The 288,358-nt window shown below is 39.0% G+C and overlaps 1 protein-coding gene across 1 annotated transcript; it reads right to left on the bottom strand.

The window, feature by feature from the left end:
• Nucleotides 1–138,162: 138,162 nt before the first annotated feature.
• On the bottom strand, nucleotides 138,163–285,422 carry CHSY3 (chondroitin sulfate synthase 3). The gene is made up of 3 exons (XM_030470496.1): nucleotides 284,720–285,422; nucleotides 282,743–283,026; nucleotides 138,163–140,883 (listed from the first exon to the last, which is right to left on the bottom strand). The coding sequence occupies exons 1-3, from the start codon at nucleotides 285,420–285,422 to the stop codon at nucleotides 139,321–139,323; spliced, it is 2,550 nt and encodes an 849-aa protein (XP_030326356.1). The 3' UTR covers nucleotides 138,163–139,320.
• Nucleotides 285,423–288,358: the final 2,936 nt, after the last annotated feature.

Below are 288,358 nucleotides of genomic sequence, written 5' to 3'. Positions count from 1 at the left end.
AAACCGAAGCATAGTCTAAACAGTCTGAGAAAGGCTGGTGCTCTAGAAGGTGCACATTATTCCCCTTAATACCCTGGAAGTGGAAAATCCTGTGATGTGAAAATTGTCACCTACAAGTTAGCAAATACCATCCCCAGTTTTAAGGAAAAGCAGATGGTGTTATTGTGTTAAAGAAACCAGAGGAGCAAGAAAGAGAAAATCAAGGACTGTGAAAATATTGGGAATTCTGGGGCCCTCTGAATTATCTGTATGCCCTGGCCAGGTCAGGCAATGCCACCAGTCATGTGTCTTCCGCTGCAGCCTGAGTCTACCATTGTGGATCGTGAGAGAGGACTGGAATTTGCCCATTTGTAAATTGTATGGAGAAATCAACATTCCTCTTAAACTTTAGCAGACGTGGCTTTTATTTTCACTTGAGACCTTTCAATGTCTATTTTGGACTTGGCAGGGTTATAATTGCTTGGATCAGAAATTTAGGAGTCTGTGGGATGCATGGGCTGTTCATGTACCGGTTTGTTAGGTGACAGTAAGAGCTACTTTAGAACAGGTTAATAACAATCAGTTTTTGTAAAACTCGGAATTATTTTTTTTTATTATTATTTATATGTAACTCTCTATTAGGTCTACTATACATTCTATCAGGCTACTTAAGAGAAAAAAATGAATAAAGATTGATTGTGATTTCCAAAGGCATGGTTGAGATTCACAGGGTTTTTCTTTCAATAATACATGTTTATTTGTTGCTCATTATCAGTACACCTGGTGCCTCATTACTTCAGCCAGTGTTCACAGAGCTTCTGTTCTGCACGATGTTAAAATGCCATCCATTCTGTTTTGGAGATATCTCTGTGGTATGGCAGAAGAATCAAGTAAAAGTAGGAATGACTCTGGGTCATGATGCTGGAGTTTGAATGTCTGCAACACAGAAGTGAGAGTGAATAGCATTCCCCAGGGATGGGGAAATTGCAGGTTCAATGATAGCTCAGCAGTGAGACAATTCCTACAGTACAACAGAACTGTGATTTCCATGACAACAAGCTGTGGCCAGGGAGGGTGACTCAGAGACAGAAATGATCCCACAGCACTGGCTAATGATTACTGTGCAAACTTTCCTGAAGTCAGCTCCTGGAATGGATTGAGACGAGAAAGAGAAGCTTATGTGGATACTGAGTCAGAAGACGGAGAGCCATTAATACGTTGAATTATATCAGGCTGGAAAAATTCATCACAGATCCAAAAGGTTCAGAATTTTCTGCTGAACAGCTGAAGCAAGCTTGTGCTTTCCACAAGATGTTGCCCTCAAAATTAGCAGACTTCTAGCCAGAAAACCAAGCAATGATTATTGCTGGCTGTGCTACTGTGGACAAGGATGTAGGTGTCTGGGCAAAACAGCTGGATAAGATGGAGTGAAGGGGTTCAGTAGGGTCAATATGGTGATCTATTTCATTGCTACATTAATATTCAGTGACTCATGAAGTCAGAGGTGGTTCAACTATGAAAGAAGACAACTATTCTAGGTTGCTCCTATATTTTGTGTATAGATAGAAATTTTTCTATCAGTTCTTTACTAGTTCTATAAAGTATATGAAGTAATTTCCCTCTCTGTTTTAATTCAAGAGCAGAAGTAAATAGTGAGTTCCACTGGTATACCTAGCCAATTTGCAAAGAATATAGTTTTTGTTGAGGTCAGGAAATAAAAAACCTTGTTAAGAATAATTTACATGGAAAATGTTACTCTCTTTTTACAGAATAAATGCAAAAAGAACAGGCTTTCTCACTTTTATTAGTTGTTAAAAAAATTCACTTACAAACTTCAGAAAACACTTCAAGTTCCATGGTGCTGTTTGTGCAGAACAGTAACTCTTTGGATCAAATTTTTAGTGCAAATGACCAGATACTCATCTTCTAAAAGTATTTATCATCTAGACAGAATATTTTGGAAGTGAAAACTATTGTATGAACATGTTCCATGAGAAGAGATGCAGAGTTACTTTTACAGTGAGTAAGTCCTTAGGAGTCTTGTTTTGTTTTGTTTTGTTTTTTTCCCCCCAATGCCTAAGTGAAGAAAGAGATCAAACCCACTGGTTTCAAGGACATACATTTTTGGATGAATTTAACTAATTTTGTTCACAGACCTCTAGCACATCTGCCTGTGTGCAGGTTACAAGCTTATGAGGAGACTGGAAGACTTCTGAAATAGATGAGACCTACATGAAAGTGTTGGAAAATGGAGGATCAAGGGATATCACAGGTACAATAGAAGTGACCAAAGGCAGCATTGTGGCAGAAGTGGTAGACAAATGCTTTGCCTTTGTATTTATTTGCTGAGGAGCTTTAGAAGGTTCTTGCCCTGCAGTGTGTCTCATACAGACGTTTCTATGCAATCTGACTCATGAACAGTCATCTACATTTTTTCTCTCAAAATTTGGCATGTACACTTGCCCAGGCATTGCATAGAAGCTTCTTTTGTGTGAAAATTTTAACATACTGTATGTTAATTTAAAATACTGTATTTAATTTTAACAAGTTCTTCGGAATTTATTTTTTTTTTGTTCTGTTATTTATGTGTGTCAGAAACACCAAAAGTTTTCCTAGATTTATTTGAAATAGGAATTACCTTACTGAGGACTGTCATGTGGCATGCTAAACTCAGAAGGCTCTGCTCATTTCCTACCTCTTCTGTTTAAATTGTTACAGACTTAAACCTGACCTTTGCACCTCCTGCCTCATCCAGATGTTTCTCTGGAGATACCTTGCATATATATAAGTCTATTTAAAGCAACTTCACTCCAGGGTTTTGCAGTCATTTTTTCGAAGCTTTTCTGAATCTGTTGCTGCTACTCACTTTTAACCTTGGACAGCAGGATTTTCCAGCCACACCAGTATTCAGCTCCCAGTTCTCAAGTTGTCGAGTAACTACTCAAATAGTCAAAACCCTGAAAGCATTGGCATTTTTTGCATTCAAACCATTGGCAGGTAGCTGAAAAATAGTATACCCAGAATTATGCAAAAGATGAGAATTAGTTCTTTATTGATAGAGGTTGGCAAATCCCAGTAAACAAGGTGCTATGAGAAGTGATTAAAAAATCTGTAGAAAGGGAATATAATTCTCCCTTTTTTTTCCCTCCTTTTCTCTTCTAGTGGCTTTGATAGAGCTTAGTGGCTGCCAGGCTGGCCCTTCTACACTGCTGGCAGCATAGATGTAAACCTTTTAAATTTTCAGTCGATATGCAGACACTACAACAGAACTCCAACTGCATACTTTGGGGACCTGCATGTAGCTTTACAAAGGTTCATAGTGGTTTTGCTAGATATTTTCCTGCTTGTATGCGATTGTAAGACTATTTTCAATTTATATAATGCTATTTTTAGGATCCTGTTCTAGTTCTCATATGCAACATGTAAAGACTGAGTTGGTTTATACATCACTATGTTTAGCTCATCTGTGCCGTTACACTATCTTATGATTTATACAATTTTTTTTTTCAAGCATTCTTCCTAATTTGGTGTTCAAGTAAAAACCTCTTTTCTCAGCCAGCTCCTCTTAATGCTGACTTGCTCTTTTGCCATTTCGGCATTCATTACACAGGTCTTCTATGTCATGCAAATACCTGCAGTGGAACCAGCAGAAATTCTGACTGGTATAGTTAATGCTTACTAATGTAAGAACACAGAAATAGGCGAAAATGTCTCAGAGCAGTTCTAATCGTACACCTGTTTCCTACTTTCCTGCTTAGAGTAGGTTGGCAGTGCCTGTGCTCTAACTATATTTTTAGTTTCAAACATAAGCTCTTTTGATCTCTGAGACACTAGTTTTCAGGATGTATGTTTCAGGATGCATGTTTCAGGATGCATGCGTGATTTCCTTACTGTTCTGATTTAACCCCAGCCATTAACCACACAACTGATCAATCACTACCCCCACTTCCACCTCGATGGGGTGGAGAGGAGAATCAGAGAAAGGCAAAACTCAAAAGGTTGAGACAAGATCAGTTTAATAACAGAAATAGAGTAAACTGTATTATTATTATTAGTAGTAGTAATAATAGCAATGGGAATGATAGGAAAAGAAGGAGAAGGAGAAACCCCAAGAAATCCAAGTGATGCACAACACAATTGCTCACCACCGGCTGACTGCTAGCCAGCCCATCCCTGAACAGCACGTGGCCCCTCGTGGCCAGCTCTTCCCAGTTTATATACTGATCGTGATGTTGTATGGTATGGAATATCCCCTTGGCTAGTTTGAGTCAGCTGTCCTGGCTGTGTCCATCCCAGCTTCTTGTGCCCCTCCTCACTGGCAGAGCATGAGAGACTGAAAAGTCCTTGATCAGGGTAAGTGCTACTGAACAACAACTAAAACATCGATGTGTTACCAGCGTTATCCTCAAATAAAGCTAAAACACAGCACTTCACCAGTTACCTAAAGAAACAACTCAGCTGAAACCAGGACATTTACATCTAGCATGTAGCATCCTGAATTGTTGTTACAGGCTTTGTGCACAAGCGGAATAAACTTCTGTGTTCTGGGATCCAGAGAGGTGCCCAAAAGCTGTAGTTATATGACTTACGAAGATGTAAGCATCTGCTGCCAACAAAGGGTTTTCTCCTGTCTCCATTTCCTACTCCTTCCATAGGCTGCTCTGACTCTTTCCCTTGTGCCATGGTTAGCATTGCTGTGGCTTTGTGGTAAGCTGGATCAGTGACCTGAACTAGCAGAAACTAACTCTTTGGGGAGGAGGAAAGGCAAAGTAGTTAATCAGCCTTGACACTGGGCCTCATAAACCCTAGAGCTGGCATAAGATTGAAGACAGAGATGTTTAGGCCAAAGTAGCAAAGTGAGAAACAGTAGTCAGATGAAGCTTGCAGAAAACTGTATCCTGAAATGCTCTCTTCTCCCTTATGCAGACTGGATGCCCTGAGCTGCTGTGTGGGATAATTTCAGGGCTTGTAGTAGCACTCCATTGTTAGGGTTATTTTGCCATAAAGCCATCACTGGGCCAAAGTAAAATGAAAGAAGCATCAGCAAAAAAGCAATTAAGCCAAAGAGAAAAGATTGTCTCCCAAACTCTGGAGGAAATTTCTGATGCTATATTTTTGCTGGCCATTACTATAGCAACTGATAAGAAAATTGGTCACAGCAAAATTTTCTTTTTTCTTTCAAATGCTGGAGGCAGCTGATTAGTGGGTTTTTTGTCCTCTGTTCAGGGCAGTGCTATATCAGAACTAATGCTGCAGATTTTTGTTAAGTGAAGCTGTTAACTGTGCTCCTGCTCTGGTTGTGAATGGTAGTTCAGGTAGGGCTTGCAGGAAATACGAAAAGGAAAAGAATGGTTTTCAGGTCTTTTATGAGACAGTCTAAATAAAGAATAGTGTATTTTAATAAAGTGAAACACTTAGCATAATACATAGGCATTTTTTGATAATGATAGTAGATCACTGCATGTTCTTAAATATGCATATTATGTGTATGCAACATTGCTATTTTGCCAAGGAGACCCTACTCATCCTTATACAGAAATAAAAAGAGGTTTGTGGCTAATTTATACGTAGGATGTAGTGAAAGATTCTGATCTGGTAGATAAAGAGATACGGCTTTTGTGTTCCTGCTATTATACTGATTTTTACAAGTGTGCGTTTAATACAGGTATGATTGGGTCTTTGTGGGTTTATTGATTTTGGTGCTCAGCATTTGTTGGTAGTTTAATATGATTTTGAAGTGGTGGCTAATTTTGGAAGGTGTTCTTGATGAATGTCTGACAGGTAGTTGTTAATCTGTGAAACTTTTTTCCTTTTCATATGTGTGCCTTCTCCTAAGTACCTGATTTTACCTCATAATTGAAGGACATTCTTTAGCTCCAAGTTACATTTCTTTTTATTGCCTTCTGCTGCCAGCTCTTTCCAGCATCCTTGGTTTTAACAGCTAGGCAACAGGAACAGATCAGCAGCACTGATCTGTCCTCTCCCCTGTCACCAGGGAAGCTGGTTTTAAGGGAGCTAGTTTGAAATAGGAATAGGGGTATTGCCCCATAGACTTTCCCTACTTTGTTCTTTCTGAGTGTGGTTGTCACTGGCGTCTCTTACTGGCATTGACATACTCCTGAGGATATCAATTTGGTAGGTTTTTGCTTCTGATCGTTTCTTAAGGACCCGGATGTTGGGTGTGATGTGTTCGAGAATGCAAAACACTGGCTATAATTAGAAGCCCTCTTGGATGTGGCTCTCTGGGAAATATGCATGCTGTATTTCCTCTTACATTGTGAGCTGACCTGAATCTTGTATAAGACTGGGTACTTCAGGAATTAATGGGTATTTTGCATCAGATAGGGATGTGTCAGTTTAAGCCATATGGTAGCAAAAGGAGAATGGGCAGGGGAGAAATAGGACTTTAAAATATGTAAATCTATTTCACAGAAGTTTAATTAAGGGCCCCAATATTTGATAACTATAGAAAAACACATTCTACCATCTTCACTGACATTACTTTATTTCTTGCCTAGGAAAAATGGCTTATGGAGTAAAACAAGAACAGAAAACAAACCTCGGTATTTTTAAGGGGAAAAAAAGTATAGGAGGTAGATTCAGGACTGTTACAGAAATAACTTTTTCTCATTTGTGTGTTAATAGGGTTTGAAACCAAAATTAAGGAGCATGCAATAATGTTTGTTCTTACTTCTTACTGGACCTTGGACAGAAGTTAAATTTCTCCTTTAGAATGTGTTGTGTTTTCCTGCATTGCAGAGGGGTTTCTTTGCACACACTCTGTTCTGGTATTTATGCAGAAGCTCTTTTAATTTTACTGAAGTTTCACCAAAACATTGACAACTTGATCTTCGCCTTCAGTAAAGGCTAAAACTATTGCTTCTTTTTAGCTGTTTCTGGTTGGTTTGTTCATTTTTTTTAATCTCAGGAACTTCCCTGCTACTGTGCTGAAAGTAGTTAGATCTCATTAAGTGGAAAGGTTAGTATGCAGTGTAAGATGTGGGTTACCTATGGATGCAATTAAAGCTGGAAAACGACTTGGCACTTTGTGGCTAGTTTCTATCATAGGATCGCCATTAGCAAGTACTAAGTACTTTGCAACTGTTGTCACATGGAAGTAACTGCAGTAGCGTTAGCGAATAACCAGGCAATAGCGTGCACATTTTGAGTGTTGCTGATAATGATGAGTGTACCAGAAAGAACACAGAAGAACTAGTTTTCAGGGAGTGCTTTTTTTTTTTTCCCCCCCCCAAGAATGCCAGTATGTTATTTATTTATTTATTTTTACATGCTTAACAAATATGTTGTGGAAGTTGCAGGGGAAATTAAAATGGAATGTCAAGGTACTAAATTTACAGGTAACTTTATTTAGGTTAATTTAATCTAGCTTGCAGCTAGTACAATTAATTACAATCAGTAGATGGTTTTGTATAATTTCAGTCTGTCCTTGAGGAATTTGACTGAAAAAGTAGTGCTTAAGGGTTTTAAAAATATATTTTAAGTCTAGCCAACATCTATTTTAGGTCAGTGCTAGCATTTTTCAGAAGAACAGATTTAATAAATGTTTTATTTAAATGGTGAAAATTATAATCATGCCCTACATGTAAGAAATGCACAGATTAGTACACTTGTTAATTGTATAAATGACTCTTTTATTTTAAAATTTTTAAAAATATTTTCTGCATTTTTGCAGCTTATTTTCTATAACATGACATTTAATGAAACTCAGATAAACAGTAAAATGTTATTCATTATGTTATTCATTACCGAATGAACACATTGCATGTGACCATAGATATCTGTTCATTTCTACAATTGCTAAGCTGTTTTCAGCAACCTCAAATTAAATCTGTAGTGCCTCCAACAAATGTAAGCAAAGGCACGACAGACGAATTCCTAGCCCACAGCAGTCAATAAAATTTTTGCAATTGATTTTTAATGGGGCACATATTCACTCTAAGAACTGCAGCTAAATGAAACCTGCATTTGACCTAGAAGAATTATGTAAGCATGTCAAGTGGAGTGGAAATTCCTAGGGATAGGAATCATGACAGTAGCATTCAAAGGAGGTTGAACTCAGAAAAAATAGAACTCTTTTTACCATCCTTCTTTCAGGATTATGAGGCATCGATAGAGAATCAGGAAAAGATCTCATTTTAAAACAAATTGAGATTGATTTATGCTTTTAAAATATCCTGCTAAACCTGTGATTCGTCTCCTAATCAGACATATGTTTGGCAATATAAAAATGCAGTGAAATTTCTGAAATCTAGATGAGCTGGAGGTTATCAGGAGTAGGTCCCTGAATCTACAGCTATGCTGAGTGATAACAATTAATTCCATCACATTATTTGTGATACTACTGCATTCTACATAAAAGCCAAGAGTCAAAGCCTAGCTATGATGAAGACCCAAGTATCTCTTCAACATGTGTCCTTTCTTCCCTGGCTATTTTTCCTTGTATGCCTACATGATTATTCAAAAATGTACGAGTTTACTGATTTTGCTACTTAATCCACTGAAAAGAAACATAAACATCCTCAGGAAATTAGGGTGTGTAAAATTTCTCCTCCTCTTTCCTGGATTTAATAAATCTGGTGGAGTCTTACTGACAAGTGCCAAGGAGCGGGTGGTGGTAGCTCTGTTGGAGCTCTTGCTCCGTCATCAGTCTGCCTTTGCAGAAAAATAGTAGATAAAAAGCAACTGCAACTCTAGTTACTCTACAGATATAGGACTTCAGCAGGTCCATGGCAGGTAGATCTGTAATCCATGGGACCCTACTACATAAAGCTACTCTTTAGAAACTATCTCTCCAGCACATAGTATGGATGCCAGATTCCTATGAATTTTTCTCTAAAATTCATTCCTGTTTGTTACTTGTTGTTGTGGCTCAACCGGAATGTTTTTATCCTTTCTGAGAAACAAAAAGATTTTGAAAGCAGCTTTGTCTTCTTGCTTATTTAGAGGCATGAATTGGTTTTGGAAGTAGAGCCTGTGCTATGTGTCTGCTTCTGGCTTTTACAGGAGGTTAGAATCACAGAGTCATAGAATGGTTTGGGTTGGAAGGGACCTTAAAGATCATCTGGCTCCAGCCCCCTGCCATGGGCAGGGACACCTTCCACTAGACCAGATTGCTCAAAGCCTCATCCAACCTGGTCTTGAGCAGCGATGGGTATCCACAACTTCTCAGTGCAACATGTTCCAATGTCTCACCACCTCACAATAAAGAACTTCTTGATATCTAATCTAAATCTACCCTCTTTCAGTTTAAAACCATTACCACTCATCCTATCACTATATTCCCTGATAAAAAGTCCCTTCTTATCTTTCCTGTAGCCCCCCTTTAAGTACTCCCTGTAGGTGTCTTCTCCAGGCTAAGCAATCCTAACTCTCTCAGCCAGTCTTCATAGGAGAAGTGCTCCAGACCTCTGCTCATCTTTGTGGCCCTCCGCTGTATGCACTCTAGGAGGTCCACATCTTTCTATAAGAAAGATGGGGCTCCAGAGCTGGATGCAGTACAGCAGACAGGGTCTCACTAGAGCGGAGTAAATGCTTAGAATCACCTCCCACTACCTGCTGGTCACACGCCTTTGGATGCAGCCCAGCATGTGGTTGGCTTTCTGGGCTGCAGGCACACACTGCTGGCTCAGGTTTTCCTCCATCAATATGCCCAAGTCCTTCTCCTCAGGACTGCTTTCAGACCACTGATCTCCCAGCCTGTATTTGTGCTTGGGATTGCTCTGATGCAGGATCTTGCAGTTGGCCTTGTCAAATTGCACAAGGTTCACACTGGTCCACCTCTCAAGTCTGTCAATGTCTCTGTGGAAGGCATCCTTTCCCTCTAGAGCAGCACTCAGCTTGATGTCATTCAGAAACTTGCTGAAGATAGACTCAATCCTACTGTCATGTCGCCAAGAAAGATGTCAAATAATATTGGTCCTAACACGGGCTCCTGAGGGACCCTGCTTGTCGCTGGTCTCCACTTGGATATCAAGCGGCTGACCACAGCTTTTTAAGTGCAACCACCCAGCTAATTCCTTATCCACCAAGTGGTCCAAATTTATGTCTCTCCAGTTTAGAGACAAGGATACAGTGCGGGACAGTGTCAAATGCCTTGCACAAGTCCAGGTAGATGACATCAGTTGCTCTTCCCTTATCCACCAACGCCATGGCCCCATCCTAGAAGGCCACCAATTTATCAGGCATGATTTGCCCTTACTGAAGCCATGTTGGCTGTCACCAGTCATCTCCTTATTTTCCATGTGCCTTAGCATAGTTTCCAGGATGATCTGCTCCATGATCTTGCTAGCCACCAAGGCTGACTGGCCTGTTGTTCCCTGGGTCTTCCTATTTTCCCTTTTTAAAAACGGGGATTATGTTTCCCCTTTTCTAGTCACTGGGAACTTCACCAGTCTGCCGTGGCTTCTCAAATAGGATGGAAAGTGGCTTAGCAACTTCTTCTGTTAGTTCCCTCAATACCCATGGGTGCATCTCCTCATATCCCATGGACTTATGCAAACTCAGGTTCTTTAGATGGTTTTGAATCTGATCTTCCTGCACTCTTGGGCTGTATCTCTATAATCTTCTCAGGATATATATCCCTGCCTTCACTGCCTATGCCTTCTGGTTTTTGTTTCAATTTGGATGAGAGATGTTGGCTTAGCCAGGCTGGCCTCCTGCCTCCTCTGCCCAGCTTCTTGCAGATAGGGACTGAGAGCTCTTGTGCCCTAAGAAAGCCATCTTTAAATATCTTCCAGCTTTCATTCAGTCATTTGCATCTGTGGGCAGTTACTCAAGGGATCCCATGCACTAGCACCCTAAACAGTTGAAAGTTTGCCTTTATGAGGGTTAGGGTCCTGACTCTACTTTTTACCCATCCTGTACCCCTCACTGCAGCCCACCAATCTTGACCTCCCTGATAAGTGCTTCTGCATTAGTGAGCAGCAAGTCCAGAAAAGCCTCTCCTCTTGTCAGGCTCTCCATCACCTGTACTAGGATGTCATTCTCAAGGCACTCCACTCTTTTCCTGGGTGGCTTGCAGTGAGCTATGCCACTTTTCCAGCAGATGACCAGGTGGCTGAAATCCCCTACCAGGCTCAGGGCCTGCAACCGGGATGCTTCCTGCAATTGAAGAAGGAACTCTTCATCGACCTCCTCCTCTTCTGTAGCCTGTAGTAGACACTGACCACAAAGTTTCCTTTGTTGGCTTAGTCTCTAATTTTCACCTATATGCTCTCGACTGCACATTGATAATCTTCAAAGATAGCTTCATGCAATGAATCCCATTTTTGACATAGAGGTCAACTTCCCCACTTATCCTTCCTTAAACTGTTTTTTACAAGGAAGTTTTACTCTGATTTCTTTTGATGTGTAGAAGCTATTATTGAAGGAGAGCTACGCTGGGTTGTTACTATTTTTGCCACACTTTTTGGCATTATACTCCCTCTTCTGCCACAACTGGTTCTCCTATAGCTTCAGTACAACTGTTCCCGCTCCTTTGAATTTAATCTGATGGGACAAGAATGGATTTTAAATTCCAACTATAAGTTTGTTTTTGTTTCTGTAACATCAAGTTATGGCCTGTACTGGCTTTGCCCTGTTACTATTAAGCTTAAAACAAAGGCCAAAATAAATTGCCGATGTTTCCAAAACCTCTTTTGTCAATGAGTGGTGTGATATGCTTGCTCTCTATCACCTCAATGATAAGACTGTCTATATTTCCCTACTCCTACTCTTCAAATTTATAGGAGAGTAGAGATATGAATAAGAAAAAAAAAGTTAATTTCCCCTTCAATAAACCTTATAAAACAATCTTCTATGAGGAATATTTTTATGTGCTATCTTTTTTTGAAGAAAGAAAGGCTGTTGCCTTTTCTCTTTTACACCTGTCTTTATGCAATACCTTTCCAAACCCCGAGTTATCTACTGTTAATGTTACGAGGGAGTTTATACACAAGCTCACACCATCATTTCATCTCGTACCATTATTGAAGTAGTTTATTTTTGCAATGGAAATAAGCATCCTCTATTTATTAAATTGAGAACAATGTATTCAAGAGTCTTTGGACAGCCTTTATGGCTAACTGCGTCAACTGCAATAAAGAAAAGCTGGTTCTAAGGCTAAATAAACCAATGCCAATACTATGTAAAAACAGATGCTCAGATATTTTGCAGGAAGTCGCATTCAAAACAACATATTTAAATAAGAATTATAAGTCTGTGAATACAGAGCATTTTCCTTTCTTTTATTTTGCCTTCTTTAATTTGTATAATCTGCGTGCATCCAAAAAAAAAAAAAAAATCACTGGTGGAATGAAGTTTTCAATTACTTTGGTTTAAATCTTTGGAAGCTGTATTTCTAATAAAGCCACAGGTACCCATTACGAAACAGTCTTAAATATGATCAGACCAATGTTGAAGGTATTTGAAATTTTCTGTCACCGGTGGTAAGGTTATTTTGTCATCAACCAGGTTATTCGTAACTGGAATTCTCACTAACCATGAAAAAACAAGTTTACTGTATTTTGTTGATAGAATGCTTGCTATTGGAAAATGCAGTTAATAACAAAGTTATTACAACAACTGGTGCAAAATAACATTAGTTAACAAGACTCAAATTGTCCACATGAAGTCACTGGGAGGGTTTACCTCTGAGGAAGTTGCTTGGCCTTGACTAACGGTACTTGTTGTACAACTTGCTGATTTTTCCCACTTTCTAATAGTGTACTGTCTGAGGTACAGTAGTTTCCTTTATAATGCCCTCTGTAGCATTCCAGGCTTTCCAAATAGCAGAATTTTTTCACAAAAATTTGTCATCATGTTTTGTGAACTGACATGAAAAGCTTGTCCTAGGTGACGTTCGCTTCAGTCCTGCATGCATGCATGACTGAGTATGTTTGCAGATATGGGTGGTACCTCTCCTCAGAAAAGCAGTACAGTGAAGATATTGGTCAGATCAAAATTTCCAATTGTGAAGTATCAGAGATACAGTTTAAGTTTTCGTTGATCATAATGGACTTTTGGCTGCAAGAGAAATATATGGGATTAAACAATTAAGCATGTGCAAGTTCAACATAGATATGAATGGATATAGCTGTACATTCATTCAACTGCCCTTTTTTTTTTTTTCATTAAAACGTAATTTTTCTTTGCAGTGGTAAATTAGGTTCTTTCTGCTACCAAAATCGTATTTCCTTTCTCTCTTTTTTTTTTTTTTTTTTTTCAAGCCTCCCTTAGTCAAATGACTACTAGTTTTGTTGGTATTGGAACCAGTCCCTCTGTTTCTTGTGTTTCTAGGATTCTGATAAATATAAAAGTGCTGAAGCAGCTTTTTAGTAATATGACTTCATTCTGCTTCAAGTGCAGAGAAGAAGAGCCTAGTTTGTCTGATTGCTGTAGCAAAAGCAATTTCAAATCTCAGATCAATTGTGTTGTTCTTCTCTCCCCCGTTCTCCCCCCAAATCAAAGCCAGTTTATACATGGGATATTTTTGTCTTGTTTCAGTTTGATTGCTTTGGGACTGTGTACTTGCAGGAGCTATGAATCCATCAAGTTTTATTTCAGTATTTTGCATCATTCATCATTCTGAATCCGTGTAGATATTTCTTTCCTTGGGGTTTAAGAATCAATTCTCTACCACCTCTGCAGCTCCCTAAGAAAGGTATGTGCTTGTTCTTTTCTCTTAGCCCACCTAGCTGCATTTATGTATGTTAGTCTTACCTTTCTCTCATAAGGCATTTTTCATGATGACATATAGCTAAATGGGCTACTAGAAAATACATTGCTGAATACTTACCACAGGGATACAGATTAATCAAATAGGCCAATAGGAATCAGATTTATAATGCTATGGATCTAATACATGTTACTTAAGAGTCATAGTTCCTTCTCATCATGTAACTGTTATTTGGTCAATATTTGTACGTAAAGAACTTACCTATATGAATGCCTTTTCCATTTGATGTGTTTCTGCAAGTGCCTTCCAAGTCATATAGGCAAGGATACATTGTAAACCTTCCTTGCCTCTGGATAGAAACAAAAGTGCATGCAAAAAGACTTGTGAGATTAGGGGACCCATAAGCAAGACACAGTATCTGTTGATACTGTGATTGTTATGGGTGTAGATGGTAGGCTGGAGCCTGGCTATTCTTGACTTAGCTGCAAAGATGTCAACCCAGTTTTTTACTCTCAATGCTGGGGAAAATAATTACTACGACTGTTCCATAGAGCTGGGACCCTTTAGCCTGGAGAAGAGAAAGCCTGGGTAGGGATCTTCCTTACCAGTATATATAAATCTCTGGAGGGAAGGTACAAAAAAGATGCAGCCAGGCTCTTTCCAGTGGTGCCCAGCAACAGGACCAGAGGCAGTAGGCAGTAACCAAAATGCAGGAGGTTCTGTATGAACATCAAGAAACACTTTTTTTCTGTGAGGGTAACTAAGTACAGGCAGAGGTTGCCCAGAGAGGTGGTAGAGTCTGCATCCTTGGAGATCTTTAAAAGCCACCTGGACATGGTCCTAGACAGCCTGCTGTAGATGTCTCTGCTTGAGAAGGAGTTGGACCAGCTGATCACTTCTAACAGTCCACAGGCCACTTCTAACCCCAACTATTTTGTGATTCTTTCAGATCACTCTAAGAGTTAATGAATCATTAGAAAAGTCCACTTGTTGCAACTGCTCAACTCACATGGTTGTCTTTCAGTACCATGATAAAGATAGTTAACCATTCAGGCTAGCCTGTTCTGGTTACCTTTTGGCATGTGAAATGTTAAGAACCTGGAAGTGTCTCTGTTGATTCAGAACAGCTTGTCTCCTAAATACTTCTGGAATGCCAGCAGGCAAGATGCTGCTGAACGTATGTACCATAGTGAACCTTGGTGAACATATGTACCAAGTATGTGGTTTTTTTCAGCAGTCATAGAGACTCTTTTTGCCCTTGAATGCAAACTGTGGGGTAGAATAAAAATATGGCTGTGGTAAGTCTCCCTTCAGTGTCCCTCAGCATGTGAGAGAGATGCGTTGAGCCAAACGCCGGATGGAAAGAGCTGGGCCACAGGTCTCCAGACCACTCTACTTAGCTGAGAGGCTCCTTAGGGTTGCTTACTCCAGAACAGTTTAAGACCAAATGAGATTATTGTGGGATGAATTATCATTTTACTTCAGAAATTATTTTGAGACAATCTCAGCAGACAACAGAACACTGAAGCTACAGAACTAGAGGTCTGTTTTGCCTGTCATTTCTTTTCTGGGACTATGAGCATCTTACAATAGGAATGGAAATACAGCACCATTCTTAAATGCATTAATATAATGCAACTGTTTTCTGTGCAGGTATTTTCTTCTATTGTTTATAAAACATTGCTTTAAACTTTAAACTTTGCTATAAAAAATTAATTTGGTTAAATGTTATCTCTATGGTTGGTTGAAACGAAATGGAAAGAAAGCAGGGGGAATAGTCCTGATTAGCATAGGAGTCCCTATGGCCTATGCTACTTGATTTGGTGTTATAGGTATTTGTGGTTTGCGTAAGCATTCACATTTAATACCGTATTTTCAACAAATGGCTCTCATATGGATATGGCAAACTCTTACGTGTAGATACAGGGTGGTTATGTTTTCTTGTATTGATTAATATTTTTGTCCAGATATTATTGAAGGTCTTAAACACTGTTCTTTCAATTTAGGCTACTCATAGCAGACTCTTGCCTTTTCCCCACATATTCATTTTTCCCATTTGTTTTTTTTTACAGTCAGAGAATGATAACTGAGTGATTATTTGCCTATGCCCTTTATTTTATTGTTAAGATAAATATTTTCCTTGTAGATTACAAAAGGTTTCAAAAAAGAGAGCCAATAGCCTGTATGGGACGTAGGGCAGGAGAAGAAGGTGTCTACTGACACCATTCCCCATCTTGGTTAGAGAAGACTCTCTAGAAAGCCAAGAGATTCCTCAGGGGTAGAATCTCTTCTACGAACTTTTTGTCTCCTGAAGAACTGTCATTTTTGTTTGATACGAAGAATTCAAATGTGATGTATACAGTGTTTTGGAGATTGAACGAAAATGGAAAAGGGTTAGGAGTTGTCAAAAGACGGGAAGAGAAGTTCTCTGCCACCTCTCTCTCAGGCCCCAAATTACTCCTCATACAAAACAAAGGATCACAAACTAAAGTAAATATTTTTTCCTTCTCTCCACTTGTTCCTTGCTGCTCTTCAGACTCTGGATGTGCTCCTTACATGTAGCTACAAGGAGCAACAACCAAGATTTGCAAACCTGAGAAATAAATTGTTTATTGTTCCATGACAAAAATCTATACTGGTATGTTTTTCTGACTTCAGTCAGTGTTGGTTTAGGAGCTCACAGGTCTTTAGTGTGAGCTTTAGGAGACTGACAGCCCTCACTGGTATTATCCTTTGTAACGTCTTTGAGAACTTTCTGAGCAAATTTATCCTTCCCACATCCTTAACTTTGGTGACTATATAATTCTGCGTGTTTGATACCTAAGGACTTGAAATCTTGAAAATCATGAAAATCAAAGGTGAAAGATGCTTTCAGAAGTTTCTAAACAAAAACAACAAGACCCAGAAGAAAAGTAGTAAGTTAAAGTAGTTACAGGTAAAAGTTAGTGAAAAGACAATTAATAAATACCACAAGCATTTGATTATAAATGCAGGTGAAAGATTTGATACAAATCCATCATAAAAATACACAGCAGTTACAGGTATTTTGCTATTTTTCTGCCAGATCATTAAGTTCTTTGTATTGTGCTAAAACATATAATGTTCATGCTATTGTGATATTCCCTGAAATCAAGGTTGTCAAACAAATTCTTCTAGTTGGAAAAATGATCAGTGTAAGAGAATAAGATCATTAAAACTCAGCCTGAGAGCAGACACATCCCCTGAGCGAAGGTACCTCTGCTTGCGCTGATGTAAGACCATGCAAAACCTCTTTATCTGCCTGCTAAAAGCAGATCAGGAGCTGGTTAAACTCTTTACTGTCTTGCGGGGTAGGGCTGGGGGTGTTTCTCTTTTGCAGAGCTATTGGCTTAGAATAGAAAGAATTCTTTCTGAAAGCTGTTGGGTCATTGATTACCCCTTTCTTTGCCTCAGATAAGAGGACAAAAAAACATGACACAAGCTTTGAAAGAATATAACTTGAGCTGTTGACTAGCAACCTTTAAGGGAAGCACTTACAGAATGTACAAGGGACAGCTAATCTGGGAGATGGATGGACAGATGGCTGTGGTTTTTTCTACATATACAGAGATACCTCTTCTCCATAAGCTGGAATTACTGAACTGGAAGCCAGGTCTCAAAAGAAGAAACCATTGCCTTTCTAGCAGGAATTCAGGCTGGAAAACTGCTGGTAATGTTCCCAGTACCATAGGATTGCTTTCAGCATTTGGAAGTGAAATCCACCTTGGAGGCCTAAGGGGAGCCTGCAAGCTCTGATGTCCAGGCTTTGAGATGTACAAATTATGATTGCCATCACCCCAGTGGTCATGGGCCAGTTCATTACAATAGAAGCCACTGGATTTGTAACTTCCAGTCCTCAGGGAGTAAATCATGGCATTCCACAATTGGCAGGATGCTTTGAATTATTTCCATTTTCTTCTATTGATCCTAAAATACCAATTTTAACATAATATCTAAAGAGATAAATGTATGCATTGCCTCCTTAAATATACCCAGCTGTTAGTCTCCACAAAGCATTTCTCTTCAATTGGTGCTAAAACCCAAAACCTAGGAGGATATATGAAGATCTCTAAATAAATTTATGCTAAATTACTGCAGGGAAATTGAATTTGCTGAGCTCAAACAGTAACTGTCTCTATTTAGAGTGATGTAAAGAGACATCCACTTCGCTTGTGATATATGCTTTTCTGGATGACCTTTGGCAGGCTTCACTGGATCATGTGACAGTGTTGCAAATGACAGTGCAGCCCTAAACAAAGGGATTGTTTGGTTTTTTCCCCTGCAAATTAGCAGAGATGCAACTGCTGACACATGAAATATTGCTTGAGAACTCTACATCAGTACCATGATAAGAAAATTATTTGCAAGTAGGAATCTATCAGAACTTCAATAATTTAGTTATGAATGAAGAAAGGAAATACACGAAATATTTCTTGGTCAATATGTGAGATATTTTTGATATTCATTTCGCAGAAAAGCAGTTTCACAAGCTGTCTGCATTAGTATTTGTATGGCTTCCAGAATATGGTGAAATATCAGCCTGCAGTTTTGCTGAACATATTTGTTGAAATTTATTGATCACCTGTAATGTTTTCAAACCAAAAAGAAACTAACTGTCTAAATGACAGGTACTGATTGAAACCTGAAGCACAATTTTGACCTTGCAATGATTTTTACTTTAATGAGTGTAAATGTCTTTCTAATTCTATGTTGTTTTCTAACCAATGTTATCCAGTTATCTAAAAAGCCTGTTTGAATGAGTTAAAAGTAGAGTGAAGCAAACACTTAGTTGGCTGAGAGTTTAATTTTGACTGAATTTAGCAACTTTTGTTCTGGAACAGATGAGATTATTTGAAATGATGCTTCACAAAATCCCATGTCAAATTCTTACCATTTATATCTTCTTGTATGAACAGCTACAAATTTGGCTTCTAATTCTGATATAGAAAGATGCCTTCACTGGTTTTATGGATGTTTGCAAATGGTATTATAACAGCTGGTACAGATATCCACTTGGATTAATAAGAGATCCAGATGCAGAATACAGAAATTTGTTGTTCTTTTGCAGTACTAGCACAGGCTCAGTATTGCACAAAAGTGCTCCAGAGATGACAATACCTGAGAAAACCTCTTCTTTCCCCCTTTTCCCCATGCAAGTAACAGAGCAGGGTTTCTGCATAGCATTTGAACACACTAGGAATAATTCAATTTTTATACTAATAAGCATCCCCACTTGTAGCTTGGCAGCTGAGGACATACAGTACAGTGTCTCGGCTATGGAGCAGGTGTGCTATGATCATAGACAGGATGCTGGTATTTGTTCCTATCCTTTCCTAAATGGCTTCTATATGAGAAAATTTTCATCTGCAAAATGGTGTATTGATAACTTTCACTTTATCACAGCAAGTTACAAAGTAGATTACAAAGCTATTTAAAATCCTCCCTACCCTCTTTTATCTCTCTCTCTTGGAAGTAATTTGCATCTCAAATGATATCAATGAAAGTTAAGTCACTCTCTTTTCCTGCCAAGGGGATCAATGGATTCCCATTATGGTGGTTTTAACTCAGCTGGATGGTTTCTTTTTTAGATATGACTTAGAAAAACACATTAGAAAACTTGTTAATAAGCAAGCTGGTTGTGAAGACTGCTGATGTGGTGTTCCTTGGGGGTTGGTATGGGGACCAGTCCTCTTTAATATCTTTGTTGGTGACATGTATAATGGGATTGAGCACACCCTCAGCAAGTTTGCCAATAACACCAAGCTGAGCAGTACGCTCAACATGCAGGAGGGAAGGGATGCATCCAGAGGGACCTTGACAGGATTGAGAAGTGGCCCATTCAAGTGCAAGGTGCAGGATCTTACACTTGGCCTTGTTGAACTTCTCAGGAAGTTCACTCTTCTCACGAAGTTCCACAAGGCCAAGTGCAAGGTCTTGCACGTGGGTCAGGGCAATCCTAAGCACAGGCTGGGCAAAGAATGGGTTGAGAGCAGCCCTGATGAGAAGGACTTGGGGTTGTTGGTTGACAAGAAGCTCGGCACGACCTGGCAGCTCAGAAAGCCAACCATGTGCTGGGCTGCATCCAAAGGAACGTGACCAGCAGCTCAGGGGAAGTGATTGTGCCCTTCTACTCTGCTCTAGTGAGACCCCACCTGCTGAACTGCATTCAGCTCTAGAGCCCCAACATAAGAAGTATGTGGACCTGCTAGAGCCTGAAGACAGGCTGAGAGAGTTGGGATTGTTTAGCTTGAAGAAGAGAAGGCTCTGGGGAGATCTTGAAGCCTCCTTCCTAAAGGAGGCCTACAAGGAAGCTGGAGAGGGACTTTTTTTACAAGGGCAGGTAGGGATAGAACAAGGGGTAATGGTTTTAACTTGAAGGGGGGTAGATTTAGATGAGATATTAGGAAAAGATTCTTCACTCTGAGGGTGGTGAGACACTGGAACAGGTTGCCCAGAAGCTGTGGCTGCCCCATCCCTGGCAGTGTTCAAGGCCAGGTCAGACAGGGCTTTGAGCAACCTGGTCGAGTGGGAGGTGTCTCTGCCCATAGCAGGGGGTTGGAACTAGATGGTCTTTAAGGTTCCTTCCTACCCAAATCATTCTATGATTCTGTGATATAATAGCCTAGGAAAGAAGTTAAGATTAGAATGTGTAATGGTCGCTTCTAGATTGAAAAAAAACATCTGTGACTGTAGCACTGAATTGTAAAACTTTTGTGGGTACAATTCCATGTCTCAAACATTTTAAAGAAGTAAACTCATAGATTACTAGAATTTGTCCTCCCTATTTCTGTCATTACCAAAACCCAGAATAAAAGCTTAAAGAAAGAATGCTTTGGTGGAATATCAGGCAGTATTTTGTTCATTGAGCAGTTGTCCAACTTCTCTGGGCAACCTGTTCCAGTGTCTCACCACTCTTATAGTAAAGAATTTCTTCCCAATATATAATCTAAATCTGCCCTTTCTAAAGCCATTACCTCTTGACATATCACTACATGCCCTTGTAAAACTGGAATTCCAGTAATTTATTGAATTACCTTTTTCTTCTTAATAGTAATACTTTCTGAAAGAGTACAGTGGGAACAACAATGATGTGTTTGCGAGACAGGATCAAATCTTTAAGATGCACGCACTTAAAGGATACTGTTGTTATGATTGAAACACTAAAGAAAACACACATTAAAGTTAGGCTACTTGCAGATGGACAGTAGTTTATTTTCTGAGTATGTTATGGACTTATTTACCATGCTTTAACTTGAGTGACACAAGACTACTTCTGAATTTAAAGTGTATTGCAGTCTCCACATTCCTTTGAAGATCCTTTTGATCTGGAATCCTGGTGTAAGATTCTTCCTTACATAGCCAGTATCATATGAATATGTGTATGTACTGCTTACAGAGGGGAAAAAATAACTAAATTTAATACTAGGAAAAATTAGTGAGCTTTTTTTGAGGCGGGATGGTGTATTGGTTTTGCTTTTTATAAGAATATGAATGTCTGACTTAGTGTTTGTAAATCAGTGTTAAAAAGTGATCAGATTGCTGCTGTGGAATGAAAAAGTCAAAAGGAAACCATAGCTTCAGAGATTTTCTGATGGGTTTTGTAAGTAGACTTCAGTTCTTAATATGTATACATCATGATACACTTAAAATTTCAAATTTGTTCTGTTACATGTTGCTTTGAAGCAAAAGGATAGTCCTTTTGAGACAGAAAAGATTAACGGCTGATGAAATTGCAGGTGTGATAAAAGCGATAACTTCCCTTTTGAAATTGTTGCATTGCTTTTAACCTGGCTTTTTCTATGGTGTACCTATACATTAATGTTCCTGCTAAATGAAGGGGCATTTTCTGTGATACTTTCTAGTTCTCTTAGTTCCAGCTGACTTTGACAAACACTGAGGCATATTTCATATGCTAAAAAACATGCATATGGAAATACTCCGGAAGCAAATCAGAGTTAACATAGATTTTGTGTATGGCAGCCAAGAAATACAGGACGATCAAACATATACAGGAAAATATTGAGTGGGAGGGAGAGACAGGGCATGAAATACTTCAGTTTTCATATGCTGCTACAAAACGTAAACAAGCAAGCAAACTTGCTCTTGTATCTATAGAGATGTGTTATAGCTGGAACGCTCATCAGCAGAATGTTTATATGCTGAATAGTTCTGCCTCTGTGCGTATGAAGCATCATCATGCAATGGAGGTATTGAGAATGTGGGATATAAAGTCAGTCATCCAGGGAGAAAAAAAGACATTAGAAATTCTATAAAGTGACTAATGACTTTAATTTTGATTTTGAAGAAGAATAATGGGGACTTGCAAACATTATAAAGGGAAGGATGTACTGAGCCTTGATCCTGCACAGAAAAAGACACCCAACATACTTCAATGAATCAGGAAGGAAGCATAGTCAGTTTTTTACATAATTCTACAGTATTTATAGTACTTGCCTGGGAGATGGGATATGTCTGGGGGCTTTGGACTGTAAGTTGAATTCAGTCTTCTAATTTCACATGACATGCTTTAATAATTGGGTATGCTGCGCCAGAACTACCCTTCATCCTGTTGTAAGCTTGAGCTACTACGCAAAAGGAGAGCAAAAGGAATGCAAAATTCATATTGCCCCAAAAAGAACTGGCATGACCATCCTAGCCCACTGCCAGTGAGCAGAGAGTCCCAAATTATGCTCTCTGCTCCTAATGAAGCTCCTGTTACATCAAATAACTCTGGAAAAAAGATAATTTGGGACTCCCTGACCCATCTTTCTCCCCAAGGAAGGCTTCTTGTCATTGAGAGCAACTTTTTGCCCTATTCCAATTATACTTTCTGCTTTTGTATTTCCCAGTGTTCCTGGAGGATTAAAACATATTTCTGGGAATTAAGTGCTGTCTGTTCAAGTACTCTCAGACTGGCAAGGAGTCCAGTAATCTTTTGACTCCTAACTTGACAAGATGGTTTAACAAGGTCTATCTAGTGTGTGTCTGCTTTTCAAGAAGGTGGCTATGGAACAGTGTAAGAGCAGGGCAAGCACACTACAGTATTTCACACTGGCATAGCTCTAGTGTTACAAAGATTGAGCCAGTCAGGGGAAAGCATTGGCTCTGCTTTGAGCTGAATTTATTACATATGTTAGGCAAGGCCTGACTTGTCTGAGGGTCTGAGGACCTCAGGCTGCCCTCCATAGAAAAACAGATGTTGGGCACCTCCCTGGTCACAATGAAACATGAAACACGGACCACATGGTGAACTGCCATAGAAATTTTCTCTCCAAAATGGAGCTATTGTTTTACTTTAACATGCCCACAAGGGCAGGCAATCTTGCACAGCAGGTGGTTGAAATGTCCCTTTGAACTTACGAAATGTAAAGACATTTACTGACTTAAATACTCTATTTGCCTGTCTTAAGGAAAGACTGCAGATGCCCATAGAAAGAGGCATATATGTTTATGTAATATATTCAGATTTTAAACAGGTGGGATTTCAGCTCTTATGCCCCCAGCATTTCCTGGTGAATAACTGCAATAGCTGCAGGCTGTGTGGGCTTCTCCCTGAGCAGCTCTGGCCACTTTCTGCCAACAGGGTTACGCCCAAGGCTGAGATCCTTAATTCATCTCAGTACCAAACAGTGTTAACCCTGGGCAGGCATCCCTAACTAGTTTTTAAATAACCAGATTGTCAGTCAATATTTCTGAGATGTTTACCTAGTGAGCAGCCTACAACAACTCTGCAGTAGTGGTTGCTCCCACCAACATAGGACACTCCACAGTCCTGAAAATAGAAATCAGCTGGACAATTTGGCAGCATATGTATCCCAGAGAAGTTCAGTGTAGGAGTGGGGAGGAGTGGGGGGGAGATGTATTATTCCTTTATTATTTTTCTAAGGCACCCTCTTCAGCTATATCAGTTAGGTGAAGAGTTGGAAAGTCCTGGCTTGTCTTTAAAACACAAGACTTTGGGAAGGTGACCTAACTCAGGGAATATATTCTACAAATCAGACATCCCCGTAAATGTACTGACTCGTAACTTTAACTGTTCTCGTTATTTTTTGATTTTTTTTGAATGTGTACTAGGTCCATAGTACACACGAATCTTGAATATAGTTGAAGAATTAAGATTTTGATCAAGTGAACACCATGGGAACTAAGGCACTTACCATCCTTTTGGAGATGTATTTTTTTTGTTTGGACTGCCTTGAACTCAGGCTCTAAACTCTGGGATGCAGCACCACTGGGATTTCAAAACATCAGATACAGGTCTCAGCAGCTTATTAGCTGTGGGATGGCATCAGCACTTAGGCTGGGGCCTGCTGCCACGAAATAGGATTCAGCAGTTTAGTGACATCTTGAGGGTTTTAAGGATGCCGGTGGCATTTGAAAAATGCCATAGAGGGGAAAACTGAAACATTTGGCGGTTACGGACTGTAGCTCAGATGCTATGCTGCTTTGAGATGCAGTCTGATGTAGCAGAAAAGCTGCATAACAGAAAAGTGTGTTGGTGCTCGTTGCTTTCAGGACACAGCTATTCTTTTCTGATCACCAGAACAGGATAGAGTGGTTTCTGGGTTGCTGCCATGGTGGTAGCCAGAGGAAGAGATGTGGTACATAGACCTCACCTCCATCCCCACCAACGTAAACCACTCAGATGTCTCAGATGAACTATGCCACTTTCTTATTCATCAAGAGCACCTTTAGGTGATGGACAGCTATTTTCAGATGTTATTTTATTTCTTGCCACAGACCGAGTGCTGCAAAGATGAAAGCAACTAAGAAACTGGCTCCAAGTGTTCAAACACATTAGGAATAGTTGTCCTTGGCAGGGTCAAAGAATACACCATGGCCTGATGTACCAAGGCTGCAGATGCTGCTGCTGCTACAAGAATACCATGGTACAGTAAATAACATGCCTAGAGGGAAGTGGCTTGAAAGTGTTTGCAAATTATATTGAGGGGAAATGGACCAGCAGCCTGGATGCCACGTACCTCCCTGGAGCTCTGATAAAACCGGGGTATTAGTGATCTGACTGAATGAAAATGGTGGTCTTCCTAGCGAAAAGTTTCAAGTAGATTTGAGCTAACTCATATCTGTCTATCAGAGAGGCCATATTTCCACATAGAGTCCTTACAGGATATTGGACTCTTTTCCTTTTTTGTGATCTATTCTCTGCTTGGTCCCATGATATATTTGACCAGAATGCAAATAGTAGCATATCAGGTATTTAAACAGAAGTTCTTTGTTAGAGTTATCTAAGGAGAAAGATCTAAACCCACCCCCTTAATAGTGTCGACTCCTCCCTATAGTCTGAGGGATTAGAGTACTACTTTTGTGAGTGAATTGACTACCAAATTTCTCACCAAAGTACATAAGACAGCACATCATGGCCAGCACGTGGAGAATAGAATAAGGTAAAGAAACAACCACTAAAAAGCCTTTATAGGCCAATTTCAGCAACATTTTCTAAAGCAGCCATGGACTGGGGATGATCCCTAAAATTGATCTTCCATGGAAAAAGAGTTCATCTCAAAATCAGTGTGAGGCTTGAGGGCTTTTTATGATCTGGAATACAGGTGTATCTTGGATACCTTTTTTATGTACCAGATGCCTACAATCATGGTAAGTCTTGCAAAAAAAAAAAATTTTTTTTGAAAGTAACAGTCACAACTAGAACAGGTTTTCCCTGTAACTGAATTCATTCCATCAGAATGCCATTAACACTGGAATGTAACTGAATAGCTTCTTGAAAACACTAGAAAAATGAAGTAGAGGGCATAAGAGTCAGAGTATCACAATTCAGAGGCAATAAACTGTGAGGATCCTTTCTTTATCTGTAATTTTAAACAGTATTTCTCTTTGGCTTTCCACAAGCTCATAAAGTATAGGAAAACCATTACCAAAAGTTCAAATTTTTTAATAACAGAATTAATGCAAGGACAGTGAACATTCTTACAAGCCTCTTAATTTTCTACTTGAAGGTGAATGATGACAAAAGTGTGCACCCTGTTCATGAGACAACCCCATTTACTTCTCGTTCCTGAAGCACAATCCAATGTAACTCCTCTACAGAAACTTCTCTTGTGTTTTCTTTTTCAAGGATCTACTAGAAGGAGTTACTCCAGAGTAATACAATCATATTTTGCTAAAGAGCAGAGTGATTGTTGAGGACCAGCCCCTCTCTTCCTCGGCTCACCACAGGCAACAAAGGATCTTTAGAAAGTCTGGTATCACAGATATAGATCATTACAGTGTTAACTCAGGAAAATCTGGTAGAAAACCACCACAGCATGGTATGAAATATGCTTCCCCAGATCAAAATAATGTTTTTTGCCCTGGTCTGGGAGATAAATAGACAAAATAAGGTAAATATGTCAATTCCCTGAGGGAATTGTGGACTCTTTCATTAACACTCTCTGACACAGCACATACTACAGATCACGTTGTGAAGGAGAAGATGTTCAGTGTTCTACATCCATCTTTTTTACCCTACCAAATAGGAGCTACATCTAGCTTAGGGCAAATTGTGTCCCATTAATACCATCTGAGGGGTACACCTTTACAAAGGCACCCATAACTCAACCTTTTACTGCCTTGTTTTTAACTCTGGACATCAACAGCCTCTGAATAAAACCATCAAATTCCCTAGCAACAGCCCAGACATATGATCTACCACCATCAAACTGCTTAGCTGACAGTGATGCCTCAAATGAAATGAACATCAGTAGAACTCCCTGCTGGCAAGGTCTACCTACCTCAAGTTACCTTAACAAAACTGGGTCAAGGGACATAGCTTGGTGTAGTTAACTTGCAGCAACTAGTAAGTGGGCCACTCAATTCAACATCACCACAATCATCTAAATCTGGAGGACAAGAAAATATCTGGGGACTAAATTTGACCACATAGCAAGCTGTCAAAGCCAGCGAAAAAAATTGCATATCTGTAACAACTTTATCATGAAGCTTTGGCTATTTCAGCAGTAGCTTGCTTCCTATCCTGTCTTAATCTACCCTATGACCTATTTTAATTAGCAGCTCCAAACAAACTGTTCAAAAAATAACCAACAAAGTGCCTTATACTAACTCTCAGGAGTTTCTTATTTTAACATGTTGCAGGTGCTGCTGCAGTGTCTCCTTCCAGCCACAGATCTGTGTTCAGACAAACCGACAAGGTACATTGAGAACCACCCAATTACTTGCTAGATCTATCTCTTTTGACCATTTCCATGTTCAGGTCAATTAAGTTGCTAATCTCTCTCCACTGCCTCTTGCTGTTGGTCTCCACAGCCTATTGTTCTTCTTGGCTGGCCTAGAAAAACCACTCTCCAGGCAGAAAGCTTTGACAAAGTATTTAGCCAGAGGTTGTCTTTGCTCCCTGCATATCTGCAGAGACTTCTCTGTTTTTTGTATGGCAGATGTCTGCAATCTAAAAAGTGTCAGGCACTCAGCAAAAAGAAGGCATTCTCATTTTAAGGATGTCAAACATGTTCCCAATGATAGTCCTCAAAGTGAGGTGTGCTGTACAGCAACATCCTCACAGAAGTGCAAACAGCGGTGAGGTTGCATAAACCAAGGTAGGGAAACAAGCACAAGCAGGCTGGCCTGTGGGATCAGCCCAAGTAAACTGCGGTAGGGCTTTGCATGATCCATTTGCAGAATGGCAGAATACAGGTTCTCTATGAGACAGACAGCTCTGCATAAATTGTAAGATATTATATAATAATAGAAGGGCATTCAAATATACTTAGTTCCAACATACATACCCTGCATGCAGTAGAAGTGTCCGATAGATGAAAGCTATTTGACAACTGTAAGTAATACTCACAACTGCCTTACCTGTAGGCCTACAGAGTGCTATTGTCAGAGTACTATTGTCTATGTAACGAAACATTTGCAGTGGTTTGCCCTATTTTTAAAAATACGTGATGTTGTCTTGTTGTTGGTTGGTTGGTTTTGGTTTTTTTTAACTTATCTTTTGATAGTCAATTTTTCTTGAGTTTGTTTGATAAGTTTATCAATAGAAGTGCATACAGCTGTATTTGAATAGCATCTGGAAGGCATGTCTGTGTCAACGCATTAAAAGGAGAATAAAATATGTTCTGAAAAGGCAAAATCATTGGCACTGCCAAGGCTTTGACTGTGCAAGCTTTAATTTTCAACTCATAGTGGCAGACTAAACTGGCAAGATCAGAGCACTTCTCAGTTTTGTTTTTAAGGGGCGGGGGCAGGGGCAGCAAGGAGAAGGTTGGAGCTAAATGAAGTTTAAAGGTAGAATGCACGTCTATCACCAAACTTTTAAAATAATGGAATGTAAGTACCTTTGAAATCATATAGAAGAACAGAAGGTCTTTTAAGGGTGAGTTCATAGTAAGAGCTGGAGAAGATTTCTGTTGTCACTTCTAATGCAAATTTCTTAGTACTATTGTGGGAGGCTATCAAGTGTAAGCCACTCTGTCTTCTGTATGTACTCAGGATAAATTAGGAGGCACTCGCTGAACTGCAGAGCCCTTAGATTTCCAAAGCCTATTTCCTCAGCTGTAAAACTGAATGACAGTACCAGTTTGCTCTTCTGTAGAGCCTTCCAGACAACGTGTAATGGCTCTGCCTGGCATTGCATGGATGACTGAACACATCTTGACACAAAAAGTCTTCAGCGGGTACACAGCATGGGCTGGGTGTTATAACCTTCTATCAACTCAAGTTGTCATTTTCCATGTGAGAGCATTCCCCCTACAGTCCTCAGGCATCTGTCTCTTTATTTGACTGCCTCCATGGCGATTGCATGCTGCAGCTGGAAAACTCTTTGCTGAAATTTTCCACTTCAGAGGGCTTCTTTCTGCCTAAAATGGGTGTTGCAGTTAGAAGTGAGAACTTGTGAAGACAACAAATACTTTTAAACACAGTCATCAGATTATGCTCCTTACTGGAAAGTGATGCCTTTCTGATCTGTAATTTCCTTTTCCAGTAGGACTGTCAGTGGAATGACACACTCATTAGCTTATTGCCTGAGCTTGCTTGTCTAAAAGCAAACTAAAAACTTTCTAGCAACTGAGTAAATCTAAAAGTGAAACTTTAAATGTTTTAAATATGGGATATGGCACTATATCAAACACTTACTAAATAGACAAGTATAAGGAGTTGCGAAAATATGGTTACTACAGATTTTCCAGACCAAAAGTTCTGGAAATGATCCATAGATTGTTATAGGTTATAATGAATATGACCTCAAAAATAAAGTGGTGGTTAAAGAAACATTACACATTTATTTGTTAATTTTATAATCTATACCTGATGTATAGATTTTCTATAGTATTTCCCTCTCCCCATTAGAGAATGTCAGATTGCAACTAAGTTTTTTATTATTCTCCAAATACAAATTTGATTACCATTGCAATACTAACCCAAACTCTTTCTCTTGTTATTGCCTCTGAGGAAAGGCCAAGTAAGTAGAATTATGTACAGCACATTTCAAGAATTTAAAGTGAATGAAGTCATGGTGACATGGTTTAGTGTGAGGTGTCCCTGCCCATGGCAGGGGGCGTTGGAACTAGAGGATCTTAAAGTCCTTTCCAACCCTAACTGTTTTATGATTCTATGATTCTATGTCTAAAGTGTAGTATAGAAAGCAATGAAATATCATTCTGTTGCCAGTGCTACAGATCATAAGCCTTTACTTTTGCTATTGTGCATAAGGGAATCCACTTATCCAAGAATGTGTATAATTGTGGGCTGATCTCCACCTATATCTTTCCTTGACACCCTCCTAAAAGATTCTGTCCTTGATCAGGGAGTCCGGTCTCATGTGAACAAGCACAAGCATTTGAAAAGTCAGTAACAGATAGATAGATAGACAGACAGACAGATAGATAGATAGATAAGTAACCATAAAATAGCGATTTCAAAACAATTGCTCAAATATAAGCTACTTTGTTTTACAGCTTCCATTGCTGGAATAAATCTCACATTGTTTGTCTTACAACAATAGTTGCAGGTACTACTTTCCTCCTATGACTAGTATTTTTAATGTAAAAAGTAGTATGCATACTGTAGCTAGTGCAGATCAGCTTCATGTTTTGTTGTCTTAACCTTATTGCTTAATTTAATAATATGAGTTTGATTTATTTTGGGGTGTGGGGTTTTGTGTTTTGTTCTTTGTTTGGTGGGTTTTTTGTGTTGTTTTGCTTTGTTTTCCTTAGTATTGTTTTGTTTTTTTGCTTTTTTTCCTCTACCTGAACATCAGAGTTTTTTGCAATTACTTAACAATTTTTTAGAGTATAACATTTCCAAGTCAGTTTTTGTCCTAAAACTGTATATTCAAAAAGAAATCATATGAAGATAACGTACCAAATGATCATATGATCAATACTATGACACATCATTGTAGCATAGGCTTAAATCCGTATGGTTTCTGGGTTTCTGGGTTTGAAATTTTGTTAATACTGATTAAGATTCCTGTGTGACACAGGTAGCGTGTAGTTATAGAGACACTTTTTTTAATGTAAGATGTCTGGAAAGGTTCTAATATGTCAAGATTCAATTCCCTTGTGTCTTTCTATAGATGCTAGTCAGACGTCTTTTTTTTATTGCCTATATAATAATTCTCATCCTGCCTTACATTAGCATATAAAATCCCACTGTTTTCCCTTTACCATGGGATTCTCAAAGTAGCATAGCTTTGGCATTGGACTTACACAATTTTAGTCAGTTCAACTGATTATGAAACTGCAGTCCAAATAGGTTTAATAGTTCCCTAAGTAAATATTTAAATGTGAATTCTGATAAAGACTTGCAGGTTACCATAAGCAGTAGAAGTTGAAACACTAAGCTTTCCCTTTGTAATCTACAAAGAAACTTTGGTGTGAACATAAGTTTGTAAACGTCCAGATAAATGAAAGGTCATTTTTTGTTGTGAAAATACATAAGCAAGGAATAGCAAGCAATAGACAAGACTGGCTGGTCAGGAGATTCCCAGTCAAACTGACAAAGCTGTATTGAAACCACTGAAGAATTAAAGAGTGATTTAATCTGAATGATAAAAATTATGGAGCTTATTTTAGTTATTAACCTTGATCTAAAGATATTCTTTAAATTAAAAGCTGCTTAATTCTTTAGCAATATATAGTAATTTTTTATATATGTCAATGTTTAAATAAGATAGTACTGTAAAATAATTTTCAAATCAGCATGTCTTTTGAAAAGTTTTGTTCTTCCGATTTCTTTGAAATCACAAGTGGCTATTTAAATTCCTGTCAGTTTAAAGTCACACAGTCATTCTCTTCTCTCTTCAGCTTGAATATATTGCAAGCTCCTAACTCAAAGGCTTTGCTTTGAAGTTTCCCTTCTAAAATAACTCTCAAGCGCAGCACTGGCCTCTACATTGGCTGTGTGAAGTATTGTGCCTGGACACTAGTTGATCAAAAATCTGTAGAAGCAGGAAAATAAATGGTTTTTCACCCTGCATTGATTAAGGGAGGATTGAAATCACAATGTTTCTGCACAGTATGTTATATTCCCACCTAGTGAGGAAACATTGATTTTACATGTATTTATCTTCTATGTGGCCGCTAACGATATATGTAAAATCTACTACACAGCCGAGGTTCCATTCAGAAATCTAGATGCACACAGGAAGTGACTACATTGTCTTCCCCAATTGCACTTACAGCTCTGCGACTGAAGTTATTGCAAGCCAAATTTTATTCTGAAATCAGAACATAACAAAATTTTACAAAAGTTTGCATCAGGATGGAGGTTTCTGCCTTAACATTATGGAAGAATTTTGATTTCAAGGTATTGCTAAATAGTAATGCAAGAAGAAAATAAGTTTCTGACTATTTTCTTTATTTAATAGAAATTTATAGACCTTACTTTTCTTGTTTAACAAGCTATACTTCTCATATAAACTTTTGTGCCTTACATATCTTACTAATGAGCCATTAGCAAGACTATAAAACACAGAGTTCCACTTGCATAACAGTAAAACACTTTCTTGGTATTCCTGTCTCTCATTACATTTTTTCCAAAATAATTTTTACAAGTGCTATGTACTTCTTTAGAAATATTGTGGTATTGAATGTAAGCTAGTCTGAAAGTTAATAACTCTTTCAAAAAGACAAAGTAGGTATTTCGGTATGAAATCTCATAATAATCAAGTAAACAAGAAAAAGAAGATGTTTTGTGCTCTCTACGTGGCAGAGATTCTTTGGAGAATATCTGATACCTTGCTAGGTATGCAGTTAATTAATAGTGGGTGCAATTGGTAAAGCAAATCACAGCAGAACAGATATGCACTCAACAAAAAACACTTAATTGGTGATTTGCTTTTTAGGCGAAGTTCATCAGATATGGTGCTTCACAAGAATGTTAAAGAAATCAGAGCTACTAGGCTCTGGACTAGGAGCTATAAAGCAGAAGTAAAGATCAGAAGATAAATTGAACACATCTCCAAGTTCAAAACACATGGCCATAGCCCTAGCCCAACAAGGAAGAGATAGAAAAGGTTGCAGATAGAGTGGCCAGGTTTGGAATAAACATGCATTCTAATTGTGTACACCAGCACATGAAGACTGTTGGGAAGGGATATCCAATGGACATGAGATTTCATTTGAAATAAAACGTTAAGTGAAGTCAAAGATTTCACTAAAAAAGACCCCTAGGGTTTAAGACATGAAAGTACGGTACATGCAAGATACATGGAAGAAAGTTATTGGCATAATTACCTTAAAAATGGACAAAATTGGAATCTTTGTACTAGTACATATAGTACCAGTGTACATATAGTACATACCATCTACATATAGTGTACATATAGTACTAGTGAATGCCTGGCATCAGCACTCCTGAATAGAGGAAAATGGAGGGAGGGAGCCTGTAGATACAGAGGTGGAGAGTTTTGTTTGTTTTCTTTTTTCTTTTTCAAACAAGAAGCCAAGATTAGTCAAAATGAACATTTATTTTCATTGCTATGCAGCACCAAAGCAGCATTGCCATATCCAAGAATAACATAATTACAAACATCAGAATTACAAGGTCAATTAATACTTTAATTCAAACAACTTTTTACTACATTTCATTAACCCTTAAAGGAAGATCCCGAATTTTCACACAAGACAAGCAGACAAGTACATAAGTAAAAAGCCCGTGCATCATCAAGAGATTTCAGAGACAGTGCTAAAGATGAGCCCTTTTTAAAACAACTTGGACCCAGTATGTGACAAACAGTATATGCCCCACCCTAAGAAAGCGAGCTTTCTATCAAAATGAGATTTGTTTAAAGATATCAAATAGTAATTCCGCAGCTTGACATGAAAGAAATATGGATTTTAGTGTACATGAAAATCATCAGGGATCTGAAAAAAAAAAAAAGAATAAATAACTAAATTATTTTTTTCTGGCTTCAAAGGAATAGAGAAACTGGGAAATACATATGGCCAAAAGTAACCCAAAGCAAGCACAATAGCTGATATTGCCAACACTGTAAAAAATAGTCCTTGGAAGAAGCAGAGGTTCTTGCTGTCAGAAAAAAATAATTATCTGTTAACTTCCCTCAGACAGTCTTACTAAAGCACAAGAGAATAGGAGATTATGCATACCAAGTGGTTTTATTTAGATTAAATATCTATTACGGAAATACCTCAGAGAGTCTCATATTTCAACAAAATACAGGTGAAATACTGCCTCCCATTATTCCCATGAGAAATGTCTTCACAGAAAACAGTGGGAAAATAGAATTTCATACCAAAATGATGCAGTTGGGCTCTGATGCCTCTTTAGTTATGTTAAAAAGTGGAACTGCACTGTTGAAACATAGCTTCTCATCACTGAATTTTTAAAGCCAGCAGTAGAAATCAACAACAGGGTAGCCTGGGACTTGCTAGCAAAGATGGCGAAACAATATACTTTGAATGTGAAGTGCCAGGAATTACCAACACTTCGTGAAAACAAAGCTGTGTCCATCTCTGATGGGAAATAGCTGTCATTAACAGCAAAGACAGGTGGTAGCCACACATTAATAGACACCTACAACAGCTAAGTGACATCTGCAAATCTCAGCAGGCAAAGAATTCAGGTGTGGAGATATTTATTCAAGAAGTCCTCCGTAGAGGCGATGATTACATCAGGCTGTACTAGTGAAGGCCCAGGACACGCCAGAGCTAAAAGTAGCAGATTAAACAGAGCTAAACAATGTATTGAGATCTACAGAGCACTTCATGAATAAGCACTTCAGCCTTGCTTACAGGCTCTAAGTCTGAAATTTATCATATACTGTTGATGATTACCAGCTGTTACATTTGGCTGGGAGGAGAGAAATGAAGAAGTGTAATTTTTAAGAGCATGCATCCTGAGCCAGATTGATTGTTTATCATTAACAACAAAAAATGTTGATCAGCAAGACAGCTAATGAGCCAGGCACGTTTTAGATTCCCAGATTTAGAGCAGCTTCTCACACTAAGACAACCTGTACATTGCAGAGACATGACTTTCCCAATTTTTTTTCTCTTCCAGACAAACATCAGTGGTTTTGGTACCATCACAGGGGAACCAGAAGGACTCGATCTCCTCAACTTCGCTGCTTTCAAAGTTTAAATAGTGTCAGAGGGTTGGGGAGAAGAAAAGAAAGTGGGCAAAGGGGTTCCTCTCTGTCTTGAGTGCAATGGCAGTGTGTCCCCACCTGCCAAAAGCTGAACAGCAAATATCTCTCCTAGTGTCAATAAACAGAAGTGCCTGAGGAGAACACTAGAATTAATTCGTTCAAATTTACTGACTTCACACACTCATTAATCTTAAAAACATATGAAATACTAAACACAACAGAAAAGGCCTATGACTGAGAAGTTGCAGTCTATTTGTGAACCTCCTCGTAGATGAGGGTGTGTTGGAGGTGATAACGGCAATACTATTTTGCACAAGAGCTCTTGATATGAGCAAGGGGAAAAAAATCAGGGGAGTGTCTGTTCAATAGAGTAGGTTTTTGCTTCACTATTTTATTCTATTTCCAGGACTGATATGTGGATGCACAGCAGTTCAGGACCCAGAACCAGTACCTTTCACCAGAAGTTCCCTGATGCCAGGAAAGCTTTCTCCTAGGCATTTTCAGCTAGTTTACACTTACACCATCTTCATATGGTTATACTTTTTGTATGATTTACAAGTATTTTTGTTCCACAAATCCCTGTGTCGGCATAGGTGCTGACTTACTAAATACAGTTTATGTATCCAGGATACCAACAAGAACATTGTTGGGTTTTCCCCACAATTTAGTTTTTCAAATTATATATTCTGACACATAGTGATATTAGGCAGCAAAACCGAAAATAGACTCATCAATATTAAAACATGCAAATTATATATTTTCAATAAAACATTATCATTTGACTTTACAATACATATCCAACTTTGCTTTCTAGGGAGGCAGAAAGATTCCTTAGACAATATACTGTTTCATTATAAACTATGCAAATCCTAGCTTATCCTCCTTCTGAGTAGAAGACTACAGCTTTCTATTTCCATGCCTAAATCAGCTTTTTCAGTTTTATGATGAAGTTCATTGATCATATGAATGGCTCATAGAAAAGCATCACTACCCTGCAATTTTCCAAATAGGTATAGAATAAGTGTTTATTATTTTATCTTTATACTTCCTAAGCAGAGTGATGTTGGAGTAAAAAAAAATCCCAACAAACAAACAGACAACCAAACGAAAAAAACTTCCTTTATATGCTTTTCTTCTGCAGATAGACCCATCATATGCTGAACTCTATAATACTAGAACAGAGTGGTGGGAAGCAAAGACATAAGGCCTTGCCTAAGAAGCCAAAGCTACTTATTACCCTAACGTCTGGAATGAAGCAGCTTCAAGGAAAAACAAGTCCTTTCAAGAGGTTTGGTTTGGTTTTGTTTCTTTTTAAATTCTGGAGTGAATTTTGTAGTTCTACTTTGAAAATATCTTCTTTTTAAAGCATGTATATCAACAACGAAGTTAACTATCTCACTAAACATTTGTTGCATTTTCTGTTCATAGTAAATGAAACAAGCAAACTGAAGAGTTAGCGAAGAAAGGGAGGAAAAGAAAGTGAATGAAAAAAAATTATCCTATTTGTACAGATAAATACAATGAGCTAGATCCAATTGCCTCATGCATGATGAAATACACATGTAAATCGGTTTCTCAGCCAAACCCTAGACCCCACAGTGTCTCCAGTAGGTGTTTTGGCCCCCCTGCTTCCTCCTGAAGCCAACTCACGAACCTCTGCTGTCTAACTTGGCTTCCCAAACCATTTGCCCTACTCACTGTCAAGTCTGGCTTGGCTTATGCTGGTGCTTACACACAGATGTAGTAGCAGTAACCACACAGTATGCACATGGCCCAGCCTGCCTGGTTGCTTTCAGCCTGTGCACACAGGTCCCCTCTGATCCACAGTCTAAATCCAAGGGCTGGCATTTACACCTCCGCACACAGAAAAGAGAACATATGCCTTACCTAGGAAAAGAGTCAGAAAAGGAGTTTAATGAGAAGACAGGGCAGACTGTGCTGATCAGGCACAGAGCATGGCCAGGCACACATACTGACCAGCAAGCTCTTGACATGCAGCCAACACTTAGGCCCTTATCCCTCTATTTTTCCACACTTGTCCCTCCCCAAAACACCTCGATTCTCCCATTTCCTGCATATGGTCTTTCCCTAAGCATCCCCTAGTAAGTTTTTTCTAAGATGCTGTTCCCTGCATGCCAGGGTAAGTCCTATACTACAGTAGGTAGCACACCTCTCAGATTGAAAGGTGATGAGGTGACTTTCTGCTGCCACCCCGGGGCAGTGGGGCTGACACTTTCCTGGGGCAGGGGCTCAGGTGTCTTATGAGGCTGTTGAATCACCCCACCTGCTAGTGGCATTCTGCACACCATGGTGTAGCTGAAGGTAAGCCTTTAATCACATACCTAACAGAAGTTTCTCTGGCTTATGAAATGCTGTCATCTAGTCCTAAGTACCTAGTAAATACATAGTAGCAATAATGAACAGCTACTAGCTACCTTGTTTTCTATTAAGAAACATTTGTGGTTAAGTTAGAGCTCTGCTTATTAGCAACTTCCAAAGAATATATCAGGAGGAACACATCATTTAATCAAAGACTGTGAACTTGGATTGCCTTAAGAAGCTATTAGCTCCTTTAAGGGAAATTACACATTTGCACCAAGCTAGGGTGAAGCTAAATGAAAAATTTATAGAGCATAGAACACCTAGAATAAAAGGAGCTTTCCTCTGCAGTGACTGAAGGCAGAAGTTAGATAGTGATTCTTGCTGAAGTTAGCATACATCTAACCTAAAATTTAGCATATGAATCCTATCCTGAGTCTAAGTCCCTCCAGCAGATGGAGGAACTTGCTAAAAGTCTTTTCCACTTCAGTGATGGAAAATAGAACACCTTAAGACTTCAGTTTTTAAGAAGCAAAGTTATCTTTTCTTAAAAAGTGACAAAGGTAAAGCTGCCTACTGCCTCCATTTACATGAGTTATGATTCCATGCTGGCGGCAAATACTGCCAAGAAAGCTCAATGTGTAAGGAATCCTTGAAGCACTTTTTTTTTTTTAAGTATATTTTTAACTTTGTATATATTGCCTGTAACTTGCTCTTAAGGGTTAGAGGGGAAAAAAATAACTACTAATAAGCAAAATAGCTGGCTCTTTTTAATGACAAAAACTTGGTTTGTCAATGGATATGAGATTTTTGAAGGCAGTCATTAATTTAAAAATAAAGTATAATTAATTAAATTAAATGAGTTGATTTAATTTATTTGAATAACCAGCTTTTGAAAAATCTGTATGCAGTTTATTCTTTCCCTTATACTATGCAAGGATACATATTTTATTTAAAGACTTCCATAACTTACTTACAGGCAAATGTCAAAAAAAACGTCATCAAAAATATTTTTTAAAAATATAATTAATGTGGTTTTATCTTTGTTTTTTCTTACTATAAATATGTATCACCTTGTCCTGACCAACTTGCTCACAGAGATTACCTCAAGCTTCTTCCAGCTTTTTAAGTGTCTGCATGTAACCTTGCACTATGTATTTCAACAAAATACTTGCTTTTAAAAGATTTGGCTTTTTTTCACCTGCTACATGAGAGGGAACATGAGTGGGCTGGAAGAAAGACGAAAAACATATTTCAACTTTGCAGTTACAACATAGCTGTATGTGAATTATTCTACATGCCTTCAGTAAAAAAGCAGCATTCTTCATTTTCCCCACCACAGCATCATCTGCTTTACTTTATGAACAGCAATATAATAATTTTTTAAAAAAATAGAACTCTAAGCCATGAAACTGTGTTTGAAAAAGGATAGCCTAAAAAAAAAACCCCAACGTGTCCCATATACTGCTCTCAGATTTAATTTTCAGCAGACATATATCCTTGCATTTTTCACACAAATGTAGTGATTATATTCTTTCCCAAAAGCTTCAGTTTTAGTCTAATTAGATAACGGTTTGCCAGCTACTTACCACTCTAAAATATAGTCACATTGTTCCAAAGAATCATATTGTTCCAGAAGCTGCATATGTTACTAGCACTGTTAAACTAGCAAAACAAACAGTATGTTTTCATGTGTAATACAGAAAAAACACCCTCTTATCTGTGGTTGCAACATATGCAGTCTAAAACTGTTTTTATTTAGCTCATATCTCTTAATTTTTTAGAGAAATGCTCAGATAAAGAAATTAGCACTTGCAGAGCCTGAAACTTTTACAGTATTCATTAGCTGCTGTAATAGCTCTTAGTGGCCAAACCCAAAAGTAACAAAAAGAATTTTAACATGGAAGTGAAATAGTACAATTTACCACTCATGAAAAGAAGTTTTAGATTTGTGGACTTCTGGTTCCACAAATTTTTATACATGTGTGTCATTGTTATAAGCTTGGTAGTCCAAGAGATGAAGAAAGACCCATCTCACAGTGAGCTCATAGAAACCTGCCTGGCAGCTGAAGGTGAGAGTAAGAGTTGGCAGCCCTCAAGCCTTTGAAGTAATAGTTGTGAATACAAAATCAAGGTGTATCTTTTTTTGTCTGCTCACAGACGTTCTGCCAACGAGAAAAAGCCAAGTACATCCAGTATGTCCATCCCCAAGTTGTCTTAATCTGCACAATGCAGGTATTGTCACTAGCAGCCTGCAGTAACATTTGTTCCCTGGGACAGGATTGTCCTTACTTCTAAGGATATTATGTTTTGATGCAGCAGCCTAAGGGAGAACTTTTACCTAGCTGAAGATCCTGAGGAACCCAGAAGCATGGCAGCAATCTCTGAGCTTGAGTGTATTGCTTCCTTTGAAATTAACTTATTTATACATCCCCATTCTTAAAAGCTAATACAAGAAAATACCACTTGTTGTAGCAGGTTAGAGTGTCATGCCAGCTCTAGAAATATTCTGTTTTCCTCTGCCTCTTTCTCTAGCAGGATCTGGTATTAGCTGCTTCAAGATGTCCAAGAACCTTTACTGTGGATATGATAACCAAATCAGGTGGTTAGCTCCCTGATCCATCTTTGAAGGTACATCTCGAACTTTTTCTGCCTTTGCCATGAATCTCAAGATTTTTCCACTGAGAATAGAACACATAGCTCCGTTCATTTTTAGGCAGATTGTACTGAGGCACCAATATGAGGTATTTAAACAGCAGGACTCAAACTTTACGGTCTTTGGTGGGAACAGTGCCTTGGTCCATTCTGCTCACAGTGTTACCAAAAATCAGACCCAAGTTTCAGATTGATTTTTATTCTATAAGGACCCTGAAAACCTTATGTCACATAATCTTCAACTTTTCATTCAAGTTATCTCAGTGCTCTCAGTTCTACTTATATTATAGCCCTTGTAAGAGTCTCAGGAGTCAGAGACTGTGGTCTCAAAAAAACTCATGTTACATATGGATGTGTGCATATAACTGAATTAAAGGGAGAGGCAGAAGAATACTTGAAGTCTCCTGAAGGAAAAAAAGTTACAAGATTTAGAATTTTCTAACTTTTGAAAAGTGTCTGTTAACCTACTGGTTGTAAATTAAATCGTAAAAACATGAATGAAGAGACAGAGAAACTAGCAAACGAAGTAAATATAGTTGGGGCTTTTTTGTTTAATTGCAATGTATTCCATTCTTCGATGTAGGGGGTTGTCTCTAGGAAGACAAAACTAACATTTATTTACATTTAGAAATTTACATTTAGATTTTAATTCATTACATTCACATTGTACCAGAATCCAAAATCTTTATGTAAATTTATGTGATGAGCCTTCCAATATGTTTAGTATTAGTGAAGGAGATACGAGCACAAAGGTCAGATTCACAGAAGTCTGACACTTACTTGAAAACTCATTTCTTATGCCACACAGCTTAGACAAAATGTAGTCCTCAAAAAAATCAAGCCAGTTCTAGAATAATACAATCAACTATTTTTACAGATGAGACTGATGTAAAGTCATTGCCACATTGTTGTTCAGTCTAAATCAGCTTAGTCTTTCCCTCTATTTTGGAATAATGTTTGTCCTATTTTTGAACCGGTATCAACATTTTCCACAGAGTTGGTACTCACATCCATCATGCCTGTTGCTTATCTTTGCACAGCATATGAACAATTCAGCATTAACCCTGTTTACCTTCCTTTGGGAGGTCCAATAACACATTTACACATTCTGTTTGCAAATCCTGTAATTTACTAAGGGCTAAAGTGCAACCAGCCCTGCAATAATAGCTTAAAAAATCTGAGGAGAAAATGAGATCTCTTTGGATTTCACTGAATCTTCTGATCAAAAGTATCTATCTATCTGCTACATTTTTTGAAGACAATTTTGAATTGCTTTATTGTGGACTGGAACACAGAAGAGAGAAGAAGCTGTTATAAAACATGGAAAAGCACTGAGCTTGGGCTTGTCAGTCTCCACAGAGGGGCAATCAAGAAGGTGGTGAGTCAAAAGTACAAAGAAGAATAAGGATGGAGAAGGATACCAGTGGCAGAGCAACTCATCAGAGTGTGCCTCCAATCCCTGACAGCACAGTGAGCTTTTTTTAAACAGCACATGCTGCAGAATCCCTCCTCCACACTATGCACAGACAAACTGTACAATTCATCCAAGCCAACCAGGACAACTGTTAGTTTTCCCATGAATAGAGTCCTTATTCAAAAATCTTCTGGATGAATTCACTGCATTCTGAAAGCCTCATTCTAGCCTAGCAACAGCACTTTCATAAAGTCCCTTTGTAAGTCTTGGCTAAAATTATGTAATAATAAGTTTAGATCCAGCAGCTCAAAGGACTATTTTTTACAATGAGGTCAGTAAGAGAGAGAAGATGATGATGTATGGTTTGGTGGCTGCAATCCAGTCCAAACACTCAGCAAAGTAAAGTAAATAGTTCTCATCTGGCTTTGGTCTGCTCTTCCTACCTGCACCTGCTGAAAGACTCATTGAGGTACAGTATATTATTAGCATGTTTTGCAGTCAACAGCAGTTATGAGTTTATAAAATATCAACCTGCCTGTTAAAAAAGAAACTACTTATTCTTCTTTCAGGAGATATTTATGATTTGTTTCCATTATGCAGATTGCACATGCATGCTGTCTTAAACAATAAAAAGCTAAAAGTACAGTCTCTAAGTATTATAAGACACAATTATGCAGAGGACAAGAGGCAGTGGGCACACACTGAAACACAAGATGCTCGGTATAACCATCAGGAAACACTTCTTTATTGCTGGGGTGGCTGAGCGCTGGCACAGGTTGCCCAGAGAGATGATGGAGCCTCCATCCTTGCAGATCTTCAAACACCATCTGTACATGGTTCTGGGCAGCCAACATTAAGTCCATCTGGTCCATCTGGTCCAACCCCCCTGCTCAGCTCAAGCAGGTTGGACCAGATGCGCTTGAGGTCCCTTCTAAGCTTAGCCATTCTGTGATTATGCACACATGTGAATTTAGGAAATGGGCCTGTGTGGGTGCTACACAAATAAGACAGGTAGGAATATATTGGATTCTGCTGAAATGACATGATCCTGGTGCAGGCCAGGAGCTCAATAGAGAGATGGGATTATATCTTTTCTATGTAGCACTTCTGTGTGCTACTGATCTCCAGGGCAGCCATGTGCCTGCATAGTAATCCTCTACATGGGTTTTGCTGTCTATCCCCAAGCTCAAGAGTGGATACGTGGCAACATGGGCTGATCACAAAATGAGTGTAGAGGAGGCATGAATATCAAGAAACATCTTTATATGAGCATGACCAGGTGCTTCTAAACATCTTTATGTGAGGCACCAGTACTTCCAAAAACAAGTTGTATTTGAAAATGATAATATCCCTACAAGGCGATGTTTTTTAAATGGGATTATATTTAGCAGTGGATAAATCAGAAATGCTGAGATTATAAATACAGCAAAGAAGCAGGCAAGAAAAAACAGGAAGCAAAAACTAGCTTTTTGAGAATCGGGTGACTGGAAGTAAAATCTAAAAACTTTCAGCTGATGCCTGACAGCTGCAATGGAGTAAGAACAGGTCTCTTCTGCCTTCATCACCATACCTATTTATAAGCAAAAGAACAGAAGCTTTGTTAGACTGTCTCTGATGATGTAGGAGATTGATCATCATGCAGGCAACAGGGCATTCTAATGGTGACTTTTCACTATGCTAGTGAAAAATACCTTTACCTAAGCTTGAAAACAACGCCAATCCAACACAGAAAAAGAGTACAAAGGTAAAAGTGACTTTTTGTCCTTCTGCTGAAATAGATTCTCTTATGTGACCTCACTTCCTACATTTATTGCAGGTGCTGTGGCCAGAATGACAGCTAGTGCTCCTAAAGGCTGGCAGCAACAATAATTTGGAGTAGTAGATGGGCTGATTTAAATCATTTCAGCCTTGCTTACAATAGTGCTGTCATAAACTAGCTAACCTTATTAGCTGTGCTTTGTGTTTCTGATTTTTCTTTAAGGATGTGTTAAAGGATGTCAAAGTCAGCCCTGCCACTGTCCATATATGTGCTCTGAACAAATACAAGATTTCATCTTTCTGTACCATCAATCTGACACACAGGAAGAGTAGATTCACCTAAAGGAGGCAGGGTGAAAATTTCACCTAAGTAATAATGACTTTTATTTGTTTGGATTGGTCCAGCATTCTCAAATTGCAATGCAATTTTTAAAATTTTAACCAGGTGGGGAAATATGATAGTGATCAGTGTTATAAGGTTTCATAAAATCAGGCTGAAATAGGACAACCATTTACATATTGTTGTATTTTCCACTATCCTGTTAATGAGCTGGGGAAAAAAAAAATAATTTCCCATAAGTAGAATTGTTGTACCTTCCAAGATGAAGAACAAGATTCCTAACAACAAACAAAAACACCTACTACCAAGAAAATAACTACACCTGTTGGGAAAGAGACTGTGGTTAGTGTTCCAGGCCCAGTCTCCGGTAAGTGTAATTTTTCAATGTACACGCAATATTCTCATATGACTTCTAATTATCACCTTTGCCTCTTGCCTGTGCATTAATATGAAGTGACAAGCATATATCAATGCTGGAAAACAAACACTCTTGAAGCTATCCCCCATTTAGCAGAGGCTTTTTTTTCTATTTAAAGATAGAATTTTTGCAGGCACGTTGATTTTATCCCTCTTCTCAATCAGCATGCAAAATACAGTAATGAAGCCCTCTTTTAGAAGTGCCATACACAGTTTCTGAGCATTTTCAGTTCTGCACTTATGTAGAAATGGCCAGGAATACCTAAAAGAACTAAGGCTATTGTTGTAGCTACTGCTGAGCAGAAACAGAATGAGTATAAATGGAGACACACAAAGGGGGATCAGGTCCTTTGGCTAGCCTCCTTTGGCTGGGTCAAGAATTGCTTTGCCATCCTAGTGCAATAGGGAATGTTTAAATTGGGTGTCTATTTAGAAGAGGAGTGAGGAGAGAGAAGGAAAACCATAGGAACAACCTTTGAACTTCAGTTCTTAAATTTGTCAAAGTTTAAATCCAAATCCAGCATTTAGAATAATCCCACTATGAAGTTTGTTACAAGGCACAGAAAAATCTCTGGAAGCTGTGATCTTGACCTAGAATTTCAATACTGGATTTTGAATTTGAAGTCAACTGGACTTGTTGAATTAAATCAGACGCATTTTCTCCATTTGCTATTAACAAAGGAACTTTTGGTGTCAAATAAGCTGGCTTTCATTCTTATTCAGGAAATATTTTGATGCCTTGAAAGTTTTTGGTCTGCATGTATTCATATGTTCGGTGCATAAACCGCTTGCACAGTTCACCCATTAGAATCTGAGCTTATCTTGTTGTTTTTTTCTTTTTAGTCTGTACCAGTACGCTGTCGTCTCTAGTAATGGACACCCAGCACAATTAAATAATATATTTATGATGTGTACCTTGTGGGTTTTGTAAGGATATTGCAGGACATAGATGCTCTTACTGTAAGCTAATTGAATCTTTCTTTTTTAATACTTTCCCTTTATTATGTCAAGTAGGAATATGAGCATATTACAGATGGCCAGACTGACAAGGTGTAGTTGAAGGTTTTACCTGTTCTTAAGTTGTCATATGGTAAGCATTCTGGCTGATGTACTCCATAAGGCTAACATTCTGAGTGTTATTTTATTGGTAAACTTTATAAAGAGGAAATGCCACCTTTGCTATGGTTGCAAAATCAACTATATGTTCACCAGCTGTCACCAGTACTGCATTTGGAGGCATGTGTTCCTAACCAAGAACTGCACAGTGCTAGTTTGAAACAGCTGGCAAAATCTCTTTCCTTCTATTCCTTTTGAACTATAGCACTTCACCGATAAATGTTTTGCTGAACAATTTGTGGAGCTCACAGTGTGAGTCCTTATAATTGGAATGATTTTGCAACTCTGCTGACAGCACCATACCTGCGCTTTGTCAAACTGATCCCACTCCTCTCTGAAATAAATAGATTAAATGAAGCTGTTAAATTCTGCATGTCAGAAAAGTTATTCATCAGTCCTGAAATGCACGACTATGTGTTCTAGTAAAAAGACTGGAAAGTTTTGTTCCATGGCCCCATTAATTTTATTGCAGCTAATTATATATTGTACCTCGTGAAGATGTTTCTTTCAGATATTACTTATTATCCATAATGGACGAACTTTTCACTGAAATTTCCAGAAGCAAATTGATCAGGAAAAACAGTTTAAGTCCTTTCTGGTTGTAACAGGAGAAAAGCAGTAACATAGTGTAGGCTGTAGCCTAAGTTATTTAGGGATAAAAGAGAATCAAAGTTGTTTTGCTTGGTTTTTCAGAAGAATTTCAAAGGTATGACTGAGTTCTGTATTTCAGACTTACTGACACAATAGTCAGTAAGTGGTCTAACAATCCAGAAATTTTTTTAATGCATCGTCTTAATGACACGCAGAGATCTCATTTAGTAGGTCATGGAGCACTAAGAATGAACCTTAAAAGTATTTCCATTAATCTTGCTGTGAAAGCTCTGAAGAACCATGCACCTACAGATAGCTACAATTTCATCCGCTCTGTTTCCATTCACATGCAATAGCTTAGTATACAAAAAATCCTTAGGAAAAGATATTAAACTATTTGCTAGGCATATACAACTAGAATATAGGAAGAACTCAACTCAGGTCATACTTATTATGTTGAATTCAAGACTGCAAAAGTGATTAGTCTTTCTTATAATCAATTCAGGCAAATTCCTTTGAAACTTTCGAGATAATGTATCCACATTTCGGTATGCATGTAAATGAAAGGCAACGAGGCAAATAAGACCTGATTGGTAGCAATTCTGATAAATTTCAATCACGTCTTGATCTACCTGCCTCTGTCTTCATGTTTGTATTGTTGGTTTAGGAGTTTTTTTAATATTAGACCTTATAACATAACATTCAAGGTTTTCTAAACTCAAGAATGACATCACATATCCATTCTTACTCCTATATGAAGAAACATTTTAACATCTTGTAAAATATTGAGATATTTCATTATACTCTTAATTGAATTTAAGTAGGTGTATTTGAGATAAGTTATGGTACTTCTGGAGAGCTGCAGATATGGTGGCTTGGATTCAACTTCCATTGAAGGAAATGGAAACACTTCAATTGATTTAATGAGTCTTGGATTTGATCCAAGGTACACTTTGACTTAATTGGACCATTCCTTGGAGTAAGTGCAATACCTACTTGAGTACTCATACAATGAGTGTTTGTAAGATATAGTCCTTAGAAGTGAGCATCTGAGAGGGAAGAAGAAGCACTCTCATGGTACAACTAGTTAAATTTCACAAGAGATAAAAAAGATTAAAGTTTTGCAAAAGTAAAAATTATTTTTATGTAAACATAGTGGAACAACACACCAGGCATTTTCCTTTCATATTTCTGTGAAACATCGGTAGAAATCTGTACTTTTTCACATGTTATTGCAAGCTAAACTTCCAAGAGATTGAAAAAAATAGATTCAGAACTGTGTCTTATAAATCTAGTCTTGTAGCTCACTATAGTAATTTCTTGATACATTTATTTAATGATACAAAATAAGCACTACATACTCTCCTTCACTCCTGTGAGATCTGTTTCCCTCTTTACCATCTTTGATAAGATGGTATATAAAGATGGTATATAAAATACTGAAAATACAGTTTAATATAATCTTAATCGTAATATGTTAGACTATATTAATGTGAAGCTGTTTCTGCACAACTGTGGCACAATGCCTTTCCTGATTCCCTATCCACTCTGAAATGCCTTCAATTCATCATTGAAGAGACATGTGAAGTTGTTATTATCAAGTAACTCAGCTCTGCACAGGATCAAACCAAAGTAGCTGGGTGCAGGGGAAATCTGCATGTGCTACCTACACAGCCAGTAATTTCTGCAGCCCTCCACAATCTGCTATACAGACTAAAAAATAGTTTTTGGCATTCTAAGGACGCATTTCCTCCCATATACACAAATTCAGAAGGAAAAATTTGCTGAGAAAAATCAAAGATAGAATATGATGTAATAAGAATCTTCCATCCCTTTCGAAAATGTCCAGTATTTCTTACAAGTCATAGAGTATAGAATTAACTGCTATCCACCTCTGCTCTGCCAAATATGCCAGTATAATGTGTATTTCAAGTAATTTAAGCTTGTTATTTTTCCAGATTTTATGCACTTATCCAAATTTCCATATTTTATGCACTGGATTGAGTCAATCTAAAAAAGCCTTGAAGTTAACAGTATTAACCATGTAGTAAATAGACATCTTTAATTTCTCTTAAAGACTTTTTCCAGTTGTACTTAAAGATATAGTAATTAACCGACTTTAAAGATAATCACAATAGTTTGGTAAAATTTGAGTTAGGTGACAAAGATTATATCAATAAGGGATGATACAGATGTAGATTAAGAGTTGTAAACTGCAGTGATCCATGACTAGAATTGGCTTAATGCGAGTGTCTATAATGTCATACATAACAATGTATGACATTGTTAATGTCACACAAGCATTGATACATGAACAAGCAGGTAAATCAACATGACCAGGATTAATTATAGGACAAAATTAGTGGCCTGCTTAATACATGGTTTTTAATTCACTACTGCTACATGCATAAGAGGCTGACTAGTAATACTGTTCTCTTTATATTCCTTTTTGTGGCTAGAGAATATAATCTTCCATTAGATGGCTATATAACAACGACTAGTCATTTAAGCTTTCTACCCATAATTTGCATGTTGACCTTGCACATATTATGAAGGCTGATATTCAAAGCCCCCTTGAACAAGGTCATTATATGTCTTCTGAAAGTTTGCTTCCATTCCTGTTTTTCTTCCTATAGAAATACATATGTAAAATTGACAAAATTTTGAAATTGGAAACATAAGAAAACCAAGAACCTCCTTCCCCCTTTAGAAGCATAACATGAAAAGTGATTAGTGTAACTGTGGCCAGAGAGTATACAGCCAAAAATTCTGATAAGACCACCAGACCTGGACCACTGGATATGTCAGGTACCCAGGCAGAGTACTTCAGTTATGCTATAGCACTACAGTGCTTTGGAGACTTAAAACGAGAGCTGAAGAGAAATAACAGGAGATACCAAATGTCACAAATTCACAGCTGTCGAGAAACCTACAGGCAATATCTGTCCCCTCAAGCCCAACAGCTGATCTTCACTCAGCACCATAAGGGGAATGAAACTCTGTAAGATCCCTGTCATACCACGTGAAGAGAAAATCTTTACAGAAATTCAATACATCCACCAGCTTTACCTGGACTAGACACACCACCCAGGCACTTAAGAAACCAGAGTGCCTGTGCTGTCACTAGCTTCTTTTTCAAGTCCTGCAGCAGATACGTCATAAATTTTCTATATGAAGAACTGTGAGGAAACAACCTATAGAATTTATCTGAGCATCAAAATTCAGGAACAACACCACATGCAGATTCTGCAGCACCTGGGCAAGATTACTGATTCTTTTTAAAGACTGATAGCTATACTGCAGGCCTGTGCAGCACTTAAGAATGGAGTGATCTCGAAGATATGCAGGTTCATCACAAAGACCACAAGAGATTCCCGTGATTATTGAATTTCACCATTTCCCCAGGAGCTACAAATCCTCTGGAAGATAAACTAGCTCTTAGAATGATAAAATGAATGACTCCAAGGTCACTTCAAATAGCTTTTCTTCTAATTAAGCTCATCTAACTTCTCTGCTGATTTTGACTATCTTCCAGCATGTTGAGTCATCAGATGAAGTTATACAGAAATAGCCCTCACAAGTCTTTTCCATAGCCAAGCACATTTGGTTGTAATAAACGTTTGTACCAGCTTGTAATAAAATTCTGTAATCTGATGCAGTATCTCCACACATCATCAGCATCTAGTAATTGCTGTTGCTTAAGCTCTGATCTTACAAATAGTTATGACTATTAAGATAGTGCTATAACTTTAGAAATATCAGGCTTATTTAATTAAATGACATGACCCATATGACTGATTACAGAATTGGCATGTCAGCAACAGAAAGCCAATAAAACAAAACACCATTAAGGAAAATTGATGATCCCTAAGTCCACCTTAAGTCAATACTACTTTAACAAACAAGATTTTTCCATTCATATTCACTGAAGTTTATATGGATAAATTTAAATAGATCACCTAATTTTCTGAAGTATTGTGTTGAAAGTGTGATTTCCTCACAAGCATTTTTGTGATGGAAATTAAAACTTAAGAGAAATTAGAGAAAATTGAGAACTAAGTGAAAAATCAAACAAATTAGCTCGCAAAGACATACAGCTTCTTCCTTAAATTGTTTAATAAATTGTAAAATATGCATTTATGAGAAAAGTGTTTTCAATTCCAGCAACTGAACTGCCTGATTAAAGTCTCATAGTACTTTTCTAAGAAGAGGTAGTTTAAAAGAAAAAAATCCAAAGATAATGTAGTCCATTAAACTTGATGGTGTATTTTGATGGAAAGCAGCACAAATTCAGGCCCCAAAACTTAAGTCAATGAGATTCAGTATTCAAAACCTGACTTTTATAGAGCACTTCTGGGCAAAATTGACAGAAACTGTCAAATTTACAACTTTTTTCTTTTCTTCTGACATTTCAAGAAAGAAGAAATACTGCCATTGCAAAACATGCACAGTATTTAGTCTGAGTTAATACAGTCCAAAGTTAACCCTGAGCTGCACAGCTTTTTTTCTTTTTTAACTGATAATTTTACGATATTCACAACAAAAGGCTTTGTAGGAGCAGCTTGCCATTAAAAGTTTTTACACTGATTCAGAGATTTGGTTGTATGACAGAATCACAGAATCATTAGGATTGGAAGGGACCTCTGGAGATCATCTCATTCAATCCCCCTGCCAAGGCAGGGCCACCTAGAGCAGGTTATACAGGAACATGTCCAGGCAGGTTTTCAATGTCTCCAGAGAGGGAGACTGCACAACCTCCCTTGGCAGCCTTTTCCAGTGCTCTGCCACCCTCAATGTAAAGTTCTTCCTCATGTTGAGGTGAAGCTTCTTGTGTTTTATTCTATGGTCATTGCTCCTCGTCCTGTCGCTGGGCACCACTGTACAGTGTCTGACATCATCCTCCCGGCACTTTCCTTTGAGATATTTATGTGTATTAATGAGATCCCCTCTCAGTCTTCTCTAAACAGGCCCAGCTCTCACAATCTGTCCTCATAAGAGGGGTGCTCCAGACCTCTGATCATCCTTGTGGCTCTCCGCTGGACCCTTTCTAGTAGCTCCTACTCTTTCTTGTAATGAAGAGCCCTAAATTGGGCACAGTACTTCAGATGTGGCCTCACCAGTGATGAATAAAGGGAGAGGACACACTCTTTCCAATGTACCCCAGGATTTAACTGGCCCTCCTGGCTGCAAGGGCACACTGCTGGCTTATAGTCAACTTGTCATCCACCAATACCTCAGTCGGAGAGTGATTCATTAAGACATGTATAAATTAGTAGAGGGCCATAGCTGTGCTGCTTTCACTTCAGCTATTGCCTCATTATTTTATAATGGTGATAGACTTACTATGGTTCTCCTGTAGTTAAAGACATAGAGCTTTCACACAGAGTTGCACATCTATTTTGAGAAGGAGCATTTAATTTGCGAACTTACACACCTATCCTCCCTTACCTAATTGAGAGAGTCCATCAATCTTACAGTTTATTAGATACAGTAAAATCTGGCTTAAGTTTGTATAAATAAAGTGGTCATAGCTACAAAACAGAGGTCAAACATGTTCTTTCCTTTTTTTTTTTTTTAACCTTTTTACATCAGAAGGATTATCTTATTTTATTCTTGAGGTAGGAAAACTTACACCACTGAGACACAAGGAGGGCAACCATGTCAATTTTTAAGCAATTCTATCACCTAACGTGGAGTTCTAACCTTGACAACATATTATATTCCTTGGAGAGAAACCCATCTACAGCTGTGTCTGATGTGTTTTAAATTCTTACAGGTGAATTATGCCAAGTTTATTTGAATAGCTTGTATTACCCTGATATTCAGCTGCTGTCATAGTCAGCAGTGAAATAGAAGTTTAACAAATCTTATAAAGGCTGCAGAGATTCAACATTCATTAAAAAAAAAAATAGAGACAAACAATTGTCTTGTTCCCTACAATAGGTAGTAGCTGCGTTTACTACAACAACAACAACGTTTATTGAATTCCAACATTAACTTTCAGTAATATCTCCTTTTTTTTTTTTTTTTTTTTTTCTGGGAGGAAACCATGATGTTACTGCTTTATATTCCTAGCCAATGTTAACCCAACTGTAAAATAAATTATGTGAGCTATTTTAGAAACACTGAAGTGGCAAAATATTACAGTAGAAAATATAGTAAAATATCCCCTTTCTAATCATTTAATCAAATCAGGCTTACCAGAATTTGCTAGAGCAAAGTTATTGTCACATGTGTAAGCCATTCTCAGGAACAGAAAAGGCAATATTTGGATACTGAAGTGCTAAATAAGTTACAAAACTTTATCACTCTGTATTTAAAATTCTTCTTCCCTGGCAGGTAAATGCACTTTCTCTCTGCAAGAACAGAAGCGACTCAAAGACCCACAAGTTTCTGTAAGAAAAAGTCAGTTACAGTTCACTAGAATATTTTGGAAGACAAAATGGTAATCTTTTTGCTGCTCTCCTCCCCGACTCCCTGTTTCCAGGAAAGAAGCGTGCTGCCTCTTAAATAGGCCATGGAGCTTCCCTGTAATAGATTTTATCTGTCAAACCTCCATTTTGCAGTACAATATTATCAGGATAGCATACAGCTTCGCATACTGGAAAAAATTGCTTTCTCTCTGGAGCTTCCAACACACCTATACCATGCAGCAAGCCCTGTGGAAAGACACTGAGATAGAAAAGGGCATCATTGCCATGAATGTGGTGAATCCAAAGCTTTTACTTTCTGATCATCTGAACCACATACCTGGGTAGATTGGAATAGAGAACAACCAACCAAAGGAGTCACTACTTACTGCATTGTCATTCACAGAGCATATGTATTTATTTTAAAGTCATATATGAGCATTTATTTACTCTGTAAACATAAAGCTCAGTAAAGCTAGTGACGATTTTGAGAGTAATTCCAAACCAACAAATTCACAGTAACCTTATATATCACCTTATGTTCTGTGGCTCACTAAAAGAATAAGAAAGCCTGTCTCCTCAGCTGACAGAAATTTTTACAGTTGCAAAAAAGAATGTTTAGATAGTCCATTCTACTCTTCACAATAACAGAGCATTTCACAGCTTAAAAATGTCCAGAGTCAGGCATGCTACTTGTTTCAGCATTCCTTTTGTCCTGAAGAGTCTGAGTGAACGCATACTCTAACAAAGATTTTTAACAATTCCCTTTAGAATTTGCTAATTTCATAACCTAGTGGTTTTGGCCCCTGTTGATCAGATAGTGATGAAGTCAGATGACAAAAGAACACTGGAAACTGAAAGACCAGATTTCTTATTTAACACAAAGGAATGCTTTGATCACTGAGTCATCATCTAGCAGTGTGCATTAAGTATCTTACCCCACCACCTTTTACAAGAGCTCTTTCAGTGATCAAGGCAAGCATGTTTCTTCTCCCCTTTTTTAACTATTTAGGGGGGGGAAAAAAAATAGGAAAGATAGTCAAGCAGACTTGCATTTTGTGGCTGGCAAGGGAACAATTGGTTTCTAACACACCTTTCCCTAGGGAGGCTAGGGAAAGCAAGTTCCTTCATTTCAACCAGTTGCCAGCAAGAAATATATCACGGGTGGCTGCTCTCTTTTACATATACGGTTAGCTCTGCTTGTTTATGTATTCACTAGAACGAATGAGACGCCTGAGTCTCCTCGTGTGCATACCCAGGGAGTTAGTGCCATCAGCCTGAAGAAATCATACACCTGACTAGAAAAGAAATGTACAAAATCCATTATATTGAGGTGAGATGCTATGGGGCTCTGCTTCAATTCATGGTACACTACTCTGTGTGCTGAGCAGTTTATATTTCTGTAACTGGTGTGACATTCCAGCTGACTGAAAAATCTATATTTATTTCACTAAGCTACCAGCTACTAGAACCGAAGAATTAGAAACAATTTTCACTCGTTTAGTTATTTCAGAAAGTACCAGTAAGGACAGCACTGTAGGATGAAAATTTATATACTCAGGAAAGTGGAGAAAGACATACCACTATTTTGACTCCAAATGCCTCAAGGTAATTTAGAAAACACATTGCACTGTTATTTTGAAGAGGCATAAAGATTCTACAGGGGGCCATTTTGTAGTCTAATATACTTTTTATCTTAACACAAGACATTATTCAGAAACAGCAGATTGGCAGGCTCAAGTAACTACAACTAAAATTAAACCAGAAATGCAATTTTTTTTTTTTTTTTTTTTTTTTTTTTTTTTTTTTTTTAATTGGTGAGAAAAGTAAAAAACAAAGACAGGATTCTCCATATGGGCTCTGTAGCTTTGAGTGAAAGGTGAGGCACAGCTGTGTCTTTGCTTTATTTGACCTTTGCTTTGCAGTAAAGTTTACAATTTTAATTCACAATTTTAATTCCCCTACTTCACCTGCTGAAGTAGGGAAAAAATTTTCTTTAACATAGAATGACCAAATTTGTAGGGTATGTTTGGTAAAACATACTGAAAGAACAACTTGTCTACCTTAGAGAAGCATGCATCAACACAAAGAAACACAAGGAAAACTTTCAGGCGAAAATTCTGGTAAGGTACTTCTGGTTTTCCACATGCAAGATGAAATCCCAAGCGTAAATGAGGAACTTCCTTGGCCTGTTCATGATGCAGATGTACTTGTAGGTTTCCAGTTCTGACAAAGCAAAACGTGAGCTGCGTTACCCATTCAAATGTAAGCAGTACAGGCTGCCTTATAATACTTTTATTACACACTGAGAACCTCTTGAGGACCAAGCTTGCACTGTAGTTGATTAACAGTCCAGTTCTTTCAAAAGGAGAAATGTCTGCCAGTCTAGCTTCAGATGCAACTAAATAGCAGGTATTCTCCCAAAAATCAACTTGGCAATACCAAACTAAAGTTTGGCTTCTAGATTATTTGACCTTATCAATCAGAACACAAATCTAATGTCAGCACTTACCAGCAGCCCATGCTTGGTTAGACTTACATTCTGGCACATTTCGAACTTAGTTTTTCTGTCGTTTACAAATCACAGCTTATTTTAGCTTACTTACATTTACTGACTTACTCCTATCACAAGACCCTTCAATCATTAGCTCTATCATCACAGAAGGTACAGCTTGCCCTGTCTAGAGGCCCTTCTACAACCCATTTAATCTAAAGCTTTTATCTTCTGTTGATCTGAAGCCTAGCTCCATCCTAAAGTTTACCATTCATTGCAAAGCTTATATATAGCTGCAAAGCTTGTGTTGATGCAGTGTTTAAACTAGCAGCTCCTTCTGAATGCAGCTATCTGCTAACTGCCAGAAGATGCTAAACCAAATCATATCCCCCAGCATTAGGCCAGGCACCCGTATGGTGTTTATCTGATGTTTATCTGTAAAAGACATAAACATATGTTTATGTCTTTATAATGTTTATCTGATGTTAATCTGTTTATCCGATCAGATAAACAAATGATGTTTATCTGCCAAAGACATAAAGGATCAATGTTGGTAGAATGATCTGTAAAAACAAGCCTTACTTACGTTTACTTAGACCTTAACTTAGAGCCAGGCTTTATCAGTCTCACTGACTCCTTACTGGAGTATGGACAGATCATTTGCACTTGTCCCTCCTTTTCTAAACTTGGTATCAGCAGACCTATGTTCTAGCAGAGCTGAGATCCATTTTTTCAACTATGCAACTCACCTGCTGTGAGCACCATGGAATAAAAAGAAGTTTTAAAGAAAATACTGGAAAATAATTCCTCTTATTATAGTGTGCTTGGGTCTGTTCTGTAAGATGGATAAAGAATAAAACTATGTTCTATCTGGATTTAATTGGGTGTTGCAGTGCCTGGGAGAAAGGAGCACAAAGGCAACTAGTGAAATATGGTTAAGCAAAACTGGGAGAGCATGCAGGGGGTGCTTCATGTACAACTCTTTTTGATTATGTCTGTGTGAATATCTCCCTGGGATGTGAGCTACCCTTCTGAGGATTCACAACTCTGTGTAGAGTATCAAAAGCCTACCTATTGTACATAATGATTTAGATTATTACCTCATTAAATGTCACACCCTTTTCTTTTTTGTCTGTGTAATTTTTCAGTTCCTTAACCACTAAGAACTTAAAGATTAGCTGTGTTGTATATACTAGATACAGCTGATATGCCTGTTAAGGGTCTACGATCAAATACTCAACAGGTTGTGGAGGGTTACAGAAGTATTCCCCTGGACCAAACGTGTACAAGGGTATTTGTGCAACAAAGTGTCTGTGTTAAATTGGCTGGATTTCTGAGGGAGTTCAGAAGGTGAAAATGGGACAGCACTGTCTCATCAGGTTTAGATTTTGCAAGCCATTTATAGGAGTTATTCACATCATTCAAGAACAGCAGTTGCAGCAGTCTTATCGCTGGCATAACTATAGGGCACATGAACTACAGGCAGGAGTTATTCCCTACATCAGATCAAATCAGTATGCGTACACTGGAAAAATGCTGTCCAAGTTACACCTAGGCACCTCTTCTGGCCTACTTATTCCAGACACTGGTTATCTAATGAGTCTACTCAAATGTCTGGCCAGCAGTTGGCAAACATGATATAGTTGCTACACTTCATTGATGTATAGCCAGAGAATACTGGACAGATAATCTTCCATGCTGACAGACGTCATCTTTTCTGCACCCTATCCTCAGTCTATCCTCAATGCATTAATTTGTATGTCTCATTCAGTGGGGTGCACAAGTTACTGAAAAACGTTCTTCTTCATGCTGTGGTAAATAACATTTAGCAAATGTGTCTCAGGATGTAATGGTCTTTTCCGCATATCCAAATGCCTGACCATTTTTTTTCACATCATCTTAGTAGACCAAAGAGGGATGTACTCTACTGTGCCCCAGAGAGTCCTGCAAATTCCAGTAACAGCTACACAGTTTGGGAAAAAAATAAATATTTTTTGGGGAATGTGAACTGCATTCAAAGTCTCACCTTACAAAATGGTATGTTTTGAGTGATTAGAGATAAGGATACAACAGCAAAACTTTGTAGACATTTTTCTAACCTATGAAAAAGACAATTATGTAGATTTTTTGAAGGCCAACTGGGAACCTAGTAGCTGGTTTTCTTCCACCTGTGGAAATACGGATCATTCTGAGCCCTGGCAAAATTGTGTACTATTTCTATTAGTTTTAATATACTGTTATTTATATTCTTCTGTTCAATGAGTTCTTTTGAGTAGCTATTATATGAACAAAGAATGCAACACTATTTCTTGCATCCAGCTAAAAGGTGGCATACCAGATTCTATGAGCTAGGAAAGCACAGCTATTAGATCTTTGCTGTGCAATTTCACCGCTATCAATGAGATCCTCCACCTCCCCACCCCATCTCCCAAATCATCTGATTTCTGAGCAGTTTGGTTCCTGGCAGCCATGGATACTTTAGTGGTACCTGCTGTGTCTGAAGGTTTCTTCCTGATTTCTTCAATAAATCAATGTCAAACCTGAAAACAAAGTAACATGTTCTCTCTTTTTGGGCATCCAAACAGTTTGAAATGGTATGTTTGAGAAACAAACAAAGCTTTTCAATATGAGGCCTGGGAAGATAGGAACACATACAGGGTGTCATCAATCAATGAATTTTCCTGCAGGTACAACATCATTTGACAGAACGCCCATTTTCCTGAAAGCAGCTCTGGGGTTAAAAAATGAAACTGAATGCATTCTGAAAACAAGATTAATTATGAGAATTTTTCTCGCTTTTGGATAAAGAGATATTCACATTTCAGATCTGCACCACTATTTTAATAGCATAAATCGATTGGATTCTGTCTAGAAAATGGGAAAAGGCGTATGGAGCTAAGCTATCCAAAGGCCCATTCCTATATCCAAAGTCCCACAGCACATATCAATGAGGAGAAAAGTTTTTATTGTTGGTGTTTTTCAAAAGACTTTTCCATTGTAAAAATAGTTTGCCAAAGACCTGCTTCCTTTAAGAAAGGAATGTATTATGTATGTATTATGAAGAAAATCCTGAGCATGTAAGAGAGTTAAGTTAGCCTCGCCAGGCTAACTCTTGCTGATATTTAAGTCTGCTTTGATCAGCTTCAGGAGAAAATACATATGAATTCATGGAAAGGCAATTAGGCAGCGGTTTGCACTATCTGACCACCTCTGCCTCAGTCATTTTGGTCAGAATATGTATAGAAAGAAGGCATAAACTCTTTTATGGGCCCCACATTTTCTCGCAAGCTGTCACTAAGATCTGTGCAACTAAAATGAAAATTAGGAACTTCTGTTTCTTTACACAAAGGGCTATCCTCTGGACGAGAAGCGAAGCACAGCTTTTCCTTCTTGGCTGCCCACAGTGTTACTCTGAAGTACCTGAGAATAGCAATTGGATCATGTCTACACAGAAACTTTTAATTGGACTGAAACTGGGTCAAAAACAATAGCTGTACTCTGCAGCAGTCCTTCTATTTCAAAGCTAAATTTTCAAACTCTTTTTTTACTCCTTTCATGCTTCAAAATTAACATTTAAAAACTTATATGGGTTACAAGGTTAACCTGTGCATTGAACAGACACTTTACAATGACTGCATCATGTTAGCTGAGGATTAAAAAATATACATTTATCTAATGCGTGCATTTCTGAACTCCAAAATCAGAGGTAATCAGGAGAATAAAAAAGGCGGTTTTTTGGGGGGAAGCCGGGCAGACTGTAGAATCTGAGGCCTGGCCGGGCACCTGGATAGAGAACACAGAATTATCCTCAGATCCTTTTGTTTTGCTTTAACCTTAAGATGCTTCTGCTTTGCTGCAGAAGTTTGTTGGTTTAGTTCTGGCTCCTGATACATCTGCTCTATAGAGAGCTCTTTCCACAGCTTGGTGTACTGATGGTGACAAGTCAGTGCTTTCACTGAGATGCTCCCTCAAAGCCCTGGCTCAGCCAGGCCCACCCTGCTTTATTTATTACTGAAGGTTTGCTGTATCACTTTTCCTTTGGCTTTCAAGTTTAGTTAAATATGTTTATTTTCTACATTAAAATGCATGCATCAATCTGGAAAACTGTAACAATACAATTTGAACATCGAGGGGAAAGCCCTGACCTCGGGTCAGGTTCCTCTCAGTCACAACAACAGCAATTAGGTGTATACTAAAAGGCTTTATTCAGAGATGATTAGGATCAAATCTTGATGGAAATGGAATTATTGTCCTCTTGTGATAGTGTCAGAGAACAAAATTTGCTTTCAAGTCAAGTGTGAAAATGGTCTTCAGAGGGTTTTGACCTGGGTCCATAACCCTTGGTTTTTGAGGCTTGGTGTGAAGGTGAACCTCATTTGTTGTTTATTCCTTGTGAAAGGTCAAAGGTGTGATGAGACCTGACAGCTTGAAAATAAAGCCTAATATGCAGAAAAGATTGAAATGTTAAACTGCTATAAATTGTAGACATTAAGAAGAGCTAAATTCAGCACTGCTTAGGGTCTTTTAAAATCTGTCACCTGCATGGGCATGTGAGTAATTTTGGTCCTCTGTTCATTAGTGCCACAGCACTCACCCGGTCAGACTCCTTCTCTCTATATGAAACCAGTGCAAGGAGGGCATTATTCTGAGCAATAACTTACAACATCATGTCACTTGGCTTTTTCTCCACTGTCCTTCAATACTGTTTTTCAGGTAATCTTGGTAATTGACCTCATGCTCACCAACAGGCAGGGGCTGGTGGGGTATGCGGTGCTCCAGGGCAGCCTTGGCTGCAGTGATCACGAGATGGTGGAGTTCTAGATCCTCAGGGCAGTGAGAAGGGCATGCAGCAAGCTCACTGCCCTGGACTTCAAGAGAGCAGACTTTGGCCTCTTCAGGAACCTGCTTAGTAAGGTTCCATGGGATATAGTCCTAGAGGGCAGGGGGGCCCAAGACTGCTGGTTGGTATTCAAGGATCACCTTCAAGCTCAGGAGCAATGCATCCTGACAAGAAGGAAATGGGGCAGGAAGCCCAGGAGGTCTCCGTGGATGAATGAGGAACTGCTGAGAAAACTCAGAAGGAAAAAGAAAGCTTATAGAAGGTAGAAGCAGGGTCAGGCAGCCTGGGAGGAGTAAAGGGACATTGTCCAGGAAGCTAAGGATCAGGTCAGGAAAGCTAAGGCCCAGTTAGAACTGTCTGGCCAGGGACGTCAAGGATAACAGGAAGGGTTTCTATAGGTATGTTGCTGCCAAAACAGACATTAGAGATAATGTGAGCCCTCTCTGGAAGGAAACAGGAGCACTGGCTACCTTGGATTTGGAGAAGGCTGAGGTACTCAATGACTTCTTTGCCTCAGTCTTCACCAGCAAGTGCTCTGACTACGTCGCTTGAGTCTTGGAAGGCAGGAGCAGGGACTGTGAGAATGAAGACCTTAGGCCCACTGTAGGAGAGGATCAGGTTCGAGACCATCTTAAGAACCTGAACGTGCACAAGTCCATGGGACCTGATGAAATCCATCCACGGGTCCTGAAGGAGCTGGCGAATGAAGTTGTTAAGCCACTGTCCATCATATTTGAAAAATCCTGGCAGTCAGGTGAAGTTCCCGATGACTGGAAGAAGGGTAATATAACCCCCATTTTCAAGAAGGGGAAGGTGGAAGACCCAGGGAACTACAGATCAGTCAGTCTCACCTCTGTGCCTGGCAAAACCTTGGAGCAGATTGTCCTCGAAAGCATGCTAAGGCACATGAAAAACAACGAGGTGATTGGTGACTTCATTAAGGGGAAATCCTGCCTGACCAATTTGGTGGCCTTCTATGATGGGGCTAAGGAACTGACGGCCAGGGGCAGAGCAGCTGCTGTCATCTACCTGGACTTGTGCAAAGCATTCGACACTGTCCCGCACGACATCCTTGTCTCTAAATTGGACAGACATCAATTTGATGGATGAACCACCCAGTGGATAAAGAACTGGCTGGATGGCTGCACGCAAAGAGTTGTGGTAAACGGCTCAATGTCCAGTTGGAAAACAGTAATGAGTGGTATCCCTCAGGGATTGACATTGAGACCCATCTTGTTCAACATCTTTGTTGGTGACATGGACAGTGGAATTGAGTGTGCCATCACCAAGTTTGCCGATGACATCAAGCTATGTGATTCAGTTGATATGTTGGAGGGAAGGGATGCCATCCAGAGGGACCGGGACACGCTTGAGAGGTGGGCTGATGCCAACTTTATGAAGTTCAACCAAGCCAAGTTCAAGGTCCTACACCTGGGTCAGGGCAATCCCAGGTGCAGTTACAGGCTGGGTGGAGAAGTGATTCAGAGCAGCCTGAGGAGAAGGACTTGGGGATGTTGGTTGATGAGAAACTGAACATGAGCCGGCAGTGTGCACTCGCAGCCCAGAAAGCCAACCGTATCCTGGGCTGCACCAAAAGAAGTGTGACCAGCCCCTCTACTCTGCTCTCATGAGACCCCACTTGGAGTACTGTGTGCAGTTCTGCTGTCCTCAACATAAGAAGGACATGGAGCTGTTGGAGCAAGTCCAGAGGAGGGCCACGAGGATGATAAGAGGGCTGGAACATCTCCCATATGAAGACAGGCTGAGAAAATTGGGGCTGTTCAGCCTGGAGAAGAGAAGGCTGCTTGGAGACCTCAGAGCAGCCTTCCAGTGTTTGAAGGGGGCCTATAAGGATGCTGGAAAGGGACTCTGTGTTTGAGATTGTAGTGGTAGGACAAGGGGTAACAGGTTCAAACTTAAACAAGAGAAGTTTAGATTAGATATAAGGAAGAAGTTCTTTACAGTGAGGGTGGTGAAGCACTGGAATGGGTTGCCCAAGGAAGTCGTGAATGCTCCACCCCTGGCAGTGTTCAAGGCCAGGTTGGACAGAGCCTTGGGCAACATGGTTTAGTGCGAGGTGTCCCTGCCCATGGCAGGGGGGTTGGAACTGGATGATTTTAAGGTCCTTTCCAACCCTTACTATTCTATGATTCTATGATTCTATGAAAAACAATGAGGTGGTTGGTGACAGCCAACATGGCTTCACTAAGGGGACATCTTGTCTGACCAATTTGGTGGCCTTCTATGGTGGGGCTATGGAACCGATGGACGGGGCAGAGCAGTTAACGTCATCTACCTGGACTTGTGCAAAGTGTTTGACACTGTTCCACATGACATCCTTGTCTTTAAATTGGAGAGACATCAATTTGATGAATGGACCACTTGGTGGATGAAGAATTGGCTGGAGGACTGCACACAGAAAGTTGTGGTCAACGGCTTAGTGTCCAGCTGGAGACCGGTAACGAGTGGTGCCCTTCAGGGTTCGGTGTTGGAACCGATCTTGTCCAACATGTTTATCGGGGACATGGACAGTGGGATTGATGAGTCCTCAGTAAGTTTGCCGACGACACCAAGCTGTGTGGTTCAGTTGATACATTGGAGGGAAGGGATGCCATCCAGAGGGACCTTGAGACGCTTGAGAGGTGGCCAATGCCAACCTCATGAATTTCAACAAAGCGAAGTGCAAGGTCCTACACCTGAGTCAGGGCAATCCCAGGCACAGTTACAGGTTGAGCGGAGAAGAGAGTCAGAGCAGCTTGAGGAGAAGGACTTTGGGGTGTTGGTTGATGAGAAACTGAACGTGAGCCGGCAGTGTGCGCTTGCAGCCCAGAAACCAATCATAACCTGAGCTATATCAAATGAAGCATGACCAGCGGGTCGAAGGAGGTGATCCTGCCCCTCTACTCTGCTCTCGTGAGACCCCACTTGGACTACTGTGTGCAGTTCTGTTGCCCTCAACATAAGAAGGACATGGAGCTGTTGGAGCAAGTCCAGAGGAGGGCCACGAGGATGATAAGAGGACTGGAGCACCTCCCATATGAAGACAGGCTGAGAAAATTGGGGCTGTTCAGCCTGGAGAAGAGAAGGCTGCTTGGAGACCTCATAGCAGCCTTCCAGTGTTTGAAGGGGGCCTATAAGGATGCTGGAGAGGGAATCTTCCTCTAGGACTGTAATGATAAGACAAGGGGTAATGGATTCAAACTTAAACAGGGGAAGTTCAGGTTAGGTATAAGGAAGAAGTTCTTTACTGTGAGGGTGGTGAGGCACTAGAACAGATTGCCAAAAGTTGTGAATGCTCCACCCCTGGTGGTGTTCAAGGCCAGGTTGAACAAAGCCTTGGGCGTCATGGTATGGGATGATGCGTCCCTGCCCATGGCAAGGGAGTTGGAACTACATGATCTTAAGGTCCTTTCCAACCCTAACTATTCTTTATTCTATGATTCTATTAAGGCTCCCACATGGGCATGGAGCTTTATTACAGCAACCCCCACCTACTGTGGGGGTTAGAGTAATTCCAGTTAGAGGCTGGAATATTCTTTTTAAAAAGGGATCTTGTTAGGCAGAAGTGCTGGTACTCTCTGGCACTTCATATTCCAGTACAAACTTAGCAGTACACCATAGGAGCCTGGATGACACACAGTTCTTAGACTGAGAAGAATACAAATGGAACAACATGACTGGGAAATAGCTAGAACATTGCTCTTGCTCAGACTCCTGTGGTAGTAATCATTGTATCATTGAGGCACTAGTTCTAAACAGACGTGAAGAGGTAAATCTCTTGTTTATCTGATATATATAATTTGTCACTCTTCTAGGACAATACATGGCAATTTATTGTGGCAGTTTTTTAAAATCACAGCTTCCCTGCCAATCGGAGTTTGCACTGTGACTATTGTTCATATTTTAAAATAAAGATGAATTGTCATGATTCAGTTTTTGCAGTACTTAAAAAGACAGCTCCTAAGCAACTTAGTGAAAACAAAGAGCTATATGTGATAGAAAAATACAGCAACATCTGAAGGAATTCTGGCTAGATGAGAAAGTAAGTGTAGTGAAAATGAAACTTAAGGCTTTGTTACTTATGCTAGTTACAATTATCTCACTAAAACCTATATGCCTTTAATTTATAAAAAGATTTTTTTGGCAAATTCAGAAAGAGCAATAGAGCACATTTTTGGTGTTTAAAATTACAATCACTGTCATACAGGTTTTAATAATACACACAAGAGTAAAGTGATTCTCTCCTCTCCAACAGAATATATATTAAATTAATGCATTGAATGAATATATAGAGGGTGCTTGAGTCATTTGTACAGTATCAGGAACAATTAATTTTGGACAGACAACTTTAAAATCAAATTCGGCATTCCAATATCAATCTGCCATCTGTATCTCATTTACTCAGTTTTGCAGTATAAACTTCTCTTACTTTGAGTTTGCACTAAGTTCTGCAAATTTCTTCCAAAATCTAGCACTAGGTTTATTTGTTATTCTACTAATAGTGATGCCCTTAAAGAGTCACTTCGTTTACTTAATCTGTTGTACCATTTTTAGCTGCCACTAGTAAAGACACCAAAGAGGTGACAATCTGATTTTAATAAGAGACATTGACCTGGCAATTCATCAAGTGACAAGAATAAATTGGTAAGATGAACAAGTGTAAACCGGAAGTCATGAGGAATATTTCTGTGCACAAAACCAGAAATTCCAGTTTATAATTATGTAGTTTTATTTTACCCAATACTGACATCTGGAAGCACATGGATTTCAATGTGGCCTCGTTTTCTGAAGGGCACTGCAATATAGATGGTATTTGATCTGCAATTTATTATCTCTGTTGGGGCATAGGACTCGAAAACAGCAGAGGGTTCAGTTGCATCTCTGAACAAAGACTGTTGCTGGATTTTATCATAATGTTGATAATGATGCTGAGAGGAGGTAAAAATCAGCTATGTAATGAAGAAATTGAGATTGTAAGAATTTATAGCTTGCCTCCTAGGCACATAGCCTCAAAACAGGTTCATATCTGTTCATGACTACGTATTCTGTCCTGAATAAAGAAAGGCCCCCAAAAAGGGCCTTTAGTGCTATGAAAGAGTACAGGGCTACTAAGAGAGTGGGAAATAGCACAACAAGTGAGAAAACCGCAAAACAACAACAGAGAAATAGAGCTTGGAAAAGGGATGGAAATATGGACCTATACACAAGAGAGTAAATAATGATGTGGTTTTGGGAATAAGGAGAGAGACACTGGGAACTGAGAAGGTATGAAAGGAAGTGACTCAAAATGGATTCTATTAAGCTCAAAAATGAGCAGTTGCTTAAAGAAGGGCGTAAGCTTACTATTTACATTATTGTGCATTGCAGAAATTACAAAAACCGCAGCAGAAAGAATATAAGGTAAGATCACAAGAGATTAACGAAGGACTTTCAAATGTTGCTACTAATTGCAGGAATTTTATGCAGTCCTTTAAGGGAATGAGAAAAATTACAGTCTTGATGATAAACATATAAAGGATTTTAAGTAACAAAAATGCGGTTAAATAAAAAAAAAAAAAACCCACAGCAAAAAAACCTTTAAATTTAGATTGTCCAAATCAATTTTTAGCAGGGACTTGCGCTCCAAGGTGCCTCAAAATTTTGGGCACTAAAATCAGACACCCTAAAACATGTTATGGCTTGAAATGTGAGTGTCAATCCCACTTAATTTGTGAGAAATGGAGTCTTTAAAATAATTCATAATCTATGAAAATTCTGGTCTATTTTGAAGATGTGCCTAAAAATTGTTAAATGCATTCTGAGAAAAGAGATTTGTAATGACATAGAAGGTGGGTTTCTGCATTAGTAGAGCATGAAGGAAAGCAATACAATTAAATTGCTATTCCTAAACCAATAGCTTCTGGAAATTATGAATTTAAATAATGATCAAAAAAGAGATTTTAATATGTTGGGTAGCAAACTTACAGCAAAGTGGAGAAGGCCCTTTTTTCTGCTCCACGGTAGTGCAGGGTGTTATCTGATAAAGCTACAGCTAAAAATAAATTACAGACTTTATGATCTCTGAGATTCAGCTCACTTCTTTAAAAAAATAATTGGATTCTCCATAATTTCTATTTTTCTGATCCTCTTATAAAAAGACAGGAAGGAAACTGCCCAGTTATACAACAGAAGGAGAGGAATACCTTGTTATGAGCAGCTATAACATCACAGAGACAACCACATACAATCATGATACATGGAAGTAAGTTGTCACATTTGATTGATTAACCATTGAATCAATTCCTTAAAATCAACACTACAATAATTTCATATCAATGAAACATGCCTGTACTCGTATTCTGAAGAACAGAAAGCCTAATAACCATTCAAACTAGACCAGAACTTAATGCAAAAAGTGGCCACTCCTGTAGTAGCTGGTGCTCTAGCTGTGCAGCAAAGCTGCAAACCCTCATAATAGAAAGCCAGCACATATCTTTGTTCTCCAAGGTGCTCCTAACATTTATTGGCTGAGGGGACCTCAGCTGAAAATTTTCTAGTAGACTTCTGTGTGTCTCTGCACATATGTATGAATAACAACTATTCGGTATTTTGCAAAGCCAGAATAGCATAGGCTGTTCATTTTCAAGAAAGCAAGATTAGAAATTTTAGTTGTCATCTGTAGAAAACCAAAATATTTCCTTTACATTGCAAAGACTTTTGGAGCTGCCTCCTACACATCCATTTTGTGATCAGCCCATGTTACCATGTATCCACTCTGAGCTTGGGGATAGACAGCAAAACCCATGTAGAGGACTACTATGCAGGAACATGGTTGCCCTGGAGATCAGTAGCACACAGAAGTGCTACTTAGAAAAGATATCAGTAGATACTTGCCCACCCCTCTCCTGACCTGCACCAAGATCATGCCATTTCAGCAGAATTCAATATATTCCTACCTGTCTTATTTGTCTAGCATCCACACAGGCCCATTTCTTAAACTCACGTATGTGCATAATCACAGAATGCTAAGGCTAGAAGATGGACTTAATGTTCACTACCCAGGACCATGTCCGATGGCTTTTGAAGACCTCCAAGGATGGAGGCTCCACCATCTCTCTGGGCAACCTGTGCCAGCGCTCAGCCACTCCAGCAGTAAAAAAGTATTTCCAGATGGTCATACTGAACGTCTTGTGTTTCAGCGTATGCCCACTGCCTCTTGTCCCGTCATGGAGCACCACTGGAAAGAGCCTGGTTCTGTCTTCTTTGCACCCTCTCTCTGGGTATATATCCACATTGGTCAGATCCCTTCCTAGCCTTCTCTTCTCAAGGCTGAACAGCCCCAGCTGTTCAGAAAGGCCAGTCTTGCATTCAGTACCTTCAGACTTTTCCATGCTTTTCCTGCTTGCTCAGACACAGTCACTGTACTTCTCCCAGCTTACCTGTCCCTGCATCCACCTTCCACCTGTGACTGTGGCCAGGAGCTACTTTTTCATCCACTCAGGCCTCCAGATATTTTTGCGTGATTACCTACCTGTTCATTGGGATGACTGCATTCGAGCCTAAAGGGGATGATCCTGGAATATTAATCAGTTTTACTAGGCCCTTCTTCCCCCTAGGGTTTCATCCCATGGCACTTTTTCAAGCAGATCTCTGAAGAGGCCAAAATCTGCTCTCCCGCAGTCTGTGGTTGTGATCTCGTGTTTCGATCGACTCACTACTGCCTCTGTGAGATCTGAACTCCACCATTTCATGGTCACTGCAGCCAAGGCTTCCTTCAGCCTTCGCATTTCCAGTAAGTCCCTAATTGTTGTTGAGCAGGACATCCAGTAGAGGACCTGTCTTTGTTGATTTCTCTATCAATTGGGTCAGAAATTGTCACTGATGCCCTCCAGGTAATCCTCCTAAGTTGCTTATGTCATGATTTAGTTAAAGGCCCTCCTGAGGACCAGGTCCTTTGAATGTGAGGCTGATCTTTTCTTCCTGTATAAGACCCCCTTCTGCCTTTTATTCCTCATCAGGTGGCCTATAGCAGACACCCACTACAGTATCATCCTTACCTGTGTTCTCTTTTATCTTTATCCATAAGCTTGCAGTTGACTCCCTATTCACTCCCAAGCAGAGCTCCATGCTCTCCAGCTGCTCTGTCATGTAAAGGGCAATTCCCCCTCCTAATCTTCCTAGCCTGTCTTTCCTAAAGAGCCTGTATCCCTCCATTGCAACATTTCACTCATGAGAGCCATCCCACCATATCTTTGTGATCCCAAGAAGATCACAGTCCTGCACCTGCCCACAGCTGTGTAAGTCTGCAACTCATGACGTTTATTGTCCTTGCTGCATGCTTTAGCATTCAGGTACTTCAGAGAGGCACCTCGACATACTGATTTCCCAGAAAGGTTTTGGAGATTTGCTTGTAATGGTGCCTTGTAGACTTTTCCTTGCTTACATGCAAAAGGTGGAGGTGACCCCCCTTAAGCCTCATTTGTGGATTTTGTGATTCCTTCCAGTGTCACATCACTGGGTGCTGTTTGTTTGTTAAGCCTGCCCATCATTCCTTCCCAGGAGGGCTAGTAACACTCTTCTTTCAGCATCATTCGTAGTTTTAAGCCCTTCTCACCAGCTCAGACATCCTGATGGCAGAGATACCTCCTCCCTGTTTAGTGACATGGAGCCCATCCCTCAAAAGCAGCTGTTGGTCTGTAAAAAGGGTCCAGTGGTTATAGAACCCAAAACCTTGTCACCAGCACCAGCTCCACAGCCATTTGTTGACCTGCTTATCAGTGCCTTCCTCCTCACACCCTTTCCTCTCACAGGCAGGATTGAGAATAACACAACCTAGGCCCCCATGCCCTGGACTACTGCCCCGCAGAGCTCTGAAGCCACTTTTCATACTGTGCAGGTTGCCCAAGTCAGTATCATTGGTACCAACATTGAAGAAAAGCCGGAGGGTCAGACTCAGTCAGAGGGTCAGACAAGCTTTGGCAGTCCCTCCAGAACATTCTGGATCTGAGTCCCCTGCAAGTAGAAAACCTGTAGATGATAGGTCATGTTGGAAGATTGATGCCTCTGTCCTCTGCAGCAGTGAGTCACCCCTTATGATCAGTCACAGCTTTTTCATGGTGGTCATGCATGGTTTACTGTTAGGAAGCCCAGTTCCTTTGCTTGAAGGCACATCTAGATCCTCTTCAACTCTGAGGGCAGTTAACCTATTTTGCAGTTGTAAGCCCTTAAGTATGATGGGAGCCTTTCTCTTCATCCTTCAAGTCACCAACATCAATCCTTCACCTTCTGCAGAGGCTGCACTTACACTAGAAATGGACACTGCCTGTGTGTGTGGCACAATAGAGGTGGGGGTCTGGGGCTTTTCAAACTGTTGCATCTCAGGCAACATCTTTGTCTACCTCCCTTTCATCTTTTCTGATGCTGTGCAGATTGCTCAGTTATTCTCATTGCTCCTCCACTTAGAAGGAGCTCCCCCAGATGTCACACCTCCTGCAGGATGGAGGGCCATCTCTCCTGGTGAAGCTTGGAGCAGGTGATCCTTGAATACCACCCAGCATTCTTCTGCCCCTCTGCCCTCCAGGGCTCTATCCCATGGGACCATACCAAGCAGATCCCTGAAAAGGCCAAAGTCTGCTCTCTTGAATTCCACGGCAGTGAGCTTGCTGCGTGCCCTTCTCACTGCCCTGAGGATCTTGAACTCCACCATCTCATGATCACTGCAGTCAAGGCTGCCCTGGAGCATCACATACCCCACCAGCCCCTCCCTGTTAGTGATCATGAGGACAAGCATGGCACCTCTCCTTGTACAAGGAATTTACAAGGTCATTTACCACTAAGTTGTGTTCCACACAATCAAGGTACTTCCTGGATTGCTTGTGCTCTGACATGCTGTTCCTCTAAGAAATATCAGGGCACAAGCACCTCTCAGTGTGAGGACAGAACGCAGAAATACTCTTGAGTCCCAAATAAAGAAATATGATGTATATTCCTGGTCATCAATTTAGAAAATTACTGTCATGGTTTAAACCCAGCCAGTAACTCAGAACCACACAGCCGCTCACTCACCCTCCTCTTTCTCTCCCTCCCAGGGCGAGATGGGGAGGAGAATCAAAGGAATATAAAACCTGTGAGTTGACATAAGAACAATTTAATAACTAAAGTACAATATACTACTACTACCACCACTACTACAATAAAAACAACAACAAATAATAATAATAATGATGATAATAACAATAATAATAATAAGAGGAATAACAAGGGGAGACAATATAAAACTAAAAGGGGAAAGTTAAAAAAACCCACAATAAAGACAAGTGATGCACAATACATATTGCTCACCACCTGCCGACCGGTATCCAGCCTGACCTGAGCAACGATCTGCCCTTCCGGGTAACTCCCCCTGTTTATATACTGGGCATGATGTGCTGTGATGTGGAATACCCCTTTGGCTAGTTTAGGTCAGGTGTCCTGTCTCTGCTTCCTCCTGGCTTCTTGTGCCCCTCCTCACTGGCAGAGCATGAGAGACTGAAAAGTCCTTGACCAGGGTAAGTGCTACTGAGCAACAACTAAAACATCAGTGTGTTACCAGTGTTGCTCTCAGACTAAAGCCAAAACACAGCTATTAGGAAGAAACTTAACTCTATCCCAACCAAAACCAGGACAATTACTTATAAATGAAGTATTGTCAGTTTAAGGCTGGCTGCCCGAAATTCAAGAAAAAAATTAAAAAATAATTAGTAATGAAAATACCTAATATCTTCATAAGCAGTCATAACCTGTTACGGGGTCCAACTGGGATGTCAAGTGCTACTCACAACATTCACAAGGGTGTGAGATCCAGTATCATGTTGGAGTCAGGAGATTGCTTTTCAGAAATCACTCATGTCAGTACCAGTCTCATAAGGACAGGAAGTTATAAAATGACAGATATGTTTGTCAGTGGAGGGAAGGCATTTTAAAATAAAGAATTAAAATACAATCAGTGAAAAGTCACAAGAAATTAGTTGCCAATCTACCTAGAAATGTAGATGGGTTCTTAACTAATTTGAAATTGAATCGTATTAGTTAGGTTGAAGAGCCTACAAAATCTTTTAGCTAGGAGACCGAAGGATTTTGTTTTATCTCCTTGTAGGAACCAGCACTTAAAATTAAACTCTTTCACGGAAAATCTATCTCATCTCATTGTTGTTATCCAAAAGTGTAGAGAGAAGAAAATATGAAGACTCTTCTGACCTTTGTTCCCCACCATAGAGGAGTTCTTCAGTGACAAATGACCTTTCAGATGAGATAGATTGGTAGAGAGATTATTTTTGCACTGATTGCTTCAATCCTCTGAGAGTCTAAATTTCTTATTAACAAACTGACTTCATCCTGGAAATTAATAAGGGGTTGTAAAGTAGTTAGATAATTATAGCTATTTGAGCTCTCTGACTCACAGGAAGATCAGGTAACAAACTGGCACTTCTTAAATTATGCCCTTACTTAAAGGCAGGTTGGCTGGGTAAAGGGCAATATGCAGGAACTGTTGAGCTTTCTCTTAAATTGATGTTTGGAAATCAGAATGAAAACCATAGTTTTAGAGGAGTTATTTCTGTGAAAATGGTAGCTGCCATTGGAAAAGAAAATAAAACTGAAGAAGACTGGCCAGAAGAAACAAGAAAAACAAACACAAATTCACAAAAAATGGACACAAAGGAAATAAACTGTAAGGCAGGTCTGTCTGCCCTGTCTTTACCTATGGAAAACTCATCTCTAGTTCTGCTGGGTTCCTTACCTCCACCTTCCCCACCCATCTTGATTTCCCTCAGATTCATCTTGACCATCATTCCTTTGTGTGTAATTATCATTTGAAATCAAATAGAAGTCTACAGTTCCCAACTCTACAACCTCTAAGTATGTCTGCAAAGTTCCTATTACACTTTGGGGCCCTATAAAAAACTATTCTTACTAGCAAAAAGAACATTTAGAAAAAGCTTAGAGCAGAGCAACAACAATATTTATTGTGATGATCACTAATATCCAGTAACTGCAGAGCTCTTAATCTCTTTTAATTCCTTTCTGAATGCCTTTCCAGGCAATATTCTCTTGTTTGAACTTGGAAGCAATATCACTGAATCAGTTTCAGCATCACAGGGGGAGCATGAATAAACTCAAATTGCAAAGAAAGGCAGTTATACAAATAGATAAACCTCATAGACTTGGGCAATGTCTCTGCCCAAGTGTCAAAGAAGTATTTAACTATTTTTTTTAGAATTAAAGCTCTGAACTATTTTTGTAGCAACTAGGAATTGGGTCTATAAATCACATATTTCACACTTTTTGGGGTTGGGATTTTTTTTTTTTTTTTTTTTTGGTTGGTTGGGTTTTTTGGTTTTTTAATTGGTGTTAAAAGTATAGCCTAACAAAGTAATTTGGAAGTTGGAGAAGCAAATGACTGACTGCTTTGACAACATGCTGATTGTTAATCTGCTGCATTTGGGCTGACTTCTTTTGAAAATCATCCCATTTTATTACAGTTTTAGGCTTCAAGGATTTTTGAGGATTGTGCTCGTCAGCCACACATGAAGTATTGTGCATGGAAATAATTTGTTGGATATCATATGTGAGCTTTGCACTAGAGTTTTTAACAGATATTTTCATACCCCTTCTTATGTCAAAGAGGAGGCCTTTACTTTTGAGAGATTTTGAGCACGCACTTAGAGTGAAAAGAATCCTTGTTTAATTCACATCACGAGAGGAGTCGTGATGTTACTGGTGCAACAGAACAACATCTCTGCAGTCTCCACCTTTGTAAGTTTTATATGTTGCTGTTAAAGACGAGAAGACAAGATGATATTTTTAAAGTCATGTTAATAAATCCCTGAATTCTTCAGAATTATGATTTCAAAAGGTGCTTGGCCAAGAAAGCTACCTTCTTTTCCTCATTTCGAGAATCCTATCAAGAGCTTAAGGAACATTTTGATAAATTATTCTAGTCTTCTGTTTGAAGCCTCTACAGTCCCACTACAAAAGCTGTACAAACTTTTACACCAAATTTCTGACAGAATGAAAGCATGGGACACCTCAAGGTGTAAATCAGCCCTGTAAATCAGGGCTTCTTCTCTTCTGACAAGGGAAGATCAGCCAGATTGTTCACACTGCTTTCAGCAGAAAAAGGCTTATTCCTCACCATATCAAAGACCTTTCAAAGAAAGTGCATGCACAATTTGTCACCCATACCAAAGGTATTGATATTATGCATAATTTGGTGGCACAATGAATTAATTTCTGTGCTGTGCTTCTCTGCCTGAATTCTTTTCAGTCTCTTAAGCATTTCTAATTTGGGATTTCACACTTTAAGAAAAAAAAATTCTGTGACAGTTTAGATCTTATCATTTGGGATAAATGTCTTAACTATGTCATCCAGGGAAGTGAAACAGGACCTTACAGGCAGAGAAATCCATAGGCTCTATAGGTACTGACATCTGGTATGTATCAGCTCTCACTCCCTAACTTGCCTCAGTCAGAGGTGGTCCCTCACAACTACTTGAACAAAACGATCTTCAGTACCTAATAATATCCTTACTTTCTAAATGTGGCTTGTTTTCCAACATAGCAATCCAAGTTTTTAACCCTTCTAAGGATGTGAAAAAAACCCTCACATGACAAGAAAGCAGTGGTAAGGCTTAAGGGACATTCCAGCAATTTACTAATGTCAGATTCATTAAGGATTTTGGCTGCGAACCTTAATTCTCAGCATTTTCCATTATTTAGACTTTGTGGTAGGTTAGCATTCAAATGATGATAACAAGAAATGGCAAGGAAGCTATTTACTGTGCTGTATTCAATGTATATTATTAGAAAAAAGACCCAAGATTTTAAATTTACAAAACACCCGATGATACCTTGAGGAAATCTTTTCTTGTGTCTCACCCAAGAAGTGTCAGGACAGATATTCGATTTTTGGTTTTTTGTTTCGTCTGAACATGTGAAATAAGCTGTAATGGATACAGTTGAATTCCATTGCAGTGCTTCAGGGCCATACTTGCTTTGTGGTTTATAGATGCGAAGATGTAGAGAATGTTGACCAAGTTTTCTGCCGCTTTGGCATCTGCTTGGGACTGTTTTGTTTGAGGCTAAAAATGGGCAATAGCTGTTCAAATGGATACCTTGATGGGAAGCTGAATTGAAAACAGAAAGTCCATTGTAGTCATGTGTTTCATTTTCCCTCAAATATGACCAGATAAGGATTTAGAAATTCAGCATACAGGTCCTTTCTCCTTTCCTTGCAAAGACAACAACAAGAAGAATTTAATGGCCAAGACAACAGTTTAAGTGGAGCAAATAGAAGGCTTTCAGAGGTTATTGCAATTTCTGATCTTTGGACTTTGACATTTCAGAATAAAAGATAAACATTTTCAGACCTATAGACACAGACCTCACGCATCTTGACTGATCTCTATGTGCATTTGAAATGGAGAGTAATTTAAATGGGGGGCAGAGGGGTGTTTGATTGTTTGTTTTGGTGGAAAGTGATTTTCACAAACTTTGGCACAGCAATCAACACCAACCAGATTGCAATCTCTTTTTATGAGCTTTGGCTTCTACAAGGATCTTGAGAAAGATTTATCCTTTCAACCCCTCACTCTGCTTCTCCACTGCTTTAATTCCACATAAAAATGGAATTTTTAGTATTTGCCTTTCAAAGTAGACTGTGAATTCACCCCTATACGTGACACCATGGAACATTCTGCATAAGCCCCTACATTCTGTTTCAGCACATTAAAATATGGGTATTCTGAAAAAGGAATTCAAAACAGCTTTTTTTTTTTTTTTGTCCAGCACTTCAATTTACCAGTGTCATTATATGCATGTTTCAGATGAAGAAATATAGCAATGTCTGCAACCTGTGCTTTGCACCATTTACTATTTTTTCCTGTGTTGGTGTTTATTGCTTTATCGACAATTTGCTTACCTCAGTCTTGCTATTGTTTCATTATTTGTTTATCATAATTCTTAAATATGCCACAAAAGAGAATATTTCATAAATGTGCTTAGGAGATGAAAACATTCTTTCGGGTGTATTATATTTGGTTTTAAAAAGATATATCTAAAACCATTTTAATATATAGATTACATAAGCAAATGCAGGAGAAATCTTTATTCCGATCCCAAAGAGTCCTAAGCTGCTGACAAACTCAGAATAAGCATTAGTTTCGTTTAGATTAATGATTAGGCTATAAAAGTAATTTCTGAACTGCTCACTGTTTCAGTATTATTCCATTCTTCATAACACATGTTGTTGTTTTTTCAAGCTTTTAAAACCACATTCAGATAGATGGATAGCCAGATTCCTATTGAAATATAAATCTGAGGTGTAAATAAGCTCATAAAGAGTTTAAAGATCGTGTATTTTAGGAATAAATTCAATAGTTAAATCAAGAATCACAGAATTTAATTACTATTTCTAAAAATGTTTGACAGACAAAACATCAGTCAAAAGCTAGCCAACCATAGCTGTTATCATTATCTCAAAGTGATTGCAATCATTTGGAGTTTGGATGTTTTTATGATTAATATAATTTGTGCTGCCTATATTTCCTAAGTACTTTCTCTGCAAAAATGACCACAGCAATGACCATTTCTAGAAATTTAACGAGCAAGAGGAGGTTCTCATGCAAACTGCTACCACATATGTAAAATTATGATGCCTCCTGACTTGAGACATATGGCTGTCTCACTATTCAAAATAATAATAAGGATCACCTTCTGCTTCTTACATAGTGAAATTGGTTTTCATAATGGTTACCTCTCTAAATGTTCACTAATTAAATGCCAGACTATCTTGTGCAGGAGCACTACTGATGCACAGTATATTGTGGATACTTGCTGGTAGCAAGTCTGCTCACAAAACGGTGTAATGACAGGAAAACAATCTAACTTCTGGCATGCATGGAAAAAAAAAAGGTACATCCTGATAAGGATACACCCTTCAGATAGGGTAGGTGATGGACCATTTAGGACTTGCTGAAGTTCAGAAAAATTATTGTAATGTCCCAATAAGGAATGGATTGGTTTAGTTATTTTGGTGAGTATAGGTTATCTCTTCTTACCTACCGACCATCATTCATTACGCAAATGAAGAGTGAAATCTTCCCGATCCTACTAGGAGCACAATAGCACTGAGAACAAAAGTAAAAGAAACTGTAAGGACCAGAATAGGGAACATACTTGATTCAGGAGTACATCTGTCTTTCTCGCTGTTTCAAAGAAGAGAGATTTATATATAGATATTACTGTAATGTCAATGGTTTACTTTATGATGTTTGGAAAATAAACTAGAATATTTCTTTGACATCATATTAGGAGAGCACTGCCCCATGGAAGTACATATTAATATCTGGATGGACCTTCCAGCTCAACATTTAAAGGAAAAGAAAGTTTCACACAAATGTAGAAGAGGTAGATTAAAACAGAAACCTTGTCAATACCACCAAAACAAAATTCAGAATTCTGACAATGAATTGACTCCTTTGCATGCGATGGTAGTGCAACAATGCAGAATGGAAATGCAAAGGGGTTCATTCCACAAAGAGAAAACTGAGCAAATTGCAATCTGATCATGCTTATATCGTGAATGATCTGATTTTTCAGGGTTTAGTTGGAATACCAATAATAACTCAAATTATGGGAATTTTTGAGTGCATTCATGCAGGTAGTAGAGTTAAAATAAAATTAAACATTAATTCCACCTGTGCCATGAGGCTGCTTCACCTAACATTAAACTTTAATAAACTCGCTGAAAATTAATTATTTTAATGTATCAATCAGTTACATTGTTTAAAATATCTTACAAAATTGGGGCTAAATATTGGTTTTATTCTAATTGGTGTAATTTTTCCATTGACTGCTGTTGAACATAAGGCCCAGTGCAAGAGAAAATATAAGAATATGAAGTTTGTGTAGCATACAGAGTTTACCACTTTGGAAGCAACAAGCTATTAATTTGGTTTAGCTGGCTGTGGAACTGCACCTCATAAAAATATGCAATATTCACGTACCACTGGCATGGTTTTATTTTTATAGGTAAGTTTTTTTACGGGTAAGAGTTAAGGGTTGGGGTTTTTTTACTGTTAATTTTTGATTCAGACTTACTTTGAGCCACTGGTTTCCCTTTTGCTTTTTGCTTTCCTCTTGACAAAGTTTTTATGAAAATAACTATACCTACTACTACAATTAACAACAAGGTCAACATGCAACTATTACTCTACAATAAACTATTGCAGAGTAATAGTTCCGTCATTATACATACATTAGGAATTCCATCATAGAATCAATTTATCCCATAAAAGAATGGAGTAAGACTTTTGTCTTGTTTTAATGTAGGAATTAATAACCCCAAAGCCATCAGTATCTATAAAATATCTAACAGTCAGATTCTCCACTGGTTAAACCATCCTTAAGTAAATGATGTGAGATCAGAACAATTGTTACCTTTGTCCGAAACTTAATTCAAAGATATGAAGCTGCTTAAAATATAAAAGAGAATTCCTGGAAAATATCTTTTAAAAATACTAAAAACAATCTTAATGACTATCCAGTGTTTAAGTTTATGAAAAGTAAGTTGATAAATGAGATGAGAAGAGGCTATGTCTCAAATTATAGTTTATAGCTGAGCTTGAAAACCCTAAGCTAAAATACTTCAAATGGAAAAGCTGATAGAGCCATCAGAGCACAGGGCAATTCAGTTCCATTACAAAAAACACATTTCAAGTAGAAAGTAGCAAGCTGGATTCCCCTGGAAGCTTACCAGCTAGTAAGTCCGAGATTTGTAAGTCAAATAGAACAATAATGGAACATGAAACTTCAATCTATATGTCATTAAATCTGTGTTCAGCAAGTTAGATCCTTGGAGTGCTTTCAGCTTTTTTCTGAAGACAAAAGAATATATGGAACTAAGAGGCTGAAAGGGAAGGCTTAAAGAGTTAGGCTAACCTTAAGAATTAAAAAAACCCGAAAACCCCACAAACAAACAAAGTAACAAACAAAACCAGAAAAACTATAGCTCAACAAGTTCATAAACTCCCCAGGCAACTTTCACTTATGCAACAGGCATTTTCTTTGGACATAATCTAGGGGCTAAGTAAGTGTGGCAGAAGGGTAATATGCTGCAAAGCATATCTGATAAACATGGTAGATACTGTGCACAAAGTGTTTGCTTCAGGGGCACACGTTTTCTTGCTGAAAACCTCTATTTAGCTGAACCTATGTAATGTGGCATCTGTTTACAATGAACTTTTTTTTTTCTATAGTTAGGTTCTGAAATTGAGCACTGACTACTGGATTGATGGTGCCATAAGAAGACCACCATTTAAGATCAGTTTGAGAATGAGAATTACAATGTTGAATTAACAGAAAGAAAATAACAACAACAAAAAAGTGCACATTTTTCCTTCAAGTACGATATCTTTTTTAGGTTTATAGGGATGAAAAACCAGTTTGTTTCCCAGCTCGCATACAAAGTTCTCTTGGATTCCCTAATTTGTAACTTGGAGCTGCAATACAAAATGTTTGGTATGTCACATCTGTAACATTTTCTGTGTAAAATTCCTGTGAAATGGTAGTGACTTGGTTTGGGAATTAAAATTGAAATTGAACTTGTAAGTTTCAAAGTTCTTGGGAAAAGTTATTGTCCTGTCAGGTTAGGAGTGGTGTTAAGTTAGGAGTGGTGTTAACATCACCAGCCAAAAGGGGGGAGACAGCTTTTAAGTCATTTAAAAAAGCAGAATTTGCAGAGCTTACTGCTATATCTCCTTTACCCCACTAGATCAGCTAGATGTCATATTGTTAGATCCTGCTTCTGATGCTCATTGTTGTTGTCAGCCCGTTGACCAAAACATTATCAAGATCAGGTTATTCCGTTGCCAGTGTCTGAAATCTGAATTTGGATACTTACCAGAAAGCATGCCTACTGAAGTGATATCTGAACAAAGTGCAGCTGTAACGCCATTCAGCTATTTGGGCTGTCACATGTTTGGGTGTAGCATGCAGGTTTTTGTCAATTATTTATATGGCATTAATGATTCTCAGAGTGGAAAAGAAAGAGCACTCTAAATTATGCCAGCTTTCATCACTTCTAGTGCTTCAAATTAAAATGCCAGTATCAGACAAGAAAATAACTGGTGGTCCACGTTTGTGGAAATAGATACCCTAAATGCAAGAAATGTCAAGGTTTTACCCTTGACTAAGCACCAGTGTCCATACATGCTCACACATTGCAAAGGATCTTTATGCTGGATGCTCTACAGCCAAGAAATCTGTTCTAGTGAGAAGTTATAAAGAGGAAAAATACCTGGATAGGCTGGCACAGAGCACAAAAAATTAAGATCTAATTGGATATAAAAAAATAATAATGACATACCTGCAGTTTTCTTGGTCATTTGCCGACTTGTAGCAACAATCAGAATTCAACAGAGTTGAAGTGAGTGGTTAAATAAATTAAATTTACATGAAATTCACATAATTCTTGATTCCCAGTACTAATCTGAGTGTCTTTGTTAAGCCCAGAGAAGAAGATATTGCAAGCATGAAGTTGTGAGATGAGAGGGCTTTAGTTTTAGTTACGCAATGCACAGAAAAAAGTCACACCTTAAAATGTTCTGAATAAAGTACAAGATTCAGATATAGCTCATATGAGATGATGAAGAAAGAGAGACAAGCAAATGTGATATTCAGTGTTCAGTGGTGAAAAAAAAAAGGGTGGTATTTTTGGAGTGATATCAAACATAGGCATGTGGGAGGGAAAATCAAGAGTGATGATCTGACAGGGTGATCTTGGACCAATATGCAAGAGAGATATCAGAGGCACTATAATTGAGAAAGCAAAGCACAGACTTCTTAGAGTTGCAAATGTGAGTAGAGAATGTCAATTCCTGGGAAAAAGAACAAAATCCGTATTTACTGACTGCAATTTTTCTATTGAAAGAACCGACTTTCTCTGTAGTTGTTACAAATAAACACCTTGATCTCTTTACCTAAGTAATGCTTGCAAGACAGCATTTCAAATTTCTAAATGTGGGGGAGATACCAAATGCCTGATATTTATTTCAGCATGGAAAATTAAGGAGACAATAGAAGAAACTTCCAGTTAAAGATTTAAAAATTCCTGAGATGTTTGATGTCACCTACCTGGACTTCTGCAAAGCGTTCAACACTGTCCCACACGACATCCTTGTCTCTAAATTGGACAGACATCAATTTGATAGATGGACCACCCAGTGGATAAAGAACTGGCTGGATGGCTGCACGCAAAGAGTTGTGGTAAACGGCTCAATGTCCAGTTGGAAAACAGTAACGAGTGGTATCCATCAGGGATTGGCATTGAGACCAATCTTGTTCAACATCTTTGTTGGTGATATGGACAGTGGCGATTGAGTGTGCCATCACCAAGTTTGCCAACGGCACCAAGCTGTGTGGTTCGGTTGATACACTGGAGGGAAGGGATGCCATCCAGAGGGACCTTGACACACTTGTGAAGTGGGCTGATGCCAACCTTATGAAATTTAACCAAGCCAAGTTCAAGGTCCTACACCTGGGTCAGGGCAATCCCAGGCACAGTTACAGGTTGGGCAGAGAAGAGATTCAGAGCAGCCTGAGGAGAAAGACTTGGGGGTATTGGTTGATGAGAAGCTGGACATGAGCTGGCAGTGTGCGCTTGCAGCCCAGAAAGCCAACAGTATCCTGGGCTGCATCAAAAGAAGCGTGACCAGCAGGTCAAAGGAGGTGATCCTGCCCCTCTACTCTGCTCTCGTGAGACCTCACTTGGAGTACTGTGTGCAGTTCTGCTGTCCTCAACATAAGAAGGACATGGAGCTGTTGGAGCGAGTCCAGAGGAGGGCCACGAGGATGATAAGAGGGCTGGAGCACCTCCTGCATGAAGACAGGCTGAGAAAGTTGTGGCTGTTCAGCCTGGAGAAGAGAAGGCTGCTTGGAGACCTCATAGCAGCCTTCCAGTATCTGAAGGGGGCCTATAAGGATGCTGGAGAGAGACTCTTCATTAGGGACTGTAGTGGTAGGACAAGTGGTAATGGCTTCAAACTCAAACAGAGGAAGTTCAGGTTAAATATAAGGAAGAAGTTCTTTACTGTGAGTGTGGTGAAGCACTGGAATGGGTTGCCCAAGGAAGTTGTGAATGTTCCACCCCTGGCAGTGTTCAAGGCCAGGTTGGACAGAGCCTTGGGCAGCATGGTTTAGTGCGAGTTGCCCCTGCCCATGGCAGGGGGGTTGGAACTGGATGATCTTAAGGTCCTTTCCAACCCTTACTATTCTATGATTCTATGATTCTATGTTTAATGATCTATCCATGTTTAAAACTAGTATATCACAGATAGATAGAATTCAGCTTAATTTTGCCCAGAAGTTTTAGTTCTCGTGTGTATGCTGTAACATAAGCTAAGACATAGCAGAGGAGCAGATCTGACATTAAATTAATTTAGAATACAGAGATGTAACCAAAATTTACTGAGGCTGACAAAAGCCCTAGTGGTTTATTGTGTTACTGTTTATCTTAAAAATGAGAACAGGACACAAACAATAAGCAATGCTATAGAAGTTAAGCAATATGGTAAAATAGTGTGTAGACTGGTGTTTTAAGATGCCTGTTAATATTCATTGTCTTACACGTGACCTTATGTAGGAATGGTATCTAACAAAACTAGGGTAAATCTAAATTTCCTCAAGACTGTCAGACTGCTCAGCTCTAAGATCAATGGGTGTGAATTAAGATACCAAATCAAAAAGTACCACCACTTCCAGGAATGATTCTTTGATCTTATTTTTTAAAATGTACCTGAAAATGTAAATCCTTTTACAGCAAAGCGCTTGCCAATAAATACAGCAGTATCCTGGTTTGGAAAATTCAGAAGGGGAAAAAAAAAAGGGAAAGGAAATAGACCAAATTTTTATTTATATGATGTAATTTATGTATATATACATACATATATGTACATATAGAGATGTGTAGCTATAATTAAAAACACAGGTTGCCTTTAGAATACTCCTTTTCTACATGGCAACATATTTCAGCCATTTCACATTATTTCAGGGGAAAAATGAACATTGCTAGAACAAGTTTTGCATTTCAGTCAATGTGATGGGCAGATAAGAACTCAGCCCAAACCAAACTGAACAAAAAAACTCAGGCTGCAAAAGCAATGACTTTTGTAGCTTATACAGCATGCAGTGGAGAAGGAGGCAACAAAGGTGACAAAAGGACCAGAGGGCATGACTTATGAAGAGCAGATAAGGATACGAGATATGTTGAGCTTAGAAGACACTGAGGAATGACCTTATGGCTGTCTGCAACTACCTCAAGAGGGGTAGCAGAGAGAGAGGTGCTGATCTCCCCTCTCTGGCGTCTGGTGATAGGACACAAGGGAAAGGCTTAAAGCCATGTCATGGGAATTTTGGATCGAATATTAGGAAAATGTTCTTTACTGAGAGGGTGGTCAAGTACTGGAACAAGCTCCCCCAGGAAGTCTTCATGGCCCCAAGCCTGTGCTCAAGAAGTGTTTGGACGATGGCCTTAGATATAAGATTTAACTTTTGGATTGCCTTGTGTGGGTTCAGGAGATAGATTTAAAGATCCTCATGAGTCCATTCCAATTCAGAATATTCTATGATTCTAAGTGGAAGCTTTCTGCTTGTTAGCATAATTATAAACTATTTGTAATCAAGTTTTATTTCATATTAAAACATAAATTTCTCTCTTTGACTTTTTAATTTTATTAATTACAACAGATGATTCTTCCTTGGATATATGCTTCAAACTGTTTTGTGGACTTTTGTTTTACATCTTTATATAACAAAAATTAAGATGATTATGAATAAAATCCCATGATGTTTAAAGGCAAGCTTTATCACAGAGCATGGATATGTCCAGTATTCCTCTGGCCTTACTTCCGGGAAGGCGTTCATATCTAAGTAAATATGAAATGTCTCCTTTGGTGTCATATAATGCATTTAATAAAGATGCAGATAAGTTTTCATTTAAAAAGCTGTAGTAAATTGGTGTTTATAGAGTCAGAGATACACCTTGGGATTTCTGATTCCTTAAATTTCTTCTGACATTTGTAAGAACTAGTTATTCATATACTCTTCAGCAAGCATCTGGCAAGTGTTAGCAAATCAGACGCTGACAGCAGAAGTAGTAGTAGGAATGGAACTATCTTTTTGTTGGATTATTCATATCTCTTTGAAGCTTCCCCTAAAATAATTAAAGAGTAAGGCATTCATTTAGAGGGTAAATCATCCCTGCAAAATAGCAAGATAAGAGGAGAGATGAAAGCAGAAGGAGGAAGGAGGGCATGAGTGCTATATGACTAGATCAATTGTTTGAAATATTTATTTTTTCTATTATGCATTAGGTGTGAAAAACGATTATGAAATGGGATGGGATAGAGACATTGCTGTTCTTGTGTTGAATGACTTCCAGGACAGCAGCTAATTGAACTGTTTATCACTTTGGAAGGTAGCATGAAACATGGCTGTCAGAAGACTTCAGAAAAAAGTGCACTTCATGCTAAAAATAAAAACAGACCCCCACCTTCACTTATGATTTTTAAAATTCTAATGTTGTTATTTAATCTCAAAGGATCATGGCAGTGCTGCTGAAATCAGTGAGTCACCCGCTGTTTGCTACATTTTTCTGCTAGCAGTTTTCAGTTTAACAGGGTTTTTCTATAAAATAGTCTTGAGGTAAAAAATAGATCAAGTGATTTTTGGGAGGGGAAGAAAGTATAGCAATATAACAGTATACTTAATTTAAATTTCCAAGATTATTTCTACATTGTAACAACTAATAATAATAGTAGGTATTATTCCAAAGGATGCACCACATGACCTTTACACACACGAAGATGGACTCTTTGGTAACGTGTGATACAGGTTGAGCTGGGGTTCCTTTGTTGCCCTCATGAACAGGCACCCTAAACCCATTGTGGCTTCTCTGTATCATGCAGCTACAGTTCCCCTGCAGAGGCAGAACTACATTTCAGACTTTGTGCCCATTCAGATTTCAGTGCTGGAGCTCCAACAGGGACAATCATGAAGCTGACAGGCTCTTACTGATGGGGTCACCTGGCTAGCAGGAACCAGGGTGGAATCCATTTCATGCATCATCAGATGTAAATTTTTACTCTGTGAATCATGCTACATTGAATTCAACAGAGTTCCTAGAAAATTCAATGAATACTCCGAAAGATGATAGGGATTTGCACCAAGAGCACTGAGCTGACTGCAAGCTCCTGAGGCAGAAGGCTGTCAACAATATATGGTGTACTGTTCTATTTTTTCAGTATTTTCTCAATGTGCTGCTAATGTCAAGATCACCATGGCAAGTAACTTGCAGGTGGGACACAGTGATTTAAGTACAAAAAATAATTAGCTAAGAGCTTTGCCCTCCCTTCACCTAAGTGTCTTCTAACTAACAACTCCAGCATCTTCTCAGCTAAATTGTGTCAATGAAAATTTTCTGCAAAGTTTTCTCTGGGATTGACAGTGTTAAGAGAAAATTTGAGTGTGATTTGTGGGAGAGCAAATACTTTGACAAAGATCCCAGGCTGAACAGTTGCTCTTGGGAAGAAAAAAGTTGCTAGTGAATGTCAAACTGTTGGTGCTTGTCTTCCCCTACCAAATTGCCCAGTCAATCTTCAGTCACAAAATCAGAACTCTCCTTTTTTACTCACTTCTACGTGCATAGCTAGTTTTGTCTACAAAGAATACACACACATATTTCTAAAATAAGGTCTTTTTGCTGTTAGAGTAGCTTTATTTCCAAATAAATTAATTCAGTTTTGGCATGCATTTAAACTTCAGTTTTTTTCTCTAAGAATATTCCTTTCTTTTTTTTTTTTAACAAAACTAGTTGCTTTGATCTGTATACATTCTGCTGAATGTACATGAAATTCTGCAGCTCTGTAGTTGAAGCGCTAAACATATTGAACTAAAGGATGACAATGCTCTGTTTTGCCTGACCAAGTTTTTTTTCACAAGAAGTCACATTTCATTGAAATTATCCTCAAAGGTCATCTTCTAGGTGATATTTTTAGGAGATTTCTTTTTTTTTTTTTTTCCTTATTTTTAATTAGATTAGCCTACACTTGCAATTGTCTTCATTTTTGTAACATAACAGTGTTTAGCTACCTTCTGCTTTCTGCTAGCGGTTTTCAAATAGCTTGTAATATCACAAGCCTGAATAAGAGCCAGCAACCTGCTTTATGAATCCTTATGAATTTAGGGACAGACTTTGCCATGGAATTACCCAAGCATGAATCTAACAAACTACAAGTGGTAACAAGTGACAAAATCCTTGTTATGTCCAAAAGCCTCAGCAAAGAACCTTTTTGCCTGTTACAGACAAGTTGTATTACTTTTCAAATTCAGTGCCCCATTAAGGACTTCATCAACACAAAACCTAGTCAGAGAAAGAACCATTAACCCCCCTGGGTCCTTACAAACTTAATAACATTTTTTAGCTGAAATATTATCCCTTTCTAAGTTATTTAATGATGGACCTTAATTGTGGTGCCTGTGAAATTGCTCAACCAGCACCTTGGAGAAAGGTTAGGGGAATGTGAAATAGGCAGTTCATCAGGGCAAGAGAAACTTCACCTTCAAAACCAGCATACAACCTTTACCACTTCCTAAATCTTTGTGTTGATTGGTAATAAAGTTTAGAGCTGGTGTCCACTGTCAAGCTCAAATGTGCTTTCATAAAAAGCCTTCACAAAGAAATATGTTTTCATCTTTCTGTTGTAATCAGTGACCCCACTTGATTCCTGCATATGTTCAGCTGCCCTAGTTACTGCTCAGAAAATGTCAGCCTCCATCAGACACATCTTTTAACTTTAGTTTTTATTAATGTTTTCTTTAGAATCTAGCCAATATTTTTAATCTAGTCAGTACAGTGAAAAGTAATGGTCACTTCTCTTGGTTGAACACATTAGGATTATAATTATATTTAAAACAGCATAGAAGAACCCAGGGAGGAAGTGGCTTTTAGCTACTAAATGAGAAGCACAGCATTTTTCAATGCTACTGAGAAGTAAAAATTCAGCTTAACTGGAAGTAATCAATTCCTATTTTTATCAGGTGTGGTATGCATCTGTCATATTTTGCACTAAATCTTTTATTTTCTGGAAAATTCTGCCAAACTTCTAAGTGTTAGCTAACAAGTACTGAATGCCTTGCACTTCCACAGAGCTCAAACTACTTCTTTCAAGACTGCATTCCTACCTATGAAAACCAGAAGTTGAACACAAGGATGCTAAGTTGGGCCTATGCCAGTTTAGTTGTGATACTCAAATTTAAACAGAGGACACCCTGCTCATTTTGAGATACTGTAACCTCTAGCTACATTTCCAAAAGGCCATGTGCCTATGCAAGAAACAGGTCCAACACCTGGAATTTTCCCAATGCAAGGACATGAGATACCCATGTTTTCCTGGGATTTGCTGATTTGGGGGTCTGTTTCCCACAGGCACCTTTGGAATTTCCATACAAAGCTCAACTGAACCCTTTACTCATACCAACAACTACTAGAAGAGTACTTGCAGAATCATCTAACATTGAACAAATTGAATAATGTCAAGAAAACCTCTTCATCTATTTTATAGTGGAATTCCTGTTAGTTTTCAGAAAACATTTTTTTCCCTCCTATCGCTCATGTTATACATATCCCCCACCTTCTATTTCACACTCTATATAATTTGAATTTCTTTTTCCTTTTCAACTGTTGCTATCGGATTAAAATTTTCATGGGGAATTTTTTTCCTTTATTGTACAAAATGAGTTTCTATGATGTTATTATATTGTACTGATTAAGCAATTATGTCTTAGTCATAGAAAAAATGGAGGAGGGGAGGGAAGGCACAAGCCCCAGAGGATTAAAGAATGCAAGCATGCAAGGAAATGTAAATGTTTGAGAATAAATCATTTTAAAGTACTGCCTACCCGCTTTACACCTCTAGAGCCCTTCCCAGTCCAGGTTTGATTCCTGCTTTCCTCCTCCAGCTACTGCATCACTGTCTTGGGGTGCAACACCAAGAGCTTTGTGCCTGACATTGAGCCAGCAGTACCACAAGAAGCCTCAGAGTCTTTTGAGAGCCTAGAGGCTGCCAAAACACCAGCAGCATTTCCTCTCCATAAAGAAAAATCCAGGGGAGCTGCAGTGACCTGATTCTGCAATCCTTCGTTGAAATAAAAACATAATATGCTGAACTAGATAGAGAACAGTTGGTACTCAGCGGCATTGTTATGCCTGCACTGGTGGTGTATTAGGACCATGACAGAATGGCTTAGCTAGCAGGGTTTCTTAGCTGTCTATGCCTAAAATTTAGGAGAAGTATATTCCCCCTCAACAGAGCCCTATTCCTGTCAGCATTACAAGTGCTTTACAAAAGCCTAGCACTTTTATACTCTTATAGCTGACTGGAAAGGACATGCTCTGAAGCGGTTTCCACATTTCTCACAAAGAGGCCAAGCAAGGCCAGTCTTCCATCTGAAACTCCACTATGTGCACAGTTTAATTTAACAAGTAGCTATATTTCTGCTGCGTACTTTCTGTCCCTCATTGATATGTTGTTTGTTTCCAGACTGAATTGCTTTTATTGACTTTGTACTGTTTTGTCTAATGATTTTTCCTGTAAACCCCACTTAATATGATTTATGCTGCAAATCCAGTTGTGAGATGCTTACTCTACCAGTAAATCAAGTATTTTAAACATTATCTCAAAGGGTCTTCTCAACAGATTTTTCCATCACACCTTAGAGATGTCTTCTGCCTTTTCTTCCTCTTGTCACTTCCTGTTTAACATCTTTATCTCTTGATGTGCACACACTCTCCTTTGGAACACACTTCTCACAAATGTCTTTTGAGGATAAGATATTCGGAGGGACTCGACTAAGATACCTCTTTTAATATTTACCATGTAGCTGACATGGTTTGCTTAACCATAGCCCTGATGGTTACAAAAGAAAGATGTAGATGGTTTCAGCCTTTAAGTGTCACAAGATGTCAATGTGGTTTGATTTATGATCCACATAATTAGAAACAAACAAACAAAACCCTGTAAAGGCTGTGATTTGAACTCACATCTCCCTCATGAGCCTAATAAATTCAGGTTACAATGTAGTCTACCTTGTTTCTGTGGTACAAAATTACAGACATGGTAAATTGTCTTGAAATCAGCAAGTAGGTAACTCATCATTTCATATGCACTTTCCAAGGTTTAAAGCTAAAATGTCAAAAAACTAAGAGTAATCTGTGTTGAAGGCAAAGGGATTTTTGTGGCGTTAGTCCAGGGAAGCTTTCATTTGTGGCTTACATATTAAAAGCTAGAGCAAGGAAAAGATTCCTAGTGTCTCCTGGTTATGACATATGACTGCATAAAACAACAAACCTAATGACACACTAAAAATAATTTTTTCCTCCCCTTTTTATATTAACAAACCCTAAAAAGAAAACATAACAAAAAGCAGAAATAACTGATACTTTTTTACTTTACTTTAATCACCAGCTCTAAGCTGATTTTTGGTTTAAAACCTCTGCTAGGAATAAAATATTGCTATTAAGTCAGATTACACAATAGATTTAACCAGTTTTCTCCTCTAATCAGCTTTAAAAAGTGTAATATCAAAACCTTAAAATCAGTAAAAGCATTGACCACAAGATTCAATCAAGACTTTCCTATTTTAACTGCAAAAATGATGGTGGAGCTAAAAGAGATTTACAAAATATACCAGAGCAAGTAAATCTTATTTCACATTAGTTTGATGAAGCAGACGTAGTTAAGTGATGCTAGATAAAATGGATTGTACTGAAATAGCCTGACTTGACAAAACTTACCTACTAAATGCTGCCATTATAACTATCAGTTTCCTGTAAGTCTTTAACACTGATGATTGCCTCAGTTTCGCAGTTTATACCTGAGCAGCCAAATGCAGACTATGAAATTAGAAGCATGTAGGCAGGAATTTCCTTATAACTGGATGCAGATGACATAATTTCTGGATGAAAAATTTATTTTGTCAGTCAGCTTTATATGCTGCAGATGTAGGTAAAGTCACAGAATTTTCTTTTTTTGTTTGGCTTGTATGTGGATGTGTTTATTGTCCTTTGTTCAGTAACAGTTTAGCAGGTGGCTGGTGCAGGCTACAGGGGCTAGAAAGTGCCTGTGCACTGCATACTTAGACATCTTTTATTTGAAATGGGCACAACATGATCCTGCCCTTGTACTCTGCAGAAACAACAACATGATAGACAACGCTAAGCCCACTTAACCCTGATCTGGTAGTTCGTTTAAAATTAAATAAGCACTTTGCTTCTACTTGGCTATGCAAGATGAAGTATTTTGAATTTGAGTTTAAGTAATCGCATTTGTTCAGATACATATTTTAGCTGTATTTCCTGTTTCGTGTCAATTCATTTTGGCAAGCTGAAGAACACACATACCATACAGTTTATTTTCACAGAACTATTTTTGCTATGCCTCGTATTTCCTCAGGTCTTTATCCCAAAACAATTACTTGATTTTGCTTTATGCTATATAAATATGCAATGCTGATAGATAACCTCATGTAGTACCCCCATTTTTCTCCCCGCCCCCTCCGGTGCTTAACACTGGTGCTTAACTCCTGAGCATGTATTGTAAAGTGAATGATTCATTCAGAAGAAGTAAACAGTTGTTCACAACCTGGTACGTGCAGTATAACTTCACAGCCATTTTGTTGAAAGTATATTTGAGCTAATACAAACTGAGTTTATGTGAGACTAGAAGGAGAAAGATTAAAAAAAACCCCAAAACCCAGAACACTCATCCTCCATTCCTAGCATCTAGGGAAAAGATCATATGGTTCTGTTCAGTACTGGCTCTAATCTTAGTCTCAGCAATATTACTTTAGTGTGTACTCTGTAAAGAAAACAATAAGCTTCATAGACTGAGAATGTAATTTGTGTCTACAGTGTCTTTAAGGAAAAGAGGACTTAATGCTAATAAATGCCTTAAATAGCCCTAATAGGGGTTAATAAACCTGTATTTGTATAATTTTATAGAATTATTTTAGCTCTCAAATCCAAAATATTGTACAAACTTGGCATATTCTCTCTGAAGTCACTGAAGAGTTTTTATCCCTTATGCAAAATCCAAATACAGAGGGTAAAATTTGCTCATATCAAGTTCTTTCTGCCTATCATCAATTCCAAATGACAGCGATTAAAAGATACAATACCATTCATTACATTACCTGGCTGATATCTCTAGAAGATTAAGTATTCTTGAATAATTCATCCATTGCTTGTGTTAAAAGGATGTCTTCAGGAGCAGGGAAGCAAAGGTCTTTTCCCAACTATACCTTTGCCTTCTATACATAATCTCCTGTTCCTGTGTGCATGGAAAAAGGCGGCATATGCCTGGTTCTTTTTGAGGACTGATGCACAACCTTTTTGTAAGATAGCTTCTGCTAAAAGCTGTCCAGCTGCAACTTACATAGCAGGCAATAGTTCTACTGGTGTCTGTCTTACTCCTCCTCAACCTCAGTATTCATATCAGATTCCACCAAAAGATTGCACAGCAAGAATTTGACGGGGAAGAGGTAGTGCTTATCTGTAAACTCAGAGTTGCACCACAGGGGTGTCTTCAGGAGAGCAAATACCACCACTATACACATTTGTGAATTGCGTATGCCCTGAAATGTACATTAGTCTAGCCCTACTTCTGCTCCCACGCACATACCACCAAGGTCATATAACAGCTCCCGGGAGAATATCGCACACACCACCATGCAACCCTCACCACAGGCAGACCTCATGCTTCTGCATCCTGAGAATCACAGAAACTCCATGATAAAATGTGACGTCTCATTTACACAGAGATTCAAGCTATTAGAAAGATGATAAATCCCTGAACATTAACAATTAACAGGAAAACCTTCCTCTTTAGAGACTATACCTTTCTAACCCACTGTAACACAAAAATAAATTAACACTAGTAAGTTGATGGTTTCATAATAAAAGAATTATCACCTCACCTGCAACTATAATTACCTAAAGTATTCAATTGCAGCGGTTATTACAGATTTGCTGTGTGATACATCAATTTTAGATTTTAATCTGCTAATATCCTTGAAACATCTCAATCTCTAGTGAGTACAGTATGACCAAATCAGGAAAGACAGTATGCATCATTGCAAGATTATAAGCACTTTTAATTCAGTCCTGCTGAATGCTGACCTTCCAGCAGTGAGCTTAAAAAGAGCTGAAAAATTAACCTTTCAGTGATAAGGCTGATTGCCATTGAAATTCAATTGTCCCTGGTGTTCATGTGGCTAAGGGCATCACCTTGTCAATGCTTGCACTGGTTTTGTTAGCACCAATAAACAGAATGTTTTATCAGCTTTGACAGTCATGCCTGAGAGCAAGGATTTAAAATGAACTAGTTAAAAAACCGAAAATATCCCAGGTGCTATTTTTAAAAAATAAGTATTTGATATTTCTTACTGAGACAGGTATCTTCTAGGATCTGCAGTTTATTTGTTCACAGTATTTTTAGGGTCTTGAAAATACAGTAACAAATTTGTGAACTGAACTTGTATTAAATTTGCATTCGACACCCCCAAAAAAACCAAACAAAAACAACTAATCAAAAACCAAACCAAAACAAATTTGTCAAGAGTTATTATGGATGACAAATAAACAGCATAAGTGGAAAGTGATCCACTGTTAGACCTGCTGGTGAGCTTCTTTCTGCTAGAAACTATGGAAACATGCAGTGATACACTCTGCTTAGCTCTTCAGTCCAAGATATATGTGCACTTCAGAAATGTTAGCCATACAGTGAAGTTACACTACCTAAAAATGAATTTAATTAATTCAATGCAAAAAAAGTTGAACTCAGTGACAGACTAAATGAACTTCATCTCTAACAAAAAAGCTGGAAATGCAGGGGGAGCATCCTACACGTAAAAGCAATTTTGGGATCTCTGGAAGGCTGTTTGTTTTCTAGTATTACAGGTCAGTTTGCGGATTAGTGGAAATCAGTGTATAATGGGTGCGAGTGGAATGCTCCTGAATCTAGATGTGCTTAGCAAAACATATCCTGAATTTTTAGTCACCTTCTGATTCCTATCAAATTTCAACTGAAAATCTTTCAAAAATAGGAGCCTATCTATCATTTGAAAAAGAAGAAACATCATCTGAATTGATTTCTAACACACCTTAGTCACCACTCCTTAAGGAATTGGAAAAAGAAAACAACCCAGGCCCCCAAAACACTACATGAAATATTGATAAATCATGCTATCAAAGCAGAACTATATATTTTTCCAAATGTGTGTCTATATCTGAGAAGAAAAAGAGAGAACTGAAGAGGTACGCCTGACTCGCCTTTAGAGATCTATCAAAGATCTGCCAAAACCAACAGAAAGGTATATACAGAATGAAAGACAAAAATAAAAACAGTAGAGACTAGATCAAGACTATTACTATGTGAACCAGGTGAGACATACCTCTTCTTGTTCCCAGCCTGGTAGATGATTATGTACAGGTATTAGAGTGTCAGTGCCTGAACAATTCCTAAGTATCTTTAAAAGAGAGCTGAATTAATTGATATTTTTTTCTTAAAAAAGAAGGTAATGGTTGGACTTGATGATCTTAAAGGTCTTTTCCAGCCTAGTTGATTCTATGATTCTGAAGTTATATCTGATCACATCTGTCACATGGGGTTTAAGTCCCATAAAAATAGCTCCCAACCTTTCTTGTCTTGCGAGCTACCTAGCAGTTCCAATAGTGTGTTAAATAGAGAGTGAAGGCAAGATTACATGTAGACTGATTTTCTCCTCTTTCACAAAGACTTGAATTATAGCCTATGGAGCCTGTGTTTTCTGTCCCTCAGGTGTTTATTATCTGGACCCAAAGCTCCCTGGAGTACTAGACTTTCTAAAACATCATCTCATTTACCTAACAGAAAGCTATAACCTACATTTACAGCAGTGATTGTCTAACAGAGAAAAACACCCCAAGCCATTGTTGCTTTAGGTGGCATTGCCTGAGCAAGCTGAGCTGGAAACTCCTGATTTGAGCAGAAACACAATGTAAACTAACTGGAAAACATTCTAAATCACTGCCAAAGACATCACCTGGACAAGCCCAAAAATTATTTTCACAATGTAAGATGCCTCTGTACAAAAGATTCTGCCACAATAGACTTTCATATGAGTGTGGCTTCAACCCAAAATCAAAAGTTTTGCCCTTAGTTCTATACTATTTTGATCTTAACAGCCACTGAACAACACAAAGCAAAGCAATGTGCAATGGTGATTGTACATTAATGCAATAAATGTTGATAATTTGATTGAGATCAGTTATAAAGAAGTATAACTTCCTTACTACCTAAAATATATTTCTATTTTTTCCAGTTATATCAGATTTGACATTTTAAATTATAAAATCATAGTTATTTTATAATTAAAAATAGAAAAAAGAAATAACAGGATTCCAGATCAAGTCACAAAACTGCCAATGCATTGTCTTTTCATATTTACTTAACCCAACCCCCCCAATGTTATTAACATAAACTAATCTGCAGAGGGGCATATTTATCTGCTAACTAACTCCACGGAAGTGAGAAAGGGATTATTAGTAAGAGCTAAGGACTTCAGTTTGCTCATCCTTCCACATACAAGAACACTGACCCAAGCTCACATTTTAGAAAGAAAAATTCCAGATCTGGGCCCAAGTTTATGACCCTATTTGTAAAGCAGTTGCCATCTTGGCAACATCAGGCACTAAAACCATATAAAGAGTCTAAACCCATTCATAATTACTTTCTAAGTTGCAGGTTCGATTCTATCTCATTTATATGAAATATTTCTCCTTTTATATGTCCATATATCTATTCTTGTCTATTTATATAAATAATGTAGCACCACCATCTTTAAATGGTAATAGCCAACAACACAATAAAAAGTTCCAACTGTTGATTAAAGCATACTTAATAATTTAGACTAAGCAATATTTTTATAAAAAAATTTTAAAGACTACTTAAGAAATGCATGTCCCAACCAAGCAGGATGTGTGGGGTGTGTCTTGTACCACAACTTATTTCATGTGATGTATTTATGGGTCTTCTGTAACTGTTCTTTCAGGTTTGTGAATGTCTAGTATATCATCATGGGACAAAACAAGGATGTGCCATAACTCCTCCACAGTTTTTGATAGTAACTCAACTTCCAGGTGTAAATGTAATTAATACACACAGCCTGTGGTGTCTGCAGGTGATGTTTTGTGGCTAACATGCCGAAGAAAACTGTAAGAGACATGACAAGTATGAAGAAATATGGAAAACTCACTCCAAAAGCACACTGTGAAGAACAATCCATTCTCTGTAACATTGTTTTGACCCACCACTTTTTTCACCATTAGGTGAAAATCATGATTTGTTTTATTAAACAGTTACAGATTTATGATTTGTTACTACCAACAGAAGTATTGCTTTTACTTACCATTCAGACATTAAAAAAAAAATACATAGATAAATAATTCTTTACAAAGATGGTGTTCTTTGTCTTAATTAGATATCATAACAAATGAAACCCATTCATTGAAAGCTAAAAAAACAAAACACCCCACACGAAAACCACATCGTATTTAGAAATGCCATTTGTTAACCTGTAACATAACTGTTATCAGTTTAAGAATTGAGTGACAATAGCAATTATAATGTTATTAATAATGTTCAAATGTTACCACTTGTCACCTGAGGAAATGCTAATCAACTTTTTAGATTTTACTATGGAAGCAGCCTGGCTTCTCTCTCACCCATGTACTCTTCTAAACGTGTCATTATCTTTGTGAAGAGCATGTGAGACAATTAAGCCTATTCTTCTTTTGAAGTTTTTGGCTGCAAGAAGATTTAACTACATTTTTCATGCAATCTAGTATTCTTACTGATATTTTTATAAGACTATCCTTTGGCAAAAACCTGTCCCACTCAAGACAATTCAAAATTAATAACCCTATTCCTTGATCACACAGGAAAACAGAATAGGACAGGGCTCAGCTTAGCCACTGAACTGCCCTATGGTTTTCAAGTGCCCTGTGCTTTGCAAGTACCCAACCATGGCACAACCAACCTACCAGAAGGAAGAATTAGGGAGAAGGAAAGCACTCTCAGCAAACCTGGGAAAGGCAGGAGACGTTTTATTTTAGTTCTATTTGCGTTCACCTCCAGTACATCTTCATTTTCAGCCTGTGTCCAAAAGCATGTTGCACATTTTATGGCTTTTGCTGCATGCTACAGGCTTGGTTTACTCCATGGAGGGTAGAATATGCCACTCCTACTTACGTCAAATGCCACCCTGTTGTATGAGACTTCTATTTGCTGCTACAGAAACAATCAGGTAAGCACTGTAAGCACTGCAGCAAGATTTTTAATAGCAAAAATTTTCAAATAGCTGCTCAAGTATTTGCTTGAACTTTAAATTAAGCTGTTTGGAGTTAAATCCTAAGTAACTGCCCTTAGCAAAGAGCTACCTTTATCAGAGATAGCAACTAAATAAACTTCCTCCCAACATTGGCTTATTTTACAACTATGCAAAAGGAAATATTTGCTAACATTTTTGCCAGTCTGAATTCTTTAACAGTCTCTCAAATGAAAAAAAAATCTAATCATTCAAATCTTAATAGTTTTTACCCTTATTGCATCTGTTAACTGTGTGTTACAACATATAACCTCCATAGACCACATAAAATACCAGAAGAGCACAGCAGCAGGTGACCAAAAGGGAAGATGCACATGCACAGGGACAGAAGGGTTATAGCATAGCAGAGTGAAACCCATACATGATCCGTGCCCACTGCAGCTTCAAAATGAGCAGTGCATGCTCTGAATTTGCTGTTCACTGTGCAGTAGGAAGGAGGAGCAGAGTTTTTAAGTGAGATTACTGGTCACAAATCCTTGATGACGCAGGATGCTCTGGCCACTTTCCTTACCAGCAGCCACAAGTGCAAAATGAGCACATATTGTATTTTGTGTAGTAGGCATTTTGCATAGTGAAAGAGAAAAGCAAATTTGTTCCTTGCTGTGCTCCCAAATCACTGCAACACAATGGTCAGATTTTGCCCCGGCAAAAAAACCCATGGATGTAATTTATCATGATATTTTCTAGCTGTTCAGAGCTAGCTATGTGAAGATTTGACATAATTCTCAGACCTAACACTCTCTTTTTTGAAAAATAACAAATGTATAGGTGTACAAACAAAGGGTGTGTGAAGCACTGCCATTGGTAATTCCATTTAATAATTTCTTCACTACAAAAGGAGCCCTTCAATTGTGATAGAAATAGATTATCTTATATCCCTCTCTGGGACTGGTCAGCCTCTTGAGACAAAAGGTCTTCTTTTGGTCATTGTCATTGGAAATGAACTGTTTGCTCTGCCAGTTCAAACCTGAAAAATACATAGCATTGGTAGAAAGATCCTAATTTTCCCTGAAATCCAAGGTGTCTTAAACATTCAGGATATGTTGTTGTTAAACTGATAGATTTAGGTCGATGTGCTACTCCTTTTGAGATTATAAACCCATTCTGACCTGGATTTTGATAATACAGGGATTTTTCACAGCAGGTTCCTGTAGCTGACATGATATAATGTGCTAAAATGAATATGCTTGGACACTTCGTTTTTTCGATATTAGATGGGCTTGGGGAAATTATTTGGAAATTGTTTGCAATGTGCTTTCAAAGAATATAAATCATTCCCAGTACATACCTGGCAATTTTCCCTAACTGCTTCAAGGTATATGAATGGTATGGCAAAAAGTCTCTAGCAATTACCTCTTTGACTCTGATTTACTATATGCTTATACAAATAAGGAGAAATTCGATATAGTCATAAGAAGAAAATTGATATTGTATTACTCTAAATTAGACACTTAATTGGTGAAAACATTAGTACTGTAATACACGTAGCTATTCCTCTACTTCATATAGAAACCACAGCGTGATAAAGTTTCTTCCTCAAATAGACCAACATACTTGGTCTCAAGTTTTGAGCAGCTCCACTGAGCCAGGACAGAATTTGCTTTCATGATGTGGAAGCTATAACTCACAAAGCTTTATGAAGCAAAAATAAGAATAAGAAGGGAAAGACAAAGTTATAAAGGGTATTTGCTAGATAAGAAAGACTTCATCAGTTTATGCATCTACGTTTACTAAATGTGAGCTGAGTATTACATCAAGATCTGTTGCTTCTAAAGATTGAACTTTGTGACTGAGGATAAGGAAGAAGCTGAGGTATTCAGTGCTGCCTTTGCTTCAGTCTTTCGCAGTCATGCCAGCCACCCTCAGGGTATTCAGTCCCCAGAGCAGAGATGGGGAGCTGAGTGAAGTGCCCATAATTCGGGAAGAAATGGTTAGCGACCTCCTGCTCCACTTAGAAGTATACAGGTCTATAGGGCTGCATGGATTACATCCAAAAGTGTTGAAGGAGCTGGCAGAGGACCTTGCTAAGCCATCCTCCATCACCTATCAGTCCTGGTTTAGTGGACAGGTCCTAGAGGATCAGAGGGTGGCCAATGTGATGCCTCTCTACAAAAAAAGCAGGAAGGATGACTCTGGAAACTACAGGCCTGTCAGCCTGACCTCAGTGCCAGGGAAGGTCATGGAGCAGATGACCCTAAGTGAGATCACATAGCACATGCAGGAAAACGGAGGGGTCAGGCCGAGTCACCATGGGTTCATGAACGGCAGGTCCTGCTTGACAATCCTGATCTCCTTCTATGATAAGGTGACCACCTGGTTGATGAGGGAAAGGCTGTGGACATTGTATATTTGGGCTTAAGTAAAGCATTTGACACTGTCTCCCACGGTGTTCTCCTGGAGAAATTGGCTGCTCATGGCCTGGATAGGTGAATTCTTCACTGGGTAAGAAACTGGCTGGATGGCCGAGCCCAAAGAGTGGCGGTAAATGGTGTCATATCTAGCTGGCGACCGGCCACTAGTGGTGTCCCTCAGGGCTCAGTGGTAGGGCCAGTGTTGTTTAATATCTTCACTGATGATCTGGACAAGAGGATTGAGTGCACCCTCAGTAAATTTGTGGACGACACCAGGTTGGGTGGGAGTGTTGATCTGCTGAAGGATAGGAAGTCTCTGCAGAGGGATCTGGACAGGCTGCATCGATGAACTGTGGCCAATAGTATGAGGTTCAACAAGGCAAAGTGCCAGGTCCTGCACTGGGGCCACAACAACTCCATGCAATGTTACAGGCTTGGGGAAGAGTGGCTGGAAAGCTGTTTGGTGGAAAGGACCTGGGGGTGCTGGTTGACAGCTGAACGTGAGGTTGACAGCAGAAAGCCTGGGCATCCTGGCCTGTATCAGCAATAGTGTGGTCAGCAGAGCCAGGGCAGTGATCATTCCCCTGTACTCGGCACTGGTGAGGCTACACCTCAAATCCTGTGTTCAGTTTCTTCTGTTCACTACAAGAAAGACCTTGAGGTGCTGGAGTGGGTCCAGAAAATGGCAACAAAGCTGGTGAAAGGTCTGGAGAACAAGTCTGATGAGATTGGATTTCTTCACAGAGAGGATGATCAGGCATTGGAACAGGCTGCCAAGGAAGTGGTGGAATCACCGTCCCTGAAAGTGTTCAAAACCCATGTAGATGAGACCCTCAGTGATATGGTTTAGTGGCTGTCTTGTCAGTCCTGGGGTAATGGGTGGACTTCATGATCTTAAAGGTCTTTTCCAACGTAGTTGGTTCTATAATTCTATGATTCTATGAACATACAAGTTCAGATGAAGCAGAAGTGGTGCATAATACTGCACTAATGAAGATGAGAAAAGAAAACCTACTTTTCACATACATACACTTTTCTCATTTCACTGGGAGTGGGAATAATTTCACAAAGATTTCACTGAGAGTTGATGACTGATATAATAAAAGATATGACCCAGCATTAGAAGTAATTTTTTAAGCATTTGTGAGTCTTTTTGGTTGGCTGCAAACCTGTTTCTTCTTAATTTGTTACCAAGCCTCTCATATTCCTGAATCCATGAATGAAGCTGAAGAAAGAAAGCACATCAAATGCAGTGAAATGCAGAATAAATTGGCAAAGGCTGGAATTGTTGTAAATGTCTCAAAACAATAATGGTTTTTCTCAGGTGTAAGAATTTACAATAGTTGAAAGGTCCAAGATTTTCAGTAGGAAGCTAGTCAAGAGCTATACACTGCATTTGTATATCTTTTATATGAATTTATTTGGCAAAGTTATAGACAGGAACTGCTAATGCACTTGAACACTTTAATATTTATAAAACTGCACATAATTAACCTGTATAATTTTGTCTTCTATACCAATGTTAAGATTATATCTCCAGCATCTGTCCCTTTCTTTCAGCTAAAGACTTCATCAGCTGTAGAGATGGCATCTTCCTACAATTTTTTTCTTAGTTGAATTTTATTTATTGAAATGCAACACTAACCACAGCACTTCAAGGAGTTTTGCTTTATTTCCAGCTTGATACATTTCAGTATCTCTGTTATCAGGCTCCTGTTGCAAATACAGGCAAGCATAACTGCAGGTATAGAAAACGACCTGATTTCCTGTGCAGAAACCAATCTCTTTTCTGATGGTGTGAAATTGTGCTGATTATTCTAGATGCTAAGGTTTTCAAAATTGAGTGCACTGTCTGCCTGGGTGGATTAGCATCCTGCTGCAAAGCTGTGGGGCCAGAGCCCAGAGTTTCAGAGGGTTATTGCCAAATGTGCACAAAGCTGTTATATCTGGAATGCAGCTCATCACAGGACATAAATAAGATATACAGACCAGTCAGTCTCACCTCTGTGCCTGGCAAAATCTTGGAACAGTTTCTCCTGGAAAGCATGCTAAGGCACATGAAAAACAACGAGGTGGTTGGTGACAGCCAACATGGCTTCACTAAGGGGAAATCCTGCCTGACCAATTTGGTGGCCTTCTATGATGGAGCCACGGAACTGATGGACAGCGGCAGAGCAGTTGACGTCATCTACCTGGACTTGTGCAAAGCGTTCGACACTGTCCCGCACGACATCCTTGTCTCTAAATTGGAGAGACATCAATTTGATAGATGGACCACTCGGTGGATAAAAAACTGGCTCGATGGCCGCACGCAAAGAGTTGTGGTAAATGGCTCGATGTCCAGTTGGAAACCTGTAATGAGTGGTGTCCCTCAGGGATCGGTGTTGGGACCAGTCCTGTTCAACATCTTTGTCGGTGACATGGACAGTGGCGATTGAGTGTGCCCTCACCAAGTTTGCCGACGACACCAAGCTGTGTGGTTCGGCTGATACGCTGGAGGGAAGGGATGCCATCCAGAGGGACCTTGACACGCTTGTGAGGTGGGCCGATGCCAACCTTATGAAGTTTAACCAAGCCAAGTGTAAGGTCCTACACCTGGGTCGGGGAAATCCCAGGCACAGCTACAGGTTGGGCAGAGAAGAGATTCAGAGCAGCCCTGCAGAAAAGGACTTGGGGGTGTTGGTTGATGAGAAGCTTAACATGAGCCAGCAGTGCGCGCTTGCAGCCCAGAAAGCCAACCGTATCCTGGGCTGCATCAAAAGAAGCGTGACCAGCAGGTCAAAGGAGGTGATCCTGCCCCTCTACTCTGCTCTTGTGAGACCTCACTTGGAGTACTGCATACAGTTCTGGTGTCCTCAACATAAAAAGGACATGGAGCTGTTGGAGCGAGTCCAGAGGAGGGCCACGAGGATGATAAGAGGGCTGGAGCACCTCCTGCATGAAGACAGGCTGAGAAAGTTGTGGCTGTTCAGCCTGGAGAAGAGAAGGCTGCGTGGTGACCTCAGAGCAGCCTTCCAGTATCTGAAGGGGACCTGTAAGGATGCTAGGGAGGGACTCTTCCTTAGGGACTGTAGTGGTAGGACAAGGGGTAATGGCTTCAAACTTAAACAGGGGAAGTTTAGATTAGATATAAGGAAGAAGTTCTTTACAGTGAGGGTGGTGAAGGACTGGAATGGGTTGCCCAGGGAGGTTGTGGATGCTCCATCCCTGGCGGTGTTCAAGGCCAGGTTGGACAGAGCCTAGAACCACGTGGTTTAGGGCAGGGTGTCCCTGCCCATGGCAGGGGGGTTGGAACTAGATGATCTTAAGGTCCTTTCCAACCCTTACGATTCTATGATTCTATGATTCTATATAAACTAGATTTCTAAAGGGTTAGAGGCTCAAGAAATATGTACTGAATCTACCCTCAGTGCATCTTTTATTTTCACTAGGTATTGCCTTTAAAACATTCAGAATGTACTCCTGTGGGATTTCCCAATGCAGATGTCCCAACCACAATAGGTAGTTTAAAGAAGTAATATATATGCTAAGTAACTAGGACTTTCCTTTGCAGAGAATGACAGACTCCTGGGGACATAATCTTGCTCTAAGAGACATCCATATGCAGTACATGACTTTGGGGTAGAAAGAACAACAATGAAACACAAATGGAGTGTTTTGCTAGGAAAATACATTTTAAAAAAATTTCAGAGTGCTGCATAGAAAATTGTCTATCAGACAGAAGCCATGTGGTGAAAATTTCTATGAAGTACACCATCATTATATGCCTATTTATTGGCAGTAATGAGCTGGAGGGACAAAGCAGCACCGGCAGTGGATGAAGTGGTTCGCCAGCTCCAGGAATACAAAGACAATCTCTTCTTCCCTTGTCTTGTCTGTGGAGAAACTGTCCTGGGAGCTCCAGCAATTCAAAGAGGATGTGTCTACCCCCACCTATACAGACCAGCATCTCAGCTGTTAAAAGTAAGTGTCCTTTCACTTGAGAGGGAAGATATAGAAGGTATACACTACAAGGTACCCTGTGGTTTTACCTGTGGGACCATGAAAAGAACATGAGGAATTGGGATGAAAAACCTCCCTTGACTCTAGAGACACAGGTACAGGAATTGCAAGGAAAAACAATCACAAATGGGGATCCTTCCAGGAAAGCTGCTGCTCCAGTCTCCGGTGGGCAGTTTCCCAGATGGAGTGAAAAGGCCTATTTTACTCTGAATCGTATGGAAAATAATTTGAATCCATTTTTACAAGAAACAACTAAGTGGAGAATCCTATGACCAGGACTGGAGGGGCCCTGCCTCCAGCCAGGTGGAGGAGGGGTAGAACTGGTTTTACTGGGCTGTGTGGATCAGATGGCCTGGCACATCAGACCCACAGGCGTATAAGGCTCTAGCAGTTACTGGTGCACCATGTACCCTGACGCCATCAAGCTATCAAGGGACAGAAGCCATTTGTATTTCTGGAGTGACAAGGGGATCCCAACAGCTGACTGTACGGGAGGCTGAAATCAGCCTGACTGGGAAGGAGTGGGAAAAGCATCCCATTGTGATTGGTCCAGACACTCCATGCATCCTTCACATAGACTATCTCAGGAAAGGGTATTTCAAGGACAAAAAAGGGCACTGGTAGGCTTTCAATGTAGACGCCTTGGAGGAAATTAAGCAACTGTTCACCTGCCTCTCAGAGGACCCTTCTATTGTGGGGTTGCAAAAGGTTGAATAACATCGTGTGCTGATAGCTACCACAACAGTGTACTGACAGCAATATTGCACCAACCAAGACTCCCGCTGATTCCCATCCATAAGCTGATCCATAGACTGGAGAGCCAAGTAGTGACCAGCAGGACCCGCTCACCATTTAATAGCCCCATATGGCCAGTGTGAAAGTCTAACAGATAGTGGAGACTAACAGTACACTATCGTGGCCTGAATGAAGTCACAACACCACTGAGCGCTGCCGTACCAGACATGTTAGAACTTCAATATGAACTGGAGTCAAAGGCAGCCAAGTGGTATGCCACAATTAATACTGCCAATGCATTTTTCTCAATCAATTTAGCAGCAGAGTGCAGGCTGCAGTTCGCTTTTACTTGGAGGGGCATCCAGTACAGTTGGAATCAACTGCCCCAGGGGTGGAAACACAGCCCTAATATCTGCCATGGACTGATCCAGACTGCACTGGAACAGGGGCAAGCTCCAGAACACCTGCAATACATCGACGACATTATCATGTGGGGCGATACAGTGGAAGAAGTTTTTGAGAAAGGGAGGAAAAAAGTCCATATCCATGTGAAAGACAGTTTTCCCATGAAACAAATTAAAGTCAAGAGACCTGCACAGGAGATCCAGGTTTGGGGAATAAAACAGCAAGATAGACATCATATCTAGCTGAATATGATCAACAAGATAACAGCAATGTCTCCACCAACTAATAAGAAAGAAACACAAGTTTTCTTGAGTGTTGTGGGGTTCTGGAGAATGCAAATCCCAAATTACAGTCTGATTGTAAGCCCTTTCTATCATGTAACCTGGAAGAAGAATGATTTCAAATGGGACCCTGAGCAACAACAAGCCTTTGAACAAATTAAACAAGAGATAGTTCATGCAGTAGCCCTTGGACCAGTCCGGGCCGGGCCAGATGTGAAAAATGTGCTCTACACTTCAGTCAGGGAGAATGGTCCTATTTGGAGCCTCTGGCAGAAAGCTCCAGGGGAGACACGAGGTCGACCCCTTGGCTTTTGGAGTTGGGGATATAAAGGATCCGAGGCCAGCTATATTCCCACTGAAAAAGAGATACTGGCAGCCGGTGAAGGGGTTCAAGCTGCTTCAGAAGTGATTGGCACTGAAGCACAGCTCCTCTTGGCACCCTCATTGCCCGTGCTGGGCTGGACGTTCAAAGGCAGGATCTCTTCTACACATCATGCAACTAATGCTTCATGGAGTGAGTGGGTCACACTAATTATACAGCAAGCTTGAACAGGAAATCCCAGTCATCCAGGAATTCTAGAAGTCATCATGGATTGGCCAGAGGGCAAAGATTTTGAAATGTCACCATGTCCTCAGAGGAGGAAGTGGTGGGTGCTGAAGAAGCCACACTGTGTAATAAACTGTCAGAAAGTGAGAAGCAATATGCCTTGTTTACTGATGGGTCCTGCTGTATTATGGGAAAGCTTCGGAGATGGAAAGCAGCTGTATGGAGTCCCCTACGACAAGTTGCAGAAACTGCTGAAGAGAGGGCCAGTTTGCAGAGGTGAAAGCCATCCAGCTGGCCTTGGACATTGCTGAATGAGAAAAATGGCCAGTACTTTATCTCTATACTGACCCATGGATGGTGGCAAATGCCCTGTGGGAGTGGCTGCAGCAAAGGAAGCAGAGCATCTGGCAATGCAGAGGTGAACTCATCTGGGCTGCTGCACTGTGGCAACATATCATTGCCTGAGTGCAAAACCTGGTGGTGAGGGTATGCCACGTAGATGCTCATGTACTCAAGAGTCAGGCCACTGAGGAACATCAGATCAACAGGTCGATAAAGCTGCTAAGATTGAAGTGGTTCAGGTAGATTTAGATTGGTAACATATGGGTGAATTACGTTTAGGCCAGTGGGCCCATGACACCTCAAGCCATCAAGGCAGAGATGCAACATATAGATGAGCTCGTGATCGAGGGGTAGACTTAACAATGGACACTATTGCCCAGGTTATTCACAAATGTGAAATGTGCTGCAATTAAGCAAGCCAAGCGGTTAAAGCCTCTGGTATGGAGGACGATGGCTGAAGTACAGGTTTGGGGAGGCCTGGCAGATTGACTGTATCACACTCCCTCTGACCTGTCAAGGCAAGTGCCATGTGCTTACCATGGTGGAAGCAACCACCGGATGGCTGGAAACATACGCTGTGCCCCATGCCACTGCCCGGAACACTATCCTGGGCCTTGAGAAACAAGTGTTGTGGTGACATGGCACCCCAGAGAGAACTGAGTCAGACAATGGGACTCATTTCCGGAATAATGTTATAGACACTTGGGCCAAAGAGCATGGCATCGAGTGGGTATATCACATCCCCCATCATGCACCAGCCTCTGGGAAAATTGAACTGTACAATGGACTACTGAAAACTAAACTGAGAGCAATGGGTGGTGGGACTTTCAAACATTTGAATACACACTTAGCAAAGGCAAACTGGTTAGCCAACACTAGGGGATCTGCCAACAGGTCTGCCCTAGCCCAAACAAAACTCTTATGTACTGTAGAGGGGGATAAAGTTCCTGTGGTGCACATAAAGAATTTGTTGGGGAAGACAGTCTGGGTTACTCCTGCTTCAAGTAAAGGCAAACCCACTTGTAGGACTGTTTTAGCTCAAGGACCTGAGTGTACTTGGCAGGAAATGTGGGACAACAGGTGTACCTCAAGGGGATTGAATTTTGGCTGAAAACAGTAAATGAACTCAATTCTATGCTATTGACTGCTATATAACACTTCTATAGCAGCTAAATGCCCATCTCCGCCACTCCAGGATTCGAAAAGAAAGTATGTGCTGTCACGACCGTCAGCAAAGAATAAAGTCATGGGAAAGCCGGCAGCAGCAGCAGAACTGTCCTCAGGTCACCACTTACTGAGCCGGACCTCCCTCAGATCATTATCCCAACAAAGAATGAACTTTGATGAAACCAGACGAGCTCAGCAGTGACTAGACGAGTTCAGCGATGATGTCAGCAGGCAACAATCCAACACATTGTATCTCCTGCCCGGAAAGGCTGTTATGACGGATGAAGCCTGACATAATGGATTGAATGAACTCAATTAACTTTAGGGATGGTCCATGGACTAAGGAATGATATCTGTGTGTATATGTATCTATATATATATGTATATCAAGAGACAAAAAATTGATCGTGTATTTAAAAATGCGTGACCTGAGCATGACTTAAATGGTATGGAATAAGGGGTGGACATGCAAGCATGATATTATATTCAAAATACCAATAACTTTCATAGATAACATTAGTAGTCAGATGCGCTCACTAAGGTTCTTTTCTTTTTAATTCCGTGGGTTTACCCCATGGCTAATAAAATTATGCAAAATGACAGTACATCAAAAGATGCAATTACCTTAAATGAAGCACATTACCACAATACAGAAAAAAAAAACCTAGGCAATGTTCTACATCAAAGCCATTTCAGAAACAACTGTGACATTTTAGGATAGGAATTTGTAAGCTAACAACTTAGAAGCCACAGAAGAAAATGGCCTTCCCAAATAAAAATATCTGAAATATCATCTTTTGTCATCACAAGAACCTAGTAAAATGATAATAGGAATTTTCTTCTCTATATATGGTTGATGTATTGGTTTATGTTTTGCTGTGCTTTCTAAATTTACTGTCTTCCCTTTCTCTTCTCCAGAGGAGTTATTCACAGGTACACTTCTAGTCCCGCACTTCATTTTTAACAGAATGAAGAGGGCAAGTGTGTCTGTCTCTGCAGGGCAACCTATAGTATCTTAGAAGAGGGGAAAAGTGGGCCAATGATGTGGCACCTGGTCTTCTCTTGATTGAGAAGATAAAACTTGTGCAAGGCATTTGACACTGTCCTGCACAACATCCTTGTCTATAAACTGGAGAGGCTTGGATTTGATAGATGGACCACTCAGTGGATAAGGAATTGGCTGAACAGTCACACACAAAGAGCTGTGGTCCACAGCTCAATATCCAGGTAGAGATCAGTGACAAGTGGCGCCCCTCAGCAGCGAGTATTGGGACCAATCCTGTGTAACATCTTTGTCGGTGACATGGACAGTGAGATTGAGTGCACCCTCAGCAAGTTTGCCACTGACACTAAGCTGTGTAGTGTGGTCAATGAACTGGAGGGAAGTGATGCATCCAGAGGGACCTTGATATGCTTGAGAGGTGGGCCTGTGCGAACATAATGAAGTTCAACAAGGGCAAGTGCAAGGTCCTGCACCTGGGTCAGGGCAATCCCAAGCACAAATGCAGGCTGGACAGAGACTGGATTGAGAGCAGCTCTTGAGAAGGAATTGGAGGTCTTGATTGGCAAGAAGCTGAACATGAGTTGGCAGTGTGCACTTACAGCCCAGAAAACCAACCATGTGCTGGGCTACGTCAAGAGAAGCGTGGTCAGCAGGTCAAGGGAGGTGACCTCTCCCCCTTTCCCCCCGTCTTGTGACACCCACCTGGCATACTGCATCCAGCTCTGTGGCCCCCAACATAAGAAGGAAATAGACCTGCTAAAGTGAGCCCAAAGGAGGGCCAGAAAGATGATCAGAAGGCTGGAGCATCTCTCCTGTGAAGAGGCTTCTTGAGCCTGCAGAAGAGAAGACTTAGAGGAGACTTTATAGCAGACTTCCAATACCTAAAAGGGACCTACAGGAGAGCTTGAGAGGGACTTTTTAAAAGGGCACGTAGTGACAGAACAAGGAAAAATAGCTTTAAACTGGAAGAAGTATTTATATTAGATATTAGGAGAAAATTCTTTACTTTGAGGTGGTGAGACATGGGAATAGGTTGCCCAGAGAAGTTGTCGATGTCTCATCCCTGGCACTGCTCAAGGTCAGGTTGGATGGGGCCTTGGGCAACTTGGTCTAGTTGAAGGTGACCCTACCCATGGCAGAGGTGTTGGAACTAGGTGATCTGTAAGGTTCCTTTCAACTCAAACTATTCTATGATTCTATGATTCTATGGTACTGATTTTCCCACTTCGGCATGTGATGTAAAATAGTTCTGGATATAGTGTAAATAGCAACACATGAAATGTTTTATCATGCCCTGCCTCTGACCATCATGACTTCTGGGAAAAAGCCTAAAAAACCTGTGTCTTAAATGGAGAGGCAAAAGGAATAATTTAAGGCTCTAAAGGCTGGGAAATCACAGATACATCTAGCCACTTACGATAGCTGTCCTCTTATTACTTTGCCTAAATGCTATTCCAGACTCTTCTGTACTACTTTGCTCCACAGCCTGATGACTGATGATTTTGTCCTAGGCTTGGAGGACACTTAGGTGTACACAGCACCACAGTATTCTTCACTTATTTTTTCTCTTCTTTGCCAAGAAAGCCCTATTTTCTCTTGCAACTTTTTAACCATCTCTGCAGCTGGTCATAGAAACCTGTTTATAATGGACCCATGATTTCCTTTTTAAAGGTAACAGGTAATTAGTACATGGTTTTAAGTGAAGATTTCCTGCTTGTACTACTTTGCACTTAGTGATGCTGAATGACATTTGCCCTTTTATTTGCAGTCATGCAGCATTACAGGAACTATTTGTAGCTCTCCCTGAAAGCTTTCAATGGAACTATTTTGGATAATTTAGTACCACCTTCAAAGAACTAGTGCAGAAAGTATCTAGTTATTTTCCCAGCATTTCAGGTTTCTCTGCCTCAGCACAAAACAAGACCCTGGCAAGCACTAAACTTGACTGAGAAAGCTTACTACATTATAAGGAAATGCAGGTTAGGGAACATACAGGCAAATGAGGTACTTCTATATATTAGTCCATTTTATATATAAGCCTATGAATGGGATGCACCCAAAACTGCTTGGGGAGGTGTCTGATGTCATTATGAGGCCAGTCTTGCTCCTTGTAGAAAGAGGATAGTGATCAGGGAATCAGAGGAGGGAGATGGTTCTTGGGGACTGGAAGAAAGCATGTGTCACTCTTGTCTTCAAAAAGGCAGGAAGGAGGATGCAGGGAACCTTGATCGCTGGGAAGGTGTGGGGGAAAACACACTAAGCTGTTTCCAAACACAGGAGGGAAAACAGGTGATTGGAGTAGTCAGCATGCATTTTAAAAAGGAGAAATCATCCCTGACCAGCTTGACAGCCTTCTACAATGGCATGGCTGGTTTGATAGACCACAGGGGAGCAATGAATGTTCTTTATCTGGACTTTAGTAAGACTTACGACAGTGTCCACCATAACATCCTCATAGATAACTTATGAAGCACAGACTAGACAAGGGGCTGAACTGCCAAGAGTCCAATGAAGGGCCATGAATAAGGTTAAGGGTCTGGAACATCTTCCATATGAGGACAGGCTGAAAGAACTGGAACTATTCAGCCTAGAGAAGAGAAGGCTCAGGAAACTTTTGTATGTATGTATAAATACCTGATGGGAGAAAACCTTCCATGGCCAGGTTGGACAGAGCCTTGGTCGACATGGTTTAGTGCGACGTGTCCCTGCCCATGGCAGGGGGCTTGAAACTAGATGATCTTAAGGTTGTTTCCAATCCTAACTATTCTATGATTCTATGATTCTATGATTCTAAATGAAAATGAGGAAGCCAGATTCTTCTGAGTGGTATTTACTGTCAGGAAAAGAGGCAAAGGACACAAAAACAGAAATTCAGTAAAAGCTGTTTAAACATGAGGAAACACTTTTTTAATGTGAGTGTGGTCAAACACTGGTGCAGGTTACCCAGGGAGGTTGTGGTGTTCAAACTTATGTTGATACGAAAAACCTGACAGGACCAGCCCTGAGCAACCTGCTGTAGCTGAGCCTGCATTAAGCAGGGAGTTTGACTGCATGATCTCCGGAGGTTCCTTCCAACCTCAACCACACTATGCTTCTGCAATTGCTGTTTTAAAGCAATCTATGCACTTTTAAATCATCATTTTCACCTCATCTTAATATTTTGAACAAGAACAGTGTCAAGAACTGCTCCTCAAGAACAGCACATAAGAAATCTTAATAAAGACAAAGAAAATGCACACAGCAGCACCTTGACAGAAGAAAACATACTTCTCAGAATGCATTAGAGTCTTATTACACACTTTGAACTAAAGAACATGACTTTATGCAATATTAAACATAATCTGAAAAGAAAAGAAACTGCTCATCATATGAAATTTTCTTCATTTTAAGTTAATGACAATGCATGTTCTCAGACCTGGGAGGCTGATGCTGTTCCAGTTTCTATTTACTGCAGGTAAAAAACCCATAGCCACATAGTAATTAAAACCATAATCATACAGGTCTTGTTCATATTTTACAAGATCTATAATTCTGTGACAGTAACACTTATTGTTCTCTGTTATAAAGTGAAATGCAGTGACTCGAAGTATGATAGCCTGATGAAGTGTAGCTCTCCTATGTATAAATGAAAATACATATTTATTCTTCTTTAGTGCTCTAAAGCAGATCACAGCAAAGAAGGTTGAAGTGGTACTTTCATTTTAGTTGTCCCTTTTCAGTTTTCCTTAATTTTCTCATGTATTCAACACCTCCATGAATTCATGCCTGCATGAATACATGTAATTGGAATCAACCTTCCCCACACTTGGTCTCATTTTAAAACATGAATTCTACAGTATAAGCAAATGTAATTGTTTTTTAGATATGTGACATTGTGTTCCGGTTTCGGCTGGGTTACAGTTAAGTTTCTTCCTAGTAGCTGGTGCGGTGCTGTGTTTTGGTTTTAGTCTGAGAACAATGCTGATAAGACACTGATATTTTAGTTATTGCTCAGTAGCGCTTACCCTGATCAAGGACTTTTCAGTCTCTCATGCTCTGCCAGTGAGGAGGGCCACAAGAAGCCAGGAGGAAGCAGAAACAGGACACCTGACCCAAACTAGCCAAAAGGGTATTCCGTACTGCAGCACATCATGCCCAGTATATAAACTGGGGGAGTCACCAGGAAAGGCACACCACTGCTTGGGTCAGGCTGGTTATCGGCGAGCAGGTATATTGTGCATCACTGCTGTTTATTTTCTCTTGTTTTTGTTTAGTTAGGGTTTTTTCCCCTTTTTACTTTTATATCTATTTGTTATTTTCCTTGATATTTCCATTATTATTATTATTATTATTAGTGGTGGTAATATATTGTACTTTATTTTAATTATTAAACTATTCTTATCTCAACCTATGGATTTACATTCTTCTGATTCTACTCCCCATCCCACTTGGGGGGGTGGGGGAAAGGAGGGTGTGAGCAGCTGTGTGGTACGTAGTTACTGGCTGGCTTTAAAACATGACACAGTGAAAACATTTCTCTCCTTTTATATTGCTCAGACAAACCCATAACTCAGAAACAAGAAACACCAATAAAAAGGAAAGTAGCTTATTTCAGAGGCTGCTGTTATCAAGGATGTAGTATTTTCAGCACAATAATTGTTTAAATTATCTGCTTCACAATGGACAAAAGTTTTCTTCTGTGAGTCAAGGCATTTCCAGGTTCAGTTCTCGCTGATTGGAGAAGCAGGAGGTGTTTGGTTCCATGGAAGAAAACCAACCTAACAAAATTCAGCTGAAAGACCATAGTTTTATGGAAGGTGGAAAGGTGTAACCGTGCCAATGACCTGGAGTCACCAGCTTTTATAAATTCTGCCAGTAGAGGTATGAGATCAAAGAGCCTTTTGCAAGCAGGAGGATTATTTAAAAAAATAAAATAAAAAAAAAGTATTTCAAAACAAGACATAACAAAGCAATTTCCTCTCATTTTGTTTTTATTCATCCTCCTCCCCACCCCCCCATTAATTTTATAAACCTCAGAGACATAGATCCCATAAAGAATTCATATATTGCTACTCTGCCACAATGTCAAGCACTAGTTTCCCCTAGAGATTTTGGGAAATTTGTTTTGGACGAATAGTGATGAGGTAGGTAAACCAAATTAATTACTGCCAGGTCAGCTATTTGGCTTCAGAAGTGTTGTACGGGACAAAAACCCCCAAAATGAAAACCCAAAACAATTGAATAGAATTTAGGGAAGCAGCAGTCAGACCAGTACCCTGTAGATGGCTTACTATAGCCTCAGAGTTAAGGTACGACAGCCACAGAGGAGGGAGATTTGGAGAAAATCATTCACTGAGAAGGATTCATCTTACAGTTTGAAACTGTTTGAAATCCTGAACGTGAAGAGGGACAAGGGGATTTTATTCCTCTCTGGTGTTGTAAGTGTTCAGCAAGACTTTCAGATGGGAAAGGATTCCCCCCTGTGATAATGTCTGGTGGAGGTACAAGAATGTTCTGAGGAAAGGTGATTGACATTTTTTTTAATGCTCCCACTTCCTTCCTTGGCCTGACTTTTAGTTTATTATTTATTAATTTATACCTCCCAGGTACATGAGATGTTCTCAGCTATACTTTCTGACATTGATTTGGGAAACCTCTGTAATTATCTGTCATGCAGAATCAGAGGTGACAGTGTGAAAGGTTAAATTTTCTTTTTGTGAGCTTTGTTTACAGAAAAATTCCAGTGAGACATCATGAGAAGGAAATGACTGGTTAGAAAGAAAAACAAGGCAAAACAAAAAAAATTCATTATCCCATCTCACTGAATATTGGACGATTCAGTGGAATTTCTGGAAAGATTCTATTAGTAAGCAAATAGAAATAGAAATGGTTTTTGGACATTTTAGAAATGATTTTGATTAAAAACAGACTGCATAGTCCTTGGCTCTGCACTAATGGTGAGCCATCCCGCCTCTCCTGTTCGATGAAGGACTGCAAAAGCTGGCTGAGAGCAATTCAAGGGAATAATTATATCACCCTATGAATTAAATCTCACCACTGCTATTCCCAGAAAATCTGACAAGCAATGAGAGCAAGGGGAGCTGCAATGAATTTTCAATGAAAGACTGTGTTCACTTTTGGAGCAGATATTTTCAACGCATTTGGTTTAACTCTTCGTTACAGCTGCAAGACATAGAGGCTGACAACAAAGAGAAGAAAGTTGCAATAAAATGTAACCAAGAAAAAAGCTGAGATGCTTTAAGACATTGTCCAAAGCAAACATTGCTATGCAGAGTTCAGTTTTATGTTTTCAGACCTTTTTTGTAAACTCGTTAAAATGAGATTGGAAAAATGAAACTCATTCATGTTTTAATTTACATAGTCCAAAATACTGCAAGGTGGTAAGCCAAACAGCCATGATGAAATCAAATAGGTTAGTGTGAAGACCTTATGGCAATATTCATAGCTACAGTTGAGTTACTAAGGCAGCTGGGCCACTGAGTGAAATTAAGCACAGTAAACTACAGGTATATTAATTGGCTCTCTGTATTTATTGCTCTCTCTCTTTTCAGTACATCTGAGTTAGCTCAGGATCGATTTAATAAAATCTCTTTTGGTAGAATTCCTCTGTTCTCTTTCTTCTACTTTCCTGTAGAAAGTATCTTAATGAACATCAGAAAAACAGATTACGACTAGTATTGAATGAGGTATATGATCGTCAGGGTCTCTCAGGTCCTTACATTATTTGTTTACTTTTCTCCACCATAGTCTCAGAGGATAATGAACTGATCGTTCTGACCTGGAGTCTCTGTATTTCTTTTCATACATTTGAGACAATAATATCTTTTTTTTTTTTTTTACTGCCTCAGTAGAAGTTGGTAGCAAAAACAAGTATGTACAAATGAAACTTGTCTTTTCCATACCCAGACATTTCTTTGACTTTAATAACCTGCCAAAATCTGCCATCAGTGCCATACTTACGATAGAAATTTAGAAGTGCTTCTCTTCCATTTACTTCCATCTGACACTTATGTAACTGGTATAACCAGTGCTCCCTTTCACTGTCCAATTATCTCCTAAGTAGCAAGGTAAATCTTAGAAGTTAACTGAATGTTGATGCAGGAAGAGCCCAGGAAAAAATAAAGTAAAATTTTTTGCCATTAGGATCTTCACATTTGGGGGTGACCAAGAGCAACTATGGCCAACCTGTCAACCCAGGAAGGGCTATGTCACCATGATCCTCTCCTTCTGCCCTGTCTTGGCCAGCACCAACTTTTCAGCAGCAAACTCAAATACAAACTAAAGTCCCCAAAATGATCAGCTCCAGAGATGCCTTCCCAGCACTGGTCCTGGCCTGGCAGTGCTCAGTTTGTTGGAAAGATGGAGCAACCAAGAGACTGGCAATGCGGTATCAGTGCCACCGTAACATATTCATCTCAGGGAGGGAAGCTCCTGTTTGAATTCAGGCCTGCAAGGAGCTGTTTTGAATTGCAGTGGACACCATTTAACAGTCTTCCGTGCAGGGAGGTGCTGTGAACTCCTTCCCAGCAGCTTGGCTAGCTCCTCATGCTATTTGTAATTTATACAGAAAGAAGTAGTGAAGGGAAAATACTCAGGCTCTAAGAGCATTTCATGTTTCACAATAAGCATGTTTCTGGAAGTAGACACAGCTCTAATACAGTGGCATAAATACTGACTTAAGACAAGCCTAAATGAAATCAGAAAAAATAAATAAACAGACAACCGAACATCTGCCTGCTTTTCTTCTTTTCCTTTCTGTTCCTGCTTTCTCTCATATTTCCATCCTTTTTGTGGCCACTCTTACAACAGTTTTAAGATGAGGACTTTAAAACTGCTTTGTTTTTTCCCAGGCTGTGTAGCAGTGGTGGTAGATGCTGCAGCTCTGCAGTGAGGAAGCTTTTGTCAACCTTGAGAAAAAGTTATTCTGTGGCATGTCTGCAAAATCACCCTAGTCTGTCAAATAGAGCTTGGCCTGAGTGGATTATATCCTGGACTTTATCACCCAGCATTATAAGACCATGGCAGGACAGTGAAGCTTTCACCATGTGAAAGTTAAAACAAGACATCACCATAACCTCATGTCTGGACAGCTTTAGTTGTAAACTAGAAGTACAGAGCCTTCTCCCTCTTACTAGTTTTTGATTAGAATGCTAAACTACATTAGTTTTTCCATATTACTGTGCCTTACTCCCAAAAAGCTGTTTCCTTCCCACTGCAAAGCTTAACACATTATGTGGCCAGCTTTGAGTACAAAGTCTACCCTGTTCCTTCTTGTTCATGCCACTCAACATCACACTTTGCATTCCAAGGAGAAAAGAAGACTGTCCATCATTAAAATCAGGCTAATTACTCCAACCAACCTCACCACACTTCACAGAGAAAGGAATTTCTTGCCATTTATAAAATAGATTAAGCTGATACCAAAGTGAATCAATGAACAGGTAAAAAGCAGGCAGAAAATTAAAGCCACACATCCAAAAGATTTAAAAGCCCTTTTGTAAACAAGAAGGATCATCATTATCTTTAACTTAATGGAATATCAAATGTTACCAAAACCACAGTGTTTCTGACCAATTCACGTTAATTTCTCAAGTAGTTGCTGGAAAGCAATTAGCTATAAAGGTGCTTTTTTTTAATTTTCTTTTTTTTCTTTTTTTTTTTTCTTTTTTCTTTTTTTTTTTTTCCTTAACATGTAATTTATAGTACTTAAAAACCTGTCTTGTTTTATTATAGCTGGGGAAAACAGAATTACCTATTTCTATTCATCTACAAAATGAATTAAAGAAGATGTATCAAGAATTTCTAAGAACCATGGTACAATATAACAAAAGTGAAACTTTTCCCAGAAAAGCTAAGGAAAAATAACAAATTAAAAAAAAAAGCAATATTAATTGAAATATTATAATTTTATATATCGCAAATGGTTCAGTATATCATTCCTATCCTTATATTCCAGCAGCAGCTTTAAAGTGGTCAGCTCATGTTCTGATAAGTATTCAGCTTAACAGAGAATTGGTCTACCGTACTCTCTAACTGAGTCGCCACTGGTCTATGTCAGTTCCTAAACAAGGTGGTGCAATTCAGGTTAAGTGTCAAGCCCTTCACTGAAGTCAGTTATCTCACCCTAGCAACATTGGATTTGCCCATGGGATAGTCATAGCAACACGACAATGAAGATTCTAAGACTCAGTGTCTATCATCTGCCTATGTACTGGAATTGTAGACTTAGAAATAAGTACTAAGTTTCATTTTCAGAAAAGACGATCCCATCAATTGAGGAACCAAGTTGCTAGAAGGGAAATAGGTAACAAATTCATTCTAATTTCACAAATATTTTGCTTAGACTTCTGACTGTCAGACTGTGGTCCTGCACCACTGTGCCCCATTGTGCTTCTCTTCCAAGGATAACCACATAGCTTCAGGTTCCTGAGCTGTCAGAGAGGCTAACACCTTGAATTCCCACTCCCTCTTCCCCCTGCCCCACCCTCCCCTCCTTTCTTGGAGAGTTGCTCAGTTGACCTGACAGAATATTTCTCTTCTTCCTAGGCAAAAAGGATCTGGATTAGTTTCGTACGAATCTGCAGGACTCAATTCATCTGCTTGCTACAGTGCAAATAACTTGACACACTCGCTTCAAACACAGGCAATAAGTCAGTTAAACTAACTCAACATGTTTCCTCAGAGGCAGACAACAGAGGTGTAGAGGAAAAGCCCTCTTTCCTTCACTGTCTTCTGGCAGAAGGGTTTGCTGTACACAGGGCAAAGTCCATGCTAGATTTGGGGCAGGGGCTAGAGCTGCATAAACATGGTTCTAACTCACTTGATCCTGAGCTGGGTCAAAGCGCTCAAGTTTTCCCTTCGCAAACAAGACCATGCCTAGACCTGAACAGGACAGATCCAGTCTGCTGCAGATTAAAGTTATTTCAAAGCTACTTAATAGAGCTGCCTCTCGTAAACTAGTCGTTATGACCTGTTGAAGTTAACACATTAAAGAAGAGTGCTTTTCCATGTGGAGAAGTGTGGTAAAGGCTGGAGGAGGATTCATTTCAGCAGCATTACAATTTCAGAAACCTCTGAGGTCTCTGTAGCTAAAAGGCAAGGCAATTCAAGAAGAGTGACAAGAAAGAATTCCCTTGTCAACCTGGCAGAATAATGCAAGTATTTGGGTATGTAACCTTAGTGAGGACTGTTGCAGATTTTCTGAGCCGTATTATTCCCAGAGTATGCCCTAAATACAGTGACTGTAATTTATAATTCTGAATACGAATATAAAAACCCAAACCAGGTACATTTATTATGGAGTTGTCTAGTAGGACTAGAGATGTCTTATTAGTATTCTTCTTAGGACAGCTCCCTCATCCCAACCCATGCATGGATTTACAATAGTGAAGGCTGAATCAAAACTGAAATAAAATGGGAGCTTCCTCTACTAAGCACTAAGCATACCATCAACTTCATGATATCAATTCCAGTTACAGCCTTTATTTTAATTCTGGTCGTATGTGGTTTTCCGAAGTCCTGACCAGGTTGGAATGAATTATTTTCCTGGCTGGAAAAAAAAATTCTGGAAAAAGTTATCAAAACTGCTTTTTTAAAATATTAAAACCCACTACACTACTGCATGAAAAATAACGTTTTTGCCACTCAGTGCTGAGGACTGGTGTATGAACTACAATAATAAGGAATAATTTTAAACATGCCCTTTGTAAGACCAGTTTAGTTTCACAGTCTTTCCATAAGTTTTCTCTGATTTGTTTTTTCATATGGACACAATTTTTTTGAGATCTTACTAGCCTTTCAGAAGTTGATATTTAAGGATCACATCGTCAAAGCTCAAAAATAGTCCATCCCACTGTCCTGGGTTCAGCTGTAGCAGTCATTTTTCTCCTTCTTCGTACAGTGCTGTGTTTTCGATTTTAGTCTGAGAACGATGCTGATAACACACCAATGTTTTTAGTTGTTGCTAGGAAATGTTTACTCCCATCAAAGAATTTCTCAGTCTCATGCTCTGCCAGGGAGGAGGAGGAGCCGGGAGGAAGCAGAGACAGGACACCTGACCCAAACTAGCCAAAGGGATATTCCATACCACAGCACGTCATGCCCAGTATATAAACTGGGGGGAGTTACCTGGAAGGCCCAGATCGCTGCTCGTGTCGAGCTGGGTATCGGTCAGCAGATGGTGAGCAACTTTATTTTCTCCCCTTGTTATTTCCCTTATCATTATTATTATTGGTGGTAGCAGTAGTGATTTTGTATTATACCTTAGTTCCTGGACTGCTCTTATCTCAATCCATGGGAGCTACATTCTTTCAATTCTCCTCCCCATCCTTCTGGGAGCTGGGGGAGGAAGAAGTAGGTGGAGCTATCTGATTTCATTGCAAGGACACTCTTGATAATCTTTAAATAATCACTGTGACTCGTAAAGGCACCCAAGGTCTGGAAGAAAGCAAATATCACTCTTAGTTTCAAAAATGGCAAGAAGAAGGACCCAAGAAACTGCAGGCTGGTCAACCTCACCTTGATCCCTGGAGAGGTGGTGGAACAACTAATCCTGGAAACCATTTCCAGGCACATGAAGGGTAAAACCATGTACAATGACAGTGAATAACTCAGAACCCCATGATCTTCATGGAACATACAAAGGTGCAGCTTCAGGATAGACTAGCTACCTTTGTGAGGATTTTATTTCTTGGCTTGCTGAAATTGAAATGTTAATGCCATTGAGATTTGTTTTGACTTTTTTTTTCTTTAATTTATAGGGATAATTGCTTTAGCAGCAGTAGCTCTAATTTTAGCAATTAGAAATGTCACTTTTTTCCTCTTAAAAAAAAAATTCCAGCTGAGAATGTGAAAAGAAATGACAAAATATATGAGATTAAAGGTACTGAAGACTTCCCGTAATGGTGTATTTCCTTTATACGCTCACTTAGCAGAGAGACAGTAGAATGATTTTAATTTTTGAGCTTGACATGCAGTTTAGAGAAGAAGAAGAAAAACATGACCACATGAAGGAACCTCAAAAAATTCTGTCTATCCTAGGAGATCATCCCTTCTTCACCTCAACAAAATCTCAGTTTTCCATTTGTAATTCCCTTCGTCCTGATGTGCTGCTTACCCAAGGCAGGTGAGTGACAACAAAAGCTTAGAGTCTAGTCAATAAATATATAACTAAATAAAACAAACTCCTGGCATCTGCCCTACATTTTGCTTCCTTTCTCTTCTTGCGCCCTTACTCTGTATTGGTAAAACTAATCAACTCACTGACTGCTGCATCTTCTATTCATTCATTCATCACAGTGCTGGTGTAACTGGGAAAATAAAAAGAAAGTCAGTCATTTACATTTCCAAAGAGCTTCCTGAAATTTTTCTGGAAAACCGTTGTATGCCCAGCCTCTCTCAATTTTGCAAGCTGAACTACTCTGCTCTTGGGAGGCAAGCAATGACAGAGGAGCTTGGCATCTCTTCCTCCCCATCCTCAATCTTCATAAAGCAAACATTAGTAGTGCCCAGTAAGGCCAAGCTTAATAGAGATGCTCTAACTCTGCTATCAAGTGAAATGCAATGGGCATTATATCACTTACAGAAGCACATCACTGGTCAGAGACGGTGCACAATGGCATGGGCATTAGCTTTTTATACTGCTTTTTATCATCAGTCTCCACTCCGCACATGGGTATCCCAGTGTCTCAGTTAGCTGCTTTTGACTCTTACAAATCCACCTCAAAATCCTCTCAATCAATTACAGGAGCATTTTACGCAGATTCTGGGCATGGAGCTGAAATTAATGCATACCAGCTGTATTGGCCCAACTGAAAAAGGAACACATTTTTAAAGGAAGGATAAAGAGACAAGGCATTTCGGTGGCCTTTTGATGAATAGCTATGGTAATCCTAGCACTGTTCAACAGCTCTGTTTCAGATGCCATTAATATACTAAGCAGCTGCATATTTAAGTCACTTTTAAACCGTTCTCCCAGCCATACAGGATAACTGCAATTCCTTCTTTTCAGCCTGAATGCAGCACATTTAGGAGTCTATTATATAATCTGAGGTAGTCTGAAGTGATATATAGCAGATATTTTATAAACACCTATTTCAAATCAGTATCATTTCTTGGCACATCACATCACATACTAACATAATACAAGATGGCCACTGACTGTACATCTTTCGAGAAGACTATTGCTATATGGGAAAAAAAGCAAAAAAATGTAGCTGCTTCAGTTTATACCATGAACAAAAGGCTTTACTGCTCTAGAATATAGAGACTTTCACCATATCACAATTTTTTCCCTTTATGCTCCAGCAAGTGGGATACGCAAAGCAAATTTAACTCTGGATAATTCCTCTGGTACTCTTGTGACAGCACTTCGTAGAAGGAAAGAAGGAAAGGGTGAAAGTGTGGTCTCACTGTTACATGCTCTTTGGAATAAGGCAGAAAGTCAGCATTTGGTGGCCAAATCACTGCCTAGAGAAAAGAAAAAGGAAGGAAGAAGGAAAGAAGAAGGGAAATCAAAGAAATAGGAAATTGGCATATACTTTATGGAATAGTTGATCAGGGAAAAGACAGAACAAATAAAATATGTATCTTCAAAAACAAGCATCTGTGAAAAGATTAAGAGAAGCTTGAATATTTATCAGTTAGATCTTCAGATATTTTGAGCTTTGATTTCCCTTTAGAGAAGGCCTATTATCATTAAGCTTTAAAACTAGAAGGTGTGAATGTAGACTAAATGCAGTGATAAACTACAATGTAGAAAAACTTCTGCAGAAGTTGAATTTTGGCTGTGAAATGAATACAGGATCAGGCTGTGTTTCAGTTAGCGGAATTTGTTCTTAACCATCTGTTCCACATCTTGAATTAAAATTAGAGCCTTCCTCGGAGTGGTTTTGGAGTCTTAAATAATTCTGCTTCAAGAAAACAGCCAGAACAACAAACAGGTGGGATTGGCCCTAATCAACACAAGTGATGTCCAAACACATTGCTCTGGGTAGCAGCAGCAGGAACATCCAACAATGCCTCTTCTCCAAGCACACTGCGGATTTGCTTGTGTGGATGCCAGGGCTGTAAAGAGAAGAAAAAAGCTTATTACTGCCTTTTGACATAACTGCAAATGTGCAAAGAGGGTAGTAGGAGGGAGGGGGTTTAGAGAAAGACATTAAATTTAATGTTTTTTTTCTGGTAAATGAATTATAATTCATCTACCTGACCAGATATCATCTATTCTTTGCAAAGTTTCATTTTAGGATCTTTTCAAAGGGAAACACACTTTAAAGAGCATAACTTTCATTAAACCAGTGCTCAGGGGAGTGATCCAGCTGCACTAAAATGTCTAGCAGCTGAGTTCAGTGTCCTTTAAAGAACATGTTATTATGGCAAATATAGAATGAAGGGCAAGATGTGTGCTATCAAAATATTAGTACAAGTTCAGTTTTGACAATTCAGTGCCATACACTCAACTTGTAAAAGATCAGGACAGGGACTTTTTACAAGGGCATATAGTGACGGGACAAGGGACAACGGCTTTAAACTGACAGAGGGTAGATTTAGATTCAACATTAGAAAAAATTCTTCCCTGTGAGGGTGGTGAGGCACTGGCACAGGCTGCCCAGAGAATCTGTGGCTGCCCCATCCCTGGCAGTGTTCAAGGCCAGGTTGGACGGGGCTTGGAGCAACCTGGTCTAGTGGAAAGTATCCCTGCCCATGGCAGGGGAGTTGGAACTAGATGATCTTAAGGTCCTTTCCAACCTAAACCATTCTATGATTCTATGACAAAATTCCTGAGAGAGCTCCTCCAGCCCCCCGCAATGAACTTCCAGATACCCCATGACTTCTTTGTCATTTGTTTAGTGCCTCGCCACTGGATCCTCAGCGTAAACCATTGAAACTTAGCTTAGAGCATACTTCAGCTATGAAATTCAGTGTACTGTCAACTTTAGTAATAATGTAGGGGTCGACATCCAGTCCCCTTGTGGCCGTAACCGTTGGGTTGTCCCGTCATTAGAGAAATGATTCTGTTTAAGTGAGGGCTACATGGTGACACTTTCCTCACTTATGGGGGTTTCAGTCTGTGCTAAACTTTGTAAAGTTTCCTGGTGGTTTGAACAATAACATGAAGATGGGCAAATATGGGATAGTTGGTTTCTGTATTTCTTCTGAAGGCTGTTCAACACATTTTACCACTTTTTTAAATATTAGGTGAATGAATACTGTGAATAATCATAGAATCATAGAATGGTTTGGGTTGGAAAGGACCTTAAGATTGTCTACTTCCAACCCCCCTGCCATGGGCAGGGACACCTCCCACTAGACCAGGTTGCTCACGTCTTGTCCTTTTACACTTAATAAGCATCTTTCCTCTGCTCTAATTTATCTTAACAGTGAGTTTGTCTTTGTAAACTCATTCTTTCTATACTTATTTTTCTGATGCTTTTCCTTGAGTCATCCTTTCCCTTCAAGGAGCATTAAGAACCATCTGTGCCTTAATAGTAAGGCCTGTGAATCCCACAGTTCACATCCTACCTTCAACAGGATTTTAGCTCTTTTGCAGCTCAGGAGTCCTTAAGCTGTTAATAATGTCCAGAAACTAAGGCTATAGTGGTAATGAGGATGTGCTGGACTTAGGGACTGAATTGGTGTGAATCCAACAAGAGCTGAGGCTGATTTGTGTTGCTCCTATTTGTCTACAGAGTCTATATTGTACATAGTGGATTTTACTTCTGACATTTCTTAAAAGGTGTAGTTGATACTTCAACTCAGCATGCGATAAACAAGGTGCAAAAGCCAGTGCCTTCTGTGCCCTGGTGAAATGTTGTCCTACTATATGAGGCATCACTCATTCCATGCCAGTCAACCTGCAGGAGAATCACAACTGTGTTTTGCAAATCAGGGCACACCAAAACAAGTTTCTCTTTCTCCAGCTCAGGATATTGTCCCCAGGACCTCAGAAAATTTGACTGGTATTTGCTCATTGCTAAGTAACTACATGTTGTCGGACTTATGTGGGATGCTAAGCTGTCCCTCTTTTTTTTTCTTTCGCTTTAACTCTGCACTTGCTTATAACCTAGCTCTCTTTTCTGCCTCTCTCTGCCAGCGATGGCCATACGATTACCTCAAATATTCAAAGATGCACAAGCAGTTTGACTGACACTTATTTCCTTTAGATTAGACAAGAAAGGCATGCAAGCTCAGCTGCTGTTCAGGTGAGAGAACATGAGGATAAACCAATAAGCATGGGATAAGCATGGAATCTTGCATATGCCCAGTGTTTTATAGGTGAGTCCCAAAATTGTCATTCTCATTATATAAGCAGGGTAACTAAGATTGCTGATGAAAGTTTTGGATTCTTTACACATATTTCAGTTGGTGTAAACTTTAACATTAGACTGCTTTACCTTACTGTAGCCTACCAGGAGTGAACAATGTAAGCAGAGAGTATTATTTAATACATCCTAAACATCTGGGCCAAAATTTTGTTTCCATATGAATCTTTTCCAGTAATTTCACTGCCCTCTCTTCCTTATGATTACACATTCAATGAAACCATGACTGAAAATAATTAATGTATCTAGAAAACCTGGATGGAACCTCTGGCCAGAGCAGCTGCAAAACAACTTAAAATTTACTCATTTCAGATTGGAATAAATTTTAACAGATTTGGAGAGCTTGTGAATACTGTATCATCATGAGAATATCATATCATATCATCAGTGATACTTAGACTGATGTGTACCCAGAAAAATATGGTAAATTTTTAATGAGGGTGGAAGCTGCTGAGATGCTGCATTCAAAAATACAGAATACTTCTGATCCAGTATTTGCTGCTTCTCCTCATGGGACTGATCAGTTTGGGTAATACAAACCCTGCAGAGCATTAGAGGTACAAGGACTTAGCTACTTACACTTCCAAGAACTATACCTGTGGAGAGTACCTGCAAAAACAACTTTGCAAAGGTCTGGAAGATATTTGAATCATCACTTTTCTGGGGCATTTCTTCTTATCCTGGTAAGCTAAAACTAAGGGATATTACAGAACTTTTACCATTTTACTTCAGTGTGTATTCAGCAAGTTCCATAAGCTTGTTTTCGTAAGCCAATAAATTATTTAGTTCCTTTGCCATTTAACTGAATCTTTTACACTGACAAAGAAAAATCCTTTAAAACATAAGAAATGACAGTCTTCACAAAAAGTCACATGAACCCACATCATCTTTTGCATAATTCAAAGACAACACAGCATCTGAACTAAGCCACTTGTCATTTTTTAAACCTAAATATTTCAAAATAAAGGTTCTGCTGGAAGTCTGAATCAATATAACTTCTCCTCCCCACATTCACAGTGGTCAAGTACAAATGACTAACTCAATGACAGAAAGAAATTTTTGGTTTTTTTTGATAACATTCTTCTTTAGCATTCTGATGATGTTTCCTAATTGTAAAGATCTAGCCAGCAGCTGAGGCATAGTTTTTGCACAATTTTTTGGGGGTGGAGTTTTACACCTGACTTTATATGGTATAAAGAACTCAGACAATCAAAACATACAATATTAAAATCATTGCCATCACAATATTGTCATATTATTTTTAAGTGTGTCGTGGTTTAAACCCAGCCAGTAACTCAGTACCACGCAGCCGCTCACTCACCTCTGTTTTTCCTGCCTAAACCAGGCTCAATGGGGAGGACAATCGAAAGAAAAGAACAGTTTAATAACTAAAATAAGATAAAATATAGAGATAATAGAATACCAACAACAGCAATAATGATAATAATACGAAAGAATAAAAAAAAAGAAATTAAAGCTCCAGCAATACAAGTGATGCACTATACAATTGCTCACTACCCACTGACCGATACCGAGCCTGACCCAAGCAGTGGTCCGCCCTTCCTGGTGACTCCCCCAGTTTATATACTGGGCATGATGTGCTGTGGTATAGAATACCCCTTTGGCTAGTTTGGGTCAGGTGTCCTGTCTCTGCTGCCTCCTGGCTGCTTGTGCCCCTCCTCACTGGCAGAGCATGAGAGACTGAAAAGTCCTTGATCTGGGTAAGCACTGCTCAGTAACAGCTAAAACATAGGGTGTGTTATCAAAATTATTCTCAGACTAAAGTCAAAATACAGCACTGCACCCGGTACTCGGAAGAAAAAAATAACTGTTACAGCTGAAACCAGGACAATGGGCCCATCTTTTATCTTCAGCTTTTATTTACTATATTTCACTATTAAGTTTTTCCAAGAGATGGCTTTAAAAAGATGGTTTATGTATAACGTAGTACATTTGATATTTTGAAATGAGATTAGCTCATTAATCAACAGCCTGTAATAACTATAAAGGAAAAACACAGGAAGCATCGCTTAAGGTCCAGCTCTCCTGGAAACTGAGAGCACACGTTGGCAAACACCGTCTTCTTTGTTCCTATTTCCATTCCTTTCTCTTAATTTTAATTTTGTTTATAGCACAAGAAAATCTGCATGCAAGTTAAACCAACGTGTGTCACATCTTAAAGAGAAATAAATCAGTAATCAGGCAACACATTTCTGGGCAAATATAACAAGCCTACAGTAGTGCTGAAAGGCAGGAGAGCATAAACTAAATGGCTCAGAAACATGCTACCTGGAGAGCTTTTATAAGAATGACCTCATATATAAAAAGAAGTGCAGCAGTCAGACCTGGCTGTGAGCTTAAGAGATCTTACAGACATAAATATGAGATCACCTGCAGCCAGTGCAAAAGCTTCATGTCTGTCACACACCGCTATTTCATACTTTACTGTGTTTTCCTTACATAGAAAGTAACAATTACCCAATGTAAAGGACTAAAAGTGTGCAAGAGAAAGGACAGCAAACCCAATTTCCAAAAAAGACTGTCGTAGTGTTTTACAAATAGGGGAAGCATATGCTAGTGCACCTTGGGTTTGGGTCCCCAGCTAGTGTGGAGGAAAACAAGCCTCGAGTATCCGATATTTCATCTCTAGCTGGTGAAAGTTTGTGTATGAAAATCTACCATGAAAATTTGTTCTTAAACTTTAGATGTCATAAGTACAGGTCTTCAGTGTCCCACCCACAGCAACTAAAGTTCAGCATTTTCCTTCGTAATTTCTTCAGCTTCGAGGAAATCAGGATCTGTTCTTTGCCAGCAATAGCTTTGGTATTCTCCTACTGGAAATACTATATGGAAGTTATTCTATAGGCTATGTATGAATTTGCTCCTGAGAGACTTAGGATTTGCAAATGTATTCATTTGATGTATTTGATGTGATATATGAGAAAAAGGATCGCGCTTTTTTTTTTTCTCGTTGCAAAAGAATGAACATACACTCTTCATCAGTAAACTGAGCTCACTGATAAGGTGAAGAAATGGGTGTTCATCTGCTGTTTCTCCAGGCATGCTCAGTTTTCTATGAATTGACAATAAAAATGTAATTAGTTTAAAGCAGAGAAACTGTATCCTTTTGTTAGTCACTTTATTTATTGTCTACTTCTTTAGTGCTGAAAATAGAATCATGGAATCATACAATGGTTATGGTTGGAAAGGACCTTAAGATCATCTAGTTCCAACCCCTTGCCATGTGCAAGGACACCTTCCACTAGACCAGATTGCTCAAGGCCCTGTCCAACCTGGCTCTTTTTCTAAAAGCAAGCACAAAGATAATTTAGTTCCTTCCAGGAAAAAGACACAAGATTGTTGAACGCTCAAAAGAAGTGCTGAGTAATCCCCTTATGTATTTGCCTACATTTTCTTACTTGAGCTCAAGTGAGATTCTGTAAAGTTTTTATTTTTCTTTTTGGTCAATAAATACAGGTTGTAATATGCTGATTTATCTCATTTTTAAATCTGTAAATCTGTTTACTATTTTCTCAAAAATTACTTAAGCTGGGGCTTAAAGTGTTTAAAGGATGAGTATACATTTGGAGTCACATTATCTAGTTTTTTTTGCATCCTAAAAATAAACCCAGAGTTGTTTAGGAATATGTCCATCACTCAATTAAATAAGATTATGCACTGCATGTAGGGCAGTCCAAAAGTCTTTTTTGTTATATTTGTAGATTTTTTTATATTTATATTTTTACATTTTGCTATATAGAATTGGGCAATGCAGCTTGGAAAGTAGACAGCAATTATTTTCAACTCATGCTTATCTCACAAGTTGTTAAAATGCTTTATTTCTAAAATAGCAAACAACACTCTATGTGGAGAAGTAAACACTTGTAAAATGCCATCCATTGAAACAACCAGAGAAATGCCAAGGGTACATTTAAGAGACACAGAATATGTTGTTTGATGGCCTAGAATTAAAAAAAAAAAAAAAAAGATTTTAAGAAAGATTTATTTGTGGAAGGAGGAAATAAAAATTTAAAATTAAACGGAAGAACATACACTGAGATTCCCACCTCGTTATCAAGAATTCAGCTGAAACTGCCATGGCTTAAACCAAACCTCTCAGTAATTCTACTATCAAAGAGGGGATGTAAACCTAATGTAATCAGAAAATTCAGATTTTTCACTGCTAGCCACTTTGGATAGTCTTCCCCACTGCCTTAAATAAATGCTGGAATGAAGACTGATATAGCACCAAGGCATATAGAGTAGAGCAGAAGGCACCAGTGCTGCTGCCAGTTTTAACTGCTGTGTCCACAGAGGTGGTAAGATGACCGGAGGAGAAGGCAGCTCTGCACTCGGTGTTTGCTTTTCCTTGCACACATCATAGCCTGAGTTAATCCCTGGAGGGACCATCTCAGACTTCCCCCACCCACTGGTAGGTGAGGATGGAAAGGGAACCACTGCGTGCCTAAATCTTGTTTACACTCAGTTCTGGGAGAGGGTTTGAATGTCCTTCCAGAGCTAGGAGATGCTCCAAAGGCACAGGGTGTAAGCTGGGTCAGAATCAAATAAATATTGAAGACCACTGACTTCAATAGAAATTAGCTGTGTTAAATCAGGTACCTCGTCTAGGTACCTGATTCAAGTCTCAATACTGTATGGTTAGCATTCAGAAATACTCCTTCCCTACTTGAATGTCTCTTAGTAGGGCCAAAGCATACACATCTCTTGTGTACACATACATACACATACACGGAGAATTTTTGACAAACAAAGATGAACTTGAGCAACAAGAAAAGAGCTCCCTCATTTTTATGTAGTCAGATACTGCTTAACAAACAGTTAACTTTGGTACTATGGTACTAAAATGGTGACAGATTTTATGCATTTGTTCTCTTAAACTAATCAGCATTTTAATGCAACTACATTTTTACTGGCTTCAAAAAACACTGCAAGAGCAGAGAGAAAGCTGGGGGAAAGTTACTGGTTCATACAAACAGAATGAAGACCACAGTCCATCAGTTTTCATAATGAAAACCCATCAGAGTTTCTGTTTGTTAACAGCTGGCCTAGAACTACAACACAATGACGATATGCTATGCTGCATTATTGGTGCTGCTTCTTCACTTTGCAAAGTATGGAAAATGCGTGGGAAGTGAGACAAAGATGGGAGTCTTGACAAAGCAGGGAGCTGTGCTCATTAACAGGTTTCTTATTCCCACCCTCACTTTGTCACAGTTGTCAGCTCATCTCAGATTATGGAAATGCTTTCAGTCTGCCTTTCTCCCTGTCATTAGTTTTACATTTTGTTCTTTCATCGGTGGCTCTTAATTGTTGTAATTTTGTTCTACAGTCATTGATAAACTCCCACAGTGTCCCTTTTTCATGTTTTCATCCTACTGAATTGAAGGCAATGACTCCAGTAGTTTCAAATGGAGTTAATGCAGGACTGAAATACTCCATCACACACAATCAATTAGGTACCCATATCATGGCTCTCACTTTTGTCCAGGTATTTCAGGAGGCAAGACTTTGATGTGAGTTAAAGAAAGGCCAATGTCTGGCATGTGTGGAAGGAAAGGAGAAAAAAATAGATTTCAATATTTTATCTGGACTTGGTTGTAGCTTCAATCGCTTTCTGGTCGTTCTCTTCTGCCTGGTTGGCAGTGCCAGCCACCAGCAGGAATAAGCTTAGCTCTGTCACTCTTACAGGGATGGCCTTGGGGTGATACACTTTGCTCACTCCCAGCTGACAAAAGCAAAATGCTGAAGAGAGTTACAAACACAGCTATTGTTATGAGGATAACTTCCAGCTGACAGCTTCAGAACAAGCATGTTCAAAGCTAGGGTGAACCTATCTAAAGACAACCTCTATAAGACAACTGCATTTTCATTTTCTCTATTTTTTTTTTTTTTTTACTGATCCACAAAGACAGATTTCCTCTTACTGGCACCGTTTCTCTCCCTTCTTTTTCAGGCAGGGGACTGAGAAGTGTGTGAAGTTTTTCTATGACCAAATTAATTGCACTCTTGAGCCTGAAAAGAGGCACTTAAAGTGGAAGATCCATGCAGTGGTAAAGTTAAGTCTCTGTAAACAGGCACAGAGAACAATTTTCTGGAACATATATTTTTTGACTTTGAATGCTCTAGCTACAAACTTCTAAAGCCAGAAGCACTCAATTGAACTTCGAGTTGCAAGGGGACTTAGATGCAGAACTGATCTTAATGCGACTTGGATGGCTAGAAACTATGTTTCTTTGCAACTGTATGTATAGCTGTTCAGTCATTTTTTGTTATTTAGTATTTCTATCAACTGAAGAATTTTTATATGAAGTAAAGCAATTGGAAGTTACTATCACAGAGATATATGCAATGTTCAAGTTCCTATTTCTGTGATTACTGTTTCTATGCCTTGCGAGAGATTGCATGCTCTTGTATTATAGATAAAAGCATTAGCTATGCAAAGCCGGCCTCATGAGGTCTTAAATTAGTATATAATTTTATTAAAGGGTGAAGCACAAATACAAGCCAAAAATCACATGAGACTTTTTCGTAACTGGGGTGCACTGAAGCCCACAGCGGACTTGGTGGCCTATCGTACACAGTACAAACACAGGCCAAGAAGCAGAATGGACCTCAGAGGCCTATCAGCCATGTGTCAAATAAGAAATGAAGGGAGCAAAATGAAGATGTATTAGTCAGCAATGGCAAGCAGAATCCACTTCAGACAACTATGTAAGATGTCTGTCGAAAAATATAAGTGGTATCTTACTTTGATGATGAAAGAGATGTGTTGTGTATGGAGGTAAGCTCAGGTCTGGAAGTGCAGAAAAGCAACGTTCATTTTAGGGAATATAGCAGATGGTTGACTGGCATAGTGCTGAGTTCCTATCTTATGCTTAGTTACAGTATATAATGAAAAAAATATTATTGCATTGTATATTTTGGATTTGCCTGGGATTCAAATTGTTCTCATCCTAACTTTAAGTCCTAGCATGGCTTCCACAAAATTTATTAAGCTTGTCAAAGCAAGAGTAAGGACATTACCAGATTTTTACTCACACAATAAATATAACTGCCCTTGTCAAAAATGTACTTTCATGTCAGTCACAATCCCTTTAATAAAACTCCAGAAAAGTGCACTACGAAAAATAAAACATGTGCTGTCAATCAGTCAAAGGTTACTCACGCCAGACTGGTACCCTTCAGAAACTATGACTGTTAATTGAAACTGATAATGCTGAAACTGGTAGGATTTACAAAGGGTCAATGGTGATGATGATGTTTAATGGCATCCTGTTTCTAGGAAAGGCATCTTGATTCCATAGGTTTTAGCAGGTCGCCAAATTGCATTGCTTTGATTAAACCTTGAGCTGCAAACCAGTTGTTCCCATGATCAAAACCATACTATTTGACAAACTGAGTCACGTTTGATTCCTTTGGCATCTGCTCAAGAACAACTCTTGTGACTTGAGAAGTTTTGAACCATCTTCTGTTCACTTCCTCTGAGCCATTTCACTTCTGAGAGCATGGGCTTTCCCAAACAGTTCCCTAGCTTCAGTGATGCTTGTGTCCTCACGTTTTCCTGTCAACAAATTCACAACCTATTTTCCAGGGTAAGCAGTAAATTTCTTCCTGACTTCTCATTATTATATATATAACCATGGCATGAGAGGAGTCTGAGCATGGACGCCATGAACGTAGGTGCTATGTGCACTGAGTCATTATGCTTCTCCAGCCACTGGGAATTTAAACTCAGAACACCTCCAGCATCTTTTCCACTCTCCTTTCTTTCTTGCATCCCTTAATGTGTAAGCCTGAGGCTATATCATCCTTTCTTCGTGTGACATTGGGCCATGTCAAATAATCCTTTTCTTCTCTAGGTAAAGGAAGAGGTGGCACAACATCCCCAAAGCAGTTATTTCTCTCTGTCACCCTGAGTTTCCTCAGGATGTCCTGCATTTCTCTCCAGCCCTTGAGGCACTAGTTGCCTATTTGCAAACGTAATGCCATAGTTGTCTGTGGAATATCAACAGTGCGAGTCGTGACTGTCAGCTAATTTCATGTGACCCAGAGCAGGTATAGGGTTGCTGTAGTGTGTGCTCACCAGCTGTGTGAGACTAGCATAGCAATCTTTTGTCAATGTCTTCATATGGTTTTGCTAACTCCATCCCAGTCAGGAAAAGCTGAAGATAGGCCCTTGTCATGGGTGGAGTGGAAGACTTCACTCATTAAAGAGAAGTAGCAATTTATTGATCGACAAAAACCAGTGTTTAACAAAGTTTGATAGTAAAGCAACAGTGATTTAACAAGATTTGATGGCAAGGTATACTTGAGTATCTACTGTGTAGAGGTCAGGGTCAGACAAAATCCTCCTGTTGAGTCATGAGGTTCAGAAAGGACCCTCTTGCATTCTAAACTCCTTAGAATGGAGTGTGGCTGGATCCAGATTTAGTGCCAGACTTCGTTAACAGTTTATGTTTAAAGGATCATATGGGTGCAATCAATCTTTTATATCACTTAGCTAAGATTTCAAAGTTTAGCAAACCCTTAATCACTTACTAAGGGTCTGTTGCAGCAAGGAATATCTCAACCTTGAGGAGTAACCTTGAGAGGCATCCCTATGCAAGGGGAGATCCTGGGGTGCAGCCCTGCAGGACAGCTCAACAGGCTCTGGGCTGTCCATTATTTAAGCAGTAAGATAATTGACTCACGGTCATATTTGCATGCTGAGTATTGGTCCCTTCCAGCTTCAATTAATTCTATGATTCTGTGAATCCCAGGCCTCGGACACCAGTAGGAAAGTCTGGAGGTAGAGGACCAGGTTAAAGAATATTTGAACAAACTGAATATACAGAAGTCCATGGGACCAGATACGGTACACTCATGACTACTTGGGGAGCTGTCTGATGTCACTACTACTTTGGTGTCAAGGCTATTCTTGATCATCTTTGAAAGGTGATGACACTCAAGGAAGATTCAGTGGAATTGAGTACACCCTCAGCAAGTTTACTGACAACACTAAGCTGTGTGGTTTGGTTGATATGCTGGAGGGAAGGGATGCCATCCAGAGGGACCTTGAGACGCTTGAGAGGTGGCCAATGCCAACCTCATGAAGTTCAACAATGAGAAGTGCAAGGTCCTACACCTGCGTCGGGGCAATCCCAGGCACAGCTACAGGTTGGGCAGGGAAGAGATTCACAGCAGCCCTGTGGAGAAGGACTTGGGGGTGTTGGTCGATGAGAAACTGAACATGAGCTGACAGTGTGCTCTCGGAGCCCAGAAACCAACTGTATCCTGGGCTGCATCAAAAGGAGCACGACCAGCAGATCGAAAGAGGTGATCCTGCTCCTCTACTCTGCTCTCGTGAGACCTCACTAGACCCCACTTGGAATACTGTGTGCAGTTCTGGTGTTCTCAACAAAAGAAGGAAATGGAGCTGTTGGAGCGAGTCCAGAGGAGGGCCACAAGGATGATAAGGGGGCTGGAGCACCTCCTGTATGAAGAGAACAGCCCCAACTGAGAAAGTTGGGGCTGTTCAGCCTGGAGAAGAGAAGGCTGCATGGAGACCACATAGCAGCCTTCCAGCATCTGAAGGGGGCCTACAAGGATGCCAGAGAGGGACTCTTCATCTGGGATTGTAGCGATAGGACAAGGGGTAATTGGTTCAAACTTAAACAGGGGAAGTTCAGGTTAGGTATAAGGAAGAAGTTCTCTACTGTGAGGGTGGTGAGGCACTGGAACGGGTTACCCAAGGAAGTGGTAAATATACTCCATCCCTGGCAGTGTTCAAGGGCAGGTTGGATGGAGCCTTGGGCGACATGGTCTAGTGTGAGATATCTCTGCCCATGGCAGGGAGGTTGGAACTAGGTGACCTTAAGATCCTTTCCAACCGAAACCATTCTATGATTCGATGATTCTATGAATTGAAAGCAAGCACCTCCCACTTCTTCAGCATTTTCTCTCTCTGTTTTCAGGGGTTTGCTCCTCTGTGTCACTGAGCCCTTTAACATTTGCTGAATCAGTGAGCCTTGTATGCTTCAGCCCTAACTTTGGAGATGCATTTTAAATTCTGGAAAGGTTTTCTACTCCTGTTCCTGGCACGAAACTCAAGATATCAGGAGAAAAGACTGAGGGAAGCAGTAATAAAATTCAGGATAAAGAGAAGTGACAGGCAAATAGAAATGTCTTGCAATGGAACTGGGAACTAATTCAACCAAGTGCTGTACTTCAGCAATTTTACACAGCAGTGACATCATTAGAGTGTCTAACTTAATCATATTTATATGAATAAACTACCTGGAATATATAATTTTGGGTTAAATTCATAAGCTCTCAACAAAATTTGTGCTCAAAATTTAATTCCTTGCTATGGCAATGCTAAAAAGGAGATAGATTTCCTTAGCGCTCTAAGTTTCTCATCACTACCTGAGTACAGCACAAGCTAGGCTGAAGGTGGAATAGGAAGGAAAAGGAAGATGAGGCAAGATTGCAGAAACCCCGAGTGCCAGCTTATCCTAATTATAAACTCAAAAAAAAAAAAAAAAGTACCATGTCATTGGTATTGCCATTTCTCTACCACTATTCTTCAACTGTTAATATTAAAGACAGGTCTCCCATCTTATTTACTCTGTTCAGAAAAAGAAAATCCCAGTAACACAGCATTGGAATAGGTATTTAACTCACAGGGTGGGGTCAAACCAACATGAAAACAAATGCAGGTATTTTAGGCTCTGATAAAAAGCAAACAAAAGTAGGAGTATTTTAATATTATCCTGGCATTTGCTCCCAGGTAAAGCACTGGGGTGCCATGCTGCAGAAATGTTTCCCGTAACAGGGTTCCCATGCTTCTCAAACAGCACTGCAAAGTATTCTGTACCCAATACTTAGGAGTTATATCTATGCTAGTACTTCCATTGTTTTTATTAAACCTTTCTAAGTTCTTCTTCTTTTCTTCCTGAAGTGTCTTTCCTTATATTGCTTGTGCTATTTTCCCCCATCAACTTTAATGTCTACTTTAATTAATTTTTGTGCTTACACAGGTACTCTGTTTTCTGCACAGTATCTTCTTCCTTTCAAATTTATGTCCTCTTATTTCTCCCTCTCTTTATTACTGGCTGTTGCTCTTACATATCACGGCTAGTAAAATTGCTTACCCACTTCTGTCCCATCACCCACCAGGATCTGCTCCTGTCACATACACAGCATTTATGCTTTCTTTCCACAAGACTTAATAAATGGGCTTCCCGACCTGGTGCTGAGCTGAATCCATCTGGTAGCTCCCTGTTTAGCACAGCAACACGTCAAGCATAAAGAAAAAGTTTCAAGGGAGTCTTCTTTTTGGGTTCTTGCATACTTTGCCCCTTCTTTGGCCAGCCCCATGTCTCTCTCAAGTGGACCCTCTTCTAAGGATGTTCTAGGCTAAATCTTGATATCTCTGGTCTCTTTTATACATGAAGGCAATTACAGGGGTCTGCGCTTGTGTCCTTTCCCTAAACACCTCTTGATCATGACAGAAGTTATGACTGATATAATTCTACAAGCAATAAAAATCTTCTGCTACTGGCAGTTCTGGAGTGGAACTCCATTTCTAACGCATTTCTAATTCAGTTTTACCACAGACATCTTCCTACAACTGTCTGGTTAAAAGCATCTGTAGTCTCTGGATATTTCCCAGTATGACCACATGCCAGGTGCATGGCTCATCACTTGGCCCCAGTTATTTCAATAAATTTACTTAACATTTTCAACAGAAAATATTCAGTCATAACTCATATTCATTCCGGATTTCTCATCAAGCAAAACCATCGTATCAATGCAAATAAAAGACCATAGGAGAACACACTTTATTTCAACCACACAGCTGTGGTTGCAAGGTTACACCGGCTGCATACTACTGTCCAGAAGCCTTTGCTTAAAGAAACTCTCATTTTAAGAAGTGATGTGCCACATAACATCGCAATATATGAAGTTACAATAGAAAGACTAGAGCATCTTAGGCACAAATAGAACAAACCAGTCAAAGATTACATTGTCAGTAAAATAAAAATAAAGTGTGTCATGTCTAAAAAGAGAACAGGAAAAAGTCATAACTTGCAGTTCAACTATCACTTTAGTGAACTTGGGATTATTGGTCATAGAGAGGCAGGTGTGAAAGGTCTATAGTTCTGGTATTGCTCCTGATGGTTTCAGCATTTGCCACTGTGGAATGCAAGTGTCACAAGTGGAATGCAAAGCAAGGCAAAAAGTTTTCAGGTAGAAAGGAAAGCTGAGTTCTAATTTAAAACAATTTTTTGTTCAACTCTCTTAACAAACACACAGAGACCCCTCTGGGTTTACATCCTATCACCCATGAAACACTTCTTACTGCATTCTCACTTACTGCATTCCTCGTTTTTTGATTGAACCATTGATAGCACTGATTGAACTGTGGTAGCACTGGTAGGACTTTGTGACTGCTCCCAGCAATCACACATTAGAAGAATGAAGATGGATCCATGGCTACCACAGTGCTTTGTACAAACTTACGCTTCTAATTCTTATGTTTGTCCAAGACAGCCACCTAGGAGAATTGTCCTTACCTAGGCGCAGGTTTGGAGTTTGGTTCCAAGCTTTGGTTTAGAGGTTGAACTACACCCAGCAGTTCTCTCTCTCTAGTCACTCATGGTTCAACCATCACCTTCAAAGCATTTAGTCAGCTTATCTTTTCTTTAGTCAACAGCCTATGGACAAATGTGTAAAATAAACATAAGTTTATTGCTCCATATTACCCTAAGCAAGGGTGAAAGCAAATCATGAAGGCTTCCCATATAACCAAAAAAATATTCATGAGCTTGCTTCCCCCCCCATCATTCATTTCATTCTCTCTTTATTTTTTTTTTTTTTTTGATGAAATCACCCAACTTAGTTGATCTAACTATTTGGCACCTACGTTAGGTAGCATACATCTCTTTTAGGAATATCTTCACAGAGCCCATTGCATTGCTGGGGGCTCCTTGTTAAAGGGATGCCTTCAGTGGGTGTGCCCAGATGTGTACGTACTATCTGATTATGCCACAACAGAATCCCTCTGAATCTGAGGATCAATGTTTCACATGTTTACGTAAGTCTAGTAAGTCTTGCCTGCTCTGTGTAGCTGGATGCTACACCCATAGCTTTGCAGTCAATTAAAATTATTGCTAGACACAGCTGATTGGTGAACACTACCACACTGCAGGCATCCTACACAGAGCTGAGATCTCTCTACCAGCCCTACAAAAGAAACAAAACCCAGCAGCCTACAGTATATAGCACATCTTTCCATCTCTACCTAGATGGTTAAGCTCTCCACTAATGCTGAATATGGAGGCACCAATGCTTTTAATATATCTTCAAAGTTCCTATAAATGGCAAACATCTGTTGAATAATTAGGTGCCTAGAACATAAAAATGTAAAATTAAGTTTGTATCATACAGTCCATATATATGCTGTCTTACATTTTCATAAACATGCTTTATTTTATTAAAATTATGGAACTGATAAATCCCCATATTCTGTTAATTTTCCTAGACTTAAGCACTGGAAAGTGTTTGCATTTCATTGTCTTGGTGGGATTCCAGTATGAAGGAGACCAGTGGAAGGGATGAAGTAACATTCAGAACACTTCAACTTACAATGACAGGCAAAGGGAAACAACTGGAAGCAGGACTGGAAACTCCTTCACCAAAATACTCTAGTTCAGCAGTTTTATATCGCAGTGACATTATAAAACCATAACAGAAATACCATGCTAGCTCAAAAAGTTTCAAATACTCTAGTAATACATACTGTAAATGGGAAGACCCAAGGAAAAGAAAAATAGGAAGGAGAGAGTGAGTTGTGAAGTGCCAGATCATTAATCAAGTGAATAAATGCTGACAGAAGAAAATGTAAAGAAAATTATTTTAAGAAATGAAAACAGTAAATATGGACTCATTTAACTTTATATGTTACTTACAGACTTACGAGAGAGTATGACCTTCAGTGATATTCAGTTATTGTAAATAGACTTTTGTGAAGTATCTCACTGTGCTGCAGTTTAGGACCACAATCATCACTTCTACACTCACGTTGTGGTTGATTTTTGTATGTATCTACTATAAACATTTTTTGTTTTCTTCTCATCTGATTCTCTTTTAAAAATAGAGCAGAAGCACAAAACATTCCTCCAGTCAGTGGCTCTTAGTTGATATCTTTTCCAAAAAATTTAACAGATTTGTAGTTGCAGGAAAATCAGATGTAGTGAGCTAGCATTTCTCTTTGGAGCAAAATCTGTGTGGCAAACTATGTCTTAACTAATCAGTCTAATTACTTCTTAAGAGACCAAAAAGAAGTTTAAATTGCTTATTTACTCTATTTAAAGAAAGTGGTTGTTAACTCATGCCCCTTGGAAGCCTCCACAGTTCTTCAGGATCCGCAGTACACTCCTACGAGCAATTTTACCAGCATTACAATTTTTTGAAGACTACTGAGGCACTGTTAAGCACACACTGGTACAAAGGCTTCAAAAGGCACTTTTCTGTACATCCTTCTGGTCTTCAGTGACTCCAGAAGGTGCCTCTCTCTGTAGTACTTTTTGGGAAGACTGTTTGGCACCTTTTTCCCCACATTCCATGATATGGTACGACTCTTAAGTATCTGGTCCAAGCCCACTAGCCCCATTGAGTGGAAGGACTCAGCAAACTGAGTCTGCAAACCGAGCTCAGCAAACTGAAACTGCTAGTTCTATCCCTTCCTTCACAATGCCCTTTGAGAGGAAACAAGGAAAAGCTGTGGGACCAGACTCCCCTTCCACTCTGGGACAGGGAGACACAGGATCTGCACAGGATACCTTGCCACCCTAATCCAATGAAACCTCAGTTCCGCATCCTCTTTTCACTCTTCCCAATCACTGATTAAAATGGCCCTTTTGCTTCCCCAACACAGCTGGTTTCAGCAAGTGTAGCTCTTCTGTGCTGGTTTGAGCTGCCTGTTCGCAGCTCCAAGGAGAAGTATCTGGTAGCACTGGTGGCAGCAAGGAGGTGACTTGGTGGAAGGTGCCGACTCCCACAGCTGAGCTTCATGCCTTCCCCTGGCCTTCTGCCTTTCTCCAGCTTGAGGACCAGTACCTTGATACAGAGTATACTCAGCAAGTCTTAAGAAGCCCTCCTTCATCCAGAAGACACAAATACTCTGTTAAATTAAGTGAATGAAAAAAATATCACGATGGGGGTGGTGTGGGAATTTCTGAGGCTTCTGTGAGGGGATTGCTGAGATTTTTTTTTAAAGAAAGGCAGTGTCTGCAAAGCTGTAGTGCGAGCACTTCACAACCTGCTTCCCAGCAATGAAACTATGGAACCTATTCCCAGACTAAGGAACTTTCGGAAAAATTGGTCATTATGTTCTATTGTGAATTAATTAGTTACGCATTTACAAAGGGATATCATTCACAGAAATTTCATTTTACAATCAAGATATGATTTAGACTAGACAAAAGCAAAGAGTTGATAGCACAGACATTCCCATCTTAATCTATACATACATAACATTAACACCGTTGTGCTGTTTTTTTTCTTTTAATATGATCTGCTTAGAAGGCATATTATTCCTTAAACAAACTAACACAAGTTCTCAAGTTACTTCAGGATAGTTATTTCAAAAGACAATGCAATATTTCATAATAAACATTTATAATTAGGTTTTTAACAAAGTAATTCATCATATAAACAAATGAATCAGTCAGACACTAAATAAATATTTGTACTGGTAAATACTAGCATTTTGCTTATATCATGTAGGACCTGATCCTGCAAGCCCTCTGCATACATCTTTATCCCCACTGAATGACTGATGTAATTTCTTCTTCTAATCTACTATTTTACTTTGAGCTGAGCAAATACTTTCTAGCCACTAAGTTAGGTAATTGAAATAAGCACTGGAATACATCCCAGCAGACAATGATTTCCTTAGATGTCTTTGTATATAATATTTTTTTTTATGTTTATGAAATCATCACAAACATTTATCAACAGGCATTCAGGTTTTGGTATTTACAATCTGATTTGCATCAGTTAGTCAAGATTGATCAAATGAATTGTATGTTCCTCGTTCTTGGCTCTCTGACTGAACAAAGCCTGACCTTTGCACTCAATTTAAAGAGCAGTTTCCTATAATTATTTCATAGCTAATACCAAACTTTACTTTCTCCAGATATTTGAGCTAACAATACTGGGTTAGGAATGCAAGAGCCTCTGGGACAATAACAAGCTGAGCTTCTCCTTGGGGAGGGCAGACAAGCATGAATTACCTTTTATCTGTTCTCATCTACAACAATTACTGTCTTCTCCAAGGCAATGGGGATGGCTTTTTTAAAGAATACAAAAAGCTGTGCCCAGACTCTTAATTCTGAGTTTACTCCTTTTCAGACACTAACTGACCTACACAGCCTCTTCGTGCCTTAGGAAATTTACCAGGATACCTTCATACAGGTAGATGTGTTGGTGAATTCCAATCTCTTAGCTGTTTCTTGAAAAGAAACACAGAAGAAATCAGTTACGACTGAAAAACTTACAAACTTGAATTCATTAATTGTTTACTTTTCCCTGCCCAGCCAGGTCTATTTGAAATATAGTTTAAAACCAAGGGTACTGAGGCTATTAGATACACTTGCTGTATTTAGTTTGGCTGAATTCTGATGGTTTCTTGGATGCCTTTAAGCTCTTACCACACTATAACATAAAAAGTGCCAAGCACATGGCAAAAATAATGACAGTTATAAAAGAATTGCTGCCTGAACTGAAAAGAGGAACATACTTTGAAATTACTTCCTCTATATATCTATATATATAGGGATATACACACACGCACACACACACATTTTCACTATCCCTATATAAACACTTATCTAAAATACAGAAATTGATTTTTTTATTTCTTCTCTTGGTATCATTTTAAAGACTTTACTCCATGAATCCACAATATGACAACTTCAGGCTGTCCAGAGAGATAAATCTTAACACAGTCTTCCAACCTCCACTAACATAAATATATTGGGAAGGAACTTTGACCAGCAATAGTAAATTTTGCAACTTAAATAATTATTCTACCATTATTTTAACAACAGATTGCTACTGAGTACCAATATTCATGAAAAAAGTAAAAATAAAAAAAAAAGATACACCTTTAACTTCTAACATTCTGTATCAAGTGCAGCTTTTTGAAAGGAATGTAAAAGAAAATTATGTATTAGAGACTCATTCTAAAAACAGAAACAGCAACTTATACCATATGTTTCCAAAAAAGTATACTGTATGCCTGCACTTTATCATGACCATGTTGTCATAGTTTCTCCTTGCCTGCAAATGAAGGACGTTGGTTCACAAATTCTTCTAAAGTGTACATTTGATTAAATCCTGTTCCTTGTGAAAATAAAGTTCATTTATACTTAGAGTGAACAACAATGAGGAGTTTGTTATTATAATAAGACATTTAAGGACCTTGGTAGCCAGTACCAGCTGCATTCACAAGTAGCTCCTCAGCTTTTCTTTTTTCCTTTTTTTTTTTTGTTTTAAAAATAAAGGTACAATCATAGTTATTCATTTACTTTAAAAACTCTAAAGATGAAGAAAAGTAGTGTTTATACATATAAGTCCTCATATAAATTATAAAACTCAAGTTTATCTTACAGAGTTCCATCCCCAGAAGAAGCATAAAGCACTTTTGTGGTACCTTCACCAGTAAATATTTTTATCACATTAAATCTGTAAAATGCAACAAAGATGATACTGCATCTCAAAGCTGAAAGAGAACATTCTTCTGATGCAGTCTCTTGTGATGGATGCGTTCATATGATTTCTGTGACTTGACTGAATTGCAAATAAAGGAAACATGAAGGAGTTCACCTCACCAGTTCAGTAGGTATAAGAAACATCAGTGAACAGCAGACTCATCCTGTTTGAGGTCAACAGTCTTTGGAAGACAATGAGAAGGGAGTTTAAAACTACATCGATCAAATAATACTAACAATAATGAGGTAAACTCCCCTAAAAAGGCCAAATAGGCTAGGACGTCAGGAGAGAGTCTGATTGTACCTGACACCTAAATGTTTTTGTAGCCAGAGTTCAGCAAGCTGCATGGTAGAGGCAAACGTACTTGCTTTGGACCCTAAGCACATTTTATATTGTTTCGGATCTAAATTGGGGTCACACTGAACTGGATGAAAAATATGAATGACTCCTACTTCTTGACTTCTGAAAGCCTTCAAGCCAGACGTTATCACTTTAGTAAAGAGATCTACATCCTCAAGTCCCCAGCCTTGAATTGAGGTATCAAATCCACCAGCAGTAAGTAGATCACTTTTGTAAATACAGGTAATTCCAAATCCATACTCTCTCCAAAATCCATTTCTTTTTGTGAAAACAAAACTACTGTCAGCTGGAGGGTTGCCTCCATATGTTATTTTCGGATCATATTGGCTAAAGATGATAGGGTAGTAAACCTGTTCTCCCTGAATAGTGTTATCTCTGCATCGCTGGAGGAAGTCTGGTGTGAATACCAGATCAACATCACAGAACAGCAGTAAAGTGCCATTGTCAAATTGAGCTGAGGCCATTTCGAGACCTAAACCTCTAGAAAACTTTCCTGCCATTGGAATCAGGGTCATATCTGCCTTAGGATACTTCATGCTGTATTCTTTCATTAGCTCTATGTGTTTGCTGGAGTCTTGGCCTGACTCGGAACTGAAGAGAATTATTGCCAACTTCACATTCTCCCTGGGAATGAGACAAGTCTTCTCAAAGTTATCCATAAATCTTGAAAAGATGTCAAATCTTCCTGTGACAGGGACAAGAATATGTATTTTCTTGTGTCTGCGTCCTCCAACATCTTTGGTGCCCTGGAATGATGAGGAAAAAATCTTCAAAGAATTTGAAAGAAAAGCAAAAGATTGAATGTCAGTGTTGGTATCCTCTAGCAGGCTTACATCCAGCTCCTCTGCTTCTTTGAAGAAAGGTTTGCTAAATGATTGCTGAAGATAAGCATGGCGTCGCACCGGAACAGTAACTTTCCTTCCTTTGTGCCTTTTGTACAAAAGCAGTAAATCCAGGATGTATTCCACTCCATGCAGAGGATTAACTCTGCGGTAGCCATACTGTATTTCTTTGAAATCAATGAGCCTTCCTCTAGTCCTAGAGTTCTCATTTATCATTTCCATGACTTGCATCACGGTGTCATCCAGTGCAGCCCTCAGCGCACTGCTAAGGCTCTGCCGGGGTGGCTGGTTTTCTACCATCGAGTAAAGAAATTTTCCTGTCAGGAACTCCCACTCAATGACTTCATCCCTTTCACGTGGCTGGAAATAATTAAAAGATGGCATCACCCCCAGTTGCTGATCTTCCTTATTTACCTCACTGTTACTGAGCTTGCTCATCAGGGCACTTTCTCTATGGAGCTGGATGGTCCGATAGCGCAGTTCAGAAATTTTGCGACTCAGTATGTAATTGTGCAGCCTGTATTGGTAGGCTGGTCTTTTGTTTGGATGAAGTGTTATGGCTGTGTGAATCTTGCTGTTGTGAAGATCTTGAATGTAACCCTTGCGGTTGTGTTCATAGTTTTCATGGAATAACTGCTGCATCTAAAGAGAGAGAGAGAGAGAAAAAAAGAAGATATTATGTAAAAGTGCTTCTACCCACAAAAGGACCCACATTGGCACTATTGATCATTATCAGTTCTTATGGATCATGGCTATTTTAAGCACAGAAGGAGCTATTTACACTGTTCTGGCCTCAGTTTCAGCACTGTCCACAGTAAGCAAATGCTGTCCTCTAACTACAGAAAAGGGAAGCTTTATCTTTACTTCATCTAACTGCAAACCTAAAGGAAACACTTAACCAAAGGTCCATAGGTAATATTTCTGAGTTCCTATGTGCAGGCTGAATGCTGCTATGCATGAAACACTAAGGCTTCACCTACATCTAAGCCCTTACATCTGTAAGGCATCTGTAGCACAGAACCTCACTGAAAGGTTAGCAACACTGGTAATGTTTTTTAAGACAACCTTGGGTTTATGTCTGTGGAAAACAAAGTTGGTTGTATTTCCTACAGACAAATACAAATGCATATGGCTACTTAATATTAAAAAGCTGAATGGACTTCAACAAAAATATGTTTTTTTCCCATGTGGACAAATAATTCAGTTATTGAAATACAACAAGTGAAATATGTATATTGGCACGGACACATTTAGTAGAGTATGTCAATTAAGCTATAGATCATACTAGTATAAATCACCCTCAGTAATTTCCAATGTATTTCTGTGGCAAGAGCAGACATTCTACTTCTGTCAGATTAGTAATTGTAGTATTTTCTAAATAATGAATCATATTTTGAGATAGGTATTGAACTTTGTCTTTTATACATTGGGGAAACCAAGAGAGGTGAGGTCTGATAATACAATGTCTTAAACTCAAAACATTTAGCTCATTTCACAGCAATTCTTTCTGAAACAGAGGTTTTGCTACAACAAGTAATATTAAGTATAGGGCAATGAATGTAAAATAACCATGATTATTTAAAATCCCTTGGAAAATACAAGAAATACACATTGTCATATTTAGAAAACCAGAATTTTGATATAAGATTTCTAGAATGTCCCTCCCACCCCATTCAGACCCTAAAGACTCTGCTTGAGAAAACGTACCTACTACCATTAGTCATATAACTATAGTCATATAACATGGAAACAACAGCCTAATTCTGATAACTATGTTGAGCTATCTTAAATTTGCCTTTAATAAAACAGATATGTCTGCTATATTAAAGCTAGAGTGAGCATGAAAAGTGACTCAAATACTTCTTATTCACAGAATGCCTACGTAAAGCTGTCAGAGTCCACTTGTTCTGTCTTGGTAGGTTGGTATTTTGTTTGTCACATGAGATGAGATGAACCAGGGACAAGAGGGTTTGGACTATTGCTTTGCTATCATAGCAAATAGGAACCATAGCAAATCAGTACGGAGTCAGCGTTTATTCAGCAGTGGCAAAACTGAAATATGGCTTCCTTGAGGCAAGAGGTGGACACTGGCAGGGCAGGCAGTTTACAGATTAGGGACTGAAGTAGAGAAAAGTGCCTGGGAAAAAGCTGGGTGAAGATATTTGCTCTTTGGAAGAATAATTTTTGTTTCTTCCCCTACAATTTGAATTTTGAATAATGAAAAAAGATCAGCTGATCAGGTGAGGTTTCCATCTCTCCAGTTACAAGTAGCACTCCCTTCCTGGTCACTTTTCTTTAAAGCTGTCTACTGTGTGCTTTGCAAGGTGACTATGCTTTTGTATTATCCACTTTCTCTGGAAAAAAGTTGAATCCATGATTTTCACATTTAGAATTTCACATTAAAATCTCTTCTAGGAAAATAAAGAAAATGTATAATGTTGGAAACAAAAGAAAGAAGGGGAGGCTGTTTGGTTGCTGAATGGTACCAGCATTCTTTCCCACAAACCCTGACACTTCATTCTTTCCTAAGTCCTCTAATCATAAAGAATCACTTGAGTTTTTCTTCAGCCACAATGAAGAATTGCATTTGAGTATAACTGAAATAAACATTAAGAGATTGTGATAGTTTTGGCTGGGGTAGACTTAATTTTCTTCATAGCAGCTAATATGGAACTATGTTTTGGATTTGTGCTGAAAACACTGTTGATGACCCAGGGACGCTTTAGTTAGTGCTAGGCAGTGCTTACACAGAGTCAAGGACTTTTCTGCTTCTCACACCACCCCACCAGTGAGTAGGGCTGATCGCAACTGAACAAAGGGATATTCCATACCATACGATGTCATCCTCAGCATGTAAAGCTGGGGGAAGAAGAAGGAAGAGGGAACATTTGGAGCGATGGCGTTTGTTTTCTCAGAAAACCATTACGCATGACAGAGTCCTGCCTTCCTGGAGATGGCTGAACACCTGCCTGACAATGTGAAGTGGTGAATGAATTCCTTGTTTTGCTGTACTTGTGCACACAACTTTTGGTTTACCTATTAGCCTGTCATCATCTCAACCTGTGAGTTTTCCTACTTTTACCTTTACGATTCTCTCCCCCATGCACTGGAGAGAGTAAGAGAGTGGCTGTGGGGCTTAGTTGCCAGCTGGGCTTAAACCACAACACACATTTAACTTATGGACCTCAATTTTCAAGTAAATATATATAATATATTTTATCCAAAAGATTTTTAACAGATGACAAACTATCACTGTGTTGTGGTTTAAACCCAGGCGGTAACTCAGTACCATGGAAGCAGCCACTTGCTCACTTCCCCCAACCCAATTCCCTCTCCCCAGGCGGAATGGGGAAGAGAATCAGAAGAATGTAAACCCCACAGGTTTAATAACTAACGTACAATACACTAATTCTAATGATAAGGGAAATAACGGGGGGGGGGGGGGTGGGGGGGTGGGGATATAAAACCAAAATGGAAAAGAAAAAAAAAAAAAACGAAAAAACCCAGTAAACACAAGTGATGCACAATACAATTGCTCACCACCTGCTGACCGATACCCAGCCCGACCCAAGCAGTGACTGGTCCCTTCTGGGTAACTCCTCCCAGTTTATATATTGGGCATGACATGCTGTGGTATGGAATACCCTTTTGGCTGGTTTGGGTCACGTGTCCTGTCTCTGCTTCCTCCCAGCTTCTTGTGGCCCTCCTCACTGGCAGAGCACGAGAGACTGAAAAGTCCTTGATCTGGGTAAGCGCCACTGAGCAACAACTAAAACATCGGTGTGTTATCAGCGTTGTCCTCAGACTAAAGCCAAAGCACAGCACTGCACCAAGGAAGGGAAAAAGAATACCTATTACAGATCAAACCAGGACACACTGTAAAACTAAATGCTGCCCTCTTATTGTGCAAATTCTTCAGTAACCCTTGACTTACCACAAGCTCAGCTTCACAGCAGATTCATTAGCAGTACTCATTTAACAGGAATATTCTATTAACATAAATACTACATTTTTATCACATTCTAATTTCAGATGCCTAGGTTTATTAGATATGCTCCGCTGAAATAATAGCAACAGGTACTCCATTATACTAATGATTTTGCTTTTGATAACCAACAACAGATTAAAACAGTAATGAAAAAAAAATAAAATTGAATCAACTCGGTAATACAATGTTATCACACATATACAAACATGCACTAATCCATTTTAAATGATGTTACTGTACACTTTTAATAGATTTCAATACAGAGAAAACAGTTCAGATCAAATATGGCACTGGCATGATAAACTAATCCTGAAGATAGCAGGTTTTAGTCTTGATGCCACAGAAATTTATTTTCAATATTGAATGATAAAAATGTCTTTTTGCAGCTCAAATTATTAAGATCTAGATTAAAGCAGTTCCATGTGATCCTAACTTTGGAATTTCTAAACAAGGTGGTCAAGCTTAGGAGCTAAAGGGAAAGACGATGAAGTTTCTTGGAGAATGGATCTGTGCAAGGTCATGAACTGGTCAATGTGTTCATAAGTAATCTGGAAAAGGAGGTGATTTGGAAGGTGGCAAGATTTACTGAATATAAATTAGAATTATTCAGTCTGCAAAAGTTCTCATGTTTTCTTGAATGGCAAGTTAATAAAATGGCAAATTAAATTCTGCATAGACAAATGCAAACCACATGTTAAGAAGGCATTCCTAATTATAACTGAACAATGTCAGACTGTGTGTAATCTGTTAGAATTTTGGAAAGAAAACCTAGTCACGCAGTAGGCAGTTCTGCGCAAATGTCATGTTGATGTTCAGTAGTGAAGAAAGGAAAAACAAACAGTATGAGGACAACTCTAGAGTGAATCTGAAACATCATTATATGATTCTGTTCTTAGTGCACCTGAAGATTGAAGGCTGTGGGCAGGTTCCTTGTCAGTATCATGATGTTCCATCTGAAATTAATAACACACAAATAGGTACTAAGGCCACCAGGTGATCACACATGTAGATCATTAGACGAAGAGATGGCTAGGGAGGAAGGGAGTAAACCAAAGAGGGCCAACCCTGAGATCTATGAAGTCAGTAGCACCATAAGGGAAATACATAGGAATAGCCACCATCTCTTCTCACATAAAGAACTGTGACACACACAACAATGCTCTCAAGATTCAAAACCAGAAAGGAAGTATGTAGCTCAGCCACGGAACTTACTGGCACAGCAACCTGCTGATGGTAAAATTTTGTACAGCTTCAAAGAGTGAGCCAACAGCATACTGGGTGACTTGCGTCATTGCTATGTTAACTACAAAGGTATACTTTCTCCACAATATTTCTCTACTGCAGAATCTGAAGCCCCAGCTGAGGCTATAACACAGTATGTCTTTATTGTCTTACAGCCCTGCCTCAGCTTCTTCTACTGATTATTGCAGAGAGAGGATATTTTGTCAAATGAACGTTTACAGTGACATGATACAACCACTTTACATTCACTGAAAGCAGTAAATGGGAGAAGTTGTCTTCAATTTGACATAATACATAAAAGCACAACATTTTATTTTTTCATGTCACATGACTTCATGACTTTCCTGAAGAGTTTGCTGTCTTCTGTACAACTCTTATAGCACACCTAATTCAAGAGTTGGCAAGTTCGTCTCTTTTCACTCTACCTGAAACTAGAAGTTGGCAAGAAATGTGAATAATCTAATGGTGCTCTGAGGAACTGTAAACTGCAAGCAGGAATAAAAAAAAGTAAAAATAGAAGAAACAAATTAGAATAAAGGCAATGCTTTATTATTATGGCTGAGAAATGCAATAGCTAATACGTAAGCACAACGTAATTTGCATTGCAAGCTCTGAAATCATTGTAATCTCTGTGATTTACTGATGTAATATAAAAGGAAAGTTCTTATTACAATATACTTAAGAGCCCAAACCAACCTACTTTATTATTTCAAGACTACCACATATTAAAAGATTTAAGGCAAATGGTGCTTTTCAAATTAACACATTTTTTCTTTGAGCATTGTTAAAGAACAATTTCTCCCATTTAACAGAGAAGGCATGGAACTTAATCATTCCGTCACTCTAGCTCTTCCTAAATCTAAACTGTTGACCATTTTACCTAAACTGGACTTTTAATAAATTTAGAAATAAGATGAACAGGAACTATTCCTGGTCTTAGACTTTAGCTCTCCTGAAGATGAAGATCTATTCACGATTTCCAGAGACTACATTGCATTTCATGCATATGAAGAACACATATAAAAATCTACTGTGTTTGAAATGATACTGTTTGGCTGAACAGCAGCAAGATGAGTACTCTGACTGAAGGATGAGTTAAAAAAAAATAATTAAAAATTCAGGTAACTACAGGCACATTAGGATGTTCTCACTAATGTGTACTAAAACGCAGCACTAAGCTACGAGTGATCTTAAGTTTCTGGAACAGAAAACAGATTCCAACAAGTCATTTGCTATTGTGCTACGAGAAAAACTTTCAGCCTAGAGCAGATAAGGATTGAGATCGGAATTATGAAATGCATATGAACTGGGTAACATAGAAGCAATAACTAGCTATGTTTAAGTGGGCAACAGTCAGTTTGGAGGGGAGTCATTACAGAAGTTTCTGAGGAACAGTATCATACCTAGTGACATTGGCACAAAGTCTGGGACACTGCTCATGACACAAAGTTGAGGACATCATGAAGAGACAAGAGGAGAAGAGACCCAACAAGAAGAGCCAGAGAACTTGGAGAAGCAACCCTGCAGAAATTCAATTGTTATAATAACACAGTGCACATAATCCTACACCTGTGGTTTTAAGAGGTAAGTGACAAAAAAATCTTAGGAAAGATGACTTTTTACACTGGAAATGACTGACAAGTCATGGAATTGCCGAGGTGAGTATCTCCAGAGAGGACGCCTTTAACACCGGAGCGGGGGGAAGCACAGCGTCCAGGAGCCTCAGTTTGGAGCGGCAAGAGCGACCGAGGGAGTCTCAAGTCCTCAACAGGACTTGCCCAGGAGCCGGCAGCTCAGCTGACGTGAGCAGGGACTCACCGGGGGCAGCGCCAGGAGTGACGGTAACAGCCCTCAGTGAGTAAAAACCCACCCCAGGGAGCGCGAACGACCAGGGCGTGGCGCGGCAGTTTGCGCGGCAGTTGGCGCACGCAGGGCGAGCGGGCGGCGAGCGGGCTGGTGAGCACTCGCCTCAGGACCAGGGCCTGCTCTGGGAGCTCTGCCCCGGCGGTGGCCAGCGTGGGCACCCAGACGGAGCCGATGAGAGGGGAGGCTGCGGCGCAGAGCTCAGGGTGTAGAAAGTGCCTCGACTGGTCTCTTGAGGCGAGGGCGCACAATGGACAGGGCTGCACTCGGTGCGCCCTGGTGGAGGTCCTGCAGCAGAGGCTGAGCCGTGGGAGGCTGTTGGTGAGCTAAAAGTTGCCAGGGAAGCTGAGAGGAAACTGCAATGCTTGCTCCGGGCCCAAACTGTGCAGGGGCCACAAGCGTCCACTATTGCTCATATAGGAAAGAAGGAGGGCAGCAACCCAGGAAACTGGGAATTAGTTATGAGAAAAAACAACAAAAAAAGGAGGAAGAGGACAATTAATGGCAAGGGACTTCCTCCTAAATCTGATGTCCCCACCCAGAACCGCTTCGCAGTTCTGCAGGGGGCCAACGAGAAAGCACCCACCACACCTAATGAGCACCCTGCTGATGCACCAGTAAAGAGGATCACTCCTGGTGCCTCCAGGAAAAAGCGGAGGGTCATAGTAGTAGGGGACTCTACTTTGAAAGGCACAGAGGCACCCATCTGCCGGCCTCACCCAGTCTTGAGGGAGGTGTATGTTGCCTGCCAGGGGCTTGGATCAGGGATGTTGCTGAGAGGCTGCCTGCTCTAGTAAGTCCTGCTGACTATTACCCCCTTCTAGTGGTCCATGTGGGTGCTAGTGATACTGATAGCAGTAGCCTGGAGAACATTAAGAAGGACTACAGAGCCCTGGGAGAGGTGGTTAGGGTCTCTGGAGCTCAGATAGTTTTTTCATCGATTCTCCAGGGCAAAGGAGAGGACCTTAAAAAAGCTAGGCGCATTTGGCAGGTTAATAAATGGTTAGAATGGTGGTGCCGTAGTCAGGGGTTTGGCTATTTAGAACATGGGGCCCCATTTGGGAGGCCAGGTCTACTGGAGGCTGGTGGAGGTGGTCTGACAAAGAAGGGGAAGAGCTGTTTTGGTAGGAGGCTTGCCAGGCTGGCCAAGAAAGCTTTAAACTAGATGTGTTGGGGGAGGGGAGCACTGATCCATCCCAACACTCCTGGTCAGTTGCCAGCACCTGTAATAAGTGCTTGGAGCAATGTATAGATGTTCCAGCTGCTCCAGCCATTGAGTCGGCTGCATTTGGAGCTCGGCTAAGGTGCCTCTATACAAACGCCCGTAGTATGGGGAACAAGCAAGAGGAATTAGAGATGTGTGCAAGGCTACAGGAATATGATGTCATTGGTACCACAGAAACATGGTGGGATGGCTCCTATGACTGGAGTGTCGGGATGGAAGGTTACAGGCTGTTTAGAAAAGACAGGCCAGGCAGACGGGGAGGGGGCGTTGCTATCTGTGTCAGTGAAAGGCTAGAGAGTATGGAACTCTGTCTGGGGACGGGTGATGAGTTACCAGAGTGTTTGTGGGTCAGGATCAAAGGGAGAACAGCAATGGGGGACATTACGGTGGGGATCTGCTACAGGCCGCCTGATCAAGAGGACTCTGTGAATGAAGCGCTCTACAGACAAATAGGAGCAGCCTCATGCTCACAGGCCCTTGTCCTCATGGGGGACTTCAACCATCCTGACATCTGTTGGAGGGACGGTACGGCCTGGCACAAGCAATCCAGGAGGTTCCTTGATTGTGTGAAAGACAACTTCCTCTTTCAAGCAATAGAGGAGCCGACAAGGAGAGGTGCCATGCTGGACCTCGTGCTCACCAACAGGGAGGGACTGGTTGGAAATGTGATGCTCCAGGGCAGCCTTGGCTGTAGTGATCACGAGATGGTTGACTTTGAGATCCTCAGGACAGTGAGAAGAGCATGCAGCAAGCTCACTGCCCTGGACTTCAAGAAAGCAGACTTTGGCCTCTTCAGGAACCTGCTTAGTAAGGTTCCATGGGATATAGTCCTAGAGGACAGGGAGGCCCAAGACTGCTGGTTGATATTCAAGGATCACCTGCTACGTGCTCAAGAGTGTTGCATCCCGACTAGAAGAAAGTGCAGCAGGAGGGTCAGGAGACCTCCATGGATGGACAAGGAACTTCTGAGGAAACTTAGAGGGGAAAAAAGAAGCTTATAGAAGGTGGAAGCGAGGAGAGGCGGCCTGGGAAGAATATAGCAGCATTGCCCGGGAAACTAGGGACCAGGTTAGGAAAGCTAAGGTCCAGCTAGAATTAAGTTTGGCAAGGGATGTGAAAGATAACAGGAAAGGATTCTATAGATACGTAGCAAACAAAAGACAGACTAGGGACAACGTGGGCCCTCTCCGGAAGCTATTGAGAGAACTGGCTACCATGGATTTGGAGAAGGCTGAGGTTCTTAATGACTTCTTTGCCTCAGCCTTCAGCAACAAATGCTCTGACCACACCATGAAAGTCCTGGAAAGCAAATGCAGGGACTGTGAAAATGAAGACCTTAGGCCCACTGTAGGAGAGGATCAGGCTCGAGACCATCTTAAGAACCTGAATGTGCACAAGTCCATGGGACCTCATGAAATCCATCCACGGGTCCTGAAGGAGCTGGCAAATGAAGTTGCTAAACCACTGTCCATCATATTTGGAAAATTGTGGCAGTCAGGTGAAGTTCCCGATGACTGGAAGCAGGGTAATATAACCTCCATTTTCAAGAAGGGGAAGGTGGAAGACCCAGGGAACTACAGACCAGTCAGCCTCACCTCTGTGTCTGGCAGGATCATGGAGCAGATTCTCCTGGAAAGCATGCTAAGGCACATGAAAAATGACGAGGTGGTTGGTGACAGCCAACATGGCTTCACTAAGGGGAAATCCTGCCTGACCAATTTGGTGGCCTTCTATGATGGAGCCACGGAACTGATGGACAGCGGCAGAGCAGTTGACGTCATCTACCTGGACTTGTGCAAAGCGTTTGACACTGTCCCGCATGACATCCTTGTCTCTAAATTGGAGAGACATCAATTTGATAGATGGACCACTCGGTGAATAAAAAACTGGCTTGATGGCCGCACGCAAAGAGTTGTGGTAAATGGCTCGATGACCAGTTAGAAACCTGTAACGAGTGGTGTCCCTCAGGGATCGGTGTTGGGACTGGTCCTGTTCAACATCTTTGTCGGTGACATGGACAGTGGGATTGAGTGTGCCCTCACCAAGTTTGCCGACGACACCAAGTTGTGTGGTTCGGCTGATACGCTGGAGGGAAGGAATGCCATCCAGAGGGACCGTGACACGCTTGTGAGGTGGGCCGATGCCAACCTTATGAAGTTTAACCAAGCCAAGTGTAAGGTCCTACACCTGGGTCGGGGCAATCCCAGGCACGGCTACAGGTTGGGTGGAGAAGTGATTCAGAGCAGCCCTGCAGAGAAGGACTTGGGGGTGTTGGTTGACAAGAAGCTTAACATGAGCCAGCAGTGTGCGCTTGCAGCCCAGAAAGCCAACCGTATCCTGGGTTGCATCAAAAGAAGCGTGACCAGCAGGTCAAAGGAGGTGATCCTGCCCCTCTACTCTGCTCTTGTGAGACCTCACTTGGAGTACTGCGTACAGTTCTGGTGTCCTCAACATAAAAAGGACATGGAGCCGTTGGAGCAAGTCCAGAGGAGGGCCGCGAGGATGATAAGAGGGCTGGAGCACCTCCCGTATGAAGACAGGCTGAGAGAGTTGGGGCTGTTCAGCCTGGAGAAGAGAAGGCTGCGTGGAGACCTCAGAGCAGCCTTCCAGTATCTGAAGGGGGCCCACAATGATGCTGGGGAGGGACTCTTACTTAGGGACTGTAGTGGTAGGACAAGGGGTAATGGGTTCAAACTTAAACAGGGGAAGTTTAGATTAGATATAAGGAAGAAGTTCTTTACAGTGAGAGTGGTGAAGCACTGGAATGGGTTGCCCAGGGAGGTTGTGGATGGTCCATCCTTGGCGGTGTTCAAGGGCAGGTTGGACAGAGCCTTGGGCCACATGGTTTAGTGCGAGGTGTCCCTGCCCATGGCAGGGGGATTGGAACTAGATGATCTCAAGGTCCTTTCCAACCCTTACTATTCTATGATTCTATAAGTAAGGGAACCATAAGAATATTAGCAGACTGAAGGTGAAATGGAGAGATTATGAAACATCAGTGTGAATCCTCCACAGAAAAGGAAAACAAGATTTTGTTCTGCATCAGTCAGAATATTTCTGAAAGACACATCAGGTAATTTCACAGAATTCTGAACCTGCATCTTTATCAAATATGTGGGATTCTTTAAACCAAGTTAAAAAAGATCTGCCAGGACCAGAAACCATGCACTAACAACATTATAAACAGTATGAGGCTCCTTGCTCATGAAAAATCTTTATACTGTGGTGGTATTTTACAAGGCACAATCGTCCCTAGTGCGAGATGAGCATCTCTGCAACCAGAACCAGACACAACAGGTTCCCCGGTATTTATGAATTCCATCACAAAATAAATGAAGTATCTGCATGCCTGTACCTTGCTTAACCTCTTATCCACGACAGAAAATGTACATTGTACATTGGTCTGCAAGAGCTTGAAAGGACTTCCTTAACTGATTCAGTCATAAGTATCCTTACTTTTGAAGTAATTTAACAATGCAAATTTTGAAGAAAACACTGAGAACAAGCCATTATCATATCTGATTAATCTGGGGGGGGGGGGGAATCAAGCTTCAAGTCTACAAACCCTGAGATCTAAGTGCTGAGGTAAATTTATCAATGTAGAAATGTTTCTCTGTCTCACTACTTGGTCATGTTTCTGGCTAAATGAAAAATTCAAAGTGAAAGCAATTATTTTCATTTAATATTCACAGTATATTTATCATTATTGCCCACAAAAGGGAAATACTCTGAGGTATTGTGTATCAGTTTAGTCAATTCCTGGGAGACAGAAGGTTTTTCCTCATCTTCTTTGATTGTGTTTTAGGAGCCTTTACTGTTTTAGGTATTACTGTTTGAGGCTAAAATGAAAGCAAAAAATATTTTTAAAGAAGATGTTTTTATTGCTTTTTATCCTCAGTTTTACCTAATGTTCTGCAGAATCCATTTTGATACAAAAGACAGAAAATTCAAAGAGCCCTATGCTCCCCAAAGTCCACAGTTTTTTGGAAAGAGCACTTCAGTTTCTGTAAATGTTAAAACACATATTAGGAACATCTTTATTTTAGCTAGAGGATTTATCTATACAAGCCACGTACGAAAAGAGTTCTCCCTTTAAGCTTACCATCATAGCTATTTATTAACAGATAATTAATATAAACTGCCTTTGCACAGCAACAGGCATTCTACTGCATCATCCTATCACTCTCAAACACTTATTTTCTGCAAAGAAAAAGAGTTTTGGGAACTTGTTGAGTAATATTAATCTAGTGCAACTTGATGCAACTTTGCTCTTCAACCTTGAAGCTGATCCTGCTTGAAGAGCAAGAGTCTGGACCAGGTGATCACCAAGGTTTCTTTAACTTAAATTTTTCTATGACCCTACCATTCTATATTAATTCTGATATTAGAGAGTTTGAAGAAGAACATATGGCAGAAATTTCTAAAGTACTACCAGTATTAGGGAATCTGCACCTGGAATCCTCCAAAAGCCTTTCACAAAAATATAAGCTTTCAGAGACTAGAAACACTGGCAATTCAGAGTATTTTTAACTTGTTAATATAAGACCTATGTTATCCCACACATATGCAGAGTTAAGCATATAGCATGATTCAAAATTTTTTGGAGTAACTTAGCTTTAAAGAGATTCTACTTCCTTTGTTCGTTTATCCTTTTTTTCCTAATACCATGAAGAGGGCTGTGTAACATATGATATTTCTTTTTTTGCTAACAAGACTGCGTGCACATCTATCAGATAAACAGCAAATGAGAATACTCAGCTTAACATTGAATACTCAATACTTATTTCCTGGTCAAAGTAGAGCTGCTAAAGTATTGCCTGAGCAGAAAAATTAGTTTGCTAAAGGTCTTTGAAACAGAAGCTAGTAAGAAAGAGACTTTTTAAAAAGTCAAAACCAAAGTCAAAAGATAAGCATCACAAGAAGACAAGGATGGGATGCCAACCTATCCTAGGGAGTAGTGAGGACCAATTCACTTACATGACCAAGCTATAGCTAGGAAAGCCTGGTGTACTGGAAGCAATTTCTTGATCAGAAAACATATCTTGCCCCACACAGGAGAATGCAGCGCACCAGCAGATCTCTGCTAATAAAATGCTTCTGAACAACAAAGACAACAAGGCAGAAAACTGCACATAGGGCTTGCTTTGTCAGAAAATGTGTATTCTTTATTATGTCAACAGATGAATACTAGTGGTATGTTCCAAACAACACTGCAACTTAAGTTTTGTCTACAACAACCTCCTCCCACTGGGAAGTTAAGCCATAACAAGAATGCTCACACAGCTGGAATTAGGGAATTTATCTACAGGTGACTGTGAGAAATAAGCACTAGGTTCATGAAAAAGACAGCTTTTCTAATACTGAGGGGTTGCTAGACAGATCAACCCCAAAGGGGCCTGGGACTGCTGGGCCCTGGCTGAAATGCCAGGAGATTACAGTTTGCTATCCTCTGCAGACTGGAAGCAAACAGAAGGGAATTTGGTGAGTTTCTCAACACACAGTTTGTCCAGATCTCTGAACAAACTGAACAGATCTGCAAAAGAAGAAATATAACAGAATGCTGCATTTGCCGTCACTGTTGCCGGATTATTTCTAGAGGTATTTTCTCCTCAGTATAAAGTGTTTTCCTATCTGAAAATATTCATAACTCATAATAGCAAATCAGATTAGTAATAAGAAAATAACTCAAACACTGAAATGAGAAAAGATGTTTAAAAAACCACTGAGGTCCTCAGGAAAAAATGAGATTGGCTGAACCCTCCCCCCCATAACTCTATCTGTACTTCAACACAATCCATAATTATGCATCTAAAATTTTATTTCTCATGAGGCACAAGAGTAATGTAGCTTGTTTTCCTCTTTACCATTCACCAACTACAATTTTCTTTTTTTTAATCTTAAGAAGTTATCATTCTTTACAAATACACTTCAGAAAACTGCTCATTTTACCCTTTAAAGAAGCTTTTGAAGACTTTAATTATTCGAAGAAAATTCAATAATTGCTTGCATAGCCAATTAAGTTCAGATTTATATTCCAGAACTATCAGATAATGTTGAAATGATGTATGAAGAACAGCATCATAACTTCCATTAAGTACCCATAAATTCTGTGTTTAGATTCATTATCAATCAACCAAATCAACTGTCTGAATATATTACACATTTGTTTACATTAATGCCTAAACACTTACAACAAAAACAGTGCATGAAAACATTTGGCCTCAAATGTCTTTGTTTATTCACAATTAGCGGTACTTCACAAAGTATTAAAGCATTTTGAATCCCCAGTCCATTAGCCTCATTTGGATAGAGCCTTCCCACACAAAGTTAAGAGATGTACGTAACTGAAAAACTTAAAAGCTTAGCATAGGAGTGATACTTGGTTATATCTTTAAAGATGGAGACTAAGAATAACATCTGGAGCATCCATTTTAAATTGCACTCAGCACGCAGCATCAGATAAGAACTCATTTCAATCTTTTATGCAGTGCTGGTCCAAGGATAGAGGCAAGAATGTGAGATAGGGGTATCACATGTTTTTAAAACTAACTAGCATAAAAGGACAATATAAACATGGTTCTAGGGGAAGAAAACTTTGACTAAAAAGCTGCCCGGAAGCCTTTTGGACATCTTGTCTGACTGGTTTCCTTGCTCCAATCTCAGGCCATGATGCTTGGATTTCTGTTTTATGGTAATGGATGCAACACATTGACAAAATCCGAAGTATCAAAAGAGATAAAGGATGACAGAAATTTGCAAACTAAATACAGAGACAGATCAGAGCTAGTGTGTTACTAAAACTTACAAGGAAGAACACATTGTTAGTATAAAAACAGCACTTCTAGCAGAGCATCGACTTTCTCAGCAATCAGTCTCACCTCAGTACCTGGCAAGATTATGAAGCAGATCCTTCTGTAAACTATGCTTAGGCACATGGAAAATAAGGATGTGACTGATGACAGCCAACATGGCTTCACTAAAGGCAAATTGTGCTTGATGAAAGTGGTGGCCTTCTGCGACAGGGTTACAACACTGGTGGATAAGGGAAGAGCAACTGACATCACCTATGTGAACTGGTGCAGAGTGCTTAACATTATCCTGCTCAACACCCTTGTCTCTAAATTGAAAAGGCATGGACTTGACAAATGGACCACTCGGTGGATAAGGAATTGGCTGGATGATTGCACTCAAAGAGTTGTGGTCAATGGCTCAATGTCCAAGTGGAGATCAGTGATGAGTGGTGTTCTTCAAAGGTTGGTATTGGGATCAGTGCTGTTTAACGTCTTTGTTGGTGACATGGGCAGTGGGATTGAGTGCACTGTGACATCAAGCTGAGTGGTGTGATTGACACACTGGAGGGAAGGGATGCATCCAGAAGGACCTGGACAGGCTCGGGAGATGGGCCTGTGCAAACCCCATGAAGTTCAACAAGACCAAGTGCAAGGTCCTGTACCTGGGTCAGGGCAACCCCAAGCACAAATACAGGCTGGACAGAGTCTGGATTGAGAGTAGCCCTGAGGAGAAGGACTTGGAGATGTTGGTTGGCAAGAAGCAGAACATGAGCTGGCAGTGTGCGCTTGCAACCCAGAAAGCCAACTGTATGCTGGGCTGCATCAAGAGGAGCATGGCCAGCAGGTTAAGTGAGATGATTCTACCCATCTACTCCACTCTTGTGAGACCCCACTTGGGAGTGCTGCATTCAGCTCTGGGACCCCCAACATAAGAAGAACATGGACCTGCTCAAGTGAGTCCAGAGGAGGGCCATGAAGATGATCAGAGGGCTGGAGTACCTCCTGTATGAAGACAGGCTGAGAGAGTTGGGCTTTTTTAGCCTGGAGAAGGCTCTAGGGAGACCTTAGGGCTGTTTGCAGTACCTAAAGGGGGACTACAACACATCCGGAGAGGGTCTTCTGTAAGAGTAAGTAGTGACAGGATGAGGGCTGATGGCTTTCATCTTGAAGAAGGTAGATTTACATTAGAGATTAGGAAGAAGTACTTCACTGTAAGGGTGGTAAGAAATTGGAACAGGTTGCCCAGAGAAGCTGTGGCTGTCGCACCCCTGGAAATGATCAAGATCAGGTTGAATGGAGCTTTGATCAACCTGGTCTACTGGGAATCGTCCCTGCCCATGGCAGAGGGGTTGGAACTAGATGATATTTAAGGTCCCTTTCAACCCATTCTATGATTCTATATGAGACCACGAATGTCACCCCACTTCATGTGATTTCAGTATATCTAGGCTTAACAGAAAAATGACAGATGACACAAGCACTAAAGTGTGTTAAAACACTCAGCCATGACTTTATTTATATACATTTATATGGACATGGTTTGGAAGATAGAGCTATGACAAAGGGCTGCCCAGAATAGGAAATACTGTTGACTAATAATCTTGACCTTTCTCATACAATTGAAAAACAGGCATAAATCGTATCATTACAGCAAGCCACTGAGCAATGCCTTACTCATGGTCCTAAATATTTCTATCTGCCTGAGGTAAGAAGGAGCAAATCTTTCTTCTTCCACTTGTCTTTGGCCATCTTACAGGGTTTGCCTGCTGTGTCCAGAAGTTTTTTATACTTTCAGGATCACCTTTCAGGATGCAGGTGTAAATACTGTGTTCAGTGAGATGTGACACCATATCGCCAAGATAAAGAAGATTTACAGAGCCTTTTTCTGCACAGGTAACTCTAGGTTCCCCTCTTCCTTCACTCAACTAGTGGTGCTTTGTATTCCCATTATGCAGAGGTTTTGCCTGCCTGGGTGCAGGGTCTGTTCTTCCCAGGCAGGGGCAGGTGTCTGAGTTTGGCACTGGGAGCAGAGTCACAAAGATAACTCAAAGTAAAACCTGCCTCTAGTCAGATTTTTCTAATACTAGGAACATTAACTTTGTAGAGGAAATATATATTCATGCAGCTACAATAACACAGGAATAATTTACAAATAATAGATAACAGAAATCAGACATGTCTTTTTTGCTAGGACAAAGAAATAGAAAATCAGCAGATGTAAAATGAAGAAAAGTAAAAAGTCTGTGTGTGACAAAGTACCTAAGGGAGCCAAGGCTTCTTAACATTACTGAGGCTCTGAAGTTAGCATGAAGCTAAAGGGATTAAACACACAGATAATAAGAACATCCAAGACAACATTATCAGGGACAAGAGCAGTGAGAACCCTTGCTGCTTCAGGGCGAAAGCAATTTGGTAGTTCAATAATGGCCCATTGTAAGCTCTCAGCATGAGCTCACTGCAAAGATCAAGCCTACAAAATGCAGTATTAATAACTCTTCCCAGAGAAATGTATTTAGTAAAAAATAAGAACTTGACCACTTTTACGTACATCGTATCACATTAACATACTGAAAAGAGGATTTTCAATATCTCTGGACAACAAAACAATAAATGTGGACTGGGGAAAAAAACATTTTTTTTTAAATTGGTAAGCACATCTTGGGGACACCTGAACACATTGCAAAGTCCCATTTTCAACTCTCATGTTAAGTGAGAAAACAGAAGCATCAGCAGACCTACCTAGCATGGAACAAGACTCTCTTCTATCTCTGCTAATTAAATACTTCCTTCTTACAATGAAATTAAACATAGAATTTATAGCAACCTCTGCAAAATTTGGGAATGACCGAAACCTGCTTCTGATGCCTAGTAGACCTAAATGTGGCTTCCCAGAAGTAACCACTGGGGAATTAAAGACTGAAGTAGCGCACCCGGAAAGTCAGAATCCTCAAAAAAACCCCAACAGGCAAAATCAATACAGTAAGACTTTCTGTTAATACTTGTCCATTCTCTTGACAAAAAAGCTGCTCGGCAGTCTGCATACTGATAGCATGCACAATAGGACAGGTGTAATCTTTTTTTGATTTAATCTTCCTACACTCGCACTACACTGAGTCATTACTCAGCTGAGGAAGTGAACAGCATGATCTCTCTGTCAACCTAGTTTTCCCTTCTTGCTTTGTCAGAAAGAGAAAAAAAACAGATGTTCAAATTAAGATTTTACTTCTTATGCTATAGTCTAGGAGATTAAGCATACCTTCCTTCCAGCTGGTTTTATTAACATTAATGTTCATGATAAACTATGAACTGTCCTTAAGCCAAACATCCAATTAAATAAGTACGGCAGGATGCCTGTTACAATGTTTTTCTCAAAAGAAATAACAATTATATGGCCATTATACCTTTCCACAGGCACAGCTGTGTTTTCTGACTGGATGGGATGAAAATACAGCATTAATTAACATAAACATATTCTGACAACATCATTGAGAATTAGTCTTATGCTACAAATATTAAAATCTAAGCCTACTGAGTTATATGCTTCATGGGGACTGGATATGTCTTCATCCTCTCAGTATTATAAAATATCCTTAACAAGATCCTCCACTGCTGGATTTCTGAATTGGGAAGTGCTGCTGATTAGTAAAAAGAAAAAGTCTTCCAACTAGAGAGTAGTAATTTAAAACCCATTTTATACTGCTTTATACATCTTTATGGTTGAAAATGTTTCTGCTTTTAATACACATTTGAAGAGCTATATTATGAAAAAAGTGGTATTACCCTCCTAATGGCATTTTCTAATTCAAGTCACAGAATTCAAACTAATTTCTTTTCAGGTAGTAAATGACCTGCTCTTTCACTGGCTCTTCAGCAATAAACCTTAGCAATTTTAATACAAGTAACAAAAGCAAGTCCAGCTTGGTGACTAACTTATTAAGAAATTCATAATCTACACGCACTATGTCTTGTATAACATTCTATAACATCATATCAAATCCTTGTGTTTTATACCAAATTTGTGATAGCATAATCAAATATACAGAAAATAGTTCTAGGAATGCTTACCATTGAGATTTTGGAAGAAAAAAGGAAAAAAAGTAAAGAAAAAAGATGACAAATGGAAAGTGCAATAGGGTACAGCAAAAGGCTGGGATTCATATATTTGGAGAAATACTCAGGGGGAGCAAATTCCTGGTGAAAACCATTCAGAAAAAAAAGAAAAAAGGATTTTTGATTTTACCAATACAATTGACCTAAATAATTCAGAAATTAGTTGGCCCTTGTTTTTATTAAATCATTGGTTGGCTTGATTTGTGTTTTGAATAGAGGACGTAGGGCAGAAGGGCATAGGAAAAGGAGAGTAAAAATCAAAATAAAAATGCAATAGTTCATTTTAATTTTCTCCTGTCTTTTACTGTAAAATGTTATAATACCTTGAAGGAATGAGACCAGAACTATAGAGAGCTGGGGTTATTTATGTAAGATAACATTAAACTTACTTTAATGGGTTGAATATTAAGAAAACTACCCCTCTGTCAAGATGGCCAAGATTTCTATTTCATAATGATAGTGACACCATATTGTAAGGTAAACTCTTTTGCACACAATTTCATTCTATGATCAGCTTGAAAAAACATTACAAAATTCTTTGAAACCCACCTAACAGTATTACTACATTTGTTTCCTTGGAGGCATGCCTACAGGAAGCTGTTATTTCTGTTACAACTGTGCCTACCAATTCCTATAAAGAGTAAAACCAGACAAAGCTTGTTTACAATACCGAACAGAATGGGGAAAAGAACAAAGGACTTCAGAGAGAGATAATAGGATTAAGTTCATTCAAAAATATGACAACAATTTTTTTTTTTCCTATACTGTAACTGAAAACAGATGTGCAATGTGGGAATTCAAGTGGTAAGGCAGAAATAGTATTGACAAACAATTTGCACTGAGATAGGGTTTAGAAGGATGGGTTGAAATGTTACTGCATCTGTTCCAAACCCAAGTAGACTTTGCCTTCTGAGAAAAACTATATACTCTAATGTGGAAATTACCTCATTCATATATGGAGTTCATAAATCTTATTCAAAAAGGAAGAAAAAAATAATGTAGTGGAACTTCCCACTAATCAGCTAAAATGCACTAAGAATTAAAGGCATACTGGTTATTGTTCCTACCACTATTGTGAATATGCTGAAGTGATCAACTGTTTGCTGAAAGATTTCAGCAAGGAAGCAGAAGAATCAACAATCTTCACTTTGGAAATCAGTTTTGTTCTTTTTAGTGTCATCTGGGTTCTTTAACATTTAAAACATCTGTCAACAAATTTTCCTCACAGATATCACCAGCAGGAGGTTGGGGAATCAAAAAGAGGTCTAAATATACAGATATGGCACCATTTGGAATTGCAGTGATCTCTTTCACCAAATACACATGTTGTATTTAATTTATTTGTAAAAGGAAAAATAATGCTGTTAGTAACTCAGATTTAAGCTTTTTCATACTTAATTACCTTAGCTATGCAAGGCATATATTAACGTATTTCAATCAGTACCAGTCTGAGTTATAGCTACACTGATGACATAGAACAGTTCAACACCACAATAATGAAAAAACCCCAATCTAGCCAAAAGGATCTTTTTGTATAAATAATTAGGAAGCATGTAAATTGCATCAACCCCTTTCTATATTTCAATCATACTGAAAAACCTCTTTTCTCATTTTACAATTTTATTCTTTCTCTCATTCAGGTTAAAGAAACTGCAGGCATATGATCTGTTCCTCAGTTCTTTTCCAAGATAGGAGTCTACAAACTACTGACCCCTAATTTTAAAACGCCCCCTTAAAACATAATGAAATGAGCCTTCACATTAAATTTATTTTTGTATAAAACAAACACAGAATTCTAATTACTGAATTTTCAGCAAATTCCTTCCTGAAAGTCCTTCCCATGCACGATTTCAAAGAAAAAGCAAAACCTGGATGCACCACACACAGCAAGGAGCACTTTCACTTAATAAAGCTAATAAACAGGATTATGTCTCCCTACACACCTTTTCTCTTATAAAAACTCAAAAACATTGATGCAAGGATAGAATTAAGCCTGACCTCCAGTGTCTGAGTCTAGGAGATTTCAATGCTCTATTCTTTACTAAATTATGGATGCAATTTTCCTGTTCCTTGCCAAGAAACAAAAATTAAAAATAAGTACCTGTAATCCCATCCATACTACATAAATAATTGCTCTTATCCAATTTTGGACTTCACAAGAGAGTTCAGGATCAAAGGTATGAGACATCACAGCCTAGGGCTGGAAGATTAGAGAGTTCAAAGCACAAAGGCTCAAGCTTGGGTCAAGAATAGGGCCGACTCCTGGCTGCTACAATTTAAACAGTTTGGTCTCCTAGATCCTTGGCACAGGCATCATCCTTTGAATTAATTAAGGCAAATTAGAAAAAAAAAAAAAATCCACTCTTCTTTTAGCTACTGCTGAACAAAAAAGAATGTCGAAAAGAGAACCGCTGTTGGCTCCAAAAGCTGCATCCTCTGAAACCTACAGTCTTCTGCATCTGTCCTCCTTGATACCTGTAATCACTTCTAGTGTATTTTTTACTTAAAACCTTGGTCCTGGCCAGTGCTTCTCTACCAGTTGCAGTCTCCATTCCCCTATTCCTTTCCTATCCAGATTCCTGTGTATTTTTGTGCCCCTCCGCACTCCTTCCTGCCACACAAGGATGTTTCTGTTTCACCCCCGTTGAGTCACTGCATTGGTGTGCTTTGGTGGAATATTTTCACAAAACATAAACAAATCTGTTCATGGCACAGAAAATTTCAGACCAAGTGGTTCAAATCTAGCAAAATTATAAGCAAAGAAAATGAAGGAAGACTTGTAAGGCCAAAATTAACAGCAGCGCAATTTGTCCAGGGTACACTAAATAATACCATACTCTCTGCTTAAGAACAGAGGCAACCCTGGGTTTCTTATACAGAATTAAGTTTTCCTTCTACTCACTAAAGCAAAAGACAAAAAAAGCAAAGAAAATAAATGTCTTTGATCAAAAGTCCAGGTATGTTTACATGATGCATTCTGCTTCATCAAAAATTTTCTGTCACTCCTATTACTATAGTACCTGTGCTTGAAAAATGATCATACAGATTGTGACTGTTTCTATGACCCTCAACCAGGAGGCAACATGGGACACGAGCCTGAACTCATAAAGCCTTGAAGCAGAACTGTAGCACCCCTGTGACAAACCTTTGATGGAAGCAATCCAGCTTAGACTTGCAGGCTCAGCACTGTGCGTATTGTATTTATAGCTGTCTACTCGTATGAATGAAATCTTTGCTGAGAAAACACTTACACTAGCAAAGTGCTTTGCACAGATGTTCAAGAGCTATGAAAAAAATTACAAATTAAGCTGATTTTATACTTGGTTATATTTTCTTTTAAAACAGATGGTTTTCTTTTTATGGCTTTTGAAGCCTATTTTTATACGTATTCTAATTATCTCTATTCCATCTGTGCAGTTTAATTACTGACTTATTTCCCTTTTTAGTAAGATATCCATCTCCGTATATTTAATTACTATCTATAGTGAGGCATGCAAATAACTTCATTTTCCTATGAAAGTGATGCATCTTCTCAAGACAGCATAGATAGGACATGCCATCAAAATTAAACAAACATCACAAATAACCAAACAAACTGCAGAGAGAAAGAACTGCCACTGCAGTTCCCTTTACCAGGCCGTATATGTTACCAGTTAACTGTAAAAACCCGCTTTGTGGATGAGACAAAATAATGTATATACTAATTCAATGTCCAATTCCACTTCATTTTTCATAAAGCTTGCCCAGAAATGCATTACAACTGTCTCTGCAAATCCACAAACTCTATCTCAAGGTCTCTGAAAAAGTCTGTCACTTTTCAAAGTAAGCATTAAGATACAACTAGTGCCATTTCCAGTTCAAACTTGGGCAGACTCATTCTGATTTTGATGTAATTCTGCACATACAGAGAAACTGGCAGCACTTCCCCTTGGGAGTGCCTTTTTTTTTGTAAAGTCTTAAAACATAATGTGAGTCCTGTTACGAACATCCTCAAGATTTCAACACAACCCTGTCTAAATGGTACAGGTGCTTAAACAGTCATAAGGAAACACAGCAACAGTAAAGAAATAGTATAATGGATTTAGTTCACAATTCACAGTTGTGAGATTATGTATATGAATACCTAAAATTTAGGGAAATGGTGCAGTTAGCTCCTTAAGTGATCACCCAGATTAGTGAAACTAGAATGGTTGCTTTAACAGACGAAAAATTTTTCAGTAGTTTTTTTTTTTTTTTTTAATCATGGCTTTTCTACACACGTTAGAAGCTTCCAGCCAAATGGAGTGTGCAACATCATAAGCATTTATCACTATGGCTCATAAATCATTTCCTTTCCAAGAGCAATTGTCTAGAAATAACTACATTTCAATGGTGACATTCTAGTATAAGCAAATGATGTACAAAGCCTGAAGCAGTAATATTGCCACAAGCTAATATGTATATCAATTTAAATTCTGAAAGTCTTTTAAGAACGCATGCAACTTTTCAACAGGCTGATACAAACGGGATCAAATTGTACCCGAAAAAAGTAATCTTTCACATTTGACCTAGCAATAGTCACACTGATCTGATAATGATGGAAGAAGGCAAAAGCTATGTACTACCATTCTTTGTAAACAGAAGCTGCGTTTAATTTATATCAGAGCTTCTGTGAAACATAAGAACTTGCTAACCACCTTATGACAGCTGAAGTGTTTTTTTAGAAAGATAAACAACTGAGAAGATCCTTCCCTAGGAACTGGCAGATTGCACACGTCATAGTGCATCACTGACTAAGAACACAGGGTTTATGTGAAGAAAATTATTACCCCTTTCATTGTAATTACCACCAAGGAAAAATTTCAGAACTGTAGCTTGTTGTGCTGTATTGGGTTTGCATGGAAAGCTTTTGGTAGCAGAGGGTCTACAGGGGTGGCTTTTGTGAGAAGGTGCTGGAAATTTCCCTCATGTCCAATAGAGCCTACGTCAACCAGCTCCAAGACAGACCAACTGCTGGCCAAGGCGGTAGTACCTCTGCGATTACATATTTCAGAAGGGGAAAAAACTGGTGCACAACTGCAGCTGGAGGAGAGGAGTGAATATGTGAGTGAAACAGTCCTGCAGACACCGAGGTGAGTGAAGAAGGAGGGGAGGAGCTGCTCCAGGTGCTAGAGCAGAGATTCCCCTGCAGCTTGTGAAAAAGACCATGATGCAGCAGGCTGTGCTCCTGCAGCTCATGGAAGTCCATGATGGAGCAGATCTCCACCTGCAGCCTGTGGAGGACTCCACACCAGAGCGGAGGGATGCCTGAAGGAGGCTGTGATCCCATGGGAACCTCGTGCTGGAGCAGGCTTCTGGCAGGACCTGGCCATGCGGAGAGAGGAGCCCACACTGGAGCAGGTTTGCTGCAGGACTTGTGACGCCACGCAGGACCCACACTGGAGCAGACTGTTCCTGAAGGATGCACCCCATGGAAGGGCCCCACGCTGGAGCAGTCTATTCCTGAAGGGTGCACCCCATGGAAGGGACCCAAGCTGGAGCAGGGGAAGAGTGTGAGGAATCCTCCCCTGAGGAAGAAAGAGCAGCAGAGACAACTTGTGATGAACTGACCACAACCCCCATTCTCCGTCTCCCTGTGCTGCTGGGTGAGAGGAGGCAGAGAATTTGGCTGTCATCCCAGCCTTGTTGTATTTGCAGGGAGCAGTGCCAACTGCAAAAGGTATTCAATAAATTGGCTAAATAACATCAACAACAACAGACACTGACTGCAAATATACGTCTAGATGCACCATGATACTGTTTGGGTGTCACTGGACTGACCCCCAAAGACCTACATGAGCTCAAGCTCATGCAAGGGTTTCTGCTAAATCCAAACTACTTCCAGGAACATGAAACTTCTAGTTCTGTATCCTTTTCCTGCCTTTCCTTGTTCTTCTCTTCCCCATTGTGCTCTTTTTCTTTCTGGCCTCTTCTCTGGAAGTGAGAGGGAAAGGATATTCATTGAAGATTAAACCACAGCTCAGTTCAAAGAAGTTCCACCCCCTCCATCTCCAAAACTTTCCAAAAGAATGCTAAGAGCACTCTTTTTCATTAAAAACAAACCAAAACAACTCTCTGCACTTAAAGAAAACAAAGAAGACTAAAAAAATGCAAACCTTCCTCAGAACTTTGTATTTCAAACGCTTTAGTCGTTTCCCACCTTTCTGTATTTTAATGAAGTGTTCAGAAGGTTTAAGTAGCAATTACTTGACAGATACAAGTCTCTGTATCTGAACCGTGTATGACTGCTTAGTATTTTTCAGTGACAGAAGCACACTAATACAACTGAATTTCTGAGCTCCTTTAATCTAACAGGATTAGCATATTCAGAATAAATAGACGTTTGCAATATATTAAGAAAAGATCTGTTTAAAAACACAGGAAATCTGTCAGTTATCACTAGAAATTAATGAGACTTTTCTAATGTGATAGAAAGCTCTACAAGCCAATGGTTTGAAGTGTGCTAAACACTTGGATGTGCTTTCACAGTTCATTTACAGCAGCTGGCATAAGCCAAACTCATACATTTTCTCTAGGTCAGTTTGTCTGACAATATTTAATAGAACAGCTTTGTTTTGGAACAGTGGATTTGACATTTTCTTGTGCACCCTCCTAGGTAGTTCTCCCTGTGCTTTTATATGCAGCTGTAACAATCTCCCTGACTATCATGCAATCACAATCGCTGCCAGTAGTCTTGGGAGTGGAGTGCGAACAAGGTAATGACACAGGTTTCCAAATAAGATGCTGAAAAACTTTGAGATGCAGCCACAGGGCATCTCAAAGGAAAGATATGAGAGTATATGCTACAGTTGTGGAAATGGATCCAGGAACCATTGTTCTGAAACTTGTTAAGATGGTACCTAGAATAACCTAATACCAGTGCTTTAAGCAGCTCCTCCCCACCTCTGCCTCCAGTAGGTTCACAGATGTTGAGGCCAGGAAGCACCAATGCGATAATTTACTTTGACTTTCTGTATTACACATTCTACAATATTTTATGCTGAAATTCCTGAAACAACCCTATGAATTCTGAGTAAGTGATATCTTTTGAAAAGACCTGGAGAGAAAAAGCTTACATACCTACTCATAAGTTGTTTCAACAGTTAATTGCCTTGCATTGTGCCTTGCTTCCTGTCTAAATTTGTCTTGTTTAAATTGCTTTTGTATCTTGTGACGTTTTTAGGATTGGAAAGTGTACACCAAATCAAAATATCCTTCCCGTGCAAAATTTGCAGTATCAAAAGGGATAAGGAATACCTGGGGAATATAAGATGGAAGTAGCTTTGTGGAATTCCAGTGCTTCCACTCAGAACGCCTTAAAATTTGGGTCTTTTAGCGAATCATTTATACATACTTAAAACAACCAAACACTGCTGAATATTCTGAGCACGGAAAGAAGAACAAGTATGTAGGTAAAGGAAGGAAGAAGAATGTCTTCTGTATATGAGAAAAGTTCAACTTTCTCTTTCACTGTTCGTACTTGTGGCTTATGTATTTCTAATTCTCTCCCTCTAGACTATATATTTCACAGTATTTACAGAAGACCTGCGTATATATTATTTTATCGTTTAACTTCTCCTTTTGCCTGCTTTTTTTGCTATACAGAGCAGTAATTTGAAAGGCAGAAAACCGGTCTGACTTATTGTTCCATGAACTTACTAATACAGCTTTAAAGAAGGCTCAGAACCAATCAAACCTAAAAAGAGATTTCTTTGAAGCAGTGCAACGTATTTCCAATTTTATCAAAGACCAAGATTGGCTGTTAATTCAGCCAATATTTTGGTCTTCAGCATTTTACCATCTTCTGAAGTAATATAAGGAAACAAGCCTCCATGTCTTCAAACCAGAAAAAAGGATAAATTTTTATCACTATTAAAAAAACCCAACTGCTCCTGGGTCTCATGAAACCTTTCATCAGACCCTACACATTGGTAAATATCAAAGATGTATACAAAATACTATCTCAGACCTCAAATCTAGGTTAACCAATTATACTTAAATAGAATATAATCAAATTCTATTACTGGCTTCTCAAATTACCATTATTTGCCTGAATATTGACAGGCAACATGCAACCAGGTACCTGGCAGCAATCTGAAGTGAAGAGAGGCAATGCCAACAAGAAGTGAACAAAAGAGACAAACATTTGGAATATAAATCAAAAAAACCCAACAAGCCAGTTAAATATTTGTTATTCGAGCAGAAGAACTAGGCGCAAGATGGGGATGGAAACACAGGAGGAAAACAGCAATGGGTGAAGCTGGAAACATGCTTCAAAGCATTCAGAAGAATTCACGAACCCACTCTAGAAAACAGAGTAAGCTGCAAAAAAAAAAAAAATCTCACTGGTTTTGCTAGAGCAGATGTTTTGTTTTCAGAATATAGCTGCGCCTGTCTTTTTCAGCTATGTATTTATCTTTCAAATATACCTATAGCACCTTTAGCATCAAGTTTTCCATTACAATATATAACTCTGGAAGAAAGATATCAAAATTTGAATTGCCAGCACCTGTGATTATAGTTAGTACTTCATCACTCATATAAAAGAACACTTTCACCCCTTGTTGCCTCAATTTCATACAGAAAAAGTTAGAAAGGTTTGTGTCATTGTACTGAAAGAGATTTTCGTGGAATCTCAATCATAGAAATAACAGGAAAATCAAACCGTCTCTTCCTAGAATTTTGTCTTTAAAAAGATTGGATTGACACAGCAAGACATTTCTGTGTTTTCTGCCTTTAACTACAGACACTTGGATATTCTGAATCTTTAGTAAATACATAATTTCTTTCACCTTTTAAAACTGTAATTGAGATCAGCAGGTGTTAAAACAAAATAGAGCTTTAGACATTGTGAACAAAACCTGCTTCCTATTCTCCTTCACATGTTTGTTCCTGGATTCCAAAGATAACAAATTGCATTGCCCAGCCTTTAAAGGAAGAGTTATGGAAAAGATATAAACTTCCAATGCACAGAATGTGAAAAAGAGAGGTTTTGTATATTGCATGGTGGGTAAGAGAAGCAAATTACAGAATTCATACATATAAATATTTCATATATTTCACAAAGATCTATTGCCTTATATAAAATTTTATATTTAATATGTGTAGTAGTTTATATGTAATATATGATTTATAAAAGTTCTTCATACGATTAGTGAAAGAATACCTACAGGAATTTGAATTTCCCTACAAACCCAAGCATGATGTCTTAATGCTCCAAAGCATTGCTTGAAATAGCAGCAAATGTAAAACTGATTAATTAAAATGTACATACAGTGGTGACCACCAATTTCCTTGCAGATCTACTATCTGCACAGACAAGGAAACCCAGAGGTTTTCACTTTCAGATGTATTTAAACTGACATTTATTCCTTCATGTGGTATGGAAACCAACGAACAACTCCTGAGATGAAATGAACTCAGTATGAAAATCTGGCAATTAGGGAGGATGACCTCCCTATTTTCTTCAGTGGTTTGGAGAAAGGAATGCCAGGGCTCTTTATGTGGCTTAATGAATACACTAACTTCTTGTTAGTCTGGCACCATCTATTGTATATCTTCTGAACTGTAGATCATTTGGACCTCAGTCTGGTAAAGCGCTTTTCAAAGATAAAAGATGCTGTGATAAATAAAGCAATCTCATTAATTCAAATGCAGTTAGAAATGCACTTACTCTCATTTGTAACAATAAGTCCTTAAAAACTTCAGGTTAGGGGGTTTAGTTTTGTTTCTGGTTGGTTGGGGTTTTTTTTTGACTGAAAGCATTATTGTTAGCTGGGTCTATTTTTATCACTTACTGGATGCCTCTTATATTCCTTTGAGTGCACTAGCTTTGCGCAGTTTGGGACTGTAAGTAGAACAGAAAGACTGAACTCTTCCGCATTTGTTCAATTTTTAATATATTTTTTAACTGACTTTTAACCTTGCTGCTTGCTGCATCTTCACATTCCCTCTTCTAAGCACTTTGCAGCTCAGAGTGGGAACAGTGACCAGCATAGTACAGATTTCAGCTGCTGTCCATAAACTCAGGGCAACACATTTAAAGAAGGTGCTGGTACAAAACTGGATTTACTGCTGCCACCAAAGAACTCCTCACTGTGTTGCTGCTGCCTATTTGGGTGATTACAGCCATATATAGGACCTGAAGGACAGATCTTGCCCTAGGTTTTCTCCTACATCTTTGGGTCTTACTCCTAAAGTCTCATATCTCTCCATGCCATATTTGCTTTATTCTGATCAAACAACAGTTACTTTGTGTTTCCAGTGCCAATTTGTTTATTTCTTCCCCTTTGTCCTGACAGGTTTTGACCTTTGATTGATTTTAATTATCTTATGCTATTATTTTAGCCCACCAGAAAGTTACAGTAACACAGCTGAGTTATCTAATATGCTCCTTCAGTTGCTGTTACAATTATTACCCTGCTTATTCTCCCATAGCAAAAATATCAGTACTATCTCCACACTCTTAATTACCACCCCTAAGAACTCAGTCCATTTCTTAATGTTCTTTCCTTTGTTAGGTTACCAACCTCCCCACCACTGCACCCAACTTCTTCAGCCCCAAACTCCCTCTCAATTCACTCCACTGTAGTGCCAGCACTGTATTCTGATTTTCTACAGTATCATGCATGCTTTCGTTCTCCCTCCTCTGCCACCATTTTTGGAGGCATTGTGCCTTGTGGAGACAAGAAGATACCAGAAATGCAATTTAACTAAGTAACACATCTAAGAACAACCTGGCAGCAAGTAAGCTAAAAAAGGACCATCCATTTTCATGGTCTAACAGACAGACTAATAGACCAGAACATCCATTAAGGGTACACAGTCAAGCTTACAAACCACAGGCACTTACATGCTTTATAGTTAAACCTGGTATTAGATTCCATATATTACCTTTGGCAAAGAAGTAGCTTTCCAAAAGGCAAGTCCTGATTTGAGGCATCAAAGTGAACAGTATCTTCTTTGTGCCCCATTGTTGATCCAGAAAATAAACGAGTTCCCTTTAACATTGTAAAATTTTCATTCTGGGTTCATCTGCTTGCACCTTTCAGCCATTTATTTTTGTTTTGCTTATTTTGGTAAGAAAAAGAACCATTTAGTACCAGTATTCTTTTCACTTCTGTGTTCAAGTAATTCAAACATGTCTCCATCTCTTTCCTATAAGTTAAACCACTGAACTCCTTTGTTCATTCCCCCTGACACTTTAACTCCTGGACAGTTTTTTGGTTCTCTTTTGAATTATTCACATTTTTCAAAATGCAAAAAAAGCTATATATGCTCAGGTGACATTCACGGGCTTTCTTGGTAGAAGTTCCTATTTACTACTTCCTCATTTTCAAAGATTTCAAACTGGCTAACTCCAGCAGCCACACTGTAAGCTCATGTTTAGTGTCTTCTGCTCTGACCCCTGAATTCTGTTTCCAGGGACAAAAAGCCTCCTATCACATTTTATAGGAACTGTTTCCTTTCCATGTTCGTGAAGCACCTACTCTTCACTTGCCTTGGTTAAAAGCATACACTACACAAATTTACTGTCACTTATCCTCTCTCATAACCTATCTTCTAATTGTGCCTTTCACCATCTGTGTCAGGTCTAGCAGAAAATGCAATTCCTAAAAACAACTGCTGCTGATCTCTCTCAGTTGACAAATATTTTTAAAGAGCTGACACATTGTTAAATGTATCTTAACGGCTTTAACATGTACTCTCTTCATAGCACACAGTGAACACTATTCAGAAAAAACATGACAAGCAGTATTAAACAGTTAACAAAAATCATTAGTTCTACACAATTTACCTTTCTTAAGCAAATCTGAATCTCATCAAGGGACGCAACTGAATCTGGCTGACAACCTTTATTTTCCATGGAGCAGTTCTGATGAACATTAATTGCATTCTTCACTTTTAACTCCAATTAATTTTTCTTCAAAAAATTACAACTAATAGTGGACTATTGAACTTAAAAGATGTCAAACAACTGGTTCCAGAATGAATCTGCAGAAACAAGCTATGGAAGAAGTACAATCCATGATGAAGTAGCAAACAGGGCCCTACAGCTGCCAATGTGTGGGCTTGCAGAACCTCTCTGAAATAGAGTATAAAGCAAGCTACATTCAAGCCATTTCCTTCATCTTAACCAAACTTTGAAATGAGTTTGATCTGAAAAAGCTGCAGGGCACATGGTTCCCTAGTGTCATCCCACAAAACAAGGACAAAGCAAGACAATCTTTTTATGGCTGTGCAGAGAGGAAATCAGCAGCAACATATAAGAAAGTTATCTGGCAAGTCCAAAACAGCTGTGCCAGTCTATGAAATTCATGATAGAACCTAATACTGAAAAATATTTCACAAAATTGTTAATTTAAGAAGTAAGGTCTTACCACACTACTACTTCAATGACATGCCTAATGGCATGGGTTTTTTTCTTTTGTTTTCTTTTTTTGGGTTTTTTTTTGTTTTGTTTTTTTTTTTTGTTTTGTTTTTTTAAGAGACTTATGAAAGTCCTTATAAAAAAAAAATCAAATTAAAACCACTCTTTGTTGTCCCAGCCAAAGCTTCTCCCTCTCCTTATCCCACTTTCATACAGAATCCACCAACAAGGTTACACAAAATACTGAGAACATCAAGCTGGTCTCAAGCATACTTATCTCTTACTTTTTGCTGAAGAACTATCACAAAATATCCAGGTCAGGGAATTATAAAGTCAACAGCAAACAGCATAGCCTCAACCTTAGTGAAGATAGTATGCATTTTGTGGACTGCAACAGTGAAACCTCTGAAGTGAACAAAGTTACTTCTGTCCCAATGTAACTGGCTGAGGCCAGCAGCCAAAATAACCAAATAGTGTAACAGGGCTTTTACAGTAAATTATGTAATTTCACAGTTGTAGATCTTATTACCAGATGACATCATATTTTTGTGCTAATTCCTGAAACGCATGGCTGAAATCTACTATTGTGAGCATACTGTCAAACAGTCTGTGGCTAAGGTATGTCCTGAAGTCTTATCCTGTGTTTTACAGTTCATTGTTAAATGCACAGACTACTATAAAATAGTAAGATATAATCATACAAAAGCTCATTTTTACTCAGAAAGTGAAGTATTAGAGTCAGATAGATGCTACCTAGAAAATAAAAAGAAATGAACCACCATAAATGGTTTAAATACAGTTAATGCTTGCTGCATACATTAGTTGGGAGAAGACAATTTAGCCAATTTCTTTTTTAGAATCAATTGCACTGTAATTACAAGAAGACAGGAATATATTCATTAAATTCATGGAATATATTCATCAGGGGTCACACAAAGTGACCACAAGAACAAACTCTTAACATACTAGTTGTTCCCTCTAAAAAGGATTTTTAATAAGTGTTTGTGAAACTTACAGAGGAGTAATTTCTGTTGATACATACACCACATAGAGCATTCACTAGAAGTAAAAAAAAATTACACATGCCATAAACTGTCACCAGTGGCTATTACACAGGGATCACAACTGACAAAACTCAGGAAACTGAGCCTAATACAGTGCTATTTCTGTCTGCACATTTAAGAGTATATAACTGATTCATCTAAAAAGTGTATTTTACAATTTTTCGGCTTGGCTTGACTCCTAAAATTAGAGGTGGAGAACACTTAAGATTCTGACAATTTAAAATGAGAAAAGATTGGAGGAATTGAACAAGTAAGAATGTTGAAGAAAAAGGAGCCAAGGACAAAGGAATCCAGCATTAAGAAAAGGGCAGCAAGAGGGTAAAATACTGTTTAGCCAGATTAATGTTTACTGCACATTATGTAAACATCTCTGAATAAAGCCATACATGTTACAGTAAAGGAGATATTAAGATCTTAAGCTTGTTTACAACAGTCTTCACAGCAAACAAGGACATCAAATTAAAATAAAAATACATTCTGAAAAGAGGTGAAAACACTGTCATATTATTCAGCTTATTTCCATTTCCAAGAGAGTTTTCAAGATTGAAGGCAAATCTATCATTCTTAGTTTACCCTATACTTAAACAAAACAAGAGTATTTAGGGCAACATCTGCCTGAATTTACCACCAAATGTTCTCCCTAGCCACAATTTGTAAATAAATCTCCTTGGGTTTAAAAATTAAGATAACTGATCTCCTCTGGATCTGACTTTCAGTGGTGACCGTATCCAACAAGGACAAAGGCATTTATGTACTCTAACACACATTTTAAAATATTTTATTTCTTTTTCAGAGACCGTGGCAACAAAGAAATAAATGCTGTCATCTCTCCTTCCCCCCCTCTAAAGGTTGTTTTATTTTTCTGCACTGATTACTTTTAAATCCCATTAAAAACAGTCACTAGTTTGACTGTTTCATTCAGATTTGTTTCAAGGGAATCTAATCTTCATATAATCAGATGCTTTTCTGTGTTGATTAGATTTCAGACTCTAAAAGACTAGGTTTTATCCTAAACCCTCTCACTTTCCTATTCTTGTCACCTTACCACATAATCCAAGTCTACCAGAAGTGTTTGACGATAGCAATATATCTAAATGTGTTTAGAAAACACAGAGCAAGAGCTGCAGATTTTATGGTAGTATCACTAGGTACCAGAGATTCAAATCTCAAAGGGAAAAAAAAATACACATGACTCTCTTTTACAAGAAGTCCCAGAATCTTAAATCTAAAAATATACATATAGGAGCTTTGTAATTACAGTACTTTAGCTATAAAATTACAATACATTATATATAGCATCACTGTAAGAGGAACCAGATCGATTGATTCTGTGTGTTCTTTATTTTTTTTTAACTCAATCTTAAATCCATAGATAATCAGATCAGCTTTCCTGTCAAATACACGATAAGCATGATACCCATCACTTATGCAAAAATCAATAAACACAAAACCCACACAACATTTGTGGCATATACAGTTCCCCTAGATATTTCCTCATGCAACAGATAAGTAGCAGTTTATTCCAGATGGTTTTCAGTGCTCTGCTTTCAGGCACAAAGTAGTTTCAGAGCAAGGAGTGGGAATTTGCATGGATCACTGAAGTGGCTTAAAGAACATGTAACAACCTCCCACCCTGCACTCTGTATGTCTGTGACACTAAGTACATCTGCCAGCTGTATGACACAGGATAGGGCCCGCTTAGTTAAGCTCCCGTAATCCTGCTGTTACTTTGCTTTTTCAAACATCTGTCACCCAGAGCTCTCCTCCCCCACCATTTCATTCATCTTGGCAGGCAGCTCTGCAGGAATGACCAGCAATGGCTCTCTGCAGATCCTGGCAGTAGATGACAACATGCTCTAACAATGCACGCTGGAGATGCAAGTGCTGCCTATTTCAATGTGCTCTCTAAAGGCTGTCAGCCAAAAACCAGTCTTGATATGGCAGTTTCAATTATTTAAATGAACTAAAATAACAAACAAGAGAAAAAATGAGGTCTTGCTCTGCCTTCCAGAAGAGGCAAAGGCCTTTGAGTGCAAAATAGAAGCCCGACTCATTAAGAACAGAGAGCTTGATAAATCAGGTTGACTTACTAACAACAATTAGCTTAAGCTATTAAAAACACTTAAATAGAATCTTACAAAATAAGCTTAGAGAGTGCTTTATAGACAGTAGTGAGCCCTAACAGGATTATTAGCAATGATACTGGTGAAGAAAATCCTAATAATACCCATCCCACTGCTAGTATGCCCACAACTTCAAACAGATTTACACGAAGAAAGCATGAAACCCTCCAGATCAACCTGTAACTTGTACGTCGTGGAAAACCAACAATTTATTATTGCTCAGTTTTCAAGCACAGAAACAAGCATACCTTCATAATCAGACAAGGTTTTCCTTTCTCCCACATAAAAGTAGCACAAACTTATTCTGTGCTGTGAAAAAACACACGAAAGGAAATTCTTCTTTCTACCATAAGCTCACTGGGTGAAAATACCACCATTTCTACATGTTAGGCCAGTAGCTAGTCAGCTATTTGTTACGTCTGAATCCCTAAAGTGAAAAAGTAAAATGTTATTTGTCCTAGGAGGTAATATTTAAATTTGAGTGTGGTATCAAGAGGTTAGGTTGTATCAAGAGGTATCTCCTAGCTCCTGAAAAGCTGGGATTTTACACAACTTAGCAGACTTCACATTCTGGGTGTATGGGTGTCTGTTTGCTTGTGTTGGTGGGAGGCAGCCACACAGTGCCATGTGCCCATCATGGCCAGTTACAGCTGGTTCCAACCACCTCCAACAGACCCATAGCAGGACACATCTGAGCCCATCGACCCTGTTGTGAAAGCATATTTAAGAAAAGGCAAAAAACACTGGACAGAGAGATGAACAGGGAACAAAGAGTGAAAAAAACCAGCAGAGAGACCATAAAGGTCAGACAAGGAGGAGAAGGAGCGGCCATTTTAGTTGGCAATAAATTAATTTTCCGCAAGATGAGTCTGCTTTGCCTGTGATGGCAATTGGTAAGTGATCTCCCTGTCTTGATCTTTTCTCCCCCACCCACTGGGTGAAGGGAGTGAGTGAGTAGCTAGGTGGGAGTTTGGTCCTTAGCCAGGGCTAACCCTTCACAGTAGGTCAAATACTTTACAAGCAGCTTCCAGTTTTACATGGGCAACTACCAGGGCAATAGCGTCCAAACACTTTTTTGGCATAAAAACCTTCTTTGTTCCAGACACAACAATATATTTCATCATAAGGCCTGTTCATGACCTAATTTTCTAATTTTGTCTGGCGAGAGCTGCCAGGACACGAATCGCCAAGAACACTGAGCCAGCAAAACAAGCTTGCATCCAGAATTCTGGACTGCACTAGCACAATGGTCACAATGAATATACCCTAGGTTTACTAAGCTACGTAAGTCTGTGACCAGTAGCTATACCTGAGCAAAGATTTAAATTTCCCTCAATGTAACTGAAATGAAATACAACCCACTGAGTACTGGGCCCATACCATATGCTTAGTGCACAAATGATAATTCAAAACTCATTTTAGGATGAAAGAAAAAATAAAACCTAAGTTAGTAAAAAATGTAACTGATACATTCAGTCTACATCTTTTTCAACATGCCTTTTGAGTGATGGCTGACCTTCTCATCTTAAAAATATGCAGACTTACCGAGCATTCTTCAAAAACAGAATTTAGTGACACAAAATGACTGACAAAAACATAACAGTTGTTCCTTCATTCTTCTAGAAAAGTCCTCTACTGGTTATAGACATTCAATGCTGTAGACTAATAAAACAACTGTTGCATAATAGCCATCAAGAGATTTAACACATCCCCTCTCCCAAAATCAAACAAACCAAAAAACAAATCCCACAACAAACCACTGTAGAAGCATGCTTTAGTCTTTAATTTCTGACATGGGATAGCTGTATGTAGCCTAGAGTTAATCTGATTATAGAGTATGTGAAAATACCAAATAGAAATGCAGAGTCTGGAAGCAGTGAGGGGTACACAACCTCCCCACTTTTATCGCTTTTTTTTTTTTTTATATGAGCATATGGCAGAGAGCAGCTAGGTCGCAAAATCAGGTTTTGCCTTTCTTCTCAAGATGCTATAGTCAATGTAGATCAGAAAGCATTAACAAAGTCACTTAGGCCAGCGGGAACAGAATGATTACAAGGTCCTTTGTGTTTATCAATGCTTAAATTTAAGCTTTTTTTACTACTTTAAGAAAAGACCAAGGAAAAACATGATGTTTGATGCAAATAGATGTTCCTTGTCTCCATAGTGGATTGGGAAAATATCAGTATTAAACCGCAGCATGAGAGAGGAAGGGAATAAAAAGGGATTAAAAAGAACCTTGGTTAATACTGAAATCAACTTCCTAACAAGGGTGTGGGATATCTATCAAGGGAGGTTTTTCTAAAAAGAACTTTAGCAAAAATTTACCTGGAATAACAGGAATTGATCCTGCAACCATGAACTAAGTGATCTTGTGAGGTCTGCCCAAGACTGATTTTTCCAAGAGTTAATATTAAGAACTTCCTCTAGCAAGTCAAATAGCAGTGAATATAGGTGATGATCGTCTCTTATTGAAGAAGTGATAATACACAGAGAGAATCCTTTTTGCTTATTTAAGAAAAGGACAAGAGAAAGGCCAACACTCTTCTTATTTAGCCAATGCATAGCCTAAGATGCAGTTACTTTTACAAATACAGGTTCAGAAGACAAGATACAGGTGGCATGCTGATCATCATGCTTAGACAAAGCTAAAGGGATCTAAAAAACCCATTCTGAAACACATTCTATATGGTCACATCTTACCTTGAATATCATCTTTAGTTTGGGGAATAATTTTTAAATTAAGATATCAACTATCTACAGAGGTTGGGGAAAGCACAAAACCAGCACATGCTGGAAACACAATCAAGCTGGAGAAAACAGAAAAAAATACAGAGAAGAATAAGGTAGCAAACTTCCAGTATTCAAGAAAATCTCTATCAGGAACGTGGTTATGAGCTCTTCCTCATGTCTCTTGGAACTCCAGGGAAAAGATATGGGAACAGGATTTAATTTGCAGCAAAGTTATTTCGCTCACATGCTAGAAACAGGCCGTTTAGCTATACATACAGTGGAAAAACTACATGACATCAGTCAATAGGATTAGAAGAAAGACTGAGAGAGTTGGGGTTGTTTAGCCTGGAGAGGAGAAGACTCCAGGGAGACCTTCTTGCAGCCTTTCACTACTTGAAAGAGGCCTATAAGAAAGATGCGGACAGACTTTTTAGATGGTCCAGTTGCAGTAGAATGAGGGGTAACGGTTTTAAACTATAAGAGAAGAGATTCAGGCTGGACATGAGGAAGAAATTCTTTACAATAACAGTGGTAAAATACTGGAAGAGGTTGCCCAGAGGAGTGGTGGATGCACCATCCCTGGAGACATTCAAGCCCAGGCTGGATGTGGTTCTGGGCAACCTGATCTAGTTGATGTCCCTGCTAATTGCAGGGGGGTTGAAGTAGATGATCTCTGAAGGTCCCTTCCAACCTAAACTATTCTATGATTATATGATTCTATGTTAGAGTGTCCTACTTGGGAAGTGTTTAAGAACATATTTCTATGTTTTTACATTTATATAAGGGGTGGTCTCAGTAGACTTAAGCAGGTCTCAGTGAACTGCATCAGTTGAGGTCAGATGACCTTCATGCAGTTATATTTCTATGTGTCTAAATATCTCTGAAAAAGTTAAAACACATGTTAAACCCACATCCGAAGGAACAAATCAAAAATTAAATATATTTTAATAGTGAACTAGATTAAAAATGAGCCTTTGTAAAAATGTCCGAGTATTCATGAATAATTTACATATAGAAAGATGTACTTTTATACAGACATAGTTTTATAAAAACTTCTGAATTTTAAATACTATCAAGAATAATTAAAAAACAACCCTCCAAAGCTGTAAATGATTGGTATAAGATGTGAGAAACACCATCAATATCCACAAAAATACCATATTCTTTCTGGAGGACTTCCGGTAACCTCAGAGCTTTCTAAACTGCTCAAATCCAACACAACAAAAAATTGTTTCTAACTCAAAGGCTATACTTTGTTTGACTCTAAAATACAAAGATAGGTCAAAACATTCATAATTTCCCCAGAGGAATGCCTTTCATGTACTAATGATATAGTGCAGTACATCAGAATTGCTTTATCTACTCATGAAATCATCAAAGCTTTTATATACATTAGGCAGAACAAAGTCTCTCTCCCTTAAATTTTTCCTCCTGAAGACCACTACAAAATTCTTGCTCAGAGGCATTGAAGTTTATTTTATAATTTTCATTGCTTTTTTAGTCCTGTTTACTGATTGCTTTTTAAAGAGGACAAATCTGAATTTTTCTTTTTAAAAAGCTCCCAAGGACAGAGAACATGCGGCAACTCATTTGTAATCAAATGGCAAAAAGGCTTTAACACTATACTGCCTAGAAGAGCTCAAGCCCTCCAGCATGCCGGTGGCAGCCATATGTTTCAACACATTTCTTCCGGTAAGACATCAGAGGTCTGAACAGAAACAATACAGTATCAAGGACAAGCGGCAACCTTCCAGGGAATGAGATTACACCCTGTCAGAGCTCTTTGTAGGTCATGTTCAGAGAGCTACTGTTAAATTCAACTTGGGTGGGGAAAAACTTGCCCACTTGAACAGGCATATAGAATCATAGAATCATAGAATAGTTAGGGTTGGAAAGGACCTTAAGATCATCCAGTTCCAATCCCCCTGCCATGGGCAGGGATATCTCACACTAGACCATGTCGCCCAAGGCTCTGTCCAACCTGCCCTTGAACACTGCCAGGGATGGAGCATTCACAACTTCCTTGGGCAACCTGTTCCAGTGCTTCACCACGCTCACAGTAAAGAACTTCTTCCTTACATCTAATCTAAACTTCCCCTGTTTAAGTTTGAACCCATTACCCCTTGTCTTACCACTACAGTACCTAAGGAAGAGTCCCTCCCCAGCATCATTATAGGGCCCCTTCAGATACTGGAAGGCTGCTCTGAGGTCTCCATGCAGCCTTCTCTTCTCCAGGTTAAACAGCCCCAACTCTCTCAGCCTGTCTTCATACGGGAGGTGCTCCAGCCCTCTTATCATCCTCGTGGCCGTCCTTTGGACTTCCTCCAACAGCTCCATGTCCTTTTTATGTTGAGGACACCAGAACTGTACACAATACTCCAGGTGAGGTCTCACGAGAGCAGAGTAGAGGGGCAGGATCACCTCCTTTGACCTGCTGGTCACGCTTCTTTTGATGCAACCCAGGATACGGTTGGCTTTCTGGGCTGCAAGCGCACACTGCTGGCTCATGTCAAGCTTCTTACCAACTAACACCCCCAAGTCCTTCTCCGCAGGGCTGCTCTGAATCACTCCTCCACCCAACCTGTAGCTGTGCCTGGGATTGCCCCGACCCAGGTGTAGGACCTTGAACTTGGCTTGGTTAAACTTCATAAGGTTGGCATCAGCCCACCTCACAAGTGCGTCAAGGTCCCTCTGGATGGCATCCTTTCCCTCCAGTGTTATCAACGAACCACACAGCTTGATGTCATCAGCAAACTTGGTGATGGCACACTCAATCCCACTGTCCACGTCGCCGACAAAGATGTTGAACAGGACAGGTCCCAACACCGATCCCTGAGGGACACCACTCATTGCTGTTTTCCAACTGGACATCGAGCCGTTTACCACAACTCTGCATGCGGCCATCGATCCAGTTCTTTATCCACTGTGTGGTGGAAATCCCACTTGTGAAGTCAGCACTATAATCTCCCCATTTCCTTAATTTGTCCACTCTTCTCCAGTGCCACTGCCACTCTAACTCAGGTTCGTAATGACACACTGTTCTGAGCTTCTTCCACTCAGTTCTTTTGTGAATAGATTGTCAATGAATAAAAACGTCAGCCATTCTATCCACATTTTCAGGGTGATGTGAAAATGTCATAATGTGACTTGTCTCTCACTATGGAACATGCACGTTCAAATCACTAAAGAGTTTTCATGCACTTTGGTGTGTTCTACATCAATGGCCAATAACTACAAACAAGATCTTGGCGTTTTAATAGGTACTCTGATAAAACTTCCAGCTCAGTACTAGCTTGTGGTCAAACGCAAAAGACAGACTTTTAGGAACTAAAAGGACAAGGATAAAGAAAGTAGAAACTGTCACTATCCTAATCAGTGAGTGCTCTTCTAACCTTCCTCTAGTTATAAATTTAGAATAGGAGATAGCAGAACAGAAGAGGAATGGTCACACAAATAAAAGGTAGGAAGGGAGGAGATGAATGAGAAAAAGATTTTTAAGGAATGTAAAAGAAGAAAACATGGAAAAAGGAAAAAAAGCCCCAGAGGAATTGCTAGCAGAGGATTAGCCATTCATAACCAAAAAATAATGTGACATAAGGTACCTAGAAGAAGCTGTATCACAAAGTCAAGGATATTACAGTGTCTTTACGAAAATTCAGGTAGCCAAAGCAAAACCTTCCATAATAATGAGAAAAGTGAAATAAAAATTCATAACTATAAATAAAACTTTATACTTTTATTTTTGTTTTATTAAATTAAATTATTTTATTAATTTTATTAATTAAAAATAAAAAAATGCCCAATGATATTATTCTCATATAATAACTACAGTATTTACTGACGACTAAGTCTTTTGGAATAGAAAGATATTTTGAAGACGAATTATTCATTATTCCTTGTATCTGTGTAAGCTTTTTTATCACTTATTTTTCACTCTAATATCATACAAAATTGATTAAACAATGTTGAAGTTACTGCTTTCACTCTATTCCTTCATATTAGTCCTGTTCTCTCATTTTGGAACATAAGTTTGGTCACTTTCTTGTTTCTTTCTCATTGCAAACTGTTTTTCCCACTCTGATCTTTTACACCTTTCTTTCAGCTCAGAACTGTATTTGCTGCCTCACAAACTTTTTTTCCCAAACCCAAACTATCATTCCCTTCTCACAATATACACAGGTGCAGTGTGCCTTCCAGTGTGTCTTCCACATACAAAAGGTAACAAAGCTATCAATCAGGTGAGGAAAGAAATATTGAAGAACTACTCATCTAAAGCACCTGCTGCCTGGATTTAAACAGAGGGCTGACACCTAGCTAGCCCAGTTAGCTAGAGTGTGTGCAGCACAACAGTCCAGCAGATGGGCTGCAAGGAGAGTCTGACAGGAGAGCATCTATCATGTGTGTTCAGAGAGTTGGTTTTGAGCACACATTCTTCACTATGCCTTCTCACTAATATTTCTGTATTGAATGCACCATTTCACATACGTGCTGCAAATGCCACAAGACCGAAAGTTTGTTTCGTGGTGCCTCTGTGAGGTGAAATACATAGTAGGGAACAATATCCCTGTTTGTTCTGCAATTCTGCAACACAGAGATCTACTGTGCGAATGGGCTAAGGTCCCATCTCAGACATGTCTTTGTCTTGTTAACTTTTAAATATATATATATATGTGCACACTTCCATGGCTAATGTGACCTATAGCTCTGTAGATAGAATCTGGATTTATACCTAATTTTTTTTTTTTTTTAACTGGTATGGTTACAGTCAAAAGGCACATCTTCTTGGCTCATTTATCTGATACGGGAAAGGGTTCAGACTGCATTATCACACTACTTTTTTAAAAAAGCAGATGCTTTCTGTAAAAGTAAATTTTTAGTTTGGCTGAAATATAACTTTGAAGTGCTAAGAATACTAACAGGAATTCAGCCTATCCAAATAAATTCCTTATTAATAGAGGCTAAATGAAACTGAACTGCACTATAACTGAATTAAACATTCGTAAAGGAACTTCCATGAGCTTAACTTAAATTGGTTGAACCCACTTAAATCACTTTAACTGAGAACACTAACAGGCCTCAGATTTCTTGACCTCTCATGATTTCAGCACGTTCTGAATGTATACACTGAACTTTGGCAGCAATTCAGCTCTGCATAATGCAAGTAAGAGTGATAGCTACAGAAGGTGGCCATGTTCTACAATGATCACAGACCTTACCCTTCTTTAGGTCTAAGAGAAGCTTTGTGAAACAGCATTAACAAATTTTGTTAACATTGCTGTACTCGTCTATTGCAGTGTGGCTTGGAAACCAGACAAATGGCATTTTGCCATCTTTGTCCTGTGAGTTTGTGGATCAAGGCACCTAAATCTGTATAGATCCCATTTATGGGTACAACCCTTTACATGAGCATTCTTCAGATATTTTCAGAAAAACATGATTCCTTTCAATTAGATGGTATTTCAAAAATCTGTTATAAGGTTGTCTATGTGACAACATAACACAAGAGCTTTAACAGGCCCCACAGATGTGGGATGTCAGTACAGCAAAGCCCATCTGTGCACAGCCCCTCTTCTAGCAAGCCCCATGACTTTCAGTGGCAGACCCAAGTGAGGTCTCCCAAGAGCAGAGCAGAGGGGCAGGATCACCTCCTTCGACCTGCTGGTCACTCTCCTTTTGATGCAGCCCAGGATACGGTTGGCTTTCTGGGCTGCAAGCGCACACTGTCAGCTCATGTTCAGTTTCTCATCAACCAAAATATTTTACTAATTAATCAGCTGCCCCAGAAAAAGCAGTTTTTATGAAAGGGTACTGCTTCGGTGAGTCAGATTAGGAAGATGGTACAGTACAGGAGAAAATACTGCAAAGAGCAGCACCAAATCCTGTGTGTCCTAGGGACAGTTTTTTGGTTTACCAGAAAATTGAACATGTCAGTGAGTAAGATAACATCAAGAACCAATGGGATAAAATAAATATAACTTTAAAAGAGTGTTTTTTTGCTTACACTTTGCATCATGAATAAAAAAAATTTCACTCTTCTATGTGGATCTCAGTGTGCGATTTAAAGCATAAAAAAATAAAAGCTTTAGGTTTCTTTTAAAAATTGAGGCTGTTGTAAACCAATCTGACTCCAGTTTATTCTGTTGAAGAAAGGAAGAAATGGACTATGCACTATATATTGTAAGAATCTATAGTTCTTAAAGTCATTTGAAACTCTTCCTAGCACATATTTTTAGGCTTTATCCCCTGCCAGCCATTACAGCAAAACACTTCAAGATGCTGTTAATAAACCAGCAGTGAATCTTTCAGAGTTCTATCAAAACACACTAAGCCTGAAACGTAGCTGTTACCTGGGGCAATTTACGTAAGGCTGTTATGACTGTGTTGTTTTAGAATCATTTTGCAAGCAATTGCTGCCTGAACTTTCAGAGGAATGAATTCAAAATGATTTCTCCAAGTGATTGTAAATCCTCTGACCTTCACTTGCTACCTCCATCTTCCTTAATATGTTACTGTGAGCTGCAGAGAGAGCAGACTTGCTTGACCTGAGTGTAAAAGTATCAGGTCCTGTTTTCTACATTTAGGATCAAACAAAGCTAAAACAAAACCAATGACCATCGATCTGGTGTCAGCACTAGCTAACTTCATGCCAGAATGAGAGTTTATTTTAAGTACCAACAGTTCCCATTAAGGCTAATGGATAAAATTGCTCCTTCAGCAAAAAATTTAGGAAAGGTGTTCAGCTTCAGTGTGAGAGCTGGCCAAAGTCTGGATATACCATTTGGTTACAGAAAATATTCCTAGCTCTTTTATAACTTGCAACAGAATTGCTTGCTTCTCAGAGAACACTGTTCCTCTAGGTGCACTACAGTGAAGACTGAGGAGATTGTTGCATCTTTCATATTCTTCAGCATTCACCTCTCTCTAATCCAGGGAGAAACAGATACCTGCAAGAAGAACTTGCCAAACAAGACCTACTTGCACAGTGAACATACAAAAAATACCTATTTTCTGCTTTCTGACCCACTAAGGACTGCACTGCAGAAAAGTTTTCTATTAGGGAAAAAACAGGCAGATGGAGGCAAACAACTTGTGTCCTGTTCTCCTGCTGATAAACTGCCTTTTTTTTTTCCCCTGCTGGCTGTCTTGCAGTGAAGTGTTTCCGAGACTTTGCCATTTCTTTTCAAAACTGTCTTTCTTCTAGAGGACAAAGAGGGTTTAGGGTTTTCTTCTTTTTGTGAAAGAAAGTCCAGCTTATTTATTCAAAACAAAGAGTGCAAACTATACCTTCTGGTTGATTGGGGGGGGGGAGGGTGGAAGAAAGAAAAGAAATTAACTAGTTTACACACACACAAAAAGATCTTCTAAGTCAAGAATACAAGGTCCCCAGGCATTCTGTGGATGATCACATTCTAAACTGCATGAGTGTTTTTGGAAAAGCAGAAACATTGTTTTGCGGATGAAGATTCACAGGAAAATACAATGTTGTAGTTTAAAATTTAGAGCTGGTATCTTAACTAGACATCTTAGTTACACTCTTTTTTCCCTACAGTAAAAATAAAATATTTTGAATCTACAGTTCTGTAAAACTTCATTAGCTGTTGCACAGATCAATGGGACTTATTCAGAAGGATTACACACAGAGCTCTAGTAAATCAATTTCCAGTTCCAATCTGTGTTTGGAATCTTTGTTAAGATTCCAATCTTTGAATGTTAATCTTTGAGTAACAATCTTGTTACTCAAAGAGCTGCACTCTTCCCTCTATAGATACTGTGGTTGGCATGGAGAGCAGCCACATTTCTGAGGGCTGCTGCTACTTGCTTTCGCACAGCTGAGAAGTGTCTAAGAGCAGGCTTAGTGCTGTGCTCAAGCCACTGAAGCTACTCTGCTCCCAGCTTTCTGGTTCTGCACCACAGTTATACCCACCTGCCGCTACCTCTGCGCATTTCTGCAGCGGCTTTTCTGCTTCTGTCTGCAGCTTTACACCACCTGAAATCCAGACAGGTGTTTTAGCAGGCAAACTCACACTATGGAACCACTAAGCATAAGTTAACTCTCCTTTTTTTTCAAGCTTCCAGTCAATGTCAGAACTCGCAGCAATGGCACAGAGCTACCCGACTGAAAAATACTCAACATAGAACTCTATTGGCTATGTGCTATAGGACAATATATTATATTAGACTTACAGACTTGTCAGACCTAAAAAATGATATATCATTACTTGCTCTGGTAATTAAAATGCTTTCATAAAAGAAGTAAAGTATGTTCATGCTGAGCTAGCTCAAAAGTGCAGGCTGTCACTCTGGAGTGACAGCATTCACAGACAAAAGTTCGAATCTGTGAGATAAAGTGTTGTGTTTGCATATTGGGGATGGGGCTTTGCAATATTAAGGTTTTGTAATATTAAGGCTTTGCAATATCAAGACTCCACAATATTGGGGCTGGGGCTACGTTACTAAGGGAATGAAACAAAGGGTTTGCAATACAGTGACTTAAACAGATACACTCTGTGGTTAAAGACAATGCCATCTTTGGGCAACAGACACACTCTGTGGTTAAAAAGAATGCTATCTTTGTACAACATATGAAACTAAGCCGGTGCAAGTTGGTTCTGTAGCTAAACAGTAAGTTGGGGTACCATATGTATGCCAGGGAGTTATGAAATCAAACTATAAAAGGAGATAAATAAATAAGAGGAAGGGGCGTACGAAATTGAGTAAGGAGAGATGTAAACAGAGGCAGGACAGTTAGCACGTAGAGTATACATGTCAGATAGGCTGTAAACACTTGGATACCCAACCAATGGAGAAACAAGGGAGGGAACTTGTGGACGAAATAGGAAATAGAAATCAAAATTCTATTTTTACTGTGTGTGCCTACTTGTTAGGACACCCGTGTTTGCAAAAACATTAATAAATAGCTGCTGCTTCACTGTTGTGTCTACCCTGAGATTTTACATGAAGAGTTTTTATCTAGAGACCATTTCTCACAGTACCTGTAACTTTTTTAAGGATGACTAGAAGGCAGTAATTGCCACTACACTGTGTAGTGGGGCAAAACTATGTTACACGTGTCAGAAATTTAGAAACTAAACGTTCACATAGAAACATGTAGTTTGTGAAACATGAATCATAAAGATTTAGAGTTCCAACCCCCCCTGCCATGGGCAGGGACTACATGTGTTGAATGAAAGTATCCAATGAACTCAGAAATGGCTCCCTGCCCCCACCAAAACTACACTGATTGGATGGACAGATGGATGGACAGAAGGAAGGACGTAAGGAAGAAAGGGAGGACAACAAAGAGATTTTCCCTGAGGTTGGACAGTCATGAATGGCAGGGGGTGTGGGACAGTATGGGCAAGTATCTAGTCCACTGGGCGCCTCCAGTGCTTTGGAAGCATCAGAGATGGAAAGCAGCTGTATGGAGTCCCCTACGACAAGTTGCAGAAACTGCTGAAGGAGAGGGTGAATCGAGTCAGTTTGCAGAGGTGAAAGCCATCCAGCTGGCCTTGGACATTGCTGAACGAGAAAAATGGCCAGTACTTTATCTTTATACTGACCCATGGATGGTGGCAAATGCCCTGTGGGGGTGGCTGCAGCAAGGGAAGCAGAGCATCTGGCAATGCAGAGGTGAACTCATCTGGGCTGCTGCACTGTGGCAAGACATCACTGCCTGGGTGCAGAACCTGGTGGTGAAGGTACGCCACATAGATGCTCATGTACTCAGGAGTCGGGCCACTGAGGAACATCAGAACAATCAACAGGTCGATAAAGCTGCTAAGATTGAAGTGGTCCAGATGGACTTAGATTGGCAACATACGGGTGAATTATGTTTAGCCCGGTGGGCCCATGACACTTCAAGCCATCAAGGCAGAGATGCAACATATAGATGGGCTCGTGATCGAGGGGTAGACTTAACAATGGACACTATTGCCCAGGTTATTCACAAATGTGGAATGTGCTGCAATTAAGCAAGCCAAGCGGTTAAAGCCTCTCTGGTATGGAGGACGATGGCTGAAGTACAGGTTTGGGGAGGCCTGGCAGATTGACTGTATCACACTCCCTCTGACCCGCCAAGGCAAGCGCCATGTGCTTACCATGGTGGAAGCAACCACCAGATGGCTGGAAACATATGCTGTACCCCATGCCACTGCCTGGAGCACTATCCTGGGCCTTGAGAAACAAGTCTTGTGATGACATGGCACCCCAGAATTGAATCAGACAATGGGACTCATTTCCGGAATAATGTTATCGACACTTGGGCCAAAGAGCATGGCATTGAGTGGGTATATCACATCCCCTACCATGCACCAGCCTCTGGGAAAATCGAATGGTACAATGGGCTGTTAAAAACTACACTCAGAGCAATGGGTGGTGGGACTTTCAAACGCTGGGATACACATTTACCAAAAGCCACCTGGTTGGTCAACACTAAGGGATCTGCCAACAGGGCTGGCCCGGCCCAATCAGAACTTTTACGTACTGTAGAGGGGGATAAAGTTCCATGGGCAGGGACACCTTCCATGAAACCAGGTGGCTCAAGTCCCTGTCCAGCCTGGCCTTGAACACTGCCAGGGATGGGGCAGCCACAACTTCTCTGGGCGCCTGTGCCAGTGTCTCACCACCCTCATAGTGAAGAATTTTTCCCTGATATCTAATCTACATCTCCCCTCTGCCAGTTTAAAGCCATTCCTCCTTGTCTGTCACTACATGCCCTTTGAAACAGAGAGAGTAGTCCCTCTCCAGCTTTCTTGTAGGCTCCTTTTAGGTACTGGAAGGCTGCTCTAAAGTCTCTCCTGAGCCTTCTCTTCTCTGGGCTGAACAAGCCCAACTCTCTCAGCCTGTCTTCATAAGAGATATGCTCCAGCCCTCTGATCATCTTCATGGCCTCCTCTGGACCCGCTCAAGCATGTCAACTTTTTTAACTTTGTAAAATCTCAACTTTTTCATTTTAATGTCTCCAAATAGAGAATAAATGAATCCTAGGAATCTCCTATCAGCCTTCTTCTCTTTACAGGAACAGCAACTGGACAACAAAGGAATTGGATCTGAATCAAATTACTGAATCCTGTCTGTTTAGTATTATAACTAATACTATATTGACATAACACATTCTTCATAGATAAATATACAACAGAATCTCTACAGTTCTGTTATTGAAGTTGCCCACCTGAAATTCCTCTCACTTTGTCCTGCTAAAAACATGAAACTATTGAAAGTTATTAATCAGGAATTGTTCTAAAATGAGGAATTAAAAGTAGCTTCTGATGTGTGGAAAAAACCTGAACATCCACTTGAGACAGAATTAGATTCCTCAAGCAAATACCAACCACAGGGATATCCTGAATTGTTAGTGGCAAGAACATACTGAGAGGAAAACCAGGCCTTAGTTTCCATGCACAGAGAGCTATTTTGATCCAAGGGGTCCCCTATGCTTTCCCAGTGGTGGAGAGCTCAACTGAAAATTTTGTAGCTGGTTTTCATGGTTTAACCCCAGCTGGCAACTAAGCCCCACACAGCCACTCACGCACTCCTCCAGTGAGATGGGGAGAGAATCGTAAGCATAAAAGTGAACCTATTTACTTGATAATAAATACAGACTTACTTGACTGGGATGTTTATGTTGACAGATAGACAATATATCTGTCAGCAAGAGATAATTCTATCAGCAAAGGTTTACATATAGGAATGAAACTGTATATTTCACCATAATGAATTATGTTTAAATCCATCTTGTCCTGGTTTCAGCTGTAACAGTTCTGGGTTTGGGTTTTTTTTTTAGCTCTTCCTAGTAGCTGGTGCAGTGCTGTGCTTTGGCTTTAGTCTGAGAACAATGCTGATAACACACCAATGTTTTAGTTGTTGCTCACTAGCGCTTACATTGATCAAGAATCTCTCATGCTCTGCCAGGGAGGAGGGGCACAAGAAGCCAGGAGGAAGCAGAGACAGGACACCTGACCCAAAGTAGCCAAAGGGGTATTCCATACCACAGCATGTCATGCCCAGTATATAAACTGTGGGGGAGTCATCCAGAAGGGATCAATCGTTGCTTGGGTCAGGCTGGGTATCGGTAGGCAGGTGGTGAGCAATTGTATTGTGCATCACTGATGTTTACTGGTTTTTTTTAACTTTTCCCCTTGTTATTTCCCTTATCATAATCATCATCATTAGTAGTAGTGGTAGTAGTAGTATATTGTACTTTAGTTATTAAACTGCTCTTATCTCAACCTGTGGGGTTTACATTCTTTCAATTCTCCATCCTGGCCAGGGAGGAGTGGAGGAAAGGCAGGGGTGAGTGAATGGCTGTGTGGTACTGAGTTACTGGCTGGGTCTAAACTACAATACATCTGAAGATATTTACTCCAGTATTTAACTGAATTTTCATCCTGCACTATTTCCTGTTATATGCATTAGATGTGCTGTCATTTAGTTGGATTTTCTCTACTCTCACCAGTTGCCTTTCATATCCTGAGGCTACTCTCTCTGTTTCAAACTTCTTGTTTCAGATTACTGCTTGTTCCACTCACCCTTGATTACTTTCACTGCTATTTCTACCTGGATGGATTTTATCTCTGATACTTATTTTACTAGATTTTCCTCTATTAGGACAAGTACCTGACAAGCCAGTTTTATTTCCATTTATTTCTACTCATTCACCTTCTTGATTATATCCACTCCATATTTTCCTTCCATGTAACAATACAGATATAATTAAAACAGAAAGGGGGAAGGGAAAAAAAAAAAAAAAAAAAAGGAGAAATGAGACTGCTTCAATTTGACAGTATTACTGAAAACACCACTCATGTCCTCATCCACCCCCCACCAACTTTAGGCCAGAATATTGCACTGAAAGGAACTGTAGCAATGGAATTGTGAGAGAATATGGTTTGGTGTCAGTGTTACAATGAAGAAATTGTATGTCAGATTGACCATATCACATTAGTTTCCATCTCAAGTCTGAAAATCTGCAAGTGCAACTATCGCATGCAGCATTGTCTTCATTCTTTTGTAAACCACAGGATTCTTCATTGTTTGTATGATCCCCACTCCTTTCATGATGTGCAGGTCCACTGTGTATTTTGCCCAGCACAGTGGCTTCAAGCATCACTATAGCTGTTTTAAATACCCTAAAATTCACTAATTTCTCTTTTTGCGAAGGAAGAGAAAATAAACCTTCATTCATCAACATGGATTGTAAGCTAATGACACCGTACCCAAACTAGTACTCACTAGTACATTTCTTTATTCAGATTTGACATTTGGTATTCCTGCCACCTGGAAATATTTTAAAAATTCCATACAAGAAATATTTGCCATATATTGTTTTTAATCAACAGTTCCTATTCCTAAAGACTGAGGTTGATTTTTGACAATTTGTAAATTTATTTACAGTGAAACTTCTTTCACAAATGTTTTCAATGCAGAAGGCAATCATATTAGGCTTCTTAGAAGAAATAATACATAAAATCCCCCTTATTACTATTGTGATTTTTATACATAACATGGACGTGTAAAAAATAATTCCTTAACGGTTGTTCCGCTAACCTGCTATCTCCCTTTCGGAGATTGTACAAGGATTTTACACATTGACAGAGATGTACTTAAACCCCATATGCTTTGGAAGCTTTGTATCACTGTATGTTCTGCTTTACTGGTAGATGACCCCAGAAATCATATAGACTGTTTATTGAAAAATGTTATTTTGAACGCAGCAAAACTCAGAAGTCGTATTTAAACACACACATAAGTTCATCGCTGCCTAAACTAGACCTACATTAGAATAGAATCAATAATGACCAAATCCCTCATTCTGAGATACTAATAATCTGTTCAACTTTTTACCCACACAAACATCGCAGCAAGATTTGACTAAAGAAATAAACTGTTGGCTGTCCTAGATGAGTAGGAAAAGAACAACTAATTCAAAAGCAATTGAAAAAGTCTAACACTTAGGTTTAGGGTTGGCTGGGTCATTTATTGTTTGGGTTCAGTATCGTCTGAAGTTCTAAACTAACTAAAATGCATAGAGATCATAATCTATTCTATTAAGTTTAAAAAAAAATTAAAAAAGCATTTCTAATTAGCTGTCACATTTCAGTAATCAGATGAGTCAAAGTTCAAGTCACATCTAGCCCTTCATCTCTGTTCCCACATCATACAGTAAGCCTTGACTTGCATTTCCCAAAGTATGGTTCCATCTATAAATACCTTCAGTATCTTTTCTGGAATACTTCACCAAACAAAAAAATCATCAACAAACATAGAAAAATGATAACAAAAAAAAAGACAAGTTCTTTGCAAGTCTTCCACTGTTAAGTATTAAAGTCAAATTCTCTTGTATTTTGTTATAAGAAGAGTACCCCATCTCAACCTGTTAGGTTTGTAGCTTAAATGTGCATATTGTTCTAGCATGAAATCACTAAACACACAACTGCTAGCAACTGTCCAAAATGAGTTAACTGTAAGCCAGTGATAAAGAGCACTGTCATAGGACATGAAATTGGTATAGGTATATTTACATCTATACTTGTATAGAACTTGTGAAGAAAGTCACACAGATAAAATAAGATAAAGAAAAAAATGAGTTTGAAGAGAAGTTTTTTTAGACTGCAAATAGGATTTAAGAACTTGAAACATTTTTTTTCTTTAATGGATACACAATTTACAGGTATCTCAGAACTACTACAAGTGAGCAAAACGTCTTGAAGAGTAGAACATTGCAACTTGAAACTGACTCTTTTAGTGTCAGGGTTTGTGTTTACTTAAAAATAGAACAGTGTCCAGATTAATTCCTATTTTAAGCATTTATGTTAACATAGTTACACAAGGTTTAATCTCCAGTGAATGGTAAAAGCATCTATTAGTAACAGACAGAAAAAGCCAGCTTTAAAAGCTATATTAAGCAATGTGTACTGTCTTCCCATATATACAGCTACTGGGTGGAAGTCTAATAATAAATATTGTTCCTCTTTATGGTTTGAAGGCTACATTTATTAGATAGCAATAGTATAATCCATTTTGCTCCACTTGTAATATACACAACGTCTTTAGCATGTAAAATAATCTTGAGAATGTATTCTTTGGAAAGGTTTTGCAAACCTTAAAAATTAACATAAAGCTGGAGAAGATACTTAGTTTACTTCAATGATTTTAGTATGCTGTACTATATTAAGGCAAGTTCTGCAAAAACTACCCCAGTAAAATTCAGCAAAACATAACAACTGTAAGACAACATCGCACTAAAATTAAGGTCCAAGAAAAGTGTCTGTAATGGTATGATCATGGCTCTAAACAAAACAAGCATTTCAAGCAATCAGATGGTGAGGTAAGTCATTACTTAGGGAGAAAGTAAATATTCAGTTGCAATGGAAAGCAAAGCAATTGTGAATTTATGATAACTGATTTTTAACTAACACAAATAAGACTTATGATAGAATACTGATATAAATATATTCCTGCTATCAACTTACTGTAAATCTCAAACATCCATGGTCACACAATTTAGTTCAATTCTTGTAGGACAAGTTCTTAGTTACATTAGACTTTAAAACTTGCAATTTCATGTGGCAGCTTTGGATAGATACACCAATTCAAATACTTATAGCACTATGCTTTAAATTCACTGACTTCTACAATTTTATTTCAGGTAGCATGAGAGCTTTTCAAACAAAGTTATCAACTGATGAAAGCATTATTCTAAAAAATAAATAAAAAAATTGAATGCCAGGGGATTGCAGCAGGAGAAAGTTCTATATGCAAACAATTGCATCAAGCGTATGTGCAGATGCAATTTTGGGTTGCAGACGCAGTACTCATCACTATGCCTGGAACCAAACTAATGGGATTTGGTTGCAGTAAGACATGGTATACTTACTTGTAATTTGAAATAAAAATAATATCTTTACTGTATGATTATATATATTTCTCTCTACTTATTATCCAGATGCGGTTATCCGGAAACATCTATTTCAACCTTTTTTTTTTTGAGTTTAAGCATGTGTTTAGAGACACTTGTTCCAAATGAAACTTTCAAGATGGAGAGATGAAATACAGACAAACTCATGTCAAAAAATGTTCTTACAGCTTTCTAAAAGTGCTCAAAAATCTGTAAGATGTGTATACATACTACACTAGAAGAGTACAATGTTGTATCAACGCTCTTTGGAAAAAAAGACTGTTGTTATCAGGTGCAAACAGTTTGCATTATAGCGGACAAGTTTCCTATTGCACCACAATTCTTCGGGCATATTTACATATGTAAGTACACCTGAACAAACCACAACTGCTAGTATGGGGTTTTTTTAATATTGGTAAATTCAATTAGTATTTTAAAAAAGCACAAAGTCCCGCGATTAAATTAGCTATCCTGAGAAACACAGGAATCGAATCTTATGAAGCTGAATAACTGCAGTGGAATATTCACTCCTGACATCTATGAGTTTCCCTGTGATACAATTCTGCCAAGTCGTGACTAACCCATCAAAGTGATCATATTTATTCATTCTAATAACATACTTAGCATAATAAAAGTTAAAACCCCCATCAGAACAGATGTGTTCAAACATAAGACAATGCTGCTTTGCTAGCAATTGAACCTCCTTCAGGAGAGACCCGAGCAATAAATCTTAGCCAGAAAAAGACAAATTTTCATGCAACACACTTTTTTCAAATAGGTAGACAGCCCTGATATTTACTCTTTATTTTTATTTTTAAAATACAGGTATACATTGCAATGGGAAAATTGTTCATTCAAAGAAAAAAAAGAATTAAAAAACCCAAAGCTTTCCTTGATCTATTTTCATAAACACACCTTTCCTCACCTCCCCAAAAAAACCCACCACAAAACCCCACCACTCTCTTCCTGGGCATGTTCCAAACTCATTAAAATTTTTAATATGCCTTATGAGAATAAGTTGATAATTTTCTCTTTTATAAAGGAAGAACTAGGGTAGATGAATTAATGATAAGGCTTATATAATTTTGGGTATAAACCTATTTCATGCTTGCAATCCTAATGTCACTCACTATGTGCTATCCTTTGTTCCACTGTCAAAAGGTCCATCTATTTATTTCCTAAGCATTATTTTTCCTTTATCCAAGTAAAAAAGTACATGGATACAAAACTGGAAATTGCACTATAATGCACATGAATGAGGGGAACAAATTAAGATGGTCAGTCTTCACAATGACACATTTTTAGATGTGACTGTGCAACATACCTTTGAATATAGCATCTACATACCCAAATGAGACTTTTTTAAAGTATTCTTTTTGCATCAGTTAAAGTCTAAAGCATACATTTCCAACTCAGTAAAATTCAATATGAACTTCTCAAGAACATAGTTATGAATATTCTGAAGGGCAATACTAATATTATTTTACCAAAGCAACAAGACACAGTCATATGGACACTTGTGAACTTTGACTTCATTAGTTTAGTGGTTTTTTATATGTGCTAATACTGGCTGAGAAAAGATTTCTATCCTGGACTAACTAACTCTAAATTAACATCAAATCACTACTGAGAGCCAGAAAAGAAGCACTGCTTGCCAAAGATCACCTTTGCCATATGATGAATGTATGCATAAGAAGTTTTCACAGTGTAACAGTTGAAGGAACAAATGCCATCTTTCCCACAAATATTTTATTCTACATGAGTGAAAAATATTTAAATATTTAAATTTACATTGCAAATTTTTTGCTATTAGGCAAATTTTAAATTTTATTATCACTTAGAATAAACCTAGTTCCCATATAAGCAGCTCTATTATGGAGATGATAGAATGATTTCAATTCTATGTTGCTGGTTTGGGCCAGCAAAAATGATGGATTTTTAGATAGTCATTTCACAATATCACTGGAACAATTATGTTGAAAACTTGGCAGTAAAAATAATTAAATTTATGGGACAATTTTTTCATCAACAGCACACCTGAAAAGTTTAATAAATCATTCATTTAACAGCCACTAGAAAATCTCCCAGTGTGAAAAATAGGAAAGGTGATTTAAAAATAACAAAGCATACCCACTGGGAATGGAAGCCTAAATACATATCATTTATTTTAGACACAATGTGACTAATATGTATATTTGTTGCAAATGTAGAGGCTGATAGTGACCAGCACTATCAGAACAAAGCCAGATAGTCTACTTTGAAATCAGAAAAAAATTTGTAACCAACGTAATCCCAATAGCCAAAACATGAACATTTCTTCTATCTACAGAGTACTCTGTAGGGAAGGAAGAGGCAGAAGAGGCAGAACAAAGAAGTGAAGTTGAACTTGGGAAGAAAAGGAACTAGAGGCGGAAGGTGTTTTTAGTTTTGTCTTTGCTTCTCCATCCTACTGTATTTTTAATTAGCAATAAATAAAATTAATTTTCCCCAAGTTGTGTCTGTTTTGCCTGTGACCCTAACTGGTAAATTAGTGTCCTTGTCTATTTCAACCCCCAAGCTTTTCTGTCTAATTTTCTCCCTCAGTCCCGTTGAGGAGTGTTGAGTAAAAGAGCAGCTGGGTGGGCATCTGGCAGCCTGTTTGTATGCGCGTGCCTCAAGATAGCCACAAATTACCTGGAAGATTAACAGAATTACATTTTTTTCTTGCACAACCCAAAGAATATATTCTCCAATATATTAGAAAATTAGTTGTCAATGCAATGCCACCTTTAGTAGGAGTGAAGCTTACACATACACACACACACAACTCCTCATCCATCTATACCCTACCCCTTCTCTTCCCCCTCCCCCGACTAGGTATTGCTGCAGAAGCTCAAAATTAAAAAGCAGTTTTTAATCCTCTGGTCCCACTATCAAATTCAGATACCTTATGAATATGGCAATTCATCACCACTCTTTCAGCAGAAGGTGCTTACTACTGATAAGCACAGCCTGCATTTCTCATGCATCCTCCGCACTCAAAAGTCTGCAGTAATAGTGGGGTCTGCTATCACAAATGCAGTACAGCTGCAGCATCCACATGGCAACTCAATCACAGACAAGAAAATTAGAAGTACTACAGAATCCAGCACACACCTGTGTACTCAGTAACACACAAAACACATTGGATTTAACCAATTTTTAAAATAACATTATCCTCTAGCTACTGGACAGCCAAATTCTGCAAGTCCAATTCTCTTCCAAGTCCTGTTTCTAATAGGTTTCTTAGATAGCTAAGATTCATAAAAATCTAGTGTTTTTCATTAGCAAAATGTTTCCTCATAGACGAAGCATTTTTTTTGCTTTGCTCTGTTGGCAACAAGTAGCATCAGAAGAAGATTTGAGCACACCTTTAAAATAATATGCCTTTTCCCTGTTGCAACTAGAACAACCACCAACAAAACAATTAAAAAAATAATACAGATTTCTGATTTGCAGTATGTGTTAGAGAAGATAACAACCTAAGAACTGGGTGACTGTTCTTTCAATGAATGCTACTAAATCTCATTTTCTTTACCAACTGGAGCTCACAGTTACTATCTGCTTCATATTTCCAATATTTCACCTTTATTATTGGTAAAAATACATATCTGCACATATGCACACATATGTGCAGTAAGTGTATTTGCCACTTCAAACTGTAAAACACTGAACTTCGTGAAGAGAAACCTCGTTGCTTTGTATTTTCCTGCTCATTTTTTACTCTCTTCAGAAGAAAAGTTCTATTAAGTTGATTTAAAGTAAAAAGGAGTCAACATTCTCCACTAGGAAACTACTCTTTCTACATACAAGTCTATCTGTATGCACTGTATTTCTATACTACTGGTTAGCATGATCTGAAGTAGGATAAGCTTGTTGTTCAGCAAAAACACTGAACAACAGTGAAAAGAAAATGTCATATTATAATTACTACCACATGTCTTCTCTTCTTGCTGTTTTATATTTCAAAAAGGAAAAAATAAATAGGCCAGGGAACATTTTATTTTCACTAAAGCAGATTCCACCTGACTCCGAGTGATTACTGTTGAATTCAGCAGAAAAAGCTTCTGCAGTTTTACATAATGGAAATGTTTCTTGTCTGCTTTTCTCTGTACAGTATGAGGGATTCATATACAAGATTACAGGAGTTAAAATAATATTCAGTGATACATGGCATCAACATAGGCCAAAGTCTGGAATGGTTAGCTTCTCCAGCTTTCTTATTTTTATTGGATATTCCTTAGCCTATAGCAGCAGTGTCATGAGAAAATATAATACTGGCAGGTTGTGAATAACTAATGTGAAGTGGAGGGAAGGGGAAAATTTAAAGCACTATTCTAGCAACTGCAAGGAAACTAGAACTTAGATTCCTTTCACATATGCTAAGGATCCATTTGCAACTATAATCATCACTGGGACTTGCGGCTGAAAGCAAAGGTAGATTTTTTTGTTTGGTTGGGGGTTTTTTTGTTTATTTGTTTATTTGTGGTTTTTTTTTGTTGTTTTTTTTTTGTTTTTTTTTTTTTTTTAAGGCTGCCAGAATCCACTCAAAGCAATGGGCTTCCCCAGACATCTATTTCAGTAAATCTTAGAATTCAGATTTAGAAAAGTTTTGAGTTTTGGATTTTTGTTCTTGGTTTTGGTTTTGTTTTTTTTTTATTTTCATTTACCAACAATACAAAATTAAGGTATGTGAAATCAATAAAGAAAAAAAGCAGATATACCTTAGGGAAGATTAACTCGAAGAAATGTAGTATTCTAAAGAACCAAATACCATCCAAAATTAATTATCAGATTAATGTCACAATTTCAAAACTAAAATAACAGCTTTCTTATCTTCACAATTTCATGACTGCACATTGTGTGTGGACCATAAGCTTAACTCTACATTGATAAAAGCCCACCATTACAATCGGAAAATCAGAAAATGTTAATCAACACCGCAGACTTCTATTGTGTAGAGGTCTCAATGTTTTATTCAAGTTGAAAGCTAAATGTTTCTAAATAACCACAAAATGATAGCAATTAAATTGTCTGATGAGTCTTATGGTGAAGACAGAAAGATCGTTAATTCAATGAAGCAATAACTTATGTTGCTCTAATACCACAAGCTTGATATAAAGTTCTTTCACTTTTTCCGTAGATCAGCTGATAGAAGAAAGAAGTTGCTTAAGCAAATGAAATCATAGACTCTCCCTGAAGCAGAAAAAGAAGATACGCTGTTTAACATATGGTTTCCAGAAACATATATCTTAACAGATGATACAAAACATTTTAGTAGGTAGCACTGAAAAAAATCTGGTGGAAGGTCTCTAGCTTCATGAAAGGTGGATATCTAACCTGAACTATCAGAGATTTTACGTGTTTAATGTTTTGACAAACCCTTTTTTTTCTTTTTTAATCTGCACTTCTATCTCTATTTTTCCACTGATTTTCACATAGTACTGAAAGGATTATGAAAGACTCTCATAATGTATGAAAATATACACCTGTCTAGCTGTATGGTTTTTCAATTTCAGTGTATTTAGTGGCCAAAAATCCCAGGTTTTTTAGATAATAGCACCCAAAATTATCAAACCATTTATTCTTAATGCTGAAGCAATGTTTCTAAGTGGACTTAAGACTCCAGGAGGTTGCACATGGGCACACCTGTAAGGCTGATTCCAGAAGTACAACATTAACTAATGTTGTACAGTTGTGGTTCCTTGAACATCAGATGGGACAGAGGTACATGCTAGATGAGGATTTAGAAAAGCCAATGGTCCAATCGGTGGCATGCCAAGCCCAGCATGCAGCAAGAGATTTGCCAAACTCCCTGTCTCTTGTATGGTCTTGAGCACATCCTGCAGCGTAAAGTTCAGTGTCCCTGTAAAAGCAGGCCTGAAAGCCCCTTCAGCTCAATATGTAAGATCAGTATTTTCTCTGTTATATTTACATAAAACTGATTTGTGTATCTCAAACAGCTTTAGGTGGGATACTTCTGAATTAAGGAAGGTCAAGGAAGATACAGTAGGACTCCGTAAATGTTTTAAAGCTTTTGAAAATTTCTAGTAACAGTTTGAGATGTATTACAGCATTTCACAGAATTTTACTAGATTCCTCTCGTGAAGTCTGTTCTTTTTATTCTACCCAACTCTCACTGTCAAAATTCCTACAGTCTTTTAATATGGCCTAGTTACATTCTGCATTGCAAAGGCCTCCACAGTAATGCTGAAAGCATACAAATGGATGACTTTGAGAACAGATCATGCTATACTGTCTGCACAAATACACAGTATTACATTCAGGAAATCACATTTAACTGCTTAGGAACTGATGTAAGATAGACACTATACTAGAAATACAGATGAATTCTATCAAATAGAGAGAATCGCATACACTTCCACTTCAGAAAGAATAATGTTAGCTATTTTAATTCCTGATAATTAAATGCTGTATAAGGATTAACATCTATTCGTCATCTTTTTAAATGCCAGATCACTATAGGTGGATTTCACGCAACACAAACCTGTAACATCATACTAAGTAATTCTCCCTATATATGGAACCAGAACTGTTAACAGAATACGAAGTATACGAGCACCTTAAAAAAAACCCAACTTCTTCACATGGGTGTATCACAAAGAGTATTTTCTTTCAGATGGGCATTTTTTTTAATTTAAAAACCCAAACAAAAATATTCAAAAGGAGATGCAACAAGAAAAATTACAGAGATATGGTACAACAGCTCAGCATTCAGAAAGAACTTCAATAAAGTTCTCCATTTTATAAACAAAATAGTGCAAATTGGAAGAAAAGCAATTCCACTTTCTAAATTACTATACGTTTACATTGCTTAAATATGAAAAACCCTGCAAATACAGTTTAACAATAAGTTTCTCTAACTTAATTTATAAACCAATCTCCTCCTGACTGTTTCCTTTATAGATATAATAGAGAAGAAAATATATTTGAGATTATAAGTGTGCTCCGAAAGACAATGAAGGACATTCTTCTGCTAGGAGTATTTGCCTTTTACAATAAAAATTCAGAATTACCTGAAATACAAAAGCATTAAGGATAATTTCATCTAGTTCTTTTCAGAAAAAACAAAAAGCCTCTCAAACCCAGCTACCAAAGGTATACTGAACATATTACCTAACATTACAGAAATTCAAAGATACTATTATACTGTAGGATATTAACTATTAACTGTAATATGAACTATTATACTGTTCAAAATATTTAGAGTATGCTCAAGCACAATGGCCACTTTTAAAAAGAAGTAAGGTTAAACAGGGGGTCAACAAAATCCTTTTTAAGAATAGTCTTAAAATTTTTTTCCTCCTTATATTGGCAAGTTTCCGAATCTGATCACATCCTGTTTTAATGCTTCTAGATTTTTTCCCTGAAATTACTAGCAAATAAAGATGGATGACATATTTCTCACAAGCGAAAACCAAAGTGACCTCTCCTTATTACATCCTTTCCACTCAGACAAGAAGACAAATACAGTATTTTTAAACTAACATTTCAGGTTTCTTAATCAGTGATAAGACTGAAAAACAAATCGATGCAATCTTTTTTCCACAACTTAATTCTAATATTAATAACTATAGGCATTAAACTTTTTCATGAAGAGCCAGCATGCTGATGAAACTATCTCCCTCCAACGGCTTTCAAGCATATCAATTCAAAACCAGTACAAAATGAGACAAAATAACTGACTTATCCTACAGATATATTTTTATTTGACATACGTATCACCAAAAACTAGGAAGAATCATGCTTCTCTGCTTTCCTTCTACAAGGCATTTAAGACGAAATGTTGACAGACTTGCACAGAAAAGCAGAGTGGCAAATTCTCTCCATGAGATTGAGAATGGTCAGTATTCCATGTATTTCCCTGCCATGGAGTCGGAAAGGCTACAGATAAATCTTTAAAGTAATAACTGATGCAGTACAACCTTTTTTTTCTCAACACATCAGATAGCAAACGCTGTCAATGTATATGATGTCTGAGTTGACTTGAATGAAGGAATCATTTTAAGTTAACACAGAGCAGCTGGGTTCACAAATGCACTGCTTTAAGGGCTTGCAGGTGAGCTCACAGGGCTAGCCATACGCTTCACACATGCATATGTCCATTTTCAAGCAGAATCAAGTAGGCAAAATTATCTGTTTTCCATTTTCAAAAGCAACAGTTTCCCCTGTTCAAAGTAAGTATGTTAAATTGCTTGAAAATATAGTATTTTTAAAAGCTTTACTAGTAATCAAAATACTTATTTTCAAGTCACCTTGCTAATTCAATATATGTATTCACTCTTTGAACAAACATTGCCAGTAAGAAGGGATAAACTGGTGTTTACTGATGGAAGAAGCCAGCAACAGGACTTACTCCCATTCTCTATGCTACAGGAGGTGCAGGTGTTGGGCTGTTAAGCACTGAGTGTGGGGCTACTACTCTCTATTCAATGGATCACCACCAAGCTGAAAGCACAGCACGTGCATGCGCAAACATTTTGTCTCTATACTTAACCATACGACTTTGTTATAGACATGCAATAAGCTCTACACTGTTTCCCAAACCAAGACACAGCTCATTTGTTATAGTAGTTACTACTGTTCTGTATTATTCACTACTTTTAAGTAACAATGTAAGAAAGAATTCTCCTTACTAACAGTATTTACACTTTACATTTAAGAAACACATCAAAAAGATGATGTTCTTTAGGAAAAGTATGCTCTTCTCAAATGTGAATAAGGGTAATTTGTAGTTAAATGTAGTTAACATGCTACAGGCTTATAGTCTTTCTCAGTCAGCCTCAAAAAACTTCTGTTCAGTAATATCTGATGTATCCTCTGTGTGATATTGTCAGCTTACTTTTACCTCTGCCTTAAGAACAAGAAGCTCCCAGTGCCTTCCAACAGGAAACAGTCATGATTCAAAGCTGCAAAAAGAACAGACTTGAGGGGCTGTATTTGCTGCCTAAAATGTGACAGCTGCTAGAGTGGAAATCTGACCATAAAGCAGACAATAATCCAAATTGTCTGTAGAAATAGCCAGCCTAGAAGAATTGAAAGCCATCTTTCTTACATATAAATTGCAAAAATAGTTCTTAAGCTTTATTACCACTTTCATCATCTCTGAAAAAAAGACTATCTTGTTTTTCCTCTAGCACCCCAGACACAATGCTTCTCACAGTTCTTACCTACTACAGACTCTTACAGGGCTATATGACTTGGCAAACTTGTAAAATACCATCACCCATAAACCTAAATTTTTCTGGCAGTCCTTTCTTTCCCAGCAGTTGCTCCATCATACCAGTGGAAGCTTTATGGGACTCAAGTTTCTGCTCTAATCTGCTGTTGGCTTTGGTAGAACTCTATGTTTATTCTTTCCAGTTGTCTCTTCCTGTCACTGTTTTGATTTTGTAAGTTATTAGTCATACATTGTCTCTCATTAGCCTACATGATTCTTCATAAAAAATATGGTTGCTTGTAGTGATGTTCACAAATTAAAAGGAAGAAGTGATGAGCAACACAATCGCTCTGCAGGTCTTGACTGAGAACTGCTGCTATAACATAAACAGTATTTTTGTCCTTTTAAGCTGAGAAGGAGGGGGAAGGAGAAGAAAACACAAAAAAGTTCCCCACTAATTCAAGACATCTTCAAGAAGCAGGCAAAAACGTAACAGAAGACATGCTGATACCTTTTATACAACACCAAACTGCTCTGCCTGGTTTTATGTCATGAGAAGTTCAGGTAACCTAGATGCACAGAATAACTAGCTAAAAATCAATGAACCAAGTTCTTACAAGAATATGCTATTTGTCCATTAAAGTCTAATCCTTTGTTTAATTTTAAATAAGTTGTTTTCCTTTCAAAATTAACATATGCTGATTGATGGCACATTAATTTGGGATGCTCTAAATACAGAGCGCAGATTACCTGTAAAATGTGGCCATTTTATGCTATGCTTGCTAGAAGCTTTTCTGTGCAATGATCTGCTTCTGCACAAAGTTAAAACGTGCAGTTTACAGGACGATAATGTTCAAAGGTTCAATTTTCATTCCTTGTTTTAATGTTGGGGTTTTTTTCATTTATTATGGTGCCCTCCCAAACAATTTGTACATAATTTACTATTTGTAATTTATCTTTGTAAGCAGAATTCCAAGATTGTAAATGAAGAATTTTACAAACAACATAGATAAAATCTAAACATATTTCTTAGGCTGTTTAGTCAATAACAGAATAGCTTGTGGTTCACAAATAATACTAATTTTAATATCCTTAATGCAAAAAAAAAAGAGCACATGTATTCTTAGGGATGTTCATACATGTCTTTCAGCCACATGCTGATGTGGCTGTGCTAACCAAAAAATGTTATACAAATCAAGTTATATTTACAACACAGAGTAAGAGAATCAATCAAAAAAGAAAAACCTTGCATACTATGTATTTCCAAAGTTCCCTTGTTTATAAGAAATGGAAGGTATATGCATGACTGTTTTAATCCTTTTACTAATAAAGTATCTTCTGCTGCCTACAATTGCTTAGACTGTCAGGCGTGTAAATAAGCAAAACTTCAAAGAGAGCCATTATTGCTGGAAAACTATTTGCCAATTTGCATGGTAAAAGCACAGGCATTTATGTTCATGTCATTCTGAGAACACATTTTCAGTATATTTCCATTATACTAAAGTCACCACAAAATTAAAATCCAAACCCTCTGAATGACAATCAACATTCTTCCCAAGAGTTTAAATGGCACTTTTCAGTTTGACTCATAAGAACCTTAAAACGAAGAGGTAAATGATTGCAGTCCTGGTGCTCTTTCTTGTCCCTTTCACACTAACATTACAGAAGGCAAAATAAACAATAAAGCTGTGGTGTGTCTGACTCTGATAATTTTCATTCTTCTTTTCTCTCTTTTGTAAAGCAACTCAGAACTATCCATAATAATGGAAAAACAAAATGCATTATCTTTACAATTGCTTATCATTATCATAAATATTTTCATGAAGGCAGAGAAGAAACCTGACAGGTCTTAAAGGAGCAAAGGTGCTACCTTCTAATAATACCTAATTAAAAAAAGAAAGAAAGAAAGAAACAAACAAACAAAAAACCAAAAAAAAAAAACCCCTACATATTTTACCATTAAAATAAGATTTTGTTTGTAGTTAAATATTTTATAAGTCTTTGAGAAAGAAGTACTAGGTAGGAAAAAATATCTCAAACTTGCATATCTATTCTTACAGGATAGGCATTTGATTCCAGCAACTCTTCTCAAAAGAATATAAAAATGAAACTTTAATTTAATGCTACAAGAATACTTGGGGCCACAGTGATTAACTGTTTATCAAAAATAGAAATGAATTATGTTAGGAAGTTCTAAAAATATTTTAAGATTAATCATCCTCTTCATTCACCCAGAGAGGTCAAGCTACTCAGCTTTTGCTCTTTATGTTCCAAATGTGCAGTTTACACATCAAGAGGATAAACCAGCTGTCACAGTAGAGATGATAACAAACACTCATTTCTGTCAGCATTTTTGTTAATTATATTACACTCCAAGTTTAAAAAAAATAGCAATGATACCCTACTTATGAAGGCAGTAGTAAAAAAGAGGTTTGTTAAGACATCGGTTGCAATTTATTTTTGTTATTTCATTAAATGCTTTATTACTTCTAAAATTAAAAAGCTGTTTCATTAAATAACTTCTGTACTGAATCTCTACGAAGTCCTTATAATGCAGTGTTAAACAGCCTTTTTCTAATTGCTTTTATTAAAATTTACTTGCATCTTTAATTTTTCTTAGAATTGATGGCAACAATGAGAATACTTATGAAAAGTGAAGCAATTTCCTAAAAGTGAACCACCTCATCAGAGCACTGTCTGCAAGAATAACTGTTGCTCTGTACTGAAGCAGCCATGGATATTTACTGAATTAGGCTGCTGTTGAGACCTAAAATGTAGAAATGAAAGCTACTTGAGAAGGATCTGTGTATTGTATTCCCGCACGACATCCTTGTCTCTAAATTGGAGAGACATCAGTTTGATAGACGGACTACTCAATGAATAAAGAACTAGCTGGATGGCTGCACACAAAGAGTTGTGGTAAATGGCTCAATGTCCAGTTGGAAAACAGTAATGAGTGGTGTTCCTCAGGGATCGGTGTTGGGTCCTGCCCGGTTCAACATCTTTGTTGGCGACATGGACAGTGGGATTGAGCGTGCCACCACCAAGTTTGCCAATGGCATCAAGCTGTGTGGTTCGTTGATACACTGGAGGGAAGGGATGCCATCCAGAGGGATCCTGACATGCTTGTGAGGTGGGCTGATGCCAACCTTATGAAGTTTAACCAAGCCAAGTGCAAGGTCCTACACTTGGGTCAGGGCAATCCCAGGCACTGCTACAGGTTGGTGGAGAAGAGATTCAGAGCAGCCCTGCAGAGAAGGACTTGGGGGTGTTGGTTGATGAGAAGCTTAACATGAGCCAGCAGTGTGTGCTTGCAGTCCAGAAAGCCAACAGTATCCTGGGTTGCATCAAAAGAAGCATGACCAGCAGGTCAAAGGAGGTGATCCTGCCCCTCTACTCTGCTCTCGTGAGACCTCACTTGGAGTATTGTGTACAGTTCTGGTGTCCTCAACATAAAAAGGACATGGAGCTGTTGGAGCGAGTCCAGAGGAGGGCCACGAGGATGATAAGGGGGCTGGAGCACCTCCTGAAAACAGGCTGGGGAAATGGGGGCTGGAGAAGAGAAGGCTGCTTGGAGACCTCATAGCAGCCTTCTAGTATCTGAAGGGTGCCTATAAGGATGGTGGGGAGGGACTCTTCCTTAGGTACTGTAGTGGTAGGACAAGGGGTAATGGCTTCAAACTTAAACAGAGGAAGTTTAGATTAGATATAAGGAAGAAGTTCTTTACTGTGAGGGTGGTGAGGCACTGGAACAGGTTGCCCAAGGAAGTTGTGAGGATGGTGAGGCACTGGAATGGGTTGCCCAAGGAAGTTGTGAACCCTCCCTCCCTGGCGGTGTTCAAGGCCAGGTTGGACAGAGCCTTGGGTGACATGGTCTAGTGTGAGATATCCCTGCCCACGGCAGGGGGGTGATCTTACGGTCCTTTCCAATCCTAACTATTCTATTATTCTATGACTCTATGATTGTTTGCAAAATAACAATGGAAGGCAATAAAAAAAAATACTGCCTTTTGAGACCTACCTTTTCCATAACTGTAATTTTATAAACACATTCAAAACTTGCTCCAGGATCTTTGCTGTTTGGAGATAAAAGCAATATATGCTATGCCAAATAAAGCAGAAGGGGAATTACATAAAATGCAAAACTATTTTTGCACTTCTAATCAATGCCATATTATAAAGCCAAATAATTATTAAAATGGTATACTGCTGACACTGACCAGATCGTCTTCAATGAAGAAGTAATTCCCATTTTAGGACAGTGTATGATATATTGTCAAGTCTACACAAGTCTAATGAATCAAACAGAATTTAAAGACTAAGCGCTGTTCTAACTTTTATATAATTACACCTAAGTGTATACATATATGAATATTCTCATTCCAACTAGATTAAACTACCGTAAAATAAATACAGACAGACAAAACCAGCAGGAGTTATTATCCCCCTACAAACAAGCTCTTAAAGCATATTTTACGTTCACATATCAGAATCCACAGACATTCATGATCAGAATTACCATTCAAACTAATTGTCAAATACAGAGATTGTGTAATTCCCAACAGATTTTTTTATGGCAAGTAATGTATTGGCCTGGATCCAAGCTGGCAGTTGTTACTGATTAAATCACATAGAGATTTAAAATAAATTATTTCAGAACTAAACAAGGAGTTGCTTAAGTGCCTTTGTAGTAATAACAAATACACACCTATGCCAAAAGCAACCATGCCCGTACTTGCTACTCACAGAAAACTGGCTTCATTTCAAGTATGGACTTAACTTATCAAGTGTTCTGCTCATTATTTCTAACTTTCCATGTTTATTTTTTGAGTTGCCTCACAACTCCCACCTAAGGAAGAAGACTACAGTTGCTTCTATATTTAAAATGTTTATCTTGCTAGCCACAAAAGGGCAGCTTTCCTAGAGACCTGTTTCTAAGTGAGAGACCTCAAGTTGCATGTAAAGTCTCTCGACAACAATTATTTAACACTACAGTCCACAGAAGCACCTATAGGCAAAATGAGCTTCCAAAGAGCCTCAAAATTTTCTTCTGTTCATCAGCTTTAACCTGAAGAAATTGGCAGCTACAATATGGTAATATCACCATATTGTAATATTAGAATATGGTAGCATTACCATATTCTAGGAAGCACAAAGTTTTAATATTTATACGCTATCTAGCAAAAGGAAAACAAGTATCTGCTAAGCAGTTTCATCCTGTAAAACAGTGTAATTAAATGTATCTATTTCTTGTACTTTTTATATCAAGTATTTGGTGACTGACAAAGCTAAAGGCCAGCTTAGGGTTGGACCACAGACTTCTTTTAGGTGTAGTTATTCCATCTGAGAGGAATACCACTTCAACATGTCCATCACTGTCAGAGACTTCCGGCCCCTTGATACACGAGTCAGGCTATTTGAGTTAAACTTATATTTAAATGAATCAAGTTAATCTTCATTAAAACAGGACAGGGTTGAATTGCAGGGACAACAGTCACAGGGAGAAGTGACCTTCCCTGGAATGACAGTGGTAATAGGAAGTGATGGCCTTCAACCTGCATATTTATAAAAATCCCAACTCTTCTTTTAAAACAAGTTTATTCCAATCTCAAAGAAGCTGCACAGAGAAAACATAAGAATAAGAACCCCAAAAGCTTCATGACCATGCAACCAGGGGCTGAAGCCTTGGTATGACAGTGTAAGGTTTCTCCTGTATCACCATTTCTATCTATATTTTTTAACAATTGTGGGTATTTAGTTCATGATTAACAAAACAAGTAGTGTAAATAAGGTAAGTAGACACAGAGAAGCTGAAATCTAAGTGCAAAGTAGAAGTGCACTCCACAAACTTGTGTTTAGTTCAATTGAAATTATTGGTGAGCATGCTTTTCCACAGAGTACTATACAGTGGTGTAATCAAGCATTTAGCAGTTCATAATTAATATACAAAATATAACTCCAGAAGTCTGAGAGATGGTGTTTCCAAGAAAGGAGAGCTCCTTTCTTGGAAAGGTTTCTAATACTGATATGGTAAGATTAATTTCCACAAGCAAAAAGACATCAGAGATGCTTTTCTGTGATGATTAATACTATTATTTTGTTGCTATGTAGGTAGTAATTTAAATAATCTAATAAATTATTAAGCTCAGATACACAGATATATTATCAGTCAGTGTGGCTTTAAAAGCCCCAGTGTTTGCTGTCACCTGAACATTCACATGCATCAAGTAGTTCCTTATACTCGAAAGCACTTTTTTTTGATCATGTTAATAGGCTAAGTCAAACATATTGGTAAAAACAGCTGTGGAAAAAAAAAGGCAGGACAGAAGTCTTTAACACTGAAAGCAACACACTGCTATCTTTTATCCTTTATCTTTGCATGAACAGTGTACTATCAGGCCTTTCATCTTTGAAGGGGCAGAGCTTTAACCAGTGGAGCCAGACAGTTTGCTTCAAGTGCCCCGTAGCTGCCATCAAACGCTTTCTGGGCCAGTGAATTGCGTTCACTGAGGTGAAGCTAGGATATGTACAGAAACAATAGCACAGGATCTTCACGAGAGCAGCACATCTCAGCACAAAGATAACAGTCCAGTAAGGTCTTGAAAAGCCTGAAATAAAGTTTTCAAACCGCAACTTTTGACCTAATGAGAGATAACCATGAACTAAATTACTGCTTGGCTCTTCTAGACTTTGAGTAGAGCAAAGTAACTTCATTTCAGATGCAGTGCTGACATATGCAGTTCACCTCCTTTTTGATGGCTCATAAATAAGAGAACTGTTCCCCTAAGGCAGTTACCTAAATAGCATAGCCTCCTCATCTTCTCAAAATCCCCCTTGTTCCAATCATAACCTCGAAAAACCAAGTGTGCTTTTAATTGGATAATTAGGGGTGCTGATACTCTGGTCTGCAAAATTGCCAAGCCACTTGGACAAAGTTCCTTTCAAGCATCAATTAGCATGTAAAGAAAACAAATAAGAGGTACTATACTGAAGAATACTGAATCTCACATGCTCTCTATTAATCAGACATTGATTAATTAGGCTGAAAATAAATAACTGAAAAATGAAATTGAACAGTTTTATACAGCATCACTCAAATTCAAAGTGTAGTGTAGGCTACACTACACTGATTCTATTTCATTGCCCTGTGTACTTCCACACTGCTTAAAATAACTTAGCATAAATCAGATATTTTGTTTCTGGGTAAGACAACAAAGATTAATCACAACGAGAACTTTTAGCTTAATTCTCCAATATGCGATGCTTAGACTGGTTCTCATTTAAGAAGAGGTGGGAAATGGAGAAATACTGCAAGACCAATTCTAGAGTAAGTGTTGCCGAAGGACCTGTTTCTCTTCTTTCTTTATTAGTCTGACTACAGGGATGGTATCTCATAAATATGTGACTATGGTGAAGTTTTAGTAAAAGTTATTAAATAATTTGGTGCACTTTAATGAAGAAAATGTTAACATACACTGAAGAAAAAAACAGAAAAAGATGCAACCTGTATCATTGTACTTAGTATCACTGATTAGCGTTGGACACACAATAGTGTTTGACACCAAAACACATTTAAAACATTAAATCTTCGTAATGTTTTTTCTTTCTAAAAAACATCAAAGCCTTCAAATAATTACAATGTCCATCTTCAAGCATGTGAACAGACCTGCCAGCAGTGTTCACACGGTAAAGCCTAAGAGTATTTTAAAAACCTGCTGAGTGCATGTATTTGGCATTTACAACTAAATTCTGCCTTGGAGTGAGCTGAAGTTTTGCTCTCAGCTCCACAGCTGGACCAGAATTTCACTCCTGCAATTCCTGATAAGGATTTTAGGCATGTGCTCCGATTACATTGAAAAAAACTCCCTACACTCTATATAAAACAATGTAGAATTTTAAACATGACTAGAAGCCTATCATTCAAATTATTAGTGCTGATTCAGCACCAGAGTGCGGGGAAATCACAGCATGCAGGAGCCTGGTTCCTGACTGGCCAGAGCCACCAAGGGAGCCCCAGGCCCTCAACAGGCATGGAGGGACGGCACCACCCCGAGCAGGTAACTGCCCTTGGGTAGGCTGCAGAGGTGAGCTCAGCCAGCAGGCACTGAGACAGTACTCCAGGATGGCATCCTCTCAGCAGAAAGCAAAGCAAACTAAGTCCTCTCTGCTGGCCAGGAAGGACATGGCGACCCAGGCAGAGGTCCCTCATGAACATGTAGATGTCCTGGCGTCTGGCTGTAGTGAGTGACAGAGCCTGTCGGTGATGTTAAGACGGTGGCCGTGCAAGATGCCAGCAGGCTGATGACTTGCTCCGCATGGTGGCAGAACTACAGGAGGAGGTGGAATGGCTATGGAGCGTTACGGAATCTGAGGAGGATATTCACTAGTGGACTCACTCTCTACCATGCCGAAGAGGAGCAAGCCAGCCACCCAAAACAAAAGAACTTCAGGATCCCCTACCTGCTTGCCATCAGGAAGGGACCTAGGAGACCCTCAGTGATATGCTTTAGTGGTGGTCTCAGCAGTCCCAGGGCAATGGTTGGACTTGATGATCTTAAAGGTCTTTTCCAACCTAAATAATTCTATGATTCTATGATGTACATTCGCAAAACACAGGATGTTGAGCTCTATTAGTTAACTATAATAGAAAAGCTTGAAATAGCAAATATTATCATATGAATACTGAATATTTGTACACATATTTCTTCCATAAAGTTTCCAAACTCATCTTCCCGTTCTTTTTTTATCACGTAGGGCAAAGAGTTGTGATAAATATTATGTAGGTAGCATGTACATAAAGATGACATAACAGATTCTACAAGAAGAAAAGGGTGTTATAAACACTCCAAACCTCATTGCAATGTTGCATGTTTTCTTCTTTTATGGGCGCTTCTTTTTTTTTTCATACAGAACTTTCTTATGGACAATATGTAATAAATAAAAAACAAACAAACAAGAAATCACCAGAGGAATCTCTGCAACCATCTAGACACTGTAGGGAGAAACACTAACAGAAACACCAGTTGATTAGTTTTGATCTATCACTGAATGCTGGTAAAGGCAACTACTGAAAAAGACTAGTATTCCCTCAAAAGAAAGAAATGTCACATAATAGCTGAAATACTACACAATTCATTAAATGCATTGAGTATATTATATGCAGTGTAGCAAGTATCTCATTAGCAGCTTCTGTACTTGTAGTATTGCTCCTTGTAATCTCCATCAGAGGGAGCACCATTTAAATCTTAAATCTGATTAAAGACTTAGAATAAAAGCATGTGTTAAGCAATGTACTGAATGGGTGCAGTCAGTGGCTTTGTAAATGGATTGTCTCAAAAGACATTTTTGAATTTCATCTAATGCGCTTCACTCAAAATGACTTTTATCTTACCCTAATTTCTTCTAAATGTTTATCATTCTACAGATGTAAAATGAATACTTGTGAAAAAAACATAAAGAATTGGCTTGCAGGTCTAAGAAAAAGAAATGGTAATTAAATGCCACATAAATCAGTTTGCTAATCACAGACTAAAATGTATACTGTATAGAATCTGTGTACTGTTTTTCTTAGATTTGTGAAAATGTGACTTTGAAAATTAGAACTCTTGCAGAAAGCATTTCCCATATCTGATTCTTAAAAATTAAACTGAACACAATCTGTGAGACTGGTTTTCGGCATTTATAAATTTAGAAAGCAAAAGCCTATGCAATTTAAGGAAAACTGCAACAGCAATCAACCTGTAATCTATTAAATTTATTGCAAGTCTTTGTAAGAAACTCAAACCAAACTTTATTTGTCTTGAGAAAACATACATTCACAATTTTTTAAAGATGCTCTATAATAGCATACAGAAATGTGCTGAATTAAGAACTCATTCATGGAGCATTTAATGAGTTTTACACCATTCTGCAATTACAGATTTTAAATTACAATTTTAATGTAGCAAGTGGATGAATATGAAGCTCACAAATCATTTTAATAGAGAATGAAATTATGATGCAACATAGTAGACCCTCTGTGAATTTCAGCCATGTTTCAAGAGAAACTCTTCTCAGCTACCAAAAACCCGTTAGTCATCCATCATCAAAATTCTTTCTGGAGAGCAGCATTTTAACTGAGAGGAGCAGAAAAACTCGTGTAACTCAGATGCAGATTGAAAAAGCAGAAATAAAATGGGAAGAAATGTATCATTTTTATTTATTCTCAGTTCAGCCTGTGGTTTTCCGCATTGTAGAAACCTGAATAAATGAACAGAATATGAACGAGATCATTTATAATTTTACAATTACTGGGAATGACTTCAAGCAAGGTAGTATTTCCACCTTCCTTTTATGTTAAGAACATTTTCTCTACACAACTAGAGAAATATGAACATTTAGCAAAACCCCAGATACTTTCATTCTTTTATTTTAAATTGATTTCACTTGGAACTTCAGTTGATTTATTTTTATTGTCTTTAAGGTATTCTACAAGATTCTTGATTAAATCCACCTAAAAGTCCAGCTCTTTATTTTCTGTAACAGGCTTGTGCAGCAGTTTGAGGGAGACGAAATTCTGTGATACTTTAAGAATTCAGTATGTGAACAGGCATCACAGTTCATAACTGACCCACAGGTGCATACTAAGGTTGTATCCCTTACAACTGAAAACAGTGAAAAGGATGAAAGTATCCTTGTATCATGAATAAGGAAGCGCATTTAAAGTACTGAAAAATCTGACAGTCCATGAAGATCTGTTAAAGGAAACTACTAATTCAATTAATCAGTATAACTTATGCACGTTAGGAAAAATGTTTCGGGTGTGAATTTAAATTTGGATTTCAAAGGCCTGAGCATGAAACACCCACTGAGTCAGAGTTTGGCTCAATCAACAGGACTGATCTGAATAAATTATTTCCTTTTTAAGGCCTAATTTAACGATAAAATCTGTATCATCTGTACCAAAACCGAAACAAAAAACTCCTCCTAACCACCTATTCATAGGTAATTTGCTACAGTGTATGTCCACATGATAGTTCAGAAAACTGAGAAGTGTGTAGTGCAAACTGATGAAACTGGTGAAACTGTCAAGGAGCCTGTGTTAATGCACTCCCCATGGGCTGCAACACACTGCAGGCCACAGTGCTGTTGCATTTCATGCTGACTTGAGTCCAGGCTGGTTTAGCCTGCCCACATGTGTTCATTTCCCCCTTCCACGAGCAGCTGTGCAAGTTACTCCTCCTCTGGCAGCCCCAAACCATTCAGAGGCTTCCCTTGCTCTGAGCAGAAGGGATACATTTACTGTTGAACCAGGGTGCACATTCAATTTCCATGGCTACATTAAAAGGTAGTTGCAGTACTCCATTGATTTTAAACTTACAAATTAGGAAAGCTAAATTACATGGGAGCGAACTTTTAATCTCTTTGATACCAGTGGAGTTGCTAAATAAGTATGCTAAATAAATATGATTCATTTTCTTCCTGAAAGAGGTTCACACAGTGAACTGAACATGCCGTGTTCAGTTTCCCTGCAGATTTAGAAAAAGTGATATTTCAATTCTCTTTAATGAAATAATCCAACTTTGTAAAAACCCAAGTAAGTTTCTTAACGCTATAATAAACATTCCTGGCATGTGGCCCAGTCTCTGGCCAGCATACAGCATACATCTCTTTTGTCCATTGTTTTGGGCCAGTTATCTTAAGCAATAAACAAGAGATACATACAATATTAACAAACTATTTCCTCAAAATGTAGATGCCTCAGTCTGCAAGGCTACTCTCAACCTCATTTAAAGAATTTTTTTTTTTTGTCATTATGTCTCTAATAATCCAGACCTAGTTCCATCATAACTGGAAACTGAAAAAGAAAAATATGGAGATGATGCTTTCCAAAAGCAGCAAAAAGCTACCCTCTGTGTCTTCTTAACGTAATGGTAAGTGGAAAATAATAAGGACGAAAGACATCCCCATGCTCAGGTTAACTTTGCTACAAATCCAGTACGAAGATGTACTTCACTACCCACTCACTAGTAATCTCATTGCCCAGACTGTCTTCATGCCTTAAGTAAGATTCTGCAGGAGGTGATCAAGTACACACGCAGCAGGCATTTTCCGAATTCGCTTGGCAATCTCCCCAAAATAACATGTCATTATTACATAAATACAAAATAATAAAAAAAAAAAAGAATCTAAAGACAGAATTAACACCACAAACTCATATGATGCTTAGTTTAAATCAGTGCCCACAGTTAACAGGGATCTTACATTCCCCCTCTTCCACTCTGTTGTGTACATGCCCGTGAGTGGGGATGCCCCCATACGAATGTTTTACCAGGCCTACCTCCACAGACATTTATAGACAGTAATGGAAAAAGATGCCAAGTTACCAGGCAGCAAAATAGTCCCTACCTACTTGATGTAATACAGATACAGTCAAACCACCAAAGAATTCTGTTTTACTGAGACATTCTTAGATAGTTGCCTCTATTTGCAGAACAAAACTGAACTTCAGACGCTTGACAGTCATCATGAAATGAATTCTAATCCTCCTGACATGCCATCAAATACACGCATTTCTACTGACAACATGCAGGCTACTCCAAAGATAAAAATATATGTAATTCATAAATTGCAGCCATGAAATCTCATGAAGTGCATTTTTAGAAAGTGATTCAGAAAAAACAACGAACAACTGAAATGAGCAATTCAGTAGCTCAATCACTAATTATGGGATTAACAGAAAAACTGGAACTGATTCTTGACCAAGATTTGACTAATAATGGTTACTTCAGATTTAAAACACAGACACATGCTATTACTCCTTTACACAGAAAATAGCCAGGAATTTTCTATTACTTCCCTTTGAAATTTCTCAGCCAATGTGTTAGGAACATGAACACACCACATTTCAGCATTTCAAGGATGACCTGGAGAAAATACTCCTGTGGCAGCTATTTCTCTATGGTGCGTGGGATAGCAGATAGGTTTTTCCTGTCATCTCTGAGGTGATGCATTCACCCCAAGACAACAAAGCATTGAAGGGGGTTATGCAGCAAGGTTGCTGAAATGGGTCCTATTTAATTAAAAAAAAAAAAGGGACACAGCTGATACATAGGAGAAATGCTATCACTTATCTGAAGGAGGTGGTTTCATGCTTACTTTGGTTCCACTTCTTGAAACTAGAGGCAGAGAAGGCTGCTATCAGGGTTGCAAGCCTCACTTGGTGTAGCAGAGGGTTTCCATTAACTCCCTTGCACTGTGGAGGGACACAGGTCTGCAGCTCATGGGGAGCAACTCACAGGGCATTAACTACAGTGGGGGGCACTGGCAGGCACTTGCTTTTCTGGAAAAGCAGCAGAGGCCAAACACAGTTCTTCAGAAGGTCAGAAAAACTGCAAAAGCTTTTATATTCTCTAGCAGACTGCCAGCTATTTTTGTCACACGCCAACGTATAACCAGTGCTGATTTTTCACAATCACAGCTCTGTGTACATTCTCTCAGAGGAAAGATCTAGCACATTATTCTCTAAGATGCACATTTAACTACAGCCTACAATTTATGCAAAGTGCTTTTCCTTACAGAATATTCATATTCAATTTAATAGGAAACTGCAATGTTTGGACACAGTTCTGTAAACACTCATCAAATTCACTAAAAGCATCTATACTTTGCATGAATTTCTACAGAATGGTTCAACAGAAGCTGTGGAAAAGAATGCTACAGTTGTGTTCCCTGAGGCATTAGAGCTTCACAGAAATTGCTTGGTATCCTGTTCGCCTGAGTTGCAGGTCAGTTTCACAGTCAGCTCTGTGGAGCTCTGTAACAGGTATGCCTTCAAGAATCTTAAATCTACTGTTACAAACAACATTCTAACTGTTGAATTTTCTGTGCTAATGATCCTTTCTCACTGACATAAACTGGGTACATGTTTGAAAGAGACAGAATTACTTTGTGTTTTTCTCTTAAAAATGCTGAATGAAGCTTGAGATTTAGCTTCACTGAACATAGCTTCTTGCATTGATAATAAATAGCTGCTGTGCTGCTTCCACACCAGCAAATGTTTGCCATTTCAGTGCTACATATTTTGTATCTACGCATCATATATTCACCTACAAATGGTATGTAAAGGGAAAAAAAAATACTTGGTTTATTAAGTCTTTTAAAATATCAAGCAAGTATGCAACAAGGAATCCAAGAATATTTTTTTTAAGGAATAAGATGCATGAGTTGGCTTGGACATGTTATAAAAAATTGTTACATGTTCTAATAAATTATACATACATGCATAAACACACAGATGTACACACAATATTAACTGTTCTTTAGAGAACCCTACTTTGCTGCTTCTTTTATTGCATTACTGTGAACCTGAATCTGAATCTCGAAAATCTTACTTTCTCTGAAGAAAGCTTCAAAACATTTCTAGTAAGAGGATAAGGACATACATGTATCTACAACGTAAGGATTCCTTCTCACCTTCAAGCCTCCTTCAGTTAATACTTGTGTGGCAAAATTGGCTACAACAGGAAAAGTGTTGAAATCATGTATCTTCTACAAACAGATGTCAAAGTCAGGAATTAAGGATCAAGTATGCTACCACCGTATCAGCAGTAAGCATCATTCATCATGACATTCAATTTCTACTTTGTGTATGTCTGTATATCTACAGTGTGTCTAATCCATATATAAAGCAGATTTAATTAAAAGGCAGATTCCCTTATTTCATGCCCTTCCTCTTTCAAACCTGTCAAATTTGTTACTCCAATCCCAACTCCAAGTTGAATCAACGCATGCTGTAGCATCAGCCAGCCTTTCCCTTTTAAATGAAAAGTTGTTTTTCTATTTACTGTCCTAAATAGTGGTACACTAGCAACCAACCTCATTCTAGAAGCTGGTAGACACTTATATGCATATATATTTACGCATAATATGTATATGAATACATTCCTTAAGATTTGTTCACTGAATCAGTCTGGAGCCGAAAATAAAATTAAAACTTTTATCACAAATCAGAAAATGAAGATTTTAAAATATTCATTAAAAATAGCATTCCTGAAAATAAGAAAGACAAAATATTAACTTCTGGGGACAACTTCGTGAGATTAAAGCATAATAGAAGACAGATTAAGTCTTGCATACTGACTATACGAATGGCTGAAGTCAATATAATGCACATATCTAAACAGTCAAGCAAATAAAATAGGATGGGAAATATTTTATGATTCTATATCTTGGAAAACTGAAATTCACAGTCTGCTTAATGAACATTAATAATACAACATGGCATGATAAAAACCTTCAGGTTTGATTGCTGATTTCTGTAACTTTATTATTCTGACTTACTGTCACATCTAAATGTGGATTCTGCCCTTGCCTGACAAACTTTTCTTCTTGGACTTCTAGAAGTGCCTTGGTTTCTTTCACATCTGACTCTCATAATTCTCCTTCTACCTACATCCTTACAGTCTTTTAGCAATCCGTCAACAAAGAGCACAATTGAAAGCTCTATTTCCTAGCCTGGTTGTTAATAGAACAAAGGAATTTTGCTAATTTTGCAAGTAACCAGAATTTCCAGAATAAAGTTTTAAAATACCTACTCTTCGGGTTTTCTTACTCCTACTGAGGCACTGCACTTTTTAAAGTACGCCGGCTAACAGATGCAGCCCTCCGCCCTTTTTGTTACCACCCACACTAATTGAAATTCAGCTGGAGCCAGCAGTTCTGCAAAGCATCCCCATATACTCTGAAGCTAGACCTGTGACTGCATCATCTTTGGTAACACCTAGAGGTCTCCTTCAAGATTGGAAATCCACTGAACTGGGCACTGTCCAAGCACACTGGAAGTCGTTATTTTTTTTCATCGTTATTGTTGAGTCTCTTCAAAAAAATGCGCCTTTATTGACAGATATTCAGCTGGATTCTTCAAAAGCAAGAAAAAAAGTAAAAATCATGTAGATACAAAAACAAGACAGTAATGAATTTCGTACCTTTTAATTACTGTAAGCAGGTCATCAGATGAAAAGTAAGCATGAAACTTGAAAATTTTCACAAGTTTGCTTCCAAATTATTTCGAGTATTACAGAATAAGGTAACCTAGGAACTGAATAAATCCTAGAAACTGGCATTGTAGAGCCTTTCAAATACAATTTTTATAGAGTTCAAAATAAAATTTCAGTGGTTTTGAAATGGAAAATAAAAGGAGATTGTCAAAGCTGCAAAGCTAGCTTTTAAAGAGAGGTAGATTAAAATTTAAAGATATCACTGATCAGAATAGTGTGTATACACTTCTACTATACTGCTTGTATAGTAGAAGTGTACTACTTTTCTTGTTGTGATTCTGCTCCATAAGACCTTTCATGCAGCACAGACTGTTGTTAGCAATAGAAAAACACAGAATCCAATTTTTTATTCCATCATTAAACCAGAAATATCTGCTAAGTGTCTTTTTAAATGCATGGTTACAAATACTATTTATAAAAAAAACCCCTCTGTCTGAATATTAGAATTGAGTTTCTTAAGGCTCCTCCAGTTAGAAACTGCAGAACAAAACATTATTAATAAAGTGTAAATTTGAAAACAAAATTCCAATTTTCTAGTAGGTCTCAACACAGGGACTGGTAATGACCATCAGTTGTTAGAAAGATAAAAGTTTTTCTAAATGTTATTTTTTTGACTGAAAATGGAGGTTTTGATTCTCTCCTTTTTTTTCCACACATTCCCTTATAGTTGAGCCTTTTTAAAAAAAGACAATGCTAAGAGTCAGAAAACTTTTTTAAAAAGAACCCTTATTCCATTACATTTGTAAAAGCTATTTAAACATCCTATTTATGACATACTCCTACACAACTATTTTAAAGCCCTTATAGTTCTGTAGAAGTGAGAACTGCTTTGTCAGTGACAGCTACAGTGACAGAAAGAAGCAGAAAGAATCTGCTGTACCATTTCACTCTGTGCATGTTGGCCAGTAAATAACTTAAGACAGAAACTGCAAAACACACTTCCTGCAAAAGATGTAAATTCAAGATAAAAAAACCCACTTTCTTTCTCTGTAGGAGTAGCATTTAAAGGGGTTTTATTGTCAAGATTTTTTTTTTTTCCCTGCTGAATGCTGGATCCCAACTCCTTCCCCAAAGCAGTCCAGAACAACATCCTCCAGATGGTTTGAGAAAATCAAAGCCATGCTTCAGCTTCTGATTCCTAAAACCTCCTTCATAGAATAAACTTTCTTTCAGATTTTCAGTTATCCTGAGGTAGTTAAGTTATTCCAGTCAATCAAAATGAAAAGAAAAATATTTTTTTTAAACAGTACTTTTCTCCTACACACTAAGAAAAATATACATATTAGTTACTAACAAAGCTATTATGAACTAAGCCTGTGATGCTAATTTCTTTACCTGATGTGTTATTATCAAAAATATTTCCTGTACATTTGAATAAGACAATTGTTAGAAAGATTCAAATTAGTAATACGTAATTTAGAAAAAAATACTGTGAATTCCTTTTTTTTTGCCTTTGCACTATTTTGGATTTTACCATCAAAATTGAGCACAAAAATAATTTAATTCTCCTCAGTTGAATACAGATTTTTTTTTTTTAATTTTCATTTTCCTTTTTGATTTTTCAACTCATTTCCACAGAGGTATGAATATTTTTTAAGGAGATTCCATTCAGTCTCCACATTCAACTGTGGGAAAGAAAAGTGTGACCAGACCAAATTATTGAAAAAAATGCAACCCATTCTTACAAATTAAACACGGTTTGAATAAAAATTACTGACATTAATATTAAAAACCCCTTAATTAAAACAAAAATAATAATGAAAATGTTTTGTTTCCTGTTTGGAACAGGAAGACACTTTCACTGCTGAAAATAGACAATGTTAAAAAAACAGCTTATCCCTTAAACAGTACACAATGTAGACGCTGCTAGAACTGTGAATCAATATACCTCTATGCCCCTTATGCATTTACAAAGGCACCTAGGAAATATTTAACACAGAGAACTCTTTTCTTCTCTCATTTGACCTATGGAAGAAATAATTTAACTTTCTAATGTTATCTTGTGTATTGGGCAATACTGTGTATGTGGGGGAGGAGAAGCCTTGACCATATAAATCTGTCTACTTCAAAAGGGCTAAAAGTCATAAATGAAGTTATTATATAGTATTTTGTGGGTCACCTATTTCTTTCCATTTTCTTATTGCAAGGACAATTTTTTTTTTTTCTTTTCTGAGTAATAAGTGTTTATATTAATTAATTGGGCTTTCAAATTGTATTCTCTTAAGATCTCAAGAGCATCCACCAGAACTGTGGTGGACTGCTGGTATCCTGGGCTTTTCTGCAAGGCAGACGAGGGAGGCAAGCAGGGTCCAGCTCAGTCAGGACATCTGACGGTTCATCTATCCTGCTCACTGTGCTGGGGCTTGCGCTACGACAGCAAGAGGGTGTGCTGCGTACAGGAGGTTTAAACAGTTTAAACAGTTTTAGAGACGTGTTGCTTCACATCTCAGTAGTGGGAAACTCCATGCACACTAAGAACAAAAGGAAAAAAGGAAAAAAAAAAAGGAACAGTGGTGTACAGCACTTGTCAGGACAAGAGATGGCAACCATACTTTCAGAAACTGAATTTAGTTGACCCCATCCCCAGGTCCCCCCTCTCCTCAGTTCACTTGCCATGTGCACAAATAATGTATATCCATATTGTTCTCCCACAGACAGCTTGATAAAATCAGCATCACCTCACTCACCATCCTTCCACACATGTTCTTGATAAGCAGGATGAAGACCAGCTGTGAAATTTTGAATAAGGTCAGAAATATGTAACAAAATTTGGTATTTAGTTTTAGAAATACGAGTCAGAGAAGAGGAGCTTCTTTTCCTGTGTTAAAAGTGAAATGTTGATTTGCATTTACCAGGAACTCTGTTAAATCCAAGCCAGAACTATGACTTCTAAAGTTTATCAAGCATTAGACTGAGGGATCATTAAATACACTTCAGCTAATTTTCTAACCTAGTACTTTATCAGGGAAAAAAGTAAAATACAAAAAAGTAAATTGAACTTAATTGTTCAGACTTAGTTTTTTATTTATTGAAAGTTCAGAAGAAAATATTGCCATTGGTGTGGTCATGGAAAGTTCAGTAGAAAATATTGTCATTGGCCTGGCCATACCCAATTCTAAAACAACCAGAGCTAATTTTTAATGATATAATGTATTTTTCCAGAACTGGAAGCAGGTAGGAGTATGAATAGCTAGTGAGATTCAAGGTGGGTTAGTATAATATATTTCTGTATACTTTCTCTAGTATTACTATTGTCCTTAATATCTGATTATGCTCATTTCTTACTGCTTTTCTTATTGCTTTTCTAAGATTTCATTAGCAGATACATCATTAAGGTTTTTACAAATGCTGTCAATTAGGAGTCATATTTTTGTTTCCAAATTAAACTGGAAAAATCATCAAAAAAGAGCATGATGAGTACGAACTGTTTAAACTCATGCTCAATGTTCTGCAGAATAAAGAGTTCGAGCACAATTCAAATGCAAAATCTGCAGTCCACCTCCTAATGGACTATTTCAGAGGTAATGTTCTGAAATTCCCTCCACACTAAAAAAACCTCAAACAACAAAACAAACCAAACCCAGACTTAACAGCCTCCATCCCCTAAAAAACCCCCATAGAAACATTTGGAAGGTGTAATTCAGTAACTGCGACTATGCAGCTTATGCAACTCTGTCAGTGTAAGTCCGCCAAATTGACATGGACTGATCTGCAGAGCAAGAACTTAGGAGGTCAACCACAATTCCCAGGGGAAAAAAAATCCAGGCAAGTAAAGAAACTATAACATCTATATAAACTTCTAGTATACATTTCCTGACACATTATTTGGACACAATCAGGATAAAGTGGCTCTTAAAGCCTGAGGCTGCACACCCCGCTCAAGCAGTTAGTAGCTAGCAGCTGTCCCTTCCCCTTTCCACCCGAAGAGTGTCCAGAGTTTCAGCTCTGTACTATGAAATTCATCCATTTTCTTCTGAGAAAATGAAAATGTAAATTTTTACTTTACTGTATCTTCTACACAGTTAACATAAAAGACTAAGCTACAATAACCCAAAATAAAATTAAGCTACAAGTAACACTGAATAGGAGCTTTGTGTTATAAGAGAATATAGCCAAAAGTTTTTTATATATACCTTTTTATGCTGGCAACAACATACACTCTGGCTTAGAATCATGGAATGCTTTGGGTTTGAAAGGACCTTAAATATCATCTAGTTCCAACCCCCCCTGACATAGGCAGGGACACCTCCCACTAGACCAGGTTGCTTAAAGCCCCGTCCAACCTGGCCTTGGCATGTGGCAGCCACAGCTTCTCTGGGCAACCTGTTCCAGTGTCTCACCACCCTCACAGTGAAGAATTTTTTCTTAATGCCTAATCTAAATCTCCCCTCTGCCAGCTTAAAGCCATTGCCTCTTGTCCTGTCACTATATTCCCTTGTAGAAAGTCAATCTCCAGATTTCCTGTAGGGCCCCCTACAGGAAAGGCTGCTATCAGGTCTCCCCAGAGCCTTCTCTTCCTGTATTTTCCAGGTACAGTAAGGACATATACTTAGAAAAGCTGAAGTTAGATTGAAAAAGCCTCAGAATGAAAACATTACTTTCTTAATTTAGTTGTAAAACTCAACCCAGCAGCCAGATGAATGAATCATTCTCCTTCTCCAGCCAGCTCATTTAACTCAGCTGTTTGCATAATCTTTCTACTAGGAAAGTGTTACAGTAATTTTGCCTATAGCTGCCATAAAATCTCAGATGTGCTTTCTGTGTGTTAATACCATCTTGAATGTAAAAATCTGAAGTGTTTTTATTAATATTTTTTAATATATTTACCGAATGCCAAACTAAGCCACAGGAAGCTTTCCTTCAAATTAGATGGGGGTTGACATGTTTTTAAGAAATTACTCGACTTACAGACTGCCTTTCAGAATAAATAATGAATGAAACCCCACTGCATTTAGTTCCAGGTTTAAAAATAAAAACATTTGAAGAATGTACAAGAGATAGCTGCAAAACTAGTTGTCATATCTTGTAGCAAACATGGTAGTGAGGAGAAAAAGGATAGATAAATCTTCCCTCTGCAAAAAATACAGATAAATCAAGCAGAGAGCAGAAAGAGTAAATGCTAAAAATTGTCATATTTCAAATGCTTTATATACGGAAAAAATCTGAAACCCTTTACAATGGAACATAATTATTCAGTGAGGAAATACCTTAATTAGAAGAAATTAGATGATCTGATTAAAGCAATAGAATAGACAAAAGGAGGTATGGAATGCAGCCCAGACCTCAACCTCATAAAATTCTGAGCAGGCATCTCCCTTGACGATGTTTACCTACCTGAACAACGTGACACTTGTTTTAGTACTGACCCTCATTCCTGCCATCTCACACCTCACAGCTGCTGACTAAGCTACTCTACAATGATCATACAAAATAACCAAACTACCAAATATAGTGAGAAGAAAAAAATAAATGCAGCTGTTCCTTAATATCCAGCAATGAAAATGAAGTAAAAACTGGACTTCCACTCAGCACAGCATTCAAGTTCACATTTGTGTAAAACACATGCACAAAGCAAGCTTTAAAAAAATTCTTCCCTGAAATACATCCTATGAGACTTTTCTTCAGTCAACAAAAGTCTCAATATAAAGCACTTTGCTGATAAAACTTGAGACTACTGTCATTTAGAAAATAATATTTTTTTTAAAAAAAGGCTGTTTAAAAAAAACTTTAGAAAAATGTTTAAGAAACTTTTTATAATACAGCTTTCACTAATTTCTATTAAATCAAATTCAGAACATTTCAGTGGAATGTGCAAGTTTTTAATATATTTTTAATTAGGTATTTCAAGCATATCCTTATAATTTTGGGGTTTTTTTCTTCTACTTAAGCAATACCTGAGCAGTATAATACTATATTGTGCACTGCACTAAGTGTCAAAATATTTCAGCAACCCAAACTTGCTGGAGAGAATAGGAAAGGATACAGTGGAAAACTTCTGCTTTTGCTCTCATCCACCAACCTTTAAGCAATTCTGATTTCCTAAAGTTCTCAATAAGTCACATATTCTCAGCAATGTATTTAATTTTTATACTTATTTAAATTTTTTCCTATGACTAGCCACAGAATTTTTAAAAAAAATTACATTATCTTGCACACTGTAATAAACCTGATCATGTAAGATAGAACACTGTTAAGAATTTGCAGAATCACTGTCAACAGCAGCTTATTTGAGTATTTATAAACTACTCGTAAGAAAACATGACTTTCCTGTTGTGTGCTGCTCAGACTGACCCGATTCTTCAGAGCTCCTTTAAAATTCTCAGGAATGGTCCTGTTTGAGAAGCATCTGGGCAACCAACTCTGAGCCTGATCTTTCTTAAATCTCTCATCTGGTTGCTCTGACATCAGCTTGTTGGGAAGAACATGACCCTGATGAAGCCACTGGAAGACAAACTGCCAACATTTTTGTGATTCAGTTCCCATAAGTAGCAGTTTGCTGGAGTTGATTAAAGGGACAACTTAGAAGAAGGGGTGGAATGGAACACTTAATGAGGCGGGCCAAAAACCAAATCACTCTGTCTCTCACATATCCACAGCACTATGAATAGTCTCATAGCTACGTTTTCAAAGAACAGCCAGCCAGATGGTATTTTTCAGATGAGTCAGAGCTATGATTAAAAAAACCCAAAACACACCAACCCAAAACACCTAAACAGCTACAGTGTGAACTGTAGGGATTTTTGATCTTTTTTTTTTTTTAATCAAAATACATTTTGGACAAAAATATAATTTCATTGTGATTTATGCATTTGTGCAAACAAACGTTTTAGAGATGGCAAAATAGTGTTTGCAACCAACACTGATAATCTCAAGGGAGGCAGCAAAAATAAACACATTGAAGATCTGGAATTACTATTATGTATGAAGCACAGCTGAAAAAAAGAAACAGAAACAAAATAAAGAAGCAGCCCAAAGAAGCAGCCTTGCAACAACCTACTACAAAGCCTCCACTGAAATTCCAGTTCCTGTTGGAACAAGCACATGAATAAACAACCAGTGATTAGAATTTAGGTTTAAACTTGTTATCAAATCTCAGCCTGTGTTACAAAATACATAAAGTATTAGAGATTCATAGGAGAGGTGTGAAAAATCTACAATAACTTCCTGATCCCATTAACTTTATGGAAGAAACATTAGTAGAGTGGACAAAACACAGAAGCAGACTTAGTTGAAATGTTACTCTCCCAGAAAAAAAAAAAAAAAAAAAGGGGGAGATGTATTCCTAAAGATAGTAACTCAAAAAGCACTTAAATGCATATATTAAAAGACAGTTGCTGAAAAGAAACACGTATTTTGCAGAACACAACAGATGGAAGACAAAATAGCGTCTGATTCCAGAAAGGACTTTGATGACTTCATCAAGGAGAGAAATCATAGTTAGCAATAAGGACCTTGATAGAAGAATTAAAAAAAAAAAAAAAAAAATCAGACTTAGCATACCTTAGCAAATAATGTAAAATTAACTCAAAGAAGACTGTTGAGAGTAACACAGGATTTTAGTAAAACATGGAAGAAAAAATAGCCTAAGAATATAGGTTGTCTCAGTCAGTATACAGGATAAGAAATATGTTAAATAGCTGTAGAAAATCTTCTTCCCCTTTTATGAAACAGGGGGCAAAGAAAAGAAAAAAAATCATAGATTGAACAGATCTTTACTTTAATTTTGCTCCCCAGTTCAGAATTGGAGGTGTATATATGGACATCATCAGAGAAGACTGATACCTTCTTGAATGTGAACTGAACAGAATGCGTGCTGATGCAGACCACCAGAAACAGTACCATAATATAAAATGGTAAATTTTTTTAACTCAAAAGAGAAAAAAAAAAAGAAGAGATCAGAAAACAATGAATACTGACAAGGTTTTAACAAAGAATGAGAGAAATATGAAATAATAAGAAAAACAAAATTACAGAAAAAATAATAGTGAAAAGTAAGAATAAATACAGAGTAATAGGAAAAGTAATAAAATACTAACACAATATGAAAGTGACTGGAGAAAGAACACCTGAAAAATTACTTCGAAGAGCTCTTTCCAGAGGTCAGTCTCTGATAAAAACAATACAGCATAACAAATGCACTTGAGATTGCAGTAAAGAATCACCTTAAAAAAAAAAGATCCAGGAAAAGGATTCTTTTCTCTTAATGAAAAACAAAAGTTTATGGTTTTACACTGGAGAAAGCAATGACGGATAAAAACAATCCATTATTGTAAAACGATGTAAACAATAAGGACAATTTAGAGATGGATAGGAAGTACAACTTGATGAACAACACTGAGAGTGAAAACAAGGAGAGGTAGAAAGTCCCAAAGCAAACCACAGAACTAGAATGTAAAGGAGGATACATGGAGGACCTAAAAAGACCACCTCTGTTAGAGAGTAACAGTATTGGAAGCCAGCATGGACATAGTAATTATACTGCAGCCGATCACCCACAAAAAGGAAAGGGTTAGAAATTGCTATCAGGTAAGAGAAACACACTAAGCTTACATGGCAGAATGGATGAAGAGAGCACATATGCTATAGAAACACAAGTGATGGCCTTTCTCTTGGGCAGAAATGTTAAAAGATTAACAGATTGAAATAAATATAATGCACAGAAAAGAATGTCAGCATAGCTTCAAAAGAGAAAGCATTATAATTTGAATCATATTACCTACCATTTCAAACAAATAGCAGGCACCTATAATCTCAAAATTATAAAACTGCAAAACCACCACAATTCTGTGTCTAAGAATACATCAATTTTTAAATACCATTTGTAAGAACAAAACAGAAATTACTTAGAACAGAATAGAAATGACTTAGATAAACTAAAAAGTTTGCTTTTTTTTTTTTTTTCTCATGGCATGTGACATACCATGGTGATGAAATTGAAGGCATAATATATACTTCCACAGATGATATGGGAAGCAGCATTACCAAGAAACTCAACATTGAAATCGAACTGCATTGTAATTGTCATAATTATTTCATACACAACTGCATTCTTCTCCAAGGGAATGCACAAATATCCTGTTGTTTTCAAAATACAGTGTTGCCTCTGGGAATAGCGCCATATTTCTGTTTGTGATATCATGGAGAAAGAGCTCCCTGTGTTAGTAATTAATGTACTGTGAGACTGAAGTGGTTCACACATTCCTTTTTAAAGCAACAGTTGGAAGCCCTGGTCAAGAAAGCCACGGTAATCTGATGTTAAATACTCCCTACAGTTTTAGTTCGAAGAAATTAAAAAAACCTCAAACCAACAACATCTTTTACACATTTTAGTTTGCTCTATTTTTTTATCTAGCGCCAGCTCCTTTTGACAGTATATACACCAGAGAATCCCAGTGTGCCTAATATAATCAAAACATTAAAATCTTTCGTAAATCAAATGCTACTGCATGACTGAGGAAGTAAGCATGCTTGCTCAAATAATCTAAAGGACTGGAAAATAAGGTTCATTTAAACCACCATTACACCAACCTTTACATATATTTGACCAATGCTCGCACTGCCTGAATCATCTTTAAGAACACCAAGTTGTGTGTTTACTGCTTGTTTACATAAAACAAGCAGTTTTATATAAATATGTGGTAAATCAATAATACAAATGCTGGAGTGTCTTACAACAGCCAAAGTCTCACGTTTCACAGTAGATTTATCTTGTTATGTAATCTAGTGTTTTACAAAGTCCTCTCCAGCAACACTACAACACAAAAAGTATGAAATCTTTGTGACTACCAAGCAATACAGTGATTTTGGATTGTTAGAACTGAGAATCTTCAGTACTATATATGTGCTTTGTAGATGCAGAATTTGCCTGAAATAGTCAGAGGTGACAGTGCTCTGAGAGAAATAACCAGTCCTCTCTCCAAAACAGAGGTTCACAGGTGTGGCAAAATGAGAAAAGCCATTTATTAAATATTATCTGCACCTTTGGTATTAACAAAATTACCCTGGGAAGTCTTTATTGTATAAACACTCTATTTTGCAGTGAAATGGACAAAGGAAGACAAACACCCTGCCAGCAGCTAGTAGTAATCATTTTGAAAGCACATTTGTTTTGCAGTATTCAAGTGCTTCTGTTCTTCAAAAGGAAAACTGGAACTCATCAGGATCTTCTTGGCAGGCAAGAGACTTAAGCTACTGAATGAACAAAGCAATACTGTGTAAAACTGAACTACGACAAAGTAAACCAGTACCTCATTACAAAACCAGAATGCTTGCAAGAGAGCTGCTACTTCAAATTCTGATGCAAATCCAAGCACAGACATGAACATTTGCATATCCAGAATGTATCAATAATATATGTCGCACTGTGCATATGATGAACAAGGTGCTTTGAAAGCAGTAATCCTGAAAACTGGCTAAATATTAAACAAAAAACCTTAGTTATTTAATCTTTATTATATAGTAAATTATACCATTGTAATGTATCTCAGCAATGTTTAACATTGTCAAAATAAAATTAAGTATAGACTTAACAGCAAAATTAACTGCAATGTACCTGAAACTATTACTGCTACTATGCTCAAATATTCACATAAATGCCTTATATTTATTGACACAAATAACTTAAAAGATATATAGTGAACTGCCACTGTAATTAGCTTATTGATTTTAAAACTTGTATTTCTTCTCTGAACCATTACATATTATTCTTCCTTCCCAAACTGAACTGCTTTGGTCCCGTCACTGTTCAGTCTCATTTATTAGAGAACAGTTTCTCTGGACGCCTGAAGTGAAGTAACAGTTTTCTGCCATCAAACATAAGGGCTCTTTCTCTCCTTTCCCCTTCACAACTCACTCTTACCTCTTGACTGTGCGTACCTACTGCTTATTTTGGCCTAATTCTCATGTCCTTCCAAGCAGAAGGCAAGCCAACTGAACTCCATTAAGCCATTTCAAAATATTAATGTTTCTGGGGCCATTATGCTTCTGCTTCAGTGAACAGATGCAGCTTCTGACTCAGGGGAACATAAGCTGGACGAGGAGGAGGTGGGACTGCTGTCCTCTTATGGTGACATAGAGTTGAGCATTCAACACAAGCTGTGCAAATGTGCAACCATGCACCTAAGTCTGTAATGGCATAAAGCACAAGACCATTTTTTGTGGCTTCAACCTAATTCTAGTTCAAAACAGAAAAGAATAGTTTTCCTGCATTTACTAAGGCAAAACAAACTTAGCCTCTTTAACTTAAAGAAATAACCCTTAAGGATATATATGGATATATAAGGATATATATGGATATAAAACAACTCAGCAGATTCTAATGTCATCGTGAGACCACTCGAAAAATCTTCGAATAATCATGGGAGATATCAATAATTCAGAGAGGTCCTTCAGAACTCAAGAGAAGAAAATGTTACTCTGATCTTCAAGATGGGCAAGACGGAGGACCAAGGGAACTTGAGCATGTGATGGAGCAGCTAATCCTGTGAACCACTTCCAGGCACATGAAGGACAAGAAGGTGATCAGGAGCAGTCAGCATGGATTCACCAAGGGGAAGTCATGTTTGACCAACTTCCTAAATAAAATGACTGGACACAGGGGAGAGTAGCAGATATTGTCAACCTGGACTGAAGTAAGACTTTTGAGACTGTTTCCGCATAGAGATCTCCCTAGACAAGCTGATGAAGGATGGCCTGAATGAACAATCAGGGAGACTGAAAACTGGCTGAATGTCTGGGCTCAGAGGAAAGCAATTAGTGACCCACAGTCTAGTTGGAGGCCAGTAACTAGCAGCATGCCCCAGGGATCATAGCACTGAGTCCAGTCCTGTTCAACATCTTCATTAATGATCTTGATGACAAGCGAGGTGTGCTCATAGCAAGTTTGCCAAGAATACAATATTGAGAGGAGTGGCTAATAAAATGAAGTGGTGGTGTGCCATCCAGAGTGACCTCAACAGGCTGGAGAAATGGGCTGATGGGAAACTCATAAAGTTTCAATAAAGAGAAGTGCAAAGTCTTCCCCTTGAGCAGGAACAACCCCATGCACCAATACATGCTGGGGGCTGATAGGCTGGAAAGCAGCTCTGCACTAAAGGACATGGGGATCCTAGTGGACTCCAACTTGAACATGAGCTAGAATCATGCCAGTGTGGCAAAGGTGGCTACTAGTATGCCGGATAGAATTAGGAAAGTTTTGCCAGCAGGCTGAGGGAGGTGACCATCTAGTCCACCCTACTGCCTGATCATTTCAGGGCTGCCCAAAGTTTAAAACGTAACAGGAAGGGCATTGTTGAAATGCCTCTTTTTAAGGCACTGATGTCCTTTCCAACTTGAAGTTTCCTAGGAGACCATTTTCCATCTCTTGTTACATGCCTCCAGCTGGACCCATCCTCTTCTCCAACTTTGGATCTTCCCAGAGACACCCTGGGATAAGCCTCACATGTTTCCACAAGCCCCTGAACAACTTCACCCTGGAAAGTTTGGGAACAGTTAAGCATTTTTGCCCTGCATCCTGCAAGGGCTCCTCTAGCATGAGAGGCAGTGACCCTCTTCAGCCTGCAAGGCCCCTGCGCAGTGTTTCCGGGAGTCAGCCATCTCATCTCTACAGAAAAGAGAACCTGGTGGACCAGCCACCATTGTGCCCTTATGGCAAAGGTAGCCAGTGTAATGCTGGGCTGCAGGAGGAGTCTTGCCAGAGAGGCTTGCAAGGCCACCTGGAACTGCATCCAGCAAGGAAATCCAAAGATGAAAAGAAGGGATTTCCTAAATCCAGTGGCAAAGAGAATACTAGGGAGATGGTGAGCCCTCTGCTGAGTATGGCAGGAGACCTGGTGGCACAGCACATGGAAAAGGCTCAGGTACTGAATGCCTTCTTTTTCTCAGTATTTATGAGCAAGACTGGCCATAAGAAATCCCATGTCCCAGAGCCCAGGGGAAAAGTCTGGAGAATGGAAGATGCACCCTTGGTGGAAGAGGATTGGCTCAGAGACTATTTGAGCAAACCAGACATATGTAAATTCATGGGCCCAGAGAGGATGCGACCACAGGTGCTGAGGGTGATGTCACTCTGTGAGGCTGCTGTCAATAATCTTTAAACAATCAGGGCAACTGGGAGAGGTGCCCAAAATGCCAGAGAAGCAAAAGATCATGCCAACTAAAGAAAACGCTGATCATACCACATTTTTGAGAACTGTTCTGGCAAAGTTGTAAGCAGAAAACAGATACTTGAAATCTAATAGAAACCAAGTGAAAGGGATGTTGCTTTCTGCCATTCTTTTTGGAAAAATTGTTATGCAAAACAGTCCTCTTAAAAGACAAAACATTTCATGTAACATTGAAAGGATTGTAGTTGCAAAGTCCAACATTCCAAAAGCTCAGAAATGCCAGTAGGCATTTCCTAATGCAGCCATAGTTTGGATCACATGTATTCAGAGAACACAACCTTGGGTATACATTTCTCCAAATGGGCTGATACTTCCATGAGGGTACAAAATGTGCTGCAGTTGTTAATGAAAGACTATTCACTACCCCTTTTTTCTCCATAGGTCCTATTGTGTATCACTTACATTATGCTCTGATGTAACGTTAGTTTTTTGTAGGCTTTTCTGCAGTGATCATAGCTGCACTGAACATGTCTCAGAAACGCTAGTACCCTTCTCTCTCTCACAACAGACCTATAAGGTTTTTCCTCTTTAACAAATGAAGCAATAGAAACAGGTTAAGACCCTAAGTATGCAGTAGCTCTGCTTTTCTAGTTTGAGACATCTACATTTAATTTAAAAGCAATTAAAATTGAATTGAAATCAGAATTGAAACCATTTCTGTCTAGAATTTTTGTATTGCTCAGCTATTGTAAAAGGTTCAGCCCAAAAACTCCAGCCACATACTCTTCCACAGGATATATACCATAAATTAACTTATGTGAGGCTGTACTCCACTTCACTGCTTCTCTCCTCTACTTTCCCAAGGGAGGTGAAACTTGACATCTCTCTGTCTACAGCGACAGAGCAATCACTTCTTGCCATCAGCACACAGATTTGGTCCTGTTAGTTTTGGAACATCCCCAGGCAAGAGTTCAGCCCTTCAGGCTTCAAATAATTTAAGGTCAATGTCATTATACACCACATTTCACATTACATCTGCATATATTTACATAATCATACTACTATCACTAAACTGTAAAATAGGAAAGATTATATTCTACAGTGCATGACATAGGATTGTATCATATGATGCAATACACAAAATATGAAAAATACAAAATATTGTGCAATATATTCCCTCCATACACACTTTCCTTATGCAAACGTGGAGCAAGGTAAAATGACATGCCCTTGACCTACATTTTAAGGCACCTAATCTAATAAAGGCTACTTTTAATTAAAGCTGGGTTGATAATGACTACAATCCTCATAGTGTTGCTTAAGCTTGTATGCATGGTACACCGCATCACAGCACAGTCAATGCTGAAGCAGATGCTGACAACACTGTATCGTACAGTTCAGTGACATTACTTGAGAAAACAGAAAATATACAAACTGTCAGGTTGGGGAAAAGCCAAATGCACAATAACTAAGAATGAGTTCTTGTCTTTAACTTACGTCTTCAGAAATCAGTATTTTTACAAAAATAGGTAACCTTCTCTAGTAGCTCAAGCAAAACTCTAGCTTATCGTTTTGGCTGCAAATTAGGAATTCAAGCAGAGGGCTAGTTACCTCCTTGTTAGAAATCTTGTACAGCTTTCTGCTTTATCACATCAACAGCAACAAATTTAGCCATTCTTGGAAATAATTTTTCAATAAAAAAGGGCTAAACTTCATGCAACCTTCAGAGTTTCTGTTCCGTTCAGGATATGAGACTCTTGTCCCAGACTTTGGCAGATGCGAATATTGATACAAGCAGCACATAAACTTTCAAACAATTAAAAGTGTTTGAACAAAAATACACTGAACTAATACATTGAACAGAACAAACTTCCTTAGATATGTTACATTAGGAAAAAAAAAAAACCAACCACAAAACAGAATAATTCTGGCTCAAGGGGAAAAAAAAAATCTGTCTTCAGAGTACCTTACTTTTATGGCAGTACAGTGCAGCATTTGATTTACTCCTTGCAAAACCTCTTCCGGTTTACATAACAGGGTCACATAATCCTGCCTGACACCTGCAGCCTGGTCAATAATTTAGACATCTATGTATATTGGATGACTAGGTGCCATAGCAATGGTACTCTGAAGATTCTGTATCATGCCATAGGTACTCACATGTATTTCTTTCTCAACTTTGCCAGCAATTTCTGTACAGTGAATTCTTGATTCTTTTTAGTAACATACATTAGTAAAGAAATAAGAATAAAATTAATGGTTCTTTAGCATTTTCAGTGAAGAACAGCAGCTGTAAAAATACATTTACATTTCATTACACTTCTAGCGAAGAAAGCTTATGCCACAATGGTATACTAAAAAAAAAGAACAATGTCTTAAATGCCAAACATCCTTGTTCAAGATGAGAACACTCTAAAGTGCTGCATATTTATAACAGTGACATGGTCTCTCCCCTTCAAATGTTTCTGCAGTATATCCATGAAAAAACTGTTCTTCCTCTCCCAGGAGATTACACTGGCTACTGAAGAATCTGTGAAGGGCATCCTAACGTACCTTTTATGAACTACTTTTCATGGAGAGTCTGCAAATAGAAGTTCATTTTACTCGCTCCAGAATCTATCTGATATGACAAGCACTTAAACTTCCCAACTATTAAAAGTAATTTGAACAAAGATACACTGAACTAATACATTAAACAGAACAAAATTTCTTAGATTTAATTAGAAAAAAATAGACTAATACAGCCTCAAGGGGAGAAAGTTTGACTCTATGTCTGCTCTCAGATAGTAAATCAATGTACTATGGACTAAATTACATCTCCTGAAGGATAGGAAAGGTATCGAATCTAATTCTGTAAGTAATACTTTCCCATAAGAAGCACCATCATATATTTCACACTTTCCCTATTATATAAATGTATGATGTATAGTGTTTCACACAGTTAATTAAAGAAGGACAGAACTACCCTTTCTTCACAGTTGACAAGAGCCGCCTACAGAGGCTGAGGATTCATTTCTGTTTCGCAATTGCTTTGTCGATTCCCCTTTTCCTTGCAAGTGATCCCAGCTGTTTGGCTTCCTTACCCTCTAGTTCGTGACTGTTCACCCCATTGTCCCAGCATCGGAGCATCAAGGTGACGATGTGCTCCGTGGAAGATGGCTAAAATCTTTCTGCATATTCCGCAGCTGAGCCAGGGACAGGGATTGAGAAGTTACCTCTTGTTCTCCCTCTTCCTCTGTTTCTTGTACTAATTCCTCTCATTCCTCTCATTCAGGTGTCGCCCCTCTAATTCTGGCATAGAGTCTTCTTCATCTTCCTTCACTACACAAGCTGCTTTTCATACTTTCCATTTGCTTTTCCTCTTGCTTATAGGGGCAACTGATAGTGGCATGGACTGGTCCTTTGGTTTCGCTGCAGTGCCTGCTACTAGGGTTGGAGTGGCTGCAGTGTCTTTCACAGCGGCTGCTGTGCTTGGAGTAGCTGCATCGTCTGTTGCTTGGTCATCAGATCCAGAGACATCTCTTTCCCCTTGAGGGTACTGGATAGTGTTGAGCAGGGCTCTGCCGGCACAGGCCAAGCCCCAGCTCATTGCAGTTATTTGTATCTCTTTGGTATTGCCAGGATGACAGCACACCTTTTCTAAATGTTTTACTAGTTTTTCTGGGTTTCACACTTGTTCAGGGGTTAAGTTCAAAAGCACTGGAGGGGCCAACTGGCCTAGTTATTTGCCTGTACTAACCCATACACCCTACCAGTCGCAACTGTCCAGCCTCAGGGAAGATCTCTTGGTGGTATTCCTAGATCGTTGTTTAACCTTAGACAAGAATTGAACCGTATTTAACAAAATGATGGTTCCCAGCAAAAGGAGCAGGCTGGTTTCAAGGGTACTCAAAGGATATTAAAAATCTTTAAAATTCTCAAATGCCATTGAAAATAGCCTGGTGAGGGAGGGGAAGGTGCAGGAGGATGTCTTCACCATAGGTTGGCCCTCCGAGGGTGCAAAAAAGGAGGTGTAATTGTTAGCAATTCCCATTACATGCCTTCCAAGGTATAAAGATGATGGCAACACTAAGTACACACAGCAAATCAGTTTCATGATCAATAATTCTATTGTATTACAAGCCATTATCATAAAGTACAACAAAATGATAACCTTAGCCCAGGCCCCCCAGCTGATAAACACTAAAACAGCAAATACTGGCTGCAAGTAAGGTGTGACATACCGAACTCTGGGACCAAGAGCAACAACTCCAAGAGAAAATAAATCAGCATTGTGATGAGTGACTATTAATTCAAAACAATGAATGCTTATCACAAATACGTTTTGACGCACTCTGATCAGATCTGTCTTTATCTCAACCCTTTGTGCCCCACGTTGGGCACCAAAAAGGATTGTCATGGTTTAAGTCGGCTGGTAACTCAGAACCACGCAGCCGTTCGCTCACTCCCCTGCTTCTTCCTCCTCTGTGGGCGGGATGAGGAGGAGAATCAAAAGAATATAAACCCCATAGGTTGAGATAAGAACAGTTCAGTTCTTATCTAAGTTACCATATAAAACCACTACTGCTACTACTACTACTACTAATGATAAGAGAAATAACAAGTGGAGAGAATATAAAACTAAAAAGGAAAGGGAAAAAAAAAACCAATAAACACAAGTGATGCACAATACAATTGCTCACCACTCATCAACCGATACCCAGCCCAACTCAAGTAGTGATCTGCCCTTCTGGGTGACTCCCCCCAGTTTATATACTGGGCATGATGTGCTTTGGTATGGAATACTCCTTTGGCTAGTCTGGGTCAGGTGTCCTGTCTCTGCTCCCTCCCGGTTTCTTGTGCTCCTCCTCACTGGCAGGGGGTAAGTTCTTGATCAGGCAACAACTAAAACATCTGTGTGTTATCAGCATTGCTGTCAGACTAAAGCTGAAACACAGCACTGCACCAGCTATTAGGAAGGAGAAAAATAAATGTTGCAGCTGCACCTAGGACAACTACAAATCAAGAAACTACCTATTTTATTCTGAGTATATTAAACTTTCAAGTCCATTTGAAGTATATTTAACCTACAAGGTCTATATGAGCTTATATGAATAAGAATAAACATATTAATGAATTTGGTTGAAAGGCTGAACAACGTTGTTCACAACTGTATGCTTCACTAAAGACCTTTGCTGTTCTTATCATTCATATTACATTTTACCTAAGCTGACACCTCTTTTTTCATCAACTTGTCTCTCCTTGAACATACCTCAAAAGCTGCAAATCTTTTTTTTTTTTCCCACTCCACACCTAGAGCTCAACTTATTTCAGCAGCCTGGCTTTATAATTCCCGCTGCTCCTAAGAAGGGCTGATAACTGACTCTTCATAGCACAAGGTAATTTCTTGCACAAGTAGAATATGTGTCATTGTGTGGTAATTAAGGTAGGTGGGTGCCTGTAGCAGCAGATCTCCTTCCAGTACCACAGAACTGCTACTGCTGACAGCAACATATTTGTGGTGAGGTGTGAGAGAATAGAGCCCAACAACACTGTATTTAAAAGTGCACATTATTCAGATTCCAGATATGTATGTGAAAAGCGGTATCATGGAAAACAGGTAACAAGATCGGTTCTTGGATAAAAAAAAAGAGATTGAGTGCCATAAAATAATAATTAATGTAACAGCAATAAGAAAGTTAGCAATAAGAAAGTTTTCAGGAAGTTCATGTTTATGCTGAAAAACACATTTCTTATTTCCCATATTTTAGGATTTTGACTCAAGAGGGTAAAGTAATGTTACCATGTTTTTTTTCCTTTCTGAGTGCAACACATTTGGAATAAATATAGGCAACTTAGGCGATTGGCAGAGAAATATACTACAGAAAAAATATTTTTATGTTCAGTGAAGACCGTAAAGGAGAGGCTGAATCTTCTACTTAGTCATGTTTAATGGTATATTCTTTATACAATAATGAATAAGGGTCCAAGAGGTAATTGTTACAGAGTCTAAGCAGAAAATACTGTGCTGATGGTATTTGAAAGGATTGCAACCCAGGCAGTCAGTAAAAAGACACTAAAGGGGACACTGATAGCCTGCAGTTTTAAACTTCACCTTCTGGAAGCAATTACAGAACTGATGAATTAGAGCATCGGTTTCAGATACAGAAGCTTCAATCTATGATATACATTTTTTAGAGGAAGCAGAAATAGATCAGACTGTCAGTTCTCAACAATAAGGCTTCTCTGAAGTCTTCTGTTTCCAAAAACATTACACTGACCTGCAGCTTTAGAAAGTGACGGATGTGTTCACTGAGGGAAAAAAACTTGAAAGTAAAAAGAAACATACAAAGTGCTACTGAAAAATACCTCACTTTAACCAATCTTAATGGAACAGAAAATGCTTGCAATATGTGATACCCCATTTCCAACATGATCCTACTGAGAACAAACTTAACAATTTTTACAGGATACACGAATCAGAAGCTTCTTGAAGACAAAAGCATGTGAGTGATGATGACTTCCATTCTTAAGGCTGAACTTAAAAAAAACCCTGACCAAACATTATGCTGAACAATAAAATTACATCTCAAGAACTTGTTACCAAGATTAAAGCTTTTCACTAGTTCTAGTAAGTTAATGAAGTCTAACCTTGCTCTGATTCTAATATAGTTTTGGAGACAAATCATCATTACGCATTTCTGTGCAACCGCAACCACATGCCCTGCAGCAAAACACAGATTAAGAGGATCCCTTGTTAGTGAGTTGTCAGCAAGAATTACCAGGACTGTTTTTAAATCAGATGCGAACGCAATGAGTTTTATGCCTTCACTGTAGCTGGACAAGTATCATTCTGTACATAACTGCTTGTAAATCGTGGTTTACTACATATTTCACTTCTGCTGGGAACAAAGGGGAAAGAAGAAGGAATCTCAATTCCTTCTCCTCCCTGTCCTGAAACTGGCTGTGAAAGAAGGTGATAGGAGTTAAATATGAAACACTATGAAAATTAAGAATAGAAAAATAGCTATCCTATTTCTTTTTTTTTTTTTTTTCCTCAAGGGCTCAGATTCTTATCTTATTTTACTATAAATCTACATTTATATTGTGCCAGCCTGAAACATAACAGGCTTTCTGTGGATCAGAGCTCCACAGTTACACAGTATGTTATGCTACCCTTCAATAATTGACTGAAACCCAAGAGATACAGGCTACATTACTGCATGCTAACTCCATGTTGCCATGCTTTCTACACCTCTCTTATCTAAGCTACTTCATGTAACCCTTTCTTATCCTGAAGTACTGAAAAACCCATATACCAATGTATTTTAATGGAATAGTTATGTCATTACTGTAATTTTGCAATATGTATTATATTGCTCTGCAAGAAATATAATTTTGCAGCGATGTAAATCCTCAGATGCTAAAAAAACAGCAATTCTACAATTGTGACAGAAGGGAATTCTTCCTCACATTTAACCTGCAGGAATATTAAGTAAGAGGATTACTTAGTTATATTTAACAGTGTTTTCAAATATTTTTCTGTTAATTTTTTTCCTTACTGATGAGTTACCCAAATAGGAATCAAGCCACTAACATTCAAGAAGCAGTATTTCAAAATAATGAAACATCATTAAAATTAAATTGTTTTCTGATTGCCTAAAATAATCAGATTCTTTAACCCAACTAGAGAGCATTCACTGGAAAATAAAATAAATAAAAATAAAAATAAAAACCACAAAAAAAAACCCCAAACCACAAACCAACCCACAAAACCCAAACCACTAGAGAAATAACATGTAATAGTTACTATACTACTACCAATCAAAATGTGCAATATCTATATCCTTACTAATTTGGAAAATCAATAGAGACATCAGGTTCCCTTCATGTACTTTAAAGCAAGATAAGTTGGAAGATACAAGGACTGCACATAACAATCACAGGGGAATCTGCAAAAGGCCATTAAAGGGAAAGAAAAATACCATTGTAGTAGCAGAAAAAGATGCTCACACGTACATTTAATGAGAGCAGCTCAGATGTGCTTCAGATTCTGAAAACAAAATTGACAGAAGAGGAAAGAAGGGCAGCCAAAAGAGAGTAACTTAAAAAGGGAGAGGGGGAATCTCTTATTGCTCTTTAAGGAAAGACTACTCACCTACGGATTCATTTAATCCATGAGACAACTAAAAATGGAAACCCAGTGACCAACTGGTAACCTTAAGAGGCAGGAAAGGTCTAATTCCTTCCAAGAACCTGCAATAGCTACTTAATAAAAATAAACAAACAAATATCCAGGCAATAATTACTTGCTCTCCACCCTAAATACAACACACTTAAAGGCTCATGAAATAAAAGCAACAGACTAATTCCTACATACGGGAAGAAAACAGAAGAAATTAAGAAATTAAGATGAAGTAGTGTACTGACTGAAAGATACATTGTATTCTCCCAAACACAGGTGAGCAGTGCTACACTATAAACCACCCACCATATCTACCCACAGGCCAGAAGAGAGCTGAAGTTCTCCGTTTAAAGAGTCCTGTATTTATGACTAGGACACAGCAAACTGGAGAAAGCAACGGACCTCTTTTTAACCTGATTCTCTCAAGAAAGACAATGAAAGAGAAAAAGTTATGGAGAGTCAGCAGACTGAAAAACAGGGAGCACAAGATCAGAGTTAAGTCTAGGTGGTGTAGACAACAACCTCTTTCCTCAGGTTGCCTTCCACACAGCAAAGACAAAAGACAAGAATCAGGCACTCTTTAGTGCCTGATTTCAAGCACTGCCTAGGGACCTTGCAGAACACTAACTTCATTACCTTCCAAACAGGCAGACTACTGATGTATAATAAGATGCCACCGCAGGGGATCCTTTGAAGCAAAGTCATTACACTTACTCGAGTTCTCTTCCAAGTAACAGAGAATAGCGTGTAAGAAAGAAAAATTACTTCCTCATAATCCAGTCCAACTCCATCCCGAATGATATAACATCACAAGAAGAAAATAACAAAAAAAACAAAAAAACAAAAATCAAAAAACCTAAGAACCATTCTTCAGCATGACACTTTGAAAATGGAAATAAATAAATAGTGAAGAAAACTAACATGTCACCAGCCTTTATATACTACACTTCTATACAAAAGAGAATATAACAGAATTAATTCTGGTTAGTCTTCAGTCCTATCAATTTTCATTTTTCCTCTCCAAATGCAGAAATGCTAAACTGGCTTATATCCAGTAATAATAAAAATATGAATCACCACTGCAAAGATATTATAAACCAATTATGTCAAATAATGGAACCTATTGCTAACTAGTTTATGGTTTTGAAAAATGATGCTATTTTTCACATTTATCCCAAATGCAGCAGTCATTCACACAACTTAGTAATAAAACTTGCTAAAAATGCTACTAATGCTTATTAATATTTAAAGCAATCCCTCAATGAACATAATGACTAATTACAATACAAGGGAAATTATTTCAAGCAAAGAAATGCCTAATACCAATTAACCTTTTAATTTCTATATAAGTATTTGTAAGAGTAAAGGAAGGACAACTTGTTTTAGGATAGATGGCACTAACACACTGCTCAGAGAAATGCCATAGGCATAGCTGTAGCATAATTGTTTACACAACAGTAGCAGCAGGCGAGATTATAATTGCAAAATCAAGTTCAAGGGAAAGCAAACAATAAAATTTTGAAACAGACCAAACGGCAATTCCTGTCATAGTCATTATTACTCTTAGTTACTAAACAAAACTTTCTGTTAACCAAGGCGGGAATTAGAAAACCCATATTTACTTCAGAGACAGACAAAAGAAATGGCTTTACACATTCTGAGGAGCACTAGACAGACTTAGTACTGGTCTCTTCTGCGAGGGGCTGCTGTAAATATGCAAATATTCAGAGATCTTCAATTTATGCTTCTAGTCTTTCATCGGAAAGAGTTAACTCATAATTTCTATGAAGACTACAAGCCAGCATGAGATATAAAATAAGAAAATTAATTTTGCAAATCAATTCACATCTATATTCTGATTCTATAAACCTTCTTTCTAATATAGCATCATATAATTTATTGCCTTAATGCCTGAACTGGAAGACTGGACCGCTGAAGTGGAAGTTGAGTCAAACTGGACCGAGTATTGATTCATGGGGGACACCACTGACTACAGGCTTCCAACTGGATTCTACTCAGCTGATCATGACCCTCTGAGTTCTGACATTCAGCCAGTTTTTCTTCATCCACCTCACTGTCCGTTCATCTATCCCACAATTCCTAAGCTTACCTACAAGGATATTATGGGAGACAGTGTCAAAAGTCTTGCTGAAGTTGAGGTAGACAACATACACTTCTTCCCTTGTGGACCCATCTTGCCATGTCATCATAGAAGGCTATCAGATTGATCAAGCATAACTGACCCTTGGTGAATCCATGCTGACTATTCCTGATGGCCTTCTTCTCTTCTACATGCTTGGTGATGACCTCCAGAACGACCTGTTCCATCACCTTTCCAGGGATTGAGGTGAGGCTCACTGGCTGGTCGTTTCCCAGGTCCTCCTTCTTGCCCTTTTTGTAGATGGGAGTAACACTGGCCTTCCTCCAGTCATTGGGCACACCTCTCCCATTCTCCATGATTTTTCAAAGATGATGGAGAGCAGCAGAGCAACATCTGCCAGCTCCCTCAATACCTTTGGGTGTATCCCATCAGGGCCCACAGATTTATGGGTGTGAAGTCTGTCTAGCCTATCCCTAAGCCAGCCCTCTATGACCAGGGGAAGTCTTCCTTCTCTGGCGTTCTTCTTGTACCTCTGAGGTCTGGGACTCCTGGGGGACATTCTTAGTGGTAAAGATTGATGCAAAAAAGGCATTCAGCAATTCCGTCTTCTCTGTGTCTCCTGTTAGCAGGACACCCATCTGATTCAGCAGTGGCCCCACATTTTCCCTTATCTTACTTTTGCTAATGATATATTTGTAGAAGCCCTTCTTGCTGTCCTTGATGTCTTTTGCCAAATTCAATTCTAAGTGGGCCTTGGCCTTCCTCACTGCATCCCTGAATACCCTGACATTGTTTCTACAGTCCTGCCACTTGGTCTGTCCCTTTTTCCATATCCCATAAACTTCTTTCTTGCATTTGAGATTTACTAGATGCTCCCTGCTCATCATCATTCTCCATTAAATATATTTATCTTTAATTAAAACAGAAGTTAATTTAATAAGTCAGTTAAAAAATTAACACTAAACTAATACAGCCAGAGCACAATTTAAGGTTTGGAATTTTATTTTCTTTAGCTGAAGGAAAAATTCATTTTTCATCTGCCATTACTGTATACTAATCTAATTTGTCAAAGTCTTCAGCTGGACTTAAAATTTGTGTGCCCACTCTCAAGCATGGACTAAAATTAAAGGTGATAGAAAATCCACATTCTAAATCTCTTTCCATGATGAAATTGTTGTTATTTTTTTTAATCTGATTAAATAGAAATCACAGTAGTAGTTGCACTACTGTGATTATGAAATCACACTGGAAATATTTCTATTTTAACATCAAGGCAAATGCTACTTAGTAAAAGACAAAATATTTTATTTTCCAATTCAAAGTATCTCCTCTAGTTCAAGGTGTCTCTAGTTTTCCAGGTGAAAATAATTTTTGCTTGTGTGAACTTCCTCTATCCTTTATCCAAGGATGTCACAGATTTCTGGAAAATAGTCTGCTCTGGATCTGTGTTTTCTGGCCAAGCTTCATAATCTTCTCCTGGCAGAAGTTCTGCACTATTTAGGGGTATTCAATGTCCTCCAGAGAGTGAGAGCACAAGATACACATTACAAGAAATTAATCCTTTGAAAAACAAGGCTTTAAGGGAAAAAAAAAATCACATGGCAGTTCAAAACTCAATTAGGAGTTGGTTTTTTTTTCCCTCATTTAATAATTATTTTTGGTTAATATTTCAGGGCAAAATCCATAAATCACATCTAGGAAGTAGCCATCAACATAGAAGAAACTCCTTTCATTTGATCCTCCTCTCTCCTGTGTCAGTGTTTCTATACTTGCAATTTAGGAATAACTAAAACTTTTTACTTTTCATGCATTACTACTCAATAGTTGCCTTCAAGCATCATGAATCAACTTTAATGTCGTGTCTTCCTATTTTTTTCCCCCCACTTCTTCCTACCCTTCGGATATACACATACCACTTTTTAACATCACACAAGCAATGCACTGCTCACAAGACATAGATGTAAGACTGTGACTTAAAAAGTCAATGCTTTAGAACCTACTTATCTAAAAAACTGCATCTGGTTGATACATTCAGGTATTAAGAACTTCACAAAATGCATCATGGAAGAGGTTCAAATAACAAGTGTAAGTCCTCCTAACAAAACATAAGACCAACTGCAGAAGCATTAACAGAAGCATCTGTAAATGTGGAAAACCAAAACTCACATGTTTTACCATCTTCAGGAAAGTTTCAGATTGAAAGAGCATTTAAAATAACTACAATCTAGGTAGCAGGCAACAGACTAAAACACTCTGCTACAAGAGAAAGAAAATAAAGTTCTGGAGGAAAACCAAGCATGTTACAAACAAATGTGACTTCTGCAAGACTTGATAAGCAGCATCAAGAGCCAGGTTTAAAGCTCATGTGATGCTAAACTTGCACAGTTATCTTGTCGTTTTAAATAGTTCCTTCCGTATTTTATACTTCCAGAAAAAAAAAAATACCCAAGAGTCTTCTGCCTCATACCTTCCAGAAGGCTGTTACACAGTTTCCTACCTTTCCTCTCCTCCCCCTACCTCCACTTTTTCAGGCTTTAGGACATGCATTTCAATGCCAGAAGCTGTCACCTCCAATCTCAGGGACCACTTACCCTTGGACAACATAGCTGTACAGAGGTCTGTGCCAACTAATAACTTACACAAGAAGGACAAGGTATGTACTTGGGGGAACTGTTTTCCCATCAGGCTTTAGTCACCAGGTTTCCAGAAATACACTTTCAGAATCAGATACAAAAAAGAATATTAACACACAATGACATTGAGTGTAGAAGTGCCTAAATCCTGGATTTCTGCGATCATACAGTACAAGTTGTCCCAAATTACCCTGTAAAGTTCCCTGCACAACTCATGAAAAGGGCATACAGCTTAAAAAAAAAATAATAAAATAAAACCTGCAACATCTAAACTATCCTTGCCATCTTGCCATCAGTACACTGATTAGTACTTGCCATCTTGCCATCAGTACTCAGCCAAATGAAATGCCTGAGTGGGATATGGAAGGACTTTGGGCTGCAAGTGAGGTGCTATTGTTAACATCAAATAGAAAACTGATGAGAACAAAAAGAGATTACAGCTCTGTGGCTGTGATGGAAATACCTACTTAAGTACATAGCGATGTTAGCTCTACCTGTGCTTATCTGATGGGTTTGGCATTAAAACTAACATAATTTGCAGTGTTAAAACACACCATTAAATTCAAAACGCCTCAGACATGAACAACATCTGCTAAGGCTGCCAAAATAAATGCTTCTTGACATGAATAACAATAAAGCCATGGACACCAGATGCTTATGATGTTCTAATAACGTAAGAGGATATGTGAGAACACACATCTCAACCTTCAGCATATAAGGTGATCCCACGTAGAATCTGGAACTTAGTTTTATTTGCTGAAAGTCAGAGTCAATGTTTAGTGTTCAGGTTTCTGAGAAACTAACAGCTGTGAAATATCTGTTGTCAGACAAGCCTTGAGTAGTCATAAAGGCAAAGGACTTTAAAACAAAAACATTGTTTTGTTTGTCCGGGACAGAAATCTCCACAAAATCTTTGCAACATGTGTAAAGATTCTGATTGTTTCTGTAAAAAGCTGTGTTGTAACAAAGAAGATGTAACAGTTTTATACTGCATATACGCAAAACAAGCATAAAATTCACAACTAAAAAATAAAGAAACATGAATATTCTAAAATTAACACTTGAAGAGCAACTGTAGTTTGACAAGATTACCGAGAATTATATGACCAGTTGATTACATATTTTTGTCCTACTCTACCTCATAGATTTGCTTACTGCAGGACTAAATGTTTCAAAATATTGACCTCTTACTACTCAACATCATGATGTCAAAGCTAAATATCACACTTAAAAAATTCAAGCTGGGTTCTGATTACTGCACCCCATGTTCAGTGAACCTACCTGTGACATAGCTTGAACAGGAGGAAACAGCACATGCTAACTGAAACTTTTGGACTTCGAATTTTTCATATAACCTGACTAACCCTGTGCTTTAAGGTGCATATTGTCTGGAAGCTACTGCATAACTTCATAAAAACCCACAGAAAACCAATTTATGATGCTGTTCCCAAAAGGCTGATGGTGAAGCAGTAACTTATAAAGATGATTTTGACAGCTTAAGTGGCCAACTGTCACAGTACATCTGCACTTCTAAGACGACAAGTGCCATATGGATGATTCACACAATTAGCACTGTACTTTGCTCAGTGATTCATGAAGGTTGAAAGATCTTTAGCTGATGTCTTTCCTGAATATACCCAAATTATGGAAGGGATTACATAACTCTACTTCCTGGATCACAACGGATTTACAATTGATTTACAGGCCAGTGAGCATAGATCGTTCCATCTTAGAGCAAGAGAAGTTGTGGTTGATCGGCATTTGTGGGGAAAAGCCCGCAAGCTTTTAAGAGCAGAACGTAAGCTTGATACTTAATAGTACTGGAATCAATCTAAAATTTCAACAGTGTACCTGCTTCCATCCCTGTATAATCCTGAGGTTTTACAAATCCTATGTATGGCAAGTGCTCTTTCTCTTCCTGTTATATCAAAGAATTAATCACCAGAAACCAGAGTTGCTTCATAGAAGTAACAGCAAAAGTAAGTTCAGAAGTACTTTTCTATGTTAACCAAAACATTTACTTCACAGAGTAAAGTTAGTTGCTACTTGGTAGCACAGGCAGACGCTCAGATTTCCTATAATTATGTGGGGGTTTACCTATCACTTCAAGGTTGTCAGAATAGAATTCTAGTGTCACAAACACTTGCAGTATTTTTTAAGTATGTTATGCTAGCCTTTTTTTTTTTTGTTTTATTACTTCCATATTGTATATCTACTCATTAAAGTGAGTAGAGATTAAAGACAACTTACAAAATTTTAGATATATTCACATAAAATTATCTTGATAACAGCATAATTGTTCTAATCTGAATAGCTTATTTTCACGCACGAAAATGGAATCTTTTCCTGACATGTCAATTAGAGTACCCAGATCCGTTGGCATCCAACACTGCTACACTGTCTTGAAAGATGTCATTGTTACTTCTTCTCTAGTCAGTCATCAGTTATGGTTAGTAAACCACAACTTAGTGTTGTACTTTTTACCAGTTAGAGCAGTGTTTTGGAATAAATCCCTACTAATCAAGATCAGTAAGAAACATGCTCATTCCTTTCCTCTCCAGGAAACTTCCTCTTGACTGTTTACCAGTTTCTCTTACCAGTCACTGGTTTACTTAAATTTTTCTACAAATGACAGGGCAGTGACTACACCTTACAGCTCAATAATAAAACAATAAAAGCCTACCCATTTGTTTTCCTTTGGTTTTTCTTTAAAGATTTTAGTCTTATCTTGATCTTCTTCCTAAAACCCAGTCATTGGACACAACCACAAATACTCAACAGATTTGTTGAAATACATTAGTTCAACTAAGTGGCAAGCTGCCCTCCTCAGAATGGGCACAAGCTATTTATTTACAGGGGTTAACTTTCCTCTACAGTCAGTAGCCACAGGTGTATTTCCAGCCACAGATAACACAGAACAGGCATCCGTTTTCTAACTAAAGCCAGTGCTTGCAAATAAAATGCCCATCTTAGTTTCATTTTGTAGTCTAACATAACAAGCAATTAACTGCTCTGAGTGTGGAGTTACTGGGCCTCTGACTAAAACATCAATATCGTGAAGTAAATTCTCTGCATGCTGTACCAGCAATGAGCTTGCTAACTGTTTGGTTTTTTGTTTTTTGCAGTTTTCTAAAGAAAAATTTAATCCCATGAAGACCTAAACCCCACCCTCTCCTACAGGTATACAGTTCAGCAAAATCCCAGATCTTCTATACTTGTCATCTATGACCACTGCATACTCATCACAGTTACATCTGCTTTTCCCAGTGCAAAATGTCATGTTCTACTCAGCCTGATGATGTTAGCACTGTTAAAAATGTAGTGCCTACTGCTTTGTCAGTTTTTGGGTAGGGAACAATTACTTCCATAGACTGTCTTGTGTTACATAGAATCATAGAATAGTAAGGGTTGGAAAGGACCTTAAGATCATCTAGTTCCAACCCCCCTGCCATGGGCAGGGACACCTCGCACTAAACCATGCTGCCCAAGGCTCTGTCCAACCTGGCCTTGGACACTGCCAGGGATGGAGCATCCACAACCTCCCTGGGAAACCCATTCCAGTGCTTCACCACCCTCACTGTAAAGAACTTCTTCCTTATATCTAATCTAAACTTCCCCAGTTTAAGTTTGAAGCCATTACCCTTTGTCCTACCACTACAGTACCTAAGGAAGAGTCCCTCCCCAGCATCCTTATAGGCACCCTTCAGATACTGGAAGGCTGCTATGAGGTCTCCACTCAGCCTTCTCTTCTCCAGGCTGAACAGCCACAATTTTCTCCGCCTGTCTTCATACGGGAGGTGCTCCAGCCCTCTTATCATCCTCGTGGCCCTCCTCTGGACTCGCTCCAACAGCTCCATGTCCTTTTTATGTTAAGGACACCAGAACTGTACGCAGTACTCCAAGTGAGGTCTCACAAGAGCAGAGTAGAGGGGCAGGATCACCTCCTTCGACCTGCTGGTCACGCTTCTTTTGATGCAGCCCAGGATACGGTTGGCTTTCTGGGCTGCAAGCACACACTGCTGGCTCATGTTAAGCTTCTCGTCAACCAACACCCCCAAGTCCTTCTCCGCAGGGCTGCTCTGAATCTCTTCTCCACCCAACCTGTAGCAGTGCCTGGGATTGCCCCGAACCAGGTGCAGGACCTTACACTTGGCTTGGTTAAACTTCATAAGGTTGGCATCAGCCCACCTCACAAGCATGTCAAGGTCCCTCTGGATGGCATCCCTTCCCTCCAGCGTATCAACCGAACCATACAGCTTGGTGTCGTCGGCAAACTTGGTGAGGGCACACTCACTGTCCATGTCGCCGACAAAGATGTTGAACAGGACCAGTCCCAACACTCGTTACAGGTTTCCAACTGGACATCGAGCCATTTACCACAACTCTTTGCGTGCGGCCATCGAGCCAGTTTTTTATCCACCGAGTGGTCCATCTATCAAATTGATGTCTCTCCAATTTAGAGACAAGGATGTCATGCGGGACAGTGTTGAACACTTTGCACAAGTCCAGGTAGATGACGTCAACTGCTCTGCCCCTGTCCATCAGTTCCGTGGCTCCATCATAGAAGGCCACCAAATTGGTCAGGCAGGATTTCCCCTTAGTGAAGCCATGTTGGCTGTCACCAACCACCTCGTCATTTTTCATGTGCCTTAGCATGCTTTCCAGGAGAATCTGCTCCATGATCCTGCCAGACACAGAGGTGAGGCTGACTGGTCTGTAGTTCCCTGGGTCTTCCACCTTCCCCTTCTTGAAAATGGAGGTTATATTACCCTGCTTCCAGTCATCGGGAATTTCACCTGACTGCCACGATTATCCAAATATGATGGACAGTGGTTTAGCAACTTCATTCACCAGCTCCTTCAGGACCCGTGGATGGATTTCATTAGGTCCCATGGACTTGTGCACTTTCAGGTTTTTAAGATGGTCTCGAACCTGATCCTCTCCTACAGTGGGCCTAAGGTCTTCATTTTCACAGTCCCTGCATTTGCTTTCCAAGACTCTCGTGGTGTGGTCAGAGCATTTGCTGCTGAAGACTGAGGCAAAGAAGTCATTAAAAACCTCAGCCTTCTCCAAATCCATGGTAGCCAGTTCTCCTGATAGCTTCCGGAGAGGGCCCATGTTGTCCCTAGTCTGTCTTTTATTTGCTACGTATCTATAGAATCCTTTCCTGTTATCTTTTACATCCCTTGCCAAACTTAATTCTAGCTGGACCTTAGCTTTCCTAACCTGGTCCCTAGTTTCCCGGGCAATGCTCCTATATTCTTCCCAGGCCGCCTCTCCTCGCTTCCACCTTCTATAAGCTTCTTTTTTCCCCTCTAAGTTTCCTCAGCAGCTCCTTGTCCACCCATGGAGGTCTCCTGGCCCTCCTGCTGCACTTTCTTCTAGTCGGGATGCAACACTCCTGAGCACGTAGCAGGTGATCCTTGAATATCAACCAGCAGTCTTGGGCCTCCCTGTCCTCTAGGACTATATCCCATGAAACCTTACTAAGCAGGTTCCTGAAGAGGCCAAAGTCTGCTTTCTTGAAGTCCAGGGCAGTGAGCTTGCTGCATGCTCTTCTCACTGTCCTGAGGATCTGAAACTCAACCATCTCGTGATCACTACAGCCAAGGCTGCCCTGGAGCATCACATTTCCAACCAGTCCCTCCCCATGAGGACAAGGGCCTGCGAGCGTGAGGCTGCTCCTATCTGTCTGTAGAGCGCTTCATCCACAGAGTCCTCTTGATCAGGCGGCCTGTAACAGATCCCCACCGTAATGTCCCCCATTGCTGTTCTCCCTTTGATCCTGACCCACAAACACTCTGGTAACTCATCACCCGTCCCCAGACAGAGTTCCATACTCTCTAGCCTTTCACTGACACAGATAGCAACGCCCCCTCCCCGTCTGCCTGGCCTGTCTTTTCTAAACAGCCTGTAACCTTCCGTCCCGACGCTCCAGTCATAGGAGCCATCCCACCATGTTTCTGTGATACCAATGACATCATATTCCTGTAGCCTTGCACACATCTCTAATTCCTCTTGCTTGTTCCCCATACTACGGGCGTTTGTATAGAGGCACCTTAGCCGAGCTCCAAATGAAGCCAACTCAATGGCTGGGGCAGCTGGAACACCTATACATTGCTCCAAGCACTTATTACAGGTGCTGGCAACTGACCAGGAGTGTTGGGATGGATCAATGCTCCCCTCCCCCAACACATCTAGTTTAAAGCTTTCTTGACCAGCCTGGCAAGCCTCCTACCAAAATAGCTCTTCCCCTTCTTCGTCAGACCACCTCCACCAGCCTCCAGTAGATCTGGCCTCCCAAATGGGGCCCATGTTCTAAATAGCCAAACCCCTGACTACGGCACCACCATTCTAACCATTTATTAACCTGCCAAATGCGCCTAGCTTTTTTAAGGTCCTCTCCTTTGCCCTGGAGAATCGATGAAAAAACTATCTGAGCTCCAGAGACCCTAACCACCCCTCCCAGGGCTCTGTAGTCCTTCTTAATGTTCTCCAGGCTACTGCTATCAGTATCACTAGCACCCACATGGACCACTAGAAGGGGGTAATAGTCAGCAGGACTTACTAGAGCAGGCAGCCTCTCAGCAACATCCCTGATCCGAGCCCCTGGCAGGCAACACACCTCCCTCGAGACTGGGTGAGGCCGGCAGATGGGTGCCTCTGCGCCTTTCAAAGTAGAGTCACCTACTACTACGACCCTCATATTACGTACATATCATCTGGGTTTTGCCCTGATATTGCTGAAAGAAACTACCAGATTAAGGATAAAATATACTCTGCATTTCGCTACAGGAATGTCTGGATTTATTTCAGAAGCCTGAAACATTAATCAACCCCTCAGTCAACAAACACAACCCTGCAACCTTTTTGTAAACAATTGTGTAGGCTACCATGAGTTAGAGCAAACGTTAGGCACATGCTGTAGAAGGTGTACCACCATTCATTCTGTATTTCTGTAGGCTACTTACATTAATACAATCAGATGACAGATTAGCAGTGGTTTTCCCCAGTGGTAACGGAGAAAAGGGAATATGATCGTTATGGTCGACAGGGAGCTTTATACGTCAGTGTAATACAGGACTCCATATACAGCTGAAGCCTGCAAAACACAGACTATAAACATCAGCCATTCAATACTTTACTCCAGGATGTCACTATTCAGTTCATGTACTTATTTGGGAAAGCAAACATATATTCCACTTTGGTTGGCTTTGGGGTTTTTTTTTTACTTGCGTTTTTATTTTTCATCTTTTACTACTTTAAATTAACTTGCTTTATGGAATATGGCTCTACAAAGCTTTTTGTCATTTTGTAGAAGGTTTGACAGGGACACATTTTCATATGCTGCAAACACCAGCAAGTTAACATGACTATCATTAGTATCACATAGCAGATTAAAAGCCTGCATCCGTTTATTAGCACCTAAGCAAAGCACTAAGCATTCACATAGGAGCGTTAAGAAAAAAAATATAGGAAAAAAGGAAAACAAGCATGTGTTCTCACTCAAGGGAGCAGCTTTTCAGAGCTTCAAAGAATATTTGCACTTCTCCTTTCTGAAGTATTTTCATTCAAACTTCTTTTTGTATATCTTACTTAAAATTAACAAGGAAGGAACAAAATCCAGAATTTGCATTTACATTTTTAACACAGTTTTGCACATCCTCACTGAAGCAGGTAATTAGAAGCCTGCTCTGTGTCAGTATATATCATGCAAAAAACCAGGGCTGTAGCTTTGGTATTTGTTCAGGTCTGGAAAGCCCAAGTGCTCCAAGCAACTCAAAAGGCAAGTTCACCATAGGCAGCAACAAAGTGCATGACACATCTCTTCAGTTATGGTCGCTCCAGGCCTTGCAAACACCACATGCAGGTGACTATAAGCAGTGCAATCACTGATGTTTAGAGAGGCAGCTATTTTACTCGCAACTATATTATAAATCAGTGCCTATTTCTGTTGCCTTGGCTTTTCCTAGTAAATTTGAGTTGTTCCAATGCTAATTTTATGATTGAAAGGTCAAACGAAATCTTTATTCACTTCTGTTGAAGCCTGGACAGGCTAACTTCTAAAACTCTGTCAGCATGTTTAAGTAAGTTCACTGTCAAGTGAGAACTGGATTAGAGCACTGGAGTATGACAATACAGTTCCAGGTTTTATGCTAACGGATTCTGTTGGTCTTGAACAGACCAGGAAAAAAAAAAAAAAAAAAAAAAATCATTCTCTGCAACTCTCCTTCTGAGAAAGATAACTAATTGCTTCTGTCATTTACAAAATTACACTGTACAATTCTCTCGTCAATTACACTACAAAGTACATGTGCTTATTTAACAACAGCCACAGTCTGAGTACTCATCCAGACATATACAGTGAAAAAATACAAGATTTTTGGTAGAGAAAATCAACACGTCTTCTATCTACTTAGAAGATCATTTTCTGTTACTGCAATTAAAATTTTTGGAAAGCACATCTCAAGGCCATTATGTATTGATCAGTGGAACATGTGGGATATTGTAGACAAAGCATGAAAATACATGGATATATATACAGAAGTTGGAAAACAAATATATGTGTGTCTGTGTGTACATATGCTTATATTGCATATGCTTGGGCTGAATTGTTCTGTGTTTTGTACAGAAAGAGCAACATCAGAGACTTGTAGCATTAAAGCAATAATTTCATTCCCTCTCTCACACACATAAATCTGAATCTACTTGTACTTAGCTATGCTAAATTTTCAAAGTTACAAGAATCACAAAAACAATATACTTTTAAAGGTCAGTTAGAATTATCACCTAACACATGGAGACATGGACAGTGGGTCTGAGCGTAGCCTCTGCAAGTTTGTTGACAACACCAAGCTGTGTGGTGCAGTAGACATGCTGCACAAAAGGGATGACACCCAGAGGGACCTTGACAAGCTCGTGAGGAGGGCTTCAGCAAAGCGAAGTGCAAGATCCCGCACCTGGGCCGGAGCAATCCCAAGCACAGGTGGACAGAGACTGGATGGAGAGCAACCCTGCAGAGAAGGACTTGGAGGTGTGGTTGACAAGAAGCTGAACATAAGCTGGCAGTGTGCGCTTGCAATCCAGAAAGCCAACCATATACTGGGCTGCACCAAGAGGAGCATGACCAGCAGGTCGAGTGAAGTGATTCTAAGCATCTACTCCGCTCTAGTGAGACCCCACCTGGAGTACTGCATCCAGCTCTGGGGTCTCAACACAAGAGGCTCATGGACCTGGTTGAGTGAATCCAGAGGAGGGTCACGGACATGATCAGAGGACTGGAAGACCTCTCCTATGAAGACAGGCTGAGAGAGTTGGGCTTGGGAGGCCTTATAGCATCCTTCCAATATATAAAGGGGGCCTACAAGAAAGCTGGAGAGGGACTGAAAGAGGGGAGATTTAAATTAGCTATTCAGAAGAAATTCTTCACTATGAGGGTGGTGACACACTGGAACAGGTTGACCAGAGAACTTGTGGCTGCCCCATCCCTACGACTGTTCAACACCAGGATGGACGGAGCTTTGAGCAATCTGGTCTAATGGGAGGTGTCCCTGTCCATGGCAAGGGGGTTGGAACTAGATGATCTTTAAGGTCCCTTCCAACCCAAACTATTCCATGATTCTATGATATACCTATCTCCATACTGAGTACTACTCACTGCTGAGTGGTCAGTGGTAATTTTTTTTTTCCCTCCCAAGTCTTAAAGAAAAAAGTCTTAACAGGAATTTTTTACTTCATAAACTGTTTAAGTCTTTCTTCACTTTCAGCTACCATTTCTTTTGCAAGTTACAGCTGAGAGGCACTTTCCAAACCTGTCAAGTGCACTTTGGCCACAAGTCTGACTATCCTGCAAACAAGCAAGGATAATAGCCTGCCCTCAAGTACCTAATTAAAAAGCCCAAACCATCAGCTTCCAGCTAACCGCAGGACTGACTGCTCCTTTACTCTGCGTGTGCATGATTTCCTTGTATTGCATTATGCTACTACTCCTCTTTTACTCTGTGTGTGTCCTTTACTCTGTGTGTTTCATTTCTCTGTATTGCTTTACACTACTACTCCCCTGTTGCTCTCTAAATTTGCAGTAATGCACCCTACAAAACACACAAGCTCCAAAGCAAGAGCCCAAACACCCTAGCAGTAGCAGGAATCATAAAATGCTTGTGCTTTGGAAGGACACGGCTTCAGTGAACGGAAATACATTTAATCTTTACAAACAAACACTATTATTTGAACTCCCTAATGGAATATTAAGACTGACACTATCACAACTGTAACAGCATCAGAAGTATTACAGTAATCTGATCTTTTGTATAATGTTGGGTAGAAAAACTTTGGAATCTTAATTTCTGTTGCTGTCTATAGCCACGTATGTATATAGGTATTATCTAATATAAAGATATCTAGTTTCCAGTTAAAAAATACATCTGCTGCCTAGGCAACTGGTCAAAATGCTTTCGTTTTCCTCTTTCTAGGCATGATTTAAGATCTTATTTTGAATCTGAGTTCATACAGCTGTTGTTTTTAGATTGTGATTACGATTCAATGATGTGTTTCATTACGTTTTCATCAGCTATACTTCCCATGTAGGTATTCATCAACTGCAAAGAGATAATTTGATTTTTTCCTTTTTTTTTTCTTTCTATTCATGGATCTGAAACAAACTGAAACTACAGAAATCACGTAATTCTGCCCACTGAAACAATTTCTGCAATACCAAAAGCAAAATCAGCCTTATTGCCAAGTATTGGCTTTTCCAACTGAAAACCATATGAATCAGGATTATAATGATTATAATGATTACACAGAAAACATAAATTTAACTTGAAATCCTCTAAAAGACATATGCCTCAGGAAAAAAAAAAAAAAGTCTTGCTCAGGTCCATTTGAAAAAGTATCTGGGTGTTCAGCATTTATCTTGTTTCACAGATTCAATATAAAATTTGCTCAGGTGGTAGACAAAAAGCTTTCCTAACTGGAAGTACTGTAAATTTAGAGTAGGCTCAGAGCCAAGACAGACACTTTCTGTCTCGGGAATTACGACAAATGTTACCCACTCAGCAACACATATGAAATCCACTCAAGTCTGTTGGGTCAGAAACTTATTTCTCCCAGCAAAGAGAAGGCCCTTGAAATCCGTGTCCCATTTCTCCATTCTAACACTGTTTCCAGAGTCCTCCACTAGGTTTTCAGGCCACATGGTATTCTTTGTTCTTTCAGGCAGACGCAGCTCCTGTATTACAGAGAGCACTGTCATTAGTGGATTCAGTTCCCAACTCAACGCATTTGAGCTTCTGTCCTGATTCAAAGCACAAAAATGGCGATCCTGGCAGTGGCACGTGCAACCTAAAAATAACAGCCGGTCATGGAAGTATTCATCAGGAATAACTGAGAGACTGCGTGGAACTCCAAGTTTTGACTGATATTTGCCCTGCCCAATATTAGAATCACTACCAAATACAAGTAACATGTCTGATCATGCACAAAGAGCAAGGATTGTCCATAGGTTAAGATACAAAATGTTTTTTTAAAGAGAATTTTAATTAAGGGTATTCTCATTATTACTTTTCTTTCAAAATACTAATCCCCCTTGGTTTTGTATGCAATAGAAACTATTACATTATTACTAATTATTTACAATATGGGAATGAAGAAGGATCATGAGTTTCTCCATCCACCCCTCATTTCACTTTAAAAGATAAAAGATGGGAGGGAGAGTCCTACCTTGTCCTACTACTTTTTTTGTTCTTTTACTTTTCCCATTTTTCTTCCTAGTACAATAGTAACTTTAACAAGAACATTAGCAAATGTTCTTTCAAGCTTAGAGTAGCATATAATCCATTATTTTGTGAGTTCCCTAACTTTTTTTGTCGGTCACAACTAACTGGGTTTTTACTGCTTTTTAGTAGGCCTCACTGCCACCTCATTTGTCTTCTCAACAGATCTTGTCTGCCTACAATTTAAAGTAATTCATTCTCTCTTTAGTATTGCAGCCAACTTTATATCACATCTCCTCCAGTCTCTCCTCAAAGACATGGAGTGCAACAGCATTAGCTCAATGAGGCCTTAAGCAAATGTATTTTTTGTTAGTGCTTCCAATTAGTAATATGCTATCTTTGCTTTAAATCTTTCACTTATCTCTTCTTATACCGTAACACCTGAAGTTTTCAGCCTTCCAAGAGATCTGTATAGTTGTTGATTCCATCAGTTAGTATTTTCCCACTCAAACTAAAACTGCCTTTAACACATGGTTCCTCTAAATTTCAGCCAAATACGATTTCATTTTTCACTCATTTTATTATTAGGTTGTTGAAAATATATCTTGTTTCCTTTTTAAAGCATGCAGTCATAACCAAATTTAACTACATAACCATGGCAAGTACAAACCAGAAAATTTGTTGCAAATGATGTGGTTAACAAGACACAGCATACTCATTGACACATCTTCATAAAACGTGTAATTATATCCTGAACTGCATGCTTTTACGACACAGTAACTTATTACATTATAACTCACAGTGACAATTTTTAACAGCCTCTCAGCATCATTTACAGCTTGGGTAGGATTTCACATCAAGAGGGATCTCTCTTTTTGTCTGATTTTATTCCTCTTTAACATTATTTGCTGCTTTCCAGCTATCAGAAGCCTCCAACAAAGATTTTAGGATATATGACTTGACAACAGACTAAATTAAAAGGATGCCAAATACAAATTACAATTTTGGGTGTGACCCTTTAAGCCTTCACCATAGCAAAAATATTCTGTTTAATTAAGACCTGTCAGAGAAAAGGTGCTATGTCCAAGGACAAAACCAGCTGTCCAGACAGCTTAGCTTTGAATCAGCCTTTATATTCACCCAATGTTATATCTATAACTAACATCCATTCTAGAAAATCATAAACCAGTTAATAAGATGCAGATAAAGGCTTAAAGGTCTCTACTATAATTCTGTCTTAATGTCAATCAAGATCCTTTTGCTAAGGAACTCCAAACACATTTGGTTTGTCCTAATAAATTGAAGGCTTTTATGTGAGCTGAAGACTATCAACGGTGGAAGAAAGTAAACATTGTAAAATGGCATCAGTTAATAAATTCAAGAAGAAATCTTCCAGGAGAGAGTTTGTATCTAATTCAGTTCTTTATTATCAGCAGCATTCAAGAAATTATGGCTGCTTTTATAATATGAAGACTTGAAAATACATGATTGTGCTTATGCCAACATAAGAAATGACTGCCCACTCTGCAGGCAGCCCTTCGAGCGGCTGCCGCACCCAGTGTGAGCGGATGATAACTACAAGGAGTACGTGCTCAGCTACCCCACCTGCCTGCGCAGGAGGATGGACACGGAGAAAGCAGGCCTGCAGCCGGTCCCTGCAGAGGCACTACAGCATGCGCAGATGGCCGGCCTTCAACCACCCCTCAGCTGGCAGAGGTGGACCTGCGGGGACTAACTGCACACAGCCACAGGTACCAGCTCTGCACAGCAGCAGCATGCAGCTCAGGGCATTCCAACGTCACCTTCCAATGGGCTCACATACACAGCACTTCTCGGGAGCCAACCCCGCTGACTGCAGGCGAGCTGTAAAGATTACATTTAGAGTATTTTGTTTTCTCATTATAAAGTCTTCTTCCAGGTCCATATAATTTTCTAAAAAAAACCAGCCCTTTGTCCCGCAGTACTAGTACATAGTACTGTGTCAACAGTATGTTTTGAAATCGTGCAGCATCAAACTCCATTACAGCAAATGGTTTCACTAAAATGTCCCATGCCACATTTTGCCTCTCCTTCTATTCCTCTATTCCTTTTATTAAAGTTTCAATCAATATAATTAAAGGATTAAAAAAAAAAAAAATCTTACAAGAAAGTTTACGTCACAACATGCAGGGGAGCAGGAAGAAATGTACTCAATCATTTAATTAAAAAACCATGGAACTGTCAAATATGCTGTCAAATCAGGACGGACCTCTGACTTCAGACACATGCTGAAACAGAATAGAAGGCTACGGTACCCCTTATTTGCTCTCTGGTGTAAAAAATGTAAACTACAGTATACAGTTATGCTATTAAAGCCTGTCTTTATAGGCTACAAAACACATTCATAACGATTAGGAATATGCATTAGAAGAATTCATTATTTGTCATACTAACCCATTTACAGGATTGTCGGCATTTGTGGCAAGATGTGTATTAGAGACAAGAGAATTCATGATCTGCTACCTTATCAACGTCACAATATGCTACTGTACAGTAATGAACGCTCCACCTATTTACGATTTTGAGATAACCTTTTAAAGCAAATTTTCACATTTATCCACTGAAAGAACACCTACGTACAAGTCTATAATTAGAATTCTATTTTAACACAAGCAAGACAAATTTAAATTGCATCCTGGTGCTTCAAGCTTTACGTGCTTGACAAAGCCACTTGATTGGATTTAAATAGATGGGTTTTGTTACCTTTATATATATGCTTTTAATTCACTGGCAAATGGAAAATCTTTAGAAAAAAAACTAATACAGCAGCTTATAGAATCAAGTCTCACTGAACAGTTTCAGAAGGATGTCCAATTAAGTATACTCAGTTGTTTCCTCTCACTGTACTGCCAGTAATTTAAAAATGTGCCATGATATCTGAATTTAGTGCAAAGTTTACAAAAACCCACCACAAAACAAAACACAAGCCTTGTCACACAGATATATCCCAAGAGTTGGTAGAGACCTAACATTGCTGTCAGGGAGCAAAACACCATTGTGGAAGTCATCTCTAGACTTTCATTAGCAGGTAATAAAAGAACCTAGCCCTGAGTAGGATTATGGTGGTAAGATTCAACACAAATTTAATTATGAATTCCTATAGTAATATATTACACAGTCTCTTTGTGTCTCTTCAAGTCACATCACTGTATCACACTTCTATACCCATAAAGTGACATAAAAACGGCTTGCTTAATGGCAAATGCCAATGTTTTTTTTAAACAGGATACCTGTGGAGCCATCTCTCCTAAAAACGTTCAGATTTCGTTATGTAATACACAAATGCAAAAAATAAGCTACATCAAGTTTTGAAACACTTTTACATCGGTTCATACAAGTCCCAGACAGCTAACCAGTCACCAAAGGACAACAGAGAATGATGTAAAGGTGTATAAAATACTGCAGAGTTTATGAAAGAAAGTGTATTACTCAAAGCATTCAGTAACTTTGAAATATTTCCTATGGTGAAGAAGTCGGATCACCCATCTGTACTTAAAGCAACAGCTGGAATTTACAATATCAACCAAAACACAGTATCAATTTACAAACATATATTGATGTCTATGACAGATAAGCAGCTTCAAACAACTTAAGAGGGGTTCAGCTCTGAAAAAGACAAACCTGATTCGATGTGCTCCTCGAAAGATCTTCAAGTATAAGTTTTTGCCATAATGCAATTCCAACTAATTAATATTTTCTAGCAATATTCTAAATACACACAACTCATATTTTCAGCAAAATTACTGTTTTCTGTATTTAAAACACTTCTCAGTCTTTGCTTCCTCAGCCTAATTTGTAAAGGCATAAATAACTTTAACACAGAAATTTCCATAAAGAGGCAATCTGACTCATCTACAAAGTCAGCTTTCTTGCTCACTCACCCCTCACAAGGCTTCTAAGTGTCTGAAATTAAGCTGTAATAGATTTCAACTTCTACATTATTGCTACAAATTCTGCCTGAAAATTGGTTTCCTGGTTATTTAGGGTTTTTCTTCCCCTCTTCTTCAGACAGGAATAACTGCCTTTGGAGAACCAGAATAGGCAAAAAATTAGATTTTTTTTCCATGTATAAAACAAAGTATGCACATTAATGTTTGGAGATTTTCCTCCTGTAACAAGAAAAATATTTTTCTATTAAACAGTCTGGCTCATGTATTTTTGTTTGTTTATATTATGCACAAGATACGATTATAAGTATGCAGGCATCTTTCTTAAATCTTTCACTTATATAAGCGACATTATTATTTCTCTCTGAGTATTAAGGCGCAGGCTTCAATAAAGGGACATGGTATAGCCACTTCCCTTGTGACAGAAGCCAAGGAAATATTCACACAGAAATCATGCACTTGGGATCACGTCACAGGATTTAAGAATGTAGCCTAGGGGGGGCATGGTGGGGTGGGACATGGACACAGAGACCACCCAAAAACATGACGAGATCAGCTTTAAAAGTAGATCATAATTGTCTCGTAAGATAATGTAACATTTGCCAGGGTTTTTTTATACTTAATGAAACTGTTAAAGAGTTATCCTTCCTATAAAAGGAAAGGAAAGAAAGAAAGGAAGAATAACTATTTCTATTACAGAATTCTGTGTTTGGTTTTTTCCTTGTTAAAATGCAGCCAACTCTTCTGGCCCACTTCCTTCATCTAACCTAAACTCTGGTGCAATCAGCAGGAAAGAAAAGCTCATATGTCTTTAAGAAAGAGAGAATAGCCATTAGTCTAATTTGTGATCATCAATAGTACAAGACCACAAACCTTAATTCTCAATACATGTTAATACCAACTGTCATTACAGAAAGAATTTCATTCCGATGACAACTGTGCATTTCCATATTTTAAAACATTTGGGTTTGCTGCATGTATTGACAATTGGGTTTGCTAATTGCACATTATTATACAGCAAGTTCTGTCCTAATAATCTCATTAATTAAATAAACTTCTTCTCAACACTGTGAGGAAAAAAAAAGGCTAGAAAAGGGGCAGGAAAGTGACTCCAAGTCTCTATGACTTCAGACCAATCTGACAAAGAAAAACCCTTTTACAGCTTCTAAAAGACAAAATTGCTGCAATTTGGTATTATCGAATGTGCAAGTCAATCACAGTTTATATGCTTAAAACTGCTTTTGCCTCAGTGAAAATTAGCAAAATTTGAGATACCAGTGTGGAACAAGGAGTCTCAATGCTGTATATGTGCATTGGAAAGATGCTATAATCCTCTTTTATGCCTGAACCAAGTTTATGAAAAATAAAATTTAATGGCCAATTAATACAACTAAACAATGTATGCCATTTAAAATTGTAACAGAAAGTTAAACATTTTCATGTGTTTTTTTACAAGGCTCCACTCTGATTAAAACCCATATTTAAGCTACGGACTTACATCATTCTGCCTTTCTCAAACTTAAGTCATATTTATTTTTTCTCTCTACTTTCGGCACATGAATGACCAAAATTCCATTCTTCTAAATACCTTAGGAAATTCTAGTGCCATAAATTTATTGTTAAAAAGTTCAAGATTGTTAAATTATGAAAATAACTAATTTTTTCCTATTTTTCTTTTCAGTAAATTCCTGTCTTGGTCCATAGCTAATTTTTTTGTAAAGGGTAAATATACTTAAGAAACATGCCTACTACACAGGTATTTGTATAGCATGCTGTATTTGTACCACAGAATAATTTAAACTCACAAAAGATAAAATTGGTGTGATGACGCTTCACTCAAACAATTCACGACTTGGACAGATCTCCCTAGCACTGCACAGCATCGTAGATTAATTACTGATATGGGTCAGCATTTTAGTGTCCTTCTGGTACAAATCAAATGAGCTCTTACACACCACCTCTTGTCCAGTCAACATAATCTCACAAATTCTAAAACTGGTTACTGACATAACATCAAATGTCATGTCATTTGTCATATGACAAATCTTGTGCATTTAAGAAAGAAATGGACACATTGTAGAAATGGCAATATTCAGCTGAGATGTACAGACTTAACATTACTACTGCTAGTAATATTTGAAAGAACAGGAATAAAGGTGTTACAGTCTTTTTATTATTAAAGAATTAAAATTACTAAATAGGATTAGTATCAAATTGTTCAAATTACAAATAGAAAATACTTAATTTGCCTTCCCTAAAGGTCTGGTCACAGAAGATAAAACAGAAATATACATTATTAGGCCAATAAGTAATCAAGCAGAGCACATCTTTCCTTTGTCAAGGAATAAACAGAGCTGGTATCCAGAAACTATAAAAACAAGCATCAGTGACCTACCACAGTTAGTTCCTATTTTTCACTCGTTAAATAGTAAATACCAGGCCTGCATTTACAACCCATAGAATAGACCTTTTCCATCTACCTAGTATTTTCAATTGGGGAGGGGGAGGGGTGGAACGGAAAGCATGCATATTTTTGCCCACTTTTTCTGCATATTGCTTAACCTGAAGTACTTCCATTCAAACAGGATTACGATCCAAGCCTCCTCCAGTTTTTTTCTTACTATTTTGTTGTTTTACCCACTCATCTACCTCAGGCACATGGAGCAAGCCTACTTTCACATACAGCCTAAACCACTTTTTACCAGATTCATTTACTCCCTACAGCCATATCATTACTCAGGATACAAGCTGACAACCACAACACATTTTTTTCCACTTTCAACATTTTGCCTTTGTAGACCAAGCAGACCAGCAGAGTCTTCACCAAGCCTCGATCCTTTGACTAACCAGAGCAATATTTTATTGCAATTTTGTGGTCAAAGAAACTAATGGATAGTGCATTGGATTAGTTGCCTTCTGCATACAGACCTACATTAGCATGTTGAAATCCACTGGTGAAATCAATCCATCTTCCTTTAGATATTTGTCAGAGACTGGAAACTGACATTATGCTATCAAAAACTTTTTTTAGCAGAGATTTCAGAAGAAATCTGCTTCCCGGAAATGCAGAGAAACCACATTACATTATCCTCATCAAATACAAACGGCACAATTCTTATTCAAAGCACATAACCTATAAATTGTTATCATGCTTCCATGTGAACTATATAATCTGCTTTAGCTTGAGAGTTTATAAAGTACAAGCCCAGCACATTAATAACACAAAAACATATTCTAAAAATACTTGCAATTAATTAGGCAGTTAAAAACCTCAAGAAGATACCAAGCATGTAAGTTTTGTCAAGCACTGACAAAAAAAGTCATCCTTGACAGAGGCTTGAAAAATAAAAAAAAAATCTTAGAAACTAAGAGTTAAGTATCATGACCTGTTTCCATTCTGTGGTCATATTTCCACACCTGTTTCTAGCCTGAAGTTTACTTTCAAACTGTAACAAATAGTAGAGAGAACTGCAGTATGAAGATAGGGTTTTGTTAAAAAATTAGGTTAGCATTTTCTTAACACTCACAGTTCCAGAGAAAAAGAAACCATCTCATTGTACTGATGCACTGAGACTCTATTAGGTGTTCAGACTAGCTTCTGCTCCAATTTTGCAGATGTATAATGAAGTTGTTATACTTTTACATTAGAAGCAGCAAGTACAAAAGCAAGCCTGCAATTTTCAGTGCATTTCATAGTCACCCTTTTCTTCAGAGGCTGGCTACTTCAGACACTACATAAGCAGAACTGGCTCAAAGACCACTATGTGCCTGAGTAGTGTGCAATGTCTGCTCATCCTAACACCACTGGAAAACTCCCTCCTGCTGTGCACACCTTGGTAAATTCAGTCATCTCCCTCTTTTTGTACTATTTATATTTAGCATACCTAAACCTAGTACACAAGTAAAAAGACTACTTAAAGCCAAAAGAAACTACTTAAGACTAAAAGAAAGGAAGATTAACTACTCCAGGGAAAACACTTCAGGCTCACTTGCAAAAAACCTATTTAATGATTTGCTTATAAGATACAGAGAATAAAAATGAAAGATTCTTACTAGAATGGTGGTGGCATCTTCCTGAGTCTGCGTTCATTAGGCATTTGCATTAGCAAATACCTGCGGTAGCCATTTTGGTGAGGCATGAGGCAATTAAAAAATAAATAGACCAAGAAAACCAAACTATTGATAAAACTAATTTTGCAAAAGGGACAAATCAATAGAATTACAAAACCATTTTTTGTTAAGAATTACTTTTTTTCAGAACTCAAGTTGGAAAAGCAGTTTTTGCAGTCTGTATTAGGATCACCTGAAACTATTTCACCACATAGAATACCTAGATTGTTCTTGCTATTGTTTTTGTCATGTGGTTTTACCATATTTCCTGTAATAAGTAAGAACTATCCCACTTGGTTTTTTCTGACATATCCTGCTCTTGTGCCATACTGATGGACTGAAATAAAACTCACTTTGTATACACAAATGAATGCAACAAAGATATAATGGTTATAGCTGAGAGCTTAGAAGACATTATAAATAACATGGTTTGAAACCAATTTAAACATTAACTGCCTTTTGGGAAGAAAGAGAGCTTCTCTGAAACTTTGATTTTTATTTTTTTTTCCTGATGCAGAGAAAGCAAATTATTTGCACTTGTAATTACTTGATGAAGACAGAGGATATTGATATAAAGGAGACTTTAAGTCTGTATTAGAGATCTTTCCAAAGTTTGTTTGACTTTTGAAATTGTCATATAGTATTGCTATTAAGTAATAGTGTAAACAAACCAAAAATGTATCAAAAGTGCATGTATTTAAGTATTCCTTTACTTAAAAAAAATACTCATTAAAAGGTGTGTTTATTCGCACAGCTGTAACATAACTGATAAAAGGAAGCAGTGCTCATACAACATAAGGGCTTACACACAGAACACAAGCATCTACACAGAACAGCATGTTTTGAAACATGCAAGTATAATGAGAGGTCAAGATGAGAAGCTGAGAGTAAACAGAATGATATACAACAGGTTTCTTAAATAGGTTTTTACTTTTAATCATTCTTATTCAACTGTATTTGATTGTGTAAGTCAAAATAGTAAGAGAATAGAACACAATCATAATGTAAACTCTTTCAGAGAAGGCAAAGGAAAAAAGGCACATCGTACTTACTGATTATGAACTGAGCGCACCAGAAACAAACTAATCTAATTACAACAGCTAAACCACTGCCAGTGAATTAATCTGATCATTTACTGAAGTCTACTAGAAGCCAGGAGATACTATCCCTGAAGATGGATCATCACAGAAAAAGTCTATCCATCTCTGCCAAGTGTCCAACAGTTTACTACTGGTTCATGCCCTACATACTAGCCAAAAGACCAGGTTTATTAACCAACAAGATGAATACTTCAGATTATGTGTTCTCTCTTCAGCAAAGCTAAAAAAGTGAATCAATGCATCCTTCAATTACTGTATTAGTTAAACACTCCTTTTAAATACTGTCCACTGTTTACCTTTTTAAATACTGTCAAACAATATCTGTTTTTATTTTAATCATAGATTTTATCCCTCATTTTTGACAAAGTTAAAAAATCAACATCTAGGAAAATAAAATCTTATAAATCCTCAGAATACTTGCTAAAAAGGGAAACCTGATAAATCTCATTCTCGCTTAAATTGTTATAATAATAGATTCTAAGTCAAAAATTTAAAAACCTTAAAAACGTTAGGAAGTTTTTGGATAACTATCAAGACCATTAAGCATAGTGGGAGAACATTTAGAATTTAAGAATTAAAAGGAACACTTTACACCATCAGAAGGGAAAAGTTTCAACACTTTATCCCAAGGATTGAGAGATGTAACAAAAAAAAAATGTGTGAAGGAAGAGCAATGTTGTCATTCCACTGTAGTCAACTCATGAATGCTGTGGCTATGAGCTAGAACAGTTAACACGTGCTCCTTGTCTTTGAGCAAAGTATACTGGTTTAGTTTTTAATAAATGGTTTAGCAATTCCTCTTTCTAAAAGTAGCAGATAACCACAGAGTAAAGTTTAATCTATCAGCAAAGCTGCTGAAATCAAGGCACTACTCATGTGATAACAAACCCTTCAATAGTGTTTGTCCTTACAGATTTTTATTTTTTTTTTTTAAATCTCATTAGCTAAAGGAAAAAGTGTTGAACTGTGACTTGTCAAGAAGAATAATCCGAAATTTCATGACACTTCATTGCTCAAGACAAAATCTGTGGAAAGGAATTTTGTTCCACAAGTTTGGATGAGAAATGACAGAACAGGTAGTCAGACATGCAGTCACAGAGGTACTTTTCCACAAATAGAAAATACATATATGTGTGTGTGTGTATGTATTCCTCCTCCACCTGCACAAAATAAAACAGTTAGCATTCCTTGGTATCAAAATCCTGCATTTTGTAAAAGGCATGGGCTTGTCGGAGGAACTTTAAACACAATGCTAACATAGTTACAATTAGTATGGACTTTAAAGAAAAGGTGCAAATAAAACCTTAAATGCAACAGTCTTGATACTGTAATCATGAAAAGTGCCCAATTTACAACTGACCAAACAATTGCCTGGTTGAAATAGCAAGAACCAAAGCCTCTGGACAGAGAGATGGACTTGGACTTGCACATTAGGACTTGTAGGACTGATATGTAAAACAGCTATTTGTCTCAACCATTGCCCTCCATGAGCTATGAACTGTAGCCGGTGTGGTAAGATCGTTCACCCCTCAGAAAGAGACTTTATTGCTCTCTGAAACAACTTGTGGATTCGGCTCTGTTGATTCAGCTGCGCGTTCTTGCACAGCAAGGAGGCTAGGATGTTTCAGTTCTGATAAGCAGACTGGAGTGTCCTTGCACAGGGAGGAAGCTAGGATGTTTCAGTTCTGACAAGTGGACAGGAACATCTTTGCAAGAAACAAAAAGCAGACGGGAACGTCCTTGCAGGAACAAACTGTATGGTCAGCAGATAAAAAACCTGCTGAAATATGCAATTCACGGATGCAGCCCATGGCTGGTTGCAGTTGCTGCACAATGCTGGGGCAACGGCTGTCTGATCGGCATCCGGACGCAATATGGTATAAAGGACCGCACGACCACTGGCTAGTTGGAAGACTTCTCCCACCGATCTGGATGACAGGATGCCGTATGACTCCGTGGTGGTAACTTAACTATTTGACTTGCTCTCTCGCTCGCTCGCTCTCTCTGCAAATCTATCAGTATACTGCTTCTATCCTTTTTTTTTCCTACTCTTCCTCTTTTCCTTTTTCTCTTCTATTTTATTGTTTACAATAGTTTTAGGTAATAAATTGCATTATTTGGACATTTGACCTTGTTTATGTCTTAATTTCACCCCTTGAGATCTGAATCTTGTTTGTACGGTCCACTGGGATGTGACAGGACTACCGAAAAAGAGGTCTGCTTCTATCCAGTGCCTGAAAAGCAACAAGTGAAGGAAAACATGGGCCCACCGGGTATTAAAAGGGGGCTACACAGTAGAACTTCTACCTAGAAATGGTTTCCATAAGTTGATTAGGCTGAAATTTTATACTTGTTTTTTCCCTCTGCTGCTCATTTAGACTGGACCTACACCACAAATTTTTACAAAAGAAAAAGTTTGGTTCCTAACCAGAGGCAGACCTAGTAGGATGGACACCCTCAGTCCTGTCTGACCTAACTGGTGAAGCAACCAGGTACTACAATGGCATGTTTCAATCCAGCACTCAACAAGTAAACAAGATATACACGTGCATTCTGAAACTGAAGAAAATGAACAACATCATCAGCCTACCGCACAGACTCTATATGACTTGTTAATAGTGAAGAGATGGGAATTCATAGACCCAAGAAATTAGAGACCAAGACTGCCTGAGTGACAACATTAATCCATTAAACTGGAAAAAAAAGAAAAAGAACGACAAAAAAAGAACACAGCAGTAGTGGCAAACCACTATAAAACATACCTTCATCCATTTAAACTTACTCCCACACTTTACTTTCATTCATGGATCATTGCTTTTTTGTACAGCTTTATTCATCTTGTGTTGATGTGGGTGCCTACCACCTCTGCTGTAAAAAGAAAAAAAAAGAAAAAAAAAAAAAAAGAAACTAAACTAACCTGGAGAGCTGTAAAGAAATTTCCAATCTGTTAAAACTACTCAGGGAGAGGATTTTTGTTACTAAAACCACAGTCGACTAAACCGTTCATTCAAGTTTCATTTGTGTTAGGTATAAACACTTAATAAACTAGCTCTTTTAAAGAATAAGACTACATTAGCTGCTTCTGCCAAACATATATCACATCTTAACTAGTAAAACTTTAATTTAACTCAGAACATCCCATCACCATTACCATTAAGTTTTAAACTGACTGCCTTTTGACTTTATTAGCATTTAGTAGTTCTTTCAATTTATCCTTTCTTCACCTACTTAGAAGAGTCCCAAATGGATCTGCTTTGCTATAAAGCAGTCATTCAGAGTCACAGAAAGCCTCCGTTTCCAACTGTAACAGCGTTTGCTTAGAGTGAGCAGTCCTCAACTTCAAAGCCCTGCCTCAAACCTATACACGCCACCCTAGACTAGACGTACTTGGTTTTAACCCTTCCTAGATCATAGAATCATAGAATGGTTAGGGTTGGAAAGGACCTTAAGATCATCTAGTTCCAACCCCCCTGCCATAGGCAGGGACACCTTGCCCTAAACCATGTGGTCCAAGGCTCTGTCCAACCTGGCCTTGGACACCGCCAGGGACGGAGCATCCACAACCTCTCTGGGAAACCCATTCCAGTGCCTCACCACCCTCACTGTAAAGAGCTTCTTCCTTATATCTAATCTAAACTTCCCCTGTTTAAGTTAGAAACCATTACCCCTTGTCCTATCACTACAGTCCCTAAGGAAGAGTCCTTCCCCAGCATCCTTATAGGCACCCTTCAGATACTGGAAGGCTGCTATGAGGTCTCCACGCAGCCTTCTCTTCTCCAGGCTGAACAGCCCCAACTCTCTCAGCCTGTCTTCATACGGGAGGTGCTCCAGCCCTCTTATCATCCTCGTGGCCCTCCTCTGGACTCGCTCCAACAGCTCCATGTCCTTTTTATGTTGAGGACACCAGAACTGTACGCAGTACTCCAAGTGAGGTCTCACAAGAGCAGAGCAGAGGGGCAGGATCACCTCCTTTGACCTGCTGGTCATGATGACCATATTGTTTTCCTTACTCTCTGCTTTCTTAACCAAGCGCTTTGGTGAAGTTTTCTGGTACCACACAGTTTCGTGTTAGACAAGAGCAAAACATAAAAAAGCCACCATTGCCTATGCCAAACTCAAGGCTGCATCTCTCCTACATGCCACCAGGTTTTCGTTACAGCTATAAGAAAAGCATGCAGAGATAGGGATTTTGACCAAAGCAAAGAGAGAAGGTGTACCACTTCCACCTCAGCTCACACCACCTGTTATGGACAGCAGCTTTTAATGCCTGCTATGGCTCCCAGAGCTTCTCTGAGAGTTTTTTGGCTCTTCTCACCATTCAAATGCCAAACGGGCACTGAAAACAGATTTTTTCATACCTAAGGATATAGCAGCATGTAACACAGGTCACTGAAAAGAGGATCCAGTGGCAGTTTTAGATTTACAACTTGCATTAATTCATTTACTTAGCAAAAGTTGAGTTCTGCAAAAGTTGACATCTCTTCCAAGAAAGGCCACAGCGCTGGCAGGAGCAGACTGCTTGTATGCTGTGAAGAATGAGTTGTTTGTTTCATATTAGTTGCAGGACTGGTGCCAGTTTCCAGACACAGGCATGATCTAAGCTGCCTAAGTAGTACAGGTACACATGAAATTTAACAGACATACATTTACTACTTCTCACTGAAACTGAAAAGCTCTGAAGCAGCATTAACACTGGAAATAATCTTTACATTTATGCAAGCCTTGTTTTCATGCGAACATATTTTCCAACCTATCAAAGAAACTCTTCTAGAAGTCTGTATTTTACTGCAGATATTTCAAAGAAATTGCCTCAAGCTGTCACATTAAAAAGTACTGGCATTCTCTCCTAGCATTTTTATATATATATATACTTATATACATACATATGTATGTCTGTGTACGCATGCACATGTCTTCAAGCTTTAGTTCCTGAAACAATTAATTGGAGTCTCCCACTTCAATTCTTTATGAATTAAAGCATTAATAAACAGTACACACAGGACTCTTCCCACCCCCACCCCCCCCAATTAAGTATGAAGTCATAGCATGAAAAGATCTGCACTACACGGTCAACATACTTCAACCAGAAACATCAACCCTACCAGCACACTCCAGTATTCATTCAGTATTTGTCCTGGCTACAATGGCTGTAGGGCAAAACTGGAAACTACTGCATGTTTATCTTCCACAGATGTTCAGGTTTGGATTCAAGGAACTGACTTTAAAAAGAAAGTCCAGTGTTCAAAGACAGTCTCTTGAGCTCCTTTGAGGATTTCTGATAATCTACGTGTTTATTTGCAGTACTTTCACAATGAACATCAAAAAAACAAACTGGCAAATCACAAACTGCAAAGTTGAAACACCAGAAGGCAACTTTCCTCTAAGATACACTGAATTGCTTCCTTTAGTTGGAATGAAAGCCCTCAACAATTAACATAATCTGTGATTAAGTTCTTTACGAGATGAAATGTTTCTTCTTCACTAATCATTTGCCTGCTAGGAGGTACAAGTAGACTTGGAACAATGGCTACCATTTTCCACATGTGATGTGCTCAAACAATACAGCACATTCCCTCTTCTACTACCTCATCTGCAATTGCTGTGGAAGTCCCTGCACTACACAGGAACAGTCCCTTCACACAGGAAAAGGCAATTTTTATACTGCAACATCATGCTTAGGACAGCACAGTTTTCCAATAGCAACAGGATTATACATGCCAGTCAGAAGCTCAACAGGTGAAAATGGCCAAAGATTACACTGACCTAGTAGTACTAACCAATTGCAAAATGGTGATGAATTCACATTGTGATAAAGCCTTAAAAATGGTAAATGTAATCCTGAGCTGCAGTAGTGAAGCTGAACATTGAGCGGCACTGTAGAAGTTACAGATCAGTTCCCATAGATAGTACCATACCTAATTCATATCACACATTAAAAAAAAAAGAAGAAAATATGAGAGGCTGAGGCAAATGAAAGGAAAGGTGATTAAGAGCACAAGAGGAACAGAAAGCATGGATTCTTGTACCTCGCCAAATATAAGGCACTTATCGATATGGATGAAAGAGATGAAACAAGAGCTTTCTAAAGTAAATAATAACAACTCATAGAAGAACAAATGGCTGCATATTTGCCTCAAACAAGTTAAAATCACAAGTTAGAAGCATAAGTAACTGCAATGGCAGCTGCATTTTTGTAACAGTATTCCAGTGTTACTCACGGGTTAAGTAGAAAACCCCAATACTTTAGATGGAGCTCATTACATTTATAAAAGGAAAGTGTGGAAGGTATCTTAAACATCTCCTTAGAATATGTGAATGAATGGAAACATCAACCTGTTAAATACAATAGTGTTGTTGGTTTATTATCTGTACTGATGAACAGATGCCAAAAACTCTACTGGACGTCTCTCATTACTATGTATTTATTCTCATTGAATAACACATAAAATTTTTCTTGAAACTGTTAAAAAAAATAACAGAGAAACACTGTATGATTCTATCCTTGTACTAGTCATTAAAGCTTCTCTTCCCATATAAGTGAAGTACTTAATCCAGCAACTCTTTTTGTTACCTACCTATATGATCCTAATGGATGTGATATGAATGAAAAGTTACTTCATTAGCACAAGTTAGTATCTAGTGCGCAGAGAAAGACTTTGACCAAGCTGATTAGTATAATTATGGCTAAACAGAAATAACTAAATAAAAATCAAGAAAGAAAAGTACAAATGCCTTCCTCCCCAAACCCAGGGCATCGCAGTTCAAGTTTGAAAGAACACAAAGTGTACCTACGTTGAAGGCAACATGGGTATTAAAACTGGTAAAATCATCAGCTATTTTATTTCCACTGGCCACTCCACAGATTTATGGCAGATACTTCAAATAAATCTTTTCAATGACCATTTCCAAGGAAAACACTAGGTCTCCAAAGGATGTTTAGCAATGGAAAATTTAATATTATTTACCAAAATTATGAGTCTAGTACTAAACTAAACATTTCTACTAGTGACACTAAAGTTCTTTAAACTGAGATTAGCAGGAAGCTCCTGCATTTCTGGACTCACCTGCAGGAATGCTACTACTGAAGCACATTTTCAGATACCAAGATAGGTATCGTCAATGTTGAAAATACAAAAAACAGCTGCTCTCTAATCAAGTCAATAACTAACCTACACTCAGGAACATTTTTTAACACGGTTGTTCCGAGGGGCTCAGTTAGATTTTTACCCTTCCGAATTAATGAACTTTTATCAGTATTTTATCAACAGCATACACAGCTAATGCAAATCCTATTCAGATCTGTGTGGGAGCCCAAGTGCTTTCACATTGCTCAATGTACTAGCACAACACAGTCAGTAGGTGAATACTTTAGAAGTTACCCAGCATGTCTTAATAGAAAGCAAACAACATTGTAACACTGGATACTCACATGCAGGTGAGGGTCCTACAATCCCAGGTAGATCTAGGCACAACAATTGTTATAATGATAATCAGTCTCTAGAAACAGCTGGGAACAAGCTAAATAATGTAAGTTTAATGGTCATTATGATTATCCAGTGCTTAAAGTGAGGCAAAAAGACAAATGGCAATACACTGCATTATTCTTAAAAATATAAATACAGACACATATATACATATCTAAACACACTGATACAGAGAGATAAGCACCACATCCTATTTCAAGGCAAAAAGTCATGAAAGTTTTACTTGTGAGGGTGCAACTCCCAGTCATGAGCAGCTGATTGGTAGTATCTGCCTTCTAACACACCAAACTCAAAGGTATGTTAGTCTGTTACTCCAACCTACCTACTTCCAGTATTTCCCTCTCCTGCTGCTAGCATTATGTGAAGCTAAAACAACAAAGCCACTGCTGTTCAGAACCTTTTTCCAATGAAGAATCAGGAAGCTCAGGCTGGACTGAGCTAGTTAATAAGCATACTGAACAAACAAGAGCAGCCCTTACTCATTCAAAGCTCTCTGCCCCATAAAGACCATATGTCTCTTACATCTCTCTCCCATGACAGAGTTGTCACCTTCAAGCATACATTCCAGCAGCACAGTGTGGATAAAAATTCAAGAACACAGCCTGAAGGCAGGTTTATTCTTGGATTTAGTACAGTAAAAACTGAGGCTAACATTTGGAAGAGGGAAGTGAGCACCAACTTATCATGGCCAGGATGAAAGAATGCTCAATGCATAGTTTTGGTACAGAATTCCTTCTTGAAGGTACAAATAATACTAATTAATTTTTTCGCAAAGATGTAACAGACACGCTCTAGAACTCTAAGCAAACCTGAAGCATCAAATGCCACAAAAGAAATATACATACTTACATGACCATCTTGGATACATTAATACTGCATTTCTCAATATTACTACAGCCAAATATTAAGACAGTTTTCACTGTTTGACAATATTTTCTACTACAGTTAACTACCCTCAGTTAGGTGCAATTATTTCCACACAACACATGAAGAAAACTATATTCAATGACAAAAATTTAGAGTAGAAGGAAAGAAGAATCCAAAATACCAACACCTGCTTTCATTCGTTCCAGATCAAAATTATACCTATCAATTTATTTAAAACAAAAATTAAAAGTATCAATAGCACATAACAAAATTGTTTCATTTGCTGAGTTAAGCACTTTCCTAAAAGCTTTGTTATCAGCCACCTCTGTTCTACTTAAATTCCCTGACTTCTGGAATCGAGACTCTTGCATTGAGACTCAAAAAATTTTGCCCAAAACTGATAAAAAATGACAGAAAAAGTCACTGTGATTTATCACGATCAACAACAGGAACTGTGCAATCCTGGCAAGATAAGAGCTGGTCTGTAAGATAGCCCTCTTTGCTGATGAAAAGTTATTATAGTAATAGCTGCAGCTGCAGTCAGTAGCTGAAAGAAAAAGCCTTCACGGAAACCCAAAAAAGCTATGTTAAATACAAGCTGGAAGCCAAAATACACATACATACAGACGAGAAGGATACAGACATGACTACGAAGAGAAATGAAGAACAATCTGAAAGCTAAAATCTTAAGCTTTACAGTAGACTGTAATAAATACCTAGAAGCAAAGCTTAAATGCTCCAAAATACCTTCACTTATGCCCCTGGGAGTTTGGTTATCAACTAGGCACAACTTTTAAATACATGCATACATACATACAAATGCACATTTCCATGCACAGAGATTTACCACGCATACCTCGTGTAGTCATTAAGGCCACTTTCACTGCACTGCAGCCACGTATACAAGTAAAGAAATGTTGCATTTCTTTACTGCATCTGCTTTCATGCCATGAGGAGCTCATTCACACATACTGCACTCAGAAAAAGTCTCATGAACAAACACCTCCCTGACACCAGCAAATGCAGAGTCAAAAGGTGCATTGTCCCCAATGATTAAATTATCATCCTTCAGATATTAATTTACCCTTGAATGGTTGTAAAAAATAAAAAAAAAAAAAAGGAAAAAACAAGCAAAAAGTTTAGGGACTCAAATGCACTTTAGAGCAATCTTGAGAATACAAAACCATTCAAACTATCAAGTGCACAAAAAAACAAGGCACTAAATGACAATCCTATCCTCAAATTATTAAAAGGAATACTTCTAAGTTTCTGAATCAAATATTTTGTCGCAAACTAAAAATGAAAAAACAAATGAACGAACAAGCTGTCCAGTCAGTATCTCAGGTTTTTATCTTCAGTATTGTAATTGCCTGGTTAAACCAGCACATTCCAGAGAGACTTAATTTTAGGCACTATTTTGTTTTTTTTTAAGAGTTCAGAAATACGGTTTACTAAAGGTAAAACTTCAACCAATGTGGAAAATTACTGTGGAATATGTGTCTTGAAAGCACTAAATAAAAAATAACGACAATCAAACCTGTACACATGAAAGAAAAATTTATTCTAGAATACCTAAGAAAGACAAAATTTTGAAAATAAAGATAATTCTGGGAATATCTATAGAAACTAATGCTTCCCATGTTGTCTGGTTTGCTTGATTTTAAGGTAAAGTACAGAAAACTGTTTCAGGGTAAAAAGTAAAAACATCAGGGTTTCATTGTGCTGCGTTTCAAGGGTTCACTTAAAACACTGAATCCACTGTTGACCCTAAAGCTGGCAAGTTCTTCATCTGTAGATCTTTCTTAAAATCAAGCTCATTCCTTGTCTAATGTGATAGGCACTGTCAAGAGTGATGATGTGATGGTTTTAATGAGATGACTCTTAGAACAGTTGTGCAACAATTGCATTGTCTCATGTTGAATGCTATTTTTAAACACAGTTGAACAGATAGCCTTCTGCACTAGACTTCTATGGAAATATCACCTCCAATATACCAATTGCACAGAAGTCTTAAGAAAACATTTCCAATAAAATGACAGCAAAACATGAGAAAAAAGTTGAACTGAGCTTAGGTTTAAATTTCCATAGATAATGAGACATGGTTCAGGATACCCATATGCAGAACTAAGGATACATTTTTAATCAATTAAGAACTTATCCTAATGCTTTTCTTTTGCTTGTCTGTGGGATGCTTTGGTAATTCAAACAAGCTTATTCTTAAAGAGGAAAACCTTTGAAATATTTGTGTTAAGAACGTACAAACATTCAAAACAGACTAGAAACCTGTTAGCTAGCCCACATAGTCTTGCACATAAATAGCTGCTGGCATCTTAGAAGAAAACACATTAAAAGGAAGGTGTATCCATGCTTTCTTCACATCATGGACATTAAAACACACTCCCAGAGTCCTCAAGCACTTTGGTTATCTCAGCACCAGGAGTCAGAATTGCATAGCTGTTAAACTCCAAAAAGGCGTAAGCAGGATTTCCTCTTGGGTCACAGCAGGAAAGATAGAACACACAACCTGCAAAGCTAACTCTCAACCAGGCTGAAAAACAGCCCTCTTGGCTCCACAGCTAAAATGCCATCATACAATGCACCATAGCTGTGGGCTTGCATGCACTGGCACGCACCTCCATGGTAGCTGTGGAAATACCATCTGAATCCTCCAAAATAAAGACCCCTCAAAAAGGTATCTCCAACTCTTCCACTGATTTCTATTCTATTTATATAACTATCTAATGAAGCTGCACAAAACCAACAGACTAAGTGGAGGTGGGTACCGCTGCTTCAAGACTATCATTCCAGTACCCAAATGAGCAAAATACCATCTTATCGTTATCAAAAACAAAACACATCTCTAATGCTTCTGTTTGTTGTGGTGTTCAACTCAAAGTTGAGTTGTGATCCATGAACATCTTCACCAAAGAGAGAGAGACAAAGCCTTGAATAAAATTAAAATGCATTCATAAGGAAAACTGACATTAAAAAGGAAACGATAAAGTATTTTTAGAGGAAGTCAGAAGATGGCTTACAAAGGTTCCAGCACCTCTGGAGATAGTCACAACACTAGCACACTGCAAAGGGAACCTTTCTGAGCATGCGTTTTTATCCACATAGGCATTTTCCCAAGATATTTTCTGTAATATTTAGTGCAGGAATAATTGAGCAACCTGGTCTATTGGAATGTGCCCCTGCCCATGGCATGGGGTTTGGAACTAAGGTCCCTTCCTTAAGGTCCCTTCCTTAATAGAATATTAACAAAATCCAAGATATTAGACAGCTGTATTATTAAAAAATGTTATAGTAATGAGACTGTATTCTATGGTTGTCATAGAACTTTGTAAAAGAAAAATAAAAACAACAAAAGGAATCAGGATACAATCATTAACGTGGATTTCTTGTATGTACAAAGTAAAATATTTTCTTTCAATATCAACATACACCTTACCAAAAGTTCAAAAGTATATAGTGTGCTTTATATGAACGTAGTTTTTAAGTTTAAAATGAATGTAGCTGGCATTGGACTTGATGATCTTTATGGTTCCCACCTAATGAGATATTCTATAAGCCTATGACATTTTCTCCCACAGAAAGGCAAAAAAGGCTAGAAAAAGAAATGCTTTACAAACTTAACATTAGAATAAATGTCCCAAATACACTGATGACTGCTCTTCAAATCCTTTAATACTGCTGGTTTTCATTTTCTGAAGAAAAACCTTCTCTGATAGCTAGTATTTATACCCTGACAATGTTTGGTTTCTGTTTGAATTGTTATAGCCACTTAATTCATGCACGGCATTTTATTTGGTTCTCCTGTGGAATTACACTATTTGATTTGTTATAAACTTACGCTACAAATTACAATATGGTCTTCAGAAACATCATTAAAAAAAAAAAAAAAAAAAAGGCAGGGATCAGGGCAGGGAATAAAGCAATAGGCCTTTTTTTTTTTTCAAATTGTCCTCTATAGTCAAGTCTCTTGTAAACAGCAAAGTGAGGAACAATACAGCATTTCATTTTTTTAATTATTATTTTTCTTTCCAAGAAATAAACAAGCATGAGTCACTAGCATCAAGCTAATCTCTTCATTCATTTAAAGAAAAATATATCAAGGCTTCAAAATTAATGGAAGAGAGAGTGCTAGATTGAAATATGGATTCTGAAAGCACAAAAGCAAAAGGCCCTTTTTAATCTCCACTGTTACTGATTTGGGGAAGCAGAAGTTGTTAACACCTCACAAAACCAAAAAAGATTTTTACAGAGATATTTTAGACAAATTTGTCAGGTTTATTACACTTAATCATTACAGAATCCTCAAAACTGAAGGATAAATTAACATATAGTTGAAAAATATATCTGAACAAGGATGGATCTTCTGTAGAAAAAGAATGATCAATCAAAACTACAATGCTTCTAGCAAATAATTCCACACAGAATACTAGAACCATCAAAAGGTTTGGATTGGAAGGGACCTTAAAGACCATCTAGTTCCAAACCCCCTGCCATGGGCAGCGAGAACTTCCATTACACCAGGTTGCTCAAAGTCCCATGCTGGCTTGAACACTGCCAGGGATGGGGAAGCCACTAATTCTCTGGGCAGCCTGTGCCAGTGCTTCACCACCCTCACAGTAAAGAACTTCTTCCCAATATCTAATCTTAACCTACCCTCTTTCAGCTTAAAGCCATTCCTTCTTGTCCTGTCACTACACGTGCTTGTAAGAAGTCCCTCTCTGGCTTTCTCATAGGCCCCCTTTAGGTACTGGAAGGCTGATCATTATTCTAAGGTCTTCACAGAGCCTTTCCTCCAGGCTGAACAAGCCCAACTCTCTCAGCCTGTCTTCATAGGAGAGGTGCTCCAGCCCTCTGATCATCTTTGTGGCCTCCTCAGGACTCATCCAAACAGGTCTACATCCCTCTTGTGTTGGGGCCCTAGAGCTGAACACAGTACTGCAGGTGGGTCTCACTACAGGAGAGTAGAGGGGCTCAATCACCTCTCTCAACCTGCTCGTCATGCTCCTTTTGATGCAGCCCAGTATACAATTGGCTTTCTGGGCTGCGAGCGCACACTGCCGGCTCACGTTCACTTTCTTGTCAAGCAACACTCCCAAATCCTTCTCCACAGGGCTGCTCTCAATACAGTCTCTGTCCAGCCTGTATTTGTGCTTGGGATTGCCTTAACCCAGGTGCAAGACCTTGCACTGGGCGTTGTTGAACTTCATGATGTTCACGCTGGCCCACCTCTCAAGCCTGTCAAGGCTCCTCTAGATGGCATCCATGTAGCAAGGAAATGTACTAGATTTAGGCTGCAGTTCAACTGTTGCTTCCAGCTAGTTTGAATGCAAGCTATTGCCAAGAAGAGCAGTTTGACACTGTCCTGCCCCTTCATTCCTGGCTGAACATGACCACCTCTTCTTTCTCCTGATGATCATGCTCAGCAGAGCTTTGCTACGAGTACTCATTCAACTGAAGAAAACAATTTTGGACTGGGTAGGGTTTCAAGTGGATCCCACCCCTGCTTCAGCTCACCACAGGGCTGCACATGTCCTGCAGAAAAGGATAGCAACTGAAAGGAGCAGCCACCCTTCAGTGAAAGCCCACACTTGTGTCAGCTTAGAGGAACTGTCAAATTGCAGACTGAGGGCAGGTTTTTGTCTCCTCCATTCCGCACAAATGCACTAAACCCCCTGTTATAAGATTCACTCTGTTAGCAATTCAATGACTAATTCTTTAAAGCGGAGGAGCTCCATCAGCAGAGAGAGAAGACGACTCATCACCTCAGCTGTAAGTCATTTGGTACGTGAGAGACCTAGCTTTTAGCCCTGGCTTCAAATCTGACAGAAAAAGAATTAACTCTAGAAGGAGGCCCAAAATATAAGAGCAGCTCATGGCAGGCTTGTACCCTTCTTCTTTTTTTATTCATTCTGACAAAAAAAAAAAAGTCAAAGCTGTAACACTCTCCTTGCCAGCAAGTATATTATGCATATAAGCTAGCTTAAGACTGCAGAATAAACCCTGAAAGGCAGCCAGTCTTACCTACACCAGTTAAGCCACCCAGCAAAGATTAAGCATTTCAGGTTTTTTCTTGAATTCTGATTTATCATTCTCATCAAAAAGAGACTTTCCAATGCAGTTCTTAGAAATCAAGTAAAAAACGATGCAACAGTAATTCAACTCCTCTAGTGCTTTTCTACTTTTATGAATTTCAATGGAGTTGTATACAGTTTTTATTAGTCTACAGCAACACATGCTAAACACAAATTATGCATCTTCTCAAAAGCAATTAAGTTCATAAAAAACTTGCAGCTCAACAGGACTCGATTTAATACATACAACAAGAGGACTTCAGGACAAAAGTGCAACTGGCTATGCAAAAAGTCCTGGCCCCACTCTTAGGTTTTGCACACGTGTATTTGAGGGAACAATTCACCTCCTAGCACACAAAGAGTATTGCTTATCTATGGCAGGAATGGAACTGCAACAGTTCCAGTGCTCTAGGGAAAGTCACCCTTGTCACCCACTAATTCACCAACCTCCAACAGGCCATTCTGTTCAGGTGCAGCATCAGACTGCTTGAAACTACCAGCTGCACAACGCAAACTATGCCATAGCATGAATGCATCTTCTCATTCTCTTGGGACACCCTATTTTGCTCTTTCCTGCTCACACAGCTTTAATGCTGGGATAGCATCCTAAGCAGCTTTGTCTTAATCATCTGCATCTTGTGGATCATCTCCTGTAGCAGCAACGGAGTTGAAGATTCTTCTGACAGAGGCAAATACTGGTCGGAAATGTAGCAGTTGCTATTGCAACGCCAACACGTTTTTTTCTTTTTTTTATTCGTTATTATATAGAACTAGGGCCTTCAAGAGCCACCGACAGTCAAGACTGGTGTCACTCTATTCCAGATTCCATAAAAATACACTTTTTTCAAAATGTTCATGTTTTGAGACCCCAATCCTACCACAAAAAGTTGAGCTTCTGGGCAGTCATATAACTCAGCCTCTGAAAGTGAAGTAAACATATTTTTTCACTCTATCTCATGCTCAGTGTCTGGAGCCAAAATTTTACTGATACTCAACATCAATTATAACCATGGTGATAATGTTTTCTATTATCAGTTTTCTTCCCTTCCCCAGGTGTCTTCCCAAGAAGACAAATCCAAAAAACAAACCAAAAACTCCCTCCAAGATACAACTGTCAAGGAATAATCATAATTCTGCTATCTGATACAGATCAGCAGGCGCCATATGCCCATAAGGATTTGAAAACAACCTTGTACAAACATAGCCCAAACACATCAGAGTGTAAGATTAAGCTGCCAATGTAGCACATGGTTTGGAAGTCTGATTAAGAACCACTAGTTCTACATTGCTATCCATCTGCCCAACAAATGCCTTCCTTGCTCTACCAATGCAACGGGTGTATTACTTTACACTGGCATATACAAAATTTATTGAAATAGTCTCTAAAAGCACCTTTGTATTGTGAAGTAATGGATAAGATTTCCTCCTTTAAGATTTCCACCTAGTTAGTATCAACTATTAAATATTTACTTTCTTTCACCTGTTTACATGCACTGTCACCTACCAAACTCATTTTTAAAATGGCCACCTTTACCCAGGCCATTCACAGAAACACTAATCCACCAAATTAATCATTTTTCCTGTCTTTTTGTCATTAATAGCATATAACCTCTGTCAGTGGCCCACTGAAATGATTTTTCCTTCTTAACGAGGTAGTGTCACAAGGGCAAGCATATATTAATATTAAAGAACAGGTCAAAATAACTAAAATCATATTAATCATATTAGCTATCACCCTTTACCCTTTCTGGCAGTTGCATGTTTGGTCTATTTTTACCTATGTGCCAGTAGCCACAATATTTCCAGAGAAAAAGGCCTGAATTTTAGCTATGGCATTGCAAAAAACTTTTCTGGGTACTGCAACATATCCTTACTACTTTAGAAAATTCTATTACTGAATGAAGTAATTTGCTCCTAAAATGACTTCAGCATAGGGAGATGTGGTACACTGCTTGTGTCTATGATACACTTCTAACACTGTTTTTCTTAGTGCAGAACAGTGTTAAAAAGTATTAAGGACTCATACAGTGTAAGAAATTCCATTTCTGTAAAAGAAAAAAAACCAAAACACAACCGCTACTTCTGCTTTTGCCAGTAATGAACGCCAATAAAATATGTCTGGGTAATCAAGAAAATACAATTCATCTTCAAATACCACAAAATAGTTTAATAACCTGCGATAAACAGATATGCTGCATGCTTACCCAAAACCAAGTTTTTCAACAGATCCAACCTGAACAGCATAAGTCAAATGAAGCAGCATCCTGTCAAGGATTGTATGTAGAAACCTTCAAGGTAGTGCTTTAGCAACTTTTAGCATGACAATACTTACAAGATGGCCGCAGCAATTGTCACCAATGAAAATTGAAGGCAACTAGAAATAAATACACTTCCAGCAACATGTCGTGAATGTTTTCCTCTCTTTTTTCGTTACAGTCTGCAGTTTAATGCATTAAAACACAATTACCACGGAAAGAGATTGCAGATACAGCTACTTATGCTGCAAGATATAAAACTCTGTAAACAAACAGCACACTGCAACTTACAAAGTCACTTACCTCATACGACCAAACACACTGAGTTCCTCCAAACCTTCTGACACACCTGCCCACCTCCACGTCCTCATGAGTGGTGTACATTTCTCGAAGGCATTCACCTATATGTGGCACCATCCTCCTGAGAACCTCACGGCTGAAGATCATTCCTGGCCCTCCCATGCAGAAATTCTCTCCAGGCTCTAACCCGAGCTTTCCGAGTTCTTCAATGTTACCCAGACCAGTCTGTCCCAAATACAGAGGTTTACTGCTGTTCAGTGAGCGAAGAAACTCCTCCAGTTTTTCACCTGAAAAAGAGAAAAGATGACCAATATTTCTCTGCTTAGTCTGCCGACTCTTTTCCTCTACCTCAAGCTTTTTTAGAAATGTAACAAGCACCTGGGACTGTCACAGTAAATGGCTTTAAAAGCAGTAACCTATACCTAACGGAAAATACCCTGGACAAGTTTACCTTTCACAGACTTTTTTTTTTTTTTTTTTTAAATTAATCAACATAGCAATGACATTTTCAATCAGCCAAAGGCCAGAATATGATCAAACCTTAATTTTGTCAGTAAACAGTGTTCTGTTCAATCGATACTGATGGAAAGCACTCCCTTGCTATTTTAGAACTCTCTCTCACCCTCTGGGACAATTTGCCAATATAGTTCCAGGCTGGGGAAGAAGGGGATGGAAGGGAAAGTGACAACTATTATTTTAATATGATTTTTTAAAAGACCAGAGCAAATCTAAATTAACTGAGATAAATGTGTTTGATTACAGAGTAATTGTCAGAACAGGCTCTTTCCAATGTACTTCCAGTGCCACAATGACTACACACTTTTCCTGAAAATCCCTTACCTATTTGTTTTAAGACATTGTGATTTCATATTTACTTGAAAGTAAAAGTTTCCATATAGGTTTAACTTGGAACGTTGGAACCAATTAAAAGATAGGTCATTACAACTCCGAAATGAAAGAAAACACTGACAACTTTTATGTCTGCAACCGGGTATTTACACATACCTATATATGTGCGTGTGCAAGTATTTCACAGATGAATGACAGTTGACAAGCGAACAGCCCATTAAATGACTGAAACACAATTAAGTGACAAGTACAGAAGTATACAGCTGCCTCTGGTTAACTTTCAACAGTGCTTTCAACAATGTAAGCACGCTCACAGCCCAGGCATGTGTTTGCAACTTCAGCTTCATTCTTTGCTAGAGCAGGACACTGCACTAATAACAGCAGCAGCAAGCATAGACCAAAAGGAAGCTGGTTACAGAACATGGTACATTCTAACGGTGCTATTAAAACTCGCACGGAAATAGGTCCAGTGCTTTTCCAGAGCCACACGCTGCAAAGTAGAACAGCAACTCTACAAGTAGCCTTCAGAGTTTGCTCAGTGCCAGTAAGCCAGCGGAGAACTTTAGTGCTGAAAACGTAATTTCCGAGCAGCACCGAACCAAACCGCGGAGGGGGCTGCCCTGCTGGAGCGGGACGCGGCGGGACGGCGGTGCGAGGCAGGACTGCCGACCGCAGCGGGGCGCAGGGCCGGCATCGCCCGCCGCTCCCTGCCCATGCCCAGCACCGCCGGGCCGGGCCGGACTCTCGCCTCCGGCCTCGGGAGCACCGCACCCGGAGGGGCCGCGAAGGTAGCGAGCGCGGCGGCCGCAGCCGCGGCACCCCGCGCCCAGACCGGGACCGCTACGCGTGGCCGCTGCGCTACAGCGCGCCGCCTCCGCTCTACAACCCCCCCGGCCTCGCGAGGGCACCTCGGGGTTCCCACTGGGACTTCAGCGGCGGGACGGCACCACAAGCCCCGCGCCCGGGAGCTGGAGGCAAAAGCCGCCGAGGCAGCGGTGGGTCCAAGTATCCCTTGCGTGTCGTCCCTGACCCCCGGGCGGGAACGACTGTCTCCACCCTCCGTCGGACTCTGCCGGGCACCCAGGCCTCCGGTTCCCTCCCTCCCGCCCGCCGGCGGGGCGCGCCAGTCACCTTTAATGTAGACGTCGTCGTCCGCCCGCATGAACCACTCGTACTTGTCCAGGTAGTGGTCGTGCATGTACTTGATCATCATGAAGGACTTCTTCTGCGGCGGATAGGAGTCGTCCACGCCGGGTAGGGCGACGACTGGCAGCTGGGGCAGCTCGGGGGGCGCGGCGGAACCCTGGCTGGAGAAGAACTCCACGCGGCCCGGCACCGAGCGCGCCCACGTCCGCTGCGCGGCCACTGCCCGGCTGCCCAGGTACTTCTGGGCCGTCATGACCCCCACGTAGAGGAAGTTGCGGGGCTTGGCACAGCCAGGGGAGCCTCCCCAGTCCCCGCTCCCGTTGTGGCTGCCACCGGGCCGGCTACCCCGCTTCTCGCCGCCTTCCTCGTCCTCCTCCGGCTCTCCTTCCCCACCAGCGGCGGGGCTGGAAACCGCTCCGTCCGCCGCCGGCGGCAGCTCCCAGGGGCTCTTGAAACTCGTGCCGCCCAGCACGGCCGCTGCCTCCGGCGGCGCCGGCTGCCCGCCCGCCGCGCCCCCGGCCGCCCCCGGCCCCGCCGAGCGGCCGTAGTAGGAGCAGAGGCTGGAGCTGCGTCTCTTCTTTTCGGTCAGCTCGGCCACTTTGGGGGCGATGAGCCAGGAGGCGGCGGTGAAGCCCAGCACCAGCCCCAGCACCACGCTCAGCCAGGGTCTCCGGGACCGCGCTGCCATGGCGCGGGCGGGGCTGCTCCTGGAGAGCCGCTGCCGCTGCCTCCCGCTGGAGGCGACCCCCGTCCCGCGGTGGCCTCGGGCGCGGCGGCTCCCAGCGCGGCTCCTTGCCCCGCCTCGGCGGCCCGGGCGGCTAAGCGGCGCCCGAGTCAAACTTCTGCGGGCAGGAGGGCGGCGGCGAAGACGGCGGAGCTCTAGCGGCGGCCCTCCGCTCTGCTGATACCTTGTCACCGCGGTGGCTGGTCCCTCCCCGCCCCTCCCACCGCTCAGCGTCCACACGGCAGCGCCCGCGCCGCTCTCACTGTTCCACCGGCTTCCTCCGCGGCTTCCGAGCGCCTCACCCCGGAGGGCTACGCCGCCGGCATCCGAGCTGCACCGGGGAACTGACAGCCGCCGCCGCCGCCGCTCCGGAAGGAAACGATTTTTTTAGGTGCTGCTCGAGGTTCCCCCTCGCCGCCGCCTCGCCACCCGGCCCGGCTCCAGCGCCCTCCGGCGCCACCTCCATTGGCCGGGGCCGGGCTCCCGCCGGTCGGTGGGTCGAGGGTATGCCCAGCCGCGCCGCTCAGATCCGGGCGCTCACCGGGCGCAACGGGATCAGTGCGACCTAATCCCGTTGGAAGCTCCCCGAAGCCGGGGACGCGTCTTCGGCCGCAGCTTCACATCGCCCGAGGGCGCCCACAGAACGCCGGGTAGGACAGTCCTGCCCTGGTTTCTCATCCGAAGGGTGGTCATGTACAGGCAGGTCGGGGATGCAGTCACAGGAGGAGGGAAGCCGGCTGCTCGGCCGCTGCTCTACCCTATGCTCTCCGGCCCGAACAGTTGACAACTTTCCAGCCAAGAACTGTAGCTCTTCCTGACCATGTCTTTTCCTGTGCCATGGATTCCTACAGCCTGAGGATGATACTGTTATTGTTACTGTTATCATCCTCATTATTATCATCATTGTTATCATTATTGTTGTTGTTATTGTCATAATCGTCATCATCACAAGCTCCAAGATGCTGGAGGATTGCCTCCTCATCCTCCTTACCTCAGGGTGACTGCACTGTCCACAGTCCAGGATGACTGACAACAGGAATTAAACATCCAGGCCTCTCTGCCTAAACGAATAGCTTTATTTCCAAAGTTTAAGATCTCCCTCCCATGCTCCATATTTATTTGCATCCCTAATTTACTTATGCAAGATGTTCATCTCCCACAAAAGCCCAAAACTGTTCCTCACACCCATTTGTCGTTTCACTGAAATACATCCAAGTTACTGAAGATCCAGTAGTGTATGCTTAGTTATTTGTCAGCAAAACCAAACGTTTTTGTAGCTAAGTCTGTGGGATTGTCTATCACTTCTTGTGACTTTACCAATTGTCAGACACATATGCCAAGGTGAGAGGAGGAGTAGGGAAGCTGGTATTGTATGGTGCTAACAAAGGTAAGGTAATACTGAGAGAAGAATTTCAAGCCTTTTTCCAAAAAGACAGAAATTACTTTGCCCACCTAACAAAGAAAAAAGCCTATTCTGCATAGTCTTTAGCTATGAATAAGTCATTTATTGAAGTAACTTTTGTTTTTCCCTTGTGCCTCTGCCACATGCAGTGGGCAGGATGTGTGCTCTTTGTGGTTTTAAGATGCACAAGCATCAGGCTCAGGAAACATACTCTCTAGCTTCCCCAGGGCTGAGCACCCTTTCCAAAGCAGCCCATCATTAATTTCCTCTCTACGTGCCCTCAGGCTTCAGCATTTGTAATGCCAAGCAGCAAGGCACTAGGTACCAGGCACACATACGTATTCACTCCAGCTGTCACCACTAAAAACAACAGCCTAAACTATATGTCCTGGCAGATAAATGCCACCCAAGATGTTCTGAGAGCAACAATGTGGCAGATCCTGGGTCTGCTTTCACCAAGCTACTAACAGGCAACAAGCTAAGTGGGAGGGACGTCCTTCAGAAAGCATTTACCACAGCATTAGGAATTATCAGTATTATGAGTGTCTCAGCTTTCCACGAGTCTTCCGCTTTAAAATGCTATCAATCTCCCACTCTCCCTGCCCCGCTCCTTGCAAACAGTTGGGGGCTTTTGGGTCCCAGCAAGTCATGCACAGTACAACCTCCAGTAGTAAGGACTCCTTTAGACCTATACAACCTCATCATCACAGTCTCCTAAATCTTCAGACAACTTACTGCTATGGGGTTGCAGAGGTACAGTGTTTGACTCTAAGCTACTCCCATTGCCTATGCTCACACTGAAATGTCTCCAGTCACTGTTGGCTGTGCCGACTGCTCAGGTCTGACAGTGCTTGTTTTTGTCATGAAAAGAGATGGAGGACCTGTGAGAGGCGACTATAAAGCCCTTTACATACTTCCAAGAGGAAGATGGACCTTAAGGTGTTGTGTGTTATCAAGGTAGTTTATTACCTTGATAACACACAGATACCTTGATACAGAATTGAGTATGAGGATATTTAGAGCAGAAGTGTTACAGCTGTGTATTCTTTTTTAGTTCAATGCTATACCAGAATTCCGATACACCGTGGGGAAATCTATTGGAGGTTTGTGGGGTTTTATGGACAGATCAAGACACTGACTAGAGCACTTTTATAGGAGCAACGGTGGCATCTAGTGGTCAATACTACCAGTCCTGTACCTGTGTTCAGTAAAGGATGCTGAATGCTTTTCCAATTAAAATTTTGTTTTGCTTTTCCAATTGAAATAGATACTTGATATAATAACTTGCTAAGCTGGGTATCGTGAGTTCATGTCTACATGGCTTGTTACATGTTATAAAGTATTGGATAAAAATATTACACCAATATCACACTGATTGTGTTTGGAGGGGAGAGGCTAGGGACACGTGATAGCTTTGAAAACTTGAAAGATAATTTTGCAATAAAAAATTTATTGGAAATTAGAAAATCTGCCTTGTGACCACTGTACCATGTGTTTT

Source organism: Strigops habroptila, chromosome Z (assembly GCF_004027225.2).
Source record: "Strigops habroptila isolate Jane chromosome Z, bStrHab1.2.pri, whole genome shotgun sequence".
Lineage (NCBI taxonomy): Eukaryota > Metazoa > Chordata > Aves > Psittaciformes > Psittacidae > Strigops > Strigops habroptila.
The sequence above is the reverse complement of the archived record's forward strand: the minus strand, read 5'-3'. Positions and strand labels throughout refer to the sequence as shown.

Excerpts from the sequence above, each read along its gene's own strand:
- CHSY3 (XM_030470496.1), bottom strand. The coding sequence starts at position 285,422 with ATGGCAGCGCGGTCCCGGAGACCCTGGCTGAGCGTGGTGCTGGGGCTG. Across the intron at positions 283,027-284,719 it reads CGACGACGTCTACATTAAAG|GTGAAAAACTGGAGGAGTTT; the intron begins GTGACTGGCGCG and ends TCTCTTTTTCAG. Across the intron at positions 140,884-282,742 it reads AGTGTGTTTGGTCGTATGAG|ATGCAGCAGTTATTCCATGA; the intron begins GTAAGTGACTTT and ends CTCTCTCTTTAG.